This window comes from Phodopus roborovskii, unplaced genomic scaffold, assembly GCF_943737965.1.
Source record: "Phodopus roborovskii unplaced genomic scaffold, PHOROB, whole genome shotgun sequence".
In the NCBI taxonomy this organism is placed as follows: domain Eukaryota; kingdom Metazoa; phylum Chordata; class Mammalia; order Rodentia; family Cricetidae; genus Phodopus; species Phodopus roborovskii.
The window spans coordinates 127,356-384,952 of record NW_026126525.1 but is presented as its reverse complement, the minus strand read 5'-3'; the positions used below and the strand labels follow the sequence as shown (position 1 = coordinate 384,952).

At 41.1% G+C, this 257,597-nt stretch overlaps 6 protein-coding genes across 6 annotated transcripts; 4 read left to right on the top strand and 2 right to left on the bottom strand.

The window, feature by feature from the left end:
• Positions 1 to 3,042: 3,042 nt before the first annotated feature.
• Positions 3,043 to 4,837, top strand: LOC127232279 (lysophosphatidylcholine acyltransferase 2B). The gene has a single exon (XM_051198314.1). It carries the CDS (start codon positions 3,189 to 3,191, stop codon positions 4,758 to 4,760), a length of 1,572 nt encoding a protein of 523 aa, XP_051054271.1. The 5' UTR covers positions 3,043 to 3,188; the 3' UTR covers positions 4,761 to 4,837.
• A 3,135-nt stretch (positions 4,838 to 7,972) lies between these two features.
• Btbd8 (BTB domain containing 8) lies at positions 7,973 to 63,658 on the top strand. The gene is made up of 18 exons (XM_051198388.1): positions 7,973 to 8,130; positions 15,014 to 15,208; positions 18,390 to 18,589; positions 24,805 to 24,922; positions 32,709 to 32,798; positions 35,475 to 35,555; positions 36,156 to 36,252; positions 39,838 to 39,926; positions 40,900 to 41,002; positions 47,704 to 47,886; positions 48,542 to 48,679; positions 49,488 to 49,617; positions 51,750 to 51,811; positions 55,411 to 56,089; positions 56,709 to 56,796; positions 57,164 to 57,303; positions 59,311 to 61,548; positions 62,805 to 63,658. Exons 1-18 carry the CDS (start codon positions 7,973 to 7,975, stop codon positions 63,275 to 63,277), a joined length of 5,262 nt encoding a protein of 1,753 aa, XP_051054345.1. The 3' UTR covers positions 63,278 to 63,658.
• Positions 63,659 to 70,822: 7,164 nt separating this feature from the next.
• Positions 70,823 to 94,514, top strand: CUNH1orf146 (chromosome unknown C1orf146 homolog). The gene is made up of 8 exons (XM_051198520.1): positions 70,823 to 70,897; positions 72,884 to 73,016; positions 82,131 to 82,285; positions 86,044 to 86,155; positions 90,391 to 90,489; positions 92,351 to 92,519; positions 92,888 to 92,966; positions 94,311 to 94,514. The coding sequence occupies exons 1-8, from the start codon at positions 70,823 to 70,825 to the stop codon at positions 94,452 to 94,454; spliced, it is 966 nt and encodes a 321-aa protein (XP_051054477.1). The 3' UTR covers positions 94,455 to 94,514.
• A 1,022-nt stretch (positions 94,515 to 95,536) lies between these two features.
• Positions 95,537 to 127,948, bottom strand: Glmn (glomulin, FKBP associated protein). Its single transcript, XM_051198386.1, has 18 exons — positions 127,804 to 127,948; positions 126,689 to 126,814; positions 121,596 to 121,712; positions 113,673 to 113,781; positions 112,095 to 112,332; positions 110,206 to 110,308; positions 108,429 to 108,616; positions 106,375 to 106,428; positions 105,927 to 105,957; positions 105,562 to 105,651; positions 104,503 to 104,544; positions 104,333 to 104,406; positions 102,437 to 102,521; positions 101,874 to 101,980; positions 101,426 to 101,489; positions 96,835 to 96,958; positions 95,931 to 96,013; positions 95,537 to 95,687 (listed from the first exon to the last, which is right to left on the bottom strand). The coding sequence occupies exons 1-18, from the start codon at positions 127,840 to 127,842 to the stop codon at positions 95,571 to 95,573; spliced, it is 1,791 nt and encodes a 596-aa protein (XP_051054343.1). The 5' UTR covers positions 127,843 to 127,948; the 3' UTR covers positions 95,537 to 95,570.
• Positions 127,949 to 128,799: 851 nt separating this feature from the next.
• Rpap2 (RNA polymerase II associated protein 2) lies at positions 128,800 to 200,274 on the top strand. Its single transcript, XM_051198387.1, has 13 exons — positions 128,800 to 128,899; positions 129,655 to 129,700; positions 133,070 to 133,184; positions 134,138 to 134,236; positions 134,436 to 134,501; positions 138,057 to 138,145; positions 148,121 to 148,156; positions 149,751 to 150,675; positions 153,774 to 153,868; positions 156,818 to 156,898; positions 163,018 to 163,086; positions 191,596 to 191,745; positions 199,936 to 200,274. Exons 1-12 carry the CDS (start codon positions 128,815 to 128,817, stop codon positions 191,735 to 191,737), a joined length of 1,848 nt encoding a protein of 615 aa, XP_051054344.1. The 5' UTR covers positions 128,800 to 128,814; the 3' UTR covers positions 191,738 to 191,745; positions 199,936 to 200,274.
• Positions 200,275 to 239,015: 38,741 nt separating this feature from the next.
• Gfi1 (growth factor independent 1 transcriptional repressor) lies at positions 239,016 to 248,612 on the bottom strand. Its single transcript, XM_051198189.1, is given in 9 exon segments — positions 239,016 to 240,196; positions 242,334 to 242,499; positions 243,296 to 243,433; positions 243,555 to 244,042; positions 245,733 to 245,915; positions 246,188 to 246,343; positions 247,904 to 247,910; positions 248,462 to 248,488; positions 248,490 to 248,612. Coding segments are annotated over 9 exon segments (1,467 nt in total). The 3' UTR covers positions 239,016 to 240,017.
• Positions 248,613 to 257,597: the final 8,985 nt, after the last annotated feature.

Here is a 257,597-nt window from a genome sequence, read left to right as displayed (position 1 = left end):
ACAGCAAGAAATGAGTACTGTAATTCCTTTGCACACTAGAACTCAGGTTTTACAGAACAAGATTTTAATTGTTAAAGGCCTGCTGCATTGCAGACATGTAGATCACTTCTTAGAGAATAAATATAGTCTCAAGACGCCAGTAGATCCCAAACTGTAGATGAGCCAAACCTATCTTATAAATACCTTTCCCATCTTAATTAAGCCCTCACCGTGTACTGTGGCTGTAACTTTTTCAGTCTGAGGTGTGATAATCAAATTAGCATTAATGTCTTTTTCTCTCTTGCATGTTCACGCATATATTTTTTTTTCATTTGTCATGGAAAACATCCACCTTTCCGATTAAAAGTCATACTTATGGCTTCTCTTTGGCATCTTGGGGGCCATTAGTGAGTAAAATTAACTAACACTGAGCAAAATACACATTTTATTTTACACAAGTGCTGCACATTGGGGCAGTCAATCTGAAAGTTGAGTGGAGAGAGCCACACTCATTCTGACTATCCTGGACAGAGATGGTTTATGTTCCTGAACAGTGGGAAATTTTATCACACCACCCAGACTATTGTATAATTTAAAATATTTACACATTATTTTTTCTGTGTTTTTCACTAATTTTTTTTGTTTGTTTTGTTTTGTTGTTTTTGGAGACAGGGTTTCTCTGTATTGCTTTGGATTCTGTCCTGGAACTAACTCTGTAGACCAGGCTGGCCTTGAACTCACAGAGATCTGCCTGCTTCTGCCTCCCAAGTGCTGGGATTAAAGGCATGTGCCACCAACGCCTGGCTCACTTAATATTTTTAAACCCTGGTGGATCACAGGTCCACAGGTGAAACCATGATGAGGGGACTGACTACAATGTTATAATCAAATATACCACATCAGACACATGAAATATAAAAGATGGTATGATTACTTTTTGCTGCGCCTGCACAGCGGGGGGCCGAGTTACTGCGGAGGGTGTCGATATTGATAACACAACGATATTGATAACACAGGACTCTTGCTTGATGTTAAGAAGACTCTTTATTAATAATTTTATTTTACTCTGGGGGCTGGCTTAAATACGCTGGCACCAGATGGAGGAGGGGGAAGTTAGTCATCTCAGGTTCCAAGGACTGTTTAGGGCGCTTGTAGGGGGCCTGACCCAAGGTTGAGGACAACAAAGGCACACTTCCTGAGGTTACAGCTGCCTGCCCTGAGGGCAGTAGGGGGAAGTGAATTCTTAGCCAAGATCTTAATTCCTATACTTTTTCTAAGAACCATATGCAAATGCAATTAAAGAAAGCTGGAAGAGATGGCTCAGAAGTTAAAAGCACTAGCTGCTCTTCCAGAGGATCCTGGTTCAATTCCTAGCATACACATGGCAGCTCACAACTGTCTGTAACTCAAGTTCCTGGGGATCTGACACCCTCACACTAATGTACATAAAATAAAATAAAAAATAGTAGATTTTTTTAAAAGAGTAGAAATGAACATTGTAGAATAGGAAGTTACAGAAGAGGAGGCAGTGTGGCTCAAGTCACTTCTGCCCACTGTCTTGGGATGTCCTCTTTGGCAAAGTAGACAATTATTAGTGTGTGGCAAGTCACAGCACCTTAGTGACATTTCCTTCATTACAGACAGTCCTGGTAGTGACAGGAGAGTGTGGAGTGTCCTCAGAATTCTCATTGTGTCATAGCAACCTCTATGTACAATAAAAGTTCATTTTGTTTACGAAAGTTAGGCTGGACTCTCATACAAAATTACAAGGTAGGGAGTATCACCAGTTGAAAGATAGGAGAGTAAGTTTTAACATGTACCTTTGCCAAGTCCCTCTGTATAAATGCTGGCACCTGGTAGTTGCCTTCCACTTAGCTCACACCTTGGGTATCAAGCTTTGGCATCCACAGCACTCTTCTGTTATAGGGCTAACCTAATATATAATAATAAATGGAAACTAAGGGACCTAGACAATCATTTTAGTTCTGGGAAAAGGAATTCATATTAGAAACTAGCAAACATAGCAGGACTCCTCAATACAGCACATCAGAGTCAGGAAAGCTACCGGGTCTAGAAGAAATCCTTGTTTACATTAACTTGGCTTCCCTCTTCATGATGTCCCAAGGACAACAAAGGAGAAACATGTTTGTTCTGGAGACTATGTTGACTCAGTAGAATAGATCTTATTTTAAAGCCTGATTACTGACCAAGTTGACTTTATAGTTTTTGGGTTTTTTTCTCACGAAGTATCAATTTAGAGTGTTGACTGGTCCATATAGACTAATTGTAACCCCCACATGCCACGGTCAATTCTAGCCTAGTAGAATTAATGCACTTTAATTTTTCCTTTTTAAATTATTAATTTTTGGGGTTTTTTGTTTTGTTTTGTTTTCTAAGAGTATTTCTCATGTAACAGCTCTGACTGTCCTGGAACTCGCTTTGTAGACCAGGCCATCCTGGAAATCACAGAGATCTGCCTGCCTCTGCCTCCCAAGTGCTGGGATTAAAGGTGTGTGTCACCACCACCCATCTTAAATTATTAATTTTCCAAGTGATAGTTTCATTATGGCATTTACTCATCTATGTCTTATTTTTTCTCATTCATCCTCCTCAACTACTCACTCCCATCTCCTTTGCTCCCCACTTCTTGCTGGTCCCCTTCCTTCCCTACAAAGTCCTTCTACTCCAAGTCATAGAATCCATTAATCTCTCTTCCTCTCTTAAAATCTATTCCTCCCTAAATCTCTATGCGTGTGGAAAAGTGCTCAGCACACAATGTTTAAGGGCATACCCTAAACTGCCCTAAACTGGTATGACCATTAGCGAAGAAATTGATCTTTAGGGATAATGGTTGAATTTTACTAGTTTCTAAAGTGGCCCATAGCAAATTTTACTGGCATTATTACTTAAATTTGAAAGTTATAATTTTATTTATTCATTCAAATTACTATCTCCTTAGTAAGTATATATGAACAACAGAAGTACCAGAAATTGTTACATGAAAATTTTTAACCATATATGTCAAAACAACACACTGTGACCCTTCTCTTGATGAGATCCTAATTCCCTTGTGACTTTTTTTTCTAATTTTAAAGGTAATGCATCATTTCCTATTAACCAACAGTTGGCTGTAAGGGTGACGATCATGTACAAATGGAAATAGTACTTGAATGTGGGATAAGGTATTCAAATTCTGAGAAGCAGGCTTCATGGCTCATCTGACTGATTGCAGACAGTCCACAGACACCACTGAGTTGGAGGTGTGGGACAGCAGGACTTCCAGGGAGGTAAAAAGATCCTCCTTATACCCTCCTGCAGTGGCCAACCCCTTCATGCAGCAGACCCACCTCAGTGCATGGCGCTGGGCCTGCATCCTCATCCTGGGGACCGTGCTGGTACCTGTGCGTGTCTCCTGCATGGCCTTCCTTTTCATGTTTCTCTGGCCTATGGCCACACTCATCACCATTAACTTGCCTACTCAACCTACCAAACCCATGGAGAGTTGGAGGAAACATCTGATGAAACCAGCCCTCCTCTTCTTGTTTCGTATGACGTTCTTTTTTGCTGGGTTCCTGGTTAAGGTGAAAGGTAAAAAGGCCACCAGAGAGGAGGCCCCCATCTTCATCACTGCCCCACACTCCACCTTCTTTGATGCAATAGCCGTTGTTGTGGCGGGGCTCCCCTCGGTGGTCTCTGCAAATCAGAATGTGCGGATCCCATTGGTTGGGAAATGCCTCCTGACGACTCAGCCTGTGCTTGTGAAACGAGAAGATCCGAATTCTAGAAAGACCACCCGGAATGAAATCCTGTCTCGGGTGATGTCGAAAATGAAGTGGCCACAGATTCTGATTTTCCCGGAAGGAGTGTGCACCAATCGTTCCTGTCTTGTCACTTTTAAACTAGGAGCCTTCTCCCCAGGTGTCCCTGTGCAACCAGTGCTGCTTAGGTATCCCAACACCCTGGACACAGTGACCTGGACCTGGCAGGGGTTCACAGGCTTCCAGGCATTTATGCTAACTCTGAGTCAGCCCTTCACTAGAGTGGAAGTTGAATTTATGCCTGTTTATATCCCAAGTGAAGAGGAAAAGAAAGACCCCATCCTTTTTGCCAATACAGTCCGAATCAACATGGCAAATGCTTTGCAACTCCCAGTGACGGATCACACATTTGAAGACTGCAGACTGATGATTTCTGCTGGTGCCCTTCAACTGCCCATGGAAGCTGGCTTGGTGGAATTTACAACAATCAGTCAGAAACTGAAATTAGATTGGGACAATATCCACAAGCACTTGGACAAATATGCTGCGATTGCAGTCTCCTCAAAAGGAGGCAAGATTGGAATTGAAGAGTTTTCAAATTATTTAAAACTCCCAATTTCAGAGCCCCTGAAGCAGCTTTTCTCTCTCTTTGACAGGAATCAGGACGGCACTGTAGACTTCCGGGAGTACGTGATAGGCTTAACTGTCCTGTGCAACCCTTCCAACACGGAGAAGATTCTGCAAATGTCGTTTAAACTTTTTGATCTTGATGAGGATGGCTTTATAACAGAACAAGAGTTAGCAACTATACTCCGGGCAGCTTTTGGAGTGCCAGACCTAGACGTTTCCATGCTCTTTCAGCAGATGGCAGGCACAAATTCAGCTGGAGTTTCGTATACAACCTTTAGGAAGTTTGCCTTGAAGCATCCAGTGTATGCCAAATTATTTCATTCATACCTAGACCTCCAGGCAGCCTATATATATTCATTACCACAAGAAGTAAAAGCACAGCCACAGCATTGAACTGTTCAGGTCTTCTTGGAAATGGGGTGGGTGGGGTGACTTTTAGGTGGAAACTATGAACTAAATAAAAATTATCATTTGAGTAAAAACTCAGTGGTTTTCACTCTAAATGGCACAGATTCAGTCCCTGAAAAGCAACTTGGGGAAGAAAGGGTTGATTTGATAATGGGAGATGTCATTCTGTAAATATGTTTCTCATACTGGTTAATGAATAAAGCACTATTGGCCAATAGGAAAGCAAGATAGGCGGGACTAGGAGATGAGGAGGAAAGAGGAAGTGAGGAGAGAGGTGTCAAGATGGAGAGTCTGGAGAATAGGATGCCAGCCGGCTCTCCGGTAAGAGCACGTGGAAATATTAGATTAACAGAAATGGGTTAATAATTAAGACAGAGCTAGCCGATAAGAAACTAGTACCTGGCCAACAGCATTGTATCAAATGCAGAGTCTTGGTGTGTTAATTGGGGCAGGCACAGCGGCGAGACAAGTCCAGCAGTGGGGGGAAAAACCTTACTCCTTACAATTTGATTCATGTTCTGATCACAGCCCATCACTGAAGAAAACCAGGGCAAGTGCTCAATCAGGAGCAGAGATGGGAACCATGGAGGGCAGTGCTTATTGACTGGTTCACTCAGGGAAGGCACCATCCACAGGGGGCTGGCACCTCCCACATGGACAGACTTGTCCTCAGCCTGGCCTGACCTCACTTTTATGTCGAGTTGACAGAAACTAACCAACACAGAGGTTTAATTATGTTTAAAATATACTTGAGGGGTTGTTTCAATTAGGCTCCTATAGTACCATTTTTACCCCTGAAGAAATGTTTGTTGGGCACATGGTGCATGCCTGTAGTCTCATTTACACAGAAGACAGAAACAGAAACACCGCTTTGCAACCTAACAAATAGACTCAGATTTAAAAAGATTTATAGCTTGCTTGCCCTGGAGTTTTCCTTTAAATCGATAACAAATGGTCAAGCTCCTGTTTGTTTTCATTCTTAAATTACTTTAATAAGATTAAGAACCCCAGTAAGGAGACCCTGATTTGATGGGTATCATATAAGGACTCCACTGGGGCTCCCTAGGATTCCTGGTGACATCTTTCTTGCCCTTTAATTCTTTAATTGGCAGAGAAAACATCCCTAGAAGGCATTAAAAGGATTCTATGTCCTACATTGGAGATACTTGCTCAAGCATGGATGGCAGTGCTCTATTCACAGCATCTAGGAAGTGGAATCAGTCTACCTGTCCACCAACAGAAGAACGGACAATGAGAACGCACATATCCATGTAAGGACTGTGGAAAAGAAAGGACTGAAATGGCCACTCTGTGGTCAGGGGGAAGAGAATACCCAGAGGCATCTGGAAGAGCCCAATGTGGAGAGAAAAAGAAACTGACTGGACACGGCTAGGGCAGAGAAGTGAGAATAGTGGGTACTCAGGGAAAGACCTTGCTTTTATATAGAGAATGGGTAGGTATCAGGGAGGAGTGATGCCTGTGAGCTAGCATAGTGGAGGAGGAGTGAGTTGGGTGAGAAGGGCCAGGAGGCTAGTGTGGACACTGAAAAGTATTCTGGGTACTTGTGAATAGGGAACTGCAGGTGGATGGGGTGGGCTGGTGGAGAGCATGGATTTTGAAATGCTGATGGATGCCGCCAGTGTATGCCAACAGAGAACCATGTGTCCCTTCTGCCAAACCTAGACTCAATTTTGTACTAAGTCAGTGGCCTGCCCTTTGTGGAGTGCTTGGGGTATCTTTTGGACCTGATAATATATAATGGGATTTTATTCAGCTATAAAGAAAAATTAAATGTGATTTGCAGGTAAATGCACAGAATTGGGAAAATACATATGACAGTAGCTAGAAAGGTGAACACTGTTTATAAATTGATGACATGACATGGTTAAGGGGAAGGTTTTTTTACAGGAGGGAGAGACAGCCAGAGGCATCTGGTGGAGACCAGAGCATAGATAGACAGTAGCAGACTGAACACGGGCAGCAGATTGGACCTGGTCATGAAAGAAGCAGGGGCAGAGTGAATAAGAGAGGGACACACACACACACACACACAGAGAGAGAGAGAGAGAGAGAGAGAGAGAGAGAGAGAGAGAGAGAGAGAGAGAGAGAGAGATATTTGGGGAAATGGAAGTTTCCTTTGGACCTAACACATATTGCAAGTTTGCACTAATTAAAGTGGATCTCAGCTTGTAATCTTTAGAGTTGTGTTCAACTTAGAAAACCCATAAAAGCCTTACAACTTGAAAAGGACTATCGGTGTGGGGGAGCCTTTAAAAGGGGGCAGATAAAGTACAGTGGCGAGATGCAAACTGACATGGGACAGGGGAGTTAAGCAGACACGAAAGTAGAGAGCGGTGGGAGGATTACCGCTCAAGCTTTTCTTAACCAAAGGCATTTATTACTCAAAGCTGACTTCCAATAAGGTGTAATGAAAACAGTAAAAAAGAAAAAAAAAAAAAAAGGCCTTTTAGACACGCAAAAATAGCTTAGTCAGGACCTCCATTGCACTCAAGACTGAGCCTCATCCAGAAGCCTGTGACACAGGACTAGAACCCCAGGACGCCCACTGGACAGTATACAGAGACCAAGAGCAATGCTCTGCTCTGCACATCTGGAGAGAGCGCCACCTTGATCTGCCCAGCGGCTGGAGAGTCTCCCAGCATCCCGAACCTGGAATCAGAGACTAATGTTAGAGATTAGACTCGACCTTCGGGGAGGTGAGCAGCCTCTGCTAGACAGGCTCAGGACCATAGTTAGGAGTGTGAAGCATGTGTGATGACCTTCAGCGAAATAAAACACAACTTTTGTTATGCCAAAAAGAAAAGAAAAAAAGTTGGCGTATCTGCATCTACCTTCTCAGTCGCGACCCCGTCCTTGTCCTTCACAGATAAAGAGGACAGAGGACGCGGCCATGCAGGACGCTCACTAAAGAATTGAATAAGGCCAACGACTTCCCCTACCAAGACAGTAGTAAGGACCCAGCAGGCCGGTGTAAAACAGAGCGAGTACGCATGCGCGCAGCGCCCGGCCCACGTGACTGCGGGCTACTAGTGCCGCGTCCGCCGCCTTTAGGGTCCGGCTGGAAACGAGGAGAGGGTGGGCGGAAACTTTCCTCCTGGGGGAGGGGCTCCGCGCGCCGCGGGGACGCCCCCCTCCCGGGACCGCGGGACCAGATACACAGGGGTCCGTGGCCGACAATGGCCCACTGTGCAGCGGGTGCAGCGGACGGCGCGACCCCCGCGGTGCCTCTGCGGTCCCCCGGACCTTGCCCGAAGGGGCTGTCCAGGAAGGGGCCCGGGGAGCGGCGCAGGCTGAAGGTCGTGGTGTCGGAGCAGCTCAGCCGCGATGTGCTCAGGTAGGAGGGCGGGAACAGCGCGGCTCGCTCCCCCCTCGCTCGCTCCCAGCTTCGCCCTGCGCCCGCCCCATCTCCCAGAGGGGTTTTGCCCGGCGTGAGGAACCTGTGTCGAGCGTTGCAGACCCCGTACTCAGAAGGAAGATGAAAGTTAAAGCCAGTGACGTGTAGCAGCACCAGTTCTTGCTAAAAGGTTTACACACGGCCCAGGAGCTGTTGTTGAGGTCCGACTGTGTCCAGGTCCGGAAACGTAAACCATGTCTTTTAAAGAAGTGAGAAATGAAACAGGTGGGAAGACGAGTGTTTACTTGGAATGAAGGACTGAACAACCTATCTCTAACAGGGTTCCGTGCAGGGTCACAGCTACCATTAAGTCCTAGCCTGCCATTAATCACCCCTTCCCTCTTAAAAGGAAATCATAATTCTGCCAGAGGGGAAAAATGACCCTAGGTGACAGCTATTCTAAAAGAACTCCGCTGGTGTATTTAAGATAATTCTGGCAATCTCTTTGGTGTGCAAACGCCTCGTCTGCCCAAGTCGCCAGACTTGCAATCTCTTGTCTCTGTTTAAATTGTTCAAAGTACAACCTGGGTCAGGGACTTGCTTTAAGGATGACGGCGATTGTGAAATGGATTAGCCTGAAGTGTGTACATATTAGTAAAATCTGTTCAAGGCCAGCTCTTCCTTGGACACTAATTAGCCATAGCCAGACACGTGCTAAGGGTGGAGAGTAATTTCTTACTGGGAAGCCTTATAAGGATGATGTAAGTGAAGGCAACCAAACTCAGGTCCTCTGCCAAGAACAGTATGTGCTTCTAACCTCTGAACAATTTCTCTGACCCTTATTCTACAAACCTTTCTTTTGGATTTTTTTTTTTTTTTTTGTGGGATCCTCAACATTGGGTTCCATATGTTACCGAGAAAACTGAGGTTTTCTTCTCTGGATTCATAGTCTCAGTAATAAAATAATTTAAAAACGGACTCAATAGGCAAGGTAGTAAATCTTGGCAGGTGTCTGGGGCTGAGAAAGCTGCCAGTCTCACCAATGGAGGACAAGTACCAACTGATGTGCACGGTATTTCCAAAGAAGTGTTGGAAAGTCTAGAGTGTCTAAAAGAAAAGGATAGCAAGTAGGAAAAGGAAAAGTTATGTTTTGAGTTTGGACTCAAAGGCAGGCAAGCTGCTTTCTTCTGTTATGGAGAACATTTCTGCCAGAGATGACTACTTAGACAAAGTGTATAGCCAACTGAAAGTATTCATTCCTGCCAGCCCAGTCTACACTTAGGCACGCAGAGCCTTTAGAGCAAGGAGCTTTTGAGGGGGAAAACCTCTAGCTGCAGGGGGAATTTCCCACCAGCAGTCAGGCATTGTAAGAGAACTTAAGTGGTTAGCTACAGGGGGAAGTTGGCAGTTTAAAAGAAGCCACATTAGAGCTGGGGCATCTTGACTTCAGGTTCCTTGAATAGAAGTGGGTAGTTTTTTCATGGGATTTTCTACTGAGGCGAGCAAATTATAATTAACCCCGAAATGGCATCCGCAGTGTCTTGCCCTGCCACGCTGACACCACACCGTGCTGGAAGTAGCTGCATGAGGGATGGGCTTCTGGGAAGGAAATGTTATATTATCTCAGTATTCCTTCCCTGGAGGATAGAAGGGAGATAACACTCTTAGAGTGCTGCCACTGGTTCCCCAGATCATCATAGACTATCCCTGTAGAAGTTACCTTTCGTAACTAACATATTAAGCTAACATTGGCTTAGATACAGTGCAACTCAGATAAGATGAAGGTATTGGGATATATGGAAAAAAGAAAAAAGAAAAAAAAAACAGGATCATATAAGTAGAGTTGACTGTGTCCTGGCTAGTTTTATATCAACTTGACACAGGCTAGAGTCATCTGGAAGAAGAAACCTCAACTGAGAAGATGCCTCCAAACAGACCCAGCTGTGGGGCCTTTTCTTAATTAGTGATTGATGAGGGAGGGTCCAGCTCATGGTAGCTGATGCTATCCCTGGGCTGGTGGTCCTGGATTCTGTAAGAAAGCAGGCTGACCAAGTCATGAGGAGCAAGTCAGTAAGCAGCACCCCTTCTTTGCCTCTCCATCAGCTCCTACCTTTAGGTTCCTGTCCTGCTTGAGTTCCTGTCCTGACTTCATTCAGTGATAGACCACAGTGTAGAAGTGTAAGCCAGGTTTCTTTGGTCATGGTGTTTTGTCACAGCAGTAATAACTCTCACTAAGACAGACTGTTTTATCTGGAAGATGTCTGTGGTGATGGCAGACAAAACAGCAGCATGTGAGGGTGAATAGATAGACTGAAACTGTAGATAATAGACCCTTCTCTACTTAAATGTCTGGGATGGATTTTCAGGTAGTTTATAGAACTATTCAGAATTAATGTCTAGATCTAGGCTTTGAGAAAAGAGAAGTCAGAAACAAGTCAGCCAGGACTCATGGTAGTTGAGGATTTCATACTGACAGCAGGAAATGAAAAAGTTAACAGGGTTATTGACTGAAGACATGTGGGCGAGCTGAGAAAGGGAACAATAGAAAATGTCTCCAAATCCTAGGACAATTGAAAAGCAACTTTATAATGAATATTCATGAGGCTCTATCTTGAAGACAACTACAGATACATCTGAAGAGATGAGTTGAAGAGAGAAATTGGGCTAGCACCTACAGATTAAAGGTTGGTGGCATCACCAGCATTGCTTATCCAAACCACAGATTTTTCGCCTTCACTTCTATATCCATTGAGCTCTAGTTTTATTACCTATGTATCTGTCTGTCATCACTGACCCTCACCTAGCTCCTGGTGTCATCTGTGTGTACTATGAAGGAGTTTTCATCCTTCTCATTTCAAGTCCCACTCTACCCAGCAATGACTGATCTTTAGAAGACGGATTTGCCCATGTTTCAGGCTGTTGACCCTCCTCCTCCAGCAGCAGGGCCTGTTAAGTTCCTTGCTGCTTGTTCTCCTTTATGTCTGCAGCTGCAGAGATGCCAGGATGTGGTTTTTGCCTTTAAAAGTCCCTTGTTGAGTACCACAATCAAAACACCTTATGGATCAGTTAGTATTTACATTGTAAAGAACAAAGCCAGGAACCCCCCTCCTGGGGGTTGTTTTTCCAACCAGCTCTTGCAAAGTCTTTAACGATCACATTTAATATACTCATCTTGTATATAGTCTGGTGTGGTGTCTTGTTTGGGGCAGGTGAGGTTGGGGTCAGGGAGTGTACTTGCTTTTGAATGTATCCTGCTCTTTCAATGTCCAGACCTGGTTTTCTTTTCTGTACTTAAAACTCCATGGGGTAACTGTTATGTTTTACTCCTTTAGTTGCCTTTATGTTCTTAGTACATAGCCCATACTTACAAAGTGTTTAGTGGTAACTAAGCATTAATAGGAATCCCCAGTGCTTTTTATAGGTTATGCGCTGATTTGAATATTTGTCCTTTTCAAAATACAAGTTGAAATTTAACTGTCATTGGAGCAGCAGACCCTTAAGTTGTGATTAGGCCTTGAAGGTAAACTCTTGTGGATGAAGGTTGAACTCTTATGGGTGAAACTATGTCCCTTGTTAAAAAGTAAATTTGGGGCTTGGGAGATGGCTCAGCCAGTAATGTGCTTGCAGTTCAAGCATGAAGATGAGAATTCAGTACCCCAGAACCTACACCAAAAAGCTGGATGTGGTAGCATACACTGTAATCTCAGCACCTAGAAAGCAGACAGGATGCTTTTTGGGGCTTACTTGCCGGCCAGCCTAACCATCGAGCCAGCTTCTGGTTTAGTGGGTGATCCCATCTCAAAGAGGAAGATGCCTGACATCAGCCTTGACCTGTGCGGATGGGTGAGCGCACCTTGGCCCTTTTTTGGTCTTGCTTGCCCTCTTGCCTGCCACATTGTGATGATGAAACATGGAGGCCTTTACCAGATATTAACATCTTGAAATCAGAAGTTACTAGCCTCCAGAACTGTGAGCCAATGAACTTGTTTGTTGTAGATGCCGTATCAATATAAAATAAATTATGGCAGATCAGAACAGTAGCCAGCAAAGAGGAAAAGGGCCTTGGTTTCAGCCTGCTTTTCCTCTAGCTTTTAGTACTGGGTGAGCCAGTAAACACTCAATTTTACTGATGTTTCCTGATATTGCTTCCTTACTCACTTTAGAAGAGGTGGTAAGATTTTCAGGGAAACTCAGTTTAAGTCAGTCTGAGTCAGACTTTTAACTAACCAAAACAACAACAACAACAACAACAACTGCAAGATACACTTGCAGCTGATACAAGTGTTTTATTAAATAAAAAGCTTTATATTTGCTATGTATGTATGTATGCATATGCAACAAATAGTCTAGTTAGCATGTATTATGAACAGGATTCCCCAGTGCTGTTTGGCTTCCACTTGGATCTGACTTTGTTGTTTTGAGGCAGTGTCTAATGTGGACCAGATGGGCACAGATGAAAGAGACTGAGTATAAACTCCAATCCTGATTTTCCAGCTTCCACCGCTAGTGTGTCTGTAATTCCAGGCATATGGGAATCAAACCTAGGGCCTCCAGTATGCTGGGCTGGTATCCTCAGCTGGCTGCCAATCAAATGCTTCCTTACTCACTTTTGAAGGGTTACTACTGTTGTCAGAGAAGCTGGGTGGGAGAAAGGAACAAATTTAGTGAATAATTCGAGGTTTCAGCTACAGTTTGAGAAAACAACATTGCTATTGTTAAGCTTTTGTTTTGTTTTTTTCTTTTTTCTTTCTTTTTTTTTTTTTCTTTTTATTTTTTTGAGACAGGGTTTCTCTCTGTAACTTTGGAGCCTGTCCTGGTACTCACTTTGTAGACCCGGCTGTCGTTAAGCTTTGAATGCATTTGACTATAGTATAGTATTGTATGTATCTATTTTATCAGTAGATAATCTGCCTAATGTATATATCAAACTTTACAGCAGGTATGTATGTCTAGAGAAGATAACCAGGCTTGGTGCTCTCCTTGATGGAGTGGGCAGGTAACGTACTTGTGGGGATAAAGGCGAACGCTAAATCATCAGGCTCTGCATCTCCTGGGAACTGACCACAGGAAAAGACTGCTCAGTGTGGGCCTCTAGAGTGGGAAGTCTGCATCCACATCACCAGCAACAGGGATCAGCACAACACATTTTGTATAACATTAAGTCAGTTACCTTCAAAAACAGTCTCTGTGACAAACTGATGGAGCAAGACATGTTTGCAAAATTTCCCCAGCTGCCCTGCTCTGAGTCATTTGTTGTCTTTAGTGTAAAATGTGATCAGCAGACAAGTAAACACTGGACTCTTCTGTGTACTAATGACATACGGTTTTGCCCTTTGGGAATTCATTATATAGTGGGGAGAGGTGCATAAAAATAATAATGATGCAATGACAGAAATGCTGTAATAAAGGGTTGAACTTAGTGTAGTGGGATCGGGGAAGGAGACATTAGCCTAGTCTTGGGGGAGTTTGAGTGCTATTGGCTGCTTTCCAAGCTTCATTGTAATGGATATCTTTACCTGGTCCATGGTCCTCCTGTGGTGCACTGGTGTGATTGCCAATTATATCCTGCAGCACAGAAGTCCTCAGAGAGTCCATACCTTGGTGATACTGGTGATTTGGCATAGTGAGGCAAAGCGTTTTAAGTATGTAGAGAGCAGAAATACATAGTAAAAAGAGGCAAATGGATAGATTATGAAATTTTCTGCTATTTTTTGTTTTTTCAGTTTATACATATGTGAAATCAGAGGGCTTTGCCATAACTACATATGTACACTAGGGATTCAAATGGGTTTACCTCCTGAATGTGTCATTTTGAATAATAGATTAGAGCAGGATTAATTCTGTTTGGTGGGGATGGGAAAAGGCTTAAATGTCACATTCTTGGCATCCAAGGCTGTATTTTAGACTTGGTAATTAACAAAAGGGTAATAGTTTCTAATCTGAATTGTCTGTTGTTACATCTTGTTTCTTAGTGTTGACTATATACATTTTTGGTTCAGTTTTAGTGTGATTTTTGAACAATTGATTCATTAGTAGTCAGAAGCTAAGTTAACTTTCTGCTCCGTGTTTCCTTTATAAAACTCAAGAAGGTACATTTTAAAGGGAAATCAGTTAAGGAGCTTTCTTAGTTAGAGTTTTAATACTTCGTTGGAACACCAAGATCAAAGCAATGAGGGGAAGAAAAAGTTCATTTGGCTGACACTTCCACATTGTAGTCTATCACTGAAGGAGGTCAGGACAGGAACTCACAGGAACTCAGCAGGAGCTGATGCAGAGGACATGAAGGGTGCTGTTTACTGGCTTGCTCTCCATGGCTTGCTCAGCCTGCTTTCTTATAGAAGAATCCAGGCCCACCAGCCCAGGGATGGCATCATGAATCTCCCTCATCAATTTCTAATTAAGAAAATGCCCCACAGCTGGATCTGATGGAGGCATCTTCTCAGCTGGGGTTTCTTCTTTCAGATGACTCTAGTTTGTGTCAAGTTGACATAAAACTAACAAGGACAGTTTCAGAAAATACAGTTTATTAGTAGAATTAATAGATTATTTTTAAATGTTTTTACTTTTGTTTTAGTGAAATCTTTGTTTTGAATGTGAATTTTTAGGAAATCAGAGTCAAAACCGATATTAAATGTAGTGTTCTTAAAATGAACTCAAATCCAGTTCTATTATATTACTTCTGTAATGTTGGTTTCTCCCACCTCTATGTGGGTTCCAGGAAGTTGAGTCGCCAGCCTCATGTGATGAGCACCGTTGCCCTCTGAGCCATCTCACTTGACCTCTATTATTTTGTTTATTGTATATTTCTAAGGATGTGGGTTATTTTAAGCCTGTTACCTTTTTTAAGCATCACTAATCCAACTATAACCCTCTTCCCTGACAGACTTTTAAGGGAAGAAATCCATACAGACACTGTTCTTTCTGTCGGTGGCTCTCTGTTCAAAGTGCACAGGGCAGTCTTGTTAGCCAGAGCTCCTGGCTTTTATTCCCACGTCCTCGGACAGATGTCGAGTGATTTCACAAACAAGCCTGTTCCTGTGGACAGTGTTGAAGCTTCAGAGTTTAGAACATTTTTGCAGTAAGTTCCCTCTTACATTTGAATCTGATAAACAGCTGGCTTTTAAAAACTATGTGTAAGAATTTCCTTATTACATAATCTAAGAAAAGAACTGTTCATTTAAATTGTTTTGTTATTAGAGGCTTAGTATTGGCAAAGGCAAACTCAAGACTGATCCACAGCCAGATGAATATGGTCCTGTGATCTCAGCAATAGGGAAATGGAAATAGTTCACTAATATTAACCTTTATTTGCCATCATTAAAAGTGATAGGGAAAGGGGCTAGAGAGATGGCACTTGTTGCTCTTGCAGAGGACCTGGGTTCAATTCTAAGCATCCACATGGTGGCTCACAACCATCCTAACTCTGGTTCCAGGGGAGTTAACACCAAATTCTGATCTCCACAGGCACCAGGTACACACATGGGGTACAGACACACATGCAAGCAACACATTCATATAATCTGTCTGTCTATAAAATAGAAATACACATTCATATACTCTATCATTATCTATCTATCTACCTGTCTGTCTGTCTACCTATCTATAAAATAGAAATATATACTTTTTGAATTGATAGGGAGGAGGCAGGCCGTGGTGGCACATGCCTTTAATCCCAGCACTTGAGAGGCAGAGGCAGGCAGATCTGTGAGTTTAAGTTCAGCCTGATCTAAATAGTGAATTCCAGGACACCCAGGGCTACACAGTGAAACCCTGTCTGGGGGTGGGAGGGGGGTGGTGAGGAAAGATTGACTCAGTGATAGTGTGGGGGATGAGGAGAGCACTGCCTTCCACTGCTGTGCAGTTCCTCTCAGCTCAGTTTTCTCTGTTAGAATAAGGAAGTTAGAGTAGCTTGCTTTGTATTGTACTCCCTTTCACAGGGTTCCACTTCAGGCATTTAATCACACTCTGTTAATGTTATAGTCATGGTGTGTCCATGGTCATGTAATCGCTTCGGAACCAGACTGCCTGACAGGTGTCACTTTACAAGTATACCTCAGCTGGTGCCTTACATATAGAGAGTGCTTATACATGCCCCCCAGTTTTTTTTTTATCAGATTACATTGAGATTTGTCATTAACATAAAGTCTAAAAGGTATGTTATAATAGAAATCATTGATTTAGATTTTTTTTCTTTTTTCTTTTTTTCATTTTGAGACAGGGTCTTAGCCTGTAGCCTTGGCTGGCCTGATGCTAACTATCTAGACCAGGCTGGACTTAAACTCACAGAGATCTTGTCATCTCCGCCTTCTGCATGCTAATATTAAAGACATGTACTACCATGCCTTGTCTGATTGAGACTTTTTTTAAAAAATAAAAATTATGATAAAATAGAACTTTGAATTTTTGCTGTATGAAATTCAGTTGTTTTTAAGTTGCTTCACTTTATATCCTGTGTTGCTACTTACTCTACAGTAAGTACGTTGGCACGCACTTGAGTTGAGAGTATAAACAGAACTTTGAAACTATATGTGACTCAGGTGTCATCTGAAAACAGTGCTTGTTGTATGACCTCAAGATTAAAATTGACATGAAAATCATAAAATATCTTTGGTTTTCCAAGGAGTTTTAACATTGCATTTGTGGTGAAAGTGCACATGCATGTAAAAGTGAAAGAAAAAAGGACCTTGCATTTTGAGGCTAATATCAGTAACAGAGATGGTAGCATAAAGTCAGCTCAACACTGAGGTTTCCCTGTTTTCTCTCTGCTCTGGACTAGCAGTGGGGAGGGTCGCTTCTCCTTTGTTGTAGTAGCTGTGTTTTTTGCATTTTGGGTGGGTATTTAACCCAGGGCTTTGTTTATGCTAAGCATACATTCTCCCACTGAGGTACATGTTTCAGCTATATATGTATTTTAAGTAATTAATTTCTTTATTGAGAGGCAATCTAACTATGTTGCCTCGTCTGTCCATGAGGTCTTGGACTCAGGTGATCATCTTGTCTGAGGTTACAGCAGATGCCTCTTAGCTCTAGCCATGTATCCTTTAAAAAAGTATTTCTGAGGTTAGAGTATTTAGCATGTACTTTTGATGCTCTGGTATCTGGAGTCTCACTGAGTTTCACTATATCAGAGGAGAGACTGCCCCTTCCAGGGTTAGCGAATTCCTAGATGCAGCAAGCGAGGTGTCTGTGAACACACCTTTGATTTGCACACCAGCCAATCATGAGTCCCTGTACACACCAGCATATCTTCTCTTCTCCATCTGGTTCTTACATCTTAACACTCCCCTCTCCTACACATCCCAGGCCAGGTAGTAGATGATGGGAGAGCAGCCCTTACTCAGGTACCTGCCTACGTTATCCGTTGCCACCTCATCTCGCTCATCGCCTTCTTCAGAAGTCACAGACAAGGCTTTTGTCTGAGCTTTCTCCTTCTACCTCCTGACCAACTCGCTTTCACATAGGGCCCTGCATACTTGCATGTCAATGTGCAGGTGCTTGTACCTATGCCTTGCCTACAGGGACCAGAGGAGGGCATCAAGTGTTTTCCTCTGCACTCCACTTACCGGCTTGAGACAAAGTTTCTTACCAAATCAGAAACTTGCCATTTGTCTAAGCTGGCTAGCCAGCAAACTCCCAGGATGCACCTGTCTCCATCCCCTAACATTGGTTATAGGCACGTGCAGCCTGCTCAGCTTTTGTGTGAAGCCTGGGAATCTGAACTCAGGTCCTAATGCTTGTGCAGTAAGCATGCTTACTCACTGAGTCAGCTCCCCAGCCCTCCAGAGTGCTGGGATTACAGGCATGTGCCACCACTGCCTATCAGAGAATGTTTTTCTTATACTAATAATGAACAGTGACCAGTTTTTTTCTTTTTCTGTGATATCTTTGTCTGCTTTTATACCAGTAACACTGGCTGTGGAGAACAAGTTGGGACATATTTCTCCTCTACTTTTTGGGGAAAAAAATTGTGAAAGATTGGTGTTAATCTTTACAAATTTGGTAATATTTACCAATAAAGCCATCTAGTCTTGGTTTTCTGTCTGTTTGTTTGTTTGGTTGGTTGGTTGGTTGGTTTATCTGTAGGACCTCATGCATGTTAGGCAATCCTCAACACCACATAATCTGAGTGTGATGATGGGTGCCTGTAACCCCAGCTCCTAAGAGATCAAAAGTTCAAGGTCACCCTGGGATACAGGAGACCCTCTCTCAAACAAAAAGACAAATACATTTTAACTAATATTTTATATTTTGTTTTTTAGGATTCTATATTCATCAAATGACAGCATAAAAAACCATGAAGAGGAAATTCTTAAAAAAATGAAAGTGGAAAGTGTAATGCTGGAAAAGAAGCCCGATGTTAGCTTTCAGAAGTATGGGAAAGATTTGTCTGATTGTTTCCTTGGGAAGAGTGAAATTCCACCAGATGTTACTGGTGGAAGCTGCAGTTTTATTCCCAGTGGTGAGATATTTTGCTGGATTTTTATAAAGCTTCATATCCAGGAACGTAATGATATTCTGATGTGGTAGAGAAAAGCACACTTGTAAAGCTCCATATCCAGGTGTTGTTATTTATTTTAATGAGCATGGGGGAAGAAAATACTATCATGGTCACTTAAGCACACATTCTCTTTTCAGCTGCTTCAGCCTCACTTAAGTTTTAGCAGGGAGCTAGTTTTAACACAGCATATGTATTCTGTGAAACATAAAAAGCTGCCATAGCATGAAAACTTTGTTATGAGACATTTTAAGAAAGATTATGATCTAATAAAAATGGTAACACAGTCATATGTGTGAAGTGGTTAAGAAACACATAAATAGTTGTGCATAGTGTCCATTGTATGTAATTACTATAGTGCATTGTGCGTAAATACTATAGTGTGTATGGTAGTGCATCTTGAAAATGAGTAACTGTGTTTGTGGAAATTGGTGCCAGGATGCTTGCAGATTGAGAGTTAATTATTAATTCATGGGAAAAAAAGACTAATTAGACATTGCAACAGGAAACCTGAGGACTTTGGATCATAGAGTAGACCTTATATTATTCATGTAGCACCTTTGTGCCAGGTATCTGCCATCAAATCCATGAGACACTCATGTTACCCTTCCTGTGCAGTGAAATTGTGCTATAAGGGAAAAAAAAAAAAACCAGCAGCAGCAACACCGAATTAAGAAATGCTAAGAATTTACTGTAAGTCAAATGACTGTGTAGTATCTTATTACTAGTGTTTTGTGAGGAGTAACAGCCAAACTAATTGGATCTTGGTTAGAATTCTAACTAAGTATGAATAAATTAATACACTTGATTTTGAAGTAGGCCCATTTATATGTTTAATCTTATTTAGTCTCTCAAAACCCTAAGAAGTGGTTACATGTGGATTGATTTTGTTGCTTTATACTCAGAGATTATACGGAACAAAGGCCACTCAGGACAGTGGACAGATTGTCTGATAGCTAGTCATTGTGTTGATTGAGAGCCATGGAAAGGCAGCATAGGAGTTCTTTAAAGTGTCCAGTGAGTGTAAGAAGAAGGCTCATCTACCCCTGACCTCTTTCTCAATTACAAAGGGCAAGCCCTGTAACCCCCTTCTACACTGAATTATAGTCCTGTTAATTACTTGATGTTTTCTCCAAAGAAATGTGTTTTGCCACCTCTGTATCTTTTGTACTTGCTCCTAATTCCTGGGATGTCATTCTGGTCATTCATCACGTCTTTTAATTGTGTACCTACTTTGTGTACATTTAAACATATGATAGTAAACAAAACAGTGTTCTGGCCCTGAATCTGATGGGTAGAGCCAGGTGAGTGAGGTGCAGATGGCTGAGACAATACAAACAAAGCATGCTAACCTGAATTTACACTTCTGAAGAAAGTTGCATGGTGGAGGTAACTTCCTTTGTTTTGTTCTAGGGATCAAGTCTAACACCTAGTGGTATTCCCAGCCTCTTTATGATTGTGATGCAATGTCTCACTGAGTTACTTAGGCTGTCAGGCCTTCCAGGAGGGCATTTCAGTTGAATCCTAAAGTGGAGATAAAAAGTAATTAATGCAGCAAAGCTACCTTAAGAGAATTGTCCAGACAGAGCAAATATGACTGAATGCCTGGAAGCAGTTTATAGTGGGAATGGGAAGGGTTAGGGCACAGGAAGGGATGCAAGCAGAGACTGGAGCTTATGAGAGTCAGATAGAAAGGGTAACTGTGATTGTCCAAAGTAGAACAGTTAGACAACAAAAGGCTTGTGACTGATATTTATGTTTTGTTACTCACAGGGGATTGGTCGCAACCTTCTCTTGCTCAGGACACCAAAGCTTACATCTCCTGTGTGACAGGGTGTAGATTTGGGTACAATCTATTTACACCCTTCTGTATGCTCACATTTCTATGTTACTGAGAATTCCTGATACAGTGTAAATAGTTATTAAACTGCATAGTTTAGGGAATACTGAGAAGAAAAACAAATCAGTACATGTAACCATGCTAGCCTTAACTACACAGTACACTAATGGGAGGTGAGGTAAGCAGTATGCAAATGAATGCTGGAGATACTGAGGATCTGTGACATGACTGGAGGCCCCTTCATTTGTGTGTGTCCAAGCTATTGTGTAGTGCTTGACAAACCCAAGTTTTCCTGTTGGAACTTCTAGAATTACTGGGTTTTGTTTGTTTCTATGTGTGTGGGAGCTCTCTCTCTCATCCTCTCTCTCTCTCTCTCTGTCTCTGTGTGTGTGTGTGTGTGTGTGTGTGTGTGCACTCTATGTGTGTGCACTCGGAAGCCAGAAGAGGGTGTCAGATCTGGAATTAGAGGTGTTTGTAGGCTGCCTGACATGAGTGCTGGGAACTGAACTCTAATCCTATGGAGGAGCAGCCAGTACATTCCTCTGGAATTATTTTGAAATCTCCTTCCTTCCTTCCTTCCTTCCTTCCTTCCTTCCTTCCTTCCTTCCTTTCTTCCTTCCTACTTTCCTTCCTTCCTTCCCCCCCTCCTCCTCCCTCCTTCTTTCTTTCCCTCCTTCCTTTCATCCTTCCCCTCCCTCCTTCCGTTCCTCCTTCCCTCCCTTTCTCTCTCCTTCCCCTCCTTCATTTTCTTTCTCTGTGAGTCCTTTTTTGTAGGTGGTGGAGCTAGGGAATGAGTGTAAAAGCTAGGGAATGAGTGCAGGACTTTGCTCAGGTAGCTTTTATTGCTCAAGACTATTATTGAGTTATACTCCAAGAGCATTTTCATATCTCCAGCATTCAGATAACTTGATCTCTAGTCCCTGCTGTGCCCAAAGGTTGGAGTTTAGTCTTTCTTGAGACTCCCATCTTGAAGTTATCGAGGGGAAGCGCCCTAATTTACCTGCTAGCCTAAAGTAGGTGGTGTACAAAGGGCTCATTTATGGATAATAGCAAAGATGCTTCTATCACTCTGGGAATTCTGAGAGTCTTAGGAGCTCTTTGAGGAACTAGGGAGACTGGGACCAAATACATGTATTTTATACCCATTGCTACAGTGTAGTCAAATGCAATAGACTATTGGAATACACTGATGAAAGTTGTGATACCTAATACTTAATGTAACCTTGAAATTAACTTGGTTTTCTTTTGCTATGTTTCTAGCTTTTCTATTTGTGTCAAATTTTTTTCACGTATTCCATTAAACTATGTGACTTACATTTTTTGAAGGAATTGTAGAAATAGCATTTCCCCTGGCCTGCTGCTTAGCCTGTCAGGTGTGTATGTAGTCTTAGGTGTTGTGCAGTATTGCATATGTATGTAGTATTAGATATGAGTGCACTATTACATGTGTGTGCAGTATTACATGTATATGAAATATTGGATGTGTTTGTAGTATTGGTACTAGAGAAATGGTTCCATGGTTAAGAGTACCTCATGCAGAGGACCCAAGTTTGTTTCCTAGCACACACCTTCCAAAATTAATTAATTAATTTACATCCTGGACATAGTTTCCCCTCCCTCCTCTCTTCCCAATCCCCTTTTTCCCTCCCACCCCCCCCCAATCCACTCCTCTGTGGCTTCTATTTAGAAAACAGCAGGTCTCCCATGAGTGTTAATAAAACATGTTGCAGTATATCAAGTTGCAGTAAGATTAACCACCTCCTCATGTATACTGGGGCAAGGCAACCCAGGATGAGGACTAGAGTCCCAAAGGCCAGTAAAAGAGTCAGAGACAGCCCCTGTTCCCACTGTTAGGAATCCTATAAGAAGACCAAGATGCACACTTGTTACATATATGGAGAGAGACTAGGTCAGTGCCATGTAGGCCCCTTGGGTGCCAATTCAGTCTCTGTGAGCCCCTGTGAACCCAGGTGAATTGATTCTGTGAATTTTCTTGTGGTGTCCTTGACCCCTCAGGCTCCTACAATCTTTTCTCTCCATCTTCTACAGGATTCCCTGAACTCTGCCTAATGTTTCTCTGGGTTTGCATCTGTTTCTATTAGTTGCTGGATGATGCCTTTCTGATGACAACTGCACTAGGTACCAGTCTGGTCATGGGAGACTATACATCTGTTATTGTTAGGAGTATAAGCTGGGGTCTTCCTTGTAGATTCCTAGGAGATTCTTTTGCCCAGGTTTTTACCTGACCCTGAAATGCCCCCCCCCATTCCAGTTGTCTCAGTAATCTCCCTCTTCACTTCCCCCACCCACCCAACCTGATTGCTCACATTCCCATCCTGACCTGCCCTCAGTCCACTCACAAAAATCTGTTCTAGATCTCCCTGGGAAGGAGAAATAGGTGCCCCCCCCCATGAACTTTCCTTGTTACCTAGCCTCTCTGGGACTGTGGATTGTAGCATGGCTGTCCTTTATTTTACTGCTAATATCTACGTATGAGTGAGTACATACCATGGGTTTGTCTTTCTCAGTTTGGGTTACCTCACTCAGGATGGTTTTTTTCTACTTCCATCCATTTGCCTGAAAATTTCCCAGTGTTCTTGTTTTTTACTGCTGAGTTATTACATTGTGTAAATGTACCACATTTTGTTTATACATTCCTCAGTTGAGGACATGTAGGCTGTTTCCAGGTTTGGCTGCTTTGAATATAATTGAGCAAGTGTCCTTGTGGTACAGTTGAGCATCCTGTGGGTGTTGTCCAAAAGCAGTATAGCAAGGGCTTATAGGTTGATTCCCAGTTTTCTGAGAAACTGCCACACTGACTTCCAAAGTGGGTGTACAAGTTTGAACACACACCAGCTACGGAGGAGTGTTCCTTTTGCTTCACATTCTTTCCAGCAAGAACCACCATTTGTATTTTTTATCTTAGCTATTCTGACAGATATAAGATGGAATCTTGGAGTCATTTTGATTTGCATTTCCCTGATTGCTAAGGATGTTGAATATCTACTTGAGTGTTTCTAAGCCATTTGAGATTCTTCTGTTGAGACTTCTTTAGCTAGATCTGAACCCCACTTTTTAATTGAATTATTCAAGTTGTTGATACCTAGTTTCTTGAATTCTTTATATATTTTAGAAATCAACCCTCTGTTGGGTGTGAGGTTGGTGAATATCTTTTCTTATTCTATAGGCTGCTGTTTTGTCCTTTTAATGGTGCCCTTTGCCTTACAGAAAATTTTCAGTTTCATGAATTCCCATTTATTGATTGTCAGTCTTAGTGTCTGTGTTATTGGTGTTCTGTTCATGAACCTGTTTCCTGTGTTGATGCATTTGAGATTATTTCCTGCTTCCTCTTCTATCAGGTTCAGTGTATCTTGTTTTATATTGATACCTTTGGTCCACTTGGACTTGAGTTTTGTGCATGGAGACAGAAATGGATCTATTTGTGTTTGTCTACATGCTGACATCCAGTTAGACTAGAAGCATTTGTTGAAGATGCTTTCTTTTTTCCCATTGTATAATCTTGGCTTCTTTGTCAAAGATCAGGTGTCCAAAGATATGTGGATTTATGTCTAGATCTTCGATTCCATTCCATTCATCCTCTTGTCTGTTTTCATGCCAATACCATGGGGGTTTTATTTATTAGCTTTGTAGTAGAGCTTAAAATCAGGGATGGTGACACCACATGCATACATGCATATACACAAAATAAGAAGGTTCTCTTGCCTCATGTACCTCTGGCAGACAGAGAATGGTGTGAATGGTAGAGCACTTCAGGCAGAACAGACTGCTGACCTCACAGCTGGGAAGCAGAAGAGGAAAAGGAGGGCTGGGATGCAAAATGCCCTGGGTGGTAGAGGCAGGAAACTCATGAGTTGAATGTCATCCTTAGCTGTGTGAGTAGAGGACAGTGAAGCTACACAGATAAGGGGAAGAGAAGCAAAGGTTTGGCACTTGATTTCAGGTGACTTGAGAACCTCCACTTGCTCCTAGCCCATCCGGGGCCCCAGTGTCTCCAATAGAACCACCCTGTATACCAGGCCTTTCACAGATGGATCCCTGAAAGCCGTCAGCGTCCAAGAGAAATTTCTCTTGCTAATTCATTTATTCATGAAGTAAGTTTGCTTTGGCATATATTGATATATTTGACTCAACAATATTTTGAGGTATGTTTACATTTAATTAATACATATTTCAAAGTAGGAAATATAAATGTTTTACAATTTTTTACTGTATTTTTTAATCAAGATAATTGTGAAGAAAACTACTAGTAAACATTAGAAAATGAAATTTAGTGATGTTTATATTATTAAAGGAGCTGTTTTTGTTCTCTCTTTTAAAGATAATTATGACCTGGAACCTGTGTCTGAATTGGGGGAAGACTTACTGAAGCTTTATGTGAAACAGTGTTGTCCTGATATTGATATCTGTGTTGATGGGAAGAGTTTCAGAGCTCACAGGTAAAGATGTTGATTGATTGGTGCTGGGGTGTTGGGTCAGAGAATAGTGTGTCCATTGCTGTCTCAGCGGTTTTCAAGCCACAGTTCCTACAGACCCCAGGATCCGGCAGTAGCTGTTCAGGTCAGAACCTGGAAGAGGAGGGGTGGCCACCAGACTGGCTTTGTGCCTACAGGCTCACACATACACGTGCTTTATCCTGAGCAAATCTGCTCAAGTCCACAGGAACCTAAGATTTAATCGGAAGACAGTGTTCTGCCTAAAATAGTTTTAAAATCCACTACCACAGAAAATGTAGTTAAATGAAGTTTTTATTTTATAGGCATTGTAGTAATATAATTTCTACATGAATAGCATATATTTTATTGAATGTGTTTGGGCTCAATTTTCTGCAATTTGAAATAGAGAATGTTCATGAATAGCATTGATTAGGAGAGCTGATGTTACCTTGTACTTTTAAAAAACATCTTGTTTTAGACTGGACTACTTAGATAGCCCAGGCTTTTTAGGGTTCAAATTAAAGTCCACTGTTTTTGCCAGGCTTTTTAGATAGTTAAGTAACTAATATCTACTTAAAAGAAGGAAACACACACACACACACACACACACTCTCTCTCTCTCTCTCTCTCTCTCTCTCTCTCTCTCTCTCTCTCTCTCTCTCTCTGTTGAAAGTTGAGGGAAAAACACAGCCAAGTCTCATATGGGGCTAGAATCAGCCAGAAGTCTTAGAGGCCAGAGTTCTTCCCTCCACATCCCAAACAGGAAGGTTGATAAGATGTTCCTCTGTGTACTCCTAAGGAGGACAAAGCAGATTTTGTAGGTGTGTGTGTGTGTGTTAGGGTGCACAGGTCTGTGAGTACTCCGCACATGTGTGTACATATGCATGTGGAAACTCATGTTGAGATCAGCTGTCACCTTGATCACTTTCTACTCTGAGTTGGAATTTCTGGCTGAATCCAAAACTTGCCAGCTGTAGCTAGTCTCCAGGCATCACCGTCTCTGCCTCGGGAGTGCTGCCGTTAGAGATGCCTGGCTTTTACTTTGGTTCTGGGATTCAGAAACTTTAGTCATTATCCTTGTATGACAAGCACTTTATCCACTAAGCATCTCAGCCCAAGAAGCAATGTTCAAAACTCAGTATCCCTTGGTAGTAGTTGTAGAATACAGGAATATCTGCCAAACTCAGAAACCCCATTGACTTGCCAGTTAATTAACAGCAACACAGTAACTCTAAGTTGGCAGTTTGAATGAAACTACTACTCAGAATTTGATGTTTCCTCTCTAGAAACATGTACTTGATAAATATAGTACATATATATAAATATTTTTCTTAATTTATATCATCATCATTATAGCCCTTAAACTAAAAATTCTCTTACCTCAGTCTCCTGACTGCTGGGATAGCAGATACACATAACTACACTTAGCATTTCCTAATTCTTATGAAATCTGACTTTTATGCCAGAGTACAGAACTTAATAGAAATTAGAGGTAGTATATTTTCCATGTCATAGGTAATGCATTTCCTAAACCGTGTATGTACGTACATGTACACATGTGCACATGCATTTTTTTTTTGCACATGCATTCTTGTGTTTGTGTCATTTGTCTTCTGCCAACACTTTTAAACTTCGACTTCATTTTGTGCCCAGTTTTTTTTTTCTTTTCTTCTTCCTTCCTTTCTTCCTTCCTCCCTTCCTTCCTTCCTTCCTTTCTTTCTTTTTTTGAAGCCACATGGGCACCAAAGTTCTGCTTATGGATTACTAAAGATGTTTTTGTTACAGAGGAGAGTCATAACCCATGGCGGTGACCATTTGCAGTTTGTCCTTGGTGCTTACGTGTGGCCTGTCTGTGTGCACTGGGAATGGGCTAGGAGGTCATTCCAGGAGCTGGAGCTAGAATATTAGGTTTGTGAGCCACCATGTGGGCACTAGGAACTGAACTCGGGTCTTCTGGAAGAGCAACAAGTGCTCTTAATCCCTGAGGTATCTCTTCACACCCTAGACTGTTAGATTTGTACTTTATTACAGGCCTGGTTTCCATTTATGGTTTGTTTTGTCCACCTAATAGTAATAATAACAGAAAAACAACTTCTTAAGGATATGTTTTAAAATCTAACTTGTTTCCTGCTTTGGTTTGCATATTATGATAGAAATCCTGAATCATGTTATCTTCTCAGCTCAAATTTGAACATTTCTGTTTAGTTCATAGTAATATAATTATATTAAAATATTTGAGGCAAATAGCTCAGAAATCACATATTTGTATACAGGCCATATTTTTAATCTCTGTTTGTATTTATCCCCAATACTTCTACCCCAATCAGAAGTGAATAGTTTTTTATTCGGGGTAGGAGGTGACATAAAAGGTAAGTCTGGTAGGCTCCTAGGGTCTCATTTGTTGGTTTATGCTCTGTCCTTCTGACATGTTCAGCGTTAAGCAGCACACAGATTCTCATGGAGTGCTGTAGCATCACCAGCTTCCTGCCTCAAGTTCACTGATTAATGTTTGCTCATATTTCCTCCTGTCACCTTGAGGGTACCTCCAAACAACAAACACTCTGTTGCTGACCTCCCTTTTAAAATGTCATTTATTTTAAAGTCTAGTCAGACAAATTGATTGCTACATTTTTAAAGCTGGCTTATTTTGAGTCACATAATTAAGATTCTATTGCCTTATTTAAAAAGCAAGGTAGTGAGTCGCAGTTTTATTTCATGTCACTCAGGCGTCTGGTATTTTCTTGCTATCAGTGTTTAGTACTATAATACTGGACATTCATTGTTGGAGTGTGATGTTGTCCAATCTTTCTTTAAGATTAATAAATTGCACTGTATCACAAGGTCAGTGTACTACTCTGGGCCAGGCCACTATCTGTGCATCTTTAGGTACCATTGCTGATAGCTTTTTCAAAAGTAGTAGGCCTTAGTAAGTTGGGTCTTTCTGAATTTGTATTCTCATTTTAGCATTTATTCACGGTGGAGAAGTTCTTTAATCTCTTGAATCTCAATTTTTTCATTTATAAAATAATAATTATAGTAAGTATAGAATATAGAATAACAGGCTGTGTGTACTGAGTCAGATAATCACACAAGCATACATTCATGTGGCTGGCATATGATAATGCTTTGACACCAAATGTTAATTGATCTACACACTAGATGTCTAGAGAAGTATGGTGTTGTCTGGTACACTTCCCCCACTGCAGGAGTTAGCAGACTACAGGTTTGAGACAAGGCGAAGAAGGTGTAGCATGAACATGTAAGCCTAAGATATTTACTATCTGGCTTTTCACAGAACAAATTTGCTATGACCTGTCTTTATATGACTTTTCTTGATATAATTATATATACTTAATGAAATAATTACAAGATTTCACAATTCTGTACAAAAGGAGGTTATTACCACCTTAGTTTTAATTACTTTATTAATGGTAGGTTGTCAACATGAGACTTAAAAGGAAAGAGGTAAAATCCCTTGGTCCCACTAGCCCTTAGGAGGTTGTAAAGGGGAATCTAACAGTAAAAAAGGGGTGCTCAGTCCCTGAAACAAATAAGGGACTCAGATTGGAGGCTCTTCACTGAACTCCACTTCAAGCTCCCCAGGGCTCTTTGGAAATCTTGCTGGCCACATTCATCTGACCACACATGCCCAAGAGATTTTTTTTTTTCCTGTTACACCTTACTTCTGTCTGAAGTTTGTACCTTCCAAAATCACTTGGGTTTATTCTCAGTATACCCATTTGTAGATTTGGTGACATAAATTAATGAATACCATATAATCCAACAATATGTAAATTATAAAAGTTATCATTACAGTGATATCCCATGTGGATGCTTTGAAGAGATACTTAGGGAAGGGAAGGGGCACTTAAAATTGCTATTGGGTTTAGTTCAAACAGCATAAAGGTTAAAGAGCACTTCCTAGACATAGCTAGGTAGTCCACCCAGATAAACTCACCAGTGTTTAATCCCTTTGTTCATAATTAGAGAGATTTGAACTAGAAATCATGATGTATACATATTTCATTCTTGCAAGAAAAAAGAGGCCCTGATTAGTGAATTACCATTTCTAAAGAAAGGTTGACCTTATAGTGAAAGGTTAGTGAGGGCACTTGAGGTTCTGTGGATCCAGAGCCCTGCCACTGAGCTACATTCTCCGTCTTGTACATTCATCTCAGGTGAAGTGTTTGGTGTACGCAGCTTGTTTTAAAATCCTGATAGTTTTGATTAATCAGCTGTGAATTTGGCCTTACCTTATTGTACCAGCAGACATTTGTTGCACTTTTCAGTTTAACTTAAAAAGGCTAGACCCATGGAAGCCACAATCAAAAGGTATTCTCTAGAATATTTGTCACAAAATGGTGTGCATAATGGTGACATTAGAGAGAGTTTGTGCTGTCCTGGGGGCTGATCCTGAATTGGTTTGGGGAACTAAATAAGGCGAGATCTCCTTTTTTCCCACCTCCCTCCCTTAAAGCAGGAGTACTTAAAAGTCATCTCCTCTAGAGCCCTTTCCTGAGTAATCCAGGCCACTGTTCTGCCTGGAATAGTGAATCTAGTTCATCTAGCATTAGGAAATACTGAACAGCATTGTACTGAACAACAGCAAGATGAGGGCATCTGAATAGAGCCGGAATGCAGCATTGTCAGTTGAAATTAAATTTAGTCAGAAGAAGAAAACAGTTTTTGACATGCTGGAAAATAAAAAGGGTACATCAAGGATTCTTAATATGCCATGCCATCCTTGGCATCATCTTTTAACCAGAGGCAGATGTCCTAATTAAAAAAGAATATTTCCTAAGTTTCTATTTTAAGGTCAAGGCAATCACTTAAGCTTTAGATGCTTTTAATGCTTTCTCTGGAAAGAGCCAGCATGCTGAGAGAGGTCAAATCTTGTGATGCACAGGATCAGATCAGACTGTGGAAATGTGCACAGTGAACTTGAGAGAAAACGGGAGGAAGTCAGAGTACCCTGATGGCGGTTGGGCTCCAGTGCTGGTTTGACCTTGGATGAGGGGTTGGACTGTGTGCACCTTAGGCTGCTGTGGATGTCTGGGGAAGTTCCCACAGGGCTCTTGGGAAATGTCCAAGCAGAAAAGCCCCTGTCTCCCAGAGATTCTAAGGCACCTTTCTCATCCCCACTATGCCCAGTCACTGGTAAGAATGTCTTAAGAGAAGCTGTCATCGGGATCAGTGTGGTTTAGATTCCAGAGTGCTGTTACTGGAGCTGTAGTGAGTTACACAGTCAGCGGTCAAAGGGATACACTGTTGTAATGTCCACGTGTAAGTGTGGGCACATGCTGTGTGTTTATGCGTCTTTATTTTTAGGCTCAGCCAGAGAAATCATGTAGATGGACTGCTAGAATTCTCATGATACTGGTCATGAGGAATTTTTCAATGAGTTGGGTGTGTTGGTGCACACCTATTTCCAGCACTCAAATGGCTGAGGCAGGAGGGTCATCAAATGTTTGCAGCCAATCCCAACTAGTCAGTTTAATATTAAAAAAAAAAAAAAAAAATACCCCACAAGAGTTGTTGGATGAACACCCACAGAGCTGAGACTGATATCTGTAAAGGAAAAGGGATGAAGCACATGGAATAGAACAGTGCTCACATTTAAATTCAGTGGGATCATTGTAGTCCTGGAACTTGCCCTGTAGACTAACCAGCAAGTGCACTGCTAACATTAGTAATCTCTATGGACTGGGGTTGAAGTTAAAAGGGAGCAAGGGAAGAACTTAAAACTTCTTTTTATATAGTTTAAGGGAGAAGTACTATAAACATCTTAAAAATCTTGCCATTTGACTTTCCATGCTTTAGGAAGTATTCATAAACTAATGCTTGAAATCTGTTCTTTTGGATTCAGCCATACTTCAAAGATTCTGTCTTTGTCAGACTTTATGCTTTTCTGTTTGTTTGTTTGGTTTGGTTTGGTTTTTTGCTGTGCCGTCTTGCACTGTAGTCTTGGCTGGAATTCTCTCTGTAGACCAGACTGGCAGCCTTGCCTTCTCTTCCTGTCTCTGTCTTTCCAGTGCTTGGATTATAGGCATGTGCTCCATGCTTGGGTTCTGTATATTTATTGTTAGTGTGTATGTGTGCCGTAGAATGTTGGTAGAGATCAGAAGACAATCTGTGGGAGTCAGTTCCCTCATTCCACCATATGGGTCCCAGAGATTCCAACTCAGAACATCAAGTGTAACAACAAGTTCCTTTACCCACTGAGCCATCCTGTAGGCCCTCCACCTTGTATTTTGAGACAAGGTCTCTCACTGAATCTGGAACTTTATTTAAAGTAGACCAGCTGGCCAGTAACCCCTAGAATCTACCTGTCTCCATCTCGCTACACCTCTAAGTGCTGGGGTTTACAGGTGTGCTCCACCATGTCTGGTGAGAAGCTGGAACTGAGGTCACAGATAGCTGTGAGCCATCGTGTGGTTGGTAAGAATCAAACCTGGGTCCTCTGGAAGAGTACCACTGAGCCACCTCTCCAGACAATATGAGTGCTGGTAATTCATACTCAGACACACCAAGCACTTTACAAACGAGCCATCTTTTTTCCAAGATAGAATTTAAAAGCTAAAGGTTTTCTCTCAGCAGTACTTCAGCTGAGTACCACAGATTTTGATGTGCTCTTGGGGTTTGTTTTGGTTCTTAAGACAGGTCTCACTGTGTAGCCTGGGCTGGCCTGGAACTCACAGATTGACACCTCCCTTTCTCTTGAGTGCTGGGATTAAAGTTGTATGCCATTGGGTTTGGTGATACACTGTATTTGATTTTTTAACTTAAAGATGTATTTCCTAACTTTTTAAAAAGTTCATCTTTACCAATTGTTTGGAGTGTGTTTAACTGACAAATATTAGGGAGTTTTTCACTATATCTCTATTGCTGATTTGTAGTTCAAATCCATTGCAGTCATAAAACATTTGTGTTTTAGTTCAGTTACATATGGAGATTCTTCTGATAGCACAGAATGTCTGTCTTGGTAAATATGCTAATGTACTTGAGTTATGTATTGTGTGCTTTTTCGAGCTCTAAAAAGTCCCTGTCCATGGGCTGGAGAGACATTCAGTGGTGGCTCACAACCATTTGTGACTTCAGTCCCAGATGATCTGATGCCCCCTTCTCAGACATTACGTTCACATGGACACAGGCATACATGCAGGCAAAACATTCATACACATAAAGATAAAACTACATCTTTGGTCCTTGTTTCTCCATTTGTAAATGGGTTACTTTTGTTCTTAGTCTTATAAGGAGCTTTCAGAGAACATATTTAAGTGTTCTAGTGTTTTATTTAACTTGTTTGTTGGTTTTGTATTTTGAGACGGGTCTCAGGAGGTAGCCCGAGTTGATTTTGATCCTCCTGCCTCAGCTTTCGAACCATAGAATTACAGGTATGTGCTATCAAGCCTGGCTGGTTTTGTTTGTTTGTTTGTTTGTTTTAAGACAATGTTTCTCTGAGTAACCGTCCTGGCTGTCTGTCCTGGAACTCACTCTGTAGACCAGGCTGTCCTAGAAGTTATCAAGGTCCACCAACCTCTGCATCCAGAGTGCTGGGACTAAAGGCACCACCACCACCTGGCAAGCCTAGCTTTTGAGCTAATGTTTTAAATAAGCAAAATGTTTATATAAATACCTATGTCTATTATTTTTGTTACAGGAATTCTGTCAGTGGATACAAGCAAAATAAATAAGACATTGTTCAAACAGGGTGAAGTGAAAATTTGGATAAAAGCTCCCCTCACACAGCATAGTCCGAGAATGCTCACCTGCTCTCCTCTTTCTTCAGGGCCATCCTCAGTGCCAGGTCTGGTTATTTCGCTGCCATGCTGAGTGGCTACTGGGCCGAAAGCTCCCAGGAGTGTGTTACTCTTCAAGGGTAAGTAAGTGTGATCATGACTGGATTCAATTACAAATGACACACTGAGCACTCACTCTTCCTGTGTGCTCAGTAGAGCCCAACAAATGACATTTTCTGAAACAAAAGTCAGTGGAGAGCATTTAGTGATAGAGGTCGTGTGTGAATCCACTCAGGTGCCATAAGCACCGGGATTGAGTAGCTGGGATAACACAGGTGTCACAAAGCTGACACCTGCCCAGGCTTTCCTTAGGTCATGGATACCTGCTCTCGGCTTCTCTGCTTTTCTGCCTGTGTGTCTCTAAGAATGCTAACCCTGTCTTGCCTAGGCTCCATCCTCTCGGATAACTTTAGCTCATCTGTCTCTTCAGTGGCCTCATTGCCACATGCTAAAGGTTCCAATGTCAACATCTGAGTTTGGGGAGGACACAGTCACTTCATAATGGGTACATTCTGATTATCTGATATTTTAAATAGCAGGCTGGAAGGTTTATGTCGAGTGAGGAAGAGGAGTGAAAAAGATAGATCTTGGTGACATTATCAGTGTTGAAAAACCACTTGAGGGGACCAGAGAGAACAAAAGTTCTCCTGTCAACTCCCAGCACCCATGTTGGATAGCTCACACATGTGTGTAGCTCCAGCTTCAGGAATCTGATGTCCTCTTCTGAACTCCATAGGGACCAGCACACATAAGTAAAAATTCTTAAAAATCTTAAAAACAAAAAAACTCTCATACTGATGAGATCTCTTTCTTTGAGGTTGGGCTAGCAGAAGCTGGATCTCTTCAGTGTGATGGTCTTAAGGGTAGTTGCTTTTGTGTTAATTTTGGAACTTGGCTCAAGGCCTGTTTTATATAGTTTAGGCATTTGTTTCTAAAACTGTCAATATATCCTATTAAAACTGAATTCAGTGAGAATTCAAATTAACGAATAATGCTAGTTTCATTCATAATTCAACTTTTTAAAACCTTTTTTTTACATTTATAGTGTGGTGGTAGTGGGGTGGGTGGGTGGGTGGGTGGGTGTGTGTGTGCGCGCGCGCACACACACACACATACATGAACACACCACAGCATATGTGTGGAGGTTAGAGGACTACTTTTAGGAGCCCATTCTTTCCTCCCATGGGGGCCTCCCCCCATGGGGGGTCAAACTCAGGTTGTCACCTTGTATGGCGCAGGCTTTACCTACTGAGTCAACTTTTTGGCATTGTTTTTGTTGCTCAAGGTCAAAAAACTTTATAAGAGATTCCTCAGCAAAAGAACATAATTTAAAGAGTGTATGTGTCTAGTGTTTTTCCTGTGACAAATCTTAAAATTTTGTGTGAGTTTGGTGAGTTTTAACTAGTGGGCAAATATCACATATACTTTTGTTCCTCTTGTCCTCGGCAAATGTGTAACAAGTCCCCTTCCTACTTTCTGTGTTTCCCCCACATTCACTTTGTCATCAGGCTTTGAGGTGCAGGAGGTGGATTCACGAATTGAAATGAGTGAAAGTAAGACCAGTGAAGTTACACATCTTCCCAGGTTTACATAATTATATGGAATATGAATCTTGTTTATTGATTCTTACCATCAAGGCTGGGTGAGGTAATCCAACATGGGGAACAGGTTCCCAAAAGCCAGCCAGGTCCTGATTTCACTGCTAGGATCCTTACAAAGAGACCAAGCTACACAACTGTCACACACGTGCAGACTTCAGTCCCATGGAGGCTCCCTAACTGTTAGTCCATGAGCTCCTTTGTGCTCAGATCAGCTGACTCTGTGGGTTCCTCTATCATGACCTTGACCACCCTGGCTATTACAATCCCTCTTTCTTTAGCAGGGATTGACATCAGATTGCCAGGTTTACAGAGCAAATACCTATACTGCTGAGCAGTCTCTCTGATTTGCTCATGCAGTAGGAGTAGGTGAGAGAGACAGTTTACACCTATTATGTAGAAATCATTTCAGCCTGGTACCAGGGAAACCCCCCAGGAATCCACAAGGACAATCCCAGTTAAGACTCCCAGCAATAGTGGAGAGGGTGTCTGAACTGGCCATCTACTGTAATCAGACTGGTGACTACACTAATTGTTATCAGAGAGCCTTTATCCAGTAACTGATGGAAGCAGATGCAGAGATCCACAGCCAAACACTGGGCAGCACTCCCGGAGTCCTGCTAAAGAAAGAGTGTATGTTTTGCATAGATACATATTCATATGTATTTTGTGTGTGTGTGTGTGTGTGTGTGTGTGTGTATGTGGGTACCATGTGTGCTTGGTGGAGATCAAGAGAGGGTGTTGGACTCCCTAGAACTGGAGTTAAGGAAAATTGTAAGCTAACATTTAAAATGCTGGGAACTGAGCCGGACCTCTGCAAGAGCAACTGTGCTCTTAACCACTGAGCCAACTCTCTGTCCTTTGTTTCATTGTTTGATTCAGGGTTTCACTGTGTAGCCCCAGATGATTGAAAACTTGCTACATAGGCAGAGTTCTTGAACTCAGAGATCTCTCTCCCTTTTCCTCCCAAGTACTGGGTTTAAAAATGTGCACTACCATGCCTAGCCTGGCCACTGACTTTAAATTAGTTGTTATACTTGCACAATGTTATTTGAAGAATAGAGGTTAGACTTTAAGTTTATGGGAGAATAGAATGTGTCATTGATATTAATTAAACCATAACTGTTTCTGGATTTGAGAGTTATTTTCTTCTTGCAGTATAACCCATGCAGAAATGAATGTTTTGATGCATTTTATATATGGAGGGACTTTGGACTTTCCTGACAAAGCTAATGCTGGGTATGTATTACTTTTTAAACATAAGTTTAAACATAAAAGTTATATGGGTTCTGTTTTGTTGAACTATTTTGCAAAAAGTCAGTGAAGTAGAGGACTCATTTTTATTGTCTATTTTGCTCTATTTTGATTGTTTGGGGGGAATATCTAAAAAACGTTAAGTGTGAGGCTGGAAAGATGGCTCTGTGGCTGAGAGTACTTGTTGATCTTACAGAAGTTCACAACCCATTGTAACCCCAGTTTCAGAAGATCCTGTGCACTCTTCTGGCCCTCAAGGGCATCAGGCATGCATGTTGTATGCAGAAATACATGCAGGCAAAACACTCATCTACATAAAATAAATTCTTATGGCTTTTAGAGCACTTTTATTCTATACGTCACTGAGATATGAGGAAAATTTGAAACATCTCCAAATTTTTCCTCCTTCCTTGCCACAAAGCAAATCCTGGGTTAGTACTGACAGTTTTGATCTATGTACATAAAGCAGAAAGTTAAAGTTAAATTCAGATTTTTTTCTGAGCATACTATATTATCAAGAGATCATTGTGTGTTATGGTTTGAATTTACATTTGAGAACTATCAACTAACATCTGTTTACTTTAGTCAGATACTGAATGTGGCTGACATGTATGGCCTGGAAGGGTTAAGAGAAGTAGCAGTCTATATCTTAAGAAGAGACTACTGTAACTTCTTTCAGAAGGTAATTAATTGTTAAATCTAACACAGCACCAGTTATCACTTAACAGACTTGGGACTCTGAACACAATCATGCTTAAAAATGCCACAGTCTAACTAATACATACTCTTGTTGAAAAATAACATGAGATATACTTGTAAAAATCAGAAATTAACTGTAACCGTTTTTAAGAAAAGTCAAATTGATTGGGGGTTTATTGGCAGTATGTAAAGAATTCTTTGTAATTTAAAATAGGGCATACAGCTTGAACAAGAAAAAGGGAAGCTGTTTCCAACTCCTTTTTTGCAGAGCAACACAAAGGCTTTATTTACCTTCCCTTTGCCTCGTCTGAGCGTTTCCCAGGTTTGGAGAACAGAACTTTTCTGAGGGGAGTTGAACATGTTTTGGTTTGTACAAATTTACTGTCTAAAGAAAGATCCTGTACTCTGCATTTCAAACCATTTCTTTAATATACTCTGTGAAGTAATTTAATTCATGTATTTATGCTTTTTCTTAATTTTTAAATTTTCTATAATTCGTTGAGCATGTATTTATTTAATAATGAACATAAACAACTCTTAAAAATTGTTTATATTTTTTCTTATTAAGTAGTTGATGCAATATTACCCATTGTCTGACTTCTAATTTGGTTATTTTAACAACATTTGAATCAGTTTTTATGTTGGGCAGAACTTTATCTCTCTGAACTAAAGTCAAGGACAGTTCTCTTCCATCTTAGTTTCTGCTCAATCTCATGAAATGGTCACAACTATGCCAGGCCACTTCCTTGGGAGTTAATCCCAAAATGGAAGATTGAACAGTTGTCTACTCCACATTATAGATCTCCCCAGGCATAGTTTAAGCCCGTGAGAGGAGGGAAAAGCTCAAGTCAGATCTTACAGTGATATTAAAGCAGCACTTTGCAGGGAAGGGGAGGTTTGGGCAGGTGATATTTAAAGTAATAGTTTGGAAAAAATATTTTGTGTTAGTCTCCATTCTGAGCTCAGACTGATAAGAAGCAGTTACATCCATCTACATTGTAAACTCTCTGCTTAAGAAGCAGTTGCATCTGTCTAGATTGTAAACTCTGCATAAGAAGGGATTGCATTCATCTACATTATAAACTCTCTTCTATAAGTAATCTTTGTACACATTTGCCTCTCAACACATGCATCAGCATATGAGTTAATTACACTTTCACTAATCCACTTAGTATTTTTTAACTGCACAGATCATTTGCTGACACTGTAATGGGTTTGAGGGCAGCATACCTCACACAACGGTGTGAAAACCTGGTCATTACACTAAGAACCAAAAAGATTAGCACTTAAGTGGGAGTAGTTTGTTTATTTGGCATGCCATCCTGTGGAGCATCTTACTGTAGATTGTTGCTGTGATTTGAGTATTTGAGATGACTCCTGTTTCTGCTGTGCTGATACTTAAACACTACTGCTATTATAGACTTTAATATCTATCTTTATAAATGAAGTGTTCAATGTTACCATTTGTAACATTAGACTTCATTGATGCATCACAGTGACTTAAATATCATAAACTTCTAATAACACATTCTACAGTAGTGCGCATTTGGATATATGTGATGGGTGGCTGGCCCCAGATCTACTAAATCTAGTTTTAGTCACTTCATTAATTTGCTATCCAACATTTTATGTAGTTAAACGTATTTGGACTTCCTAAGTAGGGTTAAGGTGGGCTTTACATTCTGATTGTTTCTTACAATTAAAAATAATATTTTAATCAGTAATTTCAATATATGTCTTCTCAAATTCCATAAACAGGTTCTGAAAATGACTGGAGACCAGTCATTTGTCTGTAAAAAAACTTGGTAATCAGCACAGTTTTTATTTTAATCATTTTAATAGAAATTGTTCTTGTTGTACATTAATAGGAAATTTTGTGTTATATAGGGCTGGTTGTTCCCAAATAAAATTGGACTTGTAGACTTTTTAACTCTTGTGCACACTTTGTTTTTTTCAGACATCTGGGTGCTTTGGGCTGTCAAGTATATGTATGCAAGTCCCTTCCATTTTACTGATTTGGATGTCTCTTATGAGGTGGATTATGTCTCTTATGAGGTGGATTGGAAAGTCAAATCATTTGATTTCATAGAATAATGTATATAATGATGGTAACTTCTGATTTTAGGAAAACCTAGAGTATCAATTACTTAAAGGGATCTTGTTTAAGAAAAGTATTAAGGGGCTGGAGAAATGACTCGGAGGTTAAGAGCACTGGCTACTCTTTCAGAGGACCTGGGTTCAATTCCTACCATCTACATGGCAGTTCTTATAACTACAACTCCAGGGGATCTGACACCATTTTCTGGCCTTCACCGGCAAAACATCCACACACATAAAGATAAAAGAATAAATAAAATTTAAAAAGAAAAGCATCAATGAACAAAACAAAATATTTACATTCAGTTATTTATTAGTTTTTGAGACAGGATCTCATGTAGCCTGGACTGGCCTCAAACTCTCTGTGAAGCTAAGAGTAACCACTTATCTTCCCCTCCTCAGGACTGGAATTGCAGGCATATGCTAGCATGCCTGGTTTATGCAGTGCTAGTGTTTGAACCCAAGGCTTTATGAATTTCAGACAAGCACTCTACCAACCAAGCTAAATTCCCAAGCTCTATGTTCAGTTTTTAAACACTAATGTAATACTTTAACACTTGAAAAGCCAAGTTAATAGCAGTTCATAGTTTAAAAGCTTGAAATTACTGCCCAATTTTAGAAGGAAACATTTTTTTAAAAGAAGCTTTGTTCTGCTTTTAGAGCAGCAAGTATTTAAAGTCTATCACTGTAGTGATAGACTTTAGTATTCTATAAACTCCCCGTTGCAACTATCAAATAAGTGTTGATTTTCTCAAATTGTTTGGTGTAACTGAGGGCACTGTGAAACCAACTAACTAGACCTCCCATTGGGTGAAAAGAAAGGTTTATTAGAAATATAAAACCACTCCATGGCTATCCCTCATTAGGGGGAGCCCACAGCTTCTATGACTACCTCTCTGGGACAGAGAGGGTAGCCAAAGGCAAGGAAAATGTTGCCGGCCGGTTATAAGGTAGCTCTGGTGAGGAGATAGTTGTAAAGGGGAACAGCCTGGATGTTTGGGGGATCAGTGGAGGGTGGGGTGGGTTGCAGCCCAGAGGAGCCTGGTGGCTTTGACTTGTATGCATTGTAATAGGAGCCTTAATTGACATTAGTGCTTTTATGCCATATACATCCCATTATGAATGGTTGACTCTTGCTGCCCTCCTTTAGTCCTCTTCATCCTTTCTATTTTGATGTCCTACAGAAACACACACGTGTGTGCATACACACACCACACTTACACACAGATGTGTATATATTTAAAGTTGCATCAGCATGTGAGAAAAAGCATGTGTTACTTACTGTTCTGAGTCTGGATTGTTTAATTTTACATAATGATCTCCAGAAAGTGAAATTTCATATTTGTCAAGCTTGAATTATATGCATTTATCCTATAGTTTAAGTATGTAAATCAGATTTTCTTTATGAACCACATACTTTCAGCCTCTGTAATTTAAAAAGACTGAATGTGATATTTTCTGTCAATTTTAGCCCGTTCCAAGAACATTGGCAACAATTCTAGAATGCCTAATTATTGCTCATTCAGTTGGAGTGGAAAGTCTTTTTGCTGACTGCATGAAGTAAGTTACCTTATGCAGTGCCACTATTATTGTGTGTGATATGTATGTACGTATTATGTATGTATGTATAATATATACTCTTACTCTCCAACATTTGTGGACAATTTTAGTCTTGGTCTATTTTTTTCAAGACAGTTCAAGTGCTTAACTAGTTGTACCAATTGAGAAGAGGTATGGATTTAGATTTTACTTAAGATGTATGGGGTCAGTTTCATTGAAGACGAACCATGGCTATGTAAAAATGTGCACATAACCAACATGAGTTTATGTGTTTCTGCGGGAGTCCCAAGCCTCATGGCAGGCAGAGAAACGAACCACGAAGAGGTGAGAATGAAAACTATGTTCAGCCTAATTTAAGTCAGGATCAAACTTAGGGAGTCATAAGCATATTTAAACACAGTGCAATTTGGAAAAGACTTTCTAGGTAGTAATCAGTCTAGTTCTAGGTGCAAATAAAGCTTAAGGTGTGACTTCTTAGAAACTCCTCTACAAAGTACATGTGATCATGAGGAGTGGATTTTATAGCTTAAGGACCTAAAATCTGGTGTGGTCTCTGACCAAGATAGCATAGAGGTCAGCACTCTATAATGGACATGTGACATCCCCCAAGGATGGATTCTATAACCTGGGAGGTAAAGATAAAAGTGTAAGGAGGGAAAGTCTGGGATTGACATTTCTGGAGGATTTGGGCAAGGTCTGGCTATACATATAGCAAAGGTACTGGGTTATTAGTAACACCCACTCCTAGCTTTCTGTGTGGAAGTAGGTATGTGAGGAGACACCCCTGTGTGATCAACATTAGGTTTCTCCAGTGTTTATCTTTGAGCATGATGACCTCATGCCTGTTACATTTCTGAAAGTGAATATAGTTAAGTCCATCTCAGAGCCCATAAAATTGAGGGTTGATCATAATATATGATTGATATGTGCTTATATGATTGAAAACTTTAAAATTTTTGGATTATTTTAACAGCTGGATTATAAGCCATTTTGCAAGGTTTTGGTCAGAAAGAAGCTTTGCAAATGTACCTCCTGAAATTCAGAAAACTTGTCTCAACATGCTGATCCAGTCCCTAGTGAGTATAATCTAAATGCTTCATGTGTGCCATCAGAACGTTTATTCAATGATTTGAGTGCAGGATTGAATGTTAATGTTTCTGTGAAAGCAAGATGAGAGTCACAGTTCAGATAACTCAGGGCCAAAGTGGAGGTCCCAGCACTTGAAAGTGCCTCCTTCAGATAGGCTGAACTGCATAAGGACTCCAGAAATGGAGACTGTGCATCTAGTCAGCAGCACAGGAAAACTGACATCACCAGGGTGATTCTGAACATAACACTGAACCTTCTCAGGGGTATCACTATCCAAGGGATTCAGTTACCATGCATGGAAAAGATATATTTCACAAGCATGGAAAAGATTTTTTTTTTTTTTAAATGGAATCACTCATGGAAAAGACACATTGGTTCTTACTAGAATCACTCATGGAAAAGATACATTGGTTTTTACTTGAATCTCATGGAAAAGATACATTGGTTCTTGCTGGGATAGATGTTTACTCTGGACAGGATTTACCTTCCTAGCTCACTGTTTCTGCTAAAACTAGGATCCATGAACATATAGACTTCCCTATCTATCATCTTTGTATTCTACACAGTACAACAGGATTAAGAAATTCACATCACAGAAAGGAAAACAATGAACTCATGCTTGTGTAATTCATTGACTTTTATCCTATTAATTCCTATTATCCTGAAACTACTAGTTTGGTAGAATAGAGGGTGTCTTTAGAAAATATGTTAGAGTGCCAGCTAGGTGGCAGTGCCTTCCTTCCCTGGTTGAGATTGTGTCTCCAAGATAGAGTATGTACTAAGTCGGGATTTAAGGTGCTGTTTCTCTTGTTGTCAAAATTCCTGTATCCAGAAAACAAGATTGGGGGATGGGAATGGTCCTATGGGGAATTGGTCCTACTGAGCCATTAGCAAAATTTTGATTCTCTTCTCTGCAACTTTGGACTCTGCTGGTCTGGAGACCTTAGTGCCAGAGAGAATGATGCTTCTGTCGGCTTCTACTTACCTGGTAGTTGAGACAACCTTCCTCTAGCTGGTTTGTAAATCTATGCATAAAGATATCATAGTAGCTTGGTTATTAGGGGATATCAGGCTGCCACTCTCCAGTGCGAATAAGAAAGACTACATCTAGACACATCTGGGATGTAGTACACCCAATCAGTAGGAAACAATAACAGTTTCTGAGCAGTGACAATAGGACCCAGAATTTTTAGCAATGAAGGTCTGACCCATTCTGCCAGATTAAGAACTCCACACAGCAGAGGCAGCTACTGAAATCAAAAGCAATGTGGAATCAGGAATGGAGGAAGGTGACTATAAAAACAGGGAAAAAATGATTGTTCCAGAAGTGAGCAGTAGTTAGGACACGTGCAGCATTCACACCCTCTGTTTGTCTGATTATAGTTGAACATTCTGACTGCCCTAGGTCTAGGACATGCTGGTACCAGTTCACTTTGTGCCCCTTATGTGTTAGCAGGCCCTGAGAACTGAGTCTTTGTGGACAATAATGAGTATTACACATGGCATAAACACAGACTTTGATGTTTATTTTCTCTGTTAAGAAAAGGGTTAGTGTGTTGAATAGTGATTGATACCTGTGTCATTTTAGGAAATAGCATGACTTACTCTTCCCACTGGGGAGAAAAATATGTTCAGAGTTACATTCAGGTGCCAGATTGACAGGGGTTGGTTATATGGTATTGTAACTTTTGCCTGGCCGTGATAAAGTCTACATCCTGAATTTCCTTCTGTGTCTATATCCAGTTAGAGTAACCACAGAATTGGGGTTTTAGTTAGTTTTCTATTGCTGTGATAAAGCACCATGACCAAAACCAACTTAGGGAGGACCCTTCTAGACAGCAGTCTGTCACTGAGCAAAGTCAGGGCAGGAGCTGCTGCAGAGGCTGTAAAGGGTGCTGCTTTACTGGCTTGCTCCCCACAGCTTGCTCAACCTGCTTTCCTGTATCACCAGGACTACTAGTGCAGGGATGGCCCCTCCCACACAATTATCAACCAAGAAAACATACCACTATAGCATGATAAGTGAAAGACCCAGAGACAGATATTGGGGTTCAAGCTTCAAGCTGATGATTAGAAAAGCAAAGCAGTCAGCCACTAGCTCTTACCTCTACCTCAGACTGAAAGGTAATCCTGGCATCCACCAAACCTCAGACTGCTATGCTATCCTCAGTGTGGCTGGAGAATCCTGAGACTGATTACTGAAGACCCTTTTCCTATATTTTATATCTCTCTAGTGCTGGGATTAAAGGCCTGAGCTCTTTTACTCTTTTAGACTGAATCAGTCCTGTGGAGCCCAAGGTGGCCTTGAACTCAGAGAGATCCATCTGTAAAAGGAGCAACAAAGTCTGAGGTGGTGTCTGTGCAGAGTGTGATTTGATGAATATTTTAAATTCACTGTAGAGATGTCTTCCTCAAAAAAGAAGAGTTCTTTCCTAATACTACTCATTGACTATGTATTTGGTACTTGTTCACACAAAAGCTCTCATGGAGACATGTGATGGGTTAATGTTTTTATGCTTGCAAATCCAGTAATCATTCTGTGGCCTAGGAATCAAGGCGTATTTCCTATTTTCAAGTTGTATTGTTTAAGAAGTATGGATTATAAAACCATGCTTGTCACACATAATGACTCCTCTGATGTATCTGCCTGGGCAAAGGACACTGAAACATTCTGGGAAAGCATTTCTCATTCTAGATGCCATTAAGAGTATTCAAGGGGCTGGGGACATGACTCAGTTAGTAAAATGTTTGCCACATAGTTATGAAGACCCGAGTTTGATTCCCAGAACCCACATAAAGAAGCTGGGTGAAGGGGCAGCTACCTGTAATCTCAGCACACCACAATTTTTTTTTTTGTAATGTAAGCATTGCTGCTTATCTTTTTTGTTGTTTTTTAAAAGATTTATTGTGTATGTATACCTGACTGTGTCACATACACATAAGTATGCAAACACAGATTTAGCAAACATTTGGAAGAAACATGCTGTAGTCCTCTTGGCTGAATGATTTGGGGGATTTAAAACTCAGTGAAGTAAATAAATGCAGATGTGGCAGAAATAATAAGAGGAATGAAATGAAAAGTCAAGTCTAGAGAAGTGACTGATTCACTACAATCTCATGGTACTACTTTAATGAATGAGTAGTCTAGAGAAGTGACTGATTTGCTGCAGTATCATGGTACTACCTTATTTTTAAGGTGAGCAAAGAAAGCTAGCTGGTCCTTTTTGGGGGTTTTCAAGACAGGATTTCTCTGTGTAGCCTTGGCTGTCCTGGAACTTTTCTTTATGTAGACCAGGCTGGCCTCAAACTGAGAGATCTGCCTGCCTCTGACTCACCAGGGCTGGGATTAAAGATGTGTACCACCATACCCAGCTCTGAAAGTCAGTTCTTAAGGTAGAATCTACTAATAAAGATGCTGTGAACAGTGTTAGAATGACACAGTATTCAAATGTTAACATAAATGTTGTTGGTAAGAAAGGGGCAGAGTGTTTTCTTAAAAATTCTTTAATTAAAATATAATTGCCTCACTTTCCTCTTCTCTAGCCCCTCCCATGTTTCCTCCTTCTTACTACTCCAGTGTCTCCTATCCCTCACTCCTCCTTAAATTGAAGGCCTCATTTATTATTGTCATACATACACAGGGAATGGGGAGAAATGCATAAGTGCATAAATATAAAAATACAACCTCTGAATCCATTTAGTGTGGTTTGAATATATGATTTCAGGGCTGACCACGTTTGAATGGATAACCAATTAGGGGACTCATCCCCATGAGATGCTAATTCTTTCTCTCGGGGTTTGAGAGTATTGACTCAAAGGTTAAAAGTTCTGTTGTTAAATGTAAAGTCTTTTTGGTGAAATAGCATCACATTCTGCCTTTCTCTTGGAAGGAAAAGCTAGTGTAGTGAACTTCATTTTTGTCTTATTTTAAGAACTTAGTAGTCTCCCCAGTCTTCATCAGGCACTCTCTTGATGTCAGCAGCCATCCGCATTGAGACAAGGTCCTACCAGAAAAGACTCTGACACACCAAAGTCTCAGTAGCTCTTTAGCATTACAGGCAGTATGATAGGTGTGTTTCTTTGGGTGTGACACCTTGTGGATTTGATAGAATGCACTGTAGTATAACTTCTATGTTTTTCAGAATAAAAATTCATTAGGCTCCTTTTACTGTAGCGTAAGGGGACAGTCACACCTTATAGGGTGTCTGACTTACTTTGTCATAATGCTCACTCTGTTTGTGGTCTGGAATTGACTTCAGTTATCTCTCAGGTGCCTGTTCTTCATTTAACTTAGATTGGTTTCTGGAAACCTGCCTTGCTTCTTTGTTTAGAACTTTCTTGATTTTTTTTTTTTCATTTTCCTTAACTCTGTGTTAGTGTCTGCATATTAAACAACCTTGACTTTCTATTGTGTTAGAAAAAACGGGCACCTCTCCTGGTTTTCATGGAGTGGCCTTCTGTTGGAGAGACTTGTCAGCCCATCAAGTGATGTTGTTGTGATCTTCTTGTTGTTATGAGTCTTCTTGCTAGTTAGCTTTGTCTCTTTGTCTTGGAGAGCCCTAGGCATGTAGCCTGTGTTAACTCTCATTAGTATTCTCAGTCAGTGGGACTGACATCACTCCTGGAAAGCTGAATCACTGGACACTGTCCAACTTCTTCCGTGTTTGGTCCACACTGAGCCAAGAGAGCCTATGGTGACTAACTGTGCTCTTACTGGCCTTCAGGTGAGTAGGGGATGCTAGGACCCGTTGTCACTCAGAGAAGACTTAGGTTGACAGGCAAGACCTTCATCAAAATTAGGACTTCGGATTCCCATTCCAGTTCTGTGTCTCTCCAGGAGAGGCTGAGAACTGTTTTTTTGTTTGTTTGTTTGTTTGTTTTGTTGACTCTTTCTGCTGAGCCCCAAGGGGAAAGATTCTTCAGAAAGTTCCAACAGAGGTGAGCTTCCGTCATTTTCTTAGTGAATATACCAGTAGACCGTACTGTAAGAAGTTGGTCTACTGGGCAGAGGGATGAGCCAGCCTGGAGTTTGACAGTTGCTGTCAATGGTCCTGATTCTGTCCAACCATTGAGGGGCAACCATGCAATGTCAACAAATCAGAACACCTGGGTGCTGGGAGAGTGTATAAGTTTGTGTCCTTTCCTAAATAAATGAGTCTGCTGTTTTCCTTTCACCTGGCTCCCAAGGTCTGTGTTGTTGACTTGGAGACTTCTCTCCCCTCCCCCGAGGGAACCATTAGGACCAGCAACACTATACCAGTGCTTCTCAAACCTTAAATCCATAAAACTCACCTACAGACTTGCAGTGTGGATTTCAGCTCACTAAGTGAAAGGAAGAGTCAGGGATTCTGTTTCTAACAAGTCACACACTGAGTAACAAGCAGCTAGCAAATGTGTCTGGCTTTCCTCATAGTTAAGTGATCCTGAGGTCACTTCCTGGTGATCTAGTTCTCAGTCTCAGTCTTTAGTAGAATTCGAGACAAGTAGTATTGACCCATCAACTTTATATCTAGAAATGTATCCTATATCTCTGTTTACATATATATTATATTGTCATATGTAATTAACTGATTATTACATAACAAAATATTGAGCGCCTTGTATATAAAGAGTACTGTTCATGTGTCTATTTTGTTATTTCTTGACAATTTCAAACAAGTACATAATACTTTTAGGTTGTATTCATACCCCACCACCAGTTTGTCCTTCTTCTCACCAAGTTGCCATCCCAGTTTCATGTTGTTTTGTTTTTGTTTTTTTAACCTGGCAACCCACTGGGTTTACCCAGGGTTACCTGTGTGGGTATTGTCCTGAAGCATGAGTAATTCATGACCTCTTGTCTTCCGGCAGCCTTGAACCATCAGTTGCTCCCTGGGCAGCTTGGGCACTGTGAGCCCCTCCCTTGTCTATGACTGAATATTTATGGGTCCAGCTTTGTGTTGGCTTTTCGCAATCAGCCATAGATGCTGTGAATTCATGAGTACCATGACCATATCATGCAGCTCTTATATTCTTCTACCCCCCCCCTTCAGTGATGTTTCCTGAGCCTTGGAGTAGGTGACTTGGGGATCCTGTTTAGCCTAAGAATAATAAAACCTAATGAACATAGAGTTCTATCTTGACCCAGTTCTGTAGTGGGCCCTACAGTACAGTAGTGAGCAGAACCAGATGTTGAACAAATATAGTACATATGTTATGTTCATAGTTGAATAATTTTATTTGAATTAGGTGCTTTAAAGAAAAGGGATAGGTTCTTTGATAGTGTGTATAAAAAGAATGTGGTAACAGTATAAGGATCAGGGAAGACATTGTTGTGGTCAGGTTCTCAGTAAGAACATACAGCATCCATGCTAAATACTCCATCTTCCATGTCATTGTGTGAGAAACCCATCTCACAACTAAATGGCTTAAAAGTATAACTTGTTATTTCTGAAGTGGTAGGCCTTGACTGGCTGATCCTTGGCTGATATTCTCTAACATGACTCCTCTTGCTACAAGGAGCTATTGGCTTAGCTGCTGCTGGGCCCACTCTGCATAGTTCTCTGTAGATGTTGCAAAGGTAATAGCTACTGGCAACTATGTTTTTTACAGGAAACATCCCAAGGAATGTAAAGGATTTGATTTGCTTACAAAGTCATTTGATGAATAGGAACATCACCTAATTTTTCCAAATGTTCTTAAATTCTAGAATCATAGGAATGCTGCTTTTCTTCTGATGGAAAGTGACAGACTAATCATGGGTTTACCCAGAGTAAAGTGGACAGAAGTGGCATTGTCCATGGCGTCTCAGCTTCAAGAAGAGTGTGTGGCATTTATTGTAGAAAACTTCTCAAAAATCATTGAGACTGAAAATTTCACTCTACTCTTACAGGTACCATATCTACCGTGTGCTCCACTTAGACCTATTTTGGTGTTCTGGTTTTAATTACATAAACATTTTTAAAGTCAGATTGCCTTTGATTAAAATATTCTGACGAGTAAATGCCACAGCAGATGGCATGTTTGCAACAGATTTGGAGCAGCAGTGGACAGGATTTTTGGCTCACAGATGAGAAAGCAGGAGGGACAGGTTTGAGTGCCTTGGCAAGGCACATTGTCACTCGGGCCAGCTCTACTCCTCAGTCACCATGGCCACATTGTAAAGACCCAAGTTGTAACGATGATGGTTCTCTAAAACTCGTTTCATACTCTCTAAAATTAGTCACTGAATACAACTGCAGTCTTTATTTCTAGGTTCTTATTATGAGGCTATATTCTCAAAAATTGTGTGTTTGTGCAGGAGCGTGTGTGTGTGTGTGTGTGTGTGTGTGTGTGTGTGTGTTGTGCATGTGTCTGTATGTGTGCGTCTGCATGTGTATGGGGCAGAGGCATTCTTGCTCATGGAGTCTTTGAACATAAAAGGGAAAGCAGGTGTGTTTTCAGTGATGTTATGTATCGAGCTGTGACAGTTGTACTGCTGTTACACTAGACTTTAACATTTCTTGTATTTCTTGTATATTTTACATGTCACATTCTGTGTTTTGTAGTCACAAGCAATGAGCAGCACAGCTCATCTGTTGGACAAAATTTTTAAAGCAATTGAAGACAATATTACCACTGAAAATAGTTGCTCACTCCTTATGGCTCTGGACACATTACTGAATTCTGAAAGTACAAAGGAAATGGTACTGAATGTAACAAAATTCATTAAAATATGTAATATTATAAACGGCTTGAGATTTTAAGTTATACATACAGTTAAATAATGCACAGGTCATTGCAGTTGGGTACTGGATACCTTGGGACTTGATACAGTTTCTTGTATCTATTTGGAAAATTTTCTAATAATTTTTTTCAATTATGTTTGCTTTCAAATTAACTTTTTTATAAAAGTTTAGAATTAGACAGTTTGGCTCCTTAACTCTGAGCAAAGCTTGGGACATAGCAATTTTCTGGCACAATGTAATTTTGGTATTTTTCTCTAATAATTACGGTAAACATATATACAATGTATATTTTAGTATTTTTCATCATTAGTGCCTTTTATTTTATGGTATTAGCAATTTCTTTTTCTCAAAACAAATCTTATTTTTAAATTAGATTGAGAAGGAAAAATGAACATTTAAATATCACTTTTAATGCAATTAATCAGTGACAATAGATAATTATGAATTATTGGTATTTTTCTATAAGAATAATAAAATATTTCATCAACATTATTATAGAGTATTTGACCTTGCCATGTCATAGTTGATATGAAAGGTTGTGGAAGGTGTTCATACAAAACCCATTATTTTAAAATCATTTTTGGTTTAAAGAGTAGCATTTTAGCTTCATGTTCACCATAAAATTATGTTAATGAGTAAGCCTTCATAAATAGCATGTACTCGATAATCTTAGCAATGTAACTGATGACATCATTGGTAAGGAATAATGACTGGTTGCTATGACAATGTGGCTCTCACCAGCTGCTGATTTGTTGCTGGAACACAGGGCTTTACGTGCAAGATCCAAGCTGTGCGTGATAAGCTGTGGGTCTTCCTGGTTCAGTCTTTCTATGCTGTTCGTCACACAGAAAGCTGGAAACGGATGCACATTGACGATCAGCAGAAAATCCAAGCAGGTATGTTACTCTTCGAAGTTTTCCATCTCCTGTTGTGATCTTTGTGAGAGAGCAGATATTTTTAAGGCATTCTGAATCCTGGTTAATTAGCATTTGTGAGCTTCTGTTCAGTAATGGAGTGCTACCCAAAACTAGTGATGATGTATTAGGCTGCTTGGAGAAATCGTGCTTTATCTGCTGTTCCTAGAAAATGAAATTAATTTCCTTTGTCTGTAATTAGCAATTTTTAATCCTCATATATGTTGTCTACAATATTCTAGCCAAATTTGCTAAAAAGAAAAAAATCCTTGTGAAGAGCTTAGTTGTGTAAAAGGATATAATTTGTACAGTCAGATCACAGGCATACTCTCTCTCCTGTGAAAACATATTTTACCTCAAAGCTTCCCATCTTTTTCACGGAGCCTTTCCTTGTGGTTTTGCCTAGATTAGATGGCTTCATTTCACGAGTGATTGGTCAGAGATGCAGTGTGTGCTACTGTGGAGGGCCCCTCGGGAGCTGCACCGTCATCTCTGACATTTACTAGATCCTATTTGAAACATTAGCGTTAAACAAAAGATGTTTGTCTATCAGAAAGTGTGTGTGCTTTAAAAATATTGAAATAGAATTTTGAGGGTGTGGAACTAAAATGGCTTCATGACTATTTTTAGGCTAAAGCAGGTGCCTCAGATAATAACACTGGCCTGTTCATCAGCTCTACTTTTTTTTTTTTTTTTTTTTTTTTTTTTTTTACATTAAGCTAAATGAAACAGACATTTTAGTGCTGTGAAACATGGAAGCCTAAATTCTTAAGAGATATATATTCATGGTGAGACCTACTTACTAAAGCAACTAGATGTAATTTAAAGAGCAATCTTCAAAGATATTTCTTTTTTGTCATGTAATAAAAGCCATCAAACCTTTAGAAATTGAACCCTTCTTCCTTGTGACTTTTCTGTGCTGAGTTTTACATGGTAGCTTTTCTCTCAAAATCTGCAATGTGAAGAAGCAAAGAGCAGCATCCCTTCAGTTGGGGGGTCCTTTGAGGTTGCTTCTGATTGGTAGCAAACTTTATTTTCCTCTTTTTTTAGGGGATTTCACAACTAAGTTGAATTTCAGTGTTGTTTAACCTTTCATAGTACTAATTAAAAATCTATGTAAGTTTACACATTGTCTTGTCAGTGGTAACTCATTTTGTTAAGTTGCATCAGAGTAACCTTGAGTTTTAAATAAGTTGAGGTGTAGTGAACCCTGACTCCTGTGTGATTACTGTTGTGGTTCGCCCTTGCTCTCGTGTTTTTGCAGAGTTACAGATTTGAGGAGAGTTTTTATTAATTTCTATGAATTATTGTGCAGTCATTTGATTGCTACAAATCTGTCTTTGCTCTGTCATGTAGCATGCATCCCATGGAACCCAAATTGTAGAAGATGCTTGATAAAACACATTTGAGAAATTATGGGTGTCGGTACATTCCTTCACAACAAAACCTCAAGCCCTGTAAACTTTGAAAATCTAAACTGGACGTTAGACCTCGAATCACATTATTTCTGCATATTTTCCTAGTGTCGTTCCAGTTGTTGTTTTAAGAGTCTCCCAATAATTCCCTCATAAACTTAACTTACAAAGTGAATTTTTATTTAGCACCAGTGAGAATGGGATAAATTTCAGGGTTGTCTCCTGCTATGTTCTCAGAAGAACTTCGTGTGTTTCTCTTTTATACTCAATCTGTAAAGCCAGAAAATATTTCTTATTTCACAGAGTATTTTTAGGGTTTTTGAGTATTTTCTCATAATAAATTATTCATAAAATATTATTTTTTAAATTTAGAAGCTAAATGAAAGCACTTATTTAAAAATTTATAGCTTGTGAAAATTCTGGATTTTTTTAAATGAATGTATCTGATTTTACATTTTTATTTATTAACTTTAAAAACATAAAATTTTCTGGAACAGAGGATAAGATTGAAGAATGGGTTCTTTATTCTAAAATGTGATAATAAATTGTTCTGTATACTGATTTGCTTGCAAGTTGGTTTTTTTTTTTTTTTTAAGTCTATCAAAATCTAGCATTTTCTCCTGGCATTCTATTTTTTCCTGGAATTCTCTGGTAATAATAATGCTTCTGATAGAAATACATTGCTTTGTTTTCCCACAGCTGCATTTGACAAAGGTGATGACCGAAGACTTGGCAGGAAGCCTGTGCTCACCAGCTCCCAGGTAAATGTTCTGCACAGCACAGCTCCCAGATAAATGTCCTGCACTGCACAGGTCCAGGTAAATGCCCTGCACTGCATAGGCCAAGGGGACACTACTTATATTTATTATCTGTATTTCAACTTAAATATTTTGTTAATTAAAGCTATTTTTAAGAAGAATTAATTTTGAGTTTTAAAAAAATCAATTTAGCATTTAATATATACATTTTAAATGATGTAAATTTCTATTATTCCTTTGGTATAGGAAATATATGCCTTTTTCATTTCCTTAAAATTTTTTTTTTTTTTTTTTTTGGCAAATAACACATTGGAGCTATTTCAGTAAACCAGGAGTTGTTTAGATATCTATGATCCTGTTTGAGGTCTGTTTTTAGACCATCTTCCAGTGAATATATGACAAGATTCTAGAGATTCACTGTGTCATAGAGTAATGTGACTGCACATTACTAAAAACATTAAAATGGCAATTTTCCTATCTTTTCTTTTTAAAAAATGATGTGATTATTTTAGTATACCCTGATATATATTTTCCTTCCTTCTAAATGCTATTACACAGATATTCATGTAATCAGTAAATTATGTAAGTACAAAATTATGACATGCATATTCCAATGATAATATGGACTCATTCATTGAGCACTCTAATTTGGAATGTAAAAAAAAAACATATTGCCCATGAAAATTAGATAGAGAATTCTGTTTCCTTCCTAATAACCCACTAGGTAGGAACTACAACTTCTCCAGCCATGATATAACCCCCTTGGCTAATGGCAGGCCCTAAAATCTCTGACTGGAAACTGAGACCATGAGGGCCTTTTCAGCAAACCTCTTAGGATTGCTTTCTGGGGTGTGTCTCATAGTCTGGTGTGTGTCACATCCTCAGCCCCCTCAGAGGCCAAGAGTACTCATGTACTCCTGCAATTCCAGCCCTGGGAAAGGGATGCAGTTCGAAGCCAGCCTGGCTTAGTGAAAACCTGTCTTTAAACAAAATAAAAAAGACAAGCAAAAAAAAAAAAAAAAAAAAAAAAAAACCCTTTTGAACTCCTTCTCACCTAAAATTTCCAGTTATGTGAGTGTGGAAACTTTAGACTCCTCTTAGTCCTACGAAGTATGCTCTGTGATTCCTCACAACCTGCTCTTGTTTGTTTGTTTGTTTTGTTTGTAGTGCTAGAAATCTACCCCAAGGGTGCTGGGCCTTGTCCTGCTGCTGAGTCAGCAAAACAATACATTCTAATTGTTGTTGCTTGCTTCAGTAAAATGGGGGTGGGTACAAACAAAACAAGTGGCCATGAATTGGCAATTATTAGATACATAGTGACTCATATTGTTCTGTCTTGATTACATTTATAAATTGGATGTGTTTGTATACATCAGTAATCCCATCACTAGGGAGAATGAAGCAGGAGAATTGTGAGTTCAAGGCCAACTAGACTCCATAGAAAAATCTTGTCTCAAAAGAAGCTTGAAGCACCACTCAAATAGAAAAGATGTTGAACAGAAGTGGGCGTCCTTGTAGAGCACTGACCCTCATTTTTCATTCTTGTCAATAGAATGTGTTAACCACCTCCAGCTGGCTGTGCATTTATAAAAACATGTAAGTCTAAGGCTGCCTAGAAATGCATATGTATCAAATCCTTGCGCTGTATGGTATTAATCTGAAATTTCTAAAGGATATATATTTATCTCATATAAAACATAAATTTACCCAGAGCATAACAGTTAAAAGTACACAGAGATAGGGTACAGTGAGTTAAGTGGGATCAGTTTTAAGCATAGGGACGAGGCCTTACGGTGAGGCATGCTAAGTTTAAGTGTAAAAATAGAGAAATATGCCAGGCATAGTGTCACACATATTTAATCCCAGCAGAGGCAGGCAGATCTCTGTGCATTTGAGGCCAGCTTGGTCTATAGAGCAAGTTCCTGGTCAGCAAGTTCCTGGTCAGCCAGGGCTACACAGTGAAACCCTGTCTTGAAACACAAACACAAACACACACACACACACACACACACACAAACACACAGAGAGAGAGACATACACACACAGAGGGGGGAGGGAGAAAGAGAGAGAAAATATTATGTTTCAAGTTAAGACTTGGTCAATAACATAGAAAATGAAGAATCATTTACAGCACTTAGAATTCTGGAACACTGTTCTGGAGAAAGCTGCAGACAAAATATGCTTAAAATTTCCAAAATATCCCAGGCCCATTAAGCCAAAGCTAGCACAACCATCTGCTGATTCCATAGCACTATACCTTGCCTTATCCTACATTTAGCCTTTATTTACTGTCTAATACACATACATACGTACATATACATGTATGTTGTCTGAGTCAGCTTTCTCATATACTTTTTGTATTTAGAAATTAAGCCTTGAACGATATACCAGAACATGCTTAATTTAACAGCAGTTGCAAACATTCTTGGACCCCCAGTATGTTGTAGAATGTGAAAGAGGGTTAATTATAAAAGAGAAAGACAATATAAGCCCTGCCCTACAATCCCACTCAGCTTTGCTAAGGGTAGAAAAAGTCAACCCTTTTTTACATATGCTGATGTATTTACAACACTTTATTCTAGAATTCCTGCCACCTCTGAGGTTGTCAAGGTCAGGTCAGGGAATGGTTGAGGAGTCTGCTTTGCCCTCCTGTTTCTTCCTCCTCCTTTTCAGCTGTTTCTGGATCTTTCCCTCCACAGACTCTGGATAGCTAGAACTGTAATTCATCAGCTTTCCAGGTGTACGTATTTCTAGAAGCATTTGTCTTTTGCTTTAATGAGGACTCCCAAAAGTAAATCATTCTTAGTGCAGAGGGTTAAATGTTTAATGAGAAAGTTCCTGGCATTTGAGTTGAAGAATTTATGGTGAAAATTTTTATAACATCCCTCAGATTATACCTTGTAGATGACTACATCCTTTAAGCAATAAATCATGAGCTCAAGTCCCACTTGTGTCCTTTCCAGGCATGTGACCTTGGGTAAGTCACATGTCTGCTTTAATACCCAGTTTATTATCTGGCAAATGAAGATAGCCACAGGGTTACTGTGTAAGGCTGAAGTAAAATAATGGGGGAAAAAAAAAAAAAAAAACGTTACCATGGACCCTGGGAATGGGCTTCACAAACCCTCAAGTGTTATATACTTAGGATAGCCTGAATCTTTAGGGATTAAATTCTACTATAATACCACAAATTAAATAAACATTTAATACTGTATTTCAGCTAGTTAGAAACTCAAAGGTTTTATGAAAATGATTTTTAAATGAATTTTAAACGTTTTGAGTGATCCAAAATCATAATATGAATTTAAAAGCTAGGGCTGTGCCATTCCATGGAAGAGTACTTGCCTGGGCATTGGTGGTGAACGTACGCCTTTAATACTAGCACTCAGGAGGCAGAGGCAGTTGGATCTCTGCGAGTTCCAGGCCAGCCTGGTCTACAAAGTGAGTTCTAGGTCAGCCAGGGCTACACAGAAAGACACTGTCTCAATAACAATGATGAAAAGCTAAACCAAAACTTTACTGAAGCATAAAATATTCTATATCAAAGAAAGACTTGTGAATTCATATGGTTTTTCTCATTCCCCCCCCCCTTTTTTTTTTAGCAAAGGAGAAGGAGACAAGAGTCTGATGCTGATGTTATAAAAAAAAACCCTTGGGCGGAAAACAACAAAAATCCATATCGAACGTATCTGTCTACTAATCATAACATGAAATCTGATGGACTAGGAGCATGTGGACATACATCCAGCACTAACAGAAATAGTGTGAATAAAGCATTCAAGCATAATGATAGTATAAAAATATCCAAAGTGACAAAAGGATTGAAAACTGGGGGGAAAAATGCTTCTGGCAAGGCTAAAGCTGTAATAAAGCCCCAGACAGAAAGCAATGATACTACAAAGTTGGAAGATCTATCCAAAGTTGCAGGAAGACCAGAAAGAGTGGCAGCAACAGGACAGAAGGACTGGGTGCATGGAAAAGGAGTCAGGAACCAAGAAGCACAGGCCCCGGGGGCCAGGCCCAAGGTACTCAGTGCAAACCTCAATGTGCAAGCCAGAGCCAAGCCTTCAAAAGCAGGGGCAGGGAAGGATTCTTCATGCCCTACTACTGTGGGACCCACTAGTAGATGTATAGATTCGAGTATGGAGCCTTTGCCTTCCACTGGTCATGTGGATGAGCCAAAAGAAAATGGAACTGTGGGAGACAGGTCATCTGATGAGAAGCCACACTTAAGTGAGTCTCCAGGAGAGGCACTGAATAATGGAGTGCTGACAACTGTAGGTGGGTTAGCACTCATATTTTGTTAACATCTGAGTGTGTGTGTGAGAGAGAGAACCCATGGCATGCATATATATGTATGTGTGTGTGTATTAATATATATATATATATATTAGAAAAACAATCTACATCACGAGCTCTGTGCCAAAAAAAATTTGTTTTTGAGATAGGTTCTCTCTAGTAGCCCATGCTGGCATGAGACTTGTGTAGTTGATGACACTCTTGAAATTCTGACCCCTTGTCTCTGGGTCATAGGTGCTGAGGTTATAGTTGTGTCCCATCGTGCCTGGTTTATGTGCTGCTGCTGCTGGTACTGCTGCTGGAGGTGAAAGTCAGCACTTGATGAGTGCTAGGAAAGCACTCTGCTAAACAAGCATACACCCCAACCCTGAAGTCCTAACTTTCAGTAACTTCTACTACTTACAAGTTCTAGAAAGAATGATCCTTGATAGCATTAATCACTTTTAAATGCTAAAATGTGTTTTTATGCATATTTACAAAAAGAGAGAATGTGGTCTTTTCTGTGTAGCACTTGATTTTTAGTATCTGGCCTGTATATTTATTCTATTTGTTATTATTTTTAATATCCTCTTTCTCATGGCTAATACTCCTTAATTTATAGCTGTAAAATCTCGACCAGTCTCAAGAGTTATCAATGGAGCATTCCAAAGAAAAATCATTCATGAGCAAGACCCTAACATAGGTAGCAGGTAGGACTCCATTCACCTGACGTCTCTGCTATTTATAAACTAACTTTTCTCTGACTGTTTTTAAAGATTTTTCTTTACTTAAATATATTTATGAAATTATATTTTGAACTTCATTTCATATTTATATGAAATGGTGCAGTGTAGTAAAACTTTCTTAATGTCAAGTTATGCATTGTCTTATATGTGGTCTACTCTTTCAAAACTTAAAGGTGTATGATCTTAGGGTAATCTATTTTCAAAAGATATATATTTCTAATTTCTATTTCTTGACAAAATACGTGGTCATACATGACTGTGGTCATATACGGTGTGTGTAAGTTTCAGTTTTGAAGTCTCACTATAATGCTAAGTGCAATCATTTTTCCAGTGTAATCAAAAAGGTGAGTGGCAAAGGACTTAGTGACCCAGCACCACAGGCAGCTATGAAGAAAAGAGTGAGCAGCAATGGACATACGACAGCCCAGCCACAGACAAAGGGCACCCCTCCCACCCTTGCCCAAATTCAAGGTAAGCTGCATCGGTTGTGAGGGTTCTGGGTGCGGTCCTAAGTCGGGCAGACAAGCAAAGCTCCTACTGGAATTGCAGTTACAGATAAGCAAAGTAGGCACTGCTTTGTTTATTGTGCACTGTCTCGTACTGCTGAGTTAAAGCTTTATGGAATTTTTATAAATATTTTAGTGTTGGGGGATTGATTTGCCTTTTCTGTCCTTCATGAAGAGAATTTTAAGGACTTGTCTGTATTTCTGGTCCTGTTGTGCAGCATGCCCAGGTTTCTTGAATGTTTCCTTGGTGACTAGAGGAATTATGTTTGTGAACCAAAACTGGAGAGTTCTTAATGGACAGCAGGAACTAGGCAAATGTGTATGAAGGGGGAGTTCCTGCAGAACCTGTCACCATACTGGTGTTTTTCAGGGTTCTAAGAAAAAAAAAAAAAGAGTACTGATTCTGTCACATTATTTGCACATAGCAACCAATTTTGAATATTACTTTTTTTCTGGGCCTTGTGGTACATGCCTGTAGTCATTCCATTGGGAAAGTAAAGCTGAAGTAATCCTTGATCAATATAGTGAGTTCAAAGCCAGCCTGGGCTATGAGAAACACTGTCAGAAAGTAACTAGAAGGGGAGGAAGGGAGGGAGATGGCTGAGGGAATGATGTTCAGTACCTAAACGTTGGGGGTCAAGCACACTTAGAGTCTCAGCACTGGGGAGGCAGGGGTGCATGGGTGGATCCCTGAGGCTCAATGGCCAGCCAGCCAACCTAACCTAATCAGTGAGCCCCAAGTGCTGGTAAGAGGCTCAGCTTCAAAAACAAGGAACTGTGTGGCTTCTGGGGAGCAACTGAGATTGCTGTTGACATGCACACATGTGCGTGTGCACACATCACACATGCACACACACACACACAGTTACTTTTTATGTATTAAGCACTCCTGCATAAGAGCAGTTTCTAAAATCTGAAAATAATTTGATTTGCATAATGAATTAATGCTGAAAGGCAATTAAAATCTAAAGCAGATAAAATTATTCTTGTTCTAGTAACAGCTAAAAATTAGACACAAATGGCTTTGCACCTGGTCAGTCTCTAGTGCCCATCCCATCCCCAAACATACACACAGATTAAGCTGGTAATTGGAGTTGGCAGATTGAATGCCCCAAATTTCATCTGTAAGACATTACCCAGAGTACATAAATAGAATTTTAAGGAGTAATTAATAAACTTTATTCTGTATTTTCTATAGCCCACAGTCTTGTTCTCATTGCAGATCTGGGTTGGTAGCCCCTGATAAGCAACAATTACAATCCTGTAGTATAAGTTTATTCCAGTTTGCAGAAAAACTAACAATTTCCACAAATATCCATTTTATTTTAGATCAGTTCTTGTTTTCAGCTATGTTGTTTTTTATCTCCCCCCCCCACCCCCACCCCCACCCCCCACACACCCCCCTCCCTCAAAGACACTTCAAAGAGAGGGCCTGTCTTGCTGCTTTGTTAAAAGAAATTCCAATTTTGGAATAACAGTAAAAACTCTTGATGAAAAGAGATTCTACTATATGGGTTTTTTACTAAAGTCTTGGAATAGTAGTCCACTATATTTTAAATATTAATAGGTTTTGTTGTTATTGGTGGTGGTGGTAGGATTTTGTTTGTTTGTTTGAGACAGGGTTTCTCTGTATTTCATTGGAGCCTGTCCTGGAACTTGCTCTGGAACTCACAGAGATCCGCGTGCCTCTGCCTCCTGAGTGCTGGGACTAGGTGTCTACTACCAACACCCAACTAATAGGTTTGTTTTTTTTTTTTTTTTTTTTTTTTTTTTTTTTTTTTTTTTTGTTTTGTTTTGTCTTGGGTTTTTTTTTTTTCCTTTTTTTACTTTATTATTGTTCATTATGTTTTGTCTATCAATATTAGATGTTTCCCTTTGGTTGCTTTATTGATTTTATTTACTCTAAAGTGATTTGGAAACATTAAGCTTCACTCAGAATTTGAGAATACTTTGCATTTCTGAATTTTCATAGGATGCCATGGAGAGTCCCCACACTCTATAAAACCCTCAGTGTCTTCGAGGCAGTCTGATGAAAATGTAACAAAGCTGAGGCACAGTGCCGCTGTGCATAAACAGATACCTAAGAGAAAAATTGTCAAACAAGGACATGTAACTTTGCAGAAGGTTAATGCAAAAGTGGTACCAATGCCTAAAGACCCAAGTCTTTCTAAGAAAGGTGGAGCTTTGAATAATACAAATTCAAAACAGAAAGTGCTTCCCGGGGAGGTTACCCTGCAAACTCAGGCTTCTCAAATACCTTTCAAAGCAGAATCAGCCACCACACAGAAATGCATGCTTCCCAATTCGAGCGACAAGATCCATGTTTTTAAACAGAGGCCTCCTGGGTCCCTGGTTCAGCTTGCTTCTGAGAACAGTGGTGCAGACACTCTCCAGCTGCTGTGCAGACCTTACCCACAGAAGCCACTAGACAGTCAAGGAAAGAAGAAACCAGAGCTAGAATGCCAAAAGAGTTCAAAGCTGGATGAATCAATCAAACATGAACTCAAGTCAAAACAAACTGGTTTAGATCAAAGTAACACATCTGGTTACAAAAACACAAATCACTGCAGTGCAAATTCTAATTGCCTTAACATCACTGCTCTAAAATCCATGACTACAAACCAAAATGAAAACTCCACAAACTCTAACCTAGTTTGTGATTCATACTCTGCAAATGCAGAGCAAATCTGTTTACTCTCAGATAGAGAAAAGCAAATAGGAAATAAAAACATAGACACTAAACCAAGTATGAATTGCGTGAAAGCAAAAGAAGTTTCCCTGTGTGTTCCTGAAGGGACAAGTGGTACCTTAAAAAACTCTGTTCAAGATGAAAGAAAATCATCAGCTCAGAGCCAGTTACCCAGCAACTCTGCCACCAAGGGCAATAAATGTGCTACAGTCAACTCAACTGTTTCTTCCAGATGTCTTTTGGGACAACCATCAGGAAAAAATTATAAAAATATGGAAACATCAGAAACCCCAGAGAGCCATGAAACTGCAGAAGCTCCATTCACAAGTCCCTGGGACTTAAACACCAGTGTCACACATCAGAGAGAGAGTCCAGAGTCTGACAGTGGCAGTGCTACCACATCCTCCGATGACATAAAGCCCCGTTCTGAAGACTATGATGCTGGAGGGTCTCAGGATGACGAGGGCTCCAATGACAGAGGCATCTCCAAGTGTGGCACCACGCTGTGCCATGACTTCCTTGGAAGGAGCAGCAGTGACACGAGCACCCCTGAGGAGCTGAAGGTTTATGACACCAACCTAAGAATCGAAGTCAAAGTGAAAAAACAGGGTGACCTTTTCCAGACCAGCTCAACCACTGATGACGAGGTGCCTAGGAAAAAGCCAGAAATTTGGTCTCAATCTACAATACTCCATCCCAGGGAAAAGGAAAATATCGCACGAGGCAGTGTCCCATTTGCTCAGGAAATGGACCAGGTTTCTTCTTCAGCAGATGAAACAGAAGATGAGAGATCTGAAGCAGAAAACGTGGGGGAAAATTCCTCACTGTCCAACTCAGGTACTCAGCAGGTTCAGGGAATAATTAACTTAGCTTTTGAAGATGGAACTGAACGCGAGAGCTCCGAGTTTTCTGCACCTAAAAGGTTTAGACGGTCAGTGTTGCTCTCGGTGGATGAATGTGAAGAAGTGGGGTCAGATGAAGGGGAAGCCCACACCCCCGTCCAGCCTTCTGTAGATTCTCCGTCACCTTCTGATGTTTTTGATGGAGTTTCTTACAAGCACCATGGAAGGACAGACTACTCCAGACTTTTGAAAGAAAGTGAAGATACTACTGTACATAAAGGGAATAGTGTATATAAAAATGAAAGCATTCTCCTGGGCTCTAGTAGCAAAGACTCTTCAAGAAAAGATAAACAGAGTGTCTCAACAGACCAAAAGAACAGGTCAGATGTCCCATCCAAAGGAAGCCAACAGCTTTGTCCAGAAGATGAGGGAGTAAATAGTAGAAGCGAGGTGGCTAATGGCTTCCAGCAGCACAACACGTTCTTGGATATTGATGCAAAATCTCAAGAAAGACCATGTCATTTGGAGCTTCATCAGAGAGAACTCAGCTCCAACATACCAAAGATGAGCTCAGCAAAATCTCTAGACTCCTATCCGAGCCGGGTTCTGCCTCAGGAAGGTCAAGTGGAAGAGAGCCATTCCACAGCTCCCAAGAAAGCTAATAATGCTGTGTTTTCAGGTAATGTACAGAAATAGATATGCTAAATAAATAGGACAATAGATTCATAGGAATATAAAGTTGTCTGTAGCCCTATATGCTATATTTTAATTAGAATATTTAAGCTACAGTTTCAACTTTTAAATGAGAATTTAAATTTATTAATGATATGAAATGAGCTAGCTGTTCATTATTTATTTGCTTACACTACTAGTGAATGAATAATTAATATGTAGTGGGAAAACTTATTTACTAAACACAGATAACATGCTAGATCTTACCTAACCTAAAAAAAAAAAAAAGGAACTTAGTTTGGTGCCATTTCAATTATTATGTCTGATTTAATATAAGCATTCTTGACTGTGGGAAGTTTTATTTTACATTGGATGTTTATGGACTTTTCTAGTATAGATCTAAGAGGGCTGTGCAATAAATAACTATAGTAATATGTACTGAAAAGCACTAAACTATTTTAACTAGATTAATTACTATAATTTATATGCATTTTACAGAAACTAAGATCAATATAATTCTATTCTAAAATTTTCAAGCAAAAAGATGAGTTTCCTATAAGAGATTATATTTAGAAGCAATGATAATATATGAAAAGGCACAGTCTTATTTCATATGCTGAGATAATTTATTGTTTATTGTTTTGTGTTTATGTCTTATTTCAGTAATTCGTACTAATGACTTAAAATATACAATAGTAGCTGGTTGAGCAACTATTGTGTATGGTAATTAAGAGAAATACTGACCAGAAATCCCTATTCAGTAAAATGATAAAAACAGCTTTGTTCTTCCAAAGTTGTATTTTTTGTTTGTTTGTCCTGGCTCACATATTTCTTTGCATGTGCAATATACAAATAAGCCTTTAGATACAGTGTATTTATCCCCCACTCTCTGAAACCCAGTTATTTTTAAGATACCCCCAAATGACTGTCTTTTTTTCCTCCTTGAGTTTCTATTGTAGCAAAGTAGATTTCTGTGTACTTTTATGTTTATGTTTAAATAATTTGTTATTTTCTGTATTCTAAATTTTTAAGTTAAAATGCGGAAAATTATTGTTAGTTAACCTATGTTGATTTTGCTGCTAAATTTTTAACAGAAAAATAAATGCCTCAAAAATTTTGTCAATTTTGTAAAAATGCTATTTTTTTCCATGTTGTGTTTTTCTGAGAGGAGCTAATACTGTTATATTGTGTTAATGTTCTACAAGACTCTGAGTGGTATCAATGTGCAATTCTTACATTGTGTAGTATTGTGAATTATTTCAGGAGACATAGATGATTGTGACACATTGGCACAAACCTGCATGTATGACCACCGGCCTTCAAAAACCCTCTCTCCAATATATGAGATGGATATAGCAGAAGCATTTGAGCAGAGAGTGGAATCAGAAGTCCATGTCATAGACAGGGACTCTGAAGATGGTCAGCACTTTGCAAAGCAGGACTGGACACTGCTGAGACAGCTGCTCTCTGAACAAGACGCAAACTTAAATGTCACACACTCTCTTCCTGAAGACCTAAGCTTAGCACAGTATTTAATCAAGCAGACACTCCTGTTAGCTCAAGATAGCTCAAAACCTCAGGGTTCAGCACACGCTGACTCTTGGAACAGGTGGAGTGAGCTCTCGTCTCCACTTGATGATTCCTCAGCAAGTAACAACACCATGGCTAGTGTTCCCTCGGAAGGTTGTTCACCTCTAGGGGAGTGGACAATCCTGGAGTTGGAAACTCAGCATTAAGAGTTTCAACATTCAGGAAAAATTTAAACTATACCACCCTGTATTTTTTGTTGATGCCTACATAATATTTATAATTTAATTAGCTAGATACAAACTGTCCTTAAAACTATGGAGTCTCCAGTTTATTGATGTAAATATAGCTTATTTATTAATATGATGCTTCATGTTAAAAACAGTTTTCTAAAATTTTGAGCATGTTTTCCTTAACTGTTAGAGAGACTAGAAGACTTATAGAAAATATTTGTTCCACTTCTCTTTCCTAGCTGGTAAGTTGTTCATTTATTCAGGAATTTCCACATCAGCGCACAAGGAGATCAACCCCTTACTTTTGATTCTGCATATGGTACCATAATAATTTAACAATAAACTTACTGTGTGCATTATATATAGTCAATCTGTGAATAACATTCAAACACAGGCTGATCGCTGGGTTTGGGGAGACAGAGGGCCCCACTCGACTTTCCAATCATTTCAGGCCCAGGACATCGACAAGAGAGTATACCTTGGGTTTCAACCATATTTTTAATAAATGAAGGGACATGGGGCTTTCTGGATCTATCCAGGGAGAGGCACTGGAAACTGTCTTGTCTTTGTGGACCCTAACAGTTAGTCACTTTTATTTTCCACGCCATGATAAGAATATTTTGGAATTGCGTGCACCGAGCTAGCACCAAACTTTCATGGAGGTGCGTGAGTTCTGATCTTATGTGGGCATCCTAGTGCCTGCTCAGACCCTTCCTTTTGCTTAGACTTCTCTCAGCCTAGTTCTGTAGGGAAGCAGGTTCACGATGCTACCACTTGGCTCTTAGGTGATGGTGAGCATGGCCCTTTAAGGTCACGGAATTTCAAACACCGTGTCTTGTAACTAATTCATGTTTCTCTAGAATATGTCAGAAGTAAGGGAATCTTTAGTTAAAATTTTTCTAAAAATAACAATAGGGTATATAAATATATTGAATATAAAAACCAGTTTAATACAGAATTGCTTGTTCTAAAATAACAGTTGTGCTTTCATTTAAGTACTAATCTGTTATACCATAAAATTCATTCTTTTTTTTCCCCTTTGCATTTGCCTGCATATGTGTCTGTGTGAGGTGATCAGATCCCCTGGAGCTGGAGTTCCAGACACTTATGAGTTGCCATGTAGGTGCTGGGAATTGAACCCAGGTTCCCTGGAAGAGCAGACAGTGCTCTTAACCACTGAGCCATCTTTCCAGCCCAAATTTTTTCATGTCTTTAAATTTTTTTACATTTATTTATTTTGTGTGTGTTTATGTGTGTAGGTTGTGTACATGTGTCACAGAACACGTATGGAAGTCAGAAGACAAGTTGTGAGTCATTCTCTCCCTTTCAGGGACTGAACTCAGGTCACTGGGCTTGGAGGCACTTGCCTTTACCCACTGAGCCATCCTCCATTCCCAGTTTTACATTGTGGCTGTACACACAGCTGTGTGTGGCTGTATAGCACTCAGGACTCTGTGAGTTCAAAGCCAGCCTGGTCTACAGAGCAAGTTCTAGGACAAGCTCCAAAGCTACACAGAGAAACCGTATCTCATAAAAGAAAAACAAAAAACAAGAAACAACAGCAAAAAAGAAGCTAGACACTCTATGCAGGATATTCTGTCATTTAAGGTATACCTCAGTTATTTAAAATAGAGAAATAGGCATTGAATGCAAGCATTCAAGGGTGATGGTGAGTAAAATAAATGGTTTGGTTTCTACTGAAGGGCAGGAGAATATAGGAAAACATGTAAAAATGAATGCACTTTATACTTTGAAGCTGGGTGGGAGTTTAAAGATTAGAATAATCTCTTTAAATGGTAAAGGAAGGCTTTTACGGCCAGAAAACTTAAAAGGTTACACTGCTAACTTGTGGGTGAGAATGTACTATTTTTTAATTCCAATTTGCTTTTATTTCTACCACACAAAACACTTCATTTTCTCACCAAGCTGTGACAAACATTTACAAATAGTTTGTAGTCTTTAAATGTTTTACATGGTAACATTTAAAGCACACATTCATTCCCAAAACATTTGTGAGGTTTTTCTTTTTTTCTAATGATTGTGAAGTTATTTTACATGTTCCTTTTAATAAACTTCCCCCAACGTTTAGAAATTTATAATTGAAGTTACATTCCTTTCCCATCCTCAGATCTTTCAAAGTTTCACCTGAAGTCATTAAGACTTAAAACATACTCAGTTGTGCATCACCACTACAGACAGACCCCTGGAGAGATGTTTTGCCTAGGCGGTTACCACCTGGGGAAGTTGAGCACATGTCGAATGTTTACAGCTGCTTTATGAGCATGCATTTGCCGTGTGCTGCAGGAGTCTAGCAGTGCTTCACCATATAAGGAGGCATAGACATGCATGTACTACTAACATTGACCTGCTGTTAGTCATGTTAGAGACTGTCAGATGCAGTGGACACCATCATGTTAAAATGTCACAACAGGTCTGTAAAATATATATTCTTCACACATAGGAAACAACTTTTTTAATATTCACTCATTGTCACAGAATGGAGGTCAGAGGACAACTTGCAGGAGTCTGTTCTCTTCTGCCATGTGGGACCTGGGGGCTGAACTGAGGTTGTTGGACTTGCCCACAAGCACCTTCATCCGTTGAATTGGTCCCAGAAACTTTTGAATTGTATATTCTGTATTTCTCCCTTATCCTGGATTATCTGACATAATGGAAGAAATCAAAGAAAAATAACAAACTGTTATCATATGGTAAAAATCACATATTCAGTTAGGAGAGCAGGAGAAGCCACAGACAGCTTGTCAGTAGGTCAGAACTTGTCAGTGATGCACCAGCTAAGCAGAAGCTGGAGTCTGCTGTCTATACCATTGACTGTTGAGCTGGTGCTGTACACAACAGGTATGTCATTTTACTTAGTTTACTGCAAGCCATTATGGGTATAAACTTCTTAAAGATGTTTTTGTTGAGAGTTTACATGAGATTATAAAAATGTTTTTTTTTTCTTAATATTCAAGTATTTTTATTTTGACTTGGGTTGTTTGGGAGGTGAAAATGTTTGGAGAAAATTTGAAGCTCTTCAATCTTCTTTCTTGGGTCAGCCAGAAACACATGGTGCTATTTTTAAGCATGAATAACTGGGTGATCTTAATACAGCAGCACTTTGAGGAAAGATGCCCAGGGTGGGTATCTAGGGGAGGTAGTAAAGACAGACGGGAAGAGATAAGCTGGAACTTGATTTTGAAGTAACTTAGAATTTCTAAGTTTCCATTATAAATTCATTTATTCGGGTTTAACCCTCAGTAAACAGTCAAAGTCTGTTTGTGGGGAATTAATTACCTGAAACTTACAATGGGTAATCCATCAACATTTTTATATAAAATCTCTATTAAATAATTTACATAACATAAAATTCTCCTATTTATGCAACTCAATGATTTTTAGTGTAGTATATTCTGAAACTATCACCACTTTCAAGTTTAGAACATTCTGTCAAATTGATGGGCATATATAATGTACTGTAATTGTATTTACCTCATGTTACCCTGTCCACAACACCACTGCTGACCTTGCCAGCCAGTCCCCCTCTGTTGTTCTATATGTATGTGTCTATATGTGTGTGCACATGTGTTTACAAGTTCATGGCCAGCTTCTGCTATGTAGCATCTCAAATAAAAAAAAAACCTTGATAACTGTATGTAAAATTATGAGTTGAGTGACAAAGGCAGAGACATCGGTGAATCGGTGAGAGCACTTTGGAATGATAAAAGCTTAAAGGGGTGGCTTAGGAAAGACAGGAGAGGGTGTATATGAGTAATGTAAGACAGAACTGAACAAACTACTAACCAGATACAGAAATGAGAAGTCAACTTAGAAGATTTAGGTTTCTGACTGGGTTGGCCTAGATTGTTGATCAACCAAAAATTGAAATAAATCTAGGAGAGAAGATGGGTTTAACTGAGGACATACTTAAGTGTGAGGTACCTGTGGGACATTCAGGGAGCTGGGGACAAAAATACTGTTGAACAGTCAAGAAAAAATCCTTAGGGGACTAAAAACAGGGATGCTCAAAAATAGAAGTAGGCAGTCGTCCTGAAGAAAAGTGATGACAGTGTATAACCATTGCTGCTAATCAGAGGAGGGTATGTCAGAGTGCAGGTGCCTCCTTCGACCTCTCAGACCCATAACCCACAAGGATTTTGAACAGCCCTTTTCTCCTGTAAAGGCAGTGTAGGCAAGAGAATGGTGTTGTCCTCATGCCATTTTAGGAGTGCAGCTTACCTTTTCAGTAAATGATTAGGCAAGTCTATGCCAAAAATTTTCATAACCTCATATCCAACCTACTTTCTCCCCTGTTGGGATCTGCCAGTAAGAGTAAAGAATTGGGAAGCCTTTGGTGGCATGTCTGCAATCCCAACATGTGTAAGAGGCAGGAAGATCACAATGCTCAGCCAACCTGAGCTACAAAGCAAGACCCTGTCTGTGATTAAAATAATCTCAAAGGCTTGTCTAAAAAAAAAAAAAAATGTTTATCATTGAGCTAGATAGTGGAAAAAATTTAAATAGCTAAAAAGGGCTGATGAGATGGCTGGACAGGAAAAGGAGTTTGCTGCCAAGCCAGAGTAAGGTCCTGAGTGCCTACCTGGTAGAAGGGGAGAACCAGCTCCCACAAGTTGTCCTGTACCCCACATGCCTACCTTGACTGACATACCCAAAAACAATATTTCTAAGAAAAGTTGCTAAATTATGTATAATATATGTATATATATAAAACTCATGCAATGATCAAAATTGCTTACAAAAATCTTTTTACTAACAAAAGATGATTGTGGGGGAGATACAGGTTGCATTTGTGTATATATCCATGTAATGTCCCAACCTTCGATGTCTTGTGTGTATAAGAATATTTAGGATCAATTCCTTTATAAAATTTCAACTATATTATATAGTATTGACTGTTGTAACCATGCTGTGCTTAGACTAACTGAAATTATACCCTTTTACCAGTATTTTCCCCTTTTCTGCTACTTTTGGCAACTACTATTCCACTTTGCTTCCATGAGCTTCACACTTTTAGATTCTACACTTAACTGGGACCATGTAGTGTTAGTCTTTCTATAGCCAATTTACTTCACTTATCAAGACAATACATTAACACCACAAATCCCAGGACCTCCCTTTTTTTTTCTCAGAGGCTGTTCAATACTATATTTTCCTATCCATTTTCAGATGTTGTATTTTTTTTTTTTCCTGTGCAGGCATAAACAAATGCATGTTCATCCTAGCTAGGGCACATACCGAAGAAACAATTTTACCTGAGTCTACCTTAGTGGATCAGTGAGTTTATTGGGTTTACTTACAGAAGCGTGGGTATACAACCCATCACAGAAAAGGCCATCATAGCATGGGTTAAGATTCATTCGTGGGAACTGCATTCCTGGAGCTCCCTCCACAGCTACAGGCCACTCATCCTGCTGGAGACATCAAACTGCTTATGTGGGGAGCGGTCTTGTGAATCTCAACTGCTTCATGAGCCTGGGAAGTTGCATGTGCTTCTAATCTCACCACAGAGAAGAATTCAACAGGGAGAAAATACCCACATAGTCCATTCATTCCTTCTCTTTCACAAAGTTTCCTGAGCCTAAGCGTGGATGCTATAGACATGTGATTTCTTTTTTCTTTCAAGTTATTGTTGAGCATTGGCCCCTTTTGTGTTTTAGCAACAGTTGCTTCTCCACAGGAGTCACGGGCTGAGCTGGAAGTGCCCATCTGTGGTTAGCCTGGTTTCTCCATTACATGTCAACCAGAGGATGCTCTGTCTTCAGTTGACTGTGTGCAGTCAACAACTGTGAAAAAGGCTTTAATGGTTTGTGAAGCCTCCCCCCATTCAATAACCTTATGGCTCCTGAGAGTGCCTTTATCATGTCCTAAACTGCTATTTTTACTGTCCTAACAGCTGCTCTTTTAAAGTGTTTTAAATTAAATACTCAAAGGTTAATATTGTGTAATGAAACCTTTTTACAGAGGGAGGCAGGATCTTCATCTGAAGGCTTACCATCACCCCTTACAAGTGAGAGTGTCTAATAGTGCACGAATTATCCCATCACTTGTATCAGTTGTCAGAGGAGTAAAGTTGGGTACATGGATGGGGACTTTCTCCATCTAGCCCCTCCATATCATTTGCTGTGAACCTTGTAGCTTCCTCATCCTGTGATACTACTGCTGTTACCATGGAGCTGCTGTGCATTTCCCACCCCTGCTAGTCTCTGTGCTTGCTTGTTTGTTTTCCAGATAGAGTTTCTCTATATAGCCTTATAAAATGTTTATCATTTATGTTTTGTGTAAATTATTTAGGCTTTAAAGCCTTCAGAAGCTAACTTGCACTACATTTGGTACTCTGTTAACTTTTTCATACACTCCAACTCAGTAATTAACATGTCACATTTGCCTTCAAGTGACCTGGATAGACTTCTTTACCCCTCTCTCATCCCAAGAGCTTTAGTGCTGTACAAAACAAACTTATGTGCCAGTCTAAGTCATCTGGATCCACTAAGGCCTCTCCTACCTCATGAGGATCTTCACTTGTGCTGTCATGGGCTTCTCTGTGGTGGGGTTGTATACCCTCAGACTCAGAGTCCCATTTTCTGCCAACTCAATCTCTTTCTAGCCTTCCTGTGGAAGCAAAACACCATCTCTCTCATGCCCAGTTACCTTACTACTACTACTGCCTATCCTTTCTATATCGTCTTCTATTCCTGATAATTATGGAGACCCAGGCCAGTGACAACTAAGTGTCCCTAGGGGTTCATTTCAGCCTTTTCTCTCATATTGCTTTAGGCTATATAGTATATTACACACCAACCCCATCTGTCTCCATATGCCACAGCCTCATAAGCCATTTTGTGCAAGTCTTTGCATTCTTCAGAAGTTCCCCCCAATTAAAGGAGTTTAAATGTAGAGTTTCCTGATGATCTCGGATTCCTACACTGAACCATTATTAAGGCCTCGGTCTGCAGACTTGAATCATGGGTTTTCCTTCCTATTAAAGGCTGGATTTGAGGGTATCTTCTGCTTCATTGCCTCCCTGGTTCTTTCCCTGGGTCCCAAGTTTCTGGATCAGGATGTGCTCTTTAGAACTAGCTTGTACAGGTTCCCTTGTATCCTGCCAGCTTTGTGAAATGGCAAGCTAGCACTTCCTCCTCATTCTCCCTTTTCCCACCTTCCTTGCCAAATCAGAGGAGGGTGTGAAAAGCAGCTGCATGCTTTTCCTGCATGCTTCCCTTACATGAGCAAGCTCATTGTGGCAAACAATTTCGCTTCAGCTGTATGTCTTACTGGCCACAACAAAGGCCTCACAGCAGCCATCACAGCTCACTTAGAATCCTGTCCCATATGTTCAACCCTGAGCTATGTATTCTCTAATTCCTCAGCTGTCTGGGAGACAGTTGTAAAATGGACCCCATTTAACAAGGATGCATACTAGCACATACCATGTAGGGAAGAACGCCCCCTCAATATTACCCCTAAGGAAGACTCACTCTCAGATGGCTCAGCTTTGGTGGCATGTCCTATCACCCACTGCAGGGCACACGCACCTACTTCAACAGCCAGGAGACACGCCATGCTGTACCACAGCAGGTAAGTACTGTATCAGGATTACTCCAGACACTCTGCCCTCAGATCAGCCTCAAACACTGGTTACAGGAGCCTTTCCCCCAACTCATCTAGCTGTCAGTCCCTGTCCAGGTACTAGTTGTATTCATTGCATGACTTTTCGTGGGGAGACCTGAACAAGTACCTCTTCACCCAGCAGGGCATCAATGGCAAACCAAAGAAACCATTCACCCAAGTGTACCCGCATCATCAGTAAACATCCCCTGACATACACACACACACCCCAGTGATGACTCACAAACCCTGCATCCTGGAGCCTTGCCTGCCTACAGTCTTCCCCACATGTAAATGCGGGGAGGCGCCTTGTAAGTCTTGTAACTTTCCGAGCTTCTTGTGGGAGAGAATATTTCTCCAGAGGAGTAGACACTTAGGTTGGCTCATATCTTGGCCTTAGTGAATTAGAATGCAGCAAACATGGGGATAGGTAACCTTGATTTTATTACCTTTAGATGCCTAAAAGACTCAGTAGGATTGCTGAGTCCAATGGTTGTTACAGTTTTTATTTTTTCATTATTGAGATTGGATTAGGACTGTCATCATTTTTTATGGGTGTTTGTTTGTTTGTTTTTTCTCAATCTTTGGCGGCCTACCACCCAGCTCCCAAATAAACACATGGAGACTTATTCTTATGAATGCTTGGCCTTAGTTTGGCCTATTCCTAGCCAGCTGTTCTTAAATTATCCCATCTACCCTTTGCCTCTGAGCTTTTACCTTTCTCTATTCTGTATACCTTTCTCTACTTCTTATTCCATGGCTGACTGAGTGGCTGGCCCTTTGTGCCCTCCTGTCCTCCTTTTCTTGCTCTTCCCTCTTCCCGTTTTTTTTCTCTAGCCTATATTTCTCCTCCTATTTGTTCTCTCTGCCCATCAGGCCCACTGTTTCTCTATCCTGCCCAGCTTTTGGCCATTCGGCTCTTTATTACACCAGGCAAAGTAACACAGCTTCACAGAGTCAGAGAATTGCAACAAATTAAAGAATGCAAGACATCTTTGCATCATTAATCAAATACTCCACAGCATAAACTAATGTAACACATCTTAAACTAATATTCCACAACATAGGACTTCATGAATGCTAGGCAAGATTTTTATCACTGTCTAATATTTTATTGTGAGATAGGTCCTCACTAAATTGCTCGGGTTAGCCTTGAACTCACCATGCAGCACAGGCTAGCCTTGAACTTCTAATCCTCCTGTCTCCGCTTCTTTAGTAACTGGAATTATAGGTCTGCTTCACTAGGCCTGATTTCTAATTTTGATTTCTCTTTGTTTTTGAGTCTGGCCTGTGATGCTCTGTGTAGCAAGGCAGCCCTTGAAGTCATGTTGTCTCTGCTGCTGCCTCCTAAAGACTATAATTACCTGGTGCATGTGCCACTGTTGACTTTTTTGAGGAGTATATCTCCTCCTTTTTTCATACTGCCTGAACAGTCTACATTTACAGCAATAGTGAATACAATTTCTTCCCCACATCCTAATTAATGCCGTTTGATAATAAGCATACTAGCAGTTATGGTTTCATTATTGTTTTAATTTGCATTTCCATCATCATAGTGATCTTGAGCATTTTTTTTTCCATATACAACCTCCTCCCCACCATTTCTTCTGGAGAGTTCAGAGTTGGACCCAAGACTTGCTTTGTGCATGCTAGGCTAAGGGGCCACCACACACTTCTTTTATTCACTATAGAGGTGTATCTATTCAGATCTTTTGCACACTTTATAATCAGGTTGTTTTCTTGCTATTTAGCTATTTTGGATTTTTACTTCTTATTGGGTATATGGTTTGCAGACGTATCCTCCCACTCCATAGGTTCTCCTTTCAGTGTCCTTTGTCAATCAGCTCTGTTGTTTGCTTTGTTATGCAGAAACTTTCAGTTAGAAGCAATCAACAACTTATTTTTGTTTTGATGCCTGGAGGATCGAATTTTTTTTTTTTTTTTTTTTTTTTTAAGCTATTGCCTATGATCAAGAGAGATGGCTCAGTGGTAAAGAGGATGGGATCAGTTCCCACCACCTACACTGGACAGCTACAACTTGCAGGAGTCTTAGCCCAGCCACGGAAAGCTGAGCTGGGTCCAAGGAAAGGTAAGTGTGCTGCCTGCCTGCTCCCCAGACTCCCAGAATCCTGGAGATAGTCAGACACAGCAGGGAGTCTAGTCAAGCAGGAACTCCCACAGCAGGCATTTGTTACAAATAAGCCCCCCCCACACCAGCCCCAAATAACACACCGAGACTCTGTATTTGATATAATGCTATTGGTCAGGTACTTGTTTCTTATCAGCTAGCTCTGTCTTAATGATTAACCCATTTCTATTAATCTAAGTATTTCCACATGGTCTCATCTTACCGGAGAGAGGGCCAAGGCCTCTGTTCTCTTCAGTCTCTACATGCTGACTCCTTACTACTTCCTCGAATCCTCCTTGTCTCCTAGTCCTGCCTATCTTGCTTTCCTATTGGCCAACAGTGCTTTATTCATTAACCACTATGAGAAACATATTTACAGAATGACATCTCCCAGCAGGCATCTTTTAAAGGAAAAAAAACTGCAGGGGTCGGTAGACAGCCAATGGTTTTAAAAGTCAGCCTATCATGTGCCTAGGTGCCCTAGCTTTACTTAGTGAACATGGGCTGTTTATGCAGTGACCTCATCTGGTTTGATATAGGCAACCAATCATTTATTTTGTAAACAACTCAGGACTTGCCCTCTTGACTTCCCCTCAGCACCATCTTTGACTTGATCGTGTGCCCTACACAACTGCCTAGAGATACACATGTGTGTGTGCATACACTTGCACACAGGCACATACACACATGCGCACACACAATTAAAAACAATTCTTAAAATTACTGCGCACACCAATAGAAGTTTTTATGCCCCATTTTCATTAAGTAGTTTCATATCTTACATTTAAGACTTCAGCAGGTTTTAAGTTGATTGTTGTGAATGAAATGAAGCAGAGCCCCAATTTCATTCTTCCACATGTGAGTAGTCGTTTGTCAGCACCGTTTATGGAAGAGATTGTCCTGTCCTCGTTGATGAAGACTGCTTGACTATACAATATGGATGTATTTCTGAGCTCTTCGGTTATAAGGTCTGTTTTTGCAGTGGTGCCATGCTGCTTTGATTATTAGAGCTTTGTAGTGTAATTTGTGATGCCTCCAGCTATATTGATTTTCCTCAATTACTTTGGCTATTTTGGGATATTTTATGGTTGTATGCAGATTTTAGCACTGTCTTTTCTATTTCTGGGAACTGTGATATTGCACTGAGTCTGAGCTCCCTTTAAAGATCAGGCTGGAGCGCTAAAGAACTGGCTGCACTTCCAGAGAACCTGAGTTCAAGTCCCAGCATCAAGACAGAAAAGAGAGGGAGGGATGGAGGGAGAGAGGGAGGGAAGAAAGTAGGAAGGAAGGGAGGGAAAAGGTGAAGAGCTAGAGAAAGGTAGAGGGAAGCAGAGAAAGGAGGAAAGAGGGAAGGGAAAGAAGGGAAGGCTGAGGCAAGGCCATGATATGGTGAAACCCTGTCTAAAAATAAACAGGAGGAAAGCTGAAAGAGACAGAGATAGGCAGGAACAAGCAAGTGAGAGTAGACCTTGCTGATGAGGGCTGTTTTCCTTCACCTCATGTGGAGATGGCGGTGAGGATGGCGGTGTGTGCATGGGCTTGTGGAGGCCCAGGCTAACGTTGGGGATCTTTTTTCCACCTTACTCACTGAGGCAGGGTCTCTCAATCAGACCCAGGGTTTTAGACATGGCTAAGGCTGGCAGCTTGTTCTTCACATCCCATCTCTGCCTTCTGAGGTTGTCAGTACAAGCAGACTACCACACCCACCCAGCAAGTTACTGGGTTCTGAGTCATGTGTGCATGGCAAACTCTTAACACTGAGGCATCTCCTGAGCCCCCAGGAAACTTTCAGTTTTTAAATGTAAGTGAAACACCAACAAAATATGGAACAGCAAGTAAAGCTGGAAACTGCAGGCAGCCCAAATATGAGTCCCACACAGGGACTAGAGCAGGCCAACAGGACAAACATTTAGAGAGCTTTAAACAGGTGAACGTGTCACAGGTGGGATTGTTTATTAAGATGCTTCAGCTTCTAGCAGACTGGTTATTACTAGCTGTAAACATTCTTCCTTTCTCAGTTTGAAAGTGACAATATGTTTGAGATGTGGGTAAACCTGCCTAGGTCAGGCACCCTGATTGCTATGAGTTGAAGATCAGCCTGCACTACGGAGGAAGGCTCATCTTAAAGATGAATAACTCTGGAACCCAACAAGTCATGACCTTCTCATGTGCCTGTTCTATGCTAGTTTGGGCTGCAGGGTTAGCTGGGGATACTTTCCTGATGATATTATGTTGGCATTATCTTGTAGAGTCTGATAACAAGACTACTTGATTCTGGCATTATTTTAGATGAATATCATTGCACAAACTACCTTAATATCATAGGGCACCTTTCCTCTACATAAAATATAATGAAGTTTCCTGTTTTTGTTCAATACCAACCTCTCCCTTTTCACCCATAGCAAGAGAGCTTAATTGAAAATAATTGCAATTGAGATACACCTTCATTTAAATATCAAGTGTCTCCTTATAAAAGTTTCTTCTAGAGTGGGTCTACTTTGTGGAATACATGGTCAAGAGGCTGGAGCCGTGCTTTGAGTTCCCAATAAGGAGTTGCAACCTAATCAACAACTCAAACATGTAACTTTGGAATCAAACAACAACCTAGTCTCGGCCAACCTTAAGCAGCCAGGTTTCAGGAAATCTCGGGCTTCCAACTGATCAGACCATGTTCCAACAAGGCAGAGGCTGGAACCAATCATGCTGTTTCTGTGCATCCCTTCACCTCTATAAATGCCTGCTGTCCAGGAGCTGAGCCAACCAGGCCTTTCATGGTTCTGAATTCTTTCCAATTCATGATTTGTTCTTAACTTAGATTCCCTGATATGTTTCAATTAGTTATATAAGATTACAGTCAAAATAGCATTAAATTAAACCGTAATAAATCTGAAGGATTTAACTCAGTCAGTAAAAAGAGTTGTCGAGATGGCTCAGCGGGTAAAGGGGCTTGCTGCCAAGCCTAGTGATCTGTGTTCCATTCCCAGGACCTATGTAGTGAGAGGAGAGAGCCAGCTTCCTCACGTTGTCCCCTAACCTCCAAAGTATGTTGGGGCATTCACATCCACAAACATGAACACATACACAGTAAAGCATATCGACAAACATGAGCACATGCACATTAAATAAATATCAATTAAGAAAACACTTTAAATCAGTTTCTAAAGAAAAGCAGAACTGGAAAAATAATCTAAAAAGCTGATTCCTCAGGCCAAAATAGTCTACCCACCCCATGGTCTTAATGCTGGGAACAGCACAAATGTACAATATTAATTAAAGCAATAGAAATTTGCATATGGTAGGGTTTTCTACAACCTCATACAAATACAGTCGAAACCGTGGATGAAATGAATAAATTAAATACAAATTAGTAAATTGATTCAGAAAATCTGCATAGATTATTAAGTTTGGAAGAAACTGCCAATATTTTAGATGTACCCTTCAAAAAAACTGAGAAAGTCATACGGTGGCAGTCCTGGTGCCAATACTTGGGTGCTAAAGTAGATAATTACTTGGCCTGAAGTTTGTCAGTCTAGGCAGCATAGTGAGACACCGTCTCATTAGTGCTGACCAAGATTACTAAGTCATTTTAGATTATGAAATAAAAGGAAATACCAGCACATGAAATGCAAGAAGCTAAGATAGAATTTATGGAAGAATGCCTACCTTAGTCATTGTTCTATTGCTGTCAGAGGACACCATGACCAAAGAAAGTCTGAGAAAGCATTTCATTGGGGGGGGGGGCGTTGCTTATTGCTTATAGTTTCAGAGGCTTAATACATTATCACCATGAGTGGGCATGCAGGCAGGTTCTGGAGCTACATCCTGATCAGTAGGCAGAGAGGGAAAGACTTAACTTTTGAAATCTTAATGGCCACCTCCAGTGACACACTGCCTCCTACAAAGCCACACCTACTTCAACAAAGTTATGCCTTCTAATCCTTCTCAAATAGTGCTACTCCTGGATGACTAAGCACCCAAATATATGAGCCTGTGGGAGAAATTCTTATTCAGATCGCAGAAATGCCCCTTACATAACCTTGGCAAAGCCCCAGCATGGTCCAGTCATGTATTAAAATAGCATATGACAATTTATTTAAGGCACACAATGACACTTAATGTTGGGAAGACTTCACATAGAATGTTGGTAGTTCAGATGAGAAAATCACCTCCGTAGATTTGGTTATTTAACTTGAAACAGTGACATCAGAAGGGGATCAGGAGAGTAACATTGTAAAATGATCTTTGGTAGGAAGGATATGCAAACCATAAGGGTATGAGTTTGTTCTTCCTTTTCTCATGCGAGAAACTATCTGACAGAAGCAACCTAAGTACTTGGTTTATAAGGAGTCTCCATCATGGCAGAAAGAGGTGACAGTGGCAGTTGAGACAGCTGGTCATGTGACACCCGTGGTTAGGAAACAGGAACAAATGCCTGTGCTCCAATAGTAACACCAATACCCTGTTAGGTTGATGGTTATGTCTCCTTTTTGATTAAGGCCTTGGCCATGAAATGGTACTACTCATATGAAGCCTGAGTCTCTCTCCTCCTTAATTTAACCTCTCGGAAGAACCTTTACAGACACACCCCAAGTGTGTCTAGCAATGAGAATTAACCATCACACGGACACCAAAGTTATAAAATTTTGATTGATAACTTGGCTATTATAAATGTAGAATATAGATATGCTAAAGATATCATAAAAAGATTAAAAAGACCATAAGGAAAGTTGGGAAAATATTTTTCTGTTTAACAAATTAAAATGGAAGCTCTGCAGAGCCAGATGTGGTGACATCAACCTCTGAGGAGGCAGATGTAGTGTTGTGTACCTGTAATCCCAATATTAAGTCAGATGAGAGGCAGAAACCAGAGAAAATCCTGAAGCTTGCAGGCCACACATACATATTAATCACATACTTAACCAATTGAATTACATTAGAAAACTAACTCCTAGCATCATCATCTTTTTACTAGTTTATTATTAGTCAAGTCAGATAACACTTGGAACTAAATTTCATTTGTAATTTAAAGTCAAGTTGAAATTCTGAGCATATTACATTAAAACTCAATCAAAGCACAGTGTGTGGGGTAATTGTGCTTTTCATAGTCACTGAGCTAAGTCAATCTAAAAATGAAGCGGGAAATGAGAACATGTTGGGCTGCATGTGCCACAGACGCCAGAGTCAGCACATGTCATGCCAGTGTCATTTGGCTTATTGCCATTGCAATTTAACACCTTCATCGATGCTGAAGGTGACCCTTTTCTTTAAAGTTACTGGTCATTTTAGCATACATTTGAAGATACTGTGATCTTGACAGCTTCTTAAACATAATCATTAGATGAATAGGTTCTAGACTTAGTAATGCTTCTGTATGAAGAGAAACATTACACATGGCAGAGTATTTAGGGGGAAAATGATTGCATTTTCCAAGCACAGTTTTTAGAAAGTGTGACCTGACTGGGGCATGGAAGGACGACAATCAGACACACCAAAAAGCAGGAGTCGGGTGGACTGGGCTCTGTGGTGGAGAAAGGCAGCACGCAGGAAGCAGAGTGTGTTTATACAGTTGGACAGAGAGGCGGGTTATTACATACATGTAAACACGGAGGCAAGGTTATTACATGCAGATGAACACGGAGGCAGGGTTATCACATACAGATAAACATGAAGGCTGGGTTATTACATACATGTAATCAAGGAGGCGGGGTTATTACATATCAATAAACACAGAGGCAGGGTTAGCTAATCTCAATAGGAGATGCCTCTATAGGGGAACTGTCTTCAGGTCATAAATTTCCAGGGGAAGAAAGCTATGGTGATATTTTCTTCACACACTCAGCATTCAGATCCCCTAGGAAGGCTTTGCCATCCCTCTGAGCCTCACCCTGTATGAATGGGTGAGGGTGGGGATACGCGTCATTCCCATGATGCTGAAATCTGGAGTCCTTACATCTCTCATGTGAAAGCATTTCATTTTTATATTTCCATTTATTTTAATTGTCACCAAAATTACATTTTTATTCATTTTGATTGACTATCTGATAGGGGGTGTCCTTCTATGTATATGTTTCTCCCATTGGTTGATGAATTGGCCACTAGAGGCAGGGAGATGGGGGGGGGGGGACTAGGAGTTGAGGAGAATTCTGGGGACAGAGGAGAGAGGCCACACAGAGAGACACCATGTAGCTACCAAAGGAGTAACAGGTTCAAGTATTCTCCAGCCAAGACCACATGAAAATACATGGATTAATAGTTATGGGTTAATAATTAAAAGAGAGCTAGCCAGTAAGAGGGCCTAGCCATCAGCCAACAGTTTTATAATTAATACAGCATCCATGTGTTTATTTGTGGCTAATTGGCTTGGTGATCAGGCTAAAAATAAACTCTAGCAACAACTACCTAATCCAAGTAAAGTGTCAAAGTACATATACATTCTTTGACTTAACTATCAATACTAAAATATTTTAATATGAAAAAAATAGGAAAGAAAATGAATAATATTTTAAGAGCTTAATATATAAGTATCTTCTATGTATCAGTCAGAAGAATGCTAACAGCTAAATAAGAAATATTAGACAAACAATAACAAAGTTAGCAGAACAAGAAATAGAAATGGTCAAGATACAGTGAGCAGTAAAATAGATACTAAAGAAATATAAAGCAAACATATTAATAAAGATAAAATTATAAAATCTACAATTGACTAGAGTTTAGTAAAATTGTCCTCAAATTCATATAGTGCTACACTATATGTGCTACATGTAGATAGCTACACTTTTTCTGGACTGCCCTTTGGCAATAGAATAAGGGCCATAAATTCTAATAATCAACATGGTAATTTCACTCTTAAAAATTAGTGAACAATTGGAAATATACTCATGATCCATACAAAGTATCTTTAAAGTGGGGCTGGAGATGCAGTGAGATTGGTAGAGTTGTTGCCTAGTGCACAAGGAGAGTGGTGTCTTTATTTCACTTTAATGTTGATTGCCAATTCTCCCTGCATCTCACTTGTCAGACTTTGAAGAGTCATCTCCTGTACTTTAGTGGGCAACAAAAGAAGCCTGGAGCCAGCATAACATTTTCTTCCTTTTGTAGCTGTTTGTAGGTCACCTCGTGTTACTTTGTAATTTCAAAGGCCATGTCCAGATATAAGATCCCTGTCATTTATTTTGCCAAGAGCATGGTGGCTCCTTCCTGTATGTGTCTGCAGGTCTTTTGCTCATCTAAAGTGTCCTTTACATATGTATCTGCTCTCCTCCTTTGTGTCCTCTAGTTTGTGAGTACAAGTTAGTTATCTTTTCTCCCTTCTTTCCACTGTGGAGATGCTCCTGTAAATCCTCACTGCCCATTTAATCCTTCAGAATCAAGTCTTTCCCATTGTCAACGTGGATTGAATTCTCTGGCTGCATTTTAAGTGTGTTTTACTTGTAATATTATATTTCTATTTTAGGATTTAATTTTAAAATTTTCATTTATTATGTGTGTGTGTGTGTGTGTGTGTGTGTGTGTGTGTGTGTGTGTGTTGCCATGGTGCATAAGCAGATGTCAGAGAATTTGTGAGAGTCCAAGTCAGTTCTTTCCTTCTACCAGATGGGTCCCAGCAACCCACCCAGCTCAGGTTGTCAGGCTTGTAGGCAAACTGCTTTTACTTGTTAAGACATTTTGCCATCTTCTAACAATTCTTTAAAAAGAAAAATCTGCTAGGCGATGGTGGTGCACACTTTTAATCCGAGCACTTGTGAGGCAGAGGCGGGCGTATCTCTGAGTTCGAAACCACCCTGGTCTACAAAGCAAGTTCCAGGACAGCCCGGACTGTTACTCAGAGAAACCCTGTGTGGAAAAACCAAAAACAAACAAATAAATAAATAATGATAAAATAAAAATCAAATTAGTCTATATTCATTATACATAGCACTAACTTACATATGGACTTTGTTTGTTTGTTTGTTTGTTTTGAGGCAGGGTTTCTCTGTGTGGCCCTGGTTGTCCTGAAACTCACTCTAAACCAGGCTGACCTCAAACTCAAGAGATTCACCTGCCTCTGCCTCCTGAGTCCTGGGATTAAAGGCGTGCACCACCACAGCTCAGCTATTTATTTATTTAACTATTTATTTTTATCCTATGTGCATTGGTACTTTGCCTACATCTATGTCTATGTAAGGGTGTTGGATCCTGTTATAGAATATTATTTTAAGGCGTGTTACTTTTATGCTCTGGAACACTTGTTTAATGATGTAAAGATGTTTTTGATTAAGTAAAATTCACCTGCGGTCAGGAGGCTGGGTCAGCAACTAGCTGACAGGAAGTTGTAGGGAGGAGCCATGTGGAGAAGAGTTTATAAGGTTCCAGAAAAGTATGAGGACTCCATGGGACACTCTACGTTTAGTCTCTGTCTCTGGTAGAACCAGAGCAATCAGCATCCCGATGGAATCTTTTGGATACTGCAGCAGGCCTGTTTTGTTTCCTCATTTTGCTGGCATTCCCTTTGCCTTGCTCTATGGCTACAGACTCAGAAAATGTTTCTGCCTCTGCTGAGTGTTATGAAAGGCACGGGCCACCACGCACGCGCCCGGTGTTCCTAGGTCCTAGGACCTGGTGAGCGGAGCAGAGTCTGCGGCTGCGCAGAAGTCCAGGCCCAGCATACACCGCGGCTGGGCTGGCCCTGGGAGCCTGGCGAAACTCAGTGTGGCCAGGTGCTCGGGCGGAGACCCGGGCCTGGAGGTCAGATGTGTGTGTGTGTGTGTGTGCGTGCGTGTGTGTGTGTGTGTGTGTGTGTGTGTGTGTGTGCGTGCGTGCGTGCGTGCGTGCGTGCGTGTGTGTGTGTGTGTGTGTGTGTGTGCGTGTGTGTGTGTGTGTGTCCGGCGTCCTGCCTTCGGTGTTTCCTGTGGCAGTGGCGTTCCCTCGGGCTCCAAGGCTCATCTTACCTCGGGTTGGCGCCTTGAGGGACGAGCCCGCCCGTGCTTCCCTGGAGGCGGGAAAGGGCCTGGGGTGCAGTGTAGGTTTGCAGAGCCGCCTGCCTCTCGGGTGATCCCCGTGGTTTTACCTCCTTTGTCCATTGTTCTTCATCCCAAGAACAAAGAGCAGGAGACGCCCTGACGACCCCGCGGGTCTCGGGAGTTACTGGGCCACATTACATGTTGTCCAACTTAAGAACATTCCCCATCTTGGAAAAACAAAACAGGAACAGCAAAATCCCAGGCCTGGAGGACACAGAGTCTGAGTTTTTTGTTTGTTTTTTGGTTTTTGTTTTGTTGTTTTCTAATTTCTGCGCGTCGTGATTCTGCCTTCATGCAAGTCTGTGTACCACATGCCGGCAATTGAAGCCCAATCCTCCGGAAGAGCTGCCAGTATGCCTAACCACTGAGCTGTCCATCCCTCTAGCCCTAAGTGTCTTAAGTTCCATTTTTCAGAAGAGGAGGTAGGCCAACTCGAGGTTAGGGGGTTTGGCCAAAGTTAAATAGCTCCGGAGCAAATGAGTTCTTGTCTGGACTGCCAGCCTACTTTCTCCCGTGGAAATAACGGAGGAAACGTTGCTTCCCCAGCCCCAGTTTTCCTGTTTCTGATCCTCAGCAGTGCACCTTTGGGAAATTACTGACCCTGATTCTCTTCCCATTTTTCAGTGCTCAAAAAAATCACTTTCCAGACAATTTGTTTCCAAAACTAAGAATGAGAGTGTGAAGGGTTAAACAAGTGTATCAATTACTGATATACGCACATTAATCAGTGCTAATCTAACCACAAACATTGCCATGTATGCGTTGTGTAGGTGTGTTATCAATTAACTGCCTTTAGCCACGTTGCATTGTGTGTGGTGGGGGCAGGGAGATGAATTTAGTTTATTCAGCTTTTATCAAGTGCTGCATTAGGTACACCAGATGCCTTTTCTCTCAGCAGGTTTGTTATTCATTCATTCATGCAATAAATGAGGACATTATGGAGCAGCTGTTTTTAACTCAGCAGGAAGAGCTTGGTAATTATTAGATATGTGCAGAAATTGGAGAGACTACCTTGGGAGGCCCTACCGACCTGTCTCCCAAAGTGACTTTCATTTGCATTAACTGGTTTCTAAATTTTGCTTTAAACTACTTCCGTATTAGGTAACATGCAAAATGTCAATTTAGTTGAAGTTAAGAAGTTTAGCTGGTGTAATAATAAAATACACCTCTAAACAATCTTGATGAGAAAATATGCTAAGTTGCTCAAGAGACTAAGGAATTTCTGAACAAGTCCCACTTCCTTTGGAGGGTTATTTTCCTGGAGTAGACAGGATTTTTAAAGAAGGCTTGAAGGAAGACTGTTTTCTTTTAACTGAAACTTTTTATTATAAAGAAGCTGGAGAGCTCGTGATCCTTCTGCCTCCTACAGCAAATCTTACTAGTGTGCGCCACCACAGCCGGCATATATGAGAACACAAAAGAGAGAGATACCATAAAAGAGGGAGCCATTACAGGTTTGAAGAGAAAACTGACTCTAGAGAAATGTCCAGAGACCTACAAGACTGACCCCAACTAACAATGTGAACAACAGTGGAAAGGCTACCAAAAATGCCCTTCCTTGATAATGAGATTGATGACTAACTTATCCATCATCATAGAGCCCTCATCTGGTAGCTGATGGAAACAGAAGCACACACCCACAGCTAAACACTGAGCCAAACTGGGATCCAGATGCAGAGAGAGAGGAGTGATAAGAAAATGGGGACAAGACCAAGATACAGAAACCCACAGACACAGCTTACCTGAACAACGAACACCCAGACTGATAGCTGGGAAACCAGCATTGGACTGACTCAGACCCCCTGAACATGGATCTCAGTTAGAAGGCCTAGGCAGTCTATCAGACCTCTGACAGGACCAGGATGTATCCCTGGTGCATGAAAGAACTTTGGGAGCACATTCCCCATGGAGGGATACTCCCTTAGCCTAGAGACAGGAGGGAGGGCCTAGACCCTACTCCAAATGACTTGACAGATTTTGTTGATCCCTCCTGGAAGGCATCACCCTCCCTGTGGAGTGTGTGGGGGGTGGTGGGATGGGATGGGAGGGTGGTGGGGGGGGCATGGGAAAGGGGGAGGGAGGGAGAGAGTGAGGGAGGGACAGAGAGGATTGATATGTAAAATTAAAAAAAAAAAAAAGCTGGAGAGATGGCTGGGCAGTAAAGAGCACTGGCTACTTTCCCAGAGAACCTTAGTTCAGTTCCAAGCACCCACATGGCAGCTCACAACTGTCAACTCCAGTTCCAGGAAGTCAGACACCCCCCCCCCACTTTTCAGGCCTCTGTAATCACTAGGGGTACCATGTTAGTATTCAGGCATCTGTACTGGTCTGTCCTTGGGGTTCTGACAGGATGTACCCTCAGCTGCAGCCACTAAGAGCACCACATGTGCACATTCATTACAATCCCATTTAAAAGGCCCCTGCCCAACTCCCATCCTTCCCTTCCTTCCTCCCTCCCTATCTACTTCTCTGTTTCTCTCTTCTGTTCCTCCTGCCTCCAGAGGCGGGTCTCCCGGCCCCCTTCCTCTTTTTATGATTCCTTTCCCTAATAAAAACCTCTCTGCTTGAACCCTGTCTCATGACATCTTTCTCTCCACTGCTTTTCTCAAATTACAACACACCTGTGGTGCATGGTCATTCATTCATAGGGAGAAATACCCATGCACAAGAAATAACAATTCTTTTTTAAAAGATTGTTTTTAATTTTGCATATGGTGTGAGACTTTGGGTATCTATGCATGTGAATGCTGGTGCCCGAGGAGACCAGAGGTTGCAGAGCCAGCTGTGGCTTCAGGGAATCTCTTCAGTTCTGAGTAAGCTGTCTTTAGGACATTCAGATTTATATAAAGTATACATAATAAAGAGTATGTCTGATGTGGTGGTTTGAATGAGAATGTGCTTGAGCATCAGAGACCTCAAAGCTTGCTCCAGCACAGCCACACCTACTGCAACAAGGGCACAACTCCCAATGGTGCCACTCCCTATGAGCCTATGGGGGTCATTTTTATTCAAACCATCACAGTTTGTGTTTGTTTTTCCATTTAAACTATTCCACTCACTTTTGGCCATTACATTGACCTCCTCTGCCATTATACCCCTGTTAATGTAGTTTGCTTTTAAACATGTACTTCTGGGCAATACAGAAGTCTGGCTCCTCTTACATGTTTCCTGCTTATGTCTCCAAAGAACATATTTGTTTGTTTTGGAGGATCCTATAAAAACCAGTTTGGGCTGGGCAGTGGTGACACATGCTTTTAATCCCGGCACTCAGGAGGCAGAGGCCGGACGATCTCTGTGCGTCTGAGGCCAGCCTGGTCTACAGAGCTAGTTCCAGGACAGGCTCCAAAGCTATATGGAGAAACCCTGTCTTGAAAAACAAAACAAAACAAAACCCAAAACAGTTTGGTTGCTAGATGTGCATGTTTTACTGGAGATGAGGTTTACCTATAGAATTCAGAATTGCTTATAAAACACTGAGTACTCTTACATCCTGGTTCCCTTCCTACATGACAACGTATGTATGCTCAGATGTCTTCTGTCCTTTGTCCTGTGACCCTATGGTGTGGGCTTAAGAACTGTTGCCTGAAGACACTAATGCTGAAGATGTTTTGGTGTCATTACTGTGGATAAAAACTGTCCTTTTGTCTGAGTTTACACCTTCTGTGTTCTGATATTGAAAGGCTAATTCTTTGGTTTATAAATTGACAGTTTTTGACACAAGTCACATTTTCTTTAGGTTAGTGCTTTATGAGCCATTGCTTTTCAATGAATGTTAAAAGAAAGTTTTAGAGCCAAAGAGGGTATTTCAAAACTGTAATCTCAGCACTTGGAAGTTGAAGCAAGAATATCAGTGAGTTTGAGGCCAACCTAAGCTTTGTGAAATAGCCAGGTATGCAGCCAGACACTTCCATTGTCTGACTTTGATGTTGTCTTACATTTATTTACTCATCAAACGTTTTATGTGTTTTCTTTGCTCTTCATTTTCTCAGATTGTGGCACAATTAGAATCTGGTTTTATCCAAGGGCATGTCAGTGGATGCAAGGGGAAGAAAAGAAAGAATAAAATGGACAACCACCATTATTATCAGCTCATCTCTCAAGGTAAGGGAGCATTTAGACCATTGGTTTTCACTTACAAAACTTAAAGCAGCACATGTAAGATAGTATTTAAAAGGTCTGAGGCTTAAGTATTCAGTTACATGAACAGAAAGTAAATATGCTAAATGTATTTCAAAATTAGTTATGTACTTTTTTCACCATCACATTAAAAACCCTACTGCCCTAAATGTTTGAAAGTTGGGAATGTTCTAGTGTCTTTTTTAGGTAGGGTCTCATTAGCTCAGACTTCAGACTTGCTGTGGAGCTGAAGGCACGGGATTTCTAACCTCCTCCTCTCATCCTCCCACACATGGTGATTACAGGTGTGTGCTGCCATTCCTGGCCCTATGCGTTTTTATATTTCACTTACTGCTTATTTTACTTTTTTTTCCAAGACAGGGTCTCATGTAGCTGAGCCTAGCCTCCAACTTGTTATAATCGAGGATGGCTTTCAGCTCCTGGTCTCCTGGTCCTCCTGCCTCAACATCTCAAGTCTAGGGATACAGGCATATACTGCCATATCTTGCTACAGTATTCTGATTTGGGGTTCATCAGTACACTAAATATTTATTAAACCAGGGCCCCCATGATTTGGTCATCTCCAAAAACTCAGATATGTTCAATGTTTCAAATGCCTTTGGATTTCTGTGTTATTTGCCAAAAAGATCTAAGTAATGAATCATTGCGGTTCTTTGTTAAAAGAGTTGGTTAGTCTCCTAAAATTTCATTTGCTAAGATTTTATTTTTGACTCTGTGTTTACTAAAGACTGGGCTGTGGTTTTTCTCTTTTGTATTTTTGCACAGTTGAGTTGTTTACTTTTGTAGTCTACCTATTCGTATAGTCTGCATATGCATATGTAGCTTAGAAATTAAGGTTTAAAGACATTTTCCTGAACTGGGAAAGTTGTTTGGTTTTTGAGCACTTGCCTAGCATTGGCAAAGTTCAAGCCATGATCTGGAAAAAAGAGGAAAGGGAGGTGAGTTGTTTTTGTCCCTAATCTCTTAAGAAATATGGGGGAAAATGGTTTATTTCTCTATTACGTTCTAATGTTGAGAGTATATTTTCATAAGTTATATATTTCTAAACATCATATTATAAAAGTTAAATTTGTTAGGCTGAACTCTGAAATTGCCATTTCCATGGGGAAGACCTTCATATTGGAATTCTTTTTCTTTTCTAACAGGCTCTGATCTTTAAAAATGTTCTTTCCTATTTCAGATCTATTTCCTTTCATGTGAGAATTTCTAGATACTAGCTTTGAAGAATACTGCTAGATATTGATTATTGTATTTTTTATTTGTGATGTATAAACAAAATGGAGCTAGGTTTTTTTGGCGGGGGCAGGTAGTGTTTCAAGACAAGGGTTTCTCTGTGTAGTTCTGGCTGCCCTGGAACTTGCTCTGGAGACCAGGCAGGCCTTGAACTCACAGTGATCCACCTGCCTCTGCCCCCCAAGTGCTGGGATTAAAGGTGTGCACCACCACTTCCTGGCTGATGTACTCTTTTTTTTTTTTTTCTTTTGGTTTTTCAAGACATGGTTTCTTTGTGTAGCTTTGGAGGCTGTCCTGACACTCTGTAAACCAGGCTGGCCTCGAACTCACTAAGATCTACCTGCCTTTGCCTTCCAAGTGCCTGTTGATATACTCCTTTTTAATTTAAAGATATGATTAACATTTTAGGCAGTTTTGCTGGCTTAAATATCTGTTGCATCTGTTCATAATTTTTTGTTTTTGGTTCTTTGCTAAAAGTTTTAACATCTTTCATCTCGAACATAGAAATAGACTTCTTTTATGACATGTATCTGTTAGCCCAACTATATGGATCCCTGTGTTCCCATTTTTATTAGTCACTATTTATGGTGGTTCTCTTTCATGTAAACTTACCTCTGTAAGTCTGGCTAGTGTGTGTGTGTGTTGTAATTTATATTTTAAAAATTATAGAGGTAGTTTGAGGTCTATAATATATCTAGAAGAATATGCTCTTCTACAAAGGTCTTAATTCTGTAATAGAATTAAATTGATGCTCAGTTTGTCAGGCAAAACAGAAAATTTCATTTTAGACGAATAATGCATGTTATATACATAAGCTATATTTTAAATTTCATCACCGAACTGGCCAATGGTGGCACACCTGTGCAAGGCTCCTGATTTGATTTCCAGCACTGGAAACACATTTTACATTTGTAATTCAAATTTAACTGAGTTGTTTATTTTTATTTGCTGAATTTGGCAAACTTAGCTGTTTTACCTTCCATGTATCTAGAGCTGCACCGGTTGGAGAGAACTGGGAGCAGGCATTCAGTTTTGTCCTGTTGAGAAGCCCGGACTAAGAAATGCTTCTCCAAGGCATTTCTCAGTACTAATGATTCAGCGTCACCTTAATCCAGTGCAGGGGCTGAAGCGGTTTGAAGATGGTTTTATCCCCGTGACAGCTGCTCTACTTTTGTGAAAAGATCTACTCAGCTTTGACTCTGCCCTTCTTGAATTGGCAGGTGCCCTTGGGGAAGAAATGGCCTAAATGCTGGGGTCCTGCCTTTGGATTTCTGTATAGAATTCGGCCTTACAATTTCTTGCTACCCTGCTAGCTCTTTGATGCATTTGCACAGATTTGTTTCAGACTGTCACTTTTCAAGTTACTTCAGCAGGAGAGTTGACCTAAATTACTGAATCTGTCATTGCTGGAAGCAGTGTACAATTTAAATCCACACAAGAAAGGGCCATGTTTGAACCCCAGGACAAAGCCTCAGTAACATAAAACACTCTGTTTAGGAAGGAAAGGAACAGATATTTTTAGACTGTGCAATTAGATTATATTGTTGTGAAGGAAAATGTAAAATTAGTTTAGATAAGGGTGTGTGTGTGTGTGTGTGTGTGTACATGCACATATGTGTAGAGTATGTGTACACGTTATGTGGGTACAAATGCCTGTACATACATGTGTGGAGGCCAGCAGAAGATGTGATATGTCCTGCTTTCTCTTCCTTGTTGTTGTCCTCTTAAGACGGTCTCTCACTGGATCTGGATCTAGGCTGGTGTCCAGCTAGTCCAGCTGAGGCTACAGACATGAGTGGCTGTGGCTGACTTTTCAGATGACTTGTAGGGATGTGAACTCAGTCCCTAATGCTTGCCCAGCTCTCCACTGAGCTAACCTTGATAATGGGTCTTTTTTAATGTTTAATGTGGAGGCTAACAAGCTTGAGTTCTAACCAATTAGAATATATAGTAACCACTTAGGTTTTAGCCCTTTGACTGATATGACTTGGTATTTTAGGTAAAATAATAAATAAGTTAACTATTTTTAATGGTAACACTTAAATCAGAATACAGTCATGCTGCATTTATGTGTTTTCTGGCTCACCCACAGTAAATGTAAGCACAGAAGTTGGGAAATTTGTTTTTACCTATAAGGTATTCTTTGTGTAATATATGGGCCTTTCAGCTATCCAAGAAACAGCTCCTAGCTTCTCCCACACTCATTCACTAATGTGCAGAAGATCCCATTGCCAGATTGGTTTTTAAAAAATTTCCCAAAAGCCAGTAAAAGACTTGGAGACAGCCTCTGTTCCCACTGTTAGGGGTCCTGCGGGAGGACCAAGCTACACAACTGTCACATATATGCAGATTGTCTATCTAGGTCAGTCTCTTGCAGGCTCCCTGGGTGTCAGCTCAGTCTCTGTGAGACCAGGTTAGTTGATTCTGTGTTGTCTTGTGGTGTCCTTGACCCTTCTTGCTCCTTTCCTGGATGGAGACAGAAGAGGAGGGGGTTGGTGGGGCTGGGAGAATGGGGGAGATGGATTGGGAAGGGAGGAGCAGGGGAGACTGCACTGGGATATAAAATAGATTATTTTTTTTTAAAGTAATTTTCCCTGCTGGGCAGGGGTGGGGGTTGGATGAGGGGAGATGGGTAGAGGCAGGTGGATTTCTGTGGCTAGCTTGGTCTACATAGAGTTCCAGGACAGCCAGACAGCCACACAAAGAAACCCTGTCTTGAAAAACCAGTAAATAAATAAAAGAATGTGCCCTGGTTCTCATAGTTTTTAGCTCTTCAACACTGATCCCATTTTTATCTCTGATGGGAATGTTCTCACTTGTCTTAGTGTTTTGCCCCAGAGAGTAGGTTTGGTGACAAATCTTTAAGTGGGATGGTGATAAAACACACCATTGAACACTTTTAATTTTGTACTAGATATAATAAAAATCATTTCAGACCTGTCTTAATTTTTTTTTCTGAAATTCTTTTAAGAGTTATGACATTGCAACTGCTCTAGAAAATCAAAGCCACAAGGTTCGGTATTCAGACACATTGGAAAGAAGATCGATTGTGTTCTCTCTCTCCGGTATGGTAGATTTGCTAATTGTCTTTATTTAAGTTCCTTTTAAATATGTGGATGTATGTGCTAAGTATTGAAATCCAATAGCAATACAATAGCTTAATGTGTTATCTTTTGATAGAGTAAATGGGCTGCATTTTGTTTTTGCTGCAAAGCAGCGCATCTGGCCAACTGTAGGAGATGTCCCTTTGGTTAAGTGGGTCTGGTGGAGAATAGAAAAAGTACTTGCTTTCTAACTGAGGCAAAAATAGAAAAGTCATCTCAACTAACAATAAATATAAACTGTTAACAGAAGCCAACAGTATACCTTGGTCAAATTTACATACCCAACCCAATATATGATGTATTCCCATCAGTTATATTTACTGGGAAAAAAAAATTGAAGAACTTTATGGGGACAAATAACTGTTCCTGAAATTCTAAAACTGTGTGTGAGTCATGAGCAAATTACAGGATTAAATTAGGCTGAGGAGGTGCTGGGAATAAGGAGGTGCAGCTCCATCTGTGCTTGGGAAGTAACAGAAGTGATAAAAGGGGTGGGGGAAGGGAGACTTCTCAGTGAGTGTGCAGCCACACACAAGCCAGCAATCCCAGTGCAGGCTGTCCAAGGCCAGCCTAGACCACACAGGGAGACCATCTCAACATAAGAAAGAAAGAGAAGATTCTGTTAGGTTTACTGCTGTAGCAGAGGTTTTTGGAAGGCAGGTGCTTTCCATAGCATCTAGAAAGACCTTCATTCTGAAAATTACCCAAGTCAGATCATCCCTCTTGACTGAATAGAAAACACTCTGGAGAGAGAAGTCAAATATTATTGACAACCTTATGTTTTGGCTATTATCTGTATATTTAACACTCTGACAATTCTTCCCATGAACTAGAAGAGGGCAGTGAGGAACAGAGAGGTCATGTAAAATGTACAAATGTGTTCAGTCACTGTAACCACATGCTGCTGTCTATATATAGACTGTCTCAACTACACCTTCTGACAGCTAGAACTAATCCATTTTTCCAGATACCATCTCTATGCTCATTTGAATATTTTAATTTACATGATTCCTGAACTTCTAGGAAGGTTTCTTCAACAAAAGTCTAGGAAGGTTTCTTCAACAAAAGTTATTGAAGATTTGTTTTAAACCACCCTTCTCATTGATTTCTAGCTTTTGCAAGTCAATACATGATCTTGCAAGTTGAACACATGGAATGCTTGTAAGGTAGTAGGTGTGGGGAGGACATGACACCTTCCTTGACACCTGTCCCTGGCTGTTTATTTGTATCCTTTGGAATAGCCTTCCTAATAAGCCAGTAAATTATTTTTTTTCATAATTTATTTTAGTGCATTGGTAAGAAGGTGTCAGATCACAGGGAACTGGAGTTACAGACAGTTGTGAGCGGTCATATGGGTCTGGGAATTAAGCCTGGGTCCTCTGGAAGAGAAGCCAGTGCTCTTAACTGTTGAGCCATGTCTCAGCCTTGCCACTAAATGTTTTTAAAATATTTTTAGTGTGAAATATTTTTTGAGACAAGTTCTTATTATTTAGTCCTGGCTGGTCTATAGCTTGGGATGCCTTTGAACTCACCATGATTCTCCTGTTTCAGTGTTTCATATGCTGAGATTGTAGGCATTGAAGGGTTAACTTTTAAAATAGACTTATAGTGCCTTGGCAGAAAAAAAATACTGGCCAATGTTTTTCCTTTAAGTATTTAGAACAGTCATTCTGCTATAAGAGCATGTCAAAGAATTACCCAAACCATTTTGTTAGATAAGAATTATAATAACAAATTCTATCCCTTTTGAGTTTGGGATCCTTGATCTTATTGAGTTTATGAAATTCACTTTATGTGTCTACATTATATTCACTTTTTCTAGGAGTTGCATTTTTATTGATGGATGCTAAAGAATGTATGATGTCAGCTGAGGAAATATTTCTAACCAAAATTGAGAAGTTTATTAACATTCACCAGAATAGTTTTTTGGTTCTATTTGCCCCACTCCATGGGCCTGAAGAATGGACTCTCATGTTCAGGATTCATCAGAGGTATGGAAGCAAAGCACAGCCCGGTGTGTTTGTTTGTTTTTTTATACTGCTTTGTTTACTTCAGTTCTTAATGCTTGTAGGCAGTTAAGTTTTGTTTTGCTAGGAAATGAATTTTATAACCTGTCATATGTAATTAAACAGGGAAGCCAGCTGTTTCTTAAGCCAGGGTGACTAGAATTGATTTGATGATTGACCTATTCCACCAAAGCAAACCAAAGTGAGCACTGAATTCTGTTTACACAACCTCCTCAGATGTTCTAAGGCAACAATGCAGGATGTGATTGGATGAGCTTGGGACAGTAGAGCTCATTTCTTCCTTGTCCTACAAATGACAGCAAATGTGAGTCACTTAGCTACTCTCTTTTCAGGTTCTTGGGCAGTAACTTAAGAATATTACCTGTCCACAACACAGTAAATGCGGTTGACCTTATGTGCACTATAGCTAAGGTAAGCACCTGGGGGAAAAGATACTCATACACAAATGCACATGATGGCCAAAGATTTTTAAGGTTATGTTTTTGAATAAATTTTTGAGATAATTACATCATTTCTTCCTCCCCTAACTCCCTTAAAGCCCTCTCACACACCCCACACCCCTATTCCCTTTCAAATTTATGGCCTTTTTTTTTTTTAGTGGTCATGTGTATGTATTCCTAAATACATAACTATAACCTGTTTGTCCCTTTAATGTTACACCTGTGATTTCCAGGCTGGCCACTGAGTACTAGATAAGGAGTGAGGCAGCGTTTCTCCTGTGCTCGGCATCCTGAGTTCCTGTAGTTCTTTGTCTAGGCTTAGGGCCTCATGAGCTTTTCCCCTTCCATGTTAGCACATCTGTTGGTGTCATCTCTTTTAGGTCATGCGTAGACTTTCATGTTGATGAGACTTCATAGGTGTAGATTCTGACATGTTTAGGAGACACAATCTCATAGCAAACCCTCCATTCTTTTGGCTCTTAGAATCTTTCTGACCCCTTTTGTAATGAGCCCTGAGCCTTAGTTACAGTTGTGGTTGTATCATTCAGAACTGGGCTCCTCAACTCTACCTCTTGATTGGTTGTGGTTTTCTGTAATGAAGTTTCCTTGATGAGCGACAAGGACTACATTTATCTGTGAATAGAAGGTCAAATATTTAAAGTGTAGTTAGGTATTATGCTGGTTTAGTAAGTGGTGTTTTTAGGTTTTCCTCTAAGATCCATGGCTTCACCAGTCCTGGGTAGTTAGCTAGGTTCCAGTAGTAAGTATGGTCTCTCTCTTGTTGAACAGGTCCATTTACAGTTATTGGTTCCTGCTATGAGTGCCACTACTGTACCTTTATGATTATCAAGCCATGCTGGTCATTGTTGTGGTTCATAGTCATCATAACTGGGTAGGACTGTTGGTTGCTTCTCTCATTTGGAAGCCTGCATGGCATCTTCTGGTACCATGGAAGCTAATTCTTAGGAATGGTGTCAGATCCGCTCCAGCTCTGGGCCTCAAGGCCAAGTCTGAAGTGCATAGTGCCTTCAGCAGTAGGGACTTACTTTCCACATGTGGGGCAACCAAGGGCAACAGCCATAACCTGTAATGTTGGGGAGTCTCTTGGACAACCCTGACCAACAACTCAAAAGAGGGTTTCTCATGCCTGGGATTGGGGTTTTTGTCAGATGGTGTATGCCTCTTGGAAGCATTGTCAGCCCAAGTGAGGGGACCCAAGGCATGCCACCACTCCAATAGAATGAATTTTTAAAAATACAATCCAACAAGAATAGTGTTTCTGTAAATAATGTTACATGCTTACATCTTCTTTCAGACTACCTCCAAGCCAAACATAGACAGCATCTGCTATAGAATGATAACAACCAAAGCTTACATCATAGAGCAAAGCCCTGTTTGGAGAACACTCCAAAAGATAAAACTGAGTACTGATTCAATTAGTCCAAATTCAGACTATTGATCACAAATGTTCTTTCAGAAAAATATCAAACTTATTAAATTATGTCTATTTATGTATACAATTAAACATGACTTTATTTTGGGAGTTTGGTGGAGTGATTCCTTTAATGTTTTGGAATGTAGCTACATGGGACAGTGTTAACCCTGGCATTTACAGGGTTATAAAAACTATGGAAAAACAAAGAAAAATAATTGGTACATACAATAAAACTCATAGTTCCTTAATAATACCAAGTTGAATACACAAATCTAGTAAGAAATGGAAGTACAGAATTTACTAGTTGGACTAAAGGAAAAGCCATGTACATTTTGGGGTTTTCTAAAATTAGTCTCTGCAGGCACTTTCATATATAGCTGCTAGAGATATCCTCTTAAGTTTCTTGAGACAGGGTTTCACATGGTAAAGGCTGGTCTTTAACTCTCCTGCCTCTACCTCCCAATGCACTACAGGCACTGGATATTCTGTAAGATTGCTTCCATTGCATGGAAAGGGAGGAAAGTAAGAAACCATCATCTGTTCTGAAATCAGAATGTCTACATTTCCACAGTGGAGTGCTACCCAGCTTAGCAGTAGGTGCTCTATAGTGTTAAAAAGCACCCAATAAGCAGAAAGTGTATCTGATTTGTTTTATAAATTCACAAGTATGTGATCAGTAAAGCATTGTGACTATATATATATATATATATATATATATACATATATATAATTGATCATACTATATATATATATATATATATATTTGATGTTTGTATTGGTTTGTATTAGTTTGTATTGGATCTTCTAAAGTAGTACTTCATTTTTTAAAATCACTTTGTATGTATGGAGGTTTTGCCTGCGTGTGTGAACATGTATCCATAGGTGTCTGGTACCCATGAAGGTCACATCCTCTGTATCTGGAGTTAGAGACAGTTGCAAGCCTCCATGGGGTACTGAGAACTCTACCCAGGTCCTCTGGAAGAGCAGGAAGTGTTCTTATCCACCGAGCCATCTCTCCAGGTGCCCTCCCACCTCCAAAAGCTCTATTTCTCTAGCAGTGCATTTCTGCAAATAATTTTTATAAAAGTCTAAAATACACTGGAAAACATCATCTTTTTGTTTTTTATTTATGAAACAATTTTACTTTATTCCAACATTTTCCTCAGAGGTAGACTTTGTTTTGATTTCGATGAGTTCTTCTACTCGAGCCAGAACACTTTCAATCAAGTCAAACGTGAAAAGAGCTGAATGTAGGACCTGCAATCCAAAGAAAAGAGCATCACTGTGGTCACTATCAGTCTCTTTGAGAGAGGGTCCCATGACCATGAAGTAGCCTAGACTGGCCTCCAACTTGCAACCCTCCTGTGTCAGTCTCCACACTGCTGGGGCTCCAGGCCTACATCCCCACACCCAGCAGAAATCTGAGTTACTAATGCTGCATCTACAACAAAGCATAGAACAGACCTCAGACTTGGTGTAGCTTAAAATTTTGGGAGTTACCTTAAGTTGCATTTCAGGAGGCATAGCAGGGATTTCTTCTCCACCTACAGTCACAGAACAAACACTTGTACACGTTGAGGCTACTGTAAGGGAAAAGACAAACATTCATTTAGCCACTACAACAGTTTCAGCATTGTGGGATGTGTGTGTGTGCACATGCGTGTGGTGCTGGGACTCAAACCCAGAGTCTTGAACACACTCCCCAACACTCAGATTTCATTACATGTATTTATTCATTTATTTTTTTTTGTGTGTGTATCTGTGCATGGTACGTGTGTGTGTGTGTGTGTGGGGGGTCACAGGACAACATGGAGGAGCTGGTTCTTTTCTTCCACCACTTGGATCCCAGAGATTAAACTTGGGTTTGGGGCTTGACAGAGGGCAAACACCTATACCTACTGAGCCATCTTGTTATTTACAGACCCCTTTAATCATTACCAATTTAAAAATAATGTGTCAATGAGGTAACACCTTAAAGAATATTTTTACAAATATAATTAAACACTAGAATTTTGTAATGTGAACTGATTCTATAGAAGAACAGCTTTATTGGCTAAGAATCATTTTAATTACGTATATACAGCTTTCATAGCCCCTCATCTTTGCATATAGTGAAAATGTACCAAAAATGTGATAATTTTGGACTGGAGAAATGGCTCAGTGGCTGAGAGCACTTAACTGCTCTAACACAACCTGGGACATTTCCCAGCACCACATGGAAGTTCAAAAGCACCAGCAACTCCATTTCCAAGTGATCCAACACCCTCTCCTGACTTCCGTGGACTCACACACACATATGGTACACAAATACTCTCAGGAACACACATATAAAATATTTAAAATAAAAATGATCATTTAGAATCTGAATTTTAGACTTAATGGAAAAGAACTCCATGCTACCAACCTTGGCTATTTTGTTGGCTGTTTTTAATTTCTGCTTCATAATGTGCTTTTGACATATTAAGTCCTATATGCAGTGGCTTTAAAAAATTATTTTCAATCTTTCCAAGTTCTGTCCATAGTCCAGTCTGTTCAGAAGATTGGATGAACAAATCAGTTACTTGGTTAAGCACATACAGGATGCCTTCTGTTAATAAACATGCACCAGTGGAGAGAAACAATGTCTAACACAGTCCTGCCCTTTAAGTCACTGTTAACGTCAAGTCATGGTGTGTGTCAGTCAGAAACATCTACTAAAACAGAACTATACAGCACAATGTGAGAAGGCTCAGTGGGTTAAGGCCTTCACTGCTAATCCCAATGATCTGAGTTTGATCCTGAGACCACATGGTAGAAGGAGAGGACTGGTTCCCAAAATTGTCCTCTGATCTCCCTCCACTGGTGTGGAACTCCTAGCAGGGAGTAGGCCTGTCTCTAATGCTTTGGCTGGCTTTGGAACCTATTTCTCATACTGAGTTGCCTTGACCAGCCTTAATACAAGGGGAGGGGCTTAGTCCCATCTCAACTTGATGTGTTATGTTTTGTTGACACCCATGGAAGACCTGCCCGTTTCTGGACAAAAACAGGAGTGGATGAGGGCAGGTAGGGGGAAGGAATGGGAAGAGAGGAGAGAGGGGAAACAGGTTGGGTTGTAAAATAATGAGTAAATTTAATTTTAAAAAAGCATTACGTTACAAATAACAAAAAAGATATAACTGTATATACACTTCAGTTTCTTTTTCTTTGCCAACCTCACCTCCCAAGGGCTGTAATTACAGGCATAAGCCATGGCCACAATTTATTCTAATTTGTAGTCCATAACATTAAAACACTGACTAATAAAAACATCCTTCAAGATTAGGCTAAAAAAAAGTCTTTCCCATGGTGTTCAGCATAATTCCAATCCTCTCCTATAATGAACTGTACTGCTTTTAGAAGCATGTAGGAGTAAAGACGCTATGGAGGTAAAAATACATTGTCTTACATGAAAGTTCTCAGATCTTTTTTAAAACACAAAAGTTTAAGATTTCATCTTTGATGTTAAAAAAGTAACAAGATTTTGACGTTCTAAGGGTTGGAATTTTGAAACCCTCTCAATTGTCCACCTTTCAATTTATATCCACGTCACTGATTTAACAGTTCTGTCTTAACTATGCATTAAAAATTCACTGCAGCTTACCAAAGCTCACTAGACATCTATGCCACCATGAAATAGGTTTCTGGAACGGGTAGGAATCTTGCAAAGACAGAGTCAACCATAACAGAACTAAGAGAAGGGCATGGACATGTCCCCCTCTAGGTTATCTCCTAACATGTCTATTTATTAAATGGTACCAGAACTTTCACCCTTTTTCAATAGGAAGTAAAGAACGGTCACCACCTTAGCCATGTGGCCCCGCAGGTCATGCACTGGGGCTGTTTTGTTTCACTTCTCTACTGTGGTGCTAAGGACTGAATCCAAGACCTCATGACAGCTATTGTGCCACTGAGCTACAACTCCAGTCCTGGCACATTTTAATTTTGAATAAACAGGCATTAGAAAGGATTTGAGTGAAGAGGACAGAAGGTAAGCAATAGTACAATTACAGCACTATTTTAGATTCTAATTCGGGACAAGTAACAACTATCTAAAGAAACCCAACAATAGAGAGCATGAGCTATAAGAATTAGAGATGGAGATATTCATCTTTAAGAGTCTAAAATGACAGGAAGCTGATGTGTGGGAGAAGTGCTGAAAACACGCACGGAGCTGAGGGAGAAAGTGAGGCAAGGAGGACGTGGGAAGGTAGAGACTGGCAGTGTATCAAACTGGTCAGAAAAGAAGGCAATTATGACTCATTGTGAATCGTTTCATTGTCTTTATATTGGGATGGCTTCCTGTGTGCCTTTCTGACTTTTTAGCTTTTCCTCTTTCAGCACACCTAAATGGGCAAAAATAGGACCTGGTGGGGGTTCCTCCAAGTAAAATGGCAACAGTTGAGCATCACCACAGTATCACTTTGTAACTTGTAAGCTAAGCCAGAAGCTGCACTTTTAGGTTTAGACAGAGTCCTACTTCACTCTGCAGGCTCGCCTAGAAATTGTGATCCTTCCTCAGCCCTGTAAGTGCTACCATGCAGAGGAATCACACCTGGGGGTAGGGGGAGGGGGGCAGCTGTCAGTTACTTGTTAACCACAATGGCTAAATTTGCTTTTCCTTGCTATAACTGATGTTAGGAATGTTTCCATTACATTTAGGCTACTAAGCTGCACACAAAGCATCTTAGACTAGGACTTCTACTAATCATTTCTCTGATATGGAAATTCTTATGGTGGCATCAGCAAAAACAAACAAAAACCAGTATTTGGTTCCTATGGGGTAAAAATATACCATTATATTTAATGGTTGTATTCTTTCCTTCTTTATAAAATGTCCATGCTAAAGTGCAGTAAGGTATTACCTATGGGTGTTAAAAATACTGGACCCTGTATTGACTTGTATTCTATAGCAAGTACATCTGTCATTCCCGATCAGTGAGACTCCTTTGTTCCACCAAATCACGTCATCTCTTGTATATGTCCAGCTTCCTGATTACTGCAAGGTTAAACTCACATCTTCCCTAAGGACACCTGCAAAGGCTCAAGGCCCAGTGCCGCTCAATTTATATTGTTTTTTTTTTGTTTGTTTGTTTGTTTTTGGTTTTGGTTTTTTACCATAAGTCCCTTTAGGAGTCAGGAGTTAATTTAATTTCAAAAGTTCTACATGGAGTCAAAGCTAATTTGTATTACATTTGAGGCATCTACTCTTGAGCAAATTATTGATCCTTCCTGTGAGAGAAGGGTTAATGGGAAGGGAAACAAAGGTACTTTTCTTTCAGCATTGTGAAGAGTGACATCTGGCCAGGATGGTGGTCATCTTTGTCAATGAATGGGTAGACCAGTGAGAAGAACATATGGGGACATCTGTGATGATGGTAAATTTGATATATAGTTGGATAAAACTCAATGACTATACACTTAAAATCTGTCACTTCATTTATGTCAATTTTACTTCAAAGAAAAACTGGTGACAAATATTTGACTCATCCTAATGTAATATATGCTTAAGTATTTGGGACAAAAATGTACTAATATCTATAGTTAACACTGAAATGGATCAAAAATTACAATGATGAGAGCCAGGTGGTGGGTGTAGCACACCTTTAATGCCAGCTCTCAGGAGGCAGAGGCAGGCGGATCTCTGAGTCCAGCTTGGTCTGTAGAGCCAGTTCCAGACAGGGTACAGAGAAACTCTGTCTAAAACAAACTCAGTGAAAAACCGATAGAGGGGAGACAGATGCTTTGCATGGAATAGGAGAGTCTGGCAAATGGATGAGTGCTGTAAAGTTCTGTTAGGTTTGCGGGCATTCCAGTTTCTTCACAATAAAAAAGTCAGCTCATACAGACTATGTCAGTGTGAATAATGGTCAATTTACTGAGTGAAGGTACTGCTGCTCCCGAGACTCCTCATCCTAGTGGTGGCTAACCCAAGTAATAAAGACCTCTGCATGCTTACATGAAACTTAATTATTTTCATTAACCCAGATTAACATAACTCATGCGTTACAGGGGACAGGAGAACAATTATTAGAATGGAGTGGGCAGAAATGTGATTTTACTGTATGACAAATCTCCCTCAAATAGTTTTCTATTTATTGAATACTTCTAATGAAGTGCTATTAAAAAAAAAAATTCAACTTCCTACACCATTCAAAAAGTACTGTTAACAAACTCAGCTTTAGGACTAAATATACTTCAGTTTGTCAGGTCTGAGGTAATGATAATTTTATTTCACATGGTTTTGATTAAAATCCTGAACTATATACAAGCAGGCTCAGTAAGAGTCTTGTGGTCTGTGGAGCTCCACAAGGTCAACTGACACACAACCTGCACCTTTCCTGCTAACCTACTGTGCCAGACTTTGTTGACTCCTCATGGGAGTTCTTAGCTGTGAGGAAGAGTGAACTGGGGTGGGCTGGGGGGAAGCAGGGGGACAGGAAGAGGGGTAGGAGGGAGAACTATGGTTAGAATGTAAAATGAAATTTAAAAGAATATTTTTAAATAAATAATATTGGACAATTAAAAAAAAAATGGAGGTATCTCAGCTCTTTTTCCGGTACCATGTCTGCCTGCATGCCATCATGTTTTCCTCCATGATGATAATGGACTAAACCTATGAAACTGCAAGCCACCCATTAAGTGTTTTCCTTTATAAGAGTTGCCATGATTATGGTGTCTCTTCATAGCAAGAGAAACCCTAATTAAGAATTCTGCAAGAGAGCAAAGACAACAGCAGGATACACAGGTTAGACGTGAAAAACAAAGTATGCCTGGGAACTGACAGCAAGAGTAAGGACAGGCACCCAAGTTAGGGCTGCGAGCTTTTAACAGCTGAGCCATCTCTCCAGCCCAGGAACTGGGCTTTTATAGCTAGGTAAAAATAATAAATGCTGGCTTAGAATAGTAATCAAGAAAAGCTGAAAAACTACTTATGCATTCTGAATAAAATCACAGATTTTTCCAAATAATTCACTTACTTGATTGTCATTTTCATTATCTTTGATAACCAAATACCTCAATAAATTTAGTGAAGCCATAATCCTGTTAATTAAAAAATAATTTGTTATTTTCAGTATAAATTTATGTAATCAACAACTGTCATATATAAAGCATGTTTAAAGCTTGGAAATACTGTTGTTAACACATTCCCTTGGACACTATCCCCACCCATCTGTTTTTGTGAGATTCTTTTAGTCACAAATGCTGTGGTTTCAAATCTCAGTGTAATGCTGAGTACCTCAAAGTTACAAAGTCAGTCACTGTCCTTGAAAGAAGAGGTTTTGTTTCTATGTAAGTCACTGAGTACCTTAAATAGGAAAAGCTTACATATTTTTATGAACTAATTACAGATATAAAAATCACAGGAAAACATATTTTCTTGGTTTAGGAAGTTTGCTATTAGAATGTTGGTGATGGTCACCTCACCTGTCTGAGTTCTGCAGTAAATCTGTTTCGGCACCCTCAGGGAGGAACAGTACCAAGTCCAACAGAGAAATCAGCTGTGGTCCTGCAAACCATTTATTATATGTTTTCTGAAAAACAAAAGAAAGATTATGAAAAGCTTATGTAATAGCATGATAAATCTTAAAATAATGTGACACTAAAAAAAAATGTATTTTTAACATACATTTTAAACACTCATTTCTATGTACCCATTCACTTTCCAGACATATGTGAACATTCTGCCAGTTTGAGAACACTGGTGGTCTTTCTTCTACACAGGGTTATGCATATGAGATTCAAATTTCCATTCTTTGGAAGTATATAGCACAATAAAAGCCATATTATCAGCCAAAAGAAGTAGTACAGCTTAAGTTTATAGTTAACAAGTTGTCAAACTTCAGGGAGTCAGGGTGGTGTTTGCTTTTTAAATAGGGAATTATACTTTAATAACACAAACAGAAAAATACTGTGGGTAAACTAATACTGATGTATGCCACATGTGATTAAATTGGTAACTGACCCCTCACCGGGGTCTGTGTTCTTACCTTAAATGACGAATCAATCTGATTTTTGATATTTTGAATTATAAATCCTTCCACACCTGAGTGATTACTTGTATTTAATAAACACCTTGAAAGCATAACACATGAAATTATATTAAACTGCAATGTAATTAGTGATTTAAAAAAAGTTTACAATTCAATTGGGCCTTATATAATTTTTTAAAAATTATTATTATTTTTGGTATTTTGGGACAGGGTTTCTCTCAGTATTGCTTTGGAGCCTGTCCTGGAACTCACTCTGCAGACCAGGTTGGCCTCGAACTCAGAGATCCACCTCCCTCTGCCCCCGAGTGCTGGGATTAAAGGCGTGCACCACCAATGCCCGGCAGGCCTTCTATAACTTTTAAGAATCTAAAACTCACAGTGACACCGATTATAAATGTGATTAGCTAACTAAAGTCATCTGATGTGGGATGCCCCTCTGTATGTTGTAATTATGTTTTACCATTGGTTAATTAAAGAAGTTGATTTGCCAATAGCCAGGCAGAATAAAGCTAGGCAGAAAATCCAGACAGAGATGTGGAGAAAAGAAAGGCAGAGTGAGAGGAATACCATGCAACCTGAGGAGTAAGATGCCAGAGCATTGCCAGAAACCACGGCCACATGGTGGTACACAGATCAGTAGAAATGTGTTAGTTTAATTGTGAGCACTAGGTAGCAATATGCCTGAGCTACTGTCCAAACAATTATAATTAATATTAAGCCTCACTCAGAGTGATTGTTTTACAAGCAGTTGCAGGACTGGGCAGGATGCATAAAAGCTTATAGCTATAGTCATCTTAACAGTTTTTGTTTTCATTAACTGGTAAATTTTATGTAAAACTGGGTATTTAAAACAACATACACAGGCTAGAGAATGGGTATCCTGTGTGTGTGTGTGTGTAGGCCAGAGAACACTGGGTGTCTTATTCTGTCAAGTAGGTGTGTGTGTGTGTGGGGGTGGGGCAGAGAATAATACACCTACCTACTAATACAAGAACAGTGGAATGTCCACATAAACTCTATATATGGCCTTATAAAGCATGTATTTATTATTTAGCCTAATGTTTTCTAATCTTTAACTTGTTGCCTAAAAACTCAACTGGTATGCTCTAAGAGTAACTTAGAGTGATTAACCTATGAAAGTTACAAATTTCTGTGGCACCCTCAGTTTCGATTATAATAATGAAGAATATTGAGCTCTGTAAGGTTCAAGCAGGAGTATTATCAATATCAGTTTTTTTTTAAGACCGCTTAAGTTTACAGTGTTCCAATCAAACTAAAAATTACACATTGCTATTCACATCATATACATTACATATTTCCAAAACACTTGATGAGCTGATTCTTCAGCTCTTACAGGTACAGAACAATACTGTACAAATAGTGTACCTTTAAATAATTACATGGCACTCATAGGTTTCGATCAGCCACACACTTAGTAATTAGCCATGGGCTATGTTTTGAAATGTCTCCTAAAGTTGATGTGTTAAAAAGACTGGATGCAGCTGACAGACTTTGTGAAGTGATTGATTAGATTCTGAAGGCTTAAACCAATTGATAGGTCAACCATTGATTGAATCACAACACAACAGTGTTTCTGAGAGGTGAAAAATAGAAGGTAGAGCCTCCTGCAGCAGGAACCAGGCCCCTGGAGACATGCCCTGAAAGGTGCACACCTTGTCCTTGGTCCTTCCTGTGAGGTGAGCAGCTCTGATCCACTATAGCCGCCTCTATACACCCCTTCCATATGAGCTGTCTCATCACAGGTCCACAGCACAGGAGCCAGCAAGCCACAGACGACACACTGAGCCCAAATAAACCTTTCTCTCTAAGTTGTTTTCTCACTTATTTTGTCAGGGCAATGAAAAGTGCCTGGTTCACTAGCTTGATACGTACCTAAATAATGTATATTTGCCTTGTGAATCCAACTTGTTGATATACAGCTGAAGCATAGCTAAACCCTTTTTTCTCTGAAATGAAATAAACAATACTATCACAAAGACATTTAAAATTGTTATTTATTAAAATTTCTCACTGTGACTCATTAGTCCCCAAATCACACATACCAATGTTTCAATGGGGCAAAGTGTCATTACTTTGACTAAGCCCTAGAAATAAAGAAAAAAAATTTTTTTAAATTCAGGTATAGATTCTGACTTCAAAGCAAGTTAAATCACTACTAGATGCAAACTATAAGTTGAGAGGAAAGAGGACAGTGAAAGAAGACATACAGAGGCTGTGGAGTTGTGCTCCTTTGGCCTTCACTCTCACAACTGTGACAAACTAACTACAATCAGTTTTGTACACAGAATAAAATAAGATGTGACTAAGTGTGATTTTAAAATGAATGGTAATTTTAAATTATATATAGAACAGCAGGTAAAGGAAATAAAATACTAAGAAATATAATCTATTAAATATAATGCTTAATAATAAAGCTTAATGGAGTAGCAAAAGACACTCCTTTCTATTTAACTATTAAGAAATTTCTAAGCTGGGCGGTGGCAGCACACGCCTTTAGCCACAGCACTTGGGAGGTAGAGGCAGGTGGATCTCTGAGTTCAAGGTCTCCCTGGTCTACAAAGCTACACAGAGAAACACTGTCTGGGAAAACCTAAAAAGAAAAACAAAAAGGAAAGAAATGTCTACACTCACAGCTAACAATCTACATGGTAGACCAAGAGCACAGACAAGTCCATCCCAGGAGGAGACACTGGATGGATACTGAAGGCTGAGAGTGTAAGTCAGGAGAAGGTCAAGGGCTTTGCTTCCCAGGGCTGTCCATCATGCCATCAACTAGGATGATCGCTAATGCTGTCTAAGTATAAGTTAACTCTAGGAGTTGGGGGAAACTAATAAAAAATAAAAGTGTTTTACAGTATAAATTAATCAAAATAGGACTTAAAAACTCAGTTCTGTAGTCTTAATAGCCACATAGCAGGTAGTCTGGCTTTTGTCATGGCTACCACGGATGGCAGGCAGACCATTTCCATTGGCACAAAAAATTCAACTGGAAGTTGCAGTAACGCTTACAGAGGCTGAGAAGGAGAGGAGCATAGGCTGCCTCAGCAGAGTTCAGGGCAGGCAAGCACCTGTTTCAGTATTTGGATATAAATTCTGCTTACCTGAGGCACAGCAAGAAAACTCTTGATTTCTAAGTACTGATAAAGAAGGCTGTTGTCTTCTAATCTCAATAAACCATTCTCCAGAAGTTCCTACAGGTGAAAGTACATGCACATACATACAGGTGAAGTTGATAGTTATGTTCATTATTTTTACTATTTATAATGCTAGCAAACATGCTGATAAGATGGCTCAACAGAGAAAGGGGGCTACCACAAGCCAGTTGAGTTGAGGTCCTCAGAACACACACAATGGAGAGAATTGATTCCTGCAGGTTGTCCTCTGACCTCCGTAAATGCATGTACACACACACACACACACACACACACACACACACACACACAAAATGGCAGCAAAAGAATCTTACCAATCCTTTGGAGAAAATAGACTGTTCTGTTCTGAAAGAAAACATTATCACTATGGTTTTATATTTTTTTAGGATGGTTCTTTAGGAAAAGCAAATAAAAACTGAAATACAAGGTCTTTTTACAGCTGGAATGGCTGGTACACATCTGTAACACTAGCACTTGGTAGGCTGAAGCAAGAGAATCTAACATTGGACACCAAGGCTCATTGCAACACTGTTTCAAAATTAAATAATTAAATGATATGTATGTTAAGGAGAAATTTTCTTGAACAACAAAGTTCCATTTTTGTTGTTGCCTTTTGCCACAGGGTCTCAGGTAGCACCCCTTGGCCTCAACACTTGATGTTGCTAAGGCTGAGCTTGAACCCTGACCCTCCTGTTCCCACTCCCTCCTAAGGACTATTCAGTATTACAATTTAATCCTAAGGCGTCATCTAAATGATCTTACCTTTGCAGAAACAGTTCAATGTGTTCCATGTTCAGCTGCAAAAGGTATGCTGGGCTAAAATAGGAAAGAATAAAAAGGTGTTTACAATCAGCAATTTCTTCTTCTCAACCACTGCCTCATACATGCTAGATAAGAACTCAACAATGATCTCCAACCAGAGCCCCAAATATCTCACACACATACATGTAGAATTCTGCTCACCCCAGAAAACACATGTTGGAATGATAGCCTCCAGAACCCAGAATATTGGAGTTAAGGTTTTTATAGAATTAAAATAAAGTGAGGACTTTTGCATTAGCTCTAATCATCATGCCTATGAAAAGGGGAATTTAGGGGCTGGAGAAATGGCTTAGGGGCTAGGAGATTATACTGCTTTTGTACAAGACTTGAGTTCAGTTCCCAGCACTCACGTCAGATGGTGGCCCACAGCTGAGTATAACTCCTGCCCATAAATTAAATAAACATAATTAAATAAATCATTTTTAAAAGAAAATTTAGAGAGTTGCACATAGGCTTTGTAAGAATGGGAAGGCAAAGACCCAAATGCCAGAGAAGCATGGGAGAAGAGGAAATCTCAAGTGAAAAGTTTCCTTGGTCAGACTGGCCTGTGACTCTGTCTGTGAGAGATTATTTTGATTGATGTGGAGAGGGCCCAGCCCATTGTGGAAGCACCATCCCCTAGGAACATGTTCTGGGCTGTGTTAGAAAGCTAGCTGAGCATGACTAGTAGGCAAGCCAGATAGCCTTAAAGAAAGCAGGGTTCCTGTTTCAAGCTCCTGCCTTGTGTTTATCATGGTGTTTAGTATAGTAACAGAAAGCAAATGAGAACATCAACATTCAAAAGAAAGCAACCTTCTGATACTTTAATACTTCCAGCCTCTAGAACTAGGGTCATATGTGTCTTCATTTTGAATGAATTTTATTTGTTATGACAGTCCTATTGATTTCACAGGCTATCCAATTTACCATTTTCAGCAGTATGTTGGCTATAGGCCTGTTACATACAGTGATAGAGTCTTTATGATTATTGTATGAGCCTTCTATTTTAGTTTCTTCGAGTCTTTTATCATGAAGGGATACTGATTTTTTTCAAAGGATTTTCCTGTATCTAACAATCACATGAGACAATCATGTGATATTTGTCCTTCAATCAACGTTAAGGATGTCCTGTATTAGGTTTACTGATGTGTACTTCATATCTGATAAATGTTTGATATCTAAAACAAGACTAATTTATACGATCTTACTATATGACCCTGAAGAATGTGCTTTGGAAGCATTTTGTTGAGTATTTCTAGAACTTAATTAAGCAAGGAAACTGGGTTGTTTTCTTACCTTTGTTTCTTTATTCTGTTGTTTTGGGAGGATTTTAAAAGTGTACAATTGTATTCAGGCCTTGTGCACAAGCACAAGCATTATAACACTGATGTGGAGGACAAAGGACAGAGGTGAAGATGCAGTCCCTCTGTTTCCCCCTGTTACTTGAAGCCTGTGTACCCTGATCTAGGATCAAGTCAGAATCAGCCCCCTGCCCATGGTGATTCTCAGAGTGGTTGTTCCCTTAGCCAGCAGAGAGGGTAAACCTTTAGCACTTAGAGGTTTAATAATTCTGGGGTTTCTACTCCCCTCAGCTAAGAAGTATGTCCACAAGATCACTCGAGCCCCACTATGGCCTCAGTGAGCAAGGCAGGAAGCATCAGGCCCACTTCTCTGGCTGTTTGCTATGTAGATCACGGATCTCCAGACTTATCCATACTTGTGCATGTGGGGCTCACAGGGGGTCCTACCCATCCCTACCATTTTACCTAGCACTCAAACTGGGGTGTGGTGTTCCCTTTATAACCTTGGCTTCAGTACACCTGGATTTTGTCTGTCTACAGACTGCTGTCATACTCCATGCCTTTTCATGCCACCCACATCTCCCTGTAAGCCTTTTTTTCACACTGCTGGAGATACCCGAAAATTATAGACATCTCTAATCTGCCATCTTTCAGTGTATATTAATATGCATGTACTAGGTATTAAATAAATCATGAGTCTGATAAGATTTTTACCTTAAGACCATTGGAAGCTGATCAATACCGATGCCATGAACAAATACTAGATATGTCAGAGAAGCCACACAGTCTGCCAATTGTTTGTCTTCTTCTTCCTCAAGTTCAAGGTAACCCCAAGTCCTTTTTTTTCTTCCATGATTAAGAATAATTTTGGGGACAGGATGTCCAATTTGTGATAAAAATCCCTGTGAAATGGGTTTAAAAAAAGAATGTTATTGGCCAATAAACTATATTATCACTATCACCCCCTTAGTCTACATTCACACCCTTCTCTTTGAAGATATACAGAATTTGTGATACTTGCTTTGACTATGACTCTCATGATTAGATTGTCTTAAATACCAATGGAGAGTGTGGTGGTTTGAATACTAATGGCACCCTTAGGCTCCTATATTTGAATGCTCAGTCATCAAGGAGTGACACTTGAGAAGGAATAGGTGTAGCTTTAGGTAGGTGTGGTCTTATTGGAGGAAATGTGTCAGTGAAGGTGGGCTTTGAGGTTTCAAAAGCCCAAGGTAGGTCTAGTATCTTTCTTCCTCCTTCCTGCTGATCCTGATGCAAAACACTCAGCTGTTTCTCCAACACCATGTCTGCCTGTGTGCTGTTCTAAGAGATCTAATACCCTTCCTCTCCCTCTGCTGGCCTTCCTGGCTACTGCAACATATGGTGCACATAGAAATCAAAGACACACACTTCATAATAAAATAAAATGAGTAAGTTTAAAATACAAATGAAGCTGGGCATTATCACGGTTTAATAAGGATCTGGATAAACAATTAGGAGAATAGATGTTTATTCAGGGAGAAATAATTCACAACCTAGACAGGTTAACACTGGCAGGTTCCTGTTTCCAAGAATGCTTCCCTTGAGGCTTGCAAGAGAGCGTTCCCCTCACCATCTCCGACTTCCGCCCCTGGCTCTACCTCCCAATGGGTGTGGTCAGTGCCACAGAAGAAGACAAAGTGAATATCCCACTATAGGGCATGGTAGTGCACGCCTTTAATCCCAGCACTTGGGGGACAGAGGCAGGTGGATGCCAGGCAGAGAGAGAGAGAGAGAGAGAGAGAGAGAGAGAGAGAGAGAGAGAGAGAGAGAGAGAGAGAGAGTGAGTGTGTGTGTGTGTGTGTGTGTCAGAGAGAAAGAGAGAGAAGTGAGTGGAAACCAGGCAGTGATGGGGGTGGGGGCTGGGAGGGCAGGGTGAGAAGTGAGTGCTTCAAAAGTACAGACTTTCAGAGGGAAAGATGTGTTCTTGAGATGATGGTGCTGACTACAGAACAATCTATGTACACTCAGCACTACATGAAGATTGGGGCTGGGTGCTCTTCTACAGGATCCATGTTCAACTCCCAGCACCCACATGCTGGCTAACAACCAAAGTCTGATGCCTCTTCTGGCTTCCACAGGAACTAGATGCATGTGGTGCATAGCACACATTCAGGCAAACACACACACATACAATCTTCAAAAAAAACACTACTAAATCAACAGCAATAATTTATACTATAGTATTAAGAGAAAAATATACAGGGGTATATATGACATAATCATTCAAGACCATATATATTGACTTATAAGTAGAAACATTTGGAAGGCTTTGGATGAGATTATTGCTATTTAATTTCTATCCTGTTGTTTATCTATGTTCTAAAAAAGCTACTTATTACCTTATTAATGAATTACCAATTTAAGTGCCTATATGAAATTTATCAGAATGTTGCAGGATAAATGTAAGATCACAGAAAGTATTATAGCAGATTAGACTGGCTGTACTTACTATTATTTCACATGCAAAACACCGAAAAGGGTCATTTCCAACTTCTTCAGATTGTTCAAGGAATTGTGCTGTCAGCAAGGGGCATTTCAAGCTTTTGAAACAACTAAAGCATAAGAAATAGGTAATTATGTAGTTTATACTCCCAAAATATAACACATCTAGCTCTTCATATCTAGCTTTATGTGAAAGGTAAGCATTGCATGGCTTGTTCGTGCCCAGTCACTGTGACAGTAGTAATTGCTGGGACCTCTGAAAGGTGGGTAGGCACGGAGGACTGTGCTGTTTTGACAAGATGGGCTCAGCCTCCCTGAACCTGCTACGCTTCCACCAAGTCCTGATACCCCAACCTTAAACTTCCCAGCCTAAAACTGCAAGCCAAAATATTTATTATAACTCACCCAGTGTTTTATTACAGTAGCACAAATGGCCTAAGGCAAGCATCAATAACATGTCTATAAAACATGATGAATCCTTTCCCATTAGTAACAGTACTGGGGAAAACATGAGAATGCTGAGATTCAATTCCATTTCTAGACTGTTCTAGTTGATTTTGAATGTCTGTCTGAGGACTAGTACCAGTCTAGGGTAGTACCCATCATCAATCCAAGGAAAACTCAGGACAGTACTCTTTTCATAAAGTTATATTCACTTTTTTCTCTTTGGGTTTTTTGTTTGCTCTTTTGGTTTGCAAGACAGGGTTTCTCTGAGTAATGGTTCTAACTGTCCTGGGACTTGCTCTGTAGACCAGGCTGGGGTCAAAGTCACTGATATCCATCTGCCTCTGCCTCCTAAGTGCTGGGATTAAAGGTGTGCGCTACCACCACCACGTTCCTTTGGTTTTTTGAGATAGGATTTCTCTGGGTAGCCCTGGCTGTCCTAGAACTTGGATTAAAGGCAAGCACCACCACTGCCTGGCTATTTTATTTTTAACCTAACTTTATTCTGTGACTAAGTCTTTTCTAGTTCTTTAAAATAGCCTTAAGAAAATCTGTTTCCTAAATGGTAAACAACCAACCCTGCTCATAAAAATCAACTTTTAATGCCCTAATACCACAAAATAGAAAGGTAACAATAGCATTAGTTTCCCATATTTAAAAAAAAAAAAGTTTGGTACTATCCAAGAGAAATTTAACACAAATTCCATGTATAATTTACAATTTAAGATTTCTTAGTAGTCACATGACAAAAGCTATGAGAAATAATTTTCTCAATTCACCTAATATAGCTGAAATATTTTGATGGGTCGTAAGTATACAAAGATTATTTAGGAATTTTATTGTCTTTTCTTTTTATGGTATGTGTTCTTTGTTTTGGAGGTTTTGTTTTAATTTGGTGTTTTGAGACAGGTTATGATCTTGCCTCAATACCCGAAGGCTGGAATGACAGGTAAGCTCCACCATATCCAGCTAATGTTCCCCCCTTTGTAAAATAACCAGTCTTAAAATCTAGAGGCTATTTTATACTGATAGCACATCTTAATTTGGACTACCCATATGCTGAGCGATTGGGAGCCACATTGAACAGTGGATGTTTAGTCAGAACCATGGTGTGAAAGATAGTGGGTGAACACTTTGCTGAATTTGTGGTCAGGGTAGATGTTCAACTGTCTGGTGGTCCTTCTACTGTTTTCAAATACACTTTCCCACCGACAAAATAAATTCCTTGAGTTAAATATGTCTACTGCCTCCACTCTCAGTATTTGCTTGCTATGGTGGGTGAAATTAAATTAAGTGAAGGACTTGGTTTTATGCTGTCAATGCCTCATTAAACATCCATGATATATCAGGTTCAAAATCCAAAACAAGATTTATACGAAAAATAAGAAACATAAGGCAACTGAGCTACCAATTCCTCAATCCACTGTGAGATGTCTTTCAAAATATACTTACAATTTCAGTAACTCATCTTTTAACTTTTCATTTTCCTTGTTTTCTTTGTTATCAATTACTTCTTCCACAAAAGGTCTTGTGAACTCTATTAAGGCCTTGCAACACTGACAAAGGCCATAATCGTCTGTCTGTGTTTGTTCTTCTGAGTATGGGACAGGAAGAAGAGATAGTTGACTCCAAAGGGTGGACAGTGCTAATCCAACTGAATACGCCTTGTTGTTAGGGAGTTTCTGAATAACTGCAACACAAACCAAGCTGTTACTGTGGTCACCTTGTAAGCATGCTGCACACAGAACATGAGGAAGTCAGCATTTAGAAGGTCTGGGTCTTTACAGGTAGAGTCTTGCTAGAGGCAGTCTTTGAGGTGGTGTGGCCTGAGCTCACTACTCTCATGTCATTGCAGTGTGGTCAGACACTTCTCACTACTGCCACCATGTTCCCCCCCCACGACGGACTGTATGCCCTAACCTAGTTCTTCCTCAGATTGACAGGTGTCAGGCACTTGGGCACAGCAATAGGAAAATCAACTAATAAAGTATTTTTATAACTGGTTATCTTTTTCCTTATTTTTGATTATAAGCACATAATATCAATGGAAAATTATATAGCACTATATAAATGAAAGAAAGTATTACAGAGCTTTTTGTGCCCTAAGAAGATTTTGAATATTTAAGAAGTATAAGGTATGCTGGGCATGGTGCTGCACGCCTTTAATCCCAGCACCGAGGAGACAGAGGCAGGCAGATCTCTGTGAGTTCAAGGCCAGCCTGGTCTACAGAGTGAGTATAAGGTTGGTGAGCATTTTGATTTAAGTGAATTTATCCTGATGCCTAGGTCCTCTGTCACACTCTGAAGCATATGTTTTCTAAAATTCATGGAACTTCTGTCTTTGTTGCTGAGCTCCAGTATTTGCCAAGACCAGGCCATGTAGCTTTCACATTCTACATTCCCTGTTTCATTCTCTAGATGTACCTTTAATTCCAACCTCCCAGTTCAGAGGCTGAGCAACACCATGTCTGATGTCCTTAACCAAAATATGGGGCTACCACACTGCTGTCAGATTGTATGCTCCAGGTACCACAGCTGATCCACTAAATATGCTTAGAGGGAAAATTCCAACTACAAATTGTAGATGAGAAAGCTGAAGAGATGGCATAGTAGTTAGGCGCCTTGGCTGCTCTTCTAGAGGACCTCGGTTTGTCCCCAGCACCCATGTAGTGGTGGCTCACAGCATGTTGTAACTCCAGTTCAGGGGATCTGGTACCCATTTCTAGCCTCCAAGGGAACCTAGCATGCAAGTAATGTTCAGACATGCATTCAGGTAAAACACTCATACATGTAAAAACTTTTTTTTTTTAATTAAAAAACTAAAGCTAACCAAAAAGCCATACCCATGAGACAGTATAACAGGCAACTTTCCCAGGCACCTTGCAGAATTCACACTGTCATAGTCTCAAATTGGAGCACTTGGTGACTTATCACAAGCTTTACTTAGTAGACTGTTCACATTTAGGGGCAAACATCAAGGTACTTAAGCAAATAAAACAAGAAATACTTGGATATCAAAGTGTTCATTACCTGTCTGTAATGGTTGAAGTAAAAGAAGAATAGTTTGGGATATCTGTTTTCCAGAGGGTTCTTCAATGAGTTCAAGCAAACCCAACAACAACTCCTTTGGATTACATAACTATAAAAATATTCACAATTGAACCTGTTTAATACAAGTTGAATTTAAAGCCACATGATTATTATTTTAAAGAAAACACACTGAGAAAATAACAGTTACATTTGCTTAACTATAAAATGCCCTATACAGTTGTTAAAAGGATCTTCAGAGAACAGGCTTCTGAACTTGACTGCTGCCTTCTGTTGGCTGCTGCAGACTCTCCACACAGGACCCCAGTGTTTGCATCTTTCTGAGCATGTAATTTGTGGTGCACCCTGTCAGCCATCTTACCACCTCAGTCTGCCCAGCTTTCTGGGCACTTCCACCAGAGCTATGCCCCACCCACTGCCTTGCTTTTGAAAACCCTCAGAACACACACCCAGCATTCTGTTCCTTAACATTCATTTGTGTATATTCCTTCAGTCTCTAGTTCCTATATTAGACTTTATTATGGGCTTTTCAAACAAACTTGATGGGAGATGTCATTCTGTAAATATGTTTCTCTTATTGGTTAATGAATAAAGCACTGTTGGCCAATAGGAAAGCAAGATAGGCGAGACTAGGAGATGAAGAGGAGAGGAAGAAGTAGGGAGGAAATTCGACACGGAGGACGGAGAGAGTAGAACGCCGGGCCCTCTCTCCAGTAAGATGAGACCATGTGAAAATACCCAGATTAATAGAAATGGATTAATATTTAAGACAGAGCTAGCAGATAAGAAACTAGTTACAGGCCAATAGCTTTGTATCTAATATAGCATCTTTGTGTGTTATTTGGGGCTGGTGCGGCTCTGGGACCAGACCGGCAGGAAAACTACTCATAACACAAACTTTTTATTATTGACCCTCCTCCCCTTATAATCTCCTTTCAGCTTTCATGTCTTAAGCGGCACTGGTATTTGATTCTGGATCTAACATGGCACAGGGGTCAGCATGGCATTAAACCAGACTTCATCTAGGCTCTCTTATGGGAAACTCTGAATCAGGGGTCTTAGACTGGATAATTATTATATCTGGAATTCCCAATCATCTAGTCAAGTACAAGTGGGCATTACATGAGAGTAATTTCCTGAACTAAAATTGTCTTACAAAGAACAAGAATTAAACACAAAAGCAACTGTAGAGCCTCTGTGTGTTCTGATGGATAAAACCAGGTTTAGCCTCCCCCCTCCCCCAGAACTCTCGCTGTTCCTGTGTCCTGTCCCCATTGAGAGCACCCTTGGAGCTCTGATACACCCCCACCCATTCCCACCGCGAGCCTGCCCCCCCCCACCCTGTGCCCTACCCTGCCCACTGTCCTGCTGCTCAACACTGCTCTGGTTGAGCAGCCATTCTGGTTGAGCAGCCATTCTGGTTGAGCACTGGGACAGAGGGTGGAGCCAACAGTTCACTCTACTTTGGGGACTTCTCTGAGCAACTCTGAACACAGGAGACCTGCCTATCCACGCGGGACCACCTGTAATTTCCACCTGCTTGGTCTCTGACCCCCACTTCCAGTCCTCTGCTGGAGTCCTGGGCCCCTCCCAGAGATCCGCCTATCTCTGCGGGTCCACTCTGCAAGATCCTTGACCCCTAAAAGCAGGGCCTCTGCTAAAGAAAGAGGCCTCAGGTGGAGAGTGCCAGTTCCCAGTGAGATCCCACTAACAGTGCAGGACCACTCTGAGTTTCTACAGGCATCTTCTACTGGATCCTCATCCCTGACCCCATCCCCGGGTCCCTGTCTGTGGAGAGACCTCCTATAAAGCTTGGACCATCCAGAGCTACAGATATTGAACCTCTGACCCACATAAGCCCACCGGGGAAGTACCACAGAGAGAGGGGGAGACCCCACCAACACCTACTGGAAGAAGCTATGGGAAGACGGCAATACAAGAAAACACCTCACAACAGAAAGACAAGCATGACACCACCAGAATCTAGGGAATCTACCCCAACTAGAATGGAACACAACAACAAAGCAGAGGAAGCAGAAGGGAACAACTTAAAAATTACTGTCATAAAAATGATAGAGGCCCTCAAAGAAGATGTGAGAAAATCCCTTAAAGAAATGGAAGAAAAAACAAACAAAAAAGTGGGAGAAATGAACAAATTCCTTAAGGAAAGTAAAGAAAGTACACAAAGCCAAGAAAAAACAATTAAGCAGGTGAAGGAAACGGTTCAAGACTTGAAAACTGAAATAGAGAAAATAAAGGCAACGCAAACCAAAGGAATGCTGGAAATAGAAAAACTGGGCTAAAGATCGGGAACTACAGACGCAAGCATAACCAACAGAATTCAAGAGATGGAAGAGAGAATCTCAGGTGCAGAAGATAAACTAGAAGAAATAGATTCATCGACCAAAGAAAATCATAAATCCAACAAATCCTTAACACAAAACATCCAGGAAATGTGGGACACCGTGAAAAGGTCAAACCTAAGAATAATAGACATAAAGGAAGGTGAGGAAGCCCAGCTCAAAGGTGCCGAAAACATATTCAACAAAATCATCGAGGAAAAATTTTCCAATCTGAAGGACATGCCCATGAAGGTACAAGAAGCATACCTAACACCAAATAGGCTGGACCAAAGAAAAAAGATCCCTCGACATATAATAATCAAAACACCTAGCATACAGAATAAAGAAAGAATATTAAGAGCAGCAAAGGAAAAAGGACAGGTAACATATAAAGGCAGACCTATCAAAATTACACCTGACTTCTCCATGGAAACCCTCAAGGCCAGAAGGTCCTGGATAGATGTTCTACAAATATTAAGAGAACACGGATGCCAGCCCAGGCTACTATACCCAGCAAAACTCTCAATCACTATAGATGGAGAAAACAAGATATTTAATGACAAAACCAGATTTTCCCAATACGTATCTACAAATCCAGCCCTACAGAAAGTATTGGAAGGAAAACTCCAACCCAAGGAAGGTAACTACGGATACAAAAATGTAGGCAACAGATAATCTAACTACACCAGAAACCAAGGGTGAAGCAGAATATTCACAGTATTCACAATACCACTGCCAACAACAAACCTAAAACAAACAAGCATCAACAATCAATGGTCCTTACTCACCCTCAACATTAATGGTCTTAACTCACCTATAAAAAGACACAGTCTAACAGAATGGATACGAAAACAGAATCCATCCTTCTGCTGCATATAAGAAACACATCTAAGCTTCAACCCTTCAGGGTAAAGGGTTGGGAAAAGATTTTCCAATCAAATGGAACCAAGAAGCAAGCAGGCGTGGCTAGCCTAATATTTAACAAGTTAGACTTCAAGCCAAAATTAATCAAAAGAGATGAAGATGGTTATTTTGTATTCATCGCAGGAGAAATCCATCAACACAAAGTCTCATTTCTAAACATCTATGCCCCTAATACAAAGGCACCCACATTCGTAAAAGAAATGCTACTAAAACTCAAAGCTCATATAAAACCTCACACACTTATAGTGGGAGACTTCAATACACCACTCTCAACACTAGACAGGACCACAAATCGGAAACTCAACTAAGAAACAAAAGAACTAACAGAAGTTATGTCTCAACTGGGTTTAGCAGACATCTATAGAACATTCCATCCAAAGACAAAAGAATATACCTTCTTCTCTGCTCCACATGGAACCTTCTCTAAAATCGACCACATACTAGGTGGCATAACAAACCTCAACAGATACAAGAGAATAGGAATAGTCCCCTGTACCTTATCGGACCACCATGCTTTAAAATTGGAATTCAACAACAACACAAATACAGAAAACCTGCAAACTCATGGAAACTGAACAATGTGCAATTGTACCACACCAGAGTCAAAGAAGAAATAAAGAAAGAAATTAAGGACTTTCTAATATTCAACGAGAGTGAGGACACAACATACCTGAACTTATGGGACACCTTGAAAGCAGTGCTACGAGGGAAGTTCATTGCACTAAGTGCCCATATGAAGAAAACAGAGAATAGTCACATAAGAGAATTAACAGCACAACTGAAAGCCTTAGAACAGAGAGAAGCGAACTCACCCTGTAGGAGTACATGCCAGGAAATAATCAACTTGAGGGCTGAAATCAACAAAATAGAAACCAGGAAAACAATACAAAAAAAAAAAAAAAAAAAAAAAATCAATGCAACAAAGAGTTGGTTTTTTGAGAAAATCAACAAGATAGACAAAACTTTATCCAAACTAACGAAAAAGCAGAGAGAGAACATGCAAATTAACAAAATCAGAAACGAAAAGGGGAGCATAATAACGGACACAGAGGAAATCCAGACAATTTTCAGGTCATACTTTGAAAACCTGTATTCCACAAAAATTGAAAATTCAAAGGAAATAGACAAATTTCTGGATAACTATCACTTACCAAAATTAAATCAAGAACAGACAAACAACTTAAATAACCCGCAATGAAATAGTAGTCATCGAAAGCCTTCCAACCAAAAAAAGTCCAGGGCCAGATGGCTTCAATGCAGAATTCTACCAGACATTCAAGGAAGAACTAATACCAATACTCCTCAAATTGTTCCACAAAATAAAAGAGGTTCTTTGCCAAACTCTTTTTATGAGGCCACAATAACCTTGGTACCCAAGCCTCACAAAGACACAACTAAGAAAGAAAACTACAGACCACTATCCCTGATGAACATCAAAGCAAAAATATTCAATAAAATACTGGCAAACCGAATTCAAGAATACATCAGAGAAAACATCCACCATGACCAATTAGGCTTCATCCCTGGATTGCAGGGATGGTTTAACATACAAAAATCTATGAACGTGATTCACCATATAAACAAACTGAAAAAGAAAAACCATATGATTATCTCCTTAGATGCTGAAAAAGCCTTCGACAAAATTCAACACCTTTTCATGATAAAGGTCTTGGAGAGATCAGGGATAACAGGAACATAGCTAAACATAATAAGAGTAATATACAGCAAACCAACTGCCAACATCAAATTGAGAGAAACTTAAGCCAATTCCTCTAAAATCAGGAACAAGACAAGGCTGCCCTCTCTCTCCATATCTCTCTAATATCGCACTGGAAGTTCTAGCTAATGCTATAAGACAACAAAAGGAGATCAGGGGGATCCAAATTGGAAAGGAAGAAGTCAAACTGTCTCTATTTGCAGACGATATGATAGTTTACATAAGCAACCCAATGAACTCTACCAGGGAACTCCTACAGCTGATAAACACCTTCAACAAACTAGCAGGATACAAGATAAACTCATAAAAATCAGTAGCCCTACTTTTTTCAGATGACAAAGAGACAGAGAAAGAAATCAGAGAAATATTACCCTTTACAATAGCCACAAGCAACATAAAGTATCTTGGTGAAATGCTCACCAAACAAGTAAAAGACCTATATAATAAGAATTTTGTGGCTCTAAAGAAAAAATTAAAGAAGATACCAGAAAATGGAAAGATCTCCCATGTTCTTGGATAGGTAGGATAAACATAGTAAAAATGGCAATCTTGCCAAAAGCAATCTATAGATTCAATGCAATCCCCATTAAAATCCTACCACAATTCTTCACTGACCTTGAAAGGATAATAATCAACTTTATATGAAAACAAAAAACCCAGGATAGCCAAAACAACCCTATACAATAAAAGAACTTCAGGAGGCATCACCATTCCTGACTTTAAGCTCTACTACAGAGCTATAGTTCTGAAAACAGCCTGGTATTGGCACAAAAATAGACAGGCAGACCAATGGAATCGAATTGAAAATCCTGATATTAACCCACACAGCTACGAACACCTGATTTTCGACAAAACAGTTAAAATTATACAATGGGGCGAGGACAGCATCTTCAACAAATGGTGCTGGCACAATTGGATGAGGGTGTGTAGAAGACTGCAGACCCATGTCTGTCACCATGCACAAAACTCAAGTCCAAATGGATCAAAGACCTCAACATTAATCCAGCCACATTGAACCTCTTAGAAGAGAAAGTGGGAGGTACCCTTGAACAAATTGGTATAGGAGACCGCTTCCTGAACATAACTCCAGGTGCACAGACACTGTGAGCAACAATTAATAAATGGGACCTCTTCAAACTGAGAAGCTTCTGTAAGGCAAAGGACATAGTGGACAAGACCAAACGGCAGCCCACAGACTGGGAAAAGATTTTCACCAATCCTATATCCGACAAAGGGCTGATCTCCAAAATATACAAAGAACTCAAGAAACTAGTCAACAAAACACCAAGTAATCCTATTAAAAAATGGGGTACAGAACTGAAGAAAGAATTCTCAATAGAGGAAATCAACAAGGCTAAAAGACACTTAAGAAAGTGCTCAACATCCTAAGCTATCAGGGAAATGAAAATCAAAACAACTTTGAGATACCATCTTACTCCTGCCAGAATGGCTAAAATTAGAAACACCAATGATGACTTATGCTGGAAAGGATGTGGAGAAAGGGGAACACTCCTCCACTGCTGGTGGGAGTGCAAACTCATACAGCCATTTTGGAGATCAGTATGGCAGTTCCTCAGGAAAATGGGAATTCGTTTATCACAGGACCCGGCAATCCCCCTCTTAGGCATATACCCAAATGATCCACATCCATGCAACAAAGACATCTGTTCAACTATGTTCATAGCAGCACTATTTGTAATAGCAAGAACCTGGAAGCAACCTAGATGCCCCTCAACTGAAGAATGGATAATGAAAATGTGGCACATCTACACAGTGGAATACTACTCTGCAGAAAAAAATAATGGTATCTTGAAATTCACAGCCAAGTGGATGGCACTTGAAGAAACCATCCTGAATGAGGCAACCCAGTCACAAAAAGAGGAACATAGTATGTACCCACTCATATATGGATTTTAGACCTAGAGCAAAGGATCACCAGCTTATAATTCACACCACCAGAGGAACTAGGATACAAAGTGTATTCTAAGAGATTCATATACAGTCCCTCACAGAAGCGGGAAGGGACAAGTCACCCAGAGCTCAGGTGAAGTGGGGGGGGGGGCAGTGAATGGAGAGAGAAGTAGGAGAAAGTGAGGGGGAGAGAGGAAAACATATGCAACTAGGAAGATTGAGTCCGGTTAGGAATAGAAGACGAGAGAGAGAGAGAGAGAGAGAGAGAGAGAGAGAGAGAGAGAGAGCATAAAAGAGGGAGCCAATATTGGTTTGAAGAGAAAATTGAACCCAAAGAAAGATCTAGAGAACTACAAGATTGCCGCCAACTAACAATTTGAGCATTCGTGGAAAGCCTACCATAAATGCCCTTCCCAGATAGTGAGATCAATAACTAAATTATCCATGGAGCCCTCATCAAATACCTGTTGGAAACAGGAGCAAACACCCATACATAAACACTGAGTCAAACTAGAACCCAGATGCAGATGGAGAGGACAAGACCAGGCTGCAGAAACACATAGAGACAGCTGACCTGAACAAGGAGGAGCTAAGGGCCACTAGACTGATAGCTGGGAAGCCAGCATGGGACTAACTCTGGCCCCCCTAAATATGGGTCTCAGCCAGTAGGACTGAGCAGTCTAAGGGACCTCAGACAGTGGTGCACAAAACGACTTTGCGAACATATCCCCCATGGAGGGATAACTGCCTTAATCTAGAGACAGGAGAGAAGCCCTAGTCCCTACTTTACATGACCTGTCAGATCTACATGACCCCAACTAGATGGCATTCCCCTACATATGGAATTGAGGTGGGGAGACGGGAGGGGAGGGTGGTTAGGGTGCATGCGAGAGGGCACAGTGGGTAGGAGGGAGGGAGGGGGAACTGGGATCGACAGGAAAAATAATAAATACAAAAAATAAATTTAAAAAAATAAAAACAAAAAAATAAAACCAGGTTTAACTGACTCACCTTTACCAGTAAATCAAACATCAGAAAACAGTCTTCTCTTTTATCTTCTTCACCATTCCTCAGGAGGCATCGAACAACAGGACCAACCAGATTCCAGCCCATAGACTTAATGATGGTCTACAAAGCACAGCAAAGTAAGGCAAACCTGTACCAAGAGAACTTTTTCTGCAATACCAAAGGCAAGGTAGGTGAGACTCAGGTCACAGCAGTCATCACCATGTTCAGATGTTTATAATGTTTTCACTGAGGGAGACAGAATGGCCTTGACTTGCACTCAGCAACTAGATCTTTCCTAGGACTGTTGTTTCTGACAAGAGAGTTAATTTTCTCAGGACAAGCAGGTACTTAGCTTCCATAGGAAATTTGCTTCTCTTGATTCAGAAGGAAGCCCAGACTATCAATGTTTATAAACTGTTTGCAGTTCTTTGCACAATCTCTAGAACATGACTTTATTTTTATTCTTTCCTTTACCTTTCTGTCTCTGTCTGCTTGTCTGTCTCTCTCTCTTTGAGACATGGTTTCTCTGTGTTGCCCTGGAAGTAGCTCTGTAGACCAGGCTAGACTCAACCTCACAGAGATCCACCTGCCTCTGCCTCCCGAGTGTTGGTACTAAAGGCGTGTGCCGCCATTGCTGCACAATTCTCTTTTCAAACTTGTTTCAAATGCTACCCACACAACTGTTTATCTTTATAATTTCTTTACAGTTAATGCTTCACATTCTTATCCAATATTATTCAATATTATTAGCAATATACCCCAACTCTCTGGCTTGTTTTCTTTGAAGTCATTAATACATGCCATACACATACCATCTAATGCTCTAGGTTCTAATAAATCAGAGAAAATCTCTATCCTGATGAAATTAATTCTATGACATTCTTGGGAAAAGGAAATAAAAACAGACTAGGAAGAAGACAGTATGGCAGACACGTACTTCCTCTTGACACAAGCTGTGTAAGACAATAAAGGCAGACTGGGAAGACAATGAGAGAAAAGTCATCTTCAGCTGGGAGAGTGAGACAGGCAGGGTTCTCAGGAGCTATGTCAAAGCCTTTAGTCAGGAAAAGATAGGTTTAAAAAAATCTTCAAGGCTCAAAAGTAGTGCATTGAGAAGCTTTGTTTTAAAGTGTGAGGACCCTCACAAGGGGGAAGTATCATCGGCTTTGTTTGTATCAACCAGACAGACACTGTGGTGTTTTATTGAGCTGCAGCATAAATAATAAAGAGTCACATTTCTGACTAAGTATGTGCTTTGGCTGTTCTTGTTGAGACAAGGGCTTAAGGTAACCAGGCTTGTCTTACATAGCTTGGCTCAAGTGGTCCTCCCACCTCAGTGGCTGGGGCTAAAGGGGCATACCATCATGCTTGCCTAGGTTCTCATTATTCTAATAGATGTATCCAAATGTACTGATTTGGGCGAAAGGTAGTTGGTCTATCTTTCACTGTTTTAAGGCCTAAAATGAATTGAAGTTCATTTTAGAGATTTATAGTTATTTCCGTTTTTAAAAATTTACCTTTCTCTTTGTATGCAATGAAACTGATGCTTAGAATATGGCAGAAAATGAAGTACAAATTGTAATAAACAGAATCATGCTTTGTTATCTAATAATTTAATTATCTTTCTAAAATATTTATTATCATTCTCTCTGTGTATGTGTCTGTGTGTATGATGGGGGCACACATGCCATAGTGGACGCATGCAGGTCAGAGGACAACCCCATGGAATCTGTTCTCTCTTCCATCTTCACATGGGTCCCAGGAATTGTACCCACATTGTGGTCATCAGATATTTTTGCCCATAAGCTATCTCCCTGCTCCTAGTTAATCCACTGAATATTTATGTCTTCTGCCCAGCACTTTTCTCTGAGACAACCCCACTTCTTTCAAATCTCTATAGACAGTCCATCTCCTTCACAGTGAATTTATTTTCCTACTTTGATTCTCTATACTTTTCTTAAGATACATTATTTTTTATTCATTATAATGTCATATTGTAAGCCAGGTGTGCTGGCACATGCCTAAACCCTTAGGGGGTTAAGCACTTAAGGGGCAAAGGCAGGAGGATGTCTGTGAGTTCAAGGCCAGCTTGGTCTACATAGGAGCTCCAGGACAGCCAGGACTATATAGAGACCCTTTTTCAAACCAGACAAACAAACAGACCATCATTACTGAAGTCCTCCCAGGCAGAGAATATTTTGTTCAGTACTGTATATCATGTCAGCAGCAAGCACAGGACCTGTTACAAAGTAACAAACCAGGTCTTGTGACCAAGGTGGTGAACAAAGTAGGTATACAATACAGGTTAGATGATGTCTGTTAACTTTTTAAAAAATTTATTTAACTTTATTTTTATGTGAATTGGTGCGAAGGTGTCAGATCCCCTGGAACTGGAGTTACAGACAGTTTTGAGCTGCCATGCAGGTGCTGGGAATTGAACCTGGGTCCTTTGGAAGAGTAGGCAGTACTCTTTACTGCTGAACCATCTCTCCAGCCCTGATGTCTGCTAACTTTTAAATATAGCAAATTATCCTTCTTCTGAAGATTTATTGTCAGTTTCCTCTATTTTTTGGTATAGCTTGACTTTTAATATTCAAGAATTCATGTTATAAAGTAGTAACTAAGTTTTTTTTTTTTTTTTAAATTACTATATTCTTATTTCACCATAACTTACTGATAAATTCACTTTTTAAAATTTGGCTCCTACACAGCCAGGATAATTATTTCCTTAATGACATCCGACTTTACATTCCCAGAATCCCCGGCCCCAGGACAGTCCTCCATGGACTTTAGTATCTTCATTCTTCTTTCTTCTGTCTCTTTCAGACTGGACCAGAACCCATGGGTACAATTTCAGGTACTGTGGGCTTCCTTGCTTTCTCTACAGTCCCACTTCTTGCCACATGGCTGCCTGCTACCACGTGGCTGCCCTCTATGCCAGCTTAACTTAAGCCTAGGCTTTTGTTTCTTTTCTGTTCTCCTTGGACAGCTGCTGAGATTACAGTTTGCCTGGCCCAGAGAAGTTTTCTCTTGAACTCTAATTCAATTATCCTCAAGCTTAAAAACAAAATCAACAGCTTTAGCTCCTGCATGCTATCCTTTTTTTTTTTTTAACTAGGTGTTTCTTTCTCTTTGCATGGCTCTATTTTCCTTTAAGTAATCTTCTTAATGCTAATTAGCCCAGATTCTTAAGAGTAACAATGTATTTGTCTGAGTTAAAGAACTAATTAAATATTTACTTAGTGTGTTTATGTGTTTGCCCATATGCAATAGCCGGTGTGTGGAGGTCAGAGAACAAGTTGGAGGTTGTTAATCTTTGTACCATGTGGGTCTCAGAGATCAAATTCAGCTCACTTCACTTGGTGACAAGTAAATTTACCCATTAGCCATCTTGCCTAGCCCAAGGATTTTAGCTAAACATTTTATAAATATCAATTACAAGGTTACCAGGCACTATAGAATGATATCTTTTGGAACTTATAGCATTAAATATCTCATGGTCTTTGTTAGGGAGGGGAGAGAATAAGTCAGTATAAGGAAAGACCTAAAAACCAGGCAGGCATCAAACTCAGAGATCTGCCTGCCTCTGCCTTCCAAGATCTAACCCTGATGTATCTTCTGCAATGCTTCACTACCAAGCAGCACAACTGTCCCCACCTTACATGAGACTGTGGCAAAGCCACAGCTTACATCTCTCCAATTCTAGCCCATGCTTTGTTCACATTCCAATTGCTCTCCCCTGGGGCAGTTTTGCTCCTAAGTCCCCAGGGGATACTTGGCAAAGTGTAAAGACTTCTGATTGATGTTGGCAGAGAAGGTGCTATTGGTATAACAGTTAGAGGCCATGGCTGCTGCTGAGTATCCCACATGCACAAGACAGCAGCCCTGGCCAGGACAAAAGTAGGTGTTAAAGTCTGCATTACAGAGTCTTAAGACAAGTTCATCTTCATCTGCCTTTTAAAAATACTAACACAGACAGATCAGTAGTAAACAGACCTGAAACTGTCACCTGGAAAGAAAATCAAGTTGTAATCAGTGTTCAGTATTGTTGTATTACCAGATTAAAGAGTACAAAGGAGATTTTCAAGACACTAAGCCTAAGCCTCACTATCTTTAAATCTAGCCCATTAGCTATTTAGAAACACACTAAAAATAAACCACCTAGTCATGAGTGTATCATGCTCTCTTCCCTCCTCTGCCTCAATGCTACCATTCACCTTGACAGGTGTATTCTCAGCTAAGATGGGCTGCTGAGTTCAGATCCCCAGAACCCACACAAAAAGCGAGGCACACCAGCATGCACTGGTAATTCAAGCACTGGGGAGGCAGAGACAGGCAGACCCTGGAGTTTGGTAGCAACCCAACCTAAATGAACCTATGAGCTCCAGGTTCAGTGAGAGACCTTGTTTCAAAAGATGGGAAGTGATGGAGGAAGCACTCAGTGTTGACTTCTGACCTTGACATGCCTGCACATGCACTCACACAAACATGTACATACATACATACAAACACACACACACACACACACACACACACACAGCACAAACAACAAAAAACACAGTGAGTCTAAGAGCACCAGGATAGCATGAGCTAAAGACTCTGTCTCAAAAACAAAACCCCAAAACACTGATTGTATTGAGGACTATAAAATTATTTTACAGTTGATTTTAATATCAACAGGGAGCCTCACATAAAGGTGTATCCTAAGTGCTTAGATTGGTGTGGGAACAGCACAGATGGAAAGGACAAAAGGAAGGTATCACCTTTTGCTCTCTGGCCTTTCCCTCCTCTGGCATGAGGTTAACAGCTGCTACTGCTGCTTCCTTCCTAACAGAACCAGAGTTTCTAAGCTTTCATTGTGACCTAGGACCAGCAGGGACAGACACTGTGGGACTACTCTTGAGGCACCCAGCCTGGATGACCAGGCTATCCGTTCTCAGGTGTGATTCAGCTCCAGTGAACTCTTGCCTTTCCTAGTTGCCTTGGTCATGGTGTCTCATCACAGCAGTAGCTAAGAGGATAAATGAGTAGTAACAATAGTGCCGCATTCCCTTCCCAAATAAAGACTGAAAAGTAGATAGAAAGGTTGTATTTACCTTGTTTTTTTCATCTTGAATAATTTCCAGCAGCTGGTCTACATGCCCGTCGTCGATGCATCTTTGGCCTGCTAGCTGGAAAAGGCCAAAATCCTCTTCTTTAAAATCATGCTCCTCTAGGATTTGCTGTTTAAAAAAAAAAAAAAAAAAAAAAAAAAGGTACAAATGCAAATATAGATTCAGTATGGATGACTTTCTGATTTTGTCTCTCTAGGAAAAAATGGAAATCTTAAATTCTAGAGAAAGTGCACAAGAATGCATAATGAAAATTAGAATTATCCTAATAAATATTTTAATGATTGCCTTTGTTTATTTTGGCTTTTGAGACAGGCAGTCATTGCAGCTTAAGCTGACCTGGGAACTTTAGATCCCAGCCTCTGAATCCTGGTTGTAAGCATCAATCAGTACAGCTCAATGAATCATCTAGGACCTACTGTATAAAAGAAACCTATGAAAACAATCATAGGTCTAAAATTACAGGCTATTGGGTCTAGAGAAATGGCTTGATGGATAAGAGCATGTACTGCTCTTACAAATGACCTGAGTTCAATTCCCAGCACCCAGGTCAGGCGGCTCACAACCACCTGTAACTACAGCTCTAATTAAAAATAAAACGTTTTTTCAAGTGCAAAGACAATTTAGGATTTCTTTTTATTTTACATGTATGAGTGTTTATCTATAGGTAATCATGTGCCTAGTGCCCATGGAGGCTAGAAGTGGGCCTGAGTGATGGGAAATGAACCCAGGCCCTCTGCAAGAGCAACAACTGCTCTTAACCACTGAGAGCTATCTAGATGCCCCCCTTGTGCCCCCTTTTTTTGAGACAGGGTCTTTCTGTGTAGCCCTGGAAATCACTGTATAGATCAGGCCAGCCTCAAACTCACAGAGATCTTCCTGCCTTTGTCTCCTAAGTACTGGGATTAAAGGACACAGACAGACACACAGACACACATCCAATCTACTTTCCTGATCTTATGCTATTTATTTACAAGTAAAAAAACAAAACAAAAATGCTAGGATTATATATAAGGTAAATAATATGAGTGAGCACAAAGTAATTAAAGATAATCTATGCCCTTGCCATATTTTAAAAGTGGTTTTAGAGAATTACTTACACATCTTTTTATTATGCACTGAAGCTCCTCCACAGCCATTCCTAATTACTTGACCTAGTTTTGATGCTGAAATGAATACAAAACACAGTTAGTTGTGTGACACTATGCATATTGTTTCATAAATTGTTTCCTTCTGGATTATTAGAAAACACAATAAACACAATATAAAGTTTTATAGTGTAAATGCTATTACTGAACGCTAGTGTGATAGCCTACTAAAACATTTTTAAAGCCCCTACTATGTTGCCTAAAGAATGAAAAGAGAATAAAAAAGAAAAAGAACCCTAGTGAGAACTTCCTAGAAGAACCTTTTTAGGAAAGAAGAAAGTATTCCTTTCATGGGGAAAAAAAAAAAAAAACCAACCCCATAACAAAAATAACCGGTAGACCTGGCATAAAAATTCTAATCATCAGGTAATTTTTTTAATGTCTCATTGATAAATACTGAAATCCAACACAATTAAGTCACCCAGATAAGTTGAAGATTCTAGTGCCCTCCACCCGATTGCCCACAGGACCTGCCCTCCCTCCCCAAAGGACACAATCCTAGTCAGTGAGATCACCTCATCATCCCAAGACAAGGCCACGGGTGGTGCCCAGCACACCGTGCGGCCGGGGGGCTGGAATCGTGTCCCCCACTCCACCCCGCCAGGCTTGGACAGCAAGATCACACCCTACCGCGCCCGAGGGCTGAGCCGAGGGGGAGCCATTGCTCCCTGGCTCCCTGTTCCTGCTGGGCAGAGCGTCCCGCCTCCCACACCTCGAGGGGCCTAGCAGGCGAGCCGCGTGCTGCCCAAGTCCTGACCAGCGAGCCCGGACAACCCCGGCCCAGCTCGCCCACCTACCCGCCAGACCGCGCGTTCTCCACCTCCGGCAGCGCAGGCCGCACTCGTGGCCCCGCCCCCTCCGGCGCTCGCCCCGCCTTCCCTGGGCCCGCCCCCAGCATGATCCGGATGTCGCGTGGGAGGCGGAGCCGCGCAGCCGTGACGCAACCCGGCTCCTTGACTTCTGATGGCGTTCCCCATGGCTGACTCTGCTGTCCCTTACTCTCTGGGCCCGAGTGCCCAGGTTTCCGGCACCTACCGAGACGCTGCAGGTACGAGCGGGTACGAGGTGTGGACCCTGAGACCCTGGCTTGAGTACTGCGCGCGAGGGGTGCTTGCCCAGGCTGCCGGGGGAGGGAGAACTCCGGGAGGAGGGTGGCTTCCCAGCGCTGCCCCGGTTCCTTTGGGGAATGAGCCCTCAGTCTTGCGCGGATGTTTTCGGGATCTTCCCCTGCGTGGGCTATGCTGGGAACCCCCAGGGAACAAGGGGCCAAGACAGGTGGTGTTCGGCTGCTTTGAACCCTTGACTGGACCTCCTTTTTGGACTGCCTCGGTACTGGATCTCTGAGGTATCACCTCTTTTTAGGCAAGCTGTCTAGCATTTGGGAGACCGAGAAATGTCTGTCGTTTAGGGTTTTGTTTTTTAAAGAAGTAAGTTGATTAAAACTGATACGACACACACACACACACACACACAGCCAGCCCCCAAATGTCTGTCCTAAAGGTTTAGGGTTTTGTTTTTTAAAGAAGTAAGTTGATTAAAACTGATACGACACACACACACACACACACACACACACACACACACACACAGCCAGCCCCCAAAGGGATTTTAGTCAAGTAAAATTGAAATGTAGTTAATTTAGAGAAACAACAGAATTTCCTTCCTGTCTACCCCTTTTTACAAGTTGGAGTTGGAAATAAAATGTGTGAGAGAAAAGGAAAAGCTGTCCACAATGTGTTATTTGGGTAAGACTGCTACATCAAGTGTGTGTTTGCACTTTAACGGTTATCTCTTCAATTGTAGGTATTAAACAGACAAGGGCCCTCAAACCAGAAGATGCTTCCAGAAGGTAGCCACTTGGATAACTGCATTTCACTTTCCTTTTATCTCATTAATTGGATCAGATTTGTTTGGTTTTATTTTCTGGTCTTGCTATTTGGGAATTGAACTCTGTACTGAGAAGCATACTTATGAGAAGACATAGGAAGAACTATTAGTTCTCACAAGCATTACATCCTCCAGTTTTAAGAAAAGCCTGGAGGCTCAGGCTGTTAGAAAACATTGGGAACACCTTAAGAAAGCTGTGGGAACGCCATCCCTGAATTAACCGCGCATTCCTTTCCTGTCTTTTCACATACATGCTTACTGTTGTATATGTCAGACTCGCTGGAACCCTTTGTCTCCTTTGTAACCTTAAGTGTGGATTTAAAAACAAACCAAAACCACCCTCTACTGTTTGGGGCTTCTAAAAAGTCAGGATCTCTCATGTCACAAAAGATCTCGAAGATCTCAATGGAGAGATTAAATTCTCCATGACTCAACACTTCAAAATTCACTAATTCTTCTTTCAAACTATTTTCCAAATATAAGATAACCTGTATTAGGGTTAGCTGACCGGAACTGAGAGATATCAGTTAAACTAACACAAATGAATGTTATCACCAACTGCAGTTAAGTGCTACAAAGAAAAAGACGATATGAGGAAGGAGTAATGATTTAGATTGGCAGGGGGGGTGACCTGTGATTTTTCAAGGCAGGGCTTGTCTAAAACTTTTAAGATAGTAGGTATAAAGCAGACAGTAGAGATGAGAAAAGTTCAGCTAGGGATGACAATCTGTACAAAAATCCTGAAGGAGGGTGGTGTATGGCATCCCAAGATGGAAGGAAGGATGCAGAATTCTGCTCACACAATACCCAGGGTGTCACAGTGAGAAATTTGGTTTGTCTGAGTGCCGAACAGCAAACTTGAAGGCAGTGCTTGGATGTAAGGTTTAGTTTAGGGTGAGGTACGGAGGATTGGAGATGCTAGCCGGATTTGAAGACTGTTCTGGAAAGCATTTCCTGTGGAGCTGCATTAAGACTATGCATCCTAGGCCACGACTTTACCACTGAGCTACACTTCCAGCTCCAGCTAAAATGTATTGGGAACAGACTACTTAGGATGACAAAATAATTCGTAAGATAATCAAATGGCGATTGATAACACATGGCTGACCCTCTTGATTTAGTCTAACGTGAAATACTTTCACATTCAATCCAGCTAAAAGACAGGCATTTGAGATATGTGCAAAAATATAGATAAGTTCTCTCATTTAATAGAATGCATTTAAAAGTTAACATGTGAGAAGCTTGGTATTGTCAAGTGAATAAATTATTTTAATTTGAATGTAGTAAATGCTGATAGATATTATCTATATGAGCAAAAGTTCTAGTTTTAAGAATCCAAGACCAAAATGTTTGAGAACTGCTACATACACCACTGTCTTAGTCAGGGTTACTATGGCTGTGATGAAACACCATGACCAAAAGCAACTTGGGAGGAAAGGGTTTATTTGGCTTCATTTCCACATCACTGTTTATTATTGAAGGAAGTCAGGACAGGAACTCCAACAGGGCAAGAACCCTGAGGCAGGAGCTGGTGGAGAGGCCAAGGAAGGTGCTGCTTACTGGCTTATTCCCCATGGTTTGCTCCCTATGGCTTTCTCAACCTGCTTTCTTTCTTTTCATTTGTTTGTTTGTGTTTTTTTGAGACAGGGTTTTTCTGCATTGTTTTGGAGCCTGTCCTAGATCTCGACCTGTAGACCAGGCTGGCCTTGAACTCACAGAGCTCCACCTGCCTCTGCCTCCCTAGTACTGGGACTAAAGGCATTCACCACCAACGCCTGGCTCAACCTGCTTTCTTATACAACCTAGGACCATAAACCTAGGGGTAGCATTATCAGCAATGGGCTAGACTCTTCCCCCATCAATCACTAATTTACAAAATGCCCTACAGGTTTTCCTGCAGCCCAATCTTATAGAGTCATTTTCTTAATTGAGGTTCCCTCCTCTCAGGTGACTGCAGTTTGTGTTAAGTTGACATAAAACTGCCAGCACAGCCATATTGGTTGCCATCCTTTGTGGCAGAATGAACAACTCTGAGACAGTACCCATGGGAAGCAGCTGTAGGAATCTGTCAGGAAGACAATGGCTTGGGTCAGTGTGGCTGATAATTTGAGCCATCAAGTTGATAATGACTTTTATTGATGGGTGCAAAATGAGAAAACCTTCCATGAAGCTTTTCATATTTAATATAAAGAATCTGTGTTTATATCTTTTGTATTTCTTTGATGCAAAAGTGGTCTTTATGGAGTTAGTGATGGAGCTCAGTGGTAGAGTGCTTGCTTAGCACATACAAGGCCCTGAATTCCATCCCTATTATCTCGAAATAACAGTGAAATGGTCTTGACGAATTGGTATGGAAAAAAAAAATAGGTGTTCAGTTTCAATCCCATTTTAATGTATTTCAAAAGGTGAATTGTTGGCAAAAAAAATCTAAGTTGTGGGCATACTGCTCTAGGCAGTGTTATGAGTGTAAAGTCTCAAGCTAATGAAAGCAGGAAGAACACTTGAGACTGCTCCCTTGTCCCCATGTGGGAGAGGGGCAAGCGCTGGTGACAGCCCTGGTGGTATCACCAGGACACTCATGACATTCTGGACACAGTGTCTTAAAACATCTCACACAACCCTGCAGTGCAGCAGTTTGGGAAGTGCTGCTTATGGGCAGGGTTGCCTACAGGATCCCTATGCTCACTCAGATAAACTTCCTCAACTGCATGTCAGCACAGTCATCTAGCAAGACTATGTAATGAAGCAAGTGAGTGAGTGCCTTTCTTCCAGACATAACTGCTCTGTTGAACTGAGTTATCACAACCTCAACTCTTTATAAAAATTTCTGTGTGTGAGAAAAACAGAAGTCAAGTCACCTTTTCATTCTTCAGTCTATTGATTTCTGACCCCATGGTGGGGTGCAGAAAGCCAAATACGTATGGCAAAACTATATACTGAAAGAAAAAAAAATTCTGTGTTTTCTGTGTATTTTTAAAATACAGGTTGTTCTGCTAGTCCACCTTAGCCTTGAACTCTCACCCTTCCCGCCTTCCAAGTGCTATGATTGTGGACATGGATCACCATGCCAGCCTCCTTTTCTATAGTTGTGTGGAAGTGCTTCCTTGTGCTCTGAGCCTAGAAGTAATCCTCATGGCCAGCTTGCATATACACACTGTAATGAATAGTTTGCTTACTCTTTGGAAGGTATTGGATCAGAAGTGGCAGAGTTAAAAACTATAAATTTTTTTGACAAAATAGTAAGTTAGGTTAGTGTTGTCTTTTAAAACATGGAGTATTGGATGTAGGAGAACTCTTTTAAGTGAACTAAGCTTCCTCATTAAAATTTCAGACGAGCAGAATTAGAAGCAGCAGTGCAAAGGAAGGTGGAGTTTGAGAAGAAAGCTGTGCACATTGTTGAGCAGCTTTTAGAAGAGAACATCACAGAGGAATTCCTAAAGGAATGTGTATGTATTGAGTTGACAATTGCCATATTTAAAATAATCTATTAAAGATTTATTGATGTGTATGAGTGTCTTTGTGTATATATATTCATGTATGTGCACTGAGTGCCCAGGGTCCAGAAATGGTCGTCAGATCCCTTGGAACTGCAGTTATAGATGTTTGTCATCTGTCCAACGTTGGTGCCAGGGGCTGAATTCAGGACCTCTGCAAGGACAGCAAATACTCTAAACCACTAAGCTGTCTCTCCAACTCCATCTTTTTTTTTTTTTTTTAATGTGTGCATAAGTATGTGTGAATGCATGCCACCTGTGTTCAGTTACCTGTAGAGTCCAAAAGAGGGCACCAGTTCCTCTGGAGCTGGAGTTATTAGCAGTTCCGTGGGTGGTTAGGAACCAAACTCAAGTTCTCTAGGAGAGCAGCAAGCATTCCTAACCACTGAGCTATCTCTCCAGTCCCCAAATCTACCATATTTCAGTTTATGCAAAGTGAAACTTCCTTGCACTATTGAAATCTTTAAATTTTATTTAGATACATAATGTATGGTTTACATTTTAAAATTATCAATTATCGTAATATTTCTTGCTTTATAATGACTTTAAAATGAATTAGTAGTTACATGTAATATATATAGTTAAGTTTATTTTATTTTATTACTTGTGGGGTGGGCACTTATACCACAACCCACATTTGCCACAGCATGCATGTGGATTCAATTCTGTCCTGCCATCGTGGGTCCCAGAGGAGAAACTCATGTTGTCTTGTTTGGCAACAGAAACCTTTACCCTCTGAGCCATCTTGTCTGCCCAAAAATTTTTAAATACCTTTGCTCTTGAATTACTGTATGTGAAACTTTTACTGAAGTACTTTTCCTTCATGTGTACCTCTATTTCTGCCTTCACAAATGTGAAGTGGGTTTTACTAACCTGTTGGGAAATGCCTTTTCGTTTCACTCCAGGGGATGTTCATCACACCGGCTCACTATAGTGACGTCGTGGATGAGCGGTCCATCATCAAACTCTGTGGCTATCCTTTATGTCAGAAGAAGCTAGGAGTTGTAAGTACTCTTCTAAGCCTGTTTATTAGTTTTTTTACAAAATGTGTTGTAGAAAGAATGGGAAATAAAGCCTGAGGTCATGAGCTAATAACTTAGATTAGCCAAAAGTATTAACTATAGATGACTTCATTGTATATGACATAAAGCTTGTGTTCCTTACTTAAATTCTTTAGTGAATTATACTTTATTTTTTCTTTAGATCCTGAAACAGAAGTATAAAATTTCTACTAAAACCAATAAAGTCTATGATATTACTGAAAGAAAGGTAAGGTCAAAAGCTGTTTGATGCAGCAGTTAATTTTTTAAATGATGCTAAATAGAACTTTAAGTTTTACTTTAAAATTTATCTGTTAGAAAATAACTACATTAACAGATTGTATTTAAGACTAAGGTACTAAGAACATTTCTTGCTTGAACTTTAACTAAGACTTGAAGCTGGGTATGATGAAGGCAGGAAGAGTCTGGAGTCCATAGTCTTCCCAGCAAGTTTGGGGCTTCTCTGGGCTACCTCCCTTCTTCAAAAAAGATCTGAACACTTGAAAACTTAAAGTGCACATTGCTGTAAGTACAGGCAAGTATACCAGGATAAGAAGGATGAGCCAGGGGTGATTCATCACATATATGAACCCTTGATAGATGTGACAGGAGTATTGTGGGTGAGTGGAGAAAAGAAGGGTCTTTCAGTAGCTGGTGGTGCCACAGTCCATTGTCCAAATGGAAAATGTGAGATCTGACTCATCCAGACCATATACAAAGTGGGTGGAGAGATCTGTGTACAGAAAAGAGACCATATGGGAGAATTTAAACTCGGAGAGAAAATTAGAAAAGTATGAAAAGCTGACAAACTTTTTTTTATTATTTTATTTTATTTATATAACAAAGTCCAATTAAATGAAAACAAACATTTATACACAATATTTGGGAATTTGGGCGTCGTTCTTTCCAAACTACTTCCTGCTGGTAAGGGGCGCTGTCATGGGGGATTCGAAGAAGATTCAGAGATCCTGGCTGTAGTCTGTAGGGCTGTTTTGTCCAGCTGTTTTGAATGTAGGATCACCTTGTACTCTGTTTCAGGCGGTCTGGCGTGATCAAACCACATTAGTCTGGAAGGAATCCACATCTTTTCATTTTCTGTGGAAACAAAAATAGAAATCCTTTTCCCCAGTAACTTGTCCTTCAACTTAAATTTTGGAGTCAAAGCTTTTTTTTTTTTTTTTTAATTTAATTTATTATTTTACATGCTGACAAACTTTTTAAAATATAGAACTTTTGTTCATTAAAAAAATAATGAGGAAACAAAGCCAGGTATACTGGCACATGACTAATTCCAGCACTGAGGAGGCAGAGGCAGGGGCATCTCTGAATTCAAGCTAGCTTGGTCTACAGAGTGAATTCTTTCTGCAAAGAAACCCTGTCTTGAAAAACAGGAAGAGGGAGAGGGGGAGGAAGGAAGGGAGAAAGGGAAAAGGGGGGGGGGGAGAGAGAGAAAAGAAGTGAAAAGTGTGGTTAGATTTCCTATAAATCCATGGCCAGAACACAAAGTCTAAGAAAAAAGGAAGCCAAACTAATGGAGACATTTATACACTAAGAGTAAATGGTTAGCGAATGCATGAAAACATGCTCATTTTCTTTAGTGGTTGGAGAAATGGCTAGTCTGAACACAGTGAGCTGGTTGTAAAACTCACAAAGGAGCCAGTGGGAATAATTATTGTTACAGCCATTTTGAGAGCCGGCTTTGGAATCTGTTCTGCACCACGAAGTGGGCAGGCTGGGACTCAGAAGCAGAGCCTCCTACATGCCAGAGAGGCAGGTTAATGCTGCATGCCTAGAAACATTTCACACCTTTGTGACCAAGTCTTTTTGTTCTTTGTTATATGTCTTGAAGAAATTCCTTGGCCATGAGTGTATAAAAATATTCATAACTATAAAATATAGTATGGGCCTATAGTAGAATAATATTCTGATTTTAAAAAGAAGGTAAGTGACATAGGAACTTTGAAAACATTATTAAGTGAATTAAACCAACACTAAAGGACAGATATTGTATAATCTATTTATACAAGGTTCTTAAAGTTACCATGTTTATAGTAGAATGGCACTTGTCAAAGAAGGAAGGAATAAAAAGTTATTGTTTCATGGATACAGAATTTCAGCTTTGTATGCTGACAAGAATTCCAAAAACAGATATTGAAGAGAACTGTACACAGCGTGAACTTAACATCACTGAACTGTGCACTGAAAAGTGGTGATAAGTAAAAGAGCAGATGACATTGCCTACAGTCCTACCACCTAGGAGGCTAAGACAAGAGAATTGAGAGTTTGAAGCCAGCTGGGTTTTACAGCAAAACACTGTCTCAAAAAAAAAAAAAAAAAAAAAAGGATTAAGTTAGCAAATCTTGCTTGTACCATTTTAAAAAGTGGACCAGAGAGATGGCTCAGGAGTTTAAGTGCCATGTGTTCAAAACCCCTAGTACTGGGGATTGGAGACAGATCCAATGGCTCCAGCTGAGCCAAAAGTGGCAAGCTCAAAATTCAGTGAGAGACCTTGTCTCAAAACAAAGGTAATGAGTGATTAGGGAATGTGCCACTGTCAGCCTCTAACCTGTACAAGTGAGTGTACACATGTGTGCACATGCAGACCCAAGCATACGCAGAGACACATATATACCATTCATATTTGTGTGTGTGTATGTATACATGCATGCATGTGTATGTATACACAAAGTGAGGAAATTAGTGAGCCAGGTATATGCCTGAATTCTAGGACTCAAAATGCACAGGTAAGAGGGTCAGAAAGCATCCTCAACAACATAGGAAATTTGAAGTTAGCTTACACTATATGAAGAAGCCCTCTCAAAAAACAAAGGGCCAAAGAGCTGATTCTGTCTGTAAGGGTGGAAAAGAGAGAATTGACTTCCCTGAGATGTCCTGACCTCTGCATGCATGCTGTGGCTTATGTGCCTACACTCAAATTTATTAATTTAAATAAGTAAAAAGAGAAAGTATTAAATATAGTCTTAAAAATGGTTTTTTATTACGGCGCTTGTGGTGTCTTACCCTGAAATCCCAGCACTTGAGAGGCCAAGAAAGTAGTAGTGCTACCAATGCAAAGCCACCCTGAGCCTCATAGTGAGTTTTGGGCCAGCTTGAGAAACAAAGTGAGACCCCCATATCAAAAAATATATACATATTAAAATTTATAGTATTTAAGTGGTAGCAAAAGGTCATCAACAGTTCCATTGTTCATAAGTAAAGAGTAAGTACCAGCGTGGGACACATTTGTTCTCTGTGGCCTTGCAGGCCCAGGCAGATGCTCTGCCTCTGTTGTGTCCCAGCTCCAGAATGTAATGATGTATAGTGAAAACGTAAACCTCACGAGAACCTGGGTCAACCTTACAAATGAGGTTTTGAACAAAAAGAAATAAGACATGAGCACTAGTCATAACCATAACCCCATTTAGATACAGCTCACAAATGGCAGAGCTGCATGTTTACAGGGATAAGCAGATGGGTGCTGGATAGTGGATAGGATATAGGACAATCAGATAGGTGTTTTTGGTGATAAGGTGATAGCTGATGACCAAAAGGAATGGTGAGCAGAGCATATCTGATGGTGTTTACCCCAGGGAACGAAGAAGGTGATGTAGTTAGTAAGGGCAAATAAAGTCATTAAAGTTACTGTCATGTACTCTCTCAGCCTTGTGTGATAAAAGCCTTTGAGGTTTGCTTTATTCTTTGATCTTCACATACATGTTTTCTGTGTGTAGGTTATGTTTCAAAATAGAAAAGTAATGTTCTAATTTTAAGTGTTCCTTTTCAGTCTTTCTGCAGCAACTTTTGTTACAGAGCATCCAAATTTTTTGAAACACAAATTCCCAAAACTCCGGTATGGGTTCGAGAGGAAGAAAGGTAATTAAACCTTTGTCTTGTTTGTTCTAGTGGTCAAGTAACCTTTCTGGCAAGAGCAGGCTTCATTGTCAGTAGAGGGTCACCATCTACACAGCTCTATCTTAATAAAAATAACTCTATCTTAAGCATAGTTATTAAGTGTTTTTAAATGGTAAACCTTACATGCAAATGTTTTTCTCTGATGTTGTAATTTTAATCACAAAACTGGAACTTGCATTGTGGCCCTTGCTTTGCCCAGGGTGACTGTGACTGAATTAAAATAGTAACTTTTCCAGTAGATAATAGCTCTTGGGAAACTAACTCACTTTGTTGCCGAGATAACAGGCTTTATTACAGTAACTGCAGTATCCTGATTTTAAAGAAGCCAGTAAAAAAGGACCTTTTTGCTAAAAAGTATGTGATCATCACAGGGCTTTTTGCTTTGGAAAATTAAAACACTCACAGTATTTTACTGATGCAGAATTTAAAGATAGTTATTGGTAAAAGCAACAATTGTCATAATTATCCAACTAAATTGAATAGAAACTCCAGACAAAGGCTTAGTGGCATTAATATCCTCCTGAATGATGCATGCTTGAAGAGTTGGCATAAACCTTGTTGTTTGTGGTCAGACAGTGAAGATGGATGCTAAGTAAATTCAGTGACTTAAGTGTAAAGAGATGAAGGGAACAGAGCTTTACTCTAAGACAAGCAGGCAAAACCTTAAATTCTGTTCCAGTAAAGAAGGGATACCACTCTAAATTCCACTAGCTCATTGGCAGCAGAGACAGACCTTTGATGGCATATTTCTCTGTAATCATTCCTATGCAAAGCCTACCTACCACCGTATTGCCTTAAACTTCGTGTGATAAAGACTAAATTGGTCATCTCACCACTTTCTCGTTCAGGGCATTGAAATGCAGCAGGTTCCAAGGTAAATGGGACACTGGCACTCTTCATCTTGTCACTTGTTCTTTACCTTTTCTGTCACTGAACTGCTGTATTGAGGTGATCCAACACCAGCAGCGTGTTCCATTCCCCATTGAATTACACCAGTTGGCTTAAGTTACCTTTGTCTTTTATTTCCAACATCTCTGCTTGTTAAATTCAGTCTTCTGTAGAATCCTTATATCTACTTCAAAACCACTTACCAAGCTGGACATGATTGTGCCTACCTGGAATCCCCAAACTCCTGAGGGGAAGATGATCAGAGCTCAGGGACATCCTTATCTACATAATAAACCCCAGGCCAGCCTGGTCCACAAGAGACACAGTCTCAAAGGAAGAGAGGGAAGAAGGGAAAAGGAAGTCATTCACCAGACAGGTTTTCCAGACATAGTTACTAGCTCTTAGATGACCTTTTCCTAAGTCTCACCCCTCTTTGTTTACGATGTCTGCTTTTCTTCATAACTTGAATCCTTGATCTATGTTTGTAGTTACTGAGATTCATCTTATTTTTCTTACATTTTAGTGGAGGAAGAAAGATGAGAAGATTATTCCCCTAATCTAAACAAATACGCTTACTTTAGAATACACACTAATCACTCAGTGCCTGGCAGGACACACATGCGCATGCATGCTCATGTGCACCGTGAATCTCAACCTGTGAATTTAAGGGTCATTACAATACTAGAATAAAAACTTGAGTGGAACCATATCTAATAACTTTACTGAGTATGTAATATAAATTTATGACATTACTTAATGAGAAACTGTAAACAAAAGAGAAAAACTCAGGATTGGCTAACCACAGTGACACTTTCTAGGCCATCGTTTCACTTTCCATTTTCTCAGTTACCAACATAACTATAATTTGAAAATATTAGATGGACGGCTCCCTAAGTAATTCATAAATTTTAAAGTACAAATCATTCTGAATAGCACAATAAAAAATCTCACACCATGTTACTCCTCCTTGCCTGGGGCATGGATCACCCCTTTTCCCAATGTAGTCACCTGTCAATAATTTTCTAGCCACATAGGAAAAGAATATAGTGTATGAAAGGTCTTGGTTTTAGGCATCATGGAGAGAGCAGTACTGTATATCACAGATAAAGAGAAGATCACAGTAAGAAGAAGGGCCAGGTAGAGTTTGGTGCATTTTTAGGTATGAGGGAGTGTCAGGTGTCTGCACTATGGGGGTTGAGCCAGGACCTTCTAGGTGTTAATCAAGGGCTCAACGAATATACCCAGTACACAAGATCTTTTGAGCAGACCTTGATCTGGTGTTGGTCTACAAGATGAATTAAAAAACAAGGAATCTCAAAAGCTTTAAAGATCTGTAGAGTCAATCTAGTTCCTTTGTTAAGCCACCTTGTAAAAATGGAGCATATTCCATAAGCTAATGGTAGACACTGAATGAGGCCAGGCTTCTACCCACTGTCCTCAGTGTGATTTGTAGACATTAGTGAAGGGTTGGTCTAAACATAAATCTTCCCGTTGCCTGTCATCTAACCAGAGCTTCTAATGTGTCCAGCACTCATAGGTGTTACAGCCATGTCCTGTCTTCCCAATCTACATGTGGCTATGTTGTAATTTAATGAATCCACTAGAGGTCACTGTTGTGTTACTGCATTTTAGAAAAGCTGTCCCTAGTGTTTAATACAGATTTTTATTTTAAATAATAAACATAAATTTCACTATAGTGATTTAACAGTCAATTTAAAATATAAATTTGAAACCCATTCACATGATTAATATATCATGCAATTAATATAAACTTTTAAATTTAAATCTTACATTGTAATCTAATATGTGCATATAGCTTTAAAACAGTCACTAAGTGTCTAGTTGTTTTCTAGCACTTTTATGGTTACATGTCTGTCCTGTTGGTCACCAGTGGTTTGAAGAGCACTGTTTCATTCACTCTAGGTTTTTAGTTTTAGAACCACAAAACCATATTTTTTGTACTAGACTGCAGTTCCTCACTTGGGAAAGTAGAATTCTGCATTTATATTCGTCCCAAATCAGAATGAAACCAGACAGACTTGAGCTGCCTTGTTACCCGCTCTGTCTGATTCAGGAATGTAGATGAATCTGAATGCTTTTATTTGTAAAGATAAAGGCTGATAGAAGACTGGAACAAAGTTTGAATGAGAAGAAAAGCCAGGGGTAGTCTAATGTGTTTGAACCCTGACATGTGATGGTCTTAAATGCCAATGGGAAACAGAGTAATAAGTTTGACCCAGTTTGATATCTCACACATTACTGTGAATACTAGGATAAATTTGTTTATTATATAATCCCTTAGCTTTGTGCCTCAATAATTTTACTAATCTGATTATTGTATTAGAATTAGGAAGTCATTAATCATAGTGAAAGATATCTAAAATTAAAATATGTTCTCAAACCTTAGGGAGCAGTGGTTCTCACAGACATCTGATAAGTCTGCCAGGGACAAACACGAGATAAAGCTATGTGGCTCATAATCCATGATGTGTCTCACATTGTGACTTGACATTGCTCGCCTGGCTGGAGCCCGGAAACAGGCCACATACAGTTCTGATGCCAAAACAGTGTGCTCCTAGTTAGTCTATGCTTGGATTTATAAATCCAGAGTGGTTCTACACAAGTAGAGTCTGGAGCTTAGGAGACAGAAGTCTCTAGAATTATGAGTTAAAAATCTAAAAGGAAAGGACAAATATTGTTTTTAAATATCAAATTTGAGTGAATGGTTAATGCTGACAGAGCGAATGAAACACATCATGTGGCCTGGAGATGGGGATTTTTACATATCAGTTCTCTGCAATAAACATGCATAATCTCAGGGGCGGAAGCCAAAAACCTCTGCAGAGCAACTTTTATAACCTCTTCCTGAGCAGCCGCCTCTGTGCTCAGCAAGCAGAATAAAGGCTTCCTGAAAAGATTTCATTATGTCTGAGAAGGCTTGAATCCTCCCACCACAGAGAGGACTGTAGGTTACCAGCTGCATTGATTCATATGTAATACACACTTTCCACACTATATAACACATACAGATATGAGCATATCCGTATGTGGGGGTCAAACAACCCTTTCACAGTAGTCATATATCAAATATTCTGCATGTCACATATTTACATTATGATTTAAAACAGTGGGAAAATTACAGTTATCAAGTAGCAATGAAAATATTTTTATCATTGTGGGGTCACCACAGCATGAGGAATTGTATTAAAGGGTCACAGCATTGTGAATGTTAAGAACTAGTCTAGAGCCAGGTGCAGTGACCTGCACCTGTGATCCCAACATTTCAACCGTTCGGCAGGAGGATCAGGAATTGAAGGTAATTTTCTACTGCCTTATGAGTTTGAGGCTCAATCATGTCTCAGAAAACTAAAATATGAAAATAATTATATAATCATCTAACATACTTTAGTGAAAATAAATCATTTCTATTTTTAATCGTATTCTCTCATATATTACATCCTGACTGCAGTTTCTTCTCTCTCTACTCCTCCCAGCCCCTCCCCCTCCTCTGTCTCTACAAAATCCACACCTCTTCCGTACCTCTTTAAACAAGAGCAGGCCTCTCAGGGACATCAACTGAACATGGCTAACAAGTCACAAACTGTCACATCAAGGCTGAACAAGGCAACCCAGTAGGAGGAAAAGGGTCCCAAGAGTGGGCAAAAGGACCAGAGACAGCCCCCCCCCCAGACACACTCCCACTGTTAGGAGTCCCACTGACACATCAAGTCCCATAAAAGTACAATTATAACATATGCAGAGGATCTAACTCAGACCCATACATGGTCTGTAATCGTCACTTTAAGTGTCTGTGATCCCCTGTGAGCCCTGCTTAGTTGATTGTGCTGAGTAGTTCTCCTCCCTTCTGGCTCCTACAATATTTCCTTGCCCTCTTCTGCAAGGTTTGCCTGGCTCTCTGTTGGACTGTGGACTGCCATTTTGTCCTGTTGACTGTTTCCTTTGCCTTACAGAAGCTTCTTAATTTGATGAGGTCGGATGTGTTGATGTTCTTAGTGCCTGTGCTATTGGTGTTCTGTTCAGGAGGTTGTCTCTTGTGCAAATGAATTCAAGGCTACTCCCACTTCCTCTTCTATCAGGCTCAGTGTGTCTGCTTTATGTTGAGGTCTTTAATCCATGTGGACTTGAGCTTTATGCAGGATGCTAGTTATTAATCAATTTGTATTCCTCTACATGCTGACATCCATTAGACCATGCTGAAGATGCTTTCTTTTTCCAATTGTGTATCTCTGACTTCTTTATGAAAAACAAAACAAAAATTAGGTGTCCATATCTCTGTGGATTTTCTTCTGGGTTGTCAATTCAGTTCCATTGCTCAACCTGTACCTGTCTGGTTTTTGATTTTGTTTGTCAATCGATTCCATGGATCAACCTGTCTTTTTGCCAGTCAATTTCATTATCAAACTGTTTTTATGCCTATGCCATGCAATTTTTGTAACTATATCTCTATTGTACAATTCTAAATCAGGGATGGTGATGCCTCTGGATGTTCTTTAATTGTACAGGATTGTTTCAGCTATCCTGGGTTTTTTGGTTTCTCATATGAAGTTGAGAAATTTCCTCTCATGATCTATAAAGAATTTTGATGGCATTTGCATTGATCTGTAGATTGCTTTTCATAAGGTAGCTGTTTTCACTATGTTAACCCTACTAATTCATGAGCATGGGGGATCTTTCCATCTTCTGATACCAGTTGTGGGCTGGGATATGATGTTAAGGAGAAAGGGAGCTGTTGGGTGCAGGCTGGGCAGGCTCTGAGGAAGTGTTGGCAGTCTGTGGGGTGGGGCTTACTTGGAGTACTAGGTACTAGTGTGGCCTCTCAAGATAAAACATTTATGAGCAATCATTTTGAAAGCATGTCTTAAGTAGAGTAGTTACTAGTTTTGTGGGTTTTTTTTTTAATTTATTTAACTTTATTTTATGTGCATTGGTGTCAGATCCACTGGACCTAGAGTTACAATTGTGAGTTGCCATGTGGGTGCTGAGAATTGAACCCTGGTCTTCTGGAAGAGCAGCCAGTGCTCTTAACCTCTGAGCCATCTCTTCAGCCCCCTAGTTTAGTGTTTTGTCCTTTTTTAATTGAGCTTCCAGAACTATCACCATGGCAACATAAATTATGAAGAACATATTAACATAAAGAGAAATAGCAATTTTTAACACACTAAAAGAATTTTAACTTCATCTAATAATGAATAGAAAAGGCAGTGTATCCTGTCTCATTCTCTCTGTAAGGGTAAATATAACAAAAGTAAATCTCTTGTAGTGTACCATTGCTCGTTTTATAGGTTAGGAACCAACAAAGGTATTTAAGTCACTTAAAATATCACCTAGTAAACTAGGTGTGATGGTACACACCTATAATTTCAACATTCAAGGCCATCCTGGTCTACAGGTTGAGGTCCAAGACAGCCAGAACTACATAAAGAGACCCAAAAAAAAAAAAAAAAAAAAAAAAAAATCTCCTAGTAAAGTCAGAGAAAATGATATAAGATTTGTAAAGCATGGTCAAGAGAAATGGTACAAAAGTTTTCTTCAGGGTTTTTTTTTGGGGGGGGGAGGATGTAGGGGGGTTGTTTTCCTGACACTAAAGCAACATTGGGTAGAAAGAGCTTAGAGTTTGAAATAAGACCTAAGTTCTAACCTTGATTGACTGTCGGCTGTGCTATCTCAGGTCAGTCACCCTCCCAAGGTTCCCCATTGCTTACCTGTAAAAACTGCTGGGAGTTGGAAGATGAGATGAAGTAGTGTATGCACCATGGAAATTGTCTATAACAGTGACCTACTGCTAGCCACAACCATGGTCATAGCCAAGCAGCAGTAGAAATGTACTGAACTATACACTAAAATGTCATGAAATGATAACTTCATGTTCTCCACAGCAGACTAAGCTGCCCATTCATGATTTGCTGCTATTGTTTCAACCCAAGGCCCGGCATTACTAAATGGGCTCCACCTCAAAACCAAGTTGTTGGCCCCTTTATCCTTGGTTGGGGTCTTGGAATGTGTGGATGCAGAAGGCAAGCTGTACAGTGACATGCATACATTGTTCTGCTTCCTGAGTAGAAGCAGTGCCCCAGATGTCTGGAGCTTTGACTCTCTGCCCTCCCTATAGCAATGTCTAGAACTGTGGGCCAGAATGTTGGTTCTTACTGTATGCTAATGTTCTTCCTGCCATCAGAAACTGGGCTATCTTTTATTTCTTAAAAATAAAACAATCAAAGGGACGAAGCAAGGTGAGTCTGTAGTACCAGCTGCTCAAGAGTCTGAGGCAGATCAGTTGAGTCCTGAATTTAAATACCAGTGTGGTTAACACAGTGGGATCCCATCTGAAAAGAAATAAACCCACAAAATGAAATCCAAACTAGCCCAAATTGTATTGATGATATAAATGTTTCAGTTTGATTGTCCCTTGAGTCAGCAGCATTTGGGGTTGTTATCATTTGGATCCCTGCTGTCAGGATTGTATGTTAGAGTTTCCTCTCTGACCACAGCTTTGATCTTGTCTACAGCCATTCTGCAACCTCTGACCCTGTCTCCAGCTCTTTTCTTCTATGCTGACATATCATATTTGATTGTCATGTTCGGTTCCTTATCTGAGAATTATATTTGATTTCTCAGACTCTACATTCAGCAAATATAGCATTGTCCTCGAAGTTGATTCTGAGTTCTTTCTTGTTCAACTTTTTGCCCTTTCCACCTCCCAAGGTCCAGTCCTCCCCCCCCCCTCTCTCTGTGTACTTGGATTGCTGAACATCATTGAGAAAATTTTCAAGACCATTAACATTTTGGGTAGAATATTCCTTTAATTTTGGTCACCTAGGGTTGTTAAATTACCCATTTTAGAGACAATGGAACATAAGGTGTGGTAATATACACAAGACACTTTGCTTGTATACAGAGGTTTGGGTTGAAATGCAGGTGTGGAGGTAGGTATGCTGGTTCACATCTGTAATACTAGCATTTAAGAGGCTGGGGCAGGAGAAGCATAGTTTCCAGGGTAACTGACCTTTGTAATGGTTCCAGGCCAGCCTGAAATGTAGCGAGACTCAAAAAAGATAGATGCATATATAGATCAATACTCACCCACCCAAGTCCATCTGGCACCAAACCCTGTATCTTCGGCATTCCTTTGGCCCTAATCACAACTCTACCCTCCTTTTCCCATTTGTATTTTATGATAGATTCACATCTTTCCACTAGCTTCAGCTTTGAGCCTGACCTCCATGCTCCAATCTATTTTAACCTACTACTGTGCTCAAATGTGAGATGGCATCTGTGAGCATTGTCTCTGTCTCTCTGTCTCTCTCTCTCTCTCTCTCTCTCTCTCTCTCTCTCTCTCTGCATTGCAGACACACCGCTCTGCTCTTGCTTACTAATCTTTCTTTCTTTTTCCCAGGCCTGCCTTTATGTTTAGTCCATTCTTTTTACTTTTAGACTGGTTCGCTTCCCTCTACTTTAAAAATAAAAAGAACAACAACAACAAAAAAAAAGGTTATTGGTGGTGTCAGCAAAAACCATTTAAAACGAGTGATAGGTATAGATTCCAGGAGACAAGAGGTTGATAACTGGATGACAGATTAAGGAACCGAACATGACAAGTGCAGACTTTATGTGTTTGGGTGTCATGTCTGCTTGTTTGCCTGTGTACCATGTGCATGCAATGCCCTCAACTCCAGAAGAGCACACAGATTCCTTGGGACTGGAGTTACAGGTGGCTGTGGGCCATCTTGTCCTGCTAACATCAAACTCTGTTATCTGTAAGGGCAGCCAGTGCTCTTAACCTTGCAACAGACTTCTTTAAAGAAAACTAACAACAAAAGGGGTTAGTGTTGTAGACTTCCAAAGGACAGGGGTGTGTTTGCATGTTAAGAGGGGGGTAGATTTAAGTATGATTACCTGTTTTAAAAAAAGAAAGGCATGTGGAATAAGAGTCATAGGTTTAACTTCAAATATCTCTAGTTACAAACTGTGTAAGACCAGCTGAAATTGTTCCTTTCTATCTTTCCTTGATTGGCTCAACATCATTTCTGACTTTCTGTTCATGTATCTCTCATGCACTTAACAGTGCACCCTTGTTTGGGCCTTTAAATAATGTCTCCATAGTGGGTTCCTCATCATTTATATTTCACTTTGAAGAGCTCTTGTCTTTTCAGTAGTCATGATGGTAAGATTTCTAACTGTGTAACCAAATTGTTCATGGAATTAAGTTGACCTTACTTGATTTGTACAGAGCCTAGGGAGGTGGCTCTATGGTTAAGAGAGCTTTGCTGCTCTTGCAGAGGATCCAGTTCCCAACAACTACATAGCAGCTCACAACTATCTATAACTCCAACTCCAACTTTTCTGACACCTTCTTCTGCCTTCTCCAGGCACTGCATACGCGCGCACACACACACACACACACACACACACACACACACACACACAGTGCACATACATTAATGCCCAAAATGTGGTGGCACCTTTAGTCCCAGCTTTGGACTTTTATGAGTTTAAGACCAACCAGAAATATATAGTAAGATTGTCTCAAAAAAAAAAAAAAGAGGCCATAGTCCAACATAATTATTGTCTCTGCAGTTAGGTTGATAGGATAAGAATTGCAATATAGTCTCTGCTCTCAAGGAGCTGGTGGATGTTAAGAGAACATAAACATGTGCTCAATAAAACATTTAGATAACAGTTCTGCTAATAAACAAAATAATCTGATTAACTGGAGCTGACAGTGACTGGAATTTATCAAAGAGGGTGATTTGCATTTGTTCACATTGGTCAAGGGAAACTATGGGGTGCATGTGAATCTAAATTTAATTCTGAAAATGAGTAAATTTTAGGTAAACAAAACACTGAATCCAGATTTTTTTTGCATATATTTTACAGTATTTTGTAAAATACTTTTTCTAAAGAAAAAAAATCTTTTATGAATTACTTCTTTAATTATATTTCCTATGCAATAGAGTTAAAGTAAACCCTTGAACGTGTTTGATGTGTCAGTTGCCTTCAGTTCCCTCTGTGTTTTTTTTTTTGTCCCAGGCCTCCTGATTTTCAGCTGCTGAAGGAAGGACAAAGGTTCGTTCAAATCACTTTCACCGACCTGAGTGGGCCAGGTGGCGTGAGCTGATAGACTTCCTGTGTTGGTGTGGTACAAAGAAACATGTGACATGTTCAGCATTGTCTTTTTTTAGGAAAAGATGATTTGTTTGATCTGTCTGATTTATTGTACAGATGTCCCATTGAAGAGTCTAATAGGACCTGTTGAAACAGACACAAACACAGCCTTCATCTCAGATACTGTTCCTTTGTTGGTGAGGTTGTGCCCATAATATTTGAGAACAGGTTTTGTGGTCTTACAGGATTTTAAGTTATTAATTATTTGAAAGAATATCTAAAATATTAATATAAATACAGGTTGTGGGTTTTTGTTTTTCCTAACCCCACCTCATAGCTCTTAGTTTGCTTAATTGCAGCCATCTCTTACAACAGATTCTTTCCACTCTCCAATTAAATGTCTCTGGTCATCAGTCCCTGCCTTAGTCATAGGGTATTAAGCACCAATAAGAGACATTTGCTTATTGATGATACCTTTATGGTTTTAACCTAGTATAAAATGTAAGTACCTTAAAACATCAAGAGAAAGAATGAGATAGAAAAAGCTATGAAAGGAAAGTTTCATTCCAACTATTTTTAGATTTGTTTCATTATTTTATATTTATGTATGTATGTATGTATGTATGTATGTATGTATGTATGTATGTACTTACGTACCTAAGTGTCTGCCCAGGGAGGTCAGAAGAGGACATTGGATCCCCTGGAACTGGAGTTTGGGGCAGTTGTGAGCCACCATAAGAACACATGGTCTTAACTACTGAGGCATCTTTTCAGCCTGCATTCTAATTTCTTGAAGTTAAACAGTCTTCCTATGCAACAATTACTTGCCTGATGGTGTAAGTTAGATTCTAGGTAAAAGAAATTATTTGATGCCGAAAATTTTGGACACCTTTCTGCATTCCCACTAGGGCCTTGCTCTCAGCTCCTTGCTTCCTTGGTTCTTTTCTTCACACCTTCCCACAGTGTGCTTCCTGACCCCACACACCCTCACCCAGTAGGAAAGCTCTGATGAGTATCTTTCATTGAAAAATGTTGGTACCAACTTAACTTTCTTTTATGACTTTTGTATTTTTCATTCCATGGATTTTCTGTATAGGTCAACCAGAACTAGAAAATATTAAGCTTTTTTTTTTTTTTAAACAAAAACAAAAATCATTGAACAGGATAGTGCCTTTAAAGTGTTATGGTGTTTGTTTGCTATACCTCTTGAGGAATTGTAAAATGGGGCCAGAAGGTGGTGGCGCATGCCTTGTGAGGCAGAGGCAGGTGGATCTCTGAGTTCCAGGCCAGTCTGGTCTACAGAGTGAGTTCCAGGGCAGCCAGGGCTACACAGAGAAACTGTCTCCAAAAACCAAAAGGAATTGTAAAATTGGTAGAAACAGGCAAAGGAAATCTGGAAAAGAATTGTATCAAACATGTATTAGATATGGAGAAATTAGAGTAAAGGTAAGGCTATGTCTAAGGAATGGAAATTTTTACCTTGAAAATTCCAGAATGTAAGTGGGAAATGATTTGTCTTCCCATTGTCCTCTGTTTGATTATCTTTCTTGGACAGTGGCTGTTCTGGAGAAGTAGTGCAATTCTTCAACGACGCCATTACAGCAGCAGACATCGACAGTCCTGGGGCCTATGAGGCACAGTGTAAGCCACTGTCTCCCAGCACGAGGAGTGAACACACCAGTGATGATGAGCAAGGCTTCGTGTCCTCGCTTCTCCCAGGAAACAGGGCACAGGCAACAGCTAGAAAGCGACAGCCGCACAGAGAAAGCAGCATAGAGAGAAGGAAAGCTGGTCAGAAAGTGGACTCCAGGTGCAGAGAGCAGACTGTGGCAGATGTCACTGAGCAGCTGGGTGACTGCAGATTGGGCAGTCAGGAGAAAGCCGATAAATTTCCTTCAAAGAAAGAAGATGCTCAGATTTCTTTACCCGTCCCTCCAAGTGAAGGACTGCCCACCTCAGCAGTTCCTGACGGCAGGACAGGTGTGTCAGAGGTCACTCTTGTGGGGATTAGCAAGAAAAGCGTTGAGCATTTCAGGACCAAATTTGCCAAATCTAACCAAGGTTCTGGGTTAGCCTCCACCCCGGTGCAGGTATGCCCTGAGGTTGCAAAGGCAAACTTACTTCGAATTCTAAAGGACACCTTGACTGAATGGAAGACAGAAGAAACACTGACATTTCTGTATGGCCAAGATCGTTCCTCTGTGTGCCCAAAACCATCCCTAGCCCCTGTACCTGGTGAAGAACTTGATGAAGATGATGTAAGTTGTGGGGCAGGTAGTTGTGGTCCTGCCCCGAGCCAACCTCAGAACAACCTGGATGATACACTATCCGTTAAAGGCTCGGGTACGGCCATTAACCCAGTGCCAAGCTACGAGAGCTTGAAAAAAGAAACAAAAATGCTAAACCTGAGGGTCAGGGAGTTCTACAGAGGACGCTATGTCTTAAGTGAAGAAATGACCAAGTTGCAGGACCCAGGAGAGGTATGTCTTCCAATGAATTTTTTTTTTTTTTTTTTTTTTTTTTTAAGGCTGCTCACATTTGGAGAACTCAGCAAAGCAAATCTGGGGGGTGTGTAGATAATTAAATACATTCCGAGGTAATGTTCAGTTAGCATCCATCTGAAATGTTACAGGCATGGCTGGTTCATTGGAGAAGGTGCTTTCTACCCAAGCCTAGGGAGCCGAGTTCAGATTCCTGGCTCTCATAAACTGAAGTCATGGTGGTGTGCATCTGTTACCCACTGCCAAGCAAGGGGAGGGGCAGAAACAAGGGTCCCAGGGGTTCCCTGATCAGCCAAACTAGGAGAAACAGCTCCAAGTTCAGTGAGAGACTATTTACAAACTAAGGCTAAGAACCATGATAGAAGAATACATGCAGCATTGACCTATGGCCTCTGCATGCCCGTGAGTGCACACGTGTGTGTGAAGATACACCTCACATGCAAATGAAAACACTGTAGTAAAGGGACTTACTGGGCAGTAGTGGATACAGAGATCCGCCGCATCATCTGCTGGTTTTTTTTAAAAACTTAGTTCTTTGAGTCTGCTTATCTGTACATGGGACTTTCAGTAGCTTCCATTGTTCATTTGTTCAGAGTATGTGGCATAACTCTTCAAGTCATTATACATAAGGCTGAGTGTACACTGCTGAAGTGTAGGAAGGAGTTTGTAATGTTCCCATTGTGTGTTTTTTGGTTTATATGTGCTGCCTGGGAAGTCTCATAGCATGGAAAGAAGAGTGGATAATAGTCTTAATTTAGCATAAAACTTTGTTATTAAAAGATTTGTAAGTGATGTTGCCCTAATAATAAAAACACACTTGGAGGCCAGGCGTTGGTGGTGCATGCCGTTTGTCCCAGCACTCGGGAGGCAGAGGCAGGCAGATCTCTGTGAGTTCAAGGTCAGCCTGGTCTACAGAGCTAGTTCCAGGACAAGCTCCAAAACAGTACAGAGAAACCCTGTCTCAAAAAAAGCCAAAAAACAAAACAAAAAAATTCAAAACTTGGAGATTTGGAGAGGCAAGGTAGAAAGAGAAAAATACAGAAATTTCTTGGATCTTAACAGAACTTTTGCCTAGCTTCACCCCGTACTCGGAACCACAGTAGTATTATTAGATAGCATTCAAAACTTGCATTAAGCTCAGAGAAACATTGTTCTCTTCCAGAGAACCGCATAAGCCCTACCACCACTTATAGCCTTACAATGGATAAACCAGTTTCTGAAGTCTGTCTGTGCTGTAGAGCGATTTACAGCCTTTTCCCTTGGCATTCAACAGTAAGGGTATGGATTGTTGAATGTTTACAGTGAGCACACAGACCAGGAGGTGCTTACGGAAACTGGATGGCATTAGTGCCTGCTCTGATTGTTGCCTCTCCCAGAATTACTATCCTATGATAGAGATTACTTTTGCCAATTTTGAACAGACTGTATTCTTTACTATCCAGGTTGTTTCATAGAATACTGTTTGGTCTGGTTTGATTTTTACCTGTTTGTGCTGTTGTGTGTATCCCTGTAGTTCATTCTTTCATTACTGAGGAATATGCCATTGCATAAGTAAAGCAGTCCCCTGGGTTGGGAGGGCTACGTCCCATGAGCTCTGAGCCTATCTTTTGTGTGACACTCATGAGGGGAAAAAAAAATGTCTCTTCACCTTGAATAGGGATTAACAATCCAAGGAAAGTGTGTCCAGGTCCGGCTTTGTAAGACTGAGCATGTTAGGATCACTGACATACTGGGTAGCCATGGCTGCATGGCTGAAAAGTCATGCATTGGGTGATCACCGAGACTGTTCCCAACACCAGCCACCAATACCACATGCAGCTGGGAGGCCAGAGGGAAGGAAGTAGGGCTGGAACCTCTGGTGTAGGCCTTCTACAAGAAAATGTCCATAACTTCCTCACCTCTGTCAGAGGCCCAGCTACCATGACTGCTAGCCCCAGGATTGTGCTTCATGATGGACACCGGCTATGAAGTCACCTGGGAGAATGTGGCTCTGCTTCCCCTGTCCAATGAGCACTTTTAAATGCTGTGTTGCTCACTGCTGGAGGGTCCGTTGGCTCTTTCATATAATTCCAGTTGTCTGCTAGAATTTTCAACTGTCATTTTTCTTTGAAGATGTTAACTTTATATAGCTTATACAGAATATAATTTAACAGTAATATAATTTTATTATCTGAATTCCTGAGAGTTTGGCTTCAATAGGCTCCTGATTCTTACTATATTATCTTTTATTAGATATCAAACATTTTATATCAGTGTTGCAAACTGAGCTTAGTAATACATACCTATAATCCCAGTGCTTGAAAGGCTAAGGCAGGAGGATCATGAATTTGAGCAGGTCTGATGCACATAGGAGACCCTAACCTGAGACGCAGGATATTGTTATCCTCTGGGATAGATCTGTTTGATTCTCATAAGACTTCCAGCAATCCCACATTGACATAACCTGATGAGAGGAATTGCAGTAACTTAGTGATGGCAACAGGTCATTCTTCTATTCCATCCCAGAGTGTGCTCCTTCCGAGTCTTTCTCCATTTGGGGAGCATTACGTATAGCCCTCTTTTGGCATGGCCTGACCTGTCATTTCTGTTAGAAAAACTCTGCTCAGGTTTCTGTTAGGGGGGGAAAAAAAAAGCACCTCTTCCAGGGTTAGCCCATGCACTCACTCTCCTGAGTTACCCTCTCCAGGGTGTCAACCCAAATTCTGTACTACCTTACTGTTTCGACGCTTTCAAACAAACAAAGTGGGTTTATTGTGTTTTGTTTTTCTTTTCAACTTTGTCATTCCTAGTTCATTTGAATGATCTTTTCTGAAAACAGGACTTTCCCAGGAATGAATTCTAGTATTGTTGATGTTAACCCTTAACTGTACATCTATTATGTACATTTATTATTATCTAGCATTTTATAGAGGTGACAGAAGAGGGCAGAGGGACCAGGCAAGTTCCTAATGGTGACTAAATGTTTTAATTCTTAAGTCTGTTTCTATACTAGAGGAGTGAACTTTTCTGTTTAATGTTATTCTGCTCATTAAAAAAAAAAAGAAAATACCACTTTATTTCTGTTTGTTTTGTTTAAGAATGTGCTTCGGCGTGATCCCAGCTTCCCACTGATTGATTCAAGTTCCCAGAACCAGATTAGAAAACGGATTGTACTTGAAAAATTGAGCAAAGTGTAAGTATGGATGGGTCATTTGGCTTGGTGAGAGGTTTAAATTAACTGAATGTTTTGAACAATTTTTGATATGAAAAGCTTGTGTGAATTTTCTCATTTGAAAATTCTCCATTTTTAAATTGTATCTTTCCAGATACTTTCAGTACTAAATTATTTTTGTAGATATCACTGGGATATCATACTGAGACTGTAGAGTAGAAAAACAAAATACCCCATGCTGTCCTAAACCAGCAAACAGAGAGTGCTCTTGAAACAAGCCAAAGAAGCTCAGCTCTTTGTTGAATGGTCATGTCGATAGACACTGCCACAACCAGTCAGCATGCCATAGGCCCGCTTCATACTCAAGAGCATGAGTTCAGTCAGTTCACTATACCATAGGCACACTTCACATTCACTCAGGAGCATAAGTTCAGTCTGTTCAACATACCATAGGCACACATCACACTCAAGAGCATGAGTTCAGTCTATTCAACATACCATAGGCATACTTTACACTGAAGAGCATGAGTTTAACACTGAAAAGCATGAGTTTAGTCAGTTCAGCATACCATAGGCACACTTCACACTTGCTCAGGAGCATGAGTTCAGTCTGTTCAACATACCATAGGCACACTTCATACTGAAGAGCATGAGTAGAGTCAGTTCACTGTACCATAGGCCCACTTCACACTCAAGCATGAGTTCAGTCAATTCACCATACCATAGGCCCACTTCACACTCAAGAGCATGAGTTCAGTCAGTCAGCTTGCACTTTGGCTTGAAGCGTCCTGTGATGGAAAAAAATTGTTCATAAAGTTAGCCCAGTCACAAATAACACTTAAAAGTTACTCTTGTTTCTGTTTTGTTGTTGTTGCTTTGGTTTGTTTTTTTCGAGACAGAAAGTTTCCAAATCTTTCTTCCACAGGTGTAAGGTAGACCTTGAACTTTTAAACCTGCATTGTCAATCACTGTTTAAGGAGTTATGAACAGATAAGTCTTAGTTTTGTAGTGTTCTGAAGAGGAAAACCATTTTCTGGAAGCATAATATTTTTGAGCAGCTAAGATATAAAACGTTAACTGGTGATATAATGGGAAGTACAACTACTTCACTTTGAAAGACATTTTCTAAGCCAATCTTTACTTGATTGGTTTGTTGGTTTGGTTTGTAGTCTTTTGGAAATAGTCTCACTATAGTCAGCCTGAAACTCACTGTATAGACTAGGGAAGCATCTAGCTCACAGAGATCTACTTCCTCTGTCTCTGCCTTTGAGCTGGGATTAAGAAAGTGTTGCTATGCCTGATGTGGCATACACTCTTGACTTGGTTCAACCTAAAAAGGAAAAAAATTATCAAGAAGAATTACTGTTTTGAATAAATGTTTAAATTAATATTCTGCTGTGTGAATGTGTGGGTGTGAGTGCAGGGTGTATGTACAGAATCCATGTATGTCTTCGTATGCATGCAGGTCCATGTATGTGGGCATAGAGGCCAGAAGCCAATCTTGGATATTATTTCCAAAGAGTCATCCACCTTGTTTATTGAGCCAGGATCCCACTGGGACCTAGGGCTTATGCACTAGGCTACAGTAGCTGGTCATTGAGCCCAAAGAGAGACCTGTCTCCTCCCACAGGCGCTTATGCTTGTGTGTGGGAAACATGTTACTGACTGAGGTGTCTCCCTAGCCCTGTTGTTGTTGTTGTTGTTGTTTAACTAGTCTTTACGCTTGTCTTTGTATCAGTAAAATAATTCTGTATAAGTCGCCACCTATCTGATAACGGTGCACGACGATATCAAACTTAACTTAGTTTATGCAGGTTTTGAATGGTGGGATGGATTATCATTTCAGGTACATAGAAGGTAGGGATTTCACTGGAAATAATTTCCTAGATGTCTTGGCTAATGGAGGTGATGGCTGAGTGCTGCCAAGCCCTAAACGACACATTTCTGCAACAATCCCCCACCACCACCACCACCAAGGCTCAGGGGACACTGTGGAAGAGAAGGTGTAAAGATTCTAAGAGCCAGGGGATTGGGGGAAGGGCTTTGAAATGCATTTCTCTGGGCTGACAGTTTTTTCAAACACCAGAAAAAAAGTAAATGGTTGGGCATGGTGATGTTATTGTGGTTATATTAAAAAAAAAAAAAAAAAAACACCTTTGTATTTAGAGAGATGAGTGAAAATAGAGTCCAATGACATAATGTCAAGAGTTTAAAGTACTTTAAAGTACTTCTGGGGAAGCAAGGGACAGAAAAATGGACTTTAACATGACAAGTATTAAAAGGTTGGATCTGAGCCAGGCGCACTGCATGCCTGAGGCCCAGCACTTGGGAAGGGCAGGAGCAGGACAAGGACTTGAATGTTGTCTTTAACTACATAGAAAGTCTGAGGCTAGGCTAGGCTACATACCCTTATGCTGCACAGGGTGTATACTATAGAAGGAATGAAATGTGTTTTGTGTATAATGAGCATCATGTATTTTTACTTCAAATGTGTTATATGGTATATGCATTTTCACCCAAGATTTACCATTTTAAAAAATAATCTGTACTATTTTAAATCACTAAATGTATCTGTTATATAAATCACCTATAGGCATCTTGTGTGTGTTGGGATAGTGTTTATATACAATGTTTATATATGATGCTTTCATATTAAAACTATGGAATTAAAGGTGAGAACAGGTTGCTCTTCATGTAAAAAACAGTAACAACAACAACAAAAACTAGGAACAGAAAGAGGCACAGGCAGCAGCCAGGGTGGTTTGCATTGCAGGGCTTTACACTCTGTAGCATGGATGCAGAGCTGGATTTAGGAGAATGATTTGACACCTCAGGAGTCATAATGTAGCTTCTACCCCAGTGTCACCATGGGAACACAGAGCAAGCATGCCCACCAAAGTGTTTCTACAGAACAGTGAAGTTCTAGCTTTAAATAATGTATAGTGTTTTTTGTTTGTTTTTTCTTTTCAGATTGCCTAGACTTTTGGGTCCTCTTCAGATTACAATAGGTGATGTTTACTCTGAACTTAAAAACCTTGTGCAGACTTTCAGGTTAGTGTTAATGTTGTAATTTTTTTTCTTTCTCTGTTATTTGCCGTACTGATGCTTGCACAGTCCATAAGTAGACTAAGACAGGGAAGTACATGGCTTGTCTTTGTGGAACCACATTGTAAACTCAGTGCTGTTTTCTCCTCCTCTAAAATTACTTTTTGTTTTCTATTGAATACAACTGCTTTTGGCTCATATTTTGACATATGTTTACTTTAGATAACTTGCTTATAAAGTAAACTGCACTTGGGAGGAAAACTTACAGGCTGGTGAGATGACTTTGTCAGTAGAATGCTGACCTTGTAATGTGAAAAGATGTCACCACCACAGCAGCTCTTACAAAGGGAAAACATTTAATTCAAGTGCTGGCTTACAGTGCAGAGGATTAGTCCATATTTTCATGGTGGTAAATATGGCAGCACATAGGCAGACTTGGTGCTGGAGACGTAATTGAGATATCTACATCTGTATCCACAGGCAGCAGAAGGACACAATCCCTGTAGACCTAGCACAAGCACAGAAGACCTCAGAGCCGTCCTCCACAGTGACACACTTCCTTTAACAAGGCCACACCTCTTAACAGTGCCACTCCCCATGGGCAAGCATTGAAACACATGAGTCTATGGGGGTCATTCCTATTCAAACCACAAGTCCTTAAAAGCCAGTTTAAAAAAAAAAAAAAATGAAAAAAGCTAACATGGTTGTGTATGCTAAATATCTCAACACTGAGGACGTGGAGACTGACCAGCCAGCCTAGGCTACTTGGCAAGTTCCAGGCCAGAGGCAGACCTTGACTTAGAACACCTGAGGCACCAAACCCAATTGTCCTCTGACCATCCCCCCCAACCCCACCCCACACACACACACAGGGTCCTCACTGCTGTGTCAGGGTTGTCTCTATTCCACCATATGCATCTATTTTCAACAATCACAAATTTGGCAAATCATAACAAAAGCAGAGAAACAAGGCAACTTAACTTAGTTGAGCTTGAGAGAAGAATCCAGGATGTAATACTGGTCTGACTTGACTCACTAGATGGAGCTAGACTGTGAGCTGCCTGTTAGAACTGTAGAGTGAGGCCAGGTCTGCTCCCAGGCCAGTGTTTCCCTCCACTTGCCTTCTCTTCCTTCTTTATTCCCCTCCTCCTGTAGCTTTAACTCTTCCACAGCAAACACATACTCAGCAGTATTAGTCTATTTTCCAGGTTTAGGCCCTGAACACACATTCAGAGGCAGTCTGTTCCTTAAGCACCTTACCAGCTGCTGTGGGAAACATTTATTAGTCACATGTATTCCACCATGGGCTTAGAATTGGCTAAAAGAGTGGATCTTGTTATTGCTACACACACACACACACACTCACACAGAGAGAGAGAGAGAGACAGAGAGAGACAGAGAGAGAGAGAGACTTCATAAGGTGAGGGGTGTGCTGGTCACCCAGATTTCTTCCCATAAATATGTGTAGTCACATACAGTTTTACCCATCATGCCTCAGTAAAGCTGGAAAATCATCACACATGTGATGAACTTTAGGAAAGGCTGCAGCAGTAGTTCTTCATGTCTGTGGTAGGAAGTTGCCTTGCAGCTGGGAAGGATGTTCTTCCAGGAACCCTCATGAAGAACTGACATGTAGTCAGTCTGCTATGTGGACTGGGAGTGTTGTTCAGTGGTGGATTATGTGGTTGGCATGCATGAAGCCCAGTTTTGACCTTAGAACACAGAGAAACCCCCAAAGTCATTTTAATTGTATCACAGCTTCCATTCCCTCAATGGCAACTTTCCTGGTGCTGTCCTCACACACACATTACAGGAACAGCTGGGATATCCTTGAATACTTCCAAGGGTGTTAGGTTAAGAACCAGTAATTTCACAAAAACTTAAAAAACCCGAAAAGCCTAATGGGATTACTGAGGAGAGTTTTGTAAGGAATCTACTATGTAACTCCCATTACCCATCATGCTTCATTCTCCTGACACCTGAGCTAGCCAGGACAAGAAACTGCAGCTATGAAGAGACTTTGATTTGTCCATTTTAATGTACAAACTTGTTTTGTCACTTTTTCTGTCATCCCTGTTTTGTAGCTAGATTCCTCTCGATTACATTTTTCATTAAAGACATAAATAAATTTGAAGTCAGTAGCATCATTTCATCATGTTAGTAGGGGTGGTAATAAATATGGGACTATGAGCGTGAAACATGGTTGGTAGGAGTTGGTTGTCGTCAGAATAAGTAGTGGTATACAAGAGCTTAGTTTTGCTTTCTATACTTTTACAGATGCTTGAAACTTAAAAGACATCTGTGAAAACCAAGCCCAAAAGTTAACATCTTGGTAGAGGATACTATAGAATTCTGCTCCCAAGACAACTTGGTGTTGAGTAAGTTATTTTTAGCAGTCTGTCCTCTAAAGCCACAGTCAGAGTCTGTAGCTCTTTAAGTTTCCCTGATGACCTTCAAGGATATGTCAGGGTTCCCAGGGAGGATGAGAAAGTGTGGCTTCTGCTAGCAATGACTAGTGTGGAGAACTGCTTTCAGTGAGTACTGATAGTGGGAGAGAGGAGACAGAAATAAGTGCGGTTTTCTCTTTAAAATGATCTCCTGTACTAAGAACCTGTAGAACAGCCATTCCTAAGCCATTTAGTAGCTATGAATATGTGGCTTGGCCCCTGGAGACCAGGTCTCCTTTGATTAGTTATGTTTGTGCTCAGACAGCAGGATAACTTAAAAGCCCCCTAGGTGATTCCAGCATGCAGAGTTGAGAGCCTGTTTAGGGCTCTCCAAAGAACCTTTTGTGCCTGAATAAAGAGCTGCCCACCACCCTGACCCCCACTCAAACCCAAACCAGAGTTGGGCTGTGTCTGTTTTACCAGTCACAGCACAGGACAGACTCCAGCCAGCTGGTCAAGATGCTTGTCTGAGCAGATATTAATTGAAATCCTACTCTCTTCTGCCACTCAAATCCTCTTGAAATTGCATCTATGATGAATCAAGACTTTTTTCTAAATGTGTGTAAATTTTAAATATGTGTATTGTGTGTATTGGGAATTGAAACTCAGTCCTCTGGAAAGAACAGCCAGTGTTTTTAAACCCTGAGCCATCTCTCCAGCCCCTTTAGATTTCTTTAAGTATTAGTTAGTAGTAAATATATTTATTTAGCATGTATGCTAGAGACTTTTTGGATCAGCAATATAAAAACAAGTAGACCTTTGCTATTCTGCTAATGTAATAGAAATACTGTGAGACAAAAGCAAAATCTCTGGTTGTTTGAATGAGAATGACCCCCATTGGCTCATGTGTTTGAATACTTGGTCTCCAGTTAGTAGAACTTTTTAGGAAGGTTAGGAGGTTGTTGGAGGAAATGTGTTGCTGTGGTGGGCTTTGAGGTTTCAAAAGCCTAGGCCATTCCCAGTGCATGTGCTCATTCTGTCTGTCTCTCTCCCTCCCTCCCTCCCTTCCTTCTGCTCTCCCTTTCTCTTTCCTTCCCCACTCCCTCCCTCTCTCTCATCCGCCCCCTCCCCTCCCGGCTTTTGGAACAGATATGAACTCTGAGCTATTGCTCTAGTACCATGCTTGCCTGTTGCTATGCTCCCTGCCTTAGTGTCCTGGCCTTACCCTGGCCCCAATATACTTCTCTGTAAGTGGCCTTGGTCATGTGCTTTGTCACGGCAGTAGACAGTAACTAGGACAGCCTCTTACTGTATTTCCCCAGTGGAAGTTTATACAGTGGTAGTTTATACAGTGTTATAAATTACATGGTACATTTCTTTTCCTAAATGACAGAATGAACTCACGAAATCTTAAGTATATGTTAACTGAGAGGTTTAAGAACAACAACAAAAACCAAAACAGAATTTTAGGCCTGATGGTGCACATCTTTAATCCAAGTACTCAGAGGCAGGCCAGACTGTAAGTTCCAGGCCAGGCCAGCCCAGGGCTGCATAGTCAGATCCATCTTAAAAACAAACAAGCAAAAATCCCACCCAGACCAGAGCAGCTGCATTACACTGTTTTTTGTCATTTTTATGTCTGTGCTTATCCTGCTGTTTCAGCTCTTCATGGTTATGTGTTGAGTTCCATTTTATTTGCTACAGGATGACCGTGAACAGAAAAGCCCTTATCTCTTGGTACTTCATCCTACCAGAGAGTTTATGCATGTTTTAGTGTAATTTATTACTATGTGGCATACACTCTTTTCACTTTTCTAGTATGTTCTCCATTTCTTCTGAGAAAAGGTGGTACTGAAGAGTGAGAACATTTCAATTTTAGATCATCTGGTGGGGAGACAGCAGCAAGGGCTGCATTTGAATAAAGGGCTAGGAGCAAGCCTGAAAATGGCCAACAAGGAGGCTCAGCAGGTAAAGGGCACTTGCTGTGCAAGCCTGTTGACATGAATCTCCTGTTGACATGAGTCTGACCCCTACCCACATGGAGGTGGAAGAAGCCAGGCAGCTCCACAGAGTTGTACGCAGACCTCTTTCATACATGGCACATACATTCACCATGTCACACACACTCTGCACACATCATAGGCACACTAACAAAATAAAGAAACCTGGAAATGGGGCTGGAGCGATGGCTCACTGCCTGCCTTTCTAGAGGACCTGACTTTAGTTCTTAACACTCACATGGTAGCTCACAGCTGTCTGTAATCCCAGTTCTGTCGCGTTTTCTGTGTCAGTTGTTCAAAAGTTTTTTGGTTTTTTTTTTTTTTTTTTTTGTTTTGTTTTTTTTGTTTTTTTGTTTTTTTTTTAAAGACATGGACTTTCTATATATCCCTGGCTGGCCTTGTAATAGCTCTATAGACCAGGCTGGCCTCAAACTTACAGAAATTCCCCTGCCTCTGCCTCTCCAGTGTTGGGATCAAAGGTGTGCGCCTCCACACCCAGCCTAACATTTTATATTATTAGCAGGTGTTGGAATCTACAGCACCAGTGACAGGGCTGGGCTAATATCTACGTTAGCTGACTTTATACTGTGCTGCTTTTTTTTTTTTTTTTCGAGACAGGGTTTCTCTGTAGCTTTGGAGGCTGTCCTGGAGCTCACGCTGTAGACCAGGCTGGCCTCGAAATCACAGAGATCCACCTGCCTCCATCTCCCAAGTGCTGGGACTAAGGCATGCACCACCAACTCCCGGCACCATGCTGCCTTTTTATAGCTAGGCTTTTTATTAATTTTGAAAAACATTTTAAACTATAGAGAAAATCCAGATTGATAAAACAAATTAATAGGTTTTTTAAATTATAAAGTTTCACTCAGATATTAAACTACTTGTTCTGGGCACCTGGGATAAACAGGTGATACAAGGAGGTTGGGAATATTGGGCTAGGGGTGGCCGGGGGACAGAGGGGCTGGGCCATTTGTCTCTGCAAAGGTGCTTGGAGGAAGACAGTGTGAGCACCTGAACTGTGAAGTGCATGTGTCACTTTTGTGCTTTCTGTATGTGTTCAGACAATATTTAGTGTTAGTCATTCATGATTAGTGAAAAAAACGATGCCAGGCCATATTTGGTTTCATTCACAAAATCATTATCTTGTATATATAAATCTAGGTCATTCATATCATGGCTATTCAGTACTCTAAATATGCTACAATTTATTTCCCTCTATTATAAGCAGTATTTGGCTAAAGATTTTGGTAGGTCATTACACATAAGTGAACATACTTTTAAGTCTTTATGTAGATGTAAAGTACATATGTATGTATGTATGCATATATATATATGTGTGTGTGTGTGATTTATTAGGTATTGCCAAAAGCTTAAGTTTTCTCTAGCAAAGACCTGTTCTTACACTAACTAGCACTCACGTTCTATAAATTATGGCATCTCTTAGTTGCCTGCTACCAACCAGGCTGAGATCAAGAAGTGCTAGACAGTCTTAGTTACACTAAGATCTAGAACTACCTCTTAGCTGGGCAGTGGTGGTGCACTCAGGAGGCAGAGGCAGGAGGCAGGAGGATCTCTGAGTTCAATGCCGGCCTGGTCTGTAGAGTAAGATCAAGGACAGCCAGAGCTACACAAAGAAATCCTGTTTTGAAAAAGCAAATAAATAGTTAACCTCTTTGACACATTAAATTGTAATTCTTATCAAGAACTAAAATTCAAGATAAATCTTGATGTCTTTCAGATTGTCAAATCAGAACATCATACACAAGCCCGTGGAATGGACTTTAATTGCTGTGGTATTGCTGACACTGTAAGTCCTCATTCAGATTCCATCTCTAAATGAACAGTTGGGTCAGGACAGTCCCTGGTTTGCACACTGCCTTGGAGAATAGTGTTTCCATATTTTGAGAGGCTGTAATTGTTTGTTTGTATCTCTTCCATCTTAAGAAAATCTAGTCCTCTTAAGTATTATTTATCTTTCGTTAGAGAACATCCCATATGCCAGGTTTATGCAACAGTCCCTTACATTTCATTGTTAATGCCTGTTTTCCTAAGACTGAATGAGTGCCATTGGTTAATATGGGTGTTTTTGCATATATTTCATTTTTTGACATAGTTTGTCTTAAATAGTAGTGAATAAGTTTTATTTTCTAAATGTAAATTTTTAAATCTAACAGGTTTAAAGTAGCTAAAGTAAATACTACCCAGTCAAGTATACATAAAACATTTAAAACCTACTCATCTTTTAAGAAACCACTGGTGGTTTCTAGGCTAGTTACAAAAGGGTTAGAGGCATTTATTGGGTATAGTGTTTTTCAGCATGATTAATCACTGCTGCTGCTGGGTGTGTGTAGGTGTTGAAGCCCATAGACAATTGATAACTAAGGAATGCTCACCTCAGAGTGTCTATACACACACACAAAGCTATGGCTTTGGTCTGACATGTGCTTTCCCTGTCCCCAGGTGTGTGGGAAGGATTAGGTAGGCTTCAGTGAGCCAGAATCTGTGTCACCCAACCAGATAAGACTCACATGATTCATTAAATCAGAACACAGAAAATAACTTTACTTGAATGCTCTTATATAAATTTTTAATCAACCCTAAGAACAAATCTTTTGTTATTTCTACTATTCAGTGTTCCGGTTGAATTGGCAGTTCATGAAAAATACCTTATTAATTTTTAAAAGGCTTTTCTACTTTATTAAATGTGTAAATATTTTGGTCACTGACAAAAAATATCAATAACTGTGCTTACCTACAATATCATGCCATAGACAACTGTCTGTACTTTTGTAATTTATTATGCCAAGAGGGAAGCAGTGTTTGAATTGACATGTTAAAGGTATGAACAGTAATCTCAGAACTTTGCTTCTGCAACTGAAGACATATGAGGCCCTATACTTTTTGTATTAAACTGTTGGCACATCTCCAAAATGTTTAGCAAGGAATAAGATAAAGCATGAGAAACACAATAGTGAAATCTACTATTAAACTTCATATATTCCGTGTATAAACAAAGCTCTAGGCTGAAAAGCTGCTTTGGTCAGCAAAATGCCCACTGAGCAAGCATAAGTTTAGACCCCACTACCCATGTAGGAGCCAGGTGTGGTAATATCTGTTCCCCCAGCATGTGGGTATGGGGTGGGGGTGAGACAAGTAGACCCCAAAGCTCACTGAGGAACCAGCTTACCTGAATCCACGAGCTCCAGGTTCAGTGAGAGACCCTGTCTCAAAAAATACAGTGGAGAGCAATTGAGGAAGGCAACCAAAATCAGCCTTTGACCTCTACATACACGTGCTTACCAGCATGAGCATGTACATACATCCAAACAAGTTTATACACAAAAATATTTAAAAACCTAAACACTTAAAGAAACCTGTGTGTGATTTTAATAAAGGCGCCATGTGACAAAATAATATTGACAGCTGGTTCTTTTTTGCACCATTTAACCTCTGGGTTTGGGTGTCACAACCCTTGTTAGGTGTAACAATCACTGGCTTTGGTTGTACGCTTTTATGTGTACTAACTTTCCCATGTATAATCTTACAAGTGTCCTTTGTCACTCTTCTTAAGCCCTGATCCTTGCAGCTTGAGCTAACCTTTCTCCCTAGCCATTGATGCTTTGATGTGTAGACAGCTTAGTCATTTCAAGAGCCAGTCCTCTGGCTTCTGGGATCATCGGTTGTTATGGGTACACGTCTCCAGGGACTTGTAGGTGTTTTGGTTTTGAAAGCTTGCATCATAACTCTAACTTTTGCCACAGGTGCCCTTCACAGTTCCCAACCAGTCGGCTTGCTCTCTGCAGCTTCAGGTGTCAGGGGCCTCTCTTCATCCTTTACACGAGCTCCTAAGAAGTCCATCTTAGTACATGTTTCTTTATTTCTTATTTCTTTTTGCAGAAAGCCCCTTTTAGCTTTTAACACTTACCCCTAGGGAACCTGTTGTTTAGCTGTTAGCCCATTTCATTTACAACTCTGTCTTTTTATCACTCATCTAAAATAAATAATACTAAGCATGTTAGGAAAACAATTTAAATACATGTCACACTAAAATAAACCCCACTCACTTGTCTAAGGTGTAATTATATTTGGTATTCCATCCCACCTTCTGCCCATAAAGCTTCAGACACTTTCTGATGAAGATAGCATTGCCCTTGAGGAAAGAACAGACATGAGGGTCAGTGTTGAACAAAGCCCTGCCATGGAAAGTGCAGAGAACTCAGACATTCAACCATATCCCCACCAGAGAATTGCACACATACCTGGGGACAGTGACCTTTCCTTTCAACTTTTTAGTTTATTGCCACTAAAGTCCCACTCACTTCAGAAAACTTCACAGCCTTTTTCCGATTTCTGAGGCAAATTACGTAGAACTCGTAGGCATTTCTGAAATACATATTCAAAACCAAACGTTTATAGTCACTGAAAGAGAAGGTATATGTAAGATCGTTTGTGAGACTGCAAATGGTTTCAGCGCACCGCCTGACTTTGGTCCCCAGATCTCACAACTTGTTAGGAGACAACAGATACCTGAGGGCTCTCCTCTGACCGCCACACACATGCTGTGACATATGTACACCTGTGCTCATACACACAAAATAAATATGTAAATATTTTTAAATAATTTAAAATCTTTAAATATTAAAGTTGTATTATCAATATTCATTGAATACATAAAAGCTGCTTCTAGAATTCTATGCTCCTGTGGCACTTTTATGGGGCAAGGAATGCCCATTTTTGACACATACACTAGTCCAGAGCAACAGAAAACCCCAGGCCTTAAATTTTCACACCAGTGCTCAAAAAAGTAAGATATTTGTATAGAAAACCATCCTCTCTGGAGATTTCCTCTGTGCTTTCACATCACAGACCTACTATCACTGAGAAAAAATTTGGGCCCTAACATGTAATATATCAATGTAAGTGTTTGATTTTTGTATCAGTATGGTCTCGGAGAAGTTTGCTCTGGTGGAATTAGCACAGTTGCTGAGCTGTGTGTGTATTTGAAAATGCATCGTGGCTTGCTTTTACTTAACTTAGAATTCTTCCTAATTTTATGGGAGTTAATAGCTTTCGTGACTGCAACAGTCAATGGTTTTGTGTTATATATTTAGAACCTATCTAGTTGCCAAGAGCTCATAGAGCCCTTATAGCAGGTTAAACAGTATGCATTCATCTCAGATGAATGAGTTACCATCCTGTATTTTTTGTATTTTTACTTAATATGTGTTAAAGATTTTCAAGAACTCATAAAACAGAAAAACAAATGGTGATAATTGACCTTATTTTTTCTAAGAACTGATTGGAAATGAAATAAAATAACTGAGTAACTGCTGATATTTATCCCCTGAGCCCTTAGTTGAACCCAAACTTTATTCTCACATTAGATTCTGTCCAGGAAAGGTCTGTACATTGGAGTAATTCAGCTTGAATTGGATTTTCCCAAATACATATGCCCAAATGCCAGTCTTTGATATGTCTTTTAACAAAAATGTATATAAATTAGCTTTATCAGCCAAATTAGGAAACATTGTTAACATCAAAGTACATCTTCTAACACACAACTTCTTACGCTTCTTTTCCTTTCTTCATGCTCCCATCTTACCCAGAGCAGAGGCGTGACAGTCATCTTCTGCACGCTCCTGGTACTGAGTGTCTGGAAAGACAACACCGTCACTTCCCTCCACTGTCTGTCACTCCTTTCCTCTCCCTTTAACTTTGGTTTGCTTGGATTGGACTATGGTCATTAAATTCTAGTCTGTATCACTGAATAGGACTGAGCCAATGGTGAGAAATCTAGAAGATCCTTGCCAAAACTGGCAGCCAAAGAAAAGGCATCCACAGCAGATGAACTGGGCTGAGTTAAGGTTAGCTTGTGCCTGGAGTGGGGACCAAGTTTCCTCAATAGCATGTTTGCCAGGTTCCTTGAAACTTCTGCTGTCCACTGGAGGAGATGAATACTCACTCTGTCTCTCAGGATAAAGGAGAGGGTGGCCTCTGCTCATGTATCGTACACATGATCTGTTCTCTAATGGAAAGCTTTCAAGGCCATCTCCAAAAGCATCTGCTTTCATTTTATTTATTTGAACTGGCTGTTTCCAGTGAACTGTAGCCTGTTTGTAGTCAGAGACCATTCAATAGTTTATTTCCTCTAAAAGCTTTGAGTATTCCCATTGTTCAAGAAGTAGCATGTAAGTCCTGGGAAATGGTATTTTAAATAGGCTCAAGTTGACCATGATCCCTTAACAAAAGCCATCATCAGGACACGGCAGTCACTTCCAGGAGTCATCACAGACAGGTTACTCTGGAGAGCCACTTCCCTGGAGCACGAATGGAAAGATGGGACCAAAGCTTTTTACCTTTCCCAACTGTCTTTTAAAGCTTGCCCATCACTTAGTTTCCTCATAAAAATCTGTGAGCAAACCTTGAAAAAAAAAAAAAAAAAGAGATGGTTCATTAGAGATGCGTTGGTTCCTAGAAGTGTTCACAAATCCCAAATCTCCCTCGCCACTCCAAATTAAGTTTGGTATCTGAGATATTTGAAGACTGTTGGAAGTATTTTTATATATTTTATAATTATGGAATTTATAACTGAATTTTCTTCAGATAAAATTCATACATGAAATTCCCATTTTAATGTATATATAGTTCTAGATTTTAGTATATTTGCTACATTATACAATGGGCAGTACTGTCTAAAAGCAGAACAGTTTTGTCACCCCCCTCAAAAAAAAGAAATCTCATGTGAATTCAGCCTTGATTTCTCCTTTTGACAGCCACTTATCTATTCCTGTGGAATAACCACTTATCTATTTACCTATTCTGAATATTTCAAATCAGTGAAATCATAAAAGACACGCCTGTGTCTGGCTTCTTTCATTTAACATGTTTTTAAAGGTTTTGTCCACATAATAGCGCATAACAGTACTTTTTTTGCGTGTGACCAAATAATATTCTGTGATGTTATATACTATACTCGCTTGCTCAGTTGTTGGGTGATAGTTATTTCAGTTATTTCTGCTCTGCTCTAGTTTGTACAATGGCACCATAAACATCCATGTGCATGTTCTTGTGTGAACTTGTTTTCCGTTTGTTAGTTGTGTACATGTATACATTGCAGTTGGACTGCTAGATTATGTCTGACCTTTGGAGAAACTGCCAGGCTGCTTTTGGCAGCAGCTGCACTGTTGTCCCACTGTCACTGGCAGTGTGACACCCCAGAAACGAATCTTCAAGAGTTCTCATCCTCACAGCCACTTAGCATGGTGGTTGCTCCTATGGGCAGTGCCCCACAGCCTTGTGTATCATATGCTTGTCCCCAGCTGGCAACACTGTTTGGGGAGGTTAAGGAAGCTTTTGTCGTAGTAGCTAATTGAGAGTAGGTAATGTAGTAAATGTAGAGATCCTTAGGGTTGTCTTGTCCCTAGATCCTTTTGTCTCCTGCTTCCCAGCCACCAGAATTTTACTGCTCTGCCATGTTCTCCCAGCCATAATGAAATAAACTCTCCAAAAATGTGAGGGAAAAGAATAATTCCTCCATTTATTTGTCCTGTCAGGTATTTTTGTAATAGCTGTGCAGGAATAAACATATCTGAGAAGAGGGATTGTTGCTGTTCCTAACCCTGGGGATGTGGTCCTTACACTGTTTGAACAGTTTTGAAGAAACAGTTTGGAAACAGATTTGTGAAGCAGGTTAAAAGAGCTGCTAGAATGATGTAAGCAAAGCTAAATAAGCAACAATGGTGTCATTCATAACGCCAGAAAAACCACAGGAATATGGGCAATAGAGGCCAGACTCACAAAGTTTCAGAAGATAATTGGACTGGAGGCCATGAATATTATGTTTTGAAAAGGATTTGTCTGCATTTGCATTGAGTCTGTGTCTGGGGACTGAACTGAAAAATAATAGACTAATGCAGTGGGGGGGTGGGTATTTAAGACTGCAAGACCGATATGACATAGGTATTGGTGACTGTTTATAGCCAAGCTTAACAATAAGAATCATGAGCAAGAAACTTGCAAACAAGGATTTAAAAAAAAAAAAAAAAAAAAAACAGTTTAGGCTGAGAAGACTGGGGTGGAAGGTTTTAAAGAGATTAACTCCATTAAAAAGAACCCAGACACTCAGTCAAGACAGAAAGGGTACCTTTGGGGCGTGTTGGGAATTAAGCAAACCTCACTCCTTGGCAGGTACCAGGAAATAAATTTCCTTTAGAGAGAGCTACCAGGTACCACTATTGTATAAAGTTAGGTAGGGAAGTGATTTCTCAAGTTCACCCATGCTGCCACTAAGGCTACAGTATCTTTCATTCAGAGAGACCTGGCTGCTGCTTGAGCTCATGGTAGGCCTTCCCACTGGTGCCACAGGTATTCAGGGTGCAAGCATCTTGAGGTTTTGGATATTCCCATTGAGTTTTCAAAGGAAGGCATAGGAAACCAAGCAAGGTGTAACCTGTCAAGATTCTTAACATGAAACCCCTAAGAGGTAGTCCGTGAAGCTTGAGGGTTTCGGATTGTCTTGCTCCTGTGTCCCCTTGGCTGTCCGTCAGGTGACACACCCTAATGTAAAGGATAGGCAACATTTATTAGATGTACAAGACACCATCAAGGGTAAGAGCAGTTAAGGGCCCATTGTTTGGGTGAACTTCATACTACTTCTGGACACCTCTGGAACAGACAGCCTTCCTGGGGCCTTTTCCTGTGTAGGTGATTGACAAGGTGATTAACTCATGTCTTTGCTCTTAGGCTTTTGGGGGTACTTTAGATGTCATGTCACTGCTTAGGGCCAGAGGTAGAACTCAGGTGCCATTATTTTAAGCAAAAACTAGTATCGAACAGATTTTTAAAAATTAAAGAAATTAATCTGTAAAACTAGCTTTATTTTACCAGGCAAAAACAGCTTTTTTCTAATGGGCTTCACTAAAGCCTTTCTCCTCAATTCTGCCTTTTGTCTAATCTGTAGCTACCCTTTCATTTGGTGTTTAAAACTTTATGAAGGGCCAGTCCTTCCCTCTCCCAGTAATCATCATTGTTTTTTCACTTGCAAAGTTAGTATGTCCCCAAGACGTAGGAGGTGGGGCTTGAAACCGATTTTCCTCAAAGGGTCCATCCTCAGTGACTTTTGACCCTGCTCTCCCATATAGCATCTGGCCAGGAAGACTTTGGGCAGCTATTGTGGGCTACACCCACCAAGTCATTAGAAGGGACTAACCAGACCTGTTGTAGTTCACAGCACACCATCACATGCCCCAAATGATGCACACAGATCTATAGGATTTCGTATTTGCCCCTATTGGATTTTAGTCTCTCTTTTGGCCTCATTCCTCCTTTCTGAATATAGTTTCACTAATAGAATGAGAAGTCTGTTTGTACTGTTGTATGTTGAGTGTATGTGACAATTTTTATTCTAGGGGCACTCACAATTAAGAGACTGCCTTTAGTCTCAAAAGATACTTTAAACTTGGACTTTTGAACAGAATTGGAATTGTTGAGACGTTGAGGACTCTTGGAGGAAGGCCAAATGCATTTTCATTATGAAGTGGCCCTGAGCTTTGGGATCGGGAAATTGAATGTTACTGTTTGAACTTTGAGTATCCCATGGGCTCCCATGGTGTATACTGGGTCTCTAGCTGCTGTTACAATTTTGGAAACTTTGGGAAGTGGAACCTTACCAGAGGAACTAGAAAATGAGAGTGCATTCTTTGGAGTATCTTGTCCCCTGGTATGTATGTGTATGACTTTCTGTACTTCTTTTTGTTGGGATAACCACTCGGGAAAGATGCTGTGTTCACCATTGTGCAATGAACTGGAACACTAAGCACAGCAATTAACCCTCCCCTCTGTACTCTGTCAGGTGTGAGTGCAGCAAACAACCCTCCCCTCTGTACTCTGTCAAGTGTGAACACAGCAAACAGCCCTCCCTTCAGTTCTCTGCCAGGTGTGAGTGCAGCAAACAGCTCTCTGTTCAGTACTCCATCAGGTGTTTTGGACATTTGTGCAGAATAACAATTTCTCCAAAGCTGAAATATTTCTGTTCTCTTTCATTATTAGAATTGCATGGATTTTTAATGGTAATTTCTTATAGTCTAGGAATAGTGTTCAATTCAAGGCCATGTAAATAGTATGTAGAAATAGTAAATAGTTACATTTCCTTTGGTTTCCTTAGAATACACAAGATTCCTTTTGTCTTGGTTAATTTGTATGTTTGCCTATACAAATCCTATGTTTATTTTTCTTACTATGTTTATTATTGCTTTCAACATTGTGAAATTTAACTATTTTTCTATTTACTGAGCACTGAACAAAAGCAAGATTCTTTCTATACCTTCCATACTAATTGCTGAGAGTTTATACAAGAAATGCATATTTTTAGATAGGTATGCAGATATAGATATATAGATAGATAGATAGATAGATAGATAGATAGATAGATAGATAGATAGATAGATATGAATAACAGAGACAGAGAGAGATATTTTGCTTGTTCTGAGATGGTGGCTTAGCATGAGCCATCTGTGTCCTCCCAGGCTGGCTTTAAACTTACAGCAGCCTTCTTTCCCACTCCTCCCAAAGTTCTGACCCAGAACACACACACACATACCTAAAGCTAGCTAAGAGGAAGGTACTTCAGTTAAAAATGTAACTTCCACAAATTGGTTCTGATGCATTATAAAATGTTGGGTCAGTTACCTTTTCTGTTGCTGTGATAAAACACCATGAGTAGGACAACTTATAAAAGGAAGGGTTTATTTGGGCTTCCAGTACCAGAGGGTTAGAGTCCATCGTGGCAGCAGGTAGCAGACACATGAGGAAGCAATGAGTAAACTGGGAATGATATATGATTTTGAAACCACAAAGCCTGCTCCTGGTGACGTACTTCCTCCAAGAAGTCCATGCTTCTTAAACATGTTTCTTACACAAACGCAAATACCACCAACTGGAAACCAGTTACTCAAACATTTAAGTCTTTGGGGAACATTCTCATTGGAGCCACCACTCTCTTTCCCTCTCTCTCTCTCTCTCTCTCTCTCTCTCCCTTCCCCCCCCCTCTCTCTCTCTGTGTGTGTATAGAGTTTTGTACACACATTTTTATTCATTCCCCTCCCCCGACTCTTGCCACCTCCCTACTTCCCTACCTACCAACTTTGTGTCCTTTTTAAAACATTTTTTAACTCATTAGAACCAATTTGTGTCACTTACATTTTTAACCTTACACTTAGCCAGCAGGGAGACATATAGAAATCAATACAGGGGCATGCTCATGTCACAGGGTGTGCATGGATGACAGGACAACTTTTGGAAGTCACTTGTCACTTTCCTTTGAGGCAGGGTCTCTCTTGTCTCTGCCATTGTGCCGCCTTGACTAGCTGACCTCAGGCTTGGGGCAGGCAGTTCTCCTGTCTCTGCCACCATCTTGAATAGCGATACTGGGATCACAGGTGTGCACTGCTGCGCCCAACATTTTAATGAGGGTTCTGAGGACCTGGCTCAGGATGCCAGGCCTGCACTGCACATGAGGACTTCTGCCTGCTCAGGTATTTCCTTAGTCCCAAAGCCAGACACGTTCTAAAAAGATAGCACTTTCTAAAATTTCTACTCAAAGCCTACTCTACAAAGTTTCTTCCTTAGAATTTCCTATATCTCTAGCAATTTTATAACTAGCCACAACTGGCCAAGAGTCCCCCATACCTGCTACCTTAATACGTGGTAAAAATTACCAGTATGTGAAGCCGGTGTTCTCCCTGGCATCACAAAAAAAAAAAAAAAAAAATCAAACCAAGATTCCTCAGTAAACAACTAAGATGGGTTCACCAGATTCCCTTCAGCCCCTAGCAGTGTCAGGGTGGTGGTAGTAGCTGTTGGCTCTGACCAATCGCAGCCCCAGCTTTAGCAGCCAGTTCCTGGTTTCCTAATGCTATCTGCATGTCTGACCACACTCCCTGGGTTTGCTGCCTTAGGGCTTGCCACTAGAAAGAAGGGTGTGGTAATCACTGTGTGGGTACCCCTGCTTGATTCCACTTAGTCACACACACAGCCAGCATTGGAAAGGAGGATGCATTGCCCAGGAGCTGAAATTATGGAGAAAAGCTGTCTCGTGTTCACCTACAGCTGCTTTATAGACCTCCACAAACAGGATTTAGATATAAAGTTTTAAAGTTACTCCACCCCAGCCTCTTAAACAAACATATGTATAGTATATCACTTCACAGTGATTTACAAAGGACTTGTTTCTTTTGAATTAGAAATATCAGCGGACAGCATCCTTGCTTCCTTATTAATAGGTAATCCTAAACCCTTAAATGCAAACATCGTCAGGGCATGAACCATCTGTCAGAAGAAAAGCATTTTATTTTATTTGGCTGCCATTGTCTTCTATAATCAAAGTTTTTATCTCCATTTTCCAGATAATAGCTCTGAAGTAGAAAGCCCATGATGGCATACCCCTCTAGTATGCTTTCTTACCTGCCCTCTCTGATCTCTTGGAACACTGTAACATAACTATCCTTATGCACCTGTTAGTTTCTTTAATTCTGTGACTTTATCTTCTTACCTAAGGTAAAATTTTGTGTACATTTTGGTTTTTTGGTTGGTTGGTTGGTTGGTTGGTTGGTTGGTTGGTTGGTTGGTTTTTAAGACAGGGTTTCTCTGTAGCTTTGGAGCCTGGCTCTACCTCCCGATAGCTGAGATTAAAGGCATGCACCACCAACATCCAGTTTACATTTTGGTTTTTAAAATAATCTCAGATGAGATTGGATGCGTTCAGGGTGGTATGGCTATGACAAAGATAATCTCACTCTGTGGCTTTGTGGCCCAGGCTGTATGCTAACCACAATTTGACAGCCATCCTGCTACCTCAGTCTCCCAGGTATAGGATTATAGGAGTGCACCTACATCCAGCTTACCTAAAATAGAATTAACAGAATTTTAGTGAACATAATTAGCTTTAAGTAAAGCCTCATTAAATGTATTTCCATTGCCCTAGAGACAGAACTTGTGTAAGAGTCTCTTGAAGCCATGAACTCAGCTTTGTGCAAATGACTTCACCTCACTGGGTGAGTTTGGTTCACTGGAAGTGTGAGGACTACAAATCAATCTTCATGTAGTTCACCTCTCCCCTCCCCAAAAAAATGTATAGGTGTGTGTGTGTGTGTGTGTGTGTGTGTGTGTGTGTGTGTGTGTGTAAGTCTGTAAAATTAAGAGACTTTTTACTTATTTAAATATTACATTTGGACAAAGTGTAAATAGCACTAAATCAGGGAAAATGTCCATAGTCAATGCAGTGAATTTGAAACTGTATTCTCACAAAAAAGAAAAACTCCAACTCTGTGGAGTTGCTGTGTGGGTTGCTACTCTCACCTCCTGGTGTCCCTACCAACTGTAACTCAGGGAATATCCCTTGAATAAACCAAATGAATAAATAGAACCTCCACAAGTGTGGCTTGGCAAAAATGTGCCCCAATCCCCAATACTAAATGCACCAATAAATTATAATTTAAAAAACTAAAGACACATCCCATACATCTAGTTTTGTTAATTTAAATTTTATTAACTATGCCATAAATTGCTGAGCAGTGGGGTAAACTGTTCCAAATATTGTGAGGATCAGGCAGGTTGCAGGAATCAGTTCTATACTTGCACCATGTGGGTTCCAGGGATTGAACATCAGGCTTAGCAGCAAGGTCCTTTATAACACTAAGCCATTTCATCAACCCTGCTTGTTTGTTATGTTCTTATTATTACAGAATAAGTGAACACAGTTCTAGAGAACTGTTTGCTTTTATACAGCCCAGGCTGGCCTCAATCTTAGAGTTTACTGCCTTGGTCTCCCAATTGTTGGGCTTGTAGATGTGCCCCCATCACACCTAGCCCTAATAAATAAATTCTTTACATTCAGTGACAGATACCAATAGGTAAAACATTCAAAGAATTGTCCAGCCCAGTTTTGGTGGCACATGCCTATAGTCACAGCCCTTAGAAGGCAGGATTTGATTAGCACAAAGATATTTAGCCAATATTAATAGGTCCTGATAGAAATGTTTGCTTTAGCACAGAAATTCCCTTTAACTAGTTTGGTGAAATCCATTTTAATCAGTAGTCTTGCAAATTTAAATGAAACTATAAAAAAAGTGTGTGCCAGGTTTTTCCTTCGATAACTTTAAAATCTGTTTTATGTATTATGGAGACTTAACACTTCATCTAGTGAACAGTAAAATCTTGCTGTTCTTGGAGCTAATCTAGTTAACAGTAAAATCTTGCTGTTCTTGGAGCTAAAATACAAATACCCCATTCTGTGCCTCTTTATGTGTGTTCACAGAGTTCTAGAGCATATAAGAGCCAAAGGGAGAAGCGAGGCTTAGAATTCTTTGCTTTTCTCTCTTCTGTTAGTATCTTCCCACATTTGTTTTAAATGTAAGTTTGGGAGTTGGCTGCTGCCATTTTGGAGTAGCTCATGTATGTATTCTGTGCCATAAAAGATTAAATACATATTGCTTCATACTGGAAATGCACACACACACACACACACACAGTAAATACATTTATACTAAAAGGCAGAGTAGGAGAGATTTAATAGTAACAGTTTGAGAGACTTAGTTTTGTTAACTTATTTAAGAGAATGGGAAGGAACCATTAAAAATTACTAATTTGAAGCTGAGAACAGGGTACTCACACGCGCGCACATAGACACACGCACACTGTGGTGGAGTATAGTTTCAAAGGAGCATAGTGGACATAAGCAGAGAGGGTAGCTTCAATGGGAGAGCAATACCAGCTGTTCTAGTCAGATAGAAAGTAGTGAAGGACAGTGTGATGGTTCCACAGTTTATAAACAAAAGAGAGAGATTTTTAAAAGGACACCTTTGCTTTTCAGTTGGGTGGGATGAGAGATGGAATCTGGACGAAATGTTTTAACAGTGATCCTCAAAATCCAGAAAAGGAGCTTAGCATATATTTTCTTGACAAGGCCAGAGATCATGGGTCTGTAGTGCTATCAACCAGAGTTCCTTCCTCCCCAACCCTCACTCCTAAACCCTACCCTGTGGAATGGAAAAAAAACAGTAGTGATCTTGGATTGTAGTTTTACTGGCTAGGATAGCTAAGATAAGGTGACAGAGACTTAAAAAGTCAAGAGATTGGGTCCAGAAAGAGACCAAGGACCTGGGGAGATGGCGCCATGGGTAAAAGCATTTCTATGCAAACATTAGAACCTGAGTTTGAATCTCTAGCACCCATGTAAAAAGCTGGATTTAAAATGTGTGTGTAATGCCAGTTTTACTACAAGGATATGGCAGGTGGGAACAGAATTCCTGGAAGCTCGCAGGCCAGCATGCTCAGGGAGAAAACAAAGAGACATTGTCTCAAAACAAGATGGGATGTTAGGACTAACACTGGGATTATCCATAGACCTCTACATGAACACTGCATACACAAAGGAGTTACAGCAAACATATTTGGGATAGAGTTACTTCAGGAACAAAATGGGTCTTTTCAGTCAAGTATTTTATATGTTCTCATTCCGAAACACTGTCTCCTGCACTGATGTCTCTCCCAGAGTACAGATGAGATTCCTTTTGTTGATCATCTCTATTGAATATCCCTTTGCCATGTCAGACTCAAAATTGAGATCCATCATATCCTCCCTTCCAATGATTTTTTTTTTGTGCCTTCCTGATTACCCAGCATTGTCAGCCCAGCATACTGGTCAAATCTTTAACCCTAGAACTAGAGAGGCTGAGGCAGAAGAATTGCTACCAGTTGAAAGCCAGCCCTGACTGCAATGAGAACTTATCTAGAAAGCTTTGGGAGGAGGGTGCTCTTTTCTCTTGCTATGATGGCTATTCTTGGCCAACAATTTGACTACATCTGGAATTAACTAAAACCCAAGTGGCTAGGTACACCTGTGAAGAATTTTTCTTAATTAAATCATTTGAAGTGTGAAAACCTACCCTTTTTCTTTTTCTTTTTTTTTTTTTTTGTTTGTTTGTTTGTTTATTTGTTTTTAGAGACAGATTTTCTCTGTGTGGCCCTAGCTGTCGTGAAACTCACTCTGTAGACCAGGCTGGCCTTAGACTCAAGAGATCTGCCTGCCACTGCCTCCCAGCTGGGAAGACCCACTTTTAATCTGGATCTTTTGAGGTGGAAAGACCCACGTTAATCTGGGCCACACCTTCTGCTAGCAGCCTATATAAAGACATGGAAGAAGGAAGTTCTTATATTTTGCCTGCTTGCTCTCACTCTCTCCACCAACTTCATTATTCACTGGCATTGAAGTGTAGGAGCTCTTTGGGATTCTGAAGTATACTCGAGACCAGATGAGACATCCAGCCTCATGGACTGAACAATTACTGGGTTCTTGGACCTTCTGTTGGTAGACAGCTATTATGGACCAAGCTGACTAGCCTGTAAGCCATTCCAATAAATCCCCTAGATAGACAGGTGGTAGGTAAGTGGGTGGCTGGATAGATGGATGGATGATAGTTTGATTGATTCTATAAGTTCTCTTCCTCCCAAATACCTTGACTAATATACTTGCCCTTTACTTCCTATATCTGATTACTCTGCCTTTCAGTTTTGTTTTGAGTCAGGGAATCACTGTGCAACCCTGGTTGATACAGAACTTGAACTTGCTGTACAGACCAACCTGGCCTCAAACTCATAGGTAACCACTTGCCTTTGCCTCCCAAGTGCTGGTATTAAAAGGTATGTACCAAACCCAGCTACAGTTTGTTTTATGTAATGCTTTCTCCATTCCCACTGTTACTAAAGTACATCAGTCTAGTCTGCTTTCCTAAACAGGTTACTTGACATGTGTCTCATTCATCCAGCTATTATATCCTCACTAAAGTTTAAACCTTGGGATGGAGGAGCTTTCTTCCTTATTATTTTTATTTATGTGTGTCTCTGTGTGTGGACACATGTGTCTGAGTGCCCACAGAGGCCAGAAGAGGGCATCGGGGGCCTCTTCTATAAACTGCCCAGTGTGGATGCTAGGAACAGAACTCAGGACCACTAAAAGAGCAAGCAGTACATCCTCTTAATCATTGAGACATGTCCTGGATGGAGGGATTAAAACAACCAAAAAAAAAAAGAAAGAAAGAAAGAAAGAAAAAGAAAGAAAGAAAAACACTATAAACAGCCTTTGCAATCCTTAATACACAACTGTAGTAACCTGCAGTGAGCCCATACACGGGCCAAAGGCCAGCTATCAGCAATCAGACATGTAAAAAAGAAGGAGTCGCAGGGCTCACTCCTTTACCTCTGAACTATTGAATACTCATAGGCTTGGGGGCGGAGACTCGTTGTCTTAGTTGTGAACCTTGTAGTGAGCCCACCAGACTCCAACAGATAACTCCATACCCATGGTCACACAGATGGCCTGTGCTAATGAAACTCAGTGAGTCACAAAAATGAATAGACGTGAACATGAGAGGGGATTGTGGGAAGGGTGGGGTGGGGTGGGTAGAGCAGGGGAAGGTGATGAGAGTGGACAGTATGTACTGTATACAAGTGCAAATTTTTAAAAAATTAATTTTTTAAAGTGTCTAGTGAATTCCCAACTCCCCCCACATAACATGCATAACATTTCTGTTTTGGGGCCATCATCATGTCCACAGATTGTCTCTCCTTGCAAGCATCTGGTGGCACTATGGCTTATGATCAAAATGAGTTTCCTTATTGTATATGTCTAACATGTCAGTGAAAGCTCTGTTCTCTGTTACTACCGTCACCTATGAATAAGACCTGCAAATGAGTTCCTTTGCTCTTCAGTTTCTCTTAGAACTAGTAAATGTCTAGAATATAACTCAACCTACAGTTTCGATGTGATTGCATTCAACCTGTTTATCCAATTCAAAAATGTAGGCTATGGACATAATGTGCCTAGACTTCCAGTTACTCAGGCCAAGACCAGAGAATTACATGAGCCTGAGAGTTCAGGGCCAGTCCAGGCAATACCACAAGACCCAGTTTTAAAAAATTTGAATGACATCAGGAACTTTAAAAAATATATTTACTAATGACTGATTTACAAGTTTTGATTCAATGCTCTTTATAAAACCTAAACAGAGGTTTTGTTAATTTCCTACAGTGCTCCTAGTACACAGAGAATCAAGAACCAGTGTCTTAACTCAGGGTTTATCAGGGGGCTGAGTAGAAAGGTATCTCCTCAGTTGTCTGAACTGTGTCCAAAAGGCTTGCTTGGCCAGAAGCACATAGTAGAAGGGGTGGGTTAGCAGCAGGCTTGCCCACTTTCATTAGCGTGTTTACTTTGTAATGGCAGCCCCATGCTTCATTTGAAGAGCATACACAATAACCTTTGAAAATCATGAGACCTGCTCAGTTCTTAAAATGAATCATATGTGTGAGCTACTGTGGTCTCGCGGTTAGAAGTGCAGACTGTGGGGTACTCCTGGGGCTATTTGCTCTCATCTGTTACTGACTTACATGACCTTAAGAGAGTCACTTGGGTCTCATCTTGGAGTTGACACCTGCTGCAACTTCAGAGAAAGACCAACAAGTTGTTGCATTTTTAAAAAAAAAAAAAAATCTTTTTAAAAAGTTGTAAATCACTGACTTGTGTTTGGATTCCCCACAAGGGGGCCAAGTAGGCTAGAGGGCTGGAGTGTCTGAATGTGAAACTCAGCTCTGACTCTCCGCATTTGTTTTCTTGTCAGGGGTCAGCAATACAGAAAAACACCATTAAGTCATTGTCATAGCACATGGCCTAGCCTGTGTTATCTTATAGAAAGGGAAAGGTTCTGCAGCTTGGTGACTTTTTGGACTTTTAGTTCAATTGATTATTGTTTTATTGTGGGGAAGAAATCCACAGGCTGGACAAATGTTTATAGTTACCCCTGGAGTTGGACTTTATGCCTTCTGACCATGAAACCATGGGGTAAAGAAAGTCCATGTTAAATGTGAGACTTGAAGTGTGAAATATAATTATTTGCTTCCTGAAGAGCCCTTAAGTATACAGGCAGAATTCCTTTGAAAAATAATACCCTTTTTTTAATTTCTGAAAAAAGACATTTTGCATAATACCCTAGGTATTATGCAACTTTCTGAAGATAGATGGCATCTTGAACTCTTGTATTACTAGTCACAGGTTACTGATGCTTCATTTTTTGATTGAGTGTAGGGTGGTAAAGACAGAGTTGTTCTGGTTTAATCCTCTGTCATTTTGTTCTGGAGGGAAAGGTAAATCCTAGCTCAGTACCTAGAACAGCAAGGTAGACTGATGCTGAATCACATGGAGAAGATTGGGTGGTAGAACCTCATAAAATAATACTACAGTTAAACTTTTAGATTTCCATCTGCACTTCTTAATGAAGTGCTTCAGCCCAGCATAATGGTGAATGCCTGTAACCCCAGCACTTGAGACTGAGGCAGGAGACTGGGCTTCACGGTTGTCCTCATACCCCAGCCTCAAAAACTCTGGTATTATGGCTGTGAGCCTTCACTCCAGGCTTTGTGTGTCTTTTTACATCACTAATGATAAACACAATGTATGCAAACACTTAATATTTCTCTTTGACAGGAAATTCCCTCATGCCTCCTTCCTGGCTCTAAATTACAGAGAATAAGAGGGGCAAGGGTTTGGAGTTTTTTCTTGAAAAAGGCCAGTGTTATCTTCTAACAGTCACTGTATCCATGGCCTTTATGCATGGTGAGCAACAGAGTGAATTTCCTCCTTGCTTTAGAACTCTGTATGAACTCAGTAATTTCTCAAATCTGATAGATAAAAAAAGTGTGGCTTTTTGCTTCCTGTCCCTTCCTCCACCCCTAAACCATACAGCATTGTGCTTTCTGATGACATTTACTCATATAGACCTTCTCACAGCTCTTTCTTCACTTAGAACACTCTGTGCATGAGGGAAATGTGCTGTCCAGTGCCATTTTAGAACAGCCTGCTTGACAAAGCACTCTCTAGGAGAGAAGGCTCCTGCTTCAGATCAGTGTTGAGGGTGTGGTTTTGGGATGTCTTCAATGCAGGTGCCCATGGGTATCTGAGAAGTGCTACTGTTGGATAAATGGTATCCAGAAGCTCCTGATGGAAACGCCAGTGCTTTAACATGGCACAGTGACAGAGGTAGTAGGGGTCAGAATGTGGAAAGGCACTGAAAAGAATCCAAGCCCAGTACTGACTTCCATTGCTTTACAGATGCATGATAGAGCATTGAATCTCTTACTTAGTTCTAATTGTTCAATAAACCAAGATCTGAACTCATTATATGGCTGTCTCTGGTAACAGGATACAAACCCAAGAACTGTAGTTAATTCCTGAGGCTTAATCGGCAGTTTTCATAGCTCTGAGTCCTTGAATAATGGTTTATTAAAAATCCCTCAGTTGTCATGCCCAGACTTTCAAAGTCTTTCTCCTGTTCATAGTCCCTGTTAACCAGATGTTGTAGTAACAAATGGAGAGTGCCTGTTCCAACCTGACGTATGTTCTCTCCTTTTGATGTTAACATATGTGGAGCAGTGGGCTAGAGGGCTTATCAATAAGATGCTGTTTGGCCCTTGGCTTGGCTTTTGTTGTCACGCAGGGTAAAGAACCTGTTGTAGATGCCTCTGTGTTTTCAGAATGGAGATTTGAATCCCTGGAGTCTCCATGAGAAGTTTCTTCTCTTATTTGTGATTTTTATGTTACAAGTTTCAATACCCGTTTTTTGTTTTGTGTTTTTTTTTTTTTTTTTTTTTTTTTTTTTTTAACAAAGAATTACCCTCTGGTGTAGAAGGTGTGAACAGTCCTGTTAGTGTCATCTTTGCCCTCATTCATACTTAGATAAATGTAAGCATTAATTTTCTTATATTCACTGCCAATGACTTGAAAGATATTTTCTAGAGAAACACAATGTCAAATATCAGCTCTGACATGTTGCTATATCTTAATTAAGTAGAAGTTAATTGTTTTCTTTGATATCCATTATAGCTAAAGGTTTGAGTATTAAAATAGAGACTTCTCATAAGTGGATACCAGGCATAAAGCAAAAGATAACCCCTACAATCCACAATCCCAGAGAAGCTAGAACCCTCTTCCAGAAACAGGTGGAAAAATTCAGAACTAATCATTGGGTTGCATTCCTGGAGTACAATCAAAGTGAGGGAATCAAAACAGTGATGGGGAAACGCACAGAATCAGCTGACCCAAGCTAGTGAGAAATCACTGACTCAGGTCTGACAAAGGGGGAACCTGCATAAGACCGAACTAAACTCCCTTAATATAGGTGACAATGGTGTGACTGGGACAATACATGAGGCCAGTGGCGGTGGGTCCAAGATCTAATACTAATGTACAAACTGACTTACTGGAGCCCATTCTGTATGGAGAGATGCCTTGCCCACCTAGACACAGAGTGTTGGGGGGAGGGGAGGAGGATGGGACAGACTTAGTAGACTTCCCAGGGGAGGCCTCACCCTCTCCAAAGAACAGATGGGAAGAGGGGTGGGGGGAAGCAGGAGGAAAGGATGGAACTAGGATTGGAATTTAAAAAGTAAATTAATAAAAAATAATGTAGAGGTTCATGCTTGTAATCCCAGCATTCCAAGGCTAAATTGTACAGGGCTAAATGTTAAATATTCTTGTCTTTACTGTGGTTACAACCACTCAGCTTTGTTGTAGTAACACAAAAATAACCATTTGCTATAAATCTATAGGCTAGTAAAACTTCATTTACAAAAATAAGTAGGAAGTTGAATTCAGTCCATGGGTCCCAGTTTGTGGGCCTATTCTAGTATATTGAGAAGTGGCAATATGGGGGAACAGCAATTCAATTCTGAAATGCCTTCCCCCCTCCCCCTGGTTTTTAGAGACAGGGTTTCTCTATGTATCCCTAACTGTCCTGAAACTCACTTTGTAGACCACGCTGGCATCAAACTCAAAATATGCTCCTGCCTCTGCCTCCCAAGTGCTAGGGTTAAAGGTGTGTGCTACCACCAAATTAAGGGAACAAGCCTGTGGGGAATGGGAAGATGGATGAGAAAATGTGATGTTTTTCTCTGGCCTTGGTGGCTTAGACACACATTTTTTCACATAATTTGATATATACATTCATGTGGTTACAAAAAATAAAAAAAAAGGAGGTCCAAAGAAGTTAAAATTTTCTCACAAGTTATTGTTAAAGGGAGTTGTGTGGTCAGATCTGTGAGAGGATTGTGACAACAGGTATAGAAGTGGACTGACATGGAGATAAGGATGTAGCCATAGCCCCAGCAAGGGACACTTGCCTTAAGTGAGCTGAGACAGTGAAGAGGGAGTGGATGGGGCGGATTTAGGAAACGGTCTGCAGGATGGCATCTAATTAGACCTAAGACATTCAGAATGGCTGAAGAGGGATAGAAGGGTGGCTCAGTGGTAGGGTGTCTATCTAGCCTGCACAGGGCCCTGGATTCAATCCCCAGCACTGCAAGCCTAGCAGAAAACATGGCTGTAGTTGGTGTGTACAGAGCCCTGAGATCAATGACTTCAACCCTCCACCCCTTCAAAAACGAAGACTGAGTTTTCTGGTACCAGATGATGTGATGAAAGAAAATCAGGGGTTCAGATTTTAACATGATGCATTTTCCTCTCCTGGGCAGCCCAAGAGGTTTTAATGATGTGTAGTCAGATCCATAGGATGTAGTATTAGAGAAAAGGACCAGGATGACACTTGAGCTTATTAATGAACTACCAAGAAAAGAAAAATCCACAGGAGAGAATAAAGAATCAGAGAGTCCCAAAAACCCAAAGGAGAGTTCTAGGAAGAAAGACAGTACTGTCACAGCATACTCAGACTGGAGACAAACTGTTGTTAACTAGGAACACAACAGTTCCAGGAATAAATCTTTGTCAGTAAACCTGGTAAGCCACAAGCACACAGGTACTGTGTTGCTCAGTCCTTTGTCTTGGCCTCAGTGCAGTACCCTCCACACGGCTTCTCTAGTCCAATCTGAAAACCCCACATCAACTGCAGCTAAGCCTTATCATTAACCCAAAACTTAACAATCTGCTACAGCATTCCAGTCTTGACTCTGATTCATCCACAAGAGCAGACTGCCTCTTGCTAAGGATGACTAAAAACTTTAGAATGTGCCTGGCAGATTGGAGGTATGATTCAGTTGCTGCTATTTAATAACACCTGTTTCAAGGTGACGAGAGAAGGAATTGTAACACATGCAGATTTGATATATTGGTCCATTTGCCTTCTAGATATGAATTACTTTGGAAATACAACAAATTATAGTTCTCTCAACTCACATATAAAATTACACATTTAAGTCAGATATTACTGCTTTATAACTTGTCAAAAGTTATAAAGGCAAATTTTTTGCCTTCAAATGCCTGTTCTCTGGAGAAGATAAATGATTATCTAAAAGTAACCCACTGAGCACACAGAAACTGTTAGAGCATATGCATTTGTTTACATCCCACCTTTGTTCCAAAAATGATTTAGTAACTAGTGACACTTATGAGGTCCCTGTTACATAGTTCTGTAATCATTTACTTTTCTATTAGAAAGTGGGGTGGGGTGTTATGAGTATATTTTCCTGCCAGCCTGGTCCCACAGCCATGCCAGCCCCAAATAACACACAGAGACACTGTATTAGATATAAAGCTGTTGGTCTGTTACTGGCGTTTCTTATTGGCTAGCTCTGTCTTAAATATTAACCCATTTCTATCAAACTAAGTATCTCCACATGGTCTTGGCTTACCAGAGAGAGGGCCCAGGCCTCTGCTCTCTTGGTCCTACATGTTGACTCTCCTACCTCTTCCCACGTCCTCCTTGTCTCCTAGTCCCGTCTATCTTGCTTTTCTATTGGCCAACAGTGCTTTAGTCATTAACCAATAAGAGAAACATATTTACACAATGACACCTCCTATCAGTGGGGAAGAAATATTTTCCAAGGAAAAGCATAAGGGGACACATGAGATTCAAGGGATCATCTTTGGCTGACTTTCCAGGAGTATAATTATACAGCATAGTTAAGTCAAAGTTAGAATGGGCAGAAAATCTTGGCTCTAGTGCCTGAGGACTGTTATATGTCTTCTCCCTGACTTCTTACAGGGACCTCTCAGCCCCATATGGACATTCCTGTCACTAACAGGCCTTGTGTTGAGTCCCCCATCAGCATGTCCTTCTGCCTTCCTACCATTTACAACTTTCTTACTTGTAGTTCTCTACCACGCCTGCCAAAAACTATTGATTTTCATATCCATATGTCCTGCTACTTCCACGAATTCCTTTGTTTGTTTTAGTATTTACTGGCTTTCTGTGTAGAGTCATACTGTCTGCAGACAGGTATAATTAGGTTTTCTTCATTCTGTGTGTATACCTTTTATTTCTTTTGTCTAATTGCTCTCACTAAAACTTGTGGAAGTGCATTGTATATACAATCAACAAAATAGGCATCCTCCTGTCCTATTCTTGTTCTTAAGAGGAAAGAATTTCCACTTTTAGCTTTTATTACATTGAAGTAACTCTTTCTATACCTATTTATTATTTTTATTATGAAGAGATATTACCTTTCGTCAAATACTACTTTTCTATTGAAATAATAGTTATCGTTCATTCTGTTGATGCGATGTTTTATTTACTAATTTGAGTATACTGGATCATCTTCAAATCTGTAAGATAAAAGTAAATCATGGTGAATGATGCTGATATCCTATTTTTTAAATACTTTGAGACTTCTTGCATGTTTATGATATTTTTATCATAAACACCTTATCTCATGCATTTTCCTTACAGTATGAGGGTGATCTCCCAGTGAACTAGAAAGAATCCCTTCCCTTTCAACTCCATACATTTGTTTTTGTTCTTTAAAGGTTCCTAATATTCACAGGATGGTGGTGGCCCAGGCCCTTATCCCAGTACTTGGGAGGCAGAGGCAGGCAGATCTCTGTGAGTTCGAGGCCAGCCTGGTCTACAAAGCTGCACAGAGAAATCCTGTCTCAAAAAGGAAAAAAAAAAAAAAAATACTGATATTCAGTAGTGAAGCTCATTACTAATTCACATTTATTATAGAACTTGCTATTGGTTTAGTCAAGTATTATTATCCTCATAGTTGAGTGTTTCTAGATCATACGTTCATTTTTTTAATATGCCTTCCAGTTTAACAGATCATTTTTCATACTGCCTCTAATGATATGTCCCTTTACATCTCTGGTTTTTTGTTTGTTTGTTTGTTTGTGGGGTGTTTGTTTGTTTGACCTTTTATTTTTCTTTGCCCAGTCTGAGTAAAGATTTACTGGCTATGTCTTTTCAAGGAACCAACTTTGTGTCATGATCTGTTGTATAATTTTTTTCCTGCCCCCCCACGCCATTTATTTTCTCTTTTTCTACCCTGATCTTTCTCTCTTCCCACAAATACTATATTTTGCTGGTGTTCAGATACCCATGTCATGTGGGCACTAGTTGGTATAAACATCCTTCTTGATATTAACTTTGCTGAATCCCACATTTTATTCAAGAAAAAAAATTGAATTCCTGAGCTGGATGTTTGATGACACACACCTTTAATCCCATCACTTGAGAGATGGCTGTGGATGCTAGACCAGCCTGGTCTACATGTTGAGTTCCAGGACAGCCCGAGAGACCCTGTCTCCAAAAAAAAAAAAGCACCCCTTTTGATTTGCTCAGTGACCCACTCATTCAGGAGTGTCCTTTGCAAGTTTGCTCTTCTTGACTTCTAGTTTTATTCTGTGTAATCAGAAAAGCAAGTTCCTTACTTTCCTTTTTTATGGCTTATTCTGGATTTGATGTGGAATCTAGTCTGCAGACAGTTCCATATGCTGATGAATAGAATTTGTGCTCTTCAGCTGTTGTTTATCTCTGTTAAGTTTTTTTGCTATATAATACAGGGTAGCTCTGATGGTTCTTGATATTTTTGGGGCAGAGTTGAATCCATTAATTAAAACCTCATGAGTACCTCATCATTGTTGTACTGGAACCAGTTTCTTCCAATAGTGTTTGTTTCATACAATAGTGTGCTCTAACATTAGGTAAATATGAATTTATTACTTTTAAATTTCCTTGTTGAGTTGATTCATGAATTCATTGGCCTGCTATTTATTGATTTTTCTTGAAAGTCTCTTTTGTCAGAAAAAAGTAGCTGCTGTTGTTACTTTATATTTACTTTCCATCCTTTGCCTTTCACTCTGTCCTTCCTGGTAAAGGGACTTTTTTCTAGGCAGCATATTCTTGGGCCTCATTTGTCTGTTTTTTTGTTGTTGTTTTTGTTTGTGTGTTTGTTTTCTTTAAATCTTTTTTTTTTTCCGATTTATTTTACATACCAGCCAGTTCCCCCTCCTTCCTAGGCAGGGTCTTACTGTTTAGTGCCTAGACTATCCTCACTCAAAATCTTTTTTTCTCAGGCTCCTGAGTGCTGATTTACAGGTATGTATTACCATACCCAATAGATCTTGATTTCTAGTCCATTTAGACAAACTGTATCTGTTGGGGATGTTGTTGTTGTTGAGATGAGGCTTGACCATGCACCTCTGGCACAGCAGTCCTCCAGACTCAGCCTCCCGAGTGCTAGGGATTACAGGTATGTGTTACCAGGACAAGCTCATTCTGTATCTTTTAATAGTAATTTACTCAGTTTGGCTGTTGTTCTCTTTTACTTGTTTTGAATATTCTTTGTTCTTTCTCTAGTTCATTTTCATGGTTTGGTTATGTGTACTATAAACAGTATTCTTACCTATTTCTCCTGTGTACCTCTCTCCTAGTGGGGTTTAGCTTTCTGTGCTTCTGTTATAATCATCTTTTGTAAGCTGGTCTAGTAGTCCTGGGTTTCTTCAGTGTCTTCTTTTTTGAAAGATTGGTTGGTTGTGGTTCTTCAAAATGGGACCTTGCCGTGAAGCTGTAGTCTTAGTGCCCCATAACTCATTATGTAAGCCAGATTGGCATCAGGCTCATTGAAGATCTACCTTTCTGTCTCCTAAGTGCTGACATCACAAGTGTGGATGACACACTCAGCTTTGATGAGGATCTTTTAGAAGACCCAAGTTCAGGTTCCATTTTTTATGGTCAACTCTTGGGTTTTCTTAGCTGGTTTGGGGTAGTTTACTGGTGTTGAGTGTATTTTCTTCTTACTTAATAAGCTCTTCATTCTCTCTCTCTCTCCTGCTTTTGGTTGGCCACCAGCTACCCCCTCTTTCTCTCCCCTCAATAAACTCCACGTGGGCGCTGAGTCTCGTGTTTGTGTTTCTTAGGCATTAGCTGCAGCAAAAGAACAACATTGGTGCTGAAACCCAGGCGGGCTCTCCTTGAGGGTCACTGCTGGCCGTCTGCTGGCAGGCGGCCAGCCAGAGACACTCGGGATCCTGTTTCAGATACCAGCAGTCCACCTTCATTCCCCCTCCCCCCCAGCCCCCCCCCCCCCCGTTCGCTGGAAATACCACCCCACACCGGCTTCAAATAGTTCTCAAAGAGACGCCAGAGCCCCATACTGTCAGAACTGTGGTGAAACAACCATCTACCAGGACGTGGCAGCACCCCAGTCTTCCGCGGATCCCCCAAAGACTATCTACGCCCCCAATTCAGCTGGAAGCAGTCTCTAAAACTCAACGTCCTTGTTCCCTAACCTGCCACGCCCAACCCCCACCTTTTTAATAACAGTAAGAGGTGGGAATGTTAGGAACTAGCAGCCAGCTGACCCCGCCCCAACGATGGGCGGGACGCTCATGGCCACGTCATCCCTACCTCAGCTTTACCTGGCTTCAGCTTTACCTGGTGCTTACCTGGCGGCCAGAGGACTCAGTTATGCATGCACAAGTTCCCCTTTAAAAGCAAGTGCCCCACACCTCTCTCTCTCTCTCTCTCTCTCTCTCTCTCTCTCTCTCTCTCTCTCTCTCTCTCCCTCCCTCCCTCCCTCCCTCCCTCTCCCTCTCCCTCTCCCTCCTGCTTTCAGTTGGCCACCAGCTACCCCCTCTTTCTCTCCCCTCTCTCAATAAACTCCACGTGGGCGCTGAAAAAAAAATAAGCTCTTCGTTTCCAAAATTTGTTTGGATTATTTTTTCTTTAAATTTTCTTTATGTGGTATTTCAAACCTTATAGGTTTTTAATTGAGATGTTTTGTAATAATTATTTTAAATTCTTTGTCAAGCATTTCATCCATTTGAATTCTTTGGAGTCTCTTGATAAAGACTTCTATGTTTTGGGGTCAATGAGGTGGCTCAGTGGGTAAAGGGTCTTCATGCCTAAACCTGGCAAGTATTCCATTCCAAAACCCTTAGAAAGTGTCAACTCCAGAGTTATCCTATAACCTTCACATGGTGCCACAGTACATGCCATGTAATATGCATGTACACAAAATAATAATACAAAATTTTAAATAAAAAAGTTACTAAAAACATTCTTTTGGAGCTATATCACCTTGGGGTATTTTTTCCTCATATTTGTTGTATCCCTTCACTGGGGTTTGTACATCTAGTAGATAGGTATCTATACCACTTTTACAATGTGCTTAAGAAGCTTTCTCTTAAAAATGTGTCTTGGGGTCACAGTCATTGGTGATTTGTGTCTAGCTGGACACCGTACTGTCATTTCACTGTAGTTTCTTTGACTGTGGTTAGTGACTTTGGGCACAATGGCCTCTACCCAATAGTAAAGGTTTCCTGGATTATTTCAGTGCTAACTCTGCTACTAGCAAGAGGTGTCTGAAACCATCAATCTCCAACAAACCCTGAAAAGAAAGACACTTGAAAGGATTCAGTGCATCTTCTGTGGCACTCATGGAGGCTTGACTGCCCTACAGACAAGAGGCACAGGTAGAGCAGGAATGGGAACTACCAAGAAGAGTAGTGACAAAATCTATTTGTTTTGCTCCCTGTGGCTTTAGTGGCAGTGTCTGATTGAGAGCAGGGCTAATAGTCGAAGTTGGGCAGTGTTCTCTGATCCCCTGTATCTGGGGATGAGGCAGCAGCTGGGACCAGAGTTGCTCAAGACCCCCTCATGACAGCCAGGCTAATGATATTGATTTTCCCTGTCCTGACAGTGACAAGCTCCTAGCTTTGACACAGTGAAGTCAAATCCATATATATCTCAGGGCAAGCACCCTGATAACCTGCTTCTTAAAGACAGCGCCTTTAGTTGTGCAGATCACAACAGTATAGTGTACTCAGCAGGCTTAGATAATAGTTGCCCTACTGAGCCAAGTTGAATTTGGCAAGGCAGCTAAACCCTATACAGTGCAACAGAATGTCTGTGGAAGCCCAGACATGAGAATAGCAGGCATCTCTGAACCCCATTATTAGTCCAAATTCTCATCTCACTTCTCAGAATGGCCCCTGACATGGCACCATGAAGGCACCTGGGAGAGATGGTTATGTGATTCTACTGTGCATATTTTAGATTACTCATCCAAGTGTGTTGCTAGCCTGAGAGCATGGTAAACCTCCGAGTAGCTAGAATTGATAGCATCTCATGGCTAGTTTGCTGGGACACGTTGACCCTTACTTCTGCAAAAACTCTCTCTTCCTGGACTGTGGAGCTATGGTAGCAGGTACAAGAGAATTTATATGTGCCCTCACTGCACTCTTGTTCCAACTATCTGGATCCTCCAAGTTTCAGTCTTGTTGATTTCCTCTGTTCTCACATGATCATTCACTTCAATATATACGTATTCCTGTTACTTTGGTTATTTGTGGAAGAGCAGTTGAATACTAGGCAGCAGTCTACTCAGTAATCTTACATACTCTATTAAAATTGCATACTCTATTAAAATCTTAGTGCCTATAATGTAGCTTGTCTTGCATGTGCAAAGCTTTAAGTTCAGTCCATAGCACATTAAAAAAGAAAAAGTTTTCTAATAAAAGTCTTGCTTCTTGCTTATTGACTCCATTACATATAGTCAGTCTTTAGAGAAATGTATCAGAAGTGTAAAATGAAAAAAGCATGCAATTGGTATTAAATGCCTTATGACATATTATTTAATGTTTTAAAAATCAAAATGTTAGTTTCATCCTAAAAGGTAATCTTGCTTTTTGTTTGTCATCTCTTTTTTTCAAGTACTATAATCCAAACATTCTGTGTAGATTTTTCAAAGCTCCTCCGTTACCTTCATTCTACAAATAAAAATTTTATTCATTTTTTGCTTTTATCCTAAGAATTTTTGTTGGCTTAATGAACATGTTATAGGAATATAGATATCTTTAATTATGGAACAGGGTTTGATTGGTCTTTCAGTCTTCTGAGGCTTCTATCTTAGTAAAGCATTTCTCTAGGAATTTTGTTATTTCAGAAAAACATCTTCCTCAGGAGATTCACTGTGGCAAGTTTAAGATGTATCCTCCATCTCTTCTCATTTCTTCATATGCATTTACTATTCTTGGTTTCAGGTTAACACCAATTCTGGGCATTCAGAAGCATTCTCGGAAAAATGTGGTATTTACACAGTTTATAGCCATCCTGCTGAAAGAACTGCATTTAAAATGTGAAGATCTTGAACATTTAACCATAATATTTAGAACCAGCTGCTAAGAAGCATGGTGAGTTGGATTGTTTCTATTTTGTTACCTATGTGAGCTTTTGATAAGTGCTCATCGGCCAGTGTTCTCCCACTGAATTATGCCCCCAGCCACAAGTTTAAAATTTTAAAAACCAAGTGCAAACCTCAAGCTGACACCAGTTTGCTAAAGACTCAACTACCTCATAGGTCTCAGATGTCTCTGCTGCTGCTTGTCCACTTTAACTCTGTGCCCATCCTTGTTGCAAGTCTTCCTTCAAAGACTAGCAGTTCTGGGTCAGATATCCCAGGATATTCTCAGGCTGGCCCACTTGTTCCTCCTGATCAGATTTCTTCCCAGGAAGTAGCAGTTGACTGCAGTAGCCTGTCATGAGCCTTCTCAATCTGCTGCCCCTATTCCTGGCCAGCATCTTAGTTACCTCAGTGCAGACAAGCAGGTAAATGTGCACGTCTGCTTTTGTTGAATTTATACCTGCTTCCAGAAACACAGTTCAAGTCTTTGCCTCTTGCAAGCTGGCCATTAGGATGTCCCTTTAACTGCACCTTTTCCTGCCTTTTCTCATTTCATATGCCCCTTCATGTGCTCAGCTAAATACAGATTTAATATTAAAATAGAAAAACTTCTTGGGAAGTGTTTTCTTAACTCAAAATTCTCTTTATTATAAAAGCCAAGCAACACAGAAATAAGCTATGTAATAAGGTCTTCCTTATTTGGCAATTGGAGGTAAGGAAATGTCCGCATCCATCCCCCTCCTTCTTTGTCTCCCTCTCCTCTCTCTCCTTTGTCTAGAGGTAGGGCCCCAAGGCGTTTTCCCCCTTCCATGTTAACATACCTATTAGTGCTGTTCTTGTTTAGGCAGCCATATTTATTGACATATCATGGATGAAGCTTCTGTCATTTCTAGCAGACACAACCCCTCCAGCTCTTACAGTCTTCCCATGCCCTCTTAAAAGATGTTCCCTGAGCCTTAGTGCAGGAGCTGTGTTGTAGGTCTATCTGTTGCTTACTGTATTTTGAGCAGTTTGGTTTTCTATGGTAGTCTTCGTCTACAGCTAAGAAAAGTTTCTTTGGTGAGGAATGAGAAGCTATACTTATCTGTGGGTCGAAGTATTTAGAATATATTTAGGGATTATGTTGGTTTAAAAGTAGCAGTAATTCTTTAAGATTCATGACCTCACTATCCCTGGGTAGTTGACTAGGTTTCGTGTACAAGGCATGATTTTATTTTCCTCCTGTTAAATGGACTTTAAGACTAATTGACAGCTGCTGGTTACCTCTAAGATAAAGAGTGCCACTATTGCCCCCTTGGGGGATAACTTGCCATGCTGGTGATTGTTGTAGTTCATAGTAGGCATCACAACTGAATAACACTTTTTAAAAATATTTTTATTTACATTAAAAACAATCTTCTTTTACATACCAATCCCAGGACCTTCTCCCTCCCATCCTCCCACCACCTCCCCATCCCATCTCAGGGAGGCCTCCCATGGGGGAATCATCAAAGTCTGTCACATCATTTAGGGAAGAACCAAGGTCTTCTCCCTCCTCTCCCTCCATACCCCCATATCTAGGCTGAGAGAGTATCCCTACATAGGGAATGGGCTCTAAAAAGCCATTGAATACCACTTTTGATTGTCACCCCTCCCCCGTACTATGAAAGCTTTTCAGTTTTATGGAAAATCACTTGTCAATTTTTGGTTTTGATTCCTGGGCAAATGGAGTCCTTAGTCAGGAAGTCCTTTCCTGCACCTGTATCATTTAGGGTACTGCCTGTGTTTTATTCCAGCAGTTTCAAGTTTCACATTGAGGTCTTTGATCCATTTGGGATTAGTTTTGTGTGAGATGATAGATTCAGGCCTAATTCATTCTTCTACATGTGGACATACAGTTTTCCCAGCACCAATTGTTAAAGATGCTTTTTATTCAGTGTCTTTTTGGCATCTTGTCAAATATTAAGTGACTGAAGCTACATTTGGGTCTTTGATTCTTGTTCCATGGCCTACATGTTTTGTTTGTTTGTTTGTTTTGTTTTGTGCTAGTACCATATTATTACCATGTCTCTATATTATATCTTGAGATCTGGAATGGTAATATGTCCAATGTTGTTCTTTATGATCAAGATTGTTTTAGCTATCCAGGGTCTTTCTTGAGTGGTTCCATATGAATTTAATGGTAGGTTTGTTTGTTTGTTTGTTTCTATTCTTGTGAAGAATGAGATGGGAGCTTTGAGTGGGATTGCATTGAATCTGTAAATAACTATTAGTAGAATGGTAATTTTAACAATGTTAATTCTACCAAAGTTTGAAGTTACAATTGTAGAGGTCTTTTACCTCTAAAGTTTCTTGGGTTTATTCCTGGATATTTTCTTTAAAGCTATTGTGAATTGGAGTGTGTTTATTTATGTTTTTGTTGGTGGTGTATAGAAAACCTATTGATTTGTTCAAGTTGATTCTGTCTTCTGCCAGTTGCTGAAATTGTTGATCATTTCAAATGTATAGTATCATCTGCTATGGGGATAGTTTGACTTCTTTCCTTATTTGTATCCCCTTAATTTTCTTATGCTGCAGCTAGGACTTTCAGTACTGTAAAAACAATTTTTCTGCATCTATTGAGATGGCCAGTGTGATTTATTACATTAATTGACATGTATTGTCGAACTAGCTCTGCATCTCCTGGATAAAGCCAAGTTGGTCATGGTGGATAATCTTTTTAATATATATATTTGGTTTGCAAGTATTTTGTTGAAGATTTTTTTAATTGATGTTCATCAGGGATATTGGTCTATAATTTTTTACTGTTGTCTTTACCTGGTATTGTCTTTAGTATTAGGGTAATACTAGATTTGGGAGTACAGGTTTTTAGTTTTTTGAGACAGTTTGTGTAGCCCTGGCTGTCCTGGAACTCACTCTGTGTACCACACTGGCCTTGAGTTCCGCAATCCACCTGCCTTTGCTTCCCAAATGCTGGGTTGAAAGGTGTGCGCCACCACCTGGCAGAAGTATAGATTTTAAAGTATTCCCTTAAAACATCCTGAATTTCTTTTGTGTCTGTCGTAATGTTTCCCTGTTCTTCTGATTCTGTTGTCATTTCTTTCATTTGGCTAGCTGAGCCAACAGTCTGTGGAAGTTATTTATCTTCTCAGAGAACCAGCTATTAGACTCATTCTATGTATTGTTTTCTGTTTCAATTTCATTAATTTGTCATCTTTTTTTATTTCTTGCCATCTATAGGATTTAGGTTTGGTTTGTTCTTTTTTTTTTTTTTTTTTTTTTTTTTTCCAAATTCTTGATTTGTATCATTTATGTGTGTTCTTTCTGATTAACTCACAACTATAAATTTTCATCATAGGACTGCTTTCAAGTGTCTCGGGGGTTCTGTTGTATTTTCATCTAGCTACAGTAATTTTTTTTTCTTTTCTTCTCTGAAACATTATCATTTAGTAATGAGTTGTTTAATTTCCATGAGTTTATTTGCTATTGAGTTTAAAGTTTTACTGCACAATGGTCAGATAGAGGGTACAAGGAGTGGTTTCAACCTTTCTCAAATTGTTAAATTTTGTTTGGTATCCAAGAAGGTGGCCTATCATAGATATGCTTTTGTAGGTTGCTGAGTAGAATGTATATTCTTCAGTGTTTGGGTAGAATAGTCAGTAGATATCTGCTAAGTCATTTGATGTATGATGTTAATTAACCTGACATTTCTCTGTTTTTTTTTTTTTTTAACCTGTCTATTGGAGAAAGTTGGGTATTGAAATCACCTACTATTAATGGATTAATGTTTATCTCTGTCTTTAGTAGTTTTTTTTTTTTTTTTATGAAATTGAGTGTCCTTGTGTTTGATGCATGATTGTTACTTGGTTAACTGTTCCCTTGTTTAGAATGAAGTGTTCCTCTTCATCTCTGATTAGTTTTTGTTTGAAGTTCATTTTGTCAAGTATCAGAGGAGCAATACTGCTTATTTTCTGGTCCCAGTAGATTGAAGTACTGCTTTCCATCTTTTTACTCTAATGTGGTACCGTCTTGAAAGATGAGTTTCTTACAAACAGAAAGATGGATTTAGTTTCATAATTCATTCACCCAGCCTGTGTCATTTGATTATTACCAAAAAGTGTGTGTTGGTTTCAATCTTTTGTTTTCTCACTCATACTTTCTTCATGTTCCAGTAATTACAGCTTCATTTGTTTCCTTTCTACAGTCTCTTGGGTGTATTTATTCTTAAGTCTAAAGTATTGCAGCAGTATTCTGTGTGGGGCTGGTCTGCTAGATATGAATTCTTTCATACTGTTTGGATCACGGAAAAGCTTTGTTTCTCCTTCAACTATGGCAGATATGTGGCTTACTGAAGAGTAAGCAATAAGTGATTTTAGATCTGTTTGTCGTAGGCAAATTGAACTAGTTATAATTCCTCACAGAGAGAGAGGAGAATAAACGGATAGGCTAGTTTTGCTTGGCATATGTTACTTTTTTTTTTTTTTTTCCTCTTACAACTTTCAATATTCTTTCTTTGTTCTGTATATTTGGTATTTTAACTGTAATATGCCATGAAGAGTTTATTATTTGTTCTGTGTACTTACTACTGTCTTTCCTTAGTTTAGGAAATTTTCTGTGGTCTTGGAGATCTGATCTGTGTGTTGGCCTAGGATGTTTTTCCTCACCTATGCCTATAATTTGAAAGGTTTGGTTTTGTCATAATTTTGCGCTGCTCCTGTGTTCCTTTTCTGTGCTATAAATCATATTCTTTGTTGTATGGTCTAATTCCTCTACTTGGAGTCCTGATACTCTGTATTCTGCTTGTAAGGCTTTCTCTTGAGTTTTCAGATGCCATCTTATTCGGCCCTGTGTCTGTATTTTCTTAGACAGCACTCAGGCATTTATTATCCTTTTCATAAAATTTATGGTTCTTTTAAGTTCTGTGTTCTTGGGTTCATCTAAGTAATTCTCATGAGCGAACATTTATATAGGAGTGGTTTTATGGGAGATATGTTGTCTTGGTTTTTCATATCAGTTTTGCTTTTGTAATGGACCTAGACATCTGATCTTGGTTGAATGAAATGATGGCCTGCTTTTGATTGGGCCAGTACAGGAACTGCATGATCAGAGCTAGGTGACATAAAGGTGGTACATGCTCTTTCTGATTGGGTCTAGACCAGGCAAAGCATTAGACAAGCCATAGTCTAGAGCTAGGCCTATTTGTGTAGAGATGGCAGCAAGGGCAGATGGAAGTTTGCAGGCCACAGTCTTGAGGTAGGCCTATAGGTACTTATTCTTTATTACTTCATTTTTATCAAATAATTTTCAAAAACAGGAAGGATATTTGGCAGGAAAGCAAGAACAGGCCCTAAAAGTGTAGCTCAATGGTAAGGTATTTGATTAGTACATGTGAAGCCCTGGGCTATATACCATGGGGGAAAGGAGAAAATGACTGTAGGCAGCCCACTATCAAGTCTTTTAGAAAACTATAAGGAGTTGGTACAACAGTTCCTCCCTCCCAGCTTATATTCAGTGCTTGTTCAAATGATTGATGCTGAGTGTCCTTCTTACTTAAGGCAATGATGAGCTCAGGTTGGCTTGTATAAACATCATTTTCAAAGGTCCTTAAAAATATGGTGAGTTTGGAATTAGGTCCAATTGTCAATTCATTACACCCACATCCTTGTCAGAAAGGTTTATCTGACATAACTGAAAACAAACAAACAAAAAAATGCTTCCATAGAAGTTCTTCTGGACCTCCTTTAATTAATGAATACCATTTAAAAGTGATTTAATTAGCATATTTTAAACTTGTGTGTAAACAGGTGGTTTTCAATTGGCTTAACAACTTTCAAGTATACTTTCAAATAGGCTTTATGCACATTGCTCATTTGCCCCAAACTTTCTCAGATTATAAAATGAATGAAACCTCTATTTTACAGCTAATACCCACTTATCAGTGAGTACCATGTTTTTCTTTCTCACTCTGGATGGTTTTTTCTAATTCCTACCATTGGCCTGCAAATTTCAAGAGCTAAGTAATACTCCACTGTGTAAATGTACCATGTTTTGTTTATCCATTCCTTGGTTTAGGGTCATTTGTTTCCAGGTTCTAGCTATTATGAATAACATTGCTATGAACATAGTTGAGCAAGTGTCCTTGTGGTACAATTGAGCATCCTTTGGGTATATGCCCAAGAGCAGTATAGCTGGGTTTTCTGAGAAACTGCCGAAGTGACTGTTTGCACTCCCATCAACAATGGAGGAGTGTTCCCTTTGCTCCACGTTCTCGCCAGAATGGGCTGTCACTTGTGATTTTGATTTTAGGCCATTCTGACAGCTGTAAAATGAAATCTCAGTCATTTTGATTTGCATTTCCCTGATAGTTAAGGGTGTTGAACATCACCTTGGAGGTTCTTCTTTTGAGAATTCTCTACTTAGGTCTATACCCCATTTTTTACATTTATTTTATGTGCAAAGGTTTAGGTCTCCTAGAATTGGAGTTACAGATGGTTATGAACACCATATGGGTGCTAGTAATTGAACCAAGCAAGATCCTCTGGAAGAGCCATTTTCCAGCGCCTGTACCCCATTTTTTAATTGGATTGTTGAAATCTAGTTCCATTAGGTTCTTTAAATATTTTGGAAGTAAGCTGTCTATCGGATGTGGAGTTGGTGAAGATCTTCTCCCATTCTGTAGGCTGCTGTTTTGTCCTATTGATGGTGTCCTTTGTCTTACAAAAACTTTTCAATTTCATGAGATCCCATTTATTAATTGTCAATCTTAGCAACTATGCTACTAGTGTTCTGTTCGGAAGTTGTCCCTTGTGTCAAGTATTCGAGATTATTTCCCATATCAAATTCCGTGTATTCAGTGTATTTGGTTTTATGTTGAGGTCTTTACTCCACTTGGACTTGAGTTTGGTGCAGGGTGACAGATACAGATCTATTTGCATTTGTCCACATACAAGACATCTAGTTAAAGCAACACCATTTATTGAAGATGGTTTTTCCCCGTTGTATAATCTTGGCTTCTTTGTCAAAGTTCATGAGGGGATGCCCAGATCTCCTGGGGAAATAGAAGAAATTTCATGAGTAGATTGAGGGTGGGTGGGGATGGGAACATGAGCCATCAGGTTGGGCAGGGCAAAGGGAGAGAGTATCATTTTGGGGTCAGGTAAAAGACTGTTGCAAGGGCATCTCCCAGGAATCTAAAAAGAAAACCCCAGCTTAGACCCCTACCGATAGCAAATACATAGCCTGACCATTTCCTGTGACCATATTGGTGCCTAGTCCACTTGTCATCAGAGACACTTTATCCAGCAACTAATAGAAACAATAGAAATAGAATCCTGAAGTAAGGATTGTAGGAGCCAGAGGGGTCAAGAATACCACAAGAAAACACAGAATCAACAAACCTGGGCTCATAGGGGCTCACAGAGACTGAACCAATGACCAGGGAGCCTGCATGGGACTGACCTCTGCATATGTTATGGTTGTGTAGGTTGGTGTTCTTGTGAGAGTCCTGTTGGAACCCTATTTCTCTTACTGCATTGCCTTGCCCAGTCTTTAGTCTTACTGCAACTTGATATGCCATACTTTGTTAATATCCATGGGAGAGGCCTGCCCTTTTCTGAACAGAAATGGAGGAGGGGGAACTGGGAGGACAGAGAGGAAACTGCAGTCCAATGTAAAATAAATAAACTTATTCTTAAAAAAATAGGGGCTGGAGCCGGGCATTGGTGGTGCATACCTTTAATACCAGCACTTGGGAGGCAGGCAGATCTCTGAGTTCAAGGCCAGCCTGGTCTGCAGAGCTAGTTCCAGGACAGGCTCCAAAAACAATACAGAGAAAACCTGTCTCAAAAAAAAATAGGGGCTGGAGAGATGCCTCAGCGGTTAAGATGGCTGGATGGCTGTTCTCCTGAGTTCAATTCCCAGCAACCATATGGTGGCTCACAGCCATTTATAGTGGGAAATGATGCTCTCTTTTAGCATCTACATAAAATTATCTTTAGAAAAATAACTGAACAAACCTTTTATTACTTTTCTTATATAGATTTTGGTTTTATAATCTTAACAGCAAGGGATAGGGAGAAAGAAAGGTGATCTTCCAGTGCTGAGATCAGTTAGATTTCCTCTAAGCAAACAACCATTGGCTGTGGTAATGATGAGGGAGAGTTGGGATATCTAACAGGTATGGTAGGTGTTAAACTTATTCAGACTTTTTTTTGTTTCCCAGATATAATTCAGGAAGATAAAGATGAATTCTACTCACCATACCTGGAATTTTAGCCAATGAGAATCCATGAGTGACTAAGAGTATAACTTCCTCAGGAGAACCATGACCCCCAGCAGGAAGAAGAAAGCCCTTACAAGCGAACCTCAAAACACAGGGTCTTTATCTGAAAAGGAAAAAAAAACTGAAATTTGAAATAATATTCAAGAAAATGCAATTACCTTTATTTTTCTGGTTGATTACAGCCAGAAAATTTTAATTTTGAACACTTATGAACACTTGTAAACTCTATCATACCAAATAACAACAAAAGTTAAGTCAATAAATGTGACCTTCAATGAAGTTACTTTTTCAAAAGCTGCTCACACTGGCCACTCTCTGCCTGCCCTGGAGCCAAGCTCCCACCAGAACCCTCCCAGGATGCCTCAGCTACCCCAGTTGGTACGGAACATGTCATGTTCTTCTCTGTGGGTTAACCTGGTGAGTACCCCAGAGCTCCCAATCCACCCCTTCTTCCCAATCTGCCATACCAGTGCCAGCCCAGTCTGACCACCCCCACCTGTACAACAGATAAACTCTTGGCCTCCATTGGGTCCCACTTGTGATGCAGCCCGGGCTTGTGCTACAACCACCCATAGATCCCTTCTGCATAGCTTCCAACCAGACCCCTCACATCACCTCCAAGGATAGCCTAGGTCCCACATCCTAGGCTAGAACCACAGCCAAGTTTTGGACTTACACCAAAACCAGCCCCAATCTACACCCACCCACGGAACCTTTCTGAGCAGCTTCCAAACTTGGTACCCAGACTTCCCAAATCCTTCTCCCAGGTTCTAACCAGGTGAGCTGCCCTGACCTCCCATCTATTCCTTTTCTACAACTGTCCAAACCTAGCCTGGGTCCGACAACCAGTGTGGCAGCCTAGTCTGACCTTCCCTGCTTGCACTGCAAAGGGACTCTAGACTTGGGTCAGGGTCTTCCTTACCTGTCTCTCCAACCACAGGACTCTGCCAGGCCTTAACTTTCCACAAAGCTAAATCTACCAATAGCCTCCATGTTTGGAAAAGAAAACACATTCTATATTCCAGCCTAATCCCTTCTCTCCAGACCTAACTTCATTCCACCCATTTTCAACCTAGAGCCCCAACCTGCTCTGTCCATAATAAAATCAGAACAAAAGTCCACATGCCAGATCTCATCCCAAGAATACCAAGAACCTGAAAGATCAAGCCAGAATGTTCTCTGTTAAGTCCTATACAGGTGTTTGCCCATGAGAAATACCTAGAGATCATGAAGTTTATAGAAGACACAAAGAAACAGCTCAATGAAATTAAGGAGAAAAAGCTAAAGAGAATAAACACCAGGAGTGATGCCCAAGAAAGCACAAACATAAGGCTAATGGAAATGACAAAGACAATCAAGACTTGAGAATGAAATTCACCTGGGAGAGAAAAATACTGAAGAGGACTCAAGGCCGAATTAAGATGGAACTAAAAAAACCAATGGCTCAACTAGGAAACTCAAAAGAGAACCTTAGAAGTAGGGTCAATCAAGCAGAAGATCAGATATCAGGACTCGCAGTAAAGTAAAAGATCTAGACCAAATCAGCAAGGAATATGAAAGAGAATTTTTTTTTAAAAAAAAAACCCACAGGAAAGGAACATGCAGGATATGTGGGACACCATGACAAAAACAAACCTAACTATAGCCATAGATAAGGAAAAGAATCCCAAGTCAATGGCATAGAACAGATCTCAACATCATAGAAGAAAATTTCCCCAAATTAAGCAAAGACATATACAAAAAGCACACAGACTATCAAATTAAAAATACCAGAAAAGGAAAGCCCTATGGGCATCAGTAAAACATTAATTATACAAAACAAAGTGTATTGAAAGCTACAGGGGAAAAAAAACTTCAAGTCACATATAAAGGAAAATCCATCAGAGTAAGCTCATTTCTCATTGAGAGTCTAGAGCAATGCAATGCATTCCAAGTCCTAAAAGACTATGGATGGCCAAACTGGACTCATATACCCAGCAAAACAATCAACCATGTTGGAGAAAGAAAACCTTTCCATAACAAAACTGCCTGAAATATTTTATGTTCAACAAACCAAATCTAATTGAAATGTAGTGTTAGTTCATGCTGAGCATGAAAGAAAGAGGCATGATTATCAAAAGACAAGTTACCATTGAGAACACAACACAAAAAACACCACAATGACCACAATTAACACAGGCATTTCAGTAATACTTTAAATAATCTGTTGCCTACAAGAAACATTTGGTTTTTAAAATAGGTACTGCTTTAGGATGAACAAAAGTACTCCAATCAAATGGGACCAGGAAGCAAGCAGGCATTGCTATCCTAGTACTTGATGAAATAAGACTTCAACTGAACTAATCAGAAGACTAACCAAGAAGACATTATGCACCAAACTGAGGTGCTCCCAATTTTATTTTAAATCTATTGGATTTAAAAATATTTCAATCCATGATAGCAGGTGACTTCAATACCCTATTTTGTCCAATAGATAGGTAAATGTCCTGAAGAGGGGCACACTCCCTGCTTCACCTAGTGCAGTCCTGATTTCCAACTGCTGCCAGCACCATTCTTAACTAAAAGCATTCCCCTTTTACTCCCAAAAGCATTCTGGTTTGAACATCTACCTGTATAGTCACACCACATGAAAGGCACAGACTTAAAGGCATGACTGGTGATACAGGTGGCAAGGACTTCTGCAAAGGCAAAAGAGGTTAGGTCAAGGGTCATGAGATGGGAGTCATGACAGGGAGGGGTCAGCCCAGGCACAAGTACTCTCAGGAGTCACCAGAGTTTGTTCAAGATATAAGAGTCTGTAGTTGAGGAAAACTACCAACAGCAGTAATCATGATCAAGAAGGGAGGGCCAATTAGTGCTGGGAGCTAACAGAAAGGAGAATTCTCTGGGCAGCAAGGCATTTTCAAACATGGGAAAAGGGTGCCTAAAAGAAACTACAAATTGTAAAACTTGGGAAACTAACTTTCTTGGTTCCCCCTAGACCCACCTTGCTCCCTACAATCTCTCCCTATTTCCTAGAACCTTAATTCTAGCTCCAACTCAGCCTAATTCCCAAAGGAATTATGAGATCACATCCAGCACTAAGTCTGCCACTGCCTAGATCTCAACCTTGGCAAGGTTTGAGCAGCCAGCTCCTGAGTCCCAGGTGGGTGACCCGGTGTCATTCATGCATGTGGACTTGAAGCCTGTGTTTTCTCCTCTCCATATCTCCACACCCTGATCTCTGTGTGGCATTCTTCATTGTTAAAGTACTGTGGCATTCAACAAGTGTAACCTCTAGGTTTTCTTGTGAATTCAAGATTGCAGAGAACAGGAAGAAATGTTTCAGGAAAACCCCATGCTCTTCAGGGAAGAAGTCTTGAATTCTGGGTAGTATCGATAGTAATTTTTCTTTCTAAATGCTGTAGTAACTAGGTATGCATACTGTTAACATCCAGATGGTGAGTTTATTAAAAAGAAATCTTGAATATTCCTGTGATGGTGTCAAATTTTAAAACCCTGCTAGGAACCAAGAAAGTGGCACATGCCTGGTAATCCCAGAACTCCAGCAAATGAGGCAGGGAGAGCATTAAGTGTAATACCAGCCTGGGTTATATAAACAAGTTTATGAGGTTTGGAGCTGTAGCTCAGTAGAGTTCTTCTCTAGAAGAACTCTAGGGTTCCTAGAAGAACTGTGGGTTCAAGCCACAGCAACAAGGAAAAGAACCCAATATTAATACATGAGACTTCCTTAAACAGAACAATGCTCCCAGGCCTAACCTACTTAGTGGGATTTCCATAGATTTTAGCATCTTGGGACAAATCATGGCCACATGTACTTGTTCCCATCAGCGACAGGGTCACTTCTCTAAAGACTCACCTATGGCCAAGGAAAGTGACACTATCCTGACTCTTAGCTTTGTCTCATGTTATAAACCCTAGTTAAGGGGGGGGAAAAAAAAGGACTATGGGTCTAGAGGCCCACATCTATACTTGTAGGTCTCAAACTCTTTAGAGGGACTCATATCAGATATTCTGTATATCATATACTTACAATTCATAACAGTAACAAAATTAAAGTTATGAAGTGGCACAAGTTGAGACGCGCGAGCTTTGCTTTGCTAAAAAAGCAGTAACTGGGCATGGCAGCCGCCGTCCGCGGGAAATTAAAGTTATGAAGTGGCACAAAATAATTTTATGGTTTGGGGGGGTCACTACAACATGAGGAAATATATATATATTGAAGGGTCAGTGTCAGGAAGATTGAGAACCAGTGCTCTAGCCTGAGGGGAGGTGGAGGGCCAGAAGTGACTTCATTCTAAAATGTACTTCGAGGACTAAGTGTAAGGTCAGTACTAAAACTGCCATCCAGGCTGGGAAGCAGAACCTGTAGTGGAGGGTCCTGGTCACTGCCATGCAGCACAGGGACAGGGACTGATTCCCCACAAAATGTCCTGGTGAAACATGGCATTTCCAATACAGCTCTTTTTCCAAATGAAGCTAGCAAAAGGGAACTTATGAAAACCTGTCATTCTCCCAGGAAAAATTCTTGTTTTGAAACACTGATTACCAACCAAACTGTGGATGAGAGCAGTGACAGGAGACCTCCCATCAGTGAACCAGCCTCATCCCGGGGTCCATGCAGAGAATCCCAATTCAAGGAGGTACGAGTTTTTAGTTTTGCCTCCTAGTACCTTTGCAGTCATAACCAAAGCAGAGAATAGTACATGATTTCAGAAGCCAGCCAGCCACCTTACAACATCTTCAGGAAATTCTGCACTCCCTTAGGGCTTGCGAAACCCCCATATCTTGTAGACCAAAAGCAAGTTCTCAGTCACCCACCTCTAGTTTGCATAAGCAAAGAAAGTGGAAGATAGTTGTTTTCTGCCTGACCTGAGTCAGCCAACCTCAAAAGGCTTGTGCGGGAATAAAGATAACAACAAAATGCACTTGACCTCAGTGAGAGCTCTTACTACTTAGATCACCAGGCAAAGCTAGTCTAAATAATAAAAATGTCTTAAAATCAGCACACAAAAACCACACAATTTCATGACATACAAGATCTTCAGAGCAAACCACTTGATGTTGTCTGTAATACCCTTAATCTTCACTTTTTTTTAAATATGGAAAAATGGCAGCACCCTCCCATACACTCTTAGTTTTTGCCATCCTCTCGTTGTCCTATTAACACAGTATCTATCTTAGGCAGGGAGAAATGACCACACAGCATTTTATACAAAGCCTTTTTCACTATGGTCACATGGCCATGGTTATCCAGAATTCTAACCTCCCTTTCCATAGTCAACATTTAGGTAACATCTACTTTGTCCAGAGTGAAAGTCATTAAGCTAGTCTAAATCTTTACTGGGAAAGAGCAGAAAGCTAAGAACCAGAGAGGTTTATCTGACACAAGGTCAGTGAGTTCCGTGAAAGCAATTTCTAGAGCCTAGTTCTTACACCCCCTGTCTATGGCTTACCCTTCTAAGTGACAGGGGCAGAGACAGCTACAGAACAGGAGGAAGTATCTATAAACTATATGCCTGACCCAGCACACAGGAGGAACTCTAAAAGCTTGATAATGACTTAGTTTCTAACTCAATTAAAAAACAGGCAATAGTTCTAAGAAAGATACACAAATGGCCAACAAGCACATGAGAAACCACAATGAGTTACTACCTCACTCCAAAAAGGGGGTAAGGTGCAATGGTAACATTACTCTGGAAATATAGTTTAGCCATTATGGACACCAACATGGAGATTCACAAAATGAAAAGAAAAAAAAAAAAAAGAAAGAAAGGAAGGAAGGAAACACAACGGTCACTTGATCTAAGTGCTACTACAGACCGATATTGAAAAGAAATGAAATGACTGTCAAGGAGACACCTGCACTCCCACGTTTATTAACTATTCACAAATAAACCAAGAAGTATAGATAACCAAAGTACCCATCAACTGAGGAATGGACAAAGAAAATGTAATATTAGTCATTTAAAGTAAAAGAAAATGATACTATCCAGTCATTTAAAGAATGAACTCCAGGGCTGGAGAGATGGCTCAATGATTAAGAGCATTGTCTTGTCTTCCAAAGGTTCTGAGTTTAATTCCCAGCAACCACATGGTGACTCACAACCATCCATAATGAAATCTGGTGCCCTCTTCTGACCTGCAGACATACCTGCAGGCAGAACAGTGCATACATAATAAATAAATCTTAAAAAGACAAATAGCATGTAGGAAACAGGATATAATCCTCAGGACCACATAAACCAGGTATGATAGTACTCACCTGTTATGGTATATAGATAGGAGGCTCAGAAGTTCAAGGTCATCTTTAACTACACATCAAGTTCCATGAAAGCCTACATTACATAACACTGTCAGAGAGACACATAGAGAGGAGGAGGAAGAGGAGGGCAAAGAGGAGTGGGAAAGGGGGAGGAGACCAACCTTGTGATTCGTGAGGTGAATTAAGAACAGAAAGACCAGTGTTGCATGATCTCATACCAAATGTGACATATTAAAAAGCTGACGTCATAGACGTTGAGAATGGAATAGTGAATGCCAGAGTCTAGGGAGCCTGGGTAGGGGAAGGTGGGACAGGAAGTGTGACAGTGAAATAGGAGTAAGTGTGGCTTCTGCCTACCTCAAAAGGCTACAAGACAAGACAGCCTGTTTTCACTTATATCATCAAGGAAACATTTGAAAAGATAGCTATATTTAACCTAATTCAAACATTACATGTCAAATATCACATGGCTCTCCATTAGTATGTGCAAATGTTGGGTTCTCATGTGCAAGTTTAAAAATAAAAACGAAGAGGCTCAAAACAGGACTCTCTCGATCAAAACCCCTGGGACCAGGGCGGCCAGCCTGTCCGGATGAGCTAAACCGAGAATGCCTCACCAATCTCTGCTCCCTTGCACAAGGAGTGGCCACAGGGAAAGCTGAGCTTCTGAGACCAGTCTGGGTTTGAGTCAGAATACACAGAGCTGAAGCCTAGAGACTCCGGTTTGTTTGTTTGTTTGTTTGTGTTTGTTTGTTTGTTTGTTTGAAATCTTCCAGAGTTTGGAAAAATAACTACTATAACTTCTCAGAGGAAAAGCCTTTTACTACTAAACATGACGTCAGCAGTAAATTTCAAAACTGCCAAGTGTGGTGCTGCACACCTTTAATCCCAGCATTTAGGTGGCCAGGGGGTTCTCTGTGAGTTCCAGGCCAGCCAGGGTAACACAGTGAGATCTTGTCTCAAAAGTAAAAGGAGGGGAGAGGGGGAGGGGGAGGGAGGGGACAGGTAGGCAGGGGCCAGACTTACCAAATGGAAAGAGTTCCTGGTTTTCACAGTTTGCTGAAGAGATTTTCTCTTTAAATCATAGATGACTGTTGAATTTTACCAAAGGCCATTCATACATCTGCAGTCTTTTTTCCTCATTTCTGTTAATGTTGAAAACTATTCTTATAGATGTTTCATGTAATCTTGCCTCCTGAAATAGCCCACTGGACACAATGATCAGTACAAGAATGAGCACACTGTCTCATGATGCTATGCCCAACTGCAGGTACAGTGAACATTTACATGTACTGAAAAGTGAATAAATGGTTGAACATGATGAGAATCTGAAAGATGGAACTCAAAAGTGGCCCAATATTAAAACAACTTCCCTGGAGGTATGCCCACACCACCTAGAAACATTGCCTTTATTCTGATTGTGTAATGGTGCTAGACACATCTCCCCCAGTATCTCATCTTACATTCAAAACAACTCACCCCTCAGAGTAAATGCTCTTTATCCACATTTTAATGAAGCAGCTTCTAAACTTCAGGAAATTCAAAGGTTGCATTGCTAGCAAGCAAAGCCAGTACCTCACCCTAGAATGCTTTTGTGTGCAAAGTCATGGTGTCTCCCACATGCCACTTGCCAGGGTAATACAGCAACACTTACATTCACCACTCACCACACACACACACACACACACACACACACACACACACACAGCAGGAACCTGTTTATCAGATTCACAACCTGCTTGCTCCCATAGCAGAGTAATAGAAGTATGCTTAGCTGAGCCTTCTGTAGAGGCTAAGGACATAGGGATGTCCCTGGCCTTGTAGTGAAGCCATCTTGTGTACCACGGGGAAACCATGTGTCTGTTCTTTGATATCAATGTCATCACCACAGAATGAGAGAATGGGGACTAGGAACAGGTTGATGCCCTTGGACTAAGCACTCAGCCTCTTCAGTCTTTAAGAAGAAATGTGGTCTAAAGTAATCTTCCTATTTAAGAAACTCCCCTAGAACCAGCACTCAATAGTTCTCTGAAATAGCTCTTTCTGTCACCTTGGTATGGCAGTCATTACTGGCCCACTTGTCAGAGCAGTGGTCCAAGGCCTAAGGTAAACCCTGTGTCTTTGGCCCCCACAGACATAAAGAAACCAATGGTTTGGTTTTGTTTTGCAATCCCCCTTTTCCCTCTTGTTCCTCAAAAGCAAAATGAATGTGTGATCTTCAAAATTGTTAGTTTTGCTTTGGTGTAGAAATACTGGGTCTCACTCCTCTTTTCCTCGCTCCCCCTTCCCAAATTCTTACTTACCTTTCTCTCTGTACACAAATCACACTGATTGTCATAAATAAATAGAGCTCATAGCCAAAATCAGGAGGCAAACCAAATGGTTGGATCTAGCTATTCCAGCAAGACAAGCTGGGGTAGAATCATGATGCACCCACCCATTTATAAGGGCCAGATGCAGAGCATGTCTGAATTGCTTTACGTTGCTCCTTCTTCAAGCTATGTTAGTGTCAGGGAGGAGAACAGCCAACATCCATATACATTTATACATTTACCAGGAAATGACTTTATATTGTATTCCAATCAGGATTTACCACAAGCCAGAAGCACCACACCTAAGGAGTAGACCAAACCCAGCCCATTGTCAACAGAGAAAAGTCCATCTCAAACATGAAAGATTTTAAATCAAAATGCATGTTAGAAGAGAATTCTTGGCACTGTTGTGTAGCTAGATTGGCTCCAGCAATGGAGAGTGAGTGGTGGTTATTTAGGGGCCAGAGCATTTGGGCGCCTTAGGGAAGAGCAATGAAGGCTTGTGAGGTACGAGGAGAATTTTTTATGGCCTACAACTGCTCCATACGTAGTTCTCTGGAAATTAGTGTAGTCTCTTACCACATGAGCCCATCCCTAAGTTATACACAAAGCAACAGTCTTACCTCATGGCATGAGTTGTTCTAGGGCCATGGCATAGGTCTTCTCTTGATACATCTGACACCAGAGATCTGTGTGGACCCTTGTACCCAGGTGATACATTACTAGTTTTTAGTCATCATTCAAAATCTTCTTATTAGTTCTCCCTGTAGTCAACTGTGACAAAATACCTATGATCATAGCTTACAAAGAGGCAAGGTTTGCTTTTGCTCACAGGTCCAGAGGTTTCAGTGCAAGTCACTTAGCCCTGTAGCTCTGGGCTTAGGGTCCACAGACCTGCCACCAAGTTTCTCAGTACTCAAAAATCAACCAAACAAACAAACAAAAAACTGGAAACAAAAATCTGTCCTAGGGGAATATAAGTCTAATCTTCTGTCTACCATGCTTATGGCCATCTTACAATTTAAAAAAAGTCATGAGACAAAAGATGGAACCTGTGTGAAATCTAACTGAGAGAACAGGAAGGGGACTGTTCACTATCTGGGTGGAGGGCATGTGCCACTGCACCAAACTTTTTTTTTCTTATAGATTTGAGCCAGGTGTAGTGGCACACACCTTTAATCGCAGCACTTGGGAGGCAACAGGCAGGTGGATATCAGTGAGTTCAAGGCCAGCCTTGTCTACATGAATTCTAGAACAGCCGGAGCTAAATACTGAGACCCTGTTCAAGGAGGAAGAATGGGGAGAATTCCACAAGATTTATTTTATTTTTAATTTGTGTGTGTGTTCAAAGATGAAACACCCCCACCTAGGCAGCAGTAGGCCCATGTGCTAAGCACCAGCCTCCCCTGTGCTTTGGCCTTACTCCACCATATCCTCTGATCAGCGTGCTTCCAACTACTGACTACCCAAGGCTCAGATATCCAAGTACACACATCACACACTCCTAGCTCAAAGGCATCACTGGCAGGTCCTAAAATGGCACAGCAACCAGGTTTGACACAGACAGGGCAAGGACCAGGAGGGGATAGAGATGGGTAGCTGTCATGTAAGGGATCTGAATGAGTTGGCCTCCTCCAGAAGGGTAGGAGACTGGCACAAATAAGTCCTCAGTAACCCTTCGGGGAACTTGGAGGGTTCATGGTGTTAGAAGGTTTAGGAGCCAGTCTGTCACTTACCGTCTTTATGTCAAAGGCTGATGACCGTTAAGTGTCTCTGTTCAGAAATTACTGGACACAGACCCTTTCTAGGTGTCCTTGAAGGGCGGTGTCCAGACAAGACTAGCCTAATCACCAATGTGCAAAGCACGCAAGAGCTCCTAGTGGGTGAACTCACACATTACCGTGTTTGAACCCCTGCTCTAGTACTCACTATGTGCCTGAGCAAGGTATTGAAGATCCTAATCATCAACTCTCACCTGCAAAAGGGGCATGGAAATGTGTAGAGTGATAAATGTGCAACACTCTTCATGAATGTTAGCTCCTTCCCTCATTTCACACCAGCAGCCCCTCTTCTACTCTTAGCTCCTCTATTTTGTTCACCACATGTCCTGTCTCTTACTGAAGTGTACTGAACTGGTAGGAAGCCACAGGACCCTGTCTCTCTTGAAACAGCTTCTGTCAACACAAGGTACTTGCACTTCAGAGAGGGAGAATCAGTCAGTAATAAGAGTCCTGGTCACTCAACCATGTAATGACTATCCCATCAGGTCTTGTTCTGCTTACTAAGAACAAAGGAGATGAAGGTGTCTCCTTCATGAGGCAACATCCTAATGAGAGACACAGTACAAAGGGCTTCAAAATAGAATTGATGGTTCAGTTGATCTCCAGAGTTCACATAAACAAGTTACTGTACTGATACATACCTGCAATCCTAGTACTCAGAAGGTAGCAATAAGTGGGCTCACTGGTTAGCCAGCCTAGGCCCTAACCAGTGAGCCCCAAGTCTTAGTGAGACTGTCTCAAAAACTAAGATGGAAGACACCTAAGAAATGACACCTGATGTTGTCCCCTGGCCTTCACACAAGAGGAAAATAAAGTCTGTGTAGCTCTCCACCATGTCTATAGCCATCTTACAGTTTATAAAAAGCCATGCAACAAAGGCTCTTGATATTCTAGAAGTATAATTCTGTCTACAGAACATATTTGTTTATACTTTCCAGGGTGTGTGTGTGTGTTGTACTCTTAACACCTACATGGGTATACTCACCTATAAGAGCATGTGTGGAGAAAGGCTGACATTGGTATGTCTTCCTCAATTGCTCCTCCACAGGGTCCCTCACTAAATTTGGAGCTTACTATTTCAACTGGGTTGGCTAGACACCAAGCCCTCTGTGCCACTATGCCTGATTTTTATATGGGTGCTAAGGATCTGAACTCTGGTCTCCACGCTTACAAAGCAAGCTCTTCACTAACTGAGCTATCTCCCTGCTCCCTGGGCTACCTCAAGTTTTCTATTACAAATATACACTGCTTTTATAACAGGAAAAAAAAAACCTTTAGAGTTTGACAGTTTGGAAAGGAGAAAATTATTAGCTTCGAGGAAAATATGGCAGAAGCTTCTACAGGTTGAGGAAGATTTAGCTTGTTTACAGGGGAAGGGAAAAGGAAGAATGTTGGGGTTCAGGGAGAGTAGGTGAATGGTGGGAACTGGAACACAAACCACCTGCCACTAATTTGGTCAATAGCAGTGGGCATAGAGGAATTAGCTGCTTTGAGGAATTGGGATGCTAATTAGCAATAAGGGAAAGGTGAGCAGACAGGATCTACTGAGGAGCAAGACCAGAGCCTGCTGCCAGTAAATTTATTAGTTGCATATGTGGCCCTAGCTAGATCTATCCACTCAGTGCAGTGTGGTCTAAAGGTGGGGCCTGGAGTCTAGATGCCTAGGATTCAACCTGACTTCTAATTCCAGAAGAACTTGTACAGGTTTATCTATTTATTTTTGCTGAGAATACCCTTCCCTAGCTGGGTGTAGTAGTTACATCGTTAAATGTTTTACAGGATGCACAGTGAACAAAACACGAACATTTGTAATAAGGATGGTGTCTGGCTCTACACTAGGACATCCCCATGACGCTCATTTCTAGTCCCACCCTCCAATCCAGTGGGGGTGGAAAAAAATTAAAGCAACAGACCACAAGCTCACTATTGCAGAGCTGACTGTTTAAAATATAACATGCAAATATTCATTTAAATTGTATGTTCAAACAATGGTAGGACTCGGACATAACCAAACCTAGATTGGCACGTTTCCTCGCTACCCATCTACACAGTAGGAGCACCCACATGGGTTCTTTCCATTACTCCCTGAAAGACTGGCTACTTCATCACAAAGAAGTTTGTGTCTAGTATATTCTCAAACTAATCAGCCTTCTCCTAGGTGGTGGAAGGCCTGCCTCCTCACACGGTAATGCAGGCAATGACATCAAACACTCGGGTCTCAGGGAACGCCCCTCCTGGTCCCTCAAACCAAATCTGACCGTATCTCTGGAAGCTTCCTCGCTGTCTTTTGTGGCATAGCCACTTAGCAGAGGCTGGGGGAGCACCAAGACTGCATGTGCTAAAAAAAAAAAAAAAAAAAAAAAAAAAAGACAAACCTTAAAATGAAGCACAAGTTGAGACGCGCGAGCTTTGCTTTGCTAAAAAAGCAGTAACCGGGCATGGCAGTCGCCGTCCGCGGGAGCGGAACCCGGGCCTCGAGCTGCACACGCGGAGCGAGGGGGCGGGGCCCGCGCGGGTCTTCACGGGAACTGGGCGGGGCCCGCGGCAGCTGCACCGCCCGCCTTTTGATGGAAAGCCTAGGACCGTCCCCCTCCTCCCCCACTTCGGCTCACCTTCGCCGCTGCTATCTACCTAGCAAATATTTACTTTGGGATCCGAGTGACTGAAAATATTTAGCCGGAGCCAGATGCGTCGCGTGTCTGTCCCTGAAATATTAGCCAAAGGAGTGATTTAGCAAAATCAAACGGCGGGTGGGGCGCCTTCCTGGCGGAGCTGCTGACTTTTTGCCAGCTCCGGTGCAGCAGCCGGGTGCTGCAGAGATCCCAGAGCATGCCAACAGCTGGGAAGCAGGCCAGACCCGCAATGGGAAAGGGTCTGTTTGGGTTTGGGGCGATTTGTTTCATGTAAATCAGAGATGTGGGAATACACGTTTCCCTCTAAGGCTCTTAGAAGGGTTCTCACAACAATTAGCCTTGGGGAAAATCACCGGGAGGTGGCTTTTGTCTTTCTCGGCCGAAAAAGCAAGAATTCTCACACACTGACAAATCTGAGAAAGTCAGGTCCCTCCTGCAAGCCTGCAGCTGTGGTCCTGCCAGTGCTCTGGCCTGCAGGGCTCACTGTGGGTTTATAGTGCAGAGCCTGCAGATGAGGGTGACAGGACTCTGCTACCGCTCCTGCTCTTGTGTGTGTCTGTGAAAGTGAGCGATGTCACTGTCATGGGCAGTGCTGAGAAAAGCTGCTTGTCCCAGAAGAAGCCTAAAAACAAGTGCAACCCCAAAAACCTTTATTTAATGAAGAACCCAAAGGGGAAATGCATCGTTTTGATGACTTTCTCGAACATAAAGAAAATACAAGGCATGAGCAAAAACAAACAATTCCTCCCTGTGAAAAAGCAAATAAATAAAAGATATATCAGGGTGTGCCCTCAAGGGATGGTGCCACTCTGACAAGGACAGAAACAGACTCTGGGGAGGCAAACTGAGCAGCTGAGCCCCACCAGACAGAATTCCCCAACCCTAGTTAATGTTCTTCATAGACCTGCGATCTGTGCCTACTTCTCTCCTATTTAACAGTAACTGTGAAAGCCGCTGATGCTTTTTATTCTTTAGTGTTAGGGATAAAACCCACTGAGCTATATATAAATATACCTCAGCTCCTGGCTGGTTTCCTGGGTTTTTGTTGTTTCTGTTTTGTTTTGATTTTTTTACTTTTTAAAAACACTTCATTTATTACCTAGAGTGGGGGGGGGAGGTGCCTTGATCCTGTCTCAACTAGATGATAGGACAGGCTTAGTAGACTTCCTAGGGGAGACCTTACCCTCTCTATGGAGCAGATGGGAGGAGAGGGGAGTGGGAGGAAATGAGGGTGGGGGAACTGGGATTGGAATGTAAAAAATAAATTTTTTAAAAAGAGAGAGAGAAAATACACTTTACTTATTTATTGTGTATGTTTGTATATCAGGAGACAACTGTTTGTTTGTTTCGAGTCAGGGTTTCTCTGAGTACAACCAACCACCTTGACTTTCCTGGAACTCACTTTGTAGACCATGTTGGCCTTGAGGTTTGCATAACTGAGCAGTCCTGGTCAAGGCATGATTCTGCTCACCATTGTCCAACCTCTAGTCATAGAAATCGCTAGTCAGCCAGTCCAGGTTTATCTCTCCCATCCATGACTGTTCTCATCTTGGGCACAGCCTATCCTGCCTAAGAGGCTTTGGGTTTCTGTACTTTAGGGCAACCATAGGTCTAACACTCTAGGGCATTTGGTCCTAAAAGAGTGAAGCTATAGGTTGAGTATCACTGGGATTTTAGACACTCTATGTTATCTTGCTTATATAGAATCTGACCCAAAGTAATGGAAACAGGCACAAAATGAAAGCATAGGTGTCAGGCTGCCTTCTAGCCTTTCGCTATCTTGTGGGCCCAAGCGAGACATACTTTCTTTTCTTTTTAAACTAGAAAGAGCATTTTTTCTACGTATAAAAAGGAGACTCTTTCCTATCTCAGCCCCACTGGGCCAGTTTTTTTTCTGCCCACTGGGTCCACACAGCCACTGCGAAATAACCACTCAAATGCTGGGCAGTGGTGGTACATGCCTTTAATCCCAGTACTGGGGAGGCAGAGGCAGGCAGATTGATGTGAGCTCAAGGCCAGCCTGATCTATAGATCGAGTGCCAGGACAGGCTCCAAATCTATACAGAGAAATGCTGTCTCAAAAAAAAAAAAGAAGAAGAAGAAGAAGAAGAAGAAGAAGAAGAAGAAGAAGAAGGAAGGAAGGAAGGAAGGAAAGAAACATCACTCATAGACTAAATATATATTTATAATTATTTGGCCATTGACTTGGGCTTCTTACTGGCTAGCTCTCTCTCTCTCTTTCTCTCTCTTAATTATTAACCCATTTCTATTAAATCTATGTATCAGCACTTGGATTACCTAGTTGATGCCCTCATGGCTACATGCCATCTGTGTCTCTGTCTTCCTTCTCCCTTCCTCTATGTTCGGAATTCCTGCCTAGCTAAATTCTGCCCGTTCATTGGCCAAAACAGCTTTATTCGTCAACCAATAAGAGAAACATATAGTCACAGCATACAGAAGGACTTTCTCCATCATCTAATTGCCTGTTATGCTACCGTAGCTGGATGCCTGCTGGTTCTCCTGTGACCCCTTACCTAGACACCACTACTCTCAACAATGCTCTTGGGACTGGGGAAATGACTCAGCAGTTAACAGCTTGCCACAGGTGCATGAGGACCGAGTTTGAGTTAAATTCCAAGTGGGCAGAGTGGTCTGCCTGTAATTCCAGTCCCAAAAATCAGAGATATCTCCAAAACGAGGGCTAGCAAGACTAGCCTCAGGAGGGCCCCTTGAATTTGGGTGTAGCATGATTCCTTCTACTCCCTACCTAACCTGGCTTTTTTAAAAAGACTATTCTCAATGATCGTTTTATCACCACCATCTGAAGACAGATAGCTGATGGAAGATGTCATTCTGTAAATATGTTTCTCTTATTGGTTAATGAATAAAGCACTGTTGGCAAATAGGAAGGCAAGATAGGTGGGAGTAGGAGACAAGGAGGAGATGTAGTAGTGAGGATTCAAGATGTAGGACATGAGAGAAGAGGTACAGACCATTTCTCCGGTAAGATGAGACCACGTGGAAATACTTAGATTGATAGAAATGGGTAAATATTTAAGACAGAGCTAGCCAATAAAAAACACTAGTAACAAGCCAACAGTTTCATAATTAATATACTGTCTCTGCATGTTACTTAGGGCTGATGCAGCTCTGGGACCTCGCTGGTGATAAGCAACATCTAGGCTTGCCACCAGAACAACACTTTCCCCCACTTTGTTTTTGTATGTGGGGTGTAGTGTGCATGTGTTTCTATATGTTTTTTGCGTGTGTATGGGCACAAATGTATGGGTGTGTGTATACATCTCTCTCTCTCTGTGTGTGTGTGTGTGTGTGTGTGTGTGTGTAGAGGCCTAGGGTTGGTGTTGGTCCACCTTATTCATCAAGTCTCTCCACCAAACTCAGAGCTCACTCAACATACTTTCCGAGTGCTTCCCTCACCATCCTTTCTGAGACAGAGGCAGATTTCCTCTTCCTTTTTGGTTAACAAGCCATAGAACCATTGAGTTTGAACTTCAGCTCTCTCACTCTCTAGATGAGATCAGAGCATGCTATGTCTAGTTTCAGGTTAAACAACTTGTAGAAATGAAGCTTTGTTTGCCCTACTAGGGATTAAGCCCAGGACCTCACCCACATTTGACTAGGCTTCTGCCATAAGACATACCCCTGAGGTTTTTTTGTTTGTTTGTTTAATGTATAATAACATTAGTGTTTTTATGTATATGAATGTTTGGCTTGAATGTATGTCTGTGCATCATGTGGGCCTGGTTCTCACAGCAGGGAATGTTAGAACCTCTAGAACTGGAGTTACAGATGGTTGTAAGCATCCATGTGGGTGCTGGGAACTGAACCCCAGTCCTCTGCAAGAACAACAAGTGCTCCTAACTATTGAGTCATCTCCCCTGTTCCATTGAAGTGCCAAATTCCTAACAGTGGCTATTGGGTAAGATGAATGCTTCTGTTGTTTTATTTTCTTGAAAATGGTCTTTGTGTGACCTTGCATTTAATACAACTTCACTGTAGCTGAATGTTGGATTGACAGTTATTTTATCTTTGTGCATTAGATACTGTGAAATAAGATCTTGTTTTTAAGAGGTGAAGTAGCCAGGTATGGTAGTTCCCAACACTGGGGAAGTCAAGGCAAGAGGACTGCCTGTAGTTCAAGGTCAGCCTGGACTATAAAGTGTGGTGGCATTGTCACAAACAATTTTTTGAAAAATGTGAACTATCTATCAGATTTTTAAAAATATTTAGTGTATATGTGTGTGTGTGTGTGTGTGTGTGTGTGTGTTTCAGGTGCTCATGTACGACAGTACATGCATGGAGGTCACAGGACAATGTTTCAAGAATCAGATCTTTTTGTCTGCCTTGGTTTTCAGTCATGGTCTTTACTGTTATTTGGGCTACTGTGTTGCATACGAGAGTTCTCACCTGATTCTCCTGTCTCTGCTTCCATTGTCACCATAGGAACAGTGTGACTATGATTACAAGTGTGAATCACTGAATTTAACATCTTTATATGGATTCCAGAGACCAAGCTCAAGTCATCAGGAGTGTACAGCAATTGCTTTTACCCACTGAGCTATCTTGTCACTCTATTTGTTTTTGCTTTTTAAATTGGTATTTTATCTGGTTGCTTTGAAGGTTCTCTTTCATATAAGTGTGAGTATTCTGCAGTTTCGGTATGATGTGGCTAGGTGAGAATTGTATACACACACACACACACACACACATATATATCTTGCTTGAGATTCACTGGTTTCCTGCACTTGAGAAATATTATCGCTTCCCATTCTCAGTTTGTCATCTAGAATTTGCTTTGATAACCCTTCATGCAGCATCAATATGTGTGAAGTAAAAACTTGTAAAACTTCAAAGAGCAATGCAGAAGCCTTACAATTCTATACTTCTTTATCAATACTTGATAGAGCAAATAGACATAAGACTGACAACAATCATTATCTAATTAATAAATACAAAACATTTCATCTAACAGTAGTAAAACACATATTGTTGTTAAATATATACAGAAGGCTGGTGTTAAGTATATACAGAACTCAAGGAATTGACCCTCAGTATACACAGAGAGAGAGAGAAACAGAGAGAGAGAGAGTGGGGAGGAGGACAGACGTGTGGGGGTGGGGTGAATACACATTCTTTTAAAAAAAAATGAAGAGAACTGTTTGCTTAGATAGGTAATATTCTGAACTATAGAAAACTACTATTCTATTTGAAATGAACTACAAAAAGATGCCCAAATCACCAGTCATGAGGGAAATGCATATTAAAGCCACAATATTAGCACCTCAACACAGAGGATGTAGTGATTATCAATAAACAAAAGATAAATGTTGCCAAGGATGTGGAGGAAAGCACCTATTGCATGTTGCTGGCTGCTGTACAGCCAGAATGGGAAGCACCATGGAGATTCCTCACAAAACAAGAAATAGAACTACTATGTGCCCAGAAACCCCACTCCTGGAACTATTTCCAAAGGAAGTGAAATTAGGATCTCAAAAAGATTTCTGCAACCCAAGCTCATTGCAAGAATATTCCCAAAAGCCAGAACAGAAACCATTGAGGGATGATCAGGTGAAGAAAGGGTGGTATACACGCTCACACAGCAGTGATATATACACACAACAGTGGCACACACACACACACAAAATAGTGGTAAACACACACAACAGTGGTGGAAGATGTTCTTCTGTATGTTTCTCTTATTGGTTGATGAATAAAACACAGATTGGTTAGTAGACAGACAGGAAGCATAGGTGGGGTTACCAGACGAGGAGAATGCTAGGTAGAGGAAGGCAAGGGTGAGCTGACAAGGAGATGCCATGTAGATACCAGGAAGATAGGACACACTGGGCATTCTCTAGTAAGATAAGGCCACATAGGAATACATAGATTAGTATTTATGGCTTAATAGTTTAGAGAGAGCTAGCCAATAAGAAGCCTGAGCCATTGGCCACACAATTTATATTAATATGTGTCAGTGTGTTTAATTTGGGCTAAACGGTTGCAGGACTAGTTGGAAAAGAAACTCAGACCACACAACAGAGTAGTATTCAACCTTTAAAAAAGAAGGAAATTGTAGCATTTGCAACAAAACGAATGAATTGGGAGAACATAATAGTAAGCAGGATATAAACAAGGGCAAATGCTATTATATGTGACTTCCATCACTGTAACAATAATCAACTTAAAGAGAGGAAAATATAGGCAGGCATGGTGGTACATGCCTGTAATTCCAGCACCTGAGAGATTCAACAGGAAGATCCAGAGTTTGAGGCAAGATCAGATCCAGCTATAAATCAAGAACAATCTCAGAACAAAGCTAGAAACAAGGAAACCGGCTTTTTTTAGCTCGAAGTTTCAAAAGTTTTCAGACAAAGTCATTTGTTCTTCCTGCTTTGGGCTTATGGTGGGAACACAGGACAGAGGAGACCTGCTCAGTTCAAGAATGCCAGAAAGCAAAGAGAGACAGACAGAGGTCATCATTCCAAAAATTCCCTCGAGGGCACAGTCATGATGATGTCATTTCCTTCCACTGAGCCCCACCTTGCTCACTCCACCATACTGACTAGGGACCAAGCCTTTGACTTGGGAGTCAGTCTATAGCAACATGAGTCTGAAAATGGAGTTCCCAGATCACAGAGGATGAAGAAGTGGGGAAGTCTTGGTCATGGGGTACAAAGTTTTGTTTATGAAACATGAGCCTATCCTAGAGATCTAGCCTATCCTGTCATGCCACAATGACCAGTGCCATACTGCATGAAAGATGTGTTAAGTGTTCAATCAACCTATGTCGAGTCTTTTCCCATAGGCCCAAAAGGAGGAGGAAGGGAAGGAAGGAGGGAGGGAGTTGTGATGATGAGGAGAATGCTAATGACAGATTGTGATGTTTTCAAGGGTGGACACGTATCTCTAAACTCATACATTGTGTACATTAAGTATGTATAGCCTTGTCATGTCAGCCATACTTCAATAAATTGGTTAAAACATACTGGGGATTGTCAAATTTTCTTGAGGAACTGTCCCCCCTCTCTCTCTGTCTGTCTCTCTCCATTTATTTATTTATTTACTTACTTACTTATTTATTTTGTTGTTGTTTGAGGCAGGGTTTCTCTGTGTATCTCTGTAGACCAGACTAGCCCCAAACTGACAGAGATCCACCTGCTCTCTGCCTCCTGAGTGCTGGGATTAAAGGCGAGCGCCACCACTGCCTGGCTTATTTTTATTTTTAATTGTAGGGTATGTGTGTATGTGCCCCATGTGTGGGGTAACTGTAAAGTCCAGAGGTGGTGGTTCACCTAGAGCTGAAGTTACAGGCTGTTGTGAGCTTCCTAACATGAAAGCTGGGAATTGAACTCAGGTCCTTCTGGAAGAAAAATAAATGCTCTTGCCCACTGGGGCCTCTCTGTAGCACCATCCCCTGTTACTTTCATAAAATGACCCTCTTTATTGTTGGCAAAGCTTGGCTCTGCAATCTATCTTGTATTGGTATACTCCACCTTGGATGTAGGTGGCATTAACATTGAATTATTCTTGTGTGTATGGGGTGGGCAGGCAGAAATGTGGCCCTCTGTCCTACACACAATAAAGTTCTGAAGTTCACTGCCCCCCCAAAAAAAAAGTAAAGAAAGAAAAAGAAAAATAACAACAAAACTTTCCCTGGGGACATGCAACAGATATGTCTACTCACCCCAGCTAAGGAACCCAGGGTAGACCAAAGGATGGACCCCACCAAAGTCCAACTCGGTGAATCAGTGAGTTTTACTGGGTTACTTACAGGAATATATGGGTCACTTATAGGAGCAAAAATGACTCAAAGACAGCTGCATCACCAAAGCCCACCCCAAACTTTTAAATTGTTCTTGCTCTGAGATCCTGGTGACCCCCTTCATGATCTCCATTGGAGTTTGAAGAGAGAATAACCACGAAAACTCAAAGCTTCCTTCCTTAAACATGGGCAGAATTCTTTACAGTTTACCTTTACACAGGAGGTGAAAACCACACTGGAATTTATCACTAAGCTAACTTAATATTGCCTTCTTAAATGTCTTTGCTACATATTTTTACTATTCTGGCAACTCCTTGTCCTTAGTTTTGTGGTGTATTATAATGTCTTCCTCTTTCTTTGGAACTTATGTATCTTTCTTGGCACCCCAAGTTACTCTTGGTTTAGGTTCACTGTCCAAAGTGACTCTGGTTTTTCTGGATCTCAAACACCTGACATCTGAATCTCCAGAGATGCCTTTCTCTTCCTGAGTCTTTACCAAGATCTCTGCACCCAGGAAAAGTTTTATGACACAATATCTGGCCAGCTAGGGATACACACACACAAGACCTTTCCTCAAAAATAAATAACTTTTTTAAAAATTTAAAACCAGTTCCTCAGTCATTTCTGTCATATTTCAAATGTTCAGTACACATGTGTACATATAATATGTATGTATGTATGTATGTATGTATGTATGTTTATGTGTATGAAGGAGGCAGCAGCACCAGGAAGCCGGATGAAAATAACATGCAACCCAGGGCTGATTCACTAGATCAGAACTAGCTGATCCCTCAAAGCTACAATCTTTTGGCCTTTATCCTGGGGATTTTGATAAATCCTAGTCACAGACACTGAGGAGAGAAACAAGATTCACTCTTTCCAGTTTCACCAAACAATAAATAGGTCAATTTTTAAAAGTTCTTTTTTCATTATTTCTCTTGGAAAACAGAGGGGAAGAAGTGGCAAGTGGTGGACCTGGCTCCCAGGAAACTCAGCAAGTGTGTGGCATCAGCAGTCAAGTCTCCAGGCTCTTATGCTGTCATTCCCAAAGCTCCCAATGCTCTTTGCTTGAGACACAAACCAGTTCCTTGTCTGAGGCCTCCTTACCACTGCACCTTTATGTAAAGATGTAGTTTTCTACATTTTGGCGGGTTGGTGGCTTTCATCCTTAGCTGCTACAGCCTTACACTTTTATTATCTGCATTCGCAATCAGGAAGCTATGGTACTTCCTGAGACAGTACCGGGTACAATTTACTCAACATGAGTTTGCTTTCTTCACTCTGGAGTTGGTCCGACCTCCATTCAGCTTTCCACAGGTTGAGTTCAACAGTTCCCTGTGGTTTCTAGCTGGTTGAGCTTCCTGACCAATGTGGCTGGAGAATTTGGAAAGATGATGATGATTGGGATTAGAATCTAGAAAACTGTTGTGGGGGAGGACATTTATCAACTCAGTGGAAGTAAGTCTCCAAACTGCCCTCCCACCACTAACACACACACACACACACACACACACACACACACACACACACACACACACCCTTTCTCATTGCCAGGACCAATCAGCAGGCTGCAAGAGAACTCAGCCCAGCAGAAGAGGGAAGAGAAAAGTCACAGGAGAATCAGCCAGGGGCACTAGGGGTGCCATGCACATATGCTACAGGGCTCTTTTACTATTTCCCACTCCCCAGCCATGAACCTTGCCATTAATTTAAAATCTATTTCTTTGTCCTGGACGTTGTTTCATGCTTGTAACCTCAGCATTCAGAAGGCTGATACAGGAGGATTGCTATCACTACCAGGTCAGCTTGAGCTACACAGTGAGATTCTGGGTTTATTTATTTTAAAAACACACAAACAAACAAACAACAACAGCTAAGCCAAGCAAGATGGTAAAGGTACTTGCTGCCAAGCCTGTAGCCTGTGGTTGATTTCCAGGACCCACATAGTGGAAGGAAAAAACAATTCCTACAAATTGTCCTCTGTGCAGAATATAGCCCCACCACCCACACCCACACCCACAGGAAAAGAGCAAGAGAGAATATATGGGTATAACCACCACAGAGAGAGAGAGAAATAGATAATAAATTAATCAATTAAAAACAAGAAATTTCCTTGATGGCCATAGCTTACAACTTTCTGATAAGTTAACCTGTAGTTATTAATAATAGTTATTATAGAGTAATTAATGATAAGAGTGTCATTTTTAGAACATTTGGAGGGGCAGGAGAGGGGCACATATACAAGTCAGAGTGTGGGTAGATTTGGATAATGAAGATGCTTGAATTAAAGTTGATGAACTTTACTGGTCTCCATAACAATGACTCAGAGAGCCAGGCGTTGCTGACACAAGCTTTTAATCCCAGCACTTGGGAGGCAGAGCCAGGCAGATTTCTGTGAGTCCAGCCTGGTCTACAGAGCTAATTCCAGGACAGGCTCCAAAGCCCCCCCCCAAAAAAAAACCAATGACACAGAGAACCAAGTGTCCACTCACCAAGTGTCAGAGAATAATACAAATAGGGCTGGAGAGGTAGCCCAGTGCATAAGGTGGCTTGCAAGCATGAGGACCAAGTTCAATCTACAGAACCTAAGTAAAAATGTGAGGCGTAGTGAGAGGCAGAGACAAGGCATCCCTGGTGCTCACTGGACAGGTTGGTTAGAGACCTTTCTTGAAGGAGGTGGGTAGCCTCTCTGAAGATGACACCAGAAATTGTTCCCTGGCTTCCACATGCACACACATGTGTGTATTCTAAAAAAAGCATATAATATGGATAACACATCTGTGCTCTGAAATGTAAAGACTGTCTCCCTAAGTTCCACAAGGCCTGTGAATAGGACTTATCACTACTGTCAAGTGAATTGCCCATTCTAACTGACTCAGGGTGGAGAAGCAGGAAGAGAAAGAAAGGGGTGTCTAGAAACGAAGAGTGCCTGACAATGGGCAGGTTCCACCACTAATGAGAAGTCACTCAACGGAATACTGAACCGGGAAAAATACTAGCAACTCATCTGACACACAATAGGTGTTTAAGAGGTATATGTCCTCTTTACACTGCCTGAATTATGATTTTCTATACTTGGAGTAGTACAAAAGTGTCAGGACCTCCCCAGGTCAACAGCATCAAGCCATACTCCACTGAAGACATGCTAAAGCGGGTACTTAAGAAAGTGACTGAACATGGGTGACAGTTGGGGGTCTGAGCAATCAATGGGGTCTCTAGCAATGGAACCAGTATTTATCCCTAGTTCACGAATGGAATTTGGGAACCCATTCCCCATGGAGGAATACTCCCTTAGCCTAGAGACACCAGAGAGGACCTAGGCCCTGCCCCAAATGATGTGCCAGACTTTGATGATCCCCCCATAGGAGGCCTCATCCTCTCAGGGGAATGGATGCGGGGATTGTTGGGGGACATGGGAGGTTGGGAGGGAGAGAGAACTGGAATTGGTAATATAAGATTATTTTTAATTTAAATAAAAACTGGTTTTAAAAAGAAAGCGACTATATGGGGGAGTGATATATGAGGCATTTTTTAAGGCAACCAAAGCAGAAAAACCCATGAGGACACAATGAAAACTGAAACCCCATAATCTCTAAATAAAGAAGTAACAATGTACTGATATTTCAGTTGTACAAAAGTAAGAGCTTAGAAAGGAGGGTGCCTTCCATGGAAATGATGCTTTTTATTTCCAAGTTTTGGGTGAGAAACAAAATTGATTATTTTGTTGTTGTGACAAAACATGTCAGGTCTTTCCAGACTTAGCAAAATAAGTAATAATAATAAGATAATGATAATACTAAGAAGAATCATGAGGCTTCAAGGCCAGGCCTCAAAATCAGAAGATCTGACAAAATTCTAGTTGTCTTGTCTTTAGATTTTATTTTTAATTATGTGTCTGTGCACACGGGGGCTCATGGTCACCAAAGGCATTGGATCCCCTGAAGCTGGAGTTGCAGGCAATAGTGAACTGACAGACAGGGCTGGGGACAGAACTCAGAAGCTTTGGGAGAGCAGGAAGTGCTCTTAACTGTTGAACTAGCTCTTCAGCCCCAACAAAACTCTAGCTTTTAAGCTCAAGCTGGCAGGGTTGCTCGATGTTATTAGTATGCTCATAGCCTGTGATTTCATGACCTATATTACTTCACACATGGCCAAGTGCTATGAAATAAAACCATCTGCCAGGCAGACACACACCTGTAGTCCCATACTCTGGACTGAGATGACAGAGACAGGAAGAGAAGTAATTCAAAGTTCCTTGGCTACATTGGTGAACTCAAGACCAGGCTAAGCTACACAAGGCCTTGTCTCATAAAATAAATGTCTAAGTAAATCTAGAAACTGATATTAAGGAAGGGAGTTGCACCAATAATTAGAGATCACTATTGAAAAACACAGTGGGGGGTTAGAAGGGGGCTGTAGGATCCTACACCCCAGAGATCATTGGAAACATATTTGCATTTCTGTTTAAGAACCACAGATTAGGGGCTGAGGACCAGAGCTCCAATCCCCAGAACCAAAGTCTAGACAGGTGTGGTGATCTACTTGTTATCTTAGACCTCAGGAGGGAAGGACGGGGATCCTGAGGGTGTGCTGGCTACCTAGAGTTGCTGTATCCATGGGCTTTGGGTTCAAGTGAGAGACTCAGTTTCAATACATAAGATGGAGAGTGAATGAGAAAGACTTGTGAAATCAGCCTTCACATGTATGCACACACAGGTGCACATCAACCACACACATGTAAACACTTGCATATCACACAAACCAGCACAGAGAAAAAATAAGGTCTGAGAGAACAAAGGAAGCAGAGCTCCATCTCTGGGCAGCAGTGAACTGTGGGACCAGGCATGGCAGGCAGCTGAGCTTCTTCAAGGACACAGGGAATACTGTCTCTTGTCTGGCCGCTGCCACACAGGTGACAGTGATAAAAGGGGATGGTTCTGGGCTCCATGGGCAGTGAACAGCTAGCTTGTTAAATACCCTTGTGAACTGTTTGACAGGAAGAATATACTCAAGTGGACTTATTGGGATGTGATTTATGGCTAGGTTGGTGAGTGACAAAAATTTCTCACAATCTTTTTTTTTCTTCTTTTTTCCTTTGTTTTTGTTTTTGTTTTTGTTTGTTTGTTTTGCTTTTTGAGACAGGGTTTCTCTGTATTGCTTTGGTGCCTGTCCTGGAACTAGCTCTGTAGACCAGGCCGGCCTCAAACTCACAGAGCTCAGTCTGCCTCTGCCTCCCAAGTGCTGGGATTAAAGGTGTGCACCACCAACGCTTGGCTAATTTATCACAATCTAATTGGGAAATGATATCAACTAATGACAGGTGCTAACCTTAAAGAATGTGGCCAGTAATCTCAGTGAGGGCCAAACTCCAGGAGTAAATCTCCACTGTATCACTTGTTGACATAAGTTTTAATAAGCGGTGGTAGTTACTGATATTAGGAGACATAAACTGGACATATGACACATGCCTATAATCCTAGGTCCAGGGGCTCATGAGTTCAAGGTCATCCTCTGTTACATAATAGTTTGAGGCCAGCCTGGGATACATGAAAGCTTGTCTCAAATTTTAAAAAGACATCATTAACGAAAAAAATAACTGCAGTCCATTCACTGAATGCTGACTCCATATCATAACTACCCCCCTCCCCATCTTCCTGTAGCCCAAGGTGTCCTAAATTCATGACTACCCTTCTCTGCCTCCCAAGTGCTGGGTTACAGTGGGAGCCACTCGTTGGTTCTCATCATTCAGACTCTTGACATGTGTGATGTGGTAATCTTTCTTTTTCTTTTTTCTTTTTCTTTTTTCTTTTTTTTTTTTCCTTTGCTGCAGATTCAGGTTCTGAATTGTGTTTAATTTTTAAAGTGGGATGGTGAGTAAAGGAAACCAGATGTTTCAAAGAGGCAACAGTCATAGTGAAACGGAAAGCACCAGCTAAGGGAAGACCTATCACACCATTTGTTTCAGGACATCCAGATCTCTCTTTATTTGATGACATGGAGTTAGTGGCTGGCATGGAAACACCAATGTAATCCCAGCACTTGGGGCGATGGTACAAGGACAAACTGGGATGAGTGAGACCCAAAGGACAACAACAAAAAGCAAAGTAAATTCCTGCGCAATGTGGCCCTAAAACAAGACAGCCATACTCTGCCTGCTTGGCTCTGAAATTACCTATTGTCTGTTCTAGTGTCATCTGGCCCATTTCTGCCATGGCAATGAGGTGCACACACAACTCAAACTCATGACAGGGGTTTTCTGATGTGAGGGAACTGCAGCCAAACTCTCAGTTTTAACCTTTCTGAGACGCTGAGTTGAGGCTAGACCATGAAGTATGCCTGCTCTTGGCCTCTTGTTCATTCTTCCAGAATCCCTACTGTCAACAGGGTAGCCTTAGACTCTATTGAAAACATTAGTGGGGCTGGGGAGATGCATCAAAAGTTTTTGTTGTATTCAGAGCACCAGCACCCATGTGAAATCTGGCATACAGTGGGTATGTGTAATGTAGGGACAGAGATGGGATGCTGGGGGCTCAGGAGCAAGCCAGTCTAGTCAATAATGAGCTCCCGATTTGGTGAGAGACCTTGTCTCAGAAAAAGGAGGTGCAGAGTGACAGAGAAAGATGCCCAGCACCAATCTCTGACTTTGCACAGGGACCTGCTCACATATTTGTGCATATATGTAGTACATATGTACACACTGTAGGCGGGGTTTTCCTGTCCTGACCACCTGCTCCCAAATGATCACTCAGAGGCTTAATATAAATTATAAATGCTTGACCAATAGTTCAGGGTTATTACTAATTAGCTCTTACAATTTAAGTCAACCCATTTTTTATTAATCTACCCTCTGCCACATGGCTTGTGGCTTTACCTGCCCTCTAGAATGTCCTGTTCCCTCTGTGGCTGGCCCTTCTCTGACTCCACCCCCTCCTTTTTCCCAGCATTCTTAGTTTGGCTTTCCTGCTGAACTTCCTGCCCAGATACCAGTCTGTCAGCTTTTTATTATCCAGTAAAAGTAATACATATTGACAGTGTACAGAGGGATAATTCTACAGTACACCACACACACACACACATTAATACATACATACGTACATACATACATATGTATATTTCTAACTGGAAATCCAATTGCTCTGAACTTTAAATTCTTAAGGTAATTTTCAGAGGTATAAGATCCAGGACCTTATACACACTAAGCATAAATTGTACCACTAAACCAAACTCAGGCCCTGGTAATATTTAGTCATGCAAAATATTTACTTTCTGCCCTGCAGTGATAAAGAACCTGGAGATGCAGTAAGAAACAAGACAGACATTACCTTGAGTTGTAAGTCAGGTAAATAAACAGTAAATAAAAGAAACCATCAGGAAAATGAAGGTAACTTGTAAACACAATCACTCTGACACAAGCCAGCTTATCATGATGGTCTCTCCATTCCTGTCTGGGATCGGGGTAAACGCTACACTCATCCCCTCTCTAAAAAGCTTCTTAGGAAGGACCCCAAGGAATTACCATTTTTTACAGCACGAAAAGGAGAAGGAAAGGAAATAGAGGAAGTGTCACAGCCATATTATTATCCACTCACACATGACCAGAAAGGTGAGGGTCCTTTGACCTCAGGTAAGGCTACACCCTAAGTCAAGCTGTCAGAATAATCCTGGGAACTTCAGGAAGGGCAGACCCAACCCACAGGCTGCAGGCATGGCCTAAAAGGAATCCTTGGGGCTGAGATAACCTCGGTTCAATGTTCCTTCCTCTGGGGCTGGGAAAAGTCAATCTCTGTACTGGGTGTTTCCAGGGCCCAGCCAGGGTTTTGATAGAATCACAGAACTAGATGGTCAGGGCTGGAAAGTCCCCTTGAGAGCAACTGGTCCATCTTCCTTGGTTTACAAAAAAGGAAACTTACCAGAAGGGATGATCCTGCACTTAAAAGCTAGTTAGAACTCTAGAAGAGCCGGGTCTACATGTTCACCAGTTCTATTTTCTGTTTTTTAACACAGGGGAGGGTACACTTTGTTGCCTCCTTTTCAGTGGGGTTAGATGCTGCAGCACAACCAAGAAATGTGAGCAAATGTCACCCAAACATCATCCAATCTTGACAAAGCTCACCTCCACATGCAACCCCCCCATTTTAATTTATCAGCTAGCTAAATGCAGGGAATCCAGCAAAGGACTCCCAGAATCCCCTAGGAGCACCACAAGAAGGAAGAGGTCAAGATTTCTCAATTGCATGTGAAGGCAGCTGTGTGATCACAACCCAAATAGAAATAAACTTTATTGTGTAAGCCTCTGAGATTTGGAGGCATGTACGACAGCAGCTAGAGAGCTTTTTGTTCTGACAAGCATGCTGGCAGTTTGAAGACCATGATGATGATGAACTCTTTGGGACAATTTGAGAGTTGATCAAACATTATTCTGGGTATGTTTGCAAGGGCCTCTCTGGATGAGATTAACACTCAAGTCACCACACTAAGCAAATGTCCTCTCTAATGTAAGTAAACCTCACTCAAGCAACCAAGGATCAGAATAAAATAAAACAGTTAGGGAGTCTTGGTCCACCAATCTACAAGAGCTGAGACACCAGCATGGATCCTCAGGCTGAAATGGCACCACTGGCTACCCTGAACCTCTGGCTTCCTCACTGCAGGTGTCGGTCCAGCCTCCATAATCATGCAAGTTAATTCAACGTAATGCTATTTACAAAAGTATATATAAGGCTATCCTTCTTCCTTCCAATTCAATGCTGTTTTGTTCTTTTTCTTTTTGGTACTAGGAACTGTACCCAGTGTTCTCTGGATGATTGGCAAGAACTCTGCCATTGAATTACATCCTCAGACATCTTTAATTTTTATTTGAAACAGGGTCTTGAAATTTCAGGGACACGGCTTTAAAGGGTAGTTGTCACCCATGCTGGGCTTTTCAAATATACAGCTGCCCAAGTCACCTACATGCCTATAAGCAGCCAAGACAAGCTTGGGTTCACTAAGTTAGTGGGAAACTTTCTTTGGCCTGTCGTTGGTGTCATATCTGGGGTGGACAGATACTTGCTCCCTGGTCCTCTAGAGAAGTCACACAATAGGCTGAACTAAGAATCATCAGATAAATATTAAGTACATGTTTAGTGCCATATGACTTTGCTAACAGCCTCTTTTTAAATAAAAAAAAAACAAAATCAATAAGAAATGTGTGATACATCCATAGAACACAATCATTTTACAAAAATGTATAAGCATCTGCTGACTATAGCTGCTCATTCACCTTTGAACCACACATGTTGAGACCACAGAATAATATAAATCTCGTTTTCCACACCTTAAATGTGCCTTGAGCTTGAAAGTTGTCATGTTTAGATGCTAACAAAAAACGTAGTTTAGATAGGAAATAAGAAGATGATTTATATATAAAAGCATTTTGAAAAGCATCTAGTTCTACCTTCCTTTTAATTTTTTTATTTTATGTATTCTTTTATATGCTGCATGGCATAACCAAAACCAGGTAAAAGTAAGTCATAAATGTGCTTTGCAAACACTAGGCTGTGGTGCGTCTCCCTGGGCCAGGTTGAGATTATTACATCCCATGAATAGTGATCTCAGTGCAGGGAAAGAGGAAGTGGAGTCTCTGTGAACTCTCAGGGAAGGTAAATTCACAGGGTGAATATACGACTCTGCTGACTGTTAAAGGAAGAATGGCTCTCGACTCTCAGAAGTCATGAGTGAGCGAGCGGTCCATCAGATCTGGCTGGCCCTAAAGACAATTGAAGATTTGTCTCTGAAGACCTTAAAGAAACATGCCGGTTGGCTCTACTTCTCAGAAAGGGCCACTTAGGAAACAACTGATTCATGTGGGGGGAAAAAAAAAGAAAGAAAGAAAAACAGAATTGAAACTAGGATTCTTAATTTAACCAAAATAAGAAATTTCTCAATGAAGTTTGTAAAGCTTTAAGAAGTAAATCTGGCTTCCTGTTTTTGCTCCTCCACAGTTACAACAAATAAGGCATACAGAGCCTTGCAAATTAGACTCTTTCCAAAAATGCCAGAAAAAGAACTGGCATACTAAAAGCACTGTATCTAGTTGTTTGGGACTGGACCATATAATTCAGACTCTCAACCTTCTCTCCTCCCTTTCTTTCTCTGTCTCTCTTTCCCTCTCACATGCATGTAAATTTTATTGGTAGATGCTTACTGAAAATTAGAGAATAGACCATCTAACTGGGTTTAAAAAAAAAAAAAACCTCACATCTTAGTGGGGCATGTTAGCACACCCCTAAATTCCAGTCAGCACTTGGGTAGTCATAATGATGTAAGAATAATTTAATATTTTTTAATCTGTAAATATCTGTCACATAAACAAGCTAAAGGAAAAGGGCCATAAAACTTTTCAAGAAATTTGAAAAAAATAAAAACCATACAAGATAAAATACTCATTAGCTATTAGGAGAACCCATGACTCTGGCTCATGATCCTGAGCTCTCAGCACTTAGGAGACAAATGCATTGAGAGTTAAGGCCAGACTGAGATACATAGTAAGGTCACATCTAAGAAAAAATCAAACAAAGGAAACATACACTCCAGGACCCAATTGTAGCTCTGCCATGGGGCTTCAAATCTGAGACCCCATATTTCAGTCCCAGCACTGACAAAGAAAGGAAATAGAAATTCTTACCCTAATACAAACAGAACATTTTTTGAGACAGGTTTTCACCAGGTAACTCTGGCTAGACTCGAACTGACAGATATCCCCTGGCTTCTGCCCCTAGAGAGATTAAAGGTGTGTGCTACCATGACACATGTTTTAAGCATTTATTTCCACTCTTGTTTGTTGTCTATTGCTATGATATATACCATAACCAAAAAACAACGTGGGAAGGAAAGGGTTTGTGTCATTGTACAGGTGACAATCTATCACTAAGGGAAGTCAAGGCCAGAACTTTAGTAACTGAAGCAGAGACAATGGAGGAACGTTGCTCATTGGCTGGTTACCTGGTTCATGTCCAGTTACCTTTCTTGTACAACCCAGGCCTACCTGCCAAATGATGGTACTGCCTACAGTGTACTGGGACTTTCTACATCATCAGCAATTAAGAAATTGCCCCCAGGAAGTGGCCATAGGTTAATCTGATTAACCTCCTCAGTTGAGGTTCTTTCTGGCCAGTTAGGTCAAGTTGACAATCAAGATTAGCTGTCACAATTTATTTGTGTGTGTGTGTGTGTGTGTGTGTGTGTGTGTGTGTGTGTGTGTGTGTTATATACATATGTATGTACTCACATGCATGCCTGAACATGGAAGCTAGAGGCAATGGCATGTGTCTTCCTCTATTACTCTCTACATTATTTATTATTATTATTATTACTACTACCATTTTCAAGCAGAGTTTGTCATGGAGCCTGGAGCTCACTGACTTGGTGAGACAAGCTGTCCAGAAAGCCCCGGGGATCTTCCTGTTTCTAACTCCCAGTATTGTCATTACAGGTTCTTGCCTGGTTTTTCCCATAGATTCTGGGGATCTGAATTCAAGTCCATATGCCCACTCAACACAGTACTGGCCATTGCTACAACTGAGACAGAAAGAGTAACTTAAAAGGTGGAGAACAAAAGCTTTAATCATATCTTAGTATTTTCTTATACAGAAGACTTAAAATTATATATAGCAAACTAAAAAGGTTTTTAAAAATTGTAAGGTCAACATACATAAATATGCTTATAAATATATGTAAGTATATAAATATATAATATATATTCCCATACATTTGTAGAAAATATATTTTTCCCCTCTGAGACAGGGTATCCTTATGTAAACCCTGGCTACCCTGGAACACACAGGACCACGATGGCCTCAAATTCATAGAGACCCATCTGTCTCTGCCTTCCAAGTGCTGTGTTTAATGTCCACAACTTCTGATGCAGAAAAACACACTTTTTAAAAAGGATTTCAAATGCTAGCAAGATGGCTCAGCAAGTGAAGGCACGTGCCTCCAAGCCTGACAACCGCAATTCCCAGGCTGCTAATGGTGGAAAGAGGTGTGTGTGCCATGTATACATGGCCACACATAAATAATAGATAAGGAATAATAAAAAGTACTATGAGAACAGTGACATTAAATACAGAATATGATAAATTTTAAAGACTTTTTAAAAACCTAAATAAGTGATTGCTATGTCACATTTAGCATCAATGATTTCCATTCTCAGAGAAAACAATTAATGTTTCTGTTGTTAAATTCCTTCCCAAGGGGAGCCATAAACAACATTTGCCCTTCTTCCTGAGGTCCCAACAAAAAACTAACAAACTGAGGCACGATTCCACCAATGTTCATCTGGGAAATCAGTGAGTTTACTGAAGTTTCTTACAGAATATAGGTGAGAGGTTCTCTACAGGTGCTCCTCCCCCAAGACCTCCACTCTTTACCCAGCAGGGTGATGGCTTTCCCATAGTCACATGGGTGGAGCCCACATCCCTTACTCTCCCCTACGTACATACTCTAGCTTCTACTATATACTCTGGGGCCATGAGCAATTAAAGCAGCATTGTAAGCCATTAAAAAAGAAAAACAAACAAACAAACAAAAAAAAACCAGGACTCTGGGTTATGACCCACACACTTCCATGAGAGGACAAGCTTAGGTGGGATTATCCTTTTTGCCAAGGGACACAACTGAACTCCCAAAGATGGCAGCTGCCTGTCTCAGAATCACCACAGTGACACACAAGGTTTTCATGTGTAAGAACAAATGGCCATGAGTAGCCAAGATATTCCTGAAGAGGATAAAGCATGTCAGAGGGAGACCTCTTCTACTTGTTAATAGTTAATTACCATTTCATTTATTGCACTATGGCTTAATCACAGAGGTAGACAGTAGGATCAGTGGCACAGGCTGGGAAATCCAGAGATAGACCCACCTAGAAATAGAAACTTGGGCTGGGTATGTAGTTAGGTAAGGTGTGATCTAGAAGGAAGGAAGGAAATAGAAGCTTATAGGTCACAACGGTTCTACAGCCTGGAGAAAAGGAAACTGAAGCCAGGTCCTCTGAAGCACTAAGCCATCTCTCCAGCCCTGGAAATTCTTAAGTTACAAAAAAGCAGCAGCAACAAAAACAACCATAGAGGAATTGTCTTAGTTTGTTTTATATTGCTGTACAAACATCATGACCTAAAGAGACTTGGGAAAGAAAGGGTCCCTTTGGCTGACATGTCAGGATCACAGTCCAAGGCTTCCCTCAAGCATGTTGGGAACTCAAGACAGAGTCCTTGAAGGAAATCTGCTTACTACTTTCTCTTGTGATTTGAGCAGCCTGCTTTCTCATACAATCCAGAGCCACCTGCCCAGTGTGACCCCACCCATGGTGAGCTAGGCCCTCCCACATCAATCAAGAAATTACCCCCCACAGACTTGCTCACAGGCCAGTCTGATACAGGCATTTTCTCAGTTGAGGTTCCCTCTTCCCAGATGACCCCAATTTGTGTCAAGTTGACAAAACACTAGCCCAGGAACATACCCATACATCTGACTACACTAACACAAAACAAAACAAATTGACCCTCTCTTCAAGTGAGAAGGCAAAAGACACTGAGAAGGAAGGGTACACAGCACTGTGTGCTGACAGGTTGCTTCAGCCTATAGCCTATGTCCTCACAAGTGAGTGTTCAGTACACACAGAGAGAACAAACTGATAAAAAGCTGGCAACCTGGTAGAAAAGCAACAGGAAGGGAGACATGTCAAGCCAATAAAAGTGCAAAGGGACAGCCAGGAAATACAGATTACAAAGACATATTACAACTGATTTTTAAACATTTTTAAATTTTAGAAGCAATGTGTGGGAATTCTCCCATGCTGTCTTGGGGACAGAAGCAGGTTTAGCCACCTCAGAGGCCCAGTATTCCTATTTCTAGGCATATGCCCTATAGAATCCTTTCACAGGAGATATGAAAGGTCACTTGACCACTGACCATGTTGTAGGAAGACCACACAACCATGGAGGGAAGAGATCTGATAAAAGGACAAGAGCCACATGTATGGAAAGGTCAGTGAAACTATCAGAATATGTACTAGCAAAGACCAGGCGCTGTAAAACTGAAAATCAGAATTGATCCAAACTCTTCTTGCACAAAACAGATAAGCCACCAAACATTCAAATGAAGGAATTCTATATGTAGCAGTTAAAATAATGAACAAATCCAGAGGCAACAACACAAAAATCTCAAAAACAAAGTACTGAGCTAAAGTAAAAATATAGAAGGACATATAAACCAAGATGCCATTTCTATGGGGTTGGAATATGCTAAATAATAATATAAAACCTATGGAAATACAAAGAAATTAAAAGCAATGCATTATTCCTGACAGTTCTATCTCTCAATGTAGGTATGTGGATTCCTCTGAGGAGAAAGCAGAGTGACTGGAAGAGAGGGGGCAGAGTCCAGTGACATTTGATCCTATCTATAACATTCCATTTCAAAAATAAAGCTAGTCATGGAGCTTGCCACCAAGCCTGATGTTGGAATCTACAGTTTAAAGACGAGATGACTCTATAATTTAGTTTTTCTCTGACCTTAACATCCCCCACGACAAAAGTTTTAAATGAATAAATAAAGCATGAAGTAAATACAACAGAATGGTGGGTACACCTAAAATTATCATTATTTCTTCTTTGTAACTTCCAGTGTGCTTAAATGTCTTTGCTTAAAGAATGAGTAACACCACACTTCTAAAACTTCATTTTTCCTAATTAAGTCTTCAAAATTATAGAATTTCTAATTAAATACTAAGATGTCAATAAAACTTACTCATAAAATTTGTCCAAGCAAGGAGTGGTGCCCTCAAGAGGCATATTGCTAGCTCAGTGCTAACCCTTCTCAAAACAAATAAAAACAAGATCTGAATTCTCATTGTGAAATTTATTTAAGTGTATGTCCATACGGTAAGTAAATAAATGAAGCACTTAGATATAAATTACAAGTACCCTGACCATAATGTGTGTATTTGCGTGTGTTTATACAGCACAAATAGATAAACCTGTGGGTATTGGTTTGAAAAACAATTTATAAATATACCCATGAACTTTAAAGTTACAAAAGACTTGGGTGAAGTGTCTTTGAAATTTTTACATTTTAGATTTGGCTTAATGGATAAGGGAGTTTTGGTTTTTTGGTTTTTTTTAATAAATATGTGATGAACTTCATATAAATTTTGACTTTGGCAATAATTCGGAAGTGCAGATTGAACCCTTTGGGTTTTCTTTCTATTAACTCACATCTGCTAAATGATCAGGTTAAACAAACAGGCACACACTTGGGTCAAATCACTATACACACCCAATTTTCAAGGGCCATGGCAGCCACCCTTGAAAGGGGAGCCATCCTCTGCTGTCCCTTTAAGGAAGGCGGTGCTTGGGGAACTCAGTTGTTCCATTTGTATCTCAAATCAATCAGATGGAATTCTCCTTCACTGTGCTTGAATCCTGATAGCTCAGGTAATTTAATCGCACCTGGTGTAGATGAACACAGACTCAAATTAGCTACTGAAAGACCAAGCTTCTCAGAGTTAGCTGTGCTTTTCCACTTTTGTGCAAGAGCTGAGCTTCACCAACTGGCTAGCTGGAGGTGTTATTAAAAATTTAGTGAAAGAAACAAAGGTGTGTTGGGTGTCTCTCATTACCCTTTCTACGGTTACCCTGGCAGACAAAAGGCACAGAGCCCACCTCATGAATAATGTGGCATGGAATATTCACAATCCATTTTTAATGGAGCCAAGTAATAACATTAAGGGAGATATTTACAATCTTCAAATTTCACAGGGCTACTGGCACAGTAACTTGTTTTGATTCTAAACTGAGGGTTATTGAGATAAATATTTTTCCAGTTTGAAAAAAAATAAAAGCATATAGGTAACATCAAAATTATGATTTCTATGCTAAGCAATGTGGAACATGTCTGCTATCCCAGCTACCTGAGTTGCTAAAGCAGGGGGACTTGCCAGCTCAGACCCAGCCTGTATTACTCAGCAAGACCCATCTCGAAATAAACAAACAAAAGGAGAGAGAGACTCCTAATAGCATAAACATGGGAAAATGAAAGTGAAACAAATATTCCAAACGTCACCAGGGATGGTTGGGGGGGGGGGCGGGGAGACAGAACCAATGGGTTTCAATCAATTCTACTCCCCTTCCTTATAATTTTACTTTCCAATCAGGTTGGAACTAACAGACAGTGTACACACTGACTTGTGAGCAAGATATCTTCATTCAGTATGGGCTTTGCCTCTCAGGATGATGTGAACTGAATCCCCTACCCTTGGACTTCTCATCACCCTCTCAAACCTCATACAGGAATAAACTCAGTTTATTCAGAATGAGAGTTAAACTGACATGGAAAGACCTGGTCTTGGAAAGCAAATAAGGATGGCCAAGGACATAGATCTGGGAGAAGGGGCAACGAAGACCCCTGAACTCCCACACAGAAAGTCTTGTGTGATTCCTGGTGGCAGGAGGAAGCAGGTGGCTCCCCATTACCTACTGCTGATGGAGCTCCATGAGACTTGTCCTTACTGCTGTGTCTCCAAACACATGCTGACTTGAATGGAAATGGACAGTGCTGGTGGTTCCCCTGGGTCACATGGGCCGAGTCTGGAAGCCTTCAGAGAATAGGTAGTAGGGAAGGCCAGGACCTTATTCTGGTTTCACTCTTGTAAAGAACCTGCTGATGGGACAGAGACAAAACAACCCCGTGCTGGCTAGTTTTATGTCAACTTGACACAAGTTGGAGTTATCTCAGAGGAGGGAACCCTCAGAAAATGCCTTTATAAGATCAGGCTGTAGGCAAGCCTATGGTGCATTTTCTTAATTGATGATTGATGGACTACCCCTGGCTGATGGTTCTGGTTTCTAAAGAAGGCAGGAGGCTGAGCAAGCCCTCCAAGGTCTGTGCATCAGCTTCTGCCTCCATCAGAGTTCCTGCCTTGGCTTCCCTCAACGGAATATGGCTTGGGCTATGTAAGCCCAAGAAACAAGCCCTTCCCTCCACAAGCTGTTTTTAATTCATGGTGTTTCATCACAGAATTAGTAACCCTAAGACAAACCCAGGTCCCATTTCACTCTTCCTCACACATTTTAGGTTTATAATTTGCCTTCAACATGGCAGTTAGTCAATCAGTCTCTCCCTCCCTCCCCACGCTCCTGTCTAGTCTCCATAAAATCTGAGTAGTCAGAATCAGATGGGGGTGGTAGGACCACATCTATGTTTTATGGTCATGTCACAGGATGTATCAGTGGCAGAGCCTACAGTGATACTCAGATCTGTGCTGAAAAGATGGCTCAGGAGTTCAGAGCACTTGCTGCTCTCATAGAGGATATGAGTTGGGCCCAGCACCCATGTCAGACAGTCCACAAGTACCTTTAACTCCAGCTTCAAGGCCTCCAACACCCTTTTCTAGCTACCTCATGCACCCTGCACACTCATGTATATACATTTATAACACACAGAGATGCACACAAATAAGAAAAATATTTTTAAAACATTCAGATCTCTAAATCAAAGGCCTATGATTTTTGTCTAGGAGCCTATGTCCTATTTTTTTTTTTTTCCTCATTTCTTTTTTTTTTTTTAAGGTGAAATTTTTGGAGGGAAGAACTGATGTTCCTATGGGATTATCCAGGACTCTACAAGGCTACACACCTCCTAAATTTTCATTTAAAACATATTAGCTGGGAGTAGTGGCACACTCCTTTAATCTCAGCAATTAGGAGGCAGACAGATCTCTATGAGTTCACGATATAGATATAGTGAGATCCTGTTTGAAATAAAAGAGAGAAAGATTGATTGATGTTGGGTGGTTGGAGGGCTGGAGAGCTAGCTTGACAGGTTAGATTGCCCCCTGCTTTTCCAAAGGTTCTGAGTTTGGTTCCTACCTTCCTACCACACATGTCTGGCAACCTGCAACCACTCATAACTACTCCAGTCCTGGGAGATCCAATTCCCTCTCTACCCCCAGTGAATACATATACCCATACATCCATGCACAAACAATGACACATAGACACATGACTTAGAAATACTAACAAATCTTCTTTTTAAAAGAAATAAGTCATAAAAGAAAGAGAAAAATATGAAACTGGAGCAACAGGCATTTGCTCTTTGGTATTCCTTGGAAGTCCTCCAGTCCCAGCTTCCCCAACAGAAAAAAATAAATTAAAACACCAGTGGCCTTCACCTGAATTCCCTGACCCAATGAAAGGCAATTTGTAATAGTCATAATACTTTATTAAATTAAACATTCTAATAAATATCTAACATACATAACACACTCAGGGAGATTTAGACACATTTACAACCCTCACAGTAGAAATACTAATTTTTCCCTAGCTGATACACAAGGGGCAGGAGTTGAGGTCACAGCCTTTGCCCCACATCTACCAGCCCAGACATCTTATAAAAACTGGATTTGCTCATGAATTTTTCAAACAACCCTCCAGTTGCTTTTTGTTTGCACTTGAAAAGCTCCAAAAGAGTCAAAAAGGAAGTCTGAGTATTTGTGTGGCCTTCTCAGAAACCCCTTGGAGGAGAAGAACACAGTCTCTAGCTTTTGAGGCACAGCGGTGGTGACTTTAGTCTCTGGCTCCCCAGGATCTAGCATGGTCCCTTACTGTAGTCAATAAAGACTTGTTGAATAAATGAAAGAAAGACATGCTGTTCCCAGAAACTAACCCACAGTTCTACCTCCTCTGATGGCACCACAGAGGATCTCTGACTCCCTCTCATCACCAAGTCCACTGTCCCAGCTTCCTCCAACCTGGTGATTTCAAGGGAAATGAGGTCCCTTCCCTAAACCAGTTTTCTTGGGAGGAGAAAAGGGTCCGCTGGCTACCCAGAAGAAGAACAGAGTACTGCTGTTCTTTCTAAATTATGGAGCATCAGCTGCATCCAAAGTTTAAGAGGTGATGCCTCCTGTTAGCAGCTGCCCAGAGTTCTTTCCTGCCTGTTAGACTGGGCAGAAAAGGGAAGGACTGGAAGGCGTGTGATTTCATTGGATCCTTATCTTCAGCTTGTAGGGAAGCCCAAAGCTGTGGTTCCCACTCGGAGCTGACCTTTGAAAAGGGAGTTCATCTCTTCCAGCAGCTTTGGGAAGAAAGGTGAAGGGGAACAGCCATAGTGAACTTTGCACACTGGATTCAGGGCCTGAGCGAGGGGGCAGGCAGGGAAGGTGTCCTCAACAGTAGTGTTCACAGCTGGTGTCCCAGAAGGTCAAGTTACTCATTTGACTCCGTGCTGTGTCTCCCGGTGCCTCCTGAGATCCACCTTCCTTTGGAAGCCCTTCCCACACAGGTCACAGCCAAAGGGCTTGAAACCCGTGTGCTTCCTGCTGTGAGTGATGAGGTTGGAGCTCTGACTGAATGCTTTACCACACACCTGGCATTTGTGGGGCTTCTCACCTGCAAGGATGGAAGACCAAGGGCAGGAAGTATGAGCCTATGATAAAGCTGGGAGGGACCCGTTGCTACCCACATGTTCTTGCTAGCAGCTGGCTAAGACCTTCAAGATGTTGGAGGGTGATGGGTGCAGCATGAACCAACTCCTGGCCTGCAACTTGGTACCAGTAAGACACTGGTGCACCAGGTGGAAGGGAGACTTTTGAGTAGAGGCTCCCAGCCAAAAGTCTCAAACGGTTTCCTGCTAAACGGAAACTGAGCAGAGGCCATGTGCTTGTGCTCCCCAGCTGAATCCACCCCTAGGACTTGCCCGCCTGACTTTTAGAAGCACAGGGCCCCCAGCAGATGTTCAACAGGAGGTGGGAGGGGGCTGCCCTACAGACCCTATGACTGCTTTCGTCAGAGGAAGTTTTCAAATCTGAGTTTCCAAGTGGGTGTTGTTTTGTGTGGCCAGGGAAGCTGTCATCTTTCTAGCTCTTGAAGAACACAGGTTTGTCCAATGTCTTAATTTTTTTTAATCCACATTAGAGCCAAAAAATCACTTCTTAAGGTTGTCTATTCTTTTACCTTCTTCCTTTCTTTGAGGTTTTAAATCACAGGATCCTTAAAATCCCAACAACTGTTTGCTGCAGATCAGTAGATAAAAGGCACAGTAGGGAAATTTTTTAAGAGTAGGCAAAAGAAAGAAAAGCAACAGCTTTTGTCTTCCCCTGCCTTGTGCACTGGTTATCCAAATAATCTTCCCATGGCTCTATAGCTGGGACTTGGCCTTGGGAGGGAAAACAAACAAAAAAGTGTCTGCTTTCAGGAACCTTCCTTATGTTCTTCCCTCTCTCTTCATAGTTAAGATCTCCTGATAAAGACTCACAACAAAACTTCCCCTGATCCTCTAGAATCAAACATATTTGAGAAATGAATTTTAGCCATAATATAAATGTTTAGCATTCAGTCAAGATTCTAGTTTCATTTTAGTAAGTCTCTTTTTGTTTTGTTTTTTTTTTTTTTTTTTTTTTTTTTGAGGCTGGGTTTCTCTATAGATTGGTCTGCCTCTGCCTCTGGAGTGCTGGGACTAAAAGCATGTGGGCACCACCACTGCCCGACATTTGATAGATGTTTTGAACAACTTATAAATGGAAATTTTGGGCAAGGGAGCATGATCAAAGGGAGGTTTTCCTGAGTTCTCTGATACAAATGCCTACACTGCTGATGAATGTTTACAAACATCAATTGTGAGTTCCTGGAAGACACTGTGATATTTTACTTTTTATGTATTTGTTTACTGTTTAAAAAAAATACAGGACACTACTATGTAGCCTTAGCTGGCCTACAATTAATTATGTAGCCAAGGCTAGTCTCCATCTCTAGGGATGTGGCTGTCTCTTTACCTCCCATGTGCCATCATGCCCAGGTGTGATTTGATTTAAAGAGATACTCATGACCTTCAGTAAAGTCAGAGGTTGTGGTGTCATGTAACTATCATATTGAGTATTACAGGAAATGTTCTTAGGGCAAGAGACTCACTTTAGTTCACAAGAACCCAACTGCACCTGAAGGAGTCCCAGACTGGAAGCTGGAGCACTGAGATGTACTCACAGTGACTTTGATAGATCACTTGATGGCTGGGTAATAAAAGGACCCCATTTTACTGTGTGAAGCAGCAGGAAAAGACCAAAGGAAATGGACAATCTGAAACATTCGGGTATTTTTAAAGCATTGTAATAAGTTAGGAATTGCCACTGTTAGGGAATGGAATTAATGTTTTGAAAAGAACAACAAATAACAGAAGTGTTCCTGGCTCCCACAATGTAAAGTCCAATACAACAAACAAGTCATGACTATAAACATTGGAGAGCTCAGACCAACAGACCTGAACTTGAGCCCCATGTGACCCTGGATAAGTTATACAATCCCTCTGTGCCTCCAATTCCCCACCTCTAAAATGGGACCAAAGAACAGTATCTGGGAGAGCTTGATGTCAAACCACTGATAAGTTAGCACAGAGGAAGATAGTCCTTCAGACCCAATGCCAACCAAAGTTCCCTCTGGGGAGAACTCATCTACCACCACTGGGACCAGAGTACACAAGGAGAGTCATGTTGGCCTCCAAGAACCTCCTATATGCCCAGGCCCTTCAAGTCACCTGTGTGGATGAAGGTATGTTTCTTCATGTCGGACTTCTGGTGGAACCTCTTGCCACAGTACTGACAGGGGTAAGGCCGGGTGTCTGAGTGAATGAGCAGGTGTGTAGACAGTGTGGATGACCTCTTGAAGCTCTTGCCACAGATTTTACAGTCAAAGCTCCGTTCCTGCAGAGGGGACAGGAAGGGAGAGGGAGAGAAATGCATCACTCCTTCTGCAGTCCTAGGTCATTACCACTGACAGATTTCTGGAAGCCAGGAGTCCTCTCTCCTCCTTCCCTTCTTCCCTCCCTCCCTCCATTTAGTTTCAACCTCCACCCATCCTTCAACACCTACTTATTAACAGGTTTTCTACCAAAACACTTTCCAGCCACAACCCTCCACACCCCAGGGCATTTTTGACACCCATTGACAGATTTCACCACCCTCCTCAATAGGACCTCAGCCACTTAAGGTGTTTGGGGGAGGAGATGGGCAGTTGTCACAGCCACTTGTGTAGTATTTTGCTTATCTCCCTCTCTTTAATCACCATACAAGCATCCAACAAAGACCTGGTGTGCTACATGGTTCATGGGTGCCTGAAGCCTTGGACTTAGACAACAGTTACTTATAAACGAATGAATGGATGGATGGATGGATGGATGGATGGATGGATGGCTAGTATGTACACTGAACATTGTGTATGTGAACTGAGACCCTTCCTTGCCAGTCAGGAAGGATAAAGGGGGCATAAACAGTAAAGCCAATGCATCAACAATGCAGCATACCTTCCTCATTTCCAACACAACTCCATCACTAGTGCGACCACAATCTAAGATTGCTGCAAACCCGGGCCTCTATCACCCACGTTTTTCAGGGGCACCAAAGGAGTCTAGAGGCAATGGGAAAGTGGCTGGTGCTGTATCTATCGCTTATGGGTTGAAAGGTCCCCAGTGCAGAGGCAGGTCCCCAAAGCCAAGCTTACCTGAGAGTGCACGGCCTTGTGCTGCTCTAGGCTCACCGCGTGCCCGAAAGTTTTGCCGCACATCTCGCACGCAAATGGTCTCGTGCCGCTGTGGGACCGGCGCACGTGCACCTCCAGCCCGTGCGGTGTGGAGAACACCTGGGGGCAAGTGGGGCCAGGGAGAGGCTGCTGAGGGAGGTCTGGGGGTGTGGACGTTGGAGGGTCACGGGCTGGGGACGCAGGCACAGGGCTGATGAGGCCAGGTGTGCAGGAGCCTCACCTTGCTGCATTTGATGCATTTGTAGGAGCCACCGCCCAGCAGCAGGCGGGTACACAGGAGCTCTGACTCTACCTTGACGCCCACGCTCTTGTCTGCGTGGATCTCGTGGCCGCGGTCTTGGTACAGCCGGCCGGCTGCTGCATTCGGTCGTTCATACAGCCCGGCCGCCCCAGGACCGAAGTCTCCGTAGAGCCCCAGGCCTGCGCCACTGCTGCCTCCTCCTGGGGCTCCGCAGCTCCTAGGTGGCCCCGCACCGGCTCCACCCGCCGCCGGCTCAGGGCCGTACATCGCGGCGGGGTGGCCCGGCTCGGCGCCACGCTCGCAAAAGAGGCTCAGGCCTGCGCTGCGCTCCAAGGCGGTGCACTGCCGGTAGCTCTGCACCAGGTGCCGCAGGTCGGACCCTGCGAAGCCGCTCCACGCATAGGGCTTGAAAGGCAGGGTGTAGGGCTGAACTTCGTCCAGAGAGCGGCTTAACGACTTCTCGGAGCCTGTGGGGGCACAGGAGGCAGTCGGGTCAGGTTCGAGGCTGCTGGGCAGAGCCCGCACTGCGAGATCCCTACTGTTTGGCTCCCAAGCTAGTTAGAACGCTTCGCATCCAGACACCCTGGGTAAAACTCAGGTAAGCCCACGGAACTTCTCTGGCCAGCAGCTGAGCAGCCAAGCGATGTTTTAAATGATATATAAGTCGAGGAGAACGGTAAGTTCGATTTGATGTTTCTCTGGCTAGACCCCCAACACTTAGAGCTTAGGCCTAGAGTCCTGTTACTAGATCCTGACCTCTCCTACTCCCTTTAAGTCCCCACTCAACCTTTTTCCTTTTTATCTACATTTATGGAGAAGGGCAGAAAAACTCTGGTCCAAGGCTATCTAGAAGGATCGGACTGAATGGCATTAAGACTTCTCAAAGTGGTCAATTTGTTTAATGTGGTTAACAAGGTACAGCAGGCAAGAGCGCGGGAAGTATGCCCATCCCTGATAAATTTCTGATAAATTATTTTACAGTTAAGGGTTAGCGACCATCTTCAGGAGAACTCCCCCCTCCCCCCCACACTCTTGTTAATTTTGCTAAAACTGGATTCTGGATGAGTAAATGCATCCTCACACTTCATTCTGTTCCGTGAGAGGTTGCGGGGGGGGGCGGGGGGAGCTGCTGGTCACACACAGCCAGGAAGAACCTATTGATTGCTGGGATGGATGAGCTATCTTTTAAAACTAGTACTATGACCTGGAAATAACCGACTCTTGGCAGGATTTGGATCATCCGCTGCTCCTTCCTTACTTTTGCCCAGACCCCAGATGCTCCTACTCAACCCTAGTCACAGGGAGCTCAGTTGGAAATGAACTCGGGTCTGAGATTTGACCTTCCTAGCAGAAGGAAGGGAAATGAAACTTTTGAAGACAGAACCAAGGAACTCAGCAACCTCGCTTTCCAAGTGTGGCACCCAGCTCTGCCCTGCTCAGACTGCCCAGGTCTCTTGTCTGAGGTATTTGTGTCTGCATCCTGGATTCTGGAATCTGACATTTCTTTTTTATTTAAAAAATTATTTTTCATCTTACATACCAACCCCAGTTCCCCCTTCCTCCCCCTTTTCTTGCCCCCTTCCCCCCTCTTCTTGCCCCCCCTTCCCACTCCCATAGGGAGTTAGGCCTTCCTTGGGGAGTCAACTAAGTCTGGCAAACCAAGTTCAGGCAGGAGAACCAAGCCTCTCTCCCAAGGCTAGCAGGGTATCCCATTATAGGGAATGGGCTCCAAAAAACCAGTTCATGCATTCAGGATAGGTCCTGGCGCCACTGCCAGCCACCACTCCCAACAGATCAAGTCACATAACTGTCACCCACATTCTGAGGATCTAGTTCGGTCCCATGCAGGTTCCCTAACTGTCGTGTCTGACACTTTAGAAACAATGAATTCTGGTCAGGAAAAAAAAATGCCAGCCAGATTAGAGGACTGGCTGTTTTGTCGCCTCGATCAGTTACAAACGAATTAAGGACTACTCTGGACCAACAGTCTTAGGAGGCAGAGTACACTTTTAGGGAAAGACTGGCTGCCTCCCCCTGGACCCAGTTCCCTTAGGAAACAGCTCTCTGCTTCTCTTGTGTGGACCTCCTTATGAACTGCGGGGGGGGGGGGGAAGTCCCCGGACCTCTGCCACAAGGCCTCGAAAAAATGGTCCTTACCTGGAGAAACCGAGGGAGAAGGAGGCCTCCAGAAGTCCTCGAACTCGGAGCTCGGGTCACAAATGCTGCCTTCGCAGCTGTCAGGGGACGTAGAGGCTTTGTCTTGAGCTTCGGTTAGCTGAGAGTCGGGGGACAAACGGTCTTGGGGTTCATTCTTCTCCTCGCCTGCACTCACAGGGTCATCTGTGGAGAGGAGTCAGGAGGGAAGTAAACCTGAGCCTGGCTGAGCTGAAATGGTTCCACTGTGGACCCAGCCGGGAGCCCTCCCAGATTCAAGGACAGACTATGTGCGGTAGGGACATCTCTGGCAACCTCGGCAGAACCGAAGCACTAGGAAACAAACAAAGCACGCGAGGGGCGTTGGGGTAGCCTCCGCTGGATCTAGGAAGCGAGGTGGCTTGGAGCAGAGTCGGCGTCCCTGACAGCTGCCCGCCCGGTCCCACCGCGCCTCGCACCTGCTCTGCCGGGCGCGGGCACAGTCTCCAGACTGAGGGAGTAGTCTGGCCCCGGGGAACGCGGCTGGTGGTAGCTGTGCGCCTTCTTGCTCTTGACCAGGAAGGAACGCGGCATGGTGGCCAGCCACTGGATGAATGTTTGGACCCTCGGTTAGCCTGAGGTTACTCCAAAGTCTAAGAGGAGGGGAGATCCAGGTGGAAATGCGGGTCAGCACTGATGGCGGCTCTAGACCGCACCCAGGCTGAGAGAGGAGAGAGGGAGGCCCTCGGGAGGAGGGGCTTGGCCCCCAAGCGCCTCGCTCACCAGGTGGCACTCGGACAGGTGGCGCGAGGCCTCTGCTGCCTGCCACTGCCACAGCTCAGTGGTAAAACCTGTCCCCGGGCTCTGGCCCAGGTCTCTTTGCTCTGCCTCGCCCACGCCTCAGCCCCTCCCTTTCCCCTAGCAAAGCTCTCTCATCACTCTCCAGAGTAGTCCGTTATCCCAAACCAACTCTGCATTGCTCTCCTGGTCCCTTCTGGGTTGAGGGGACCGACTGGGACGCGTGAATGACTTTAGTTTAAGCGGTCAGGGTGCAATCAGTGGTTGGGACCCGGAAGGACCCTGGAGAGCCAAGATCCACGATAAGCAAGCTAAAGAGGGGCATGCTAGGCAGGACTGAAGGATTGGTTTGTCTGGCGACTATGTGAAACTGAAGCTGGAGCAGAAAGGCAGGAAGCCAGAGAGACAGGAAAGTGAAGGGGGTGGCAAAAGAGAAGGGTCTGCCCCAAGAGAAACGTCCACTGGAAAAAGTTAGCCTCCAAGCCAGCGATGGTGCCGGCATTGGCCAGGGGAGAGACCACTGTGAAGCATCCAGACCCCCAAGCCTCGCCTCTGCAACTAAGTACCTCGAAGAAGCATTTTCCGATCTGCTCACCAATTATCTTGTCCTAGGGAAGTTGAGTCTGAATTGCGTGTGCACAGACTGCCAAACACGCGGCGCCCAAATCCGTGGAGCATCAACGCTTTAGGGGGCCAGCAAGGTGAAACAGAAGCGTGCACGAGTGAGCAGTGGCCAGGAGGCTGGGGTCCCCAGAGCCAGCACGACTGAGAGCCGGTGTCGCTCTCATTAACCCCCAATCAGTTCAACTAATCTCGGATCGAAACCTGAACCCGGAGGGGAGGCGGGGCTGCCACTGCGTCCCCACTCCAGGTCGGCTCTGCCCACCCCCGCCCCGCCCCTTAGGAGCCCAACGCTGAACGATTCCGCCTGCCTTCAAGGTCCAAGGCGCAGGGAGTCGACCGCAAGCCGGCGGGAACGGCTGGCGGGTTCAGAGAGCAGGGCGCAGGGAAGTCCAGACCGATGTGCGCCTATGGTCCTTGGATTTCCTACGGTTTAGACTACGGAATCGGAACCGCTTTGCTTCCACAGTCTACTACCAAACACACCTAAGGCCCCACTCAAAAGGAGTCTAGGGATCCCTGATGTTAGTATTCAGGCGTCTGTACTGTCTGTCCTTGAGGTTCTGACAGGATACGCCTTAGTGCAGCCACTAAGAGCACCACCTGAGCCTATTCACCATGTCCCCTTTTAAAAGGGTCCTCCCCACCTCCCACCTTCCTCCCTCCCTCTCTTTCCCTGACCCTCTCCCCTTTCCTCTCTCCCACTGCTCCGGTCCCTGGAAGTCCGTTCTCCTTTCCCCTTTTTACCATCCTTTCCCTAATAAAAACACCTCAACTTGAATTCTGTAGCATGGCGTCTTTCTCTCTCGAGCCACTTTTTAAAAATTACAACACCTGCTCCAGATCCCCAACTCTAGTGTGTGGTCTTCCCCGGTGGAGTGGGGTAAAAGGAATGCTGGAAATTGCTGCCAGAGATCTAGGCTCCAGAAGGCCTTGGACGAGCATGCCACACTACTTAGTCGGGTTTGGCTTCCAGGACCCGGGCTCTACCGCTGAAATTTTTCCAGCACTCCTCGACTGACTGTACAGCCAGACGCTCCAACCAAAAGACAATTTTTAAAGCAAGCATGAAGAGAAGGAAAACAGAGCAAGGGTCCTGGAGGCCTCGGTGAGACTCGGGACCGCGTTGGCCAGGAACTAGACCGGTGGGAAGAAGGGCTGTATGATCCCGCGCTGAGTCTGCGCGTCAGCAACCACGCGGGACACACACGGTAGACACGTCCTCCTGCAGCCGCAAACCTACACTTCTAGAGCACCCTGGAGGGCTTTGCTGGTTCCGGGTAGGAGGGGTAGGGGGATGGCAAGGCCCAAGGCCCAACGCGTGGGAAGGCAACCTCGTGCTGCAGCTGGCGTGCAGGGGGGCGGGGCGGCACGCTCCTGGCACCAGGGCCCGCCAGGCTTCCCCTGGTCATCAGAGGCCGGGAATTAGGGACCCGAAGGCAAGGCGCTCAGGAGCCCGCATCCAGAGCCCAGCTGCCGCCACATACCCACCAGAGGGCTACTTCCTACGTGGATCCCACTCCCCTATCTAGTCTCCAGGCCGTGTGCCCCCTATTCCAGATCTTTCGCTCCACCAGTTTGGTGGCTTCAGAACCCAAACCCCGGAGCTCTGCAGCAGGTGGGGACCTGCCAGCGCTCTCGGGACGTCCCCATAGTGTCAGTGTCCTCCTACCAGTCCACCCCCGCATGGGCGGGAGGCACAGCAGCTCAGCAAACCTACCTGCGGGGTCAGGGCGCGGGCACCGAGCTCTGAGAGTGTGCAAACTGAACCTTGCTTTCGGGAGAGACTGATCTGTCTTTCTGATTTTTTTTTTTTTTTAATCTCCTTTGGAGCTCAGCCCCCAAAACCGCAAACTTCACTTCCTGAGCGTTAGAGGCGCTCACTAGCCCTCTCAGACCAATCCCATCCCCCAGGCGATGGGCCATGAGCCTCCTTTGTGCAAGGGGTCAGGAGGAGATGGGGCGTTCTTGGGGCGAACTTCCTGGGCACCCCTGAGCAGTTCTCCCCATTTGTTTGTCTATGGAACCAGGGGCTATCTAAGGAGGACCAGGGAGGTCTTAGTACCCAGAAATAGCTAGAAAGAAAATCGAAGTATTCTTGGCTCCTGGAGATTTCCGCAGCTAGAAGTCACAGATTCAGGACACAGATCGATGGAAGCGGCGGGTGCTGGGGGAACTCAGCTCGCACGAGGCCTCCCTGTCTCCTCTGGCTGTGAGCACCCCAACCCTGTTGCCCGCTTGAGCCATGACGCCCCCGGATCGCGGCCGTGAATCACCGGACCCCGGTGCCGCCGGCCTGGAGCCCGGCTGGTGGTCACCGCGTCCGCAGAGCGAAACCTGCGCCGCGGCCCCGAAATAGCTTGTGTTATGGAAACACTTCAGGATAAATACGCCCAACGAAGCTGAAAATACCTTGACACCCAATCCCAGAGGTTTGCTCATTTCCCTTCGGATTTAGGTAACAGTTAAATTTGGAAGAGGTGGGCGAGCGCCGAGCCCAGCGAAGAAGGGCCGGCTGGCGGCGCGTCCCGCGGGCGCCGGTGGCATCGGTGGGCGCGTCCTCCCCGCTCCGGCCCCCGCCTCGCTCTAGCTTCCGGTGGTCGGAGCTGCGAAATTAAAGGCGGCGCGGGGGGCAGCGGTTCGCCTGACTTAGGGTGGCGGTGGCGGGGGGGGGGGGTAGCGGGGAGCGCCAGGGGTCGCAGCTAGGTAGTGAGCCTAGGGGACACTGTCCTGAAAGGACAACCCCGAAGGTAATTGCAAAGCAAGGGCTTCGGAATAATGTCCACCGCGGGCTCGTCCTCAATGGAGAATTAACACAATAGCAAGGGGGAAATGCTCAAACTTCAATCTTCTGCATGTAAAAAACATATAAACAAACATAAAATACAACCACTTGAGACTTAACGTCGCTTAGTAGTATTTGCCTTCACCCTCTCCTCACTTGCAGGGGTGAAGCCGCCATGCCATCAGCACCATACTCTTCCAAGTGACTTGGGCTGGGTTTGGGGTGCTATTTAGTGCACTATAATTCTGCAGTAAGATACCGGGAGGGCACAGATGCCCTGTAGATCTTGCAACACACACACACACACACACACACACACACAAACACACACACACACACACACACACACACGTTCAAGCCTTTATCTTGTTGATTCTTTGAGATTGAAGCCCTGGAATTTGCACTTGTTATAAGGAAAAAAATCCTTTCCATAGGGGGAAAAAAGTGATTTTTTTTCCACTGTAAAAATGTAAAAATTTGGCTAGCATAGCATTGTTTCACACGTTTTAACAAATTGGGCATCTACCTCTTATGGCCTATATCTCTGCTTTCTGTTAGGACACAGATCCTGTCTGCTAAGCTGCCCTCGGGTCCAGGGTGCTCAACACACCCTTTCTTATAGCTGAATGCAGAGGTATGCAATCCTAGGTCACACACACTGGATTAGCTAAAGGGAATTGTGTGCTTCATCTTGTCCTTTTGTGAATATCTAAGAGTAGTTCCAAAGCAAATCTTTCTCTTTTCTTTCTTTCCCTTTTTTCTTTTTCTTTTTTTCTTCTTTTTATTTTCTTTCTTTCTTTCTTTCTTTCTTTTTTTTTTTTTTGGACAAGGGAAAATCAAAAATTTAGAAGAAAATGACAAATGTGACAAAATTTTGTTATTAACCAAATTTTAAAAAATGGTGAAACTGTTTTTTCATAGAAGCAAGCTCAAAGTCAAAGTTTCCCATTCAGGCTCTCTGGCTAGTCTGCAGTTTAGTTAAGTACTGTTGGAGGGTCCACAACGAAGGCACACCAGCACCTCCAGCAACCCTGAAGCCCTTCCTTTGGCTAAACTGATTCATCTTGCTTTCCATTTGCTGTCAGTAGTCTCTTGGGATTTCTGACTTGGCAAATAAAACTGGGAGCTGGGGCATGGTCCTTTGGAGCAGGTAGGAGGTAAATGGTACTGAATCCCCTGTATATCTTCACAGGCTGAGCCATGTAGTTGTATGATTAAGCTGAATACATACACACTAAAGTAGTTAACACAGGGGAAAGGGTTGAGATGTGATTCCCACACTTGGGGAACACCAGAGGAAGGCAGAGAGAAGGGGCCCAGAGAGATAAAGAAGCTTGAAAAAGAGGGGCAGGGAGCCAGACCTGGCTGTGATGTGACAATGACTGGTATCCTGCTTAGCATTTCAAATCACCTTTTGTTTACTTAATACTAAACTGAAGGTAAAGAGAGTATCAGACATGCCTCCAGCTTCACACCACACCACACACACACACACACACACACACACACAGAGAGAGAGAGAGAGAGAGAGAGACAGAGACAGAGACAGAAAGAGCAAGAAGGAATCCTCCCCTTCATCTTCCTTTGGAAATGACAATCTGATGGAGAAAAGGTACTTGAAAAAGTAATTTACTATTTTTTCCAAGCAATTTACTATTTTTTTTAAAGTAACAATAATGTGCCTGTAGATGCCTAATGCCAAATGATTTAATCTTCCAAACATTTCAGGTGTCTAGCCAGTCATGTTTGTCTGAAGGACCATCTCATATTATCTATTGATAATAAAAACAGTGAGGATCTGGCACGCAAAATCATCTCAAGAGGCCAAGACAAGAGGGCCAAATGTAAAAATTCAGACTTAGTTTCAAACAAAAGATGTGAGGCATAAAAAAAAAAAAAAAGAAAGAAAATGAGATGATACTGTTCTTCGCTGCTTATTTTTTCCCTAAGATTTACCACTACAAAGCTCTCTCTGGAGGGCTTAGGGAGAGTGGGAATAGAGAGACCCTAGAGGGGGCGCTGCTCGAACTCCCAGCATGCATTCTGATAGTGTCCTCCTCTTGAATAGCTCAGAAATGTTAGGAGGAAGGAAAAGGACTTCATGCCTTATAAAGGCAGATGTGATTATCAGTCTCTATTCTGCCAAAACCAACCCGTGACTTTGCCCACTGTTTCTCACCAGGAAGTCAGAAGCTAGCAAGTACTGCAGAATGGTGCTGGGACTCTCATGTTTACCCTTCACAGGTCCATGTGAGGAGTGAGAATGAAGGGGGCTTAAGAAGATGCTTAACATCATTATAAAGTGTATTACGTGCAATCTGGTAAGGAAAAGAATAAAACCCAGCCAGAGAACCTTCCGGGTGTTTTTTCCTCAATTCTTGAAAAAAGAAAGCAATCTCATAGCTATAACTTCAAAAGGTCATAGCTAAAATTGTGTGTTATCCTAGCATATTTATTTTATACAAAACAAACTTTACAGTAAAATTTACTTAAGTAAAAAAAATCACCACAATAAAACATATAGTATATTATTAAAATGCATAGTCATTGTTTTATGTGTCAGCAAAAATACATTTTTAGTCTATAATAATCTTTTATCATTTTAAATGTTGTAAATGCTTTAACTGTAACTTTCTTAGCCACTCATGCCTAAACATTTAGCTTTCTCTACCTCTCACTCCCTCTCTCTGATACAATCTGTGTTGCCCATCCTATTCCTCATAGGTCCTCAAGATCTCTTTCTCTCTTTCTCCTCTCATTTTTAAATACTATGATGTAAATTTTCTTAACAGTGTTTCCTGCTTTTCTTTATGCATGTATGTACTGGTGCTGGGGATGAACCCAGGCTTTGCATATGCTCCAACTTCAAAATCTAGGATCTACTTTTCAGAGTGGAATTTCTAAGTCCAGCAGTGAATATATCTGAGTGGCCTTTGATACATACTACAAGTGTTTTAGGTAGTATCTTGAGTGATATGTAAGCCAAATAATTCATATCAATAAATAACTAAAAGACTGTGAAAGACCACTGTAGAAACCACTGTATTTTAGTACAAGTGTTTGTTATAACAGTGGCCACACCCTGTCATATTGCTATAGTTGTTCTCCGACATTAAAAAGAAGTCTATTTGATTTTTGTCTTTGGATAAACTGTCTTAGTGAATGCAGTCAGAAATGTTTTTTTCTAAAATATTTCAATTCAAAGAAATTAAATCAAAGTGATAACTGTGTGATGCCTGAACTTAGGAATCAGATATGTAATTACTCCTCAGCAAATGAGAAGGATCAGAAGAGAAAGGGCTGGCTGCCAAGCCCCACAACCTGAGTTTAATCCTTGAAACTTTCATAGGGCAAGGAAAGAACCGGCTCCCACAAATTGTTCTCTGACTTCCACATGGCTCCCAATAGATAAATATAAAATTAAAATAAAAATCCTTTTTTTAGAAGTAGTAACATATTAAAATAATATTCAAATAATGACATCAGACAGAGTATGATTTGATATCACTCATGGTCAATAGGCAATACAAAAGCCAGAAAGTAAGTTAAGGAGATACTCAGCAATAAACAAATTAATATCCCACATCCACTACAAGTAAAACCTGCCCCCTCTTAAAACATTTTTACTGTTATCTCCTCCCATGAGTGTGGGTGAGAGACAGATGTGTTTACTAACTGAGCCATCTTAATACACTTCTCCCCTTGTCCCTTGTAACATAGAATTAACTTTTATTTGATGATAAATCTTAGCTTTTTCCATTTATGAACCTTAAAATTAGTTGGTCTAACAGACCCCTACACACACACACTCCCATTTTTCCTTCCTTCCTTTCTCTCTTTCTTTTTAGGAAAGTTTTACTATGAAGCCCTGGTTGGGCTGGAACTTCTGTAGACCAGACTGTCTTCAAAACTGTGATACCCTTCAGCCCCAGAGTCAAGTGCTGGTGTTACAGGATAAGCCACAATGCTGGGCAAGAACCATCATATATCCATGCTATGAATCTTTTAAATATGAAGAAAAATGTTATCTTCCATTAATAAACATTTTCTGACTAGTATGTTTAAATCTCATTACTTTATAAAATATGATATCACTAAAATGTAAATTTCTACATGACAGATTTCACACATCTGAAGAGGGAAGGAGTTGCTAGCATTGGTATTCAGGGTTCATGTGTGAGAATGGCCCCTGAGGAGAGATTGAGTAAATAACATATCACAGTTTGTGTGGGCTGAACAGTGTGACTCTTAGAGAGGCAGACCCAGTGCGAACTCACATGGAAAAAAAAAAGTCGATTTTATTTAGTGAATGGAAAAAGTAACGAGAGAAAAAGCATTTGTTTTTCTTTTTAGTTTTCATCACTTCCTCCAAGGATGTTTGGTGAAACATTTTATTCTTTTTTTTTTTTGGCGGTCTGGCTTGATTAAACCACATTAGTCTGGAAGGAATCCACATCTTTTATATATAATTTTTTAATTTAATTTTATATAACAAAGTCCAATTAAATGAAAACAAACATTTATACACAATATTTGGGAATTTGGGTGTCGTTCTTTCCAAACTACTTCCTGCTGGTAAGGGGCGCTGTCTTGGGGGATTCGAAGAAGATTCAGATATCCTAGCTGTAGTCTGTAGGGCTGTTTTGTCCAGCTGTTTTGAATGTAGGATTAGCTTGTACTCTGTTTCAGGCGGTCTGGCGTGATCAAACCACATTAGTCTGGAAGGAATCCACATCTTTTCATTTTCTGTGGAAACAAAAATAGAAATCCTTTTCCCCAGTAACTTGTCCTTCAACTTAAATTTTGGAGTAAAAGCATTTTTTTTTTTAATTTTTATTATTTTACATGTTGATCCCAGTTCCCTCTCCCTCCCTCCTTCCTTCTCTCTGTCCCTCCCTCCCTTTTGCCCTCTCTGCCCTCTCACAGGTACTCTAACCACCCTCCCCTCCCATCCCCCCACCCCAATTCCATATGTAGGGGAATGCCATCCAGTTGGGGTCATGTAGATCTGACAGGTCATGTGAAGTAGGGACTAGGGCTTCTCTCCTGTGTTCGCAAAGTCCTTTTGTGCACCAGGGATACATCCTGGCTCCACTGTCTGAGGTCTCTTAGACTGCTCAGTCCTTCTGGCTGAGACCCATATTCAGGGGGTCCTGAGTCAGTCCCATGCTGGCTTCCCAGCTATCAGTCTAGTGGCCTTTAGCTCCTCCTTGTTCAGGTCAGCTGTCTATATGTGTTTCTGCCGCATGGTCTTGTCCTCTCCATCTGCATCTGGGTTCTAGTTCCACTCATTGTTTATGTTTGGGTCTTTGATCCTGTTTCCAACAGGCATTAGTTGAGGGCTCCATGGAGAGCTCAGGGGAAGTGGGGGGGGGGCAGCGAATGGAGAGAGAAGTAGGAGAAAACGAGGGGGAGGAGAGGAAAACATGTACGACCAGGAAGATTGAGCCTGGTTAGGAATAGAAGACAGGAAAGAGAGAGAGAGAGACAGAGAGAGAGAACATAAAAGAGGGAGCCAATATTGGTTTGAAGATAAAATTGAACACAAAGAAAGGTCTAGAGAACTACAATACTGCTCCCAACTAACAATTTGAGCTTCCGTGGAAAGGCTATCAAAAATGCCCTTCCCGGAGAGTGAGATCAACAACTAACTTATCCATGGAAACATTTTATTCTAAATGGAAGAGTTTATGTATTATAACTTAAAAAAAATTACTCACAAAACCAAGTTCCTCTGACCCCCTATCTAGAGAGGAAGTAGAAGGAAGCTAGGGGATTCTGGGAACTTCAAGGCACTGCTCCAGCTGGGGATCATCCCTGTTGAATTCTTTGCACCAGGATTGCCTTTAGAAGAGAAGGGAATATTGGAGTAGAAGGACTTTGGGGTCCAGTGGCCCATAGATGCAGCCTATTCCCTGTTCCTACTGTCCTTTGCTTCATGAAGAGGATGCCTGGCTGTTCCCCAAGCAAGGAATCTACAGGTTTCTGATTCATGAATCCTTATCCAAGAACTGGTCTAATAAGTTCTGGTTTGTATATTCACACACACACACATACACACACACACACACAAAGAGAGAGAGAGAGAGACTGCCTTGTAAACATGTTCATCCTTATGCTTTCCTTGTTCAGTTACAAAGTTGACTTTTTAAAGTCCAACAAATGTTGATTCAAAATGTCATCTCTATGGAAAAGCTTTGAGCTCAAAGTCATGTGACCATCAAGGGCTTGAGAGAGCATGAGAAGGATGTGGAGAGGAAACTAATTCTTTCCTCCCCTCTTACAAAGAGCCCACCCATCACCCCAGCCATTCAAGCTTATTATGTCTACTTTCAACAGGTCAGAAAATAGCATTGAAGTTCCTTAAGCAGCATGGCTAGATGATAGTACATTCACCTTGTTACTTTCTTTGAGAAGAAAAAGGGTCTTATGAAGCCCAGGCTGGCCTCAGATGAGCTGTGTCCCTGAGGCTGACCATGGATTTCTGATTTTCCTGCCTCTGCCTTCCAAGTGCTGGGGCTGAATGTGTGCACCACCATGCTTGGTTTTATTCGTTACTGAGGACTAAACTCAGAGCTTCATGAGTGCTAGGCAAGCAGCTACCAACTGATCTAATCCTGAACATCAGTAAAACATTTATTTTTGAAGTAGAGGAAAGAGAAAACTTAAAACATCACCCATATACACACATTTTTCCCTATCTTAGTACAAACACTAGGGACATTTTGAAGTAATATATATATATACACACACACACATATATATATAAACATCTAGATGTGTATCTCACACACTGTGGCTATGTTACATAGTTGTCCGTCTAGATGATGTGCTGTGATATTATTGTTATTGGGAAGTTATAGTCTTTCTCTTTCCACTATAAATTACACTGTGACTTTAAAAAGGTGCACTTGGATTTTTCTGAAAGTATAATTTTAAAATATTAAACATTTTCATGTTAACAGGCCTCGCTATGACAGTTTCACACATGCGTATCATCACACTCCTGAACCTATTGTTCCCTCTTAGTCCCATGGGTCCCCTTCCTCTTCCCAAAGAATTTCCCCTCTACTCCTGGGTCCTAATTCTACATATGAAAGACGACATGCAAGGTTTGCCTTCTGGGTCCAGCTTCTCTTAATGTAATTATCTCCCATCCCATCCATCTTTCTGCACATGGCTGAGTAATAGTCCATGATAAAAAATTATACATTTTTTTAAACTAACTGATGGAAACCTGGGCTCATTCCATAACTTTACTATGAGTGTTGGATCAAAACACGAATGTGCCGGTGTTTCTGCTGTGTGATGACTTTTATTACTTCTGACATATATGCAGGGACAGAATCTCTGGTAGTTCTATTTTTAGGTTTTTTTTAGACACCCCCATAATAAGTTCCATAATGGCAAAACTAATTTACATTCTGACCAATAGTCTGTAAATGTTCCCAGCCCCTTGTATTCTTGTTTAGTGAGACAGCCACCTTGAGGGCAACTGTAGCACTGACCATGCCCATTTGGGTCTGGTCACAGGTGTGGATGTGATGGGGGGAAGGCTAAGTTTGAGGTCCTGGACCCCAGCTTGCTCTCTCTTGGTTCCAGTCAGGTCACAGAGAGCAGCCTGGGTGTGGATCCTTGGAGCAGGAACTTGCTGGTCATTGGTTTCTTATGTAAGTGACTTCTCC

What these genes read in the sequence shown, in the direction of transcription:
- LOC127232279 (XM_051198314.1), top strand. Translation starts at nt 3,189, where the DNA reads ATGGCTCATCTGACTGATTGCAGACAGTCCACAGACACCACTGAGTTG.
- Btbd8 (XM_051198388.1), top strand. Translation starts at nt 7,973, where the DNA reads ATGGCCCACTGTGCAGCGGGTGCAGCGGACGGCGCGACCCCCGCGGTG. An exon ending in CTCAGCCGCGATGTGCTCAG is followed by an intron (nt 8,131 to 15,013) that starts GTAGGAGGGCGG and finishes CTTCCCTGACAG; the next exon opens with ACTTTTAAGGGAAGAAATCC. An exon ending in TGGAGTGCTGACAACTGTAG is followed by an intron (nt 56,090 to 56,708) that starts GTGGGTTAGCAC and finishes CTTAATTTATAG; the next exon opens with CTGTAAAATCTCGACCAGTC.
- CUNH1orf146 (XM_051198520.1), top strand. Translation starts at nt 70,823, where the DNA reads ATGTCCTATCACCCACTGCAGGGCACACGCACCTACTTCAACAGCCAG. An exon ending in TTATCAGCTCATCTCTCAAG is followed by an intron (nt 86,156 to 90,390) that starts GTAAGGGAGCAT and finishes TCTGAAATTCTT; the next exon opens with TTAAGAGTTATGACATTGCA. An exon ending in ATGTTCAGGATTCATCAGAG is followed by an intron (nt 92,520 to 92,887) that starts GTATGGAAGCAA and finishes CTCTCTTTTCAG; the next exon opens with GTTCTTGGGCAGTAACTTAA.
- Glmn (XM_051198386.1), bottom strand. Translation starts at nt 127,842, where the DNA reads ATGGCTGTGGAGGAGCTTCAGTGCATAATAAAAAGATGT. An exon ending in CAGCTTCCAATGGTCTTAAG is followed by an intron (nt 106,429 to 108,428) that starts GTAAAAATCTTA and finishes TTCCTATTTTAG; the next exon opens with CCCAGCATACCTTTTGCAGC. An exon ending in GGCAAATATACATTATTTAG is followed by an intron (nt 102,522 to 104,332) that starts GTACGTATCAAG and finishes TATGCTTTCAAG; the next exon opens with GTGTTTATTAAATACAAGTA.
- Rpap2 (XM_051198387.1), top strand. Translation starts at nt 128,815, where the DNA reads ATGGCGTTCCCCATGGCTGACTCTGCTGTCCCTTACTCTCTGGGCCCG. An exon ending in AGTTGCAGGACCCAGGAGAG is followed by an intron (nt 150,676 to 153,773) that starts GTATGTCTTCCA and finishes GTTTTGTTTAAG; the next exon opens with AATGTGCTTCGGCGTGATCC. An exon ending in AACCTTGTGCAGACTTTCAG is followed by an intron (nt 156,899 to 163,017) that starts GTTAGTGTTAAT and finishes GATGTCTTTCAG; the next exon opens with ATTGTCAAATCAGAACATCA.